General features: G+C 46.6%; 1 protein-coding gene across 3 annotated transcripts; it reads left to right on the top strand.

The window, feature by feature from the left end:
- Positions 1-18,880: 18,880 nt before the first annotated feature.
- Positions 18,881-196,084, top strand: LOC137528741 (class I histocompatibility antigen, Non-RT1.A alpha-1 chain-like). Of its 3 annotated transcripts, none has more exons than XM_068250266.1 (7): positions 18,881-19,021; positions 77,317-77,577; positions 144,709-144,987; positions 170,877-171,152; positions 176,557-176,655; positions 183,171-183,200; positions 190,316-196,084. In XM_068250266.1, the coding sequence occupies exons 1-7, from the start codon at positions 18,967-18,969 to the stop codon at positions 190,384-190,386; spliced, it is 1,071 nt and encodes a 356-aa protein (XP_068106367.1). In that variant the 5' UTR covers positions 18,881-18,966; the 3' UTR covers positions 190,387-196,084. The 3 variants fall into 3 exon arrangements, with proteins under 3 accessions (XP_068106367.1, XP_068106369.1, XP_068106368.1); XM_068250268.1 differs by lacking the exon at positions 18,881-19,021 and adding an exon at positions 26,698-26,824; XM_068250267.1 differs by lacking the exon at positions 18,881-19,021 and adding an exon at positions 46,092-46,221.
- Positions 196,085-205,290: the final 9,206 nt, after the last annotated feature.

Genomic DNA, 205,290 nt, shown 5'->3' with positions numbered 1-205,290 from the left:
TAGTTTTTAATGAAATAAAAAGAGTTTGTTGTCTCTGGTTCTTAGCTGAATTTTCTGCAGTACTCATGATAAATTCTATTTTTGGGAACTAATTTTATGCAACTGAATTGCAGATTTTCTTTTTTGCTGACAGCATTTTATTTTACATAAATTAAAGGACACCTGAAATCAAAGGAATAGGCTGCCATATTTATTTCCTGTTAAACAATACCAGTTGCCTGGCTGTCCTGGTGATCTCTTTGGCTGCAGGAGTGTCTGAATCACACACCTGAAACAAGCATGCAGCTAATCTTGTCACACTTCAGTCAGAGCAACTGATCTGCATGCTTGTTCAGGGGCTGTGGCTAAAAGTATTAGTGGTAGAGGATCAGCAGGAGAGTCAGGTAATGTGCATTGTTTAAAAAGAAAGAAACATGGCAGCCTCCTTATCCCTCTCATGTCATGTGTGCTTTAAACCCCAGCTTTAGGGACAGATATCTATTGCTATCTGATAACTAAAGCTGCATACACAGTATGGGCTGTTAGAGTGTGAATTCACATTGCAAAAATTCGCATTATCGCTGCCACCAATGCATTTCAATGAAAAAAAAAAAAAAAAAACGACTGCTTGCTACAGAATGTTTCACCTCACATTGTTCAGTATGTAATTTGCATGTATAAAAGCCAATGGTGCCCAATGCAAATCTATGATTTTTAATGTAAAAAAAAAAAAACATCCATTTTCCCATCTAGCATGCGTCCTCCTGTTTCCTGTGATGGTCTTGTTGCTATGGAGATTAAAAATTGGATATGAAAATTCATAATCAAAATGCACTTAAAGAGACTCTGTACTAAGAAAAAACGTCCCTGGGGGTACTCACCTCAGGAGGGGGAAGTCTCTGGATCCCATCGAGGCTTCCCCCGTCCTCCTCAGTCCCATGGTGGTCTCACTCTGGCCCACGAAAAAGCACAGCCGACAATTTGTCAGGCTGTGCAATATTTACCTTTCCCTGTTCCAGCGGGGGCTCTGTTGTGCAGTAGACCAGACTGGGATCAGCCAATTCCACCTATTTCCGAGCCGAGAGCCGCTACTGCGCCTGCGCTGGAGCCGGGAAGGTAAATATTTACATCCCACTGTTCGGGTAACTCTATTGCTGCTGCCGTGGGGCCGAGGAGGGCGGGGGAAGCCTTGATAGGATCCAGAGGCTTCCCCTCCCGAGGTGAGTACCCCCAGGGCATTAGTTTACCAGTACAGATCCTTTTTAAAAATGCATGCATTTTCCCAAATTTGCATCAAAAACATGTCTGTAACTGTACTCAAATTGCATGCGAGACAGTGGAAATGGGTCCTATGGATTTTACTCTTCAAAGATAATCATTCCTGCTCTTCATCCCAAAAACAAACTGGTCAAAATTGCTTTAGACATAGGGAAAGTAGACTGTGACTAGGGTAACACGGGCAAAACAATAACTGAGGCCAACACCCTCCATGTACACACACACACACACACACACACCTAGACCCTTAGGCCTGGAACCCACTGAAAACCGCAAACGCAAAACGCAACCGCTAGCGTTTTGTCTGAGCGGTTTGCAAGCGGATTCATGCGCGTTTTTGGTCGTGTTTTGCAACATTGTATTTTTTTCCCCAGCGGGTGCCTAGCGTTTTGCGTTTTGCGTTTTTATCCTGATTGGTCCTGTTAATTATTTTTCATTTTGTTACAGTGTGCTGAACCGCAAAACGCTAGCAAAACCGCTCAGTTTAGGTTTTGCTGAGCGTTTCCGCTAGCGGTTCAATACTTTACATTGAAGCGCTAACGCTCCCAAAATGCTGCAGGTCCTGCGTTTGCGTTTCTGAGAAACGCAAACGCTCCTGTGGAAGTTGCCCCATCCATTAACATCAGCCCAGCGTTTTGGCAAACTGCTAGCGTATCGCAGTGCTGCCAAAACGCTGCCAAAAGCGCTCCTGTGGGTTCCAGCCCTCACACCCTCCCTCACATTGCAGAGGTGCAGAGCAACATTTACCCGCTCCAGTGCTGCATCTGATCTCAGTGCTCCCCGGTAGTCACACTCTATGCTGCCACCCTCCAGCTCCTAATGCATGCCACATGAGCAGGAGCCAGAGGTATGCAGTATAGGATGAATATTACACTGTGCTCCCTGTGCTACTCTGTAGATGTGGGTCCCAGTAATTAGCGGACAGTTCCCAGTGAACTGTGAACTTGGGCTGTTCACCGTTCACATTTAATTAGGACTTTTTTGTCAAAAGTTTGCGTTTGCATTTTTTACATTAAAGTCAATGGCTGCCGACTTTAGTGGTTAATAGCAAAGCCCCCGTGTATGTGCTAGAAACACCACATTTGCAGGGTACTGTAAGGAGGACAGTGGAAACAAAAGGTGATATCAGGTTGCTCCAGAGTGCCAGTGTGGGTGGGCACGATAGATGCAGTGGGTGGGGAGGAGTACGAGAGTCACGCAGGAGGAAGTGACGGAGCCTAAGCTATACTAAGTATAGCTAGAGCTTGAGAATCTTTAAATTTCCCACCAGAGCTCCCCATTGGTCTATTAATAGACCAATGAGAATCCTCCATATTCCCATTGGTCTGTTAATAGATTAATGGGGAGCCTTGGAGGTAAATTTGAAGATGTTTATGCTCTAGCTATACCTAGTATAGCTAGAGCTGCGGCGGTGTGGCGGCGGCCGGCAGAGGTCTTCAATCAAGGTATCTACTAGAGGATATTGGCATGGGACATTTCCGAGAATATTAACATGGGAGCAAGGTAAGTATTCATGGTTGATTTAAACAAAAACAAAACAAACACAGAACACTTATATCGCGCTTTTCTCCTGGCGGACTCAAAGCGCCAGAGCTGCAGCCACTAGGACGCGCTCTATTGGCAGTAGCAGTGTTAGGGAGACTGACCCAAGGTCTCCTACTGAATAGGTGCTGGCTTACTGAACAGGCAGAGCCGAGATTCGAACCCTGGTCTCCTGTGTCAGAGGCAGAGCCCTTAACCATTACACTATCCAGCCACTTTTCTTGTCATTTTGTTTTTATTTCTTGTTAACCCTTTGTGGAAATGGGATACTATGTAATATTATACTCATTTCACCTGGGGAGGGGGATTGCATGTGGTGGTCCCCTTCTTAAAGGGAACTTCTATTTGCCACCATGAAACCCTTCAGGATGTAGTTGGCCCCCACCTCCTCTTGGGGCACCGGAGATGGGGAAGAGCCCCTTGTCCATGGATTGGACAAGGACTCTGGGGAAGAGGGGGAGTCTTGGCCTGCAGAGGGGACAAGGGGTTGAAGAGGCTTGGGAGGGTGGACCCCACATATTTTTTTGTATTTAGCACTCTCTGAATATATACTGTATTTTTTGGACTATAAGACTTACTTTTCCTCCCCCAAAAGTGGATAAAAAAGTCACTGCATCTTATAGTCCAAATGCAGCGAGTTCATGACTTGTTAATGCTTGCCAATACAAACCTCCACAATGTCGGTGATTCCCTGTACTGTGCCCATGCAGAGAAGGACACAGGGGGACAAACGGAGGACACAGGGTGACACAAAGGGGCATAGAGGATGACACAAGGAGGACAGAGGCGTACACATGGGGGACACAGAACGACACAAGTGGGACAGAGGAGGACACAGGGAGACACAAGAGGTACAAGGGAGCATGAGGGGGCATAATCCACAAGATGTCCCTTCACCATGGATGCACCAGGTTTAGTATAATATTATTCCCCCCAGGTTTTCTCCTCTAGGTGCATCTTATGGTCTCCTGACCTCTTATAGTCCAAAAAATACGGGTATATAAAAAATAAATATATTTATATGCATGTTAATACATTATCTGTCATTTTGATATAGACTTTTTTTCCCCTCTATTTTACTTTTTTTTCTTGTTCCCACTGTCTAACATATCCTGCAAATTTGGTGTTTCTAGCACCCAAGTGGACTTTTCTATTAACCTCTAAAGTCAGCGGCCATTAAAATTTAAAAATAAACATTAAAAAAGCGTATTTTTTGGCAACTTTCAGTTTCACAACTGTCCAGGTTTTGGTACACATTTTACACCTTTTTTTAAAGACATTAGCCTCAATTCACTAAGCATTTTAGAGTAGTCTACAGATGGTTTTTAGTCTACCGGTGGTTTGGTGTAATGTTTTAGACCTGTTTTTAGACCTGGTCTAACATTCAGCAATTACGCAATTCAAGAAGGCAAACAAGGAGTAACCACGCCCACTTTTTCTGACAAAGATTAGACCAGCTGATTTCTGTAGGTAAAGTAATTCTGTGAGGTATTTTAGACGAGAGGATGGAACCTTTTGAATTTATTATGCAGGAGTTTAATTGCATCCAGAGGAGAGCTCATCAGAGGAGAAGGATGTTAGTCATAGCTACTCATTTGTGAATTGCATCTTTTGATATTTTTCCCTGCTTTACCCAAACTAATTACCAAATGGTTTAGACCAGGTCTAAAAACAGGTCTTATACATTTGGTAATAGTGAATTCCCCTTTGATGCAACTGACCAAACCGTCAGTAGACTAAAAACCATCTGTAGACTAGTCTAAACTGCTTAGTGAATTGAGGCCATTGTGGCTGCAGAGATGCCCTGAAAGTTTCAGAAGTTCACCTGCCACTAAAGTCTATGGAGCTCGCTGTGAACAGTGTTTGTGAATTTTCGGTAAAAAAAAATCCGGGCGGGAAAATACCGCATTCGGTATTTTAGACTTCTGTGTGCTCATTCATAAAAATGTTTACAGTTGCGATAGCAATGCGGTGATTTCCCGAACTAGGCTGGCTCTAGGTTGGCGGTAGGCTGACGTAACATGAGAAGCTGCCGGAGTTGATACAGTTTCTCCTCCAGAGACAGTGTTACAATGAAAGAGGCAGCCCCAACTTCCCTTTAGATGTGCATTTTTTATAAATTTCCTCTGTTTGCCGTGAATCTCGGCTGAATCTGTCTATTAGTCTTTCTAAACAATATATTTAATTGCCACAATTTAGAAGAACTTCAAGAAATGTTACACATGCAGGCTTTCTGATGTAAAAATCATATGAAAACAAGTACTCAAGAGGTTAAAACACAGCCTAGGTATTCTGGAAAGCCTTTTTTGTTCTGCTTTCACTGCTGCTGCCTGGGAGGTCTGTCTCCATTAACTTAGCTGTTATCCGCATGCTTATCGCCTTCTCCAAGGGAGCAGTATTCTCCGTCCTGATACCGCCTGCTCTAATCTTTATGAATTGACATTTAGTGACATGTGCTGAGATAATCACCGCACAAGGTGGTAATTTATCGCTCTGCTCGGGAATGACAGCTATTCATGTGGAAACAGCTTTTATGAATAAACATTTTGCTAAGTGCTCTGTAAAGTCAGCTGTTTTCAGCATAACCGCATGCGGGAATGCTTTATGAATAGCCATTGAGGGTACTTGACACTGTTGGCACCAAAAATCACCACATCCAGCAAAAAGGGGGCATATTTTTAAAGGTAAATTAGCGTAAAATCACATTACTCACATAAATTAGTGCAAGCTATAGTTCTCAATTAAACCAAGAGGTCTCTCTGTGGATTTATTTTTTCTCCCAGTGCAGTTCCTGCTAATGTAAAGTTATTCTTAGATATACTCCATCATATATCATCACTTTTGTGTCAATATAAATTCTCTACATTAGGCTCACATTCAGTGTAATATCTACTAAGGGGAATGTCATATTTTCCTGAATCCGTCTATCTGAAAAAACGAGTGGCCATGTCGTAATTATAGCGCCACTCACAATTAGAGGAGACACACTGGTACCATATAACCATATAGTATTCACAAAAACTAACCAGGGTATCTGCTTGCGCTTATAACAATTTTATTAATGGCTTGCAAAGATTAGTTTAAAGCGAAGTTCACACTCCTAACATATGAGCTGCTCTTACTTATTCCCACAGTCACTGTGAGGGCAATTTCCTGCATTGATCGCCCAGCTGATGCCTATGCAAATCAATCAGGTACCCAAACACAATTTGACATATGTGGGCCCTCCACCCGGTGCACACCATGAGACCTCCACACATACACCCTGACCCTGTATGGCTATAGCGCTAGGCCGGCCTGCCATGTGATGAGCTACTGTCCCCCACTTGCTTGTATATTGCAATGATTCTCACACTTCCTAGGATATGGCATAAAGGCTCATACACACATCAGACCATAGTCTTTGGAAAATGAAAGATCACAGACCAATCTTACCACCCTTCATGTAGTATGAGAGCCATACTTTACACAGTCTATTCTATGGAGCTGAACTCCCCAACAGACAGAAATCTTTGCAAGATGCTGCACACACAGATGCTGTACACATGCAACAGATCAGTATCTGCAAAAGATCTGTTCCTGCCAAAGATCCGTTCCTGAAAAATCCATTCATAGTCTATGATATCTGCAGATCATTATACACACCTTGTTTAACAGACATTCATCTGCAGATCACATCCACCAGGATGGTTTTTCAGATCTGCAGATGATTGTCTGATCTGCAGATGAATGTCTGTTAAACAAGGTGTGTATGATGATCTGCAGATCTCATAGACTATGAATGCAATTTACAGGAACGGATCTTTTGCAGGAACAGATCTTTTGCAGATACTGATCTTTTGAATGTGTACAGCATCTTTGTGTGCAGCATCTTGCAAAGATTTCTATCTGATGGGGAGTTCAGCTCCCAGGGGCGTAGCAATAGGGGGTGCAGAGGTAGCGACCGCATCGGGGCCCTTGGGCCAGAGGGGCCCCGAAGTGTCCACCCTCTATCACAGTATTAGCTCTCTGTTGGTCCTGTGCTGGTAATAATCACTTCTATAGATGCTTTGAATAGTAGTAATCATTAACAAACTGTTCCCCATTCCCTTCTTGCAACTCTGACACTGTGGTTGTCCTTAGCAGGTTTTGGTGCGCCGTATCAATTGTTATGTATAGAGTGCTTGGGGGGGCCCCATGTAAAACTTGCACCGGGGCCCACAGCTCCTTAGCTACGCCACTGTCAGCTCCATAGAATAGACTGTGTAGGTATGGCTCTCATACTACATGGAAGGGGGTAAAATTGGTCTGTGATCTTTCATTTTCAAAAGACTATGGTCTGATGTGTGTATGTGGCCTTAGGCAGAAAACCAAAAGTTCCTCACATTCTTAATGTAGTTGATGGATTGTTCTTCTTGTAGAATTCAAAGTTGCAAGTCTCACAGGGAAGTTACACACCTTGCTGTAAATAAGCCTTTACCTCCACTCCGCCATTTGTGGCTGCTGCACATGTCAGGGTATATCAATATGTCACTCCATACTCACAGCCTCCAAGAGGCTTCTTGCACTTCAGAGGGAGCAACACTCAGGGCCCATAATTATCGCAAGAGCCTGACATCTCCTGTCACCTCACTTACGCTCTCCGCTGTGGTATTCTCACGCTGTTCCGGTGGAGCTCCTGGCGCGGCCGGGCTGCGTAGTTCGTGAGCGCTCATGGGTGTCAGCTAAGCCCCGCCTGCTGATGCGTTTCACCCTGCCCACAGGGCTTTCTCAAAGCGAAAGAGGGTAGGATTCCTTGTAGCAATCAACCTTTTATCATAGCACTGTCAGGACATACCTCCAGGCGTGGTTAGTCCTCATGACGTATTCAAAGGCAATCCCCAGACATCATTCATCTCTTCCTTCTCATGCAATCCTTTTCAGTTGCATAACAATTTCAAATAATCAAAACAGATCATTATTAAAGTCTCTTGCTTTTCTTGCCAGCCATATCTCATAGTGGTTTACATCCTCTTCATCATATACAGATTAATCCAAAAAGTATACCATATTTACCTTCTGGGATTCTAGTCCCCAGACGGTAGATCCGCATCGCTTCAATCTTGTACAATTCATTTTCAATGTCACCCCCTCTATTTGGCACTTTTTGCTTGATTGTCCCCTTGAAGCATAGCACTGAGGGGTCACTCTTGTGATAACGTTCAAAGTGTGTTCCCAAGAGGCTATCTTTCTCCGCCTTTTCTATGTTCTTCACATGTTCCCCTATTCGTGTACCCAAACGCCATTTTGTTTTTCCCACATATAATAAATTGCATGGACATTTTATGCAGTATACTATTCTCTCAGAGTTACAATTAATATTGTCCCTGATCTCAAATGTCCTGGTGCCCTTGGCATTAGTGAAAGTCTTAGTTCTCTCGACCAAATTACACACATTACAGTCACCGCAACTATACATTCAAAATTTCTGTGGAAACGTATTCAACCATGTCTCTTTTTCTTTGCTCACAAATTCGGATCTCACCAATCTCCTCTTTAAATTGGGGGCCTTTCTCGCTGTCATATATGGCCTATCTTCCACCAAATTTCTTATCCTTTTATAAATTAGCAATGTCCCCCAATGTTTTTGCAAAACTTTTTGTAAGGAATACCAGTGGGCCCCATACATTGTGACGAACCTAATTGGTTCATTCTTTCCTAGACCCACCCCATTTTTCTTTTTCAGTGATCGTCCTGTTCGTACTTCCTCCCTATCCTTATCCTTCATTCTTTGGTATTCCTGTTCCACCAATTCCTTCGGGTAACCTCTTTCCAAAAGTCTCGTGCATAATTCCTGTCCTTCTTTCAAAAAATCTTTCTCTAAGGTACAATTTTGTTTATGCCTATGAAATTGCCCTCTGGGTACCGCTCTTTTTTGGGACTCCAAGTGATGACTAGAATAATGTAACAATGTGTTACCCGCTGTGGGCTTTCTATGGGTGGTTGAGAAGTCTCCCCCCTTCCGTACGTATCTTTAAATCATAGGTGAATCTGAGATTTCTCTCATTTTCACCAAGTTTTTCCATGAAACATTTTAGTTGTTCCCTGGTTCCCCGTCAGACCAGGAGCACGTCATCTATGAACCTCAACCACAGGCGAACATGCCTCTGGAAGAGGTCCAAGGGGTATACATCCTGCTGCTCCCAAAGCCCGGGGTTTAAACAAGCACAGGCCGGTGCACAGGATGCCCCCGTCGACGTGTCCCTGATCTGGCGGTAGAAGCGACCATCAAAACAAAACCAATTGTATTCGAGCACCAACTGTAATGCCTCCACCACATACTCATTGTGGAGAGCTGCATCTGGGTAGTGCTCACGGAGGAAAAATGCAGCAGCTGCCAGCCCCACTTCGTGGGGTATTGAGGTATAAAGGCCCTCAACATCAACACTTACAATCAGATCCTCACCAACTACTGGGAGCTCCTCCAGGACAGCCAGCACATCACCCCTGTCTCTCACAAAGGAAAGTAGGGCCTCCACCAGAGGTTTCAGCTTCCCATCCAGAAACTTGCCCAACCTCTCCAATGGCCCATAGCCATACAGGGTCAGGGTGTATGTGTGGAGGTCTCATGGGGTGCACCGTGTGGAGGGCCCACATATGTCAAATTGTGTTTGGGTACCTGATTGATTTGCATAGGCATCAGCTGGGCGATCAATAAAGGAAATTACCCTCACAGTGACTGTGGGAATAAGTAAGAGCAGCTCATATGTGTCATCTAATGTGTTTTTAGGATGTTTTAAAAAGAGTGTGAACTTCGCTTTAAACCAATCTTTGCAAGCCATTAATAAAATTGTTATAAGCGCAAGCAGATACCCTGGTTAGTTTTTGTGAATACTAAATGTCATATTTTCCACAGTATCTGGCCTAAGATTTTTAACCCAACTTAGATTTATTCAGCCTTGTTTTAATGACTGGTGATATTTTTTTCAGTGTGTCCCATTCCACACAGGCACTTAAAGGGAACCTGAGATGGGAGGATATGAAAAAATTATACATACCTGGGGCTTCCTCCAGCCCCCTCCAGGATGATTGCTCCCGCGCCATCCTCCTGCACCTCATGGATCCTCCACAATTCGGGCCAAAAAGTCCTTCAGTCGGGGCCAATCAGCACAGGTGCAATCCGGCCGCACACGCCCCCATCGTGCTCCCATCACCGGAGCATTCTGGGTCTGCACCTGTGCTGACTGGCCCCAAGTGAAGGACTTTCCGGCCTGAATTGTGGAGGGACCAGGCGGCAGAGGAGGACAGCGAGGGAGCGATCATCCTGGAGGGGGCTGGAGGAAGCCCGAGGTATGTATATTATTTTGATATACACTTTAATTCTATCAATAGCATTTTTTGAATTGCAGAAACCTTTTGTCAACATTACTATTTCACAGACATGTACACTAAACAGAGCTGCTGTCCTTGTTTCTAAATTGTACAGTCCGAGTTTCCTGACAGTTTCTGACATTCCCAGCTGCAAACTGAAACGAAAATAACATTCCTAATGATGTAAAATGACAACAAAACTGCTTTTTGTTCTATCAATGTTTATCAAAAATAGAATTTCACTTTAAAATCATGCAGCCGCAATACATTATTGCCACTTGTCAACACTTATTCTTTGGGTATCATTGATGTAATGTTTTTCCTTTACCAGTAGAGGGCAGTGTAACACATCTTTCTCAGCTGGGTGATTTCAGTAATCTGCTATTATGTTGAAGTCAGGCTGTTTCCTGGAAATTCGTTGTTATCTATCATAGGCAGCAGAGGGCGCTGTGCTTAGTAAGTGTAAGGAGAATATTTTACTGAGGAATGAGGATGGTTTCTTGTTCCACAGCTATAGCTTAGCAGCTGTGTGTGTGTCTGTCACATTTATGTATGTGTCTCCATGCATGTTTTTGGGCTTAATTCACAAAGCATTATCACAATTCACAAACGCTGTTAGAGCATGGAAATGACTGACTAGTGAGGTAAATGACTGACTTGTGAGCTAAACACCTCCTAAGTTTCAGTTCACAAACAATACAGCATGCGGTAAAACAATACTGAGATGTTTGGTTTTTATCTCCAGCTGTGGGTAAGAAAATGAACAGCCATTTGTGAGGTTACAGAAGAGTGTTAAAGTGGACCTGAACTCTTGCACAGGACAGAAGGAAAACATCCATAAATGCACCCTGTATTTAGCTAGAGAGCTTAGCCCCTCATCTGTGACTATTCGCAAGTTGTAATTTGATCTCTCAGCTGTGTCAGCTCAGGAATCTCTGCTGCCTCGGCAGAGCAGGCAATTTATAAAAAAACAGGATGTTAACCATATGTCTACTTCTATGAAAGCAGGAAGTAGACACACTGCAGATTTATTATTTCAAACCAAATATGCGCTTCAGGAAATAACAGCACTTAGTGGTTCGCGTTTCTCAAATGTCACTGTGTAAACATATATATTATATATAATAATGAAACGCGCACACTTGTCTCAAAAACAGATAAGATCAGAAAGTCTCACAGTTCCAAGCAATGAAAGATTTCCAGGTAGACTTGTCAGACACTGTCCTATTGATCTTTATCCTTGGACAAACACTTCCACATGCAAAAGAGGAAAAACAAAAATATAGCGTAATCCTGCGAGCATAAAAACCCTCTCAGAGAGAAAAACCGTCACCAGGATCCTCAAGGTGTATATACTAAAAGACCACCTCTATACCGATACCAGTGCCAGGACACCCCCCAAGTGCCCGCACTCACCGCACTGGCCTCCTTGATCTCCGGAGGTAAGATTGAAAGTGTGTGGGGGGTTAAAGCAGCTGAGTGGTTCCCGGGGACCCTAACTGTTTGATACACGCTGTTTACCCTGCAAGGCTTGTGAGTGAATTTGTTTTTAACCTTTTTAATAAATTGACAATATTACGCTATATTCGCTGTCCTTAAAGGGACACTTAAGTCAAACAAAAAAAATGAGTTTTACTCACCTAGGGCTTCCAATAGCCCCCTGCAGCTGTCCGGTACCCTCGCTGTCTCCCTCCGATCCTCCTGGCCCCGCCGGCAGCCACTTCCTGTTTCGGTGACAGGAGCTGACAGGCTGGGGACGCGAGTGATTCTTTGCGTTCCCAGACACATTAGCACCCTCTATGCTGCTATATGGTATATGATATATGCTATAGTAGCATAGATGGCGCTATTGTGGCCAGGAACGCGAAGAATCACTCGCCTCACTAGCCTGTCAGCTCCTGTCACCGAAACAGGAAGTGGCTGCCGGCGGGGCCAGGAGGATCGGAGGGAGACGGCGAGGGTACCGGACAGCTGCAGGGGGCTATTGGAAGCCCCAGGTGAGTAAAACTCATTTTTTTTTGGTTTGACTTAAGTGTCCTTTTAAGTTATAGTTTGATGGGCAAGCTGCAATAAAGGAGATGAGACACGTTTGAAAAAACCCCCACACACTTTCAATCTTACCTCCGGAGATCAAGGAGGCCAGTGCGGTGAGTGCGGGCACTTGGGGGGTGTCCTGGCACTGGTATCGGTATAGAGGTGGTCTTTTAGTATATACACCTTGAGGATCCTGGTGACGGTTTTTCTCTCTGAGAGGGTTTTTATGCTCGCAGGATTACGCTATATTTTTGTTTTTCCTCTTTTGCATGTGGAAGTGTTTGTCCAAGGATAAAGATCAATAGGACAGTGTCTGACAAGTCTACCTGGAAATCTTTCATTGCTTGGAACTGTGAGACTTTCTGATCTTATCTGTTTTTGAGACAAGTGTGCGCGTTTCATTATTACACACTGCAGATTTATTGCAGGATTTGTATCAGCTGTAACAAAGAAATGTTTTTTTAAAAGGTTATTATGCTGTTGCTTTTCTTCTAGAGCAGAGAGGAAGTTCTGAGTTCAGGTCCGCTTTATGAAAGAGAGAGAAGGGGAAACAGAGGGTAGAGAAAAGAGGAAAGCTAATTAAACTACTCAGAAAAATAAGAAATTGAATTCATTTGTTTTGCTAAAGCTGTGCATTGTAAAACACAAATCCACAATAGTATTTTGTAGTTATTCAACAGGATAATAAACGATCAGGTGTTTTTCTGGCTACACACGTTATTGGTGTAAAGATTATGATGTCAACACTTGTTTTATGACCCTTGTATGATGGGCCTCAGGCTGTGAGGGCCACCGGGGGGGAAGAAAATATTGCTGGCGGGCCCCATGATTGGTAGTTATACCCCTGATACCACATGGTTCTTTAACCCCCCGGTGGTGTGATTCATTCCAGATTTTAGGGTCTTTTTAAAAGGTTCAGTCCCTAAAATCAGGAAAAAAACATGCTGCCAGGAAGCCAGCAGCAGCCCCAGCTCTCACTCACCTCCCTGGGCTCCAGCGCTGCAATTTTACCTCTGTCCTCTGGGTGACGCTGCAACACTTTGGCGAGATCAATGACGGCGATCTCACCAGAGTGATTCAGAGCCTCCGAGGACAGGAAGGAGAACGGCTACCGATGTCTGGATCACCCGGGAGGTGAGTAAAAATGCCTGCTGCGCGCTATTCTTTGCACTATTCTCTGTGCTCTTGGCGGTTAGCCCGAGCAAAGCTACAAAATACTGAATGAAATACTGCATGAGGTAAAACTGTGCCTCACTTGAAATTTTTATCGAACAAGTTTTAGTGAATTGAGTTATAGTTTTAGCAGAGTGGGGGAATGGCTGGAACTTCAGAATACATATTATTGTCTTTGTACCTACAGAGGAGATTTCCCCTCTTTCCTGTATTAGAGATTTTAAAGAGAACCCGAGGTGGGATTTAATTATGTTAGTGGGGCACAGAGGCTGGTTGTGCACACTAAGACCAGCCTCCGTTGCCCCATGGTGTGCCTCTATGTCCCCCCTGCGCGCCGCTATAGCCCCCGCAGTGCTGGCGACACGCAGCGTGTCGCCAGCACAATGTTTACCTAAACACTGTCTGTCAGCGCCGCTCCCCCGCCTCCTCCGTATCGGCGCTACCCGCCGTGTCCCTTCCCTCAGGCTGATTGGAGGGAAGTGACGCGGGCGGGTAGCGCCAATACGGAGGAGGCGGGGGAGCGGCGCTGACAGACAGACACAAGTAAACATTGTGCTGGCGACACGCTGCGTTTCGGTAGCATGGCGCTGGGGATAGCAGTGCGCAGGGGGGTCTTGGAGGCACACCATGGTGCAACGGAGGCTGGTCTTAGTGTGCACAACCAGCCTCTGTGCCCCACTAACATAATTAAATCCCACCTTGGGTTCTCTTTAAGAAGGGAAAATGGAAATAATTGAAAATGAGATATAATGAAAGTTGTTATTGCTCTATTACGATTTACATCACTTCCTGTTTTAGTGATTGCTGTCCTGACTTGGAAGTGAGAGAAAACTTTTTCAAACAGAGAAAAAATTGCCAAAACAGATTTGACAAAGTAAACAAAAAAAAAAACAAAAACAAAACAATATATGCTTTATCTATTTCCCTCTATAATGAAAGTACATCAGGCATCCCTGTCACACGCCCCCTGGTGGCTGGACTGCTCAATGCCTTCCAATCTGTTTCAACCCACAGACCATCCAACCTCGTGGAATCAATTGATGTGCTAAAACCGCTGGAATTGTGCAGCAGACAGGCTAAGCGAGAGCGTGCAAGTGACACAAACACTTCACTGCACAATATTTCCACCACTTTTGTAGAAGGACAGAGGAACTGCTCTGACTATTGTTAAAACACTCTTGGTTTGACTAAAACAATACGATACTCCAGGTAGTGGATCTTCAGAAAGGCTAGGATTCTTTCTGCGATGCTTAAAGGGGTTCTTTCGCGAAAAAAGTAGGCAGTTAAAAAATGTGACAGATGACAGGTTTTGAGCCAGTCCATCTTTTTAAGGGGGATTCTCAGGGCTTTCTTTGTTTTCAACAGCATTTCCTGAACAGCAGTTTAACTGCCAAAATAGTAAGATACCAGCCGGCCTCCCTAATCACTTGCACACTATTATGTCAGTTAGATTTTGCAACTGTTGTTCAGGAAATGCTGTTGAAAACAAAGAAAGCCATGAGAATCCCCCTTAAAAAGATGGACTGGCCCAAAACCTGTCATCTGTCACATTTTTTAACTGCCTACTTTTTTCGCGAAAGAACCCCTTTAAAGCAGGTAGGTGGCCGATAAAGGACCTTAAGTCTTTTATTGGACATGCAATATAAATAATTAATATATACAGAAATGATTAAAAAGTAACAATTGTGGAGACAGTAGCCACAGTTAAAATAAACACTAAGTTTTGGAAGAGGTATGTCCTTTGTGGAAATACAAGAAATGCAAAGTTCCTTTGTTTCAGAATTCAGGAAGCCAGCCTCACGGTCCTCTGCTAGCTTCAGTGGTGTTTAAAAATGTAGGACTCCTTGCTGAAATTGCTGTGATTCTTTTATACAGACCTGCTCTGAGGGCAGAACTCAGAGCCAGCTGCCTCCAGGGCTTGGGAGTTATTTTACTTTTGGTGGGAATCTAACTTTCACAATATGTGACATTTCCATATCTCAGGTTACATTCATTGCACACAGATAATAATAAACAGCAAAAATCACACAATACAGTTATGATAAATCTGGCCATAGTGGCCCCTCTGTGTCTGGTCTCCTCCTGGGTTGGAGCTGTGCTCAGTTTTCCTCTGCCATGAAAGGGACCCTTTGCTGGCAGAGTTCACACCTAGCTGCTAGTGGCCTGCTGAAGGAAGATTCTTTTGTTCCGGTAATTAAAGAGAAGCATTGTAATCCCAGAATAGCAGCTGTATCCAGCTGGAATTGACTAGACCCTCTGCTGTTCCTAGACATGCACTCTGTTTTGTACTGTGAATCACAATCAGAAAATGTATTGCATTTCTTCACAGTTCTTCACAGTTCGTCTATGGCAATCCCTCAACTGAGATAAATAAGGAGGCTGACATCTTTATTTCACCTTACAGAATGCTAGCTACCTGGCTTCCATGTTGGTCTTTTGTCTTCAGTCATTTCTGAGTCCCTCCTGGAAACAAGCATGCAGCCAGAGGGACTGATGGGATGCAAAACTGTTGATCTGCACACTCAGTCTGGGTCAGAGGTTTCTGCAGTATTAATACTGAGAGGAAAAAAAACTGTAGGAAGCACTCTAAAATACTTATAGTCAGAAGATTGAATAAAAATAGGAGTAGTTTGGCCTTACCTCCTTCAAGGAACAAACCACATGAGGTGGAAATAATATTTATTGATTCACATAAGACAACGCGTTTCACAGGTACTGGCCCGCTTCCTCAGGTCTCTATTAACTTTAACATTTCCTGACCACCGACAATTATCACACAGTCATAAGTTCTGCAGTATCAGGAAGAAGAACAGCCAGGGAAGCAGTGATGGCTTTTCCACATTCCTCTGAGTTCCTTTCTAGTGAGACTTTAATATTGCTGAGAAACAGGCAGTCCTTCACTTCAGCTCTAAACACAGGACAGGAATCAAAGCAAACCTGTAACTAAAGAGTTAGATCCTGCCTATGTAGAGAGAAGCCTATGGATGTTCCTGAGGGTTCCCATGTTCTCCTCCACCTCACTGCTGCTGGTGGGAACAATTTGCAGCCACCGCCCTCTCTGTGTACAGATGAAGATGAGCGGCTTTGTTCTGCTGCGCATGTGTGGCCATACTCAGGCATGCACAAACAGAATAATTTGCCAGTACCCACCAACCACAGGCATATACCTTAAATTTCTCATAAAGTTATAGCTTTGCTTAGGTTTATATAAGTGTCCATTCTGCAAGCAGATCTGTGACTCTGAAAAGTTACAGTGCTGTCCATAATTATTCATACCTCTGTCAAATTTTGACTGAGGGTACGTTTCCATTGGTGCGGCGCGATTTCGATGGGAAAATCGTGGCAACAAATCTGCATGCGGTTGCGGTTTAATTGGTTTTTCTATGTGAATTTTCACGCAGAATTGCTTGCGGTTTGGGCAACGCGATTATAACCTCGTCAATGCCGGCATGCATTGGCATAGGTTTTTAAACGAAAACGCAGCGGAAATGCCAGGAAAACCACAAGACTAAAGCGCTTGTGGCTTTCCTATTTAGTTACATTACCGACGAATCACATGCGGGTGTGCGGTGTGCGAATTCTGCTGGGTCTGCCGTGCAGAGTTTTCCTGCACGACAAACCACACAGAATCACGCAGAAGTGGAAACAGGCCCATCCAATTCTATTGCTTGTGCGAATCTGCATGCATAAAACGCATGCAGATTCACTGTAGTGGAAACGTACCCTAAAAGTTACTTTTATTCAATCAGAAAATACGTTTTTGACGGGAAATGGCATAGGTGTCTCCCAAAAGATAATAAGATAATGTACAAGAAGCATTATTGTGGGGAAAAAATCCCCTTATTCCTGGCATTGTCTGCAGATCATGTGTGCGTATTTTGCCACTCCCCCCGCTGCTCTCATCAGTGGAAATGTAAACTTAAAAATCGGTCCTTGTGAGCAAGATGGCCGCGACCCTATTAGTACTTCCGGTTGAGATGCTGCACGTCACGGCTCGCGCTGAGCTGCCTGTGCAGTAATTTATTTATTTATGTATTTATTGTATTTTAAAGCACCAACATATTACGCAGCGCAGTAATAAGCTGCAATTGACCAGTGTGCCCACATGGGGGCTGGCTGTAAGCAATGACGAGTAACAGAGTGGGCGGAAACAGACGAAAGTGCTTGGCCTCTGCCTGCCTGCAATTTTTCAACTTAATTGATGAAAAACTCCGGTCACTGATCAGGAGACACCGGCGGCGGCAGAACGAAAATGATTACATCATGAGGTATATCTGCATTAAAGCGACATGCTTATGGAAGCAGTTTCTATTGTTAAAAAACTGACTAAAGATTTCCTTTAAGGGCATGTAAATTTATACTCTTCAGCCTATGGCATGAAATGGTTAATGGAAACGTGAAGAAAAAAAACATAATCCAAGAGGTCCGCACACTGCACAATTGTTGATCTGGCTCACAATGCTTATAAGCTTGGAGCGTACTCTGGTTTACTGTTACCATTCAGTTTATGCCTTGATAAATGGATATCTGGCACAGTTTGGCAGATAGACTGAGCAACTGCCATTTAATTAGTGCTTTTGAAACTCTGAAGACATAACAACAAAAGTTGTTTAGGCGACCCTTTAATGACTAACCATATAAGATTTCTCTGCAAGCTTTTGAAACCTTGTTTCTTCTTCAGGTATGTTTCAGAACACAGGCAACTGCTTTTAAAAACAAAGAAAACTCTAAGAATCCCCCACAATGAGATGGACTAGTTCAAAACCTACAGATTTTCAACACCTACTGTAAACGTCAGGAACATAGGCGAAAACATACATATGAACTGGCCGCCGGGAGACTTGGGCAGAGGATACAGCCGGTATATGGCTTATCCTACTACTGCTCAAGTTCCAGGCGGCGTTATTTACTATTCCACCTCTAGGTCCATGTGGATAGTTGCTGGAAGCCGAATTACAGTGTTTTAAAAGCAACTTCAGCTCCGTCTTCTGACGGCGCCGAAGTCACTGACTGTAGCCATACTTCCTATTACAGTCTATGGTGGCACCGGCTGCGTCCAAATCTACCTGCGCTATTACAGCGCTCGGGAGAAAAGTAATTTATATTGCTTCTTAATGTGGGAGAAATGCACTCCTTTTAACACATACATTTTAAACTTTACAAATTTTTAGACAGGTGTTCCTTTAAATGAATTTGGCAAAATATTTTAATGTTACATTATAAAAAGTATTGTAGATCATATGTTTGCCAGCCCCATTATAGAGCCTCATTCTGGAGATTTAGCTTGTTTTTCTGCTTATTGAGTTAATGTCACCAGTGAATTCCCCTCAGTGATGTCTCCTCAGCATCTGGAATTCCCCCAAACCCTCAGCTTGTTTTCCTGTCACTGGCTGCATATATCACCTGAGGAGTCTGCAACCTCTACAGGCTTCTTCTCCTTGGCAACTGCTGATGAGAATGAAGTTATGTTTCTATTGGATAAGGAGTGAGATCAGCCAATGAGCAGGGAGAGATGCTGTCCTGTGCACAGAGTCTCCGCCTCCTCCACAGTAGAGTGAGTCAGTAGTGCAGAGAGTGAGGTGTACATTGATAGTTGGGGGTCTCCTGTATGTTATACATAGGAGGGGGAAGATGTGGCTGCTCCAGATCACCCTGATCTCCCTGACAGTGCTGGGCGTCTCCTCTGGTGAGTATAATGTCAGATATATGGTGTACTTACTGCTCTAGCTGTATGTTTATCTAGCACTGACCTATTATAAAGCACTCTACAGCTTCTGTAAGTAATCAGAAGGTATCTATCGATTGTTCCCATGAATGGGTTAATTAGGGTACTTTCTCTCTTTAGATATGATTGCAAAATCCAACATTCCGATCAACAAAATTCTCTATTCCAATCAACCATAGAATCATTTCACTACATACTTCGGGATTTCCTGTACGAGTTGATAAAAAAAAAAATCTGATCGTATGATTGCGTCTGATTAAAAAGATTGTACCGATAATGGGCACCTACCCCAAATGTATGTAGTAGAGGGGTAACCTGAGTGAACATACTTTAAATAGATACTGATCGGATACCAGTTTACCAGTCTTGTTACCCAATAGAATAACTGGGCGTTAGTTTTTACTAATGCCCAGTTATTCTATTGGGTTTTATTTTGTTCCTGATTCAGATTCATCCTGATTCAAAACTTGTTGTTTGTTTTCTTTCTTTGAGGCCCTGTTCACAGTGGTCAGTTGTGTTGTAGAATAGTTCTGCATTGTCAGCTCACTGCCCATGCAATTCTATGGGGCTGTTCACAGTACTGCATTGTAAGTGATCTTGTTATTCTAACTCGCTGCATGCAGGTTTTGTATTAAAGTCTAAGGCCCGGTTCACATTAGCATTTTTTTCCGGAATGTATACTGTACAAAGGGAACAGATGTGAATGGATCCAATGTTAACCTATGGATCCATTCACGTGTCCGTTGGTACAGATACGTTCCGAACATTCCGATCACCGGACCTAAAAATTGCTACAGTCCCTAATTTTCCGGACCATTCTGCTTAGCGGAACGAATCCGGACAAAAATGCAGCAGCATTGGGGCAATGGGAAACAGAACATTTCTTCACACTAGTGAAGAAACGGACCGTTCCATGGGGGATGGGGGCATGGGCGACGCGAATCTAGCAATGGGAGGGTGAGGGGAGGGTGCAGCAGCCGGGCGGGTGGGTGAGGGAGGGTTTATACATACCTAATCTTCTGTAGCAGCCGGCTGTAGAGGCTTCCGTCTTCTTCCGCGTCATGTGACTACATGATGCGTCATGTGACTAGTCACATGACGCGCTGTGTAGTCACCGCGGAAGAAGAGGAAGCCTCTACCGCCGGCTGCTACGGAAGATTAGGTATGTATTGCCGAGTGAAAACAGATCCGATCAATCATTGATCAGATCCATTTTCATATGTGAACCGAGCCACGGACTGAGCCATCCAGATCCGGTGTAGCGGAGACCGGATCTGCTCACCGGATCCTTTTGACTCATTTTGCAGATGTGAACCGGGGGCCTATGGCCAGTCTCCATTGCAGTTCACACTCGTTATAATGCGTGAACTATGCAACTGACCCCTAGGAACCTAGCCAGGATAACATTAGCAAGAGCTTTTAAAATCACAAAGTGCTCAGAAAAGCTCTTGTAGTGTGAACAAGCCCTAAGCGCTTTGTGATTTTGAAAGCTCTTGCTAATGTTATCCTATATGTGTGTTCTCAATGGAGTGATGTGTTTTTGTAAAAATCCCCCATAGCATTGCATTAGCAAGAGCTTTAAAATCTGCAGCACTTAAAAAGCTCTTGTGGTGTGCACCAGCCCTGAGTGTGATAAGCTGTACTTCCTGGGTCACGGCTTAGCTTCTGATTGGAGGAAGCTTATGGAGAGGCGGGGTGTGAGGGAGACATAGGCGGGTGCGCCCTGAAATAGAGGAGGTGGGGGAGGCGCACAGTGATTGACAAATACAAGGTACTGTATATTCCTGCGTATAAGACTACTTTTTAACCTTTGAAAATCTTCTGGAAAGTTGGGGGTCGTCTTATATGCCGGGTGTCATTGATGGAGGGTGATATGCCCTATCCTGTTACCGCATCTCAGATCTCCCTGCTGAGGGAGCACAATCTATTCTTCCATACTGCTCTTATAAACAGGTAGACAAGGAGAGCTGACCAGTCTACTTAAGGAGAGTTGACCAATGCAACAAGTCAATTGACTATATACTGTTATATACTGGGTAACACATACAGTACAGCACCAGTATCTGTTCATACACAGCACCAGTACATGATTTTTTTTATTTTAATTTGGTGTGCGTTGGAAGAGGGGTAGTCTTATACGACGAGTATATCCCAAACTCTATATTTTAACTGGAAAAGTTGGGGGGTCGTCTTATACGCCGGAATATACGGTAAATAGAAGGCTAGCGACAATCAGATTGTCGCTAGTCTGTTGCTATTTTTCAGGGGGGGGGGGGTTGGACTGGCAGCGGCACCAGAAGGACACAGAGGCATGTCATTGTGCAGAAAACATGCCTCTGTGTCCTATTAAGATTTAGGAAATCTGCCTTGGGTTCTCTTTAAAGGAGTCATCAGGGAATATTTAAGAAAATAACTGGTACTTCCCGGGGGCTTCCTCCAGCTTCAAGCTCCCAGGACGTCCCTCGCCGCAGCTCTGTCTGCAGCCGTTTGCCGCAGGTCCATCCCAGTCCCCGGCGATGACGTCAGAGCAACCTCCAGGTCGCGCTGTACTGCGCCTGCGCGAGTGGCGCTGTCAATCACCGACACGTGGGCCGGAGCGGACTGCGCAGGCGCAGTACTTTTCATTGAGGCAGAAACTACTACTGCCCCTGCGCAGTCCGCTCCGGCCCACGTGGCGGTGATTGACAGCGCCGCTTGCGCAGGCGCAGTACAGCGCGACCTGGAGGTCGCTCTGACGTCATCGCCGGGGACTGGGATGGAGCTGCGGCAAACAGCTGCGGGCAGAGTTGCGGCGAGGGACGTCCTGGGAGCTTGGAGCTGGAGGAAGCCCCCGGCAAGTAGCACTCATTTTCTTAAAGATCCCCTGATGACTCCTTTAAGGAATAGTACAATAGGTGAAGGGAAACTGTGTATGATGAGATGGTAAAAATGGTGGTCAGTGGCGGTAACAGGAAAAAAAAGCGCCAACAAAAAGGGCGCCGCCATTCACTCCAATAATAAATATCGTTTAATTGGCGCCGAACAGGAAAAAAGGGCGCCAGATATTATTAACATTTTACAAACGGCGCCCAGAGATTTTTAATGTTCTATAACTGTGCTTAGTACTAAAAAGAAAAGATACCCCTATACACAGCACCACTGCAGACCATATGTATCAATCAAAAAAAATTATTTTTATTACAAGCTTTGCAAACACATATCAATGATACACAAAAATTTAAAAACCATCTAAAAACAGCATAATATTGTATTTCCAGCCATATTCAACATAATGGGCCTGCTAGATATAATAATCTATTATGTTCAATCTCAGTGGATGTATAACCTGTAACCACTGGAGGCTCAGAGAATGAGCCCCCTCGTGGATGAACCCGGGTTCAGTAAGAATTATAAAGTGCAAAAAATTGGAACCATGAAAGTGCATCTAGTGCTACACAAACAAACAATCATTCAACATATGCAATAACTGTGCAACCTATCAGACTAAAAGTGCAGTTTAAATACTGTCAGAGTCACTAATGACCAAGTGGAAGCAGCCTATTAGGATCTGCAAAGAAGTGAATAAGTAAAAGATACTTAGCCGGGTATGAAAAGAAAGGCAGGCAGGCAGACTGGCATGGAAAGACGGAAGTATCCCCTCAGGACATAGCCCACATGCTCCGCGGTCGTCACTCCGCTTTGAAAGGTGAGGTAGATAACCGTGCTGTGTAGCCGCCATTGCAGCTTTAAATACACATCTATATCAGGTTGGACTTTTCTATTTAAAGCTGCAATGGCGGCTACACAGCACGGCCACTCATCACTAAAACGGACACTGATCAGCTCCATTTTTCATAGCTCCCAACTGTCCCTCTTTTGGAGGGACAGTCCCTCTTTGGAAGCCCTGTCCCTCTGTCCCTCTTTCCTCCTCAGTTGTCTCTCTTTCAGGACTTTCAGGATATTTCTCTACTAAAAAATGTGTTTGGTTGACTCTAAACTTTATTCCCATCCTTTAAATTGATATATTACTAATTTTAAAATGTTAAAATGAAGGAAAATGAACCAGGATAGAAAGGACCAGTGTGGTTTGAATTATAAAACAACATATTTTTCTTATGAAATCTTTCTTGTATGCGTGACTAGCGATGTGACGGGGGCGTGATCAGGGGGTGTGGCAGGGGCATGGCTTAAGTGTCCCTCTTTCTCATCTCAAAAAGTTGGGAGGTATGATTTTTATAAATAGGAGCATTCACACTTGTCACGCTGCAACGGATCAGCGGGATTACTTGCAGTAAGCAGGCAGCACTTCTGTGCAGTCCGCGATAATCCCGGGCAGGCGGATGAGTTCCCTATATAGTCTATGGGGGTAACGCATCTGCCCCTGACTACAGCCGGACCAACGCGGACCATTGGCTTCCACTGGCCACGTGTGGTCTGGCACAAGTGGGAACACAACCTAAATCTGGTGTGTATTTGGACAGCTGATAATTAAAAACCTGTCTTACATGTGTGGATATACATGAGATGGGGCCTTGGTGTTCCCACAGAGAGTGTCACCCCTTTTATAGGCTAGCAGGAGGGAATTGTATTATTTCCTCAAGAGAGTGAGGAGCCTTGTACATTCTATGCTATAAGATCAGCTCTCAGATCCAGCCAGGCCTGGAAACCATTGTAGCATTTTTGGCCGGGATTCTGATTCAAGTGAATGAGTGAGGCTGCATTTCCACTTGTGCTGTGCGAATCGCCGCGGTAAAAATTTGCATGCGAATTTTCATGCGAATTCGCATGGATGACGATGTATGCGAATTTAACCATGACAGTGCTGGTGTGCTTTTCCATTGTTTCTATGTGAATTTGCATACAAATTCGCATGAAAATTTGCATACACAAACCTCATGCGAATTTCCTATTAAATACCTTGTATGCGATTCGCATAGCGGTATGCGAATTCTGATGGCTCTGCCATGCAAATTTTTTTCTGCAAAGAAAAACGCAAAGGAATCCTGACAAGAGGAAACAGTCCCATTCACTTGTATTGCTATGCGAATTTGCATGCGAAAAACGCATGCGAATTCGCGATAGTGGAAATGGGCCCTGGAGAGTTTTTCAAAATGCAAACACTGTACAAAACTCTGGCCAAAGCACTGCAGGTGGGTTCCAGGCCTTCATGTGATTCCTCAGAAGGATGCTTTTCTTAGCAAGGATCACCCTGTTTTCTGATAAGCTAACATGCCATTCCATGCCAGAAATGTGATGTTTTATTTCTCTTTTCATTTTTTTAATAAGAAACAGAATATTAAATATTTACAATATTTAAAGAAAACCTGTACTGAAAAAAAGTTCCCCCGGGGGATACTCACCTCAGGTGGGGGAAGCCTCTGGACCCTATCGAGGCTTCCCCCGTCCTCCTCCGTCCCACAGCGGTCCCGCTGCAGCCCACGGAACGCACAGCCGACAAATCCGACAGCTTGTGCAATATTTACCTTTTCCGGCTCCAGCGGGGGCGCTGTTGCGGTTCTTCTGACGGAGATAGGCAAAAATAGCCGATCTCCGTCGGGCCCACTCTACTGCGCAGACGCTGGAGACTTGCACCTACGCAGTAGAGTGGGCCGACGGAGATCGGCTATTTTCGCCTATCTCCGTGGGAAGAGCGATACTGCGCCTGTGCTGGAGCCACGGAGGTAAATATTTACATCCCCGCCGCTCCGGGAGGATTTTCTCCGCCGCCGTGGGACCGAGGAGGATGGGGGAAGCCTCATTAGGATCCGGAGGCTTCCCCCACCCGAGGTGAGTACCCCCCAGGGGAAGTTTTTTTCATTACAGATTTTCTTTAATAAGTTAGTCTTCTGTGTACTATGCAGAAAATTTGCATTTCCTAGAGAGACTGCTGAGTATTGTGACAGCGGCGGTATTGTATAACCAGTTGTTTCATTGCTACCCGTGTGAGATTGCAGCGTGTGTGTGTGCTGTTCACATTTGTCAGATCTGAAGCCCAAGGCTGATCTAGAGTATGTGACCACCAGCCTCATTGTGTGCAGTTTGCTGTCAGTGTATGAAATTGTTGTAACTGCCATAGACAGGAACAGATCTTTTTGCACCGCAGGAGTTTATATGTGTATGGTAACCATCAGATTAGTCCACAGACGACTGCCAGTGGTGGCTGAGTCCTGCAACTTGTGGTTGAAAGTGACAGCCTTGTTTTACCTTTAAAGAGAACCTGTAACAAAAAAAAGTTCCCCTGGGGTTACTCACCTCGGGAGGGGGAAGCCTCAGGGTCCCAATGAGACTTCCCCCTCCGCTGTAGCTGCAGGCAGTCCAGCGCTGGCTCCCCCGAAGTCTCCCGCAATCCTCCCTTGACAAGCCTGACAAGTGCTGATAAGCGCTGACTTATTTGCCTTCCCAGCTCCAGCGGGGCGCTGTTGCAGCTCTCCGCACAGAGATAGGCGAAAATAGCCGATCTCCGTCGGGTCCAATCTACTGCGCAGGCACAGGAGACTTACGTCTGCGCAGTAGAGGGGGCTGACAGCAATTGGCTATCTCCACCTATCTCCGAGCGGAGAGCCGATACTGCACCTGCGCTGAAGCCGGGAAGGGAAATATTTACATCCTCGCTGTTCGGGGAGCTGCCGCCGTGGGACCGAGGAGGACGGGGGGAGCCTCAATAGGATCCGGAGGCTTCCCCCACTCAAGATGAGTACCCCCCAGGGGAGGTTTTTTCATTACAGGTTTTCTTTAAAATGAGGCTCCTCCTCCTCCTTCCAATTCAGTCGAACATTGTCTCTCCGTTAGCTTGTCACAGAGCCATGTTCTGCCGAGCCTCAAAGATTAAAGCGGAATATAATCCTGCATTTCAACTTTGCTCTAAAACATTATTTACAGCATATTATATGCAACCAGCATTTTTTTTTTAGTAGACCAGCATTGGGAGGGTTACACACAGAGCTTTAATGGAGAGAAATGCAGACGCAGCCGTTTAGATAGATACATTTAAGTAAACACAATTTAACAAGTGTGGAATGTGACACACACTCTGAGTGTGCTGGAGCTCCCGGACACAGAGAGAGAGTGAGTCACATTCCACACTTGTTACATTGTGTTTACTTAAATGTATCTATCTAAACTTCGGATGCTCTGCATTTCTCTCCACGGAACTTTAAGGCCCCGTTCACATCACAAACGCGGATGGCCATGCGTGCGAACGCACGCCATCCGCGTTTGTGTGCGTTGCGTTTTAGAGCACTCTATGCACTGTCTGATGTCGTGCTTGTCGGCCTCCATTTCCAAAACGCGGCTGGAAACGCGTGCAGTGTGAACGGGGCCTAAAGCTCTGTGTGTAACCCTTCCAATGCTGGTCTAGTAAAAAAAAAATGCTGGTTGCATATAATATGCGGTAAATAATGTTTTAGAGCAAAGTGCTGGGTTATATTCCGCTTTAAATCAGAGCAAAGAGGGAATATTTAGAATATTTTCTATACAGAAGTCGGCCTTCTAGCTATTCTGGTAACAGTTGCAACCTATTCCAGCCACTCTCTGCCTGGCAACTGGTGATAGCACAGTATTTATTTTCCTATTGGACAGAGACTAGGCAGCAGCCAATCAGAGCAGAGAACTGACTCCTGTGTACAGAATTACTGACTCACTGTGTAACTTTGTTTCACTTTCACCTTCCCTTGCTGAAGTTTGGAGGGTGTTTATCCTGTTCTCCCCCCACATATCACAGCCTGGTGGTGAAGATGTTTCCCCTCCTCCTGCTGCTTGTTCTGGGGGTGTCAGGGGTGTATTGTGGTGAGTATGGGGGGGGGGGGGGTCACTGATGTGTTATTATCTGATAACAGCAGACATGGGGCTTGATTCACAAAACAGTGATAACTGAGTTATGACGCCTAAAAGTTTTGCACGTGCAAAGTTTTTAGCGCTCACGTGTTAACTTTTATCGTGCGTACGCGCAATAAGTGCGCTTTACACGTTATAACTACAGCGCTTCGCGTGCTAACCTATTAGAGTGTATACTTACCACGCCCGTGCTAAGCTGGTTTGCACTCGATACTAATAATTTCACGTGAAGTCATTAGTTTATGCGTGTAAAGCTTTATGTGCATGATATCACGTGCAAAGCAGTTTTGCACAGGCCTACTGTTAGCATGCTATTGTGAATCAAGCCCTTGGAGCGCAGGAAGGGCTGACATACTGCAGCCTGGTGATGGATGACGGACATTGCTGGGTGTTTTCAATGTACTATCTATATACGTTTATCCCCAGGTAATAATGCCATCCATGTATATTGTTATTGTGTATGTATATAGTGCTGACATCTCTTGCAGTTTTTTAGTTTTTATGGTTATGTCACTGCCTGTCCCTCAGAGGTGTATATGTCACTGCCTGTCCCTGAGAGGTGTATATGTCACTGCCTGTCCCTGAGAGGTGTATATGGCCTTTTGCCACCCGGTCACTTTGGCACAGGTTGCTGCTGCTGCTACCAGGGCTGTGGAGTCGGTCCAAAAATCCACCGACTCCGACTCCGACTCCTCAGTTTAGGATTCCACCGACTCCGACTCCACGACTCCGACTCCTCTAATTTGCATATTACAATTTTGTTGATTAAAAGTATGTAACATTAAATTCGTCTCTTAACTGCCAAAGCTTAGGAATTTTACAAGACAACTGAAGTGAGAAGGATATGTAGACTACTATATTTATTCCCTTTAGACTAAAACTAGTCCTTGGTAAGAGTACTTGTAAAAGGTACAAACCGGAACAAAGAACATCTATCAGGCCCTAGGCAATGTAAGTGTGGGTACATGTAAGAATGATGTGCAGGTACTCTGCAGGGGAATGAGGAGATTGTAAACAGACAACACCTCTGTGTTCAATGTGCACAGCATTCTCAGTGGATTCCCTGCAGCTATGTGGGGAGTGCATATGTAGAGTATAGTACTACTGTGTAACAAAGTAAACCTGAGACAGATGAAATTAAAGTTTTATACATACCTGGGGCTTCCTCCAGCTGCCTTCAGGATAATCAGTCCCTCGTTGTCCTCCTCCACCACCTGGATCTTCTGCTATGAGTCCAGGTACTTGAGCCAGTCAGGCGTAGTGCGCATGCACACACTCCGCCGCCAGGAGCATACTACACCTGTGCAGCACTATTGCGCAGGTACAGAATGTTCCTGGCTGTGGGAGCGGCATGCGGCCGGACAGCGCTGACTGGCTGAATTACCAGGACTCATAGCAGAAGATCCGGGTGGTGGAAGACTGATTAGCCTGAAGGGGGCTGGAGGAAAGCCCCAGGTATGTATAAAACTTTACTTTTCATCCGTCTCATCAGGCTTTATACTTACAGCATAGATGTTATTTAGTGTATAAAAGAGATTCCTGTGTACACTTCATATATACAGTCACAATCAGATATGTATATCTGACTTTAAAAATACGGGGACTGCTTTATTGAAGCAGCACAAGTAACTAATTTTGATTGGTTTATTTCATTTTTGTAGACTAAGCACAGCTATTACTGTATATATACTGTATATATACATTATTTTTAATGACTTTTATCTGAGAAATAGAACATTTTATCATATTTTCTATTTTAATTACAGTTACAAATTCATTAGGAGTCGGAGTCGGTGCATTTTTCCCCGACTCCGACTCCAGGCACCCAAAATTGCCCGACTCCACGACTCCGACTCCACGACTCCGACTCCACAGCCCTGGCTGCTACAATACCAGGCAACTCGGAAGGAGAAGTCATTTGGGGTCCGGCAATCACAGACACCTGAATTACAGTGCTGCACGGCCATAGACATTAATAACACTATATGGCGGCACCCAGGTCAGGCACAGCAAGGGAAAGAGCGTTCACCAAAATGAACGGCCTCTCCCTCATAGAACCGCAAAATCTAATCCCTACCATATTCTGTCTGAGGATCAGCTCCACTGCGATTCAATGCTCCAAAGCAGGGCTTGCTGTGCATAAGGGCCCTTTTATACTGCATAATGCAGTGCTATTCTCCTGCGATTGCATCTTATGATTTTCTCTTGCTGCTCAGAACCCAAGGAGGAATGCAGCATGTAGGACATAGGCCTTGTTATTCTGGGGGAGTAAGAATTCCCTCTGAGGAGATGGGGATCAGTGATGTATTATGTCCTAGTGAAAATGCCCTGTCTGGTGAACAGAGAGTGATGTGTTGCAGTGATGGTCGCTGTGTATTATTTATGGTGACTGGTTAGTTGTAGTTGTCATAGTGTCAGATTACACAGTGGATTTGTGGAGTGTGGATATATAATACAGTGCTGTACAATAAAAATGGGTGGAGGCGCCCAATGCATAAAAGATGGGCTGATAAGCTATTGATCTTATAAACAGAGAGGTAATCTTACCTCTCTTGAAGAATTTGGACCAGTCCATTGAAAAAAAGGTCTTTTACTTGAGTACCTAAAATTGACAACATGTTTTGCATGTGCTGCTTCCTCAGGTCAGTGAAAAAACAGGTGCTTTAACTGCTATGGCTGTGTAGGGAGCATGAGCACCTCTATCTGCCACTCATACTTGCTACAAAGCAATAGAACCAGCCAGTGCACAACATACAGGGGGTGCACAACATACAGGGGAGGGCCCACCCCGGGGCCCACCCCACACAAAAAACGCTATGTGATCAATACAAATTGTACGGTTTTATACTATTAAGGCAGAGCCGGATTAAAACCATGCAGGGCCCCAAGTAGAGCAATAAATTTACCCACAACCACCACCAACACACACGCACACGCACGCACACACACACACACATACCATAGTCTTTGGAAAATGAAAGATAGACCAATCTTACCCCCTTCCATGTAGTATAACAATAACAATAATATTTATAAAGCGCTTTTCTCCCTGGGGACTCAAAGCACTGTGACCCTGCATTATGCAGTCTCAAAGGCTAGGGAAAAAAGGTGAGATTTAGCCTTTTTTTTTAAAGCTGTCCAGAGAAGGAGCCTCTCGTACTGATTGTGTAAGTGAGTTCCATAGAGTAGGGGCTGCATAGGTAAAGGCACGAGCACCTAATGTTAAGTGTATCCTGGGAATAACCAGCTTCATCTTGTTGGCAGAGCGGAGGGTGCGTGGAGGGGCATAAAGTTCCAATAGATCCGCTATGTATTTGGGTCCCATGTGGTGTAGAGCCTTGAATGTCAGCAGGCAGATCTTAAAATTGATTCTCCATTTTACTGGCAACCAGTGAAGAGTTTGCAGTACTGGAGATGTGTGAGCTGTGGGAGGCATTGCAGTACTGGGGTGATGTGTGAGCTGTGGGAGGCATTGCAGTACTGGGGTGCTGTTTGAGCTGCGGGGGGCATTGCAGTACTGGGGTGCTGTGTGAGCTGCGGGGGGCATTGCAGTACTGGGGTGATGTGTGAGCTGCGGGGGGCATTGCAGTACTGGGGTGCTGTGTGAGCTGCGGGGGGCATTGCAGTACTGGGGTGATGTGTGAGCTGCGGGGGGCATTGCAGTACTGGGGTGCTGTGTGAGCTGCGGGGGGCATTGCAGTACTGGGGTGCTGTGTGAGCTGCGGGGGGCATTGCAGTACTGGGGTGATGTGTGAGCTGCGGGGGGCATTGGCTAGGAGTCTGGCTGCAGCATTCTGTACTAGCTGTAAGGGGCGTAGAACCTTATCTGTAGATCTGATGAACAGGGCGTTGCAGTAGAGGCGGGAGGATACAAATGCATGAACCAGGGCAGATAAGTCTTCAGCTGGGATAAGGTGTTTGATTTTCGCTATATATCTGAGGTTCCGTTTCCACTATCGCGGTTTCCGCCGCGATTCCGCAGAGTTTCCCCGCACATGAATCGCACAGGGAAACTCTGCAATAGGGTATATCGGCGCCGCGGCCGAATCGCTTGCGGGAGCGATTCGGCCGGAACCCCCCGCAGAATTTGCGACGGAGGCTGCGAATCCCATAGCCGTGCATGGCACGGCTCATGGGATTCGCCTGCGATCCCGCCCACCCGCTCAGGGCTAGTGGAAACGAGCCCTTAGATGGAAGAAGGAAGACTTGAGGACAGCTGATACCTGCTGTCTGAGTTTTAGATTTCCATCCAGGATCACCCCAAGGTTTCGCACAGAGTCTTTATACTGTACAGTATCTCCCCCAATTGCTAGTTTGAGGTGGTGAGGGTTTTGTACTTTATCCATCATGTGTGGACCACCTACCACCAACACCTCTGTTTTGTCAGAGTTCAGCCTCAGCCAGCTGGTGTTCATCCAATTTTGTAAATCCACTAGACACGCATTTAGGCCTGGAACCCACTGAAAACCGCAAACGCAAAACGCAACCGCTAGCGTTTTGTCTGAGCGGTTTGCAAGCGGATTCATGCGCGTTTTTGGTCGTGTTTTGCAACATTGTATTTTTTCCCCCAGCGGGTGCCTAACGTTTTGCGTTTTGCGTTTTTATCCTGATTGGTCCTGTGAATTATTTTTCATTTTGTTACAGTGTGCTGAACCGCAAAACGCTAGCAAAACCGCTCAGTTTAGGTTTTGCTGAGCGTTTCCGCTAGCGGTTCAATACTTTACATTGAAGCGCTAACGCTCCCAAAATGCTGCATGTCCTGCGTTTGCGTTTCTGAGAAACGCAAACGCTCCTGTGGAAGTTGCCCCATCCATTAACATTAGCCCAGCGTTTTGGCAAACTGCTAGCATATCGCAGTGCTGCCAAAACGCTGCCAAAAGCGCTCCTGTGCTTTCCAGCCCTTATGGATGCTGATGGGTCTTGGGTGCCAGGCTTGAAGGACAGATACAGTTGTGTGTCATCTGCATAACAATGGTATCCTAGGCCATAGTTCTGGATTATTTTGCCCAGTGGGAGCATGTAGACTGAAAAGAGTAATGGTGATAGTACAGAACCCTGTGGAACTCCATAGGGAAGTGGCACTGGATTAGAGTAGTGTGTGCCCAGACATACTTGCTGTGTCCTGCCAGATAGGAAGGTCTGAAACCAGCTAAGAACAGTACCCCTTAGGCTGCATTTCCACTTGTGCGGTGCGAATCGCCGCGGTAAAAATTTGCATGCGGATGCGAATTTCGTATGCGGGTCTATGCGAATTTTCGTGCGAATTCGCATGAAAATTCGCATGGATGACGATGTATGCGAATTTAACCATGGCAGTGCTGGTGTGCTTTTCCATTGTTTCTATGCGAATTTTCATGCGAATTCGACAAGTGGAAACAGTCCCATTCACTTGTATTGCTATGCGAATTTGCATGCGAAAAACGTATGCGAATTCGCGATAGTGGAAATGGGCCCTTAGGCCACAGTAATTATGAGAGCCATACCTACACAGTCTATTCTATGGAGCTGAACTCCCCATCAGACAGAAATCTTTGCAAGATGCTGCACACAAACATGCTGTAGACTTTCAAAAGATCTGTTCCTGCAAAAGATCTGTTCCTGCAAAAGATCCGTTTCTGGAAATTGCATTTATAGTCTATGATATCTGCAGATCATTATACACACCTTGTTTAACTGACATTCATCTGCAGATCAGATCCACCAGGATGGATTTTCAGATCTGCAGATGATTGTCTGATCTGCAGATGAATGTCAGTTAAACAATCGGATCACGATTGGATCAGAAATAATCTATTTGACCTATCTATTTGACAGGAAATTGCATGGTGTGTACCAGGCATTTGGGTTGTGAGGAATGGATTCACTGCAAGATCAAATTTGACAGTTTTGCTCTCTATTCCCACTAGTCATACACAGGTCATTAATGCCCCAATATGTCTAGCCGACTGATCATTATTCTATTAGAATTCAATTGGATAGTGATCGACCTCTATCACAGCAAGTTTAATTCTGATAGGCTTCAGCAGAACTCCATCAAGCTTCAATCAAACTGCCAGCGCTGTACTGCTTGATGCAGGGCAAAGTTATGGACCATCAATCCCACACTGCTCCTGTCCTGTCCCATCCCACAGAGATTGATAAATAGCACAATATCCCTTGAAAGCCAATCGATTGGATATATATGAGCAATAGATTACTGGAAGATTCAATCAGTGTTCAAAATCTATGTGTGAATAGCCAGCTGTAGGGTAGGTGCACACATAACAGAACATGAAAGGCTGCGTTATATGTCATGTGCATATTTTATTTTGTGTGCGTTTTTGGTTCATTTGCGTTATCGTTTTTTCTACCACAGATGCGTTTTTCAAGCATTTTGCATGCAGTTGAATGGGTTTGCAGTTCGCATGTACAAAATGCATATGCATTTGTATGCGTTTTCAATGCATTTTTACATTGAGTTTTATGCAAATCACTAGGAAGACAACAGGAAGTGGAAATACATCACAAAATCATTTAAAAAACCCAAAACAAAACGCATATAAAAACGCATGGAAAACACATGAAAAAGGCATACCATTGCATTCCCATTGACTTTTATCATGTGCGTTTTTGATGCGTTTTTGAATATTATGCAACAAAACCAGCATTTTTAAAAATGCATATGCGTTTTGTATATGAATTTTTTTATGCGGCCCATTTTTCTGCAACGCTTGCATTTCTGCTAAGTGTGCACCTAGCCTTAGATATTTTTGCCCAATTACAGTGATTAAAATTAAGGCCAAGTTCAGCAATGACAGGAGCCAACTGTGAACATCACAAACAAAACTCAGAGGCAGGGAATACACTTTTCTTTCAGTTTTCTGCTTGCATTTTTCTGCGTACTTTTTCTGCACACCAAGGGCCTGATTCACAAAGCGGTGATAACTCAGTTATCACGCCTAAAAGACTTTAGGCGTGATAACCTTTGCACGGCTGAGTTAGCACCGCTTTGTGCTCTTTATCGCGCGCAAAGTTTTGCGCGCGCAATCACGCAACTCCGCGCGCAGCGCCCATAGGGTTTAATGGGCGCATCGCGCGAGTTTCTTCTTATCATGCCTAAACTGAGTTTAGGCGTGATAAAGGGCTTTTCACTGGCGTGCAAACACTTTGCACCGCTTTGTGAATCAGGCCCCAAGTGTTTCTATACAGGAAAACACATGCGTTTTTTCACAGCAGCTGATGTAATTGTTAACTACTTAAAGACCACCCCACGCCAATTGGCATCAGGTCCTGGAGCGCTGTTTTGCCAGCGATCACATCCGCGCGCATCGCCCGGCATGCTTTGCGGCCCCCCTCCGTCATCAGCCCGCCGGCCAATTAGCAGTGCCGACGGGCTGCAATCTTTCAAACTGACCTATCCAACTGTATAATACACGTTGTAATGTAAACAATGTGTATTATACTGGCTGCCTCCTCCTCTGGTGGCCACAGCGTTCCCGGACGACCACCAGAGAGGACGGCAGCCCTGTACTGTAAGCCTGCACACTGATCGTGCTCCTGCTCCCCCCTGATCGCCGATGATCACCCCTCACTACCCCCCTCATTGCCCTGACAGGCGTCTGACTGAGGTCTAATTGACATCTGGTCGCCTGCAATTAGCTCTGATCGAGGTCTGAGTGAGATCTGAGTGACATGTGAGTGACATCTATTGCCTGTGCACTGTTTTTTGGCATCTGATTGATTGCATTGTGATTGGCCTTTGATCATCTCTGAGTTCCCTGTGATTTTAATTGCTGTTTACATTGGTTGGCATCTATCAGCTACACTGTGATTGACATCCGATTGCCTGTTTTCACTCTGACTGGTATCTCATCGGCCTCTTGATTGGCTCTGATTGACCTCTGTCTGTTTGTAATTGCATTCGATTGCATTTGATTGCTTCTGATTGCATTTGATTGTTTTCAATTGCTATCTGATTGCCTTAGATTGTATCTGATCACCCCCCCCCCCCTCGTCACTATCTTAGTGATCTAAAAACAGGCCAGTGAGTTAGCTAGGCCCCTTTGTTAGGTAGTTAGCGCCCAGTCCACTACACCGCAGTCACTAATTAGTCGCTGATTAGCATCATCACTGTCGCTAATCAGCATTGTCACTATATTGTATCTGTAAGTGATCAGTACTGATCGCAGTCAGATCTATATAAGTATGTTAGGGTCACCTTAGAGTAGGCTCCGCTAAAAACGCAATGTTTGCCTGATCAGGCCTGATCGTTCGGCCGCACTTGCGTTCAGCCCGCCCCACCGCAGTGACAGAAATTGTTTTTTTCTGATCACTGCAAAAAACACAACACAATAGCTGCGGTGCTTTAAAGATCAGTTTTGATTTTTTTTAATCAAAACTGAGCGGCCGCAGCTTTTTAGTTCACAAGCACTCCGTTTTGCTAGGTAGGTGCTCTCTTTCCTGGGTAGTCTCAGAGGAATACCCCCTAAATTTAGCATCCCAAAATGGCAAGAAAGGGGTATTCTGCTGCAGAGGCCTACATGATTCTGGCCGAGTCGGGTGAGAGTGATTGGGACTTCTCATCCGACGAATCATCTGGCTCAGAATACGAACCTGTAGATAGCAGTTGCTCTCTGACCGATAGCGATGATGACGAGGTTGGGGTCCCTGCTAGCGCCAGGCGTACCCGACCCCATGTCAGTGGACCGCAGGTGGCACAGGATCAACCTCAAGGGCAGCAGAGTGGTGCTAGCGCTGATCCAGGTTTTCATGGTGAGGCATGCACCAGCAGTGCAGCACATCCTGGACTTGGAACCAGTACTACTGTAGACCCTGGTGAAGTGGTGAGCACCAGCATGGCAGTTGAAACTGGTTCTGTGGCACGTGCAGTAAGACCCCGGTCGCAGCCACCAGGAACATGGGCCGTAGAACCCCTACACTCCCAGAGGTGCTGGCAAATCCCGATTGGCAACCACCTTGTTCCGCCGCACCCATATTGCCCCCTTTCACTGCCCAGTCTGGAGTCCAGGTGGAGACAGATGATCTAGGAAAGGCCCTAGACGCTTTTCATCTGATCTTCACCGAGGATCTCTACGACTTAGTCGTGGTGGAGACCAACCGTAAGTCCACACAATTTATCACCGCCATTCTGAGCAGCTTCCATGCCCAGCTGTTTTGGTGGAAACCAGTCACAGTTACCGAATTTAAAATCTTTTTGGGCCTTCTCCTCAACATGGGTCTCACTAAAAAAAATGTATTGCGGTCCTATTGGTCTACGCACCCAATACATCACATGCCCATGTACTCTGCTGCCATGTCCAGGGCACGTTTTGAGGACATCCTGCGCTTCCTGCACTTCAATGACAATACAACCTGTCATAAAAGTGACCACCCTGACTATGACCGGCTCCACAAAATTCGGCCCCTCATAGACCACCTGTCATCCAAATTTGCAGATACTTACACCCTTGAACAGAACATCTGCATAGACGAGTCCCTTGTACATTTTACCGGGGCGTATTAAGCTGTACATCCCAAGCAAGCACGCCCGGTATGGGGTCAAGCTGTATAAGCTCTGTGACAGGGCCACAGGCTATACATATCATTTTAGGGTCTATGAGGGAAAATACTCAAAATTGGAGCTGGTCGGATGCCCTGACTACCTGGGGAGCAGTGGCAAGATTGTTTGGGACTTGTGGTCACCCTTGTTGCAGAAGGGGTACCATCTTTACGTGGACAATTACTACACAAGCCTGGCCCTCTATCAGCATTTACATATAGTCGGAATTCGCTGCTGTGGCGCCGTGCGGCCTAGTCGCTCACTAGTACCCGACTTGCACGGGGGGAGAGGGCTGCCTTGTGTAATGAAAACCTGCTCGCAGTGAAATGAAAGGACAAGAGGGACGTTTACCTTCAGTCCACCATTCATGCAGACACGACAGTCCAAATTCAACGAGCAACTGAGGTTGTTGAAAAACGCTTCGCCTTCCACGAATATAACCTTAACATGGGAGGGGTGGACTTCAATGACCAGATGTTGGCTCCCTATTTGGTTTCCCGCAGAACCAGACGCTGGTATAAGAAAGTGTTTATTTGATTCAGTTGGAAATGTACAACAGTTTTGTACTCTACAGTATGGCTGTGAGAACTAAAGGATCCTTCTTAAATTTCAGGAAGAAATCGTTTCGGAACTCCTGTATCCAGAAGGAGCCGTAGCCCAACCCCAAACTGTAGTTAGCCGGCTACATGAAAGACACTACCCGTATGTCTTTCCAGGTACCCCATCTCACCGTTCCCCAAGAAAACGTTGTCGTGTCTGCAGCAGGGCTGGAATAAGGCGTGACACCAGTAGTCAAGAAGACACAGTTCATAGATTTTTTTTTTTTCACAAGTTAGTGGAAAATGACACTTTCTGAGAAAGAGGGGGGGGGGGGGGGGGGGGTTGGTTGATGCATAATAAGCAGGGCCGGCCCGCCCATGAGGCGGGGTGAAACGTTTGCCTCAGGCGGCACTTCTGGGCGGGCGGCACCCGCCCGTCCGTGGGTGGGGAGGGCCGCCCGAACTGGAGGGGATAGCGGGCAGGAAGGGGGTATTGGGCCTAGCGGCGGGGAGGGGGGTCGGACCCCCCCCCCCTCCCTCGCCTGGGTCCCCCGTCCTCCGCTCCCCTCCAGCTTGTGAGGTCGCTGGCTGGCTGCAGCTATAAGAGGCAACGGGCGGGGATCACTCACCTTCCTTGTTCCAGCGTGCGCTCCAGCAGGAAGTGACGTCAGTGGAGCGCAGGCTGGAACGAGGAAGGTGAGTGATCCCCGCCCGTTGCCTCTTATAGCTGCAGCCAGCCAGCGACCTAACAAGCTGGAGGGGAGCGGAGGACGGGGGACCCAGGCGAGGGAGGGGGGGGTCCGACCCCCCTCCCCGCCGCTAGGCCCAATACCCCCTTCCTGCCTGCTATCCCCTCCAGCTCGGGCGGCCCCCGCACACCCACGGCTGGGGGGGGGGGGGGCGGCGGCGGCTTCTTTAAAATTTGCCTCAGGCGGCAAATGGTCTAGGGCCGGGCCTGATAATAAGCCTAGTCTAAGCCTTAGTGGGAGGGCAGGGTTGGCTGTTAACCAATATACAGCAATACATTGCTTAGAAAGTGTTCCTGATGCTGAAACCAGGATATGTAACATAAATGTATTTGATGAAGGGCTGCCAGCATTTGTCCACGGGTTTATTGCTAGGGATGGATCCACAGTGTCATGGTTTAGAATTAGATGAATGAGAATGAACATCTCACAATGTTTACTGTTGTGCGCCATTGTTTAGTGAAGTGCTGTGGTCGATCCTGTATTCCTGGATGAAACATGACGCTTCTGGAGTTGGCTGCGTTTGCGGTTTCTTTGTACTTCCCTAGGGCTCTAAAGTCATACCAAATGATGCCAAATGCTCTTCTGGCAGTAGCCAACATTACTTCTGGCTACCTATACTCTGGTCTACCTATGCTGAGGGGCGACTTATTCTGGGGGGGGGATGACTTTTGGCTACCTATACTGAGGAGACTACTTCTGTCTACCTGTACTGGGGGATGCTATCTGATAGGTGAAGCTCCTTTGGCCAACTATGGGGGGGTTATTCCTGGCTACCTATACTGAGTGGGATACCTGGGACTAACTGGTACTGGGGTGTATCTCTGACTACGGGTGCAGAAGGGCTACTTAATCTCTCCACGACCACTCCATGCCAAATGGCATGGACGCGGTGGCAGCCCCAGGAACGCCTAACGCTGACCGGCGTAAGGTCCTGTGGACGTGTTTTGCAGGAGATCGCGTGCGCTAATGCGTGCGAATCTCCGCTTAAATGATGGAGCTCCACTCCGCCATCAGTCTCCCAGCGGCAATCGACACTCGGAGACTTTTAGATGGCGAAACCGCTGTCTTTTATCACTGTACAGTGCTGCATTCCCCTGACACCCACAGGAGTGATTGGCTGTCATAGGCTGATGCTTATGACAGCCGATCACAGCGATTGGCTGGCGGGGGGAGGGAGGGCTGGGACACAATAAAATAAATAAAAAAATAGTTATTTTTATTATAAATAAGATAAATATTTGTAAAAAAAACACTGCACCACCAATCAGAGCCCACCAAGAGAGAGCTCTGTTGGTGGGCAGAAAAGGGGGTGGGGAATCACTTGTGTGCTGAGTTGTGCGGCCCTGCAGCAAGGCCTTAAAGCTGCAGTGGCCCAATTTGTGAAAAATGGCCTGGTCTTTAGGGGGGGGGGGGGGGGTTAAACCCGTGGTTAATAATGGTAGGCACCTCTAGTGTGTATTTGTGTATTCACGTGCGTGCTAGAAAGGTGCCTCATGATTTTTTTATGATGTATGGTCAGCTTTAGGGCCTGAGCCCACTGACGCAGTTGTGTCAGCTTTTCAGTTACACATCAATGTTAGAGATGTTAAAAAAGCAGACAGAAGCGCATACAACTGCGTTAGTGGGCTCCGGCCCTCAGAGTTATGATATGAACATACATGGTTCTGATGAAGGGAAGTTGTAGCTAGTCCTTCACCAAAATATTACAGTCAGGGCAGTAACTAATGAATAACCTACAGAAATCACATATTGCTAATAAGAAAAGAAAGCCACACAGTCAATAGCTAAATCTGTAAATAATAAATATTAAATATCCAGCATAATCATGTACCTGAGTTATGTTTTGTGCATGCACCATGCCAACAAAAAATTATTATGAATGCATACAAAAGAAATTGGCTCTTGGGTGCATGCAAAAAACTGTTGTTTATTAATCCAAAAGTTATAAATAAATGAATCCAAATATAATCACGCCAAATCTACAATACAGTGGCTTGCAAAAATATTCGACCCCCTTGAAGTTTTCCACATTTTGTCACATTACTGCCACAAACATCAATCAATTTTATTGGAATTCCATGTGAAATACCAATACAAAGTGGTGTACACGTGAGAAGTGGAACGAAAATCATACATGACTCCAAACATTTTTTAAAAATAAATAACTGCAAAGTGGGGTGTGCATAATTATTCAGCCCCCTGAGTCAATACTTTGTAGAACCACCTTTTGCTGCAATTACAGCTGCCAGTCTTTTAGGGTATGTCTCTACCAGCTTTGCACATCTAGAGACTGAAATCCTTGCCCATTCTTCTTTGAAAAACAGCTCCAGCTCAGTCAGATTAGATGGATAGCGTTTGTGAACAGCAGTTTACAGATCTTGCCACCGATTCTCAATTGGATTTAGATCTGGACTTTGACTGGGCCATTCTAACACATGGATATGTTTTGCGTTAAACCATTCCATTGTTGCCCTGGCTTTATGTTTAGGGTCGTTGTCCTGCTGGAAGGTGAACCTCTGCCCCTGTCTCAAGTCTTTTGCAGACTTCAAGAGGTTTTCTTCCAAGATTGCCCTGTATTTGGCTCCATCCATCTTCCCATCAACTCTGACCAGCTTCCCTGTCCCTGCTGAAGAGAAGCACCCCCAGAGCATGATGCTGCCACCACCATACTTGACAGTGGGGATGGTGCGTTCAGAGTGATGTGCAGTGTTAGTTTTCCACCACACATAGCTTTTTGCATTTTGGCCAAAAAGTTCCATTTTGGTCTCATCTGACCAGAGCACTTTCTTCCACATGTTTGCTGTGTCCCCCACATGGCTTGTGGCAAACGGGACTTCATTTGCTTTTCTGTTAACAATGGCTTTCTTCTTGCCACTCTTCCATAAAGGCCAACTTTGTGCAGTGCATGACTAATAGTTGTCCTATGGACAGATTCCTCCACCTAAACTGTAGATCTCTGCAGCTCATCCATAGTCACCATGGGCCTCTTGACTGCATTTCTGATCAGTGCTCTCCTTGTTCGGCCTGTGAGTTTAGGTGGACGGCCTTGTCTTAGTAGGTTTACAGTTGTGCCATACTCCTTCCATTACTGAATGGTCGCTTGAACAGTGCTCCGTGGGATGTTCAAGGCTTTGGAAATCTTTTTGTAGCCTAAGCCTGCTTTAAATTTCTCAATAACTTTATCCCTCACCTGTCTGGTGTGTTCTTTGGACTTCATGGTGTTGTTGCTCCCAGTATTCTTGTAGACAACTTCTGAGGCCGTCACAGAGCAGCTGTATTTGTACTGACATTAGATTACACACAGGTGCACTCTAGTCATTAGCACTCATCAGGCAATGTCTACTGGCAACTGACTGCACTCAGACCAAAGGGGGCTGAGTAATTGCGCACACCCCACTTTGCAGTTATTGATTTGTAAAAAATGTTTGGAATAATGTATGATTTTCGTTCTACTTCTCACGTGTACTCCACTTCGTGTTGGTCTTTTACGTGGAATTCCAATAAAATTATTTCATGTTTGTGGCAGTAATGTGACAAAATGTGGAAGACTTCAAGGGGGCCGAATACTTTTGCAAGCCACTGTACATACATATATACTACATAGAAAAATACAAACATCTAAAAGATGAAATCCCCTATTAGCATAACGCACGCTAATGGAGGCTGCAGTCCTCCCCCTGGTAGCAAATTCATGGTATTAACATGCTCTGAGATTGACCCAAAGGCAAAACAGGCATTAATGTAGGCTGATTAGCAAAGCTTCCAGAAGTGGCTATATATGATGATAATGGCAAGTAAGCGAAAGCGTAGCATGAATGCAAGTCCCAAAGGGCAGCTTAAGGGTTAGTATGCAAGCCGATAATCTTCCATACACCCTACAATCCCATTCGCAGAGTGAACATGAAGGAACATATGCACAGATTGCCAGAGTAAAGCCAGGCGTTGTATCATCACCAAGGACCCACTCGCAGTCCAGCTGAGAGCAAATTGTGGCATCCAGCAAAAAAGAGAGAAAGGGAAGCTCTTCAAAGGAGCCAAAGCACAACTGCTAGCAAGTTCCTATGCCCAAAATCATCAAAGTTTGTTGCAATGCCTTTAAGATGTAATCACATATGCCATAAAGTAAAGATAAATTGGGCCATCCATAGTTACCAGTCCCATATATATTGAGGGGAATCCAGGTAAAGTGGTGAAATTGCATAGGGTGATTCAAAAGCGCTCTTTGTCCATGACATGTTTCGCTGACTTCATACTGTCAGCCTCTTCAGATGGAAAGCGCCATTTAAAAGCTCCATGCGAGAGACGCCGTAGCCATCATATGGGTGCATCATATCCCCTACTCCCGCCCCATCCAGGACAAATCCAGCCAACCACCAAGCCCAGCGTCCCTACAAACCACCCAACGCCCAAGCAATAGACAGCATGAGGACGTCATGCATGCCACGGTGGAGCGCAAGGAAATGCGCTCCACACAGCAGCCAAAGTGGGAGCCTCAGATGCGTCCCGCATATCAAATGGTGCTGCCCAGGCAGTGGGAGGGGCCATGATGTGTCCAGTGAGCCTGGGACCGCTGCAATACTTTGCAGTGTATCGCCCGGTGTAATGTCTGATTGCGCTGCCCGGAAGCTTCCTTCCACACTGAGTAGCACGCATGCTCAGTGTGAAGTTAATGATGCTGCTGGAGGTAAAATACTAAATATCTCCGCCTTTTTACATCATACACTCCCCAAATTCTCAGGGTAGGGAGAGGACCCCCCGACCTACCTCTATGCCAAATTGCAGCCCCCGGGACTCACTGGTTCAGGAGATAGATTAGAGAAACCTATCTCAGGAACCAGTGGGGCTCGGGGGCTGTAATTTGGCATAGAGGTAGTTCGGGGGGTCTCCTCCTTACCCTGAAAATTTGGGGAGTGTAAGGGCCCGTTTCCACTATAGCGTTGCGGAATCACCGCAGGCAAATCGCATGCGGGTGCGATTCCGCATGCGTATTTTGCAGCGATTTCGCATGCGATTTCGCATAGGTTAGGTTGATGCGTTTTTAACCATGTCACTGCCTGTGGGAATTAACATGGGTACCTATGCGAAATCGCATGCGAATTCGCGGCAAAAAACGCATGGGGAAAACAAATGCGATTTCCCTATTAAATACATTGCCTGCGATTCGCCTGCATTCCACACGCAGGCGAATTCTGCAGGGTCTACCATGCAGAAAAATCCTGCACAGGAAAACACAAATGAAAACTGACAAGTGGAAACAGTCCCATCCACTTGTATTGCTTATGCAAATCCGCATGCGTTGTCTGCATGCGGATTCGCGCTAGCTAGTGGAAACGGGCCCTAAGAGGTGTGTGAGCGGAGATATTTAGTATTTTACCATCAGCAGCATCATTCAATAGGAAATGTGGCCGCACAGTTTCCTACTGCGCATGCGGGGCAGCGCAAATCCACAGGCAGCGTAATCAGACACAACACCGGCAACTGCCAGACAAGATATGGGGGGGGGGGAGAGAAGAGGTGAGAGAAGGCTCAGGCACAACACTATGAAGACAAAATAACACAATGTATATTGAAATGCAAAAAAAGGGGAAAATAATAAAGAAAAAAAGAAAGAAAAGGAAAAATAATAATATATAACAATACAGTAATTATACCCAGATAATCGTAATGGGCAAGATCACCAAACTTTATGGCATATGTGATTACATCTTAAAGGCATTGCAACAAACTTCGATGATTTTTGGCATAGGAACTTGCTAGCAGTTGTGCTTTGGCTCCTTTGAAGAGCTTCCCTTTCTATCTTTTTTGCTGAATGCCACAATGTGCTCTCAGCTGGACTGCGAGTGGGTCCTTGGTGATGATACAACGCCTGGCTTTACTCTGGCAATCTGTGCATATGTTCCTTCATGTTCAATCTGCGAATGGGATTGTAGGGTATATGGAGGATTATCGGCTTGCATATTAACCCTTAAAGGGGCTCTATGGCAAAAAAATTAAAATTTAAAATCTGTGCAAACAAACATATAAGAAGTATGTTTTTTCCAGAGTAAAATGAGCCATAAATGACTTTTCTCCTATGTTGCTGTCACTTACTGTAAGCAGTAGAAATCTGTCAGAAATGACAGGTTTTGGACTAGTCAATCACTTCATAGGGGATTCTCAGTAAGGCTTTTATTCTTTATAAAGCTTTTCTCTAAAAAGCATTTAACCACTTTACCCCCGCGCGTACGTATTTCTCCGCCCCTTTTTCCATCCTTTAAAAACCAGGGACGGAGAAACACGTACTTTCCGCGTTCCCGACGCTGTCCGCGCTCCCGCTCGTAAACACGCCGCCCGCCGCTAGTAAAACCGCCGCCGCCCGCTCGCCCGGAGATCAATGAACGGGAAAATCCATTCCCGTTCGTTGATCTAAGCCCCACAATGACCCGCTGCTCTCCTATGGGCAGCGCGATCATTGTGAGAAGAAACTCACGTGTCCAGCCTCCTTATTCTTCCTCCAAGCTTCCGGAAGGAGGCTTGGAGGTCGCAATAAAGCAAAAAGTTACTGTGGCCATCTTGTGGCCAAATAGTAAACTACACCCTACACATTTTTCACATACAAATAAATGACTTTTACACACAAAATTAACTCATTACCTCCCACACTCCCCATTTTTTTTTTTTTTTGTAATTAAAAAAAAATTCAAAAATTTACAATTAAAAAAAATACATAATTAGTTACCTTAGGGACTGAACTTTTTAAATATTTAAGTCAAGAGGGTATAACACTGTTACTTTATAAACTATGGGCTTGTAATTAGGGATGGACGCAAAACTGAAAAAAATGCACCTTTATTTCCAAATGAAATATTGGCGCCAAACATTGTGATAGGGACATAATTTAAACGGTTTTATAACCGGGACAAAAGGGCACATAAATTTCATGGGTTTTAATTACAGTAGCATGCATTATTTAAAAACTATAATGGCCGAAAACTGAAAAATAATTTTTTTTCCCCCACATTTTTCCTATTTTCCCATTAAAACACATTTAGAAAAAAATAATTCTTGGCATAATGTCCCACCTAAAGAAAGCCTAATTGGTGGCGGAAAAAACAAGATATAGTTCATTTCATTGCGATAAGTAATGATAAAGTTATAGACGAATGAATGGAAGGAGCGCTGAAAGGTGAAAATTGCTCTGGTGGTCAGGGGGTAAAACCCCTCAGTGGTGAAGTGGTTAAACAACGATTCTGCCCAGCTTCCCTGCTTGCTACACAGTTTTTTGGCAGTTGGACAGAGCAACTGCCATTCACTAAGTGCTTTTGAAAATAAATAAATCTTTAGAATCCCCTATGAAGAGATGGACTAGTCCAAAACCTGTCGCTTCTGTTTCTACTACTTACTGTGAGTGAGAGCAACATAGGAGAAAAGCAATTTATAGCTGTTTTTACTCTTGAAAAAACGTACTTCTAATTTGTATATGTTTGCACATATTTCAATTTTACAATTTTTCGCCATAGTGCCCCTTTAAGCTGCCCAATGGGACTTGCATTCATGCTATGCTTTCGCTTACTTACAGCACGGTGGCGTAGTGGTTAGCTCTCTCGCCTTGCAGCGCTGGGTCCCTGGTTCGAATCCCAGCCAGGGCACTATCTGCAAAGAGTTTGTATGTTCTCTCCGTGGCTGTGTGGGTTTCCTCCGGGCACTCCGGTTTCCTCCCACATTCCAAAAACATATGGATAAGTTAATTGGCTGCCGCTAAAATTGGCCCTAGACTACAATGTATACACTACATTATATATACATATGGCAATGGTAGGGATTAGATTGTGAGCTCCTTTGAGGGACAGTTAGTGACAAAATATATATATACACTGTACAGCGCTGCGTAATATGTCGGCGCTATATAAATACTAAATAATAATAATAATATATCCACTGCTGGTAGCTTTGCTAATCTGGCTACATTATTGCCTGTTTTGCCTTTGGGTCCATCTCAGAGCATTTAATACCAGGAATTTGCTACCGCAGCCTCCATTAGCATGTGTTAGGCTAATAGGGGATTTCATCTTTTAGATGTCTGTATTTTTCTATGTGGTATATATGTATGTATTGTAGATTTGGTGTGATTATATTTGGATTCATTTATTTTTACCTTTTGGATTAATAGACAACAGTTTTTTGCATGCACCCAAGAGCCAATTTCTTTTGTATGCATTCATACAGAAATCACATAGAATACCTTTCTAGCTATTCTGGTAATATTTGCAACCTCTCCAACAAACGTCTGCCTGGCAACTAGTGACCATCTCATACACATTTTCTTATTGGACAGAGACCAGACAGCAGCCAATCAGTGCAAAGAGCTGCCTCTCCTGGATACAGAATTACTGACTCACTGTGTGAGTTTGTTGCGCTTTCACCTTCCCTTGCTGAAGTTTGGAGGGTGTTTATCTTGTTCTTTCCCCACATATCACAGCCTGGGGGTGAAGATGTTCCCCCTCCTCCTGCTGCTGGTTCTGGGGGTGTCAGGGGTGTATTGTGGTGAGTATGGGGGGGTCACTGACATACAGTATGTAATAACTGAAATGGGAGGGTCGAGTCACAATGCCTCTTTTTTGGTGTTATCATACATGTTTCCCTCAGTATTTTATTCTGTAAGCTGTTTATTGCTATTTTACCGACTGTGGAAACTGCAATAAAATGATGATTGTTTTTAAATTAAGCAAAGATTGTGAGCGTTTTGCAAATGTGCGAAAAAGTGTTTGCTGCACATGACTGTAAACCCTGCCTATGAAGTTTATAAATTATCAACAAGAGTCTTCAACCTACTATCATGAGAAATTGTAAAATGTAAAATGCATATGTATGAAATGTATGGTACATTTGTTCCACTTTCAATTACTTTCTTCCTGCTTTGCTGTCACTTACTGTAGGCAGTAAAAAACAAACAGATCTGGTAGGTCCATCTCCTCTTAGGGCATACATGTCAAACTCTGGCCCATGGGCCAAATTTGGCCCTTAGAGCCATCAGATTTGGCCCTCAGGTTGTTTTTCCACTTTGCATTATGTTTGGCCCACTCTAGTCCAGAAAAACTTTATTGGAGGGGAAGTCCTAGATCACCAGGGAAACCATATGGGGAGGATGAAAGCACATCAGGACACCAGGGAACTGCATAAGAGAGCGAAGGGGGCCACTAGACAACAGGAAACTGTATAGGGGATGGAGGGGGGCTATTAAAGACCAGGGAACTTTATAAGGGAAAGAGGTGGCCACTAGACATTGAGGTCGGCCCGAGACTCAGTCCCAAAGCTCAAGTTCGGCCCACTTTGTATTTGAGTTTGACACCCCTGTCTTAGGGTATTCTCTGTTTTTGTTTTCATTTAAAGGGAACCTAAACTGAAAGGGATTTGGATGTTTCTTTTTAAACAATACCAGCTGCCTGGCAGTCCGGCTGATCTCTTTAGCTGTAGTAGAGGCTGAATCACACACCTGAAACAAGCATGCAGCTAATCCAGTGTGACTTCAGTCAGAGCACCTGATCTGCATGCTTGTTGAGGGGCTGTGGATGAAAGTATTAGAGACACAGGATCAGCAGGAGAGTCAGGCAACTGGTATTATTTTAAAAGAAAAAATCCATATCCTTCTCAGTTTAGGTTCCCTTTAAAAGCACTTAGTTACCCAGTCCAACTGCCAAAATACTGCCTATCCTCGCCCGGTTCAGACGGTCTGCGAGGTTTAATGCTAGGGATGCACCATGCCATGATTGAGATGAATGGGAACATTTATCTCACAGCGTTTACTGTTGTGTGCCATAGATTAGTCTAGCGCCTCAATCAGCTGAGTTTTCCTGAAAGCAACAAGACACTCCTGGAGTCTGCTTTAGTGTACTCTCCTAGGGCTCTAAACATGACGCCAAATGCTTTTCTGGGCAACAGCCCTCAGAAGAGGAAAGCCAGGAAAATGTATTCATTAACTTTCTCATGTTGTAAATAGCACAGATCAGGATGATTATTATGTACAGTACTGCAGTAAGTGATGCAGATTGGCTTTGGGAAGATTTAATAATAACCATTAAAGAATTCATATTTAGGCTTAAAGAGACTCAGAGATGAGACTCACCGCAGTTTTTTTACTTATCTGGGGCTTCCTCCAACCCCATAAGCACAGATGCGTCCCTCGCTGTCTCCCGTTCAGCTGTGGTGAGCCCCGGTAACGGGCTCAGTGACGTCAGTCCGAGTCTACTGCGCATGTGCAGAAGACCCTGACTGGCTTCGACTGTGCCCGTTACCGGGGCTCACCACAGCTGAATGGGAGACAGCGAGGGACGCATCTGTGCTTAGCTGGACGAAGCCCCAGGTAAGTAGAAAACTGCGGTGAGTCTCATCTCTGAGTCTCTATAAAGTCAATGGGAATCATTAAAAAAAAAAACAGCCAGATACTTACCTAAGGAGAGGTAGCGCTCTGGGTCCTCCTCTACATCCTAGGTTCTCAATGTGTGGTACGCGTACCTCAGGGGGTACTTCTGATGATTCCGGGGTTCTCAGGCTTGATATACTTAACCAAGAACAACAAATTTAGAGTTTTAGAAAATTATAAATCTTATTTAACCACTTCAGCCTACAGTGTTGTTTCACCTTATGCATCCGAGCAACTTTCACCTCCCATTCATTCGCCAATAACTTTATCACTACTTATCACACTGAAATTACCTATATCTTGTTTTTTTCTGCCACCATTTAGGCTTTCTTTGGGTGGTACATTTTGGTAAGAATTATTTTATTCTAAATCCATTTTAACAGGAAGATTAAGAAAGAAATGGAAAAAAATCATTATTTCTCAGTTTTTTGCCATTATAGTTTGAAATTAATACATGCTACCGTAATTAAACCACATGTATTTTATTTGCCCATTTATCCCAGTTATTACACAATTTAAATTATGTCCCTATCACAATTTATGGTGCCGATATTTTATTTGGAAATAAAGGTGCATTTTTTCAATTTGCTACAACGCGTGTTGCGACGCTTGTTGTGGCGACAATTGTAGCCCGTGAGTATGGGCCATTAGATTCACAGAGCTGTCACCTACTGAGTACATACTAGCGGCAGAAGCGGTCACATGCCCCCTAGTGGCCAGACTGCTCAATGCCTCCCAATCTATTTCAATGCACAGACAATCCATTATTGTGGATTGGATTCAATCACTGTGCTGAAACCGCTGGAATTAGGCAAACTGACAAGCCAGAAGGGAACGTGCGAGCAACACATACTTTACTACACAATATTCCAGTTACCAGGCTGCTACCATCCCTTTTATCCAGTAAAAGGGAAACCCGCTCTGACTATTCCAAACCTGTGAATAAAAATAGTTAAAACACACTAGTCTGGCTCAAACAATACAATACTTCAGGTAGCGAGCCTTTAGAAAGGCTAGGATTCGTTCTGCTGTGCCTAAAGCCAGTATATGGCTGAAAAAATGACCTTAAGTCTTTTATTGTAAATGCAATATAACTAACATATACAGAAAATGTTTAAAAGTAACAATTACAGAGACAGTAGCCACAGATAAAATAAAAAAGGTCAAAAACCAAAGAAAATTAATACTTAAACTTTTGGAAGAGGTATGTCCTTTGTGTGGAAACTCAAAGTTCCTTTGTTTCAGAATTCAGGGAAGCTAGCCGTGGGTTCTCTTTGCTAGCTTCAATCCATATGTGGTGTTAAATAGAGAACCGTTATCAGATTTCAGTCCTTTGCTTATATAGGACGCAGCTCTTGAGGGCGGATCTCAGAGCCAGCCCCTTGCCTGGGGTTTGGGCGTTATCTTACTTTGGGAAAGGAATCTTAAATCCAGAATATGTGACATTTCATCTCAGGCCACATTCATTGTACACAGATAATAATAGCAAAGTCACAATCCCCATAGAATATGGAACACGTGAATACCAGACATAATTAGTGTGTGACATTCCCTTCCTGAGAAGTTGAATAACCAGGTGGCTGGTTATGTCAGCTTCATAAATTACATATGAGGATACCCGGCTGGACCTTAGCAATTAAATGGCATAATTTTCATATAGATCATAAGTACAGTATCTCTTAAAATGGCAAAATTCATACAATACAGTGAAATCTGGCACTATTGGTTCTACCAAGTCTGCAGTCCTGCTGTGTGTAGGCTCCCTCTGCCAGCAGCAAGACCAAATGGTCCCTTGTCATGCTAGAGTTCACACCTAGCTGCTACTCGCCTGCTGAAGGAAGATACTTTTGTTCCTGGTAATTAAAGAAAAGCATTGTAATCCCAGAATAGCAGCTGTATCCAGCTGGAATAGACCAGAACCTAGGCTTTGCCCTCTGCTGTCCTTGGCATGCAATCTAGATTGTACCGTGAGTCACAATCAGAAAACCGATTGATTGCCTTTTTTCACGGTTCATCCGTGACACAAGCCCTTCTGTACTAGTTGTGCCACCAAACTAGATACAGTACATTAACCTTACAGTGCAGAAAAATAAATTAATAAATTAGTAAATAATAGTGTTAAATCTTATGGCAACTAAAAAACAAAATTGCTTTCAGAAATATAAATGATAATTATTGTTATCAATTTACAAAATCCAAAGTGAGCAAACAAAAGTTACATCTAAGGAAAGTGTGTGTAAAATGGAGGGCACTTGGAGGGATATACCAAATAATACATACTTTCATTTCACCTGATGCTAACTTCAATACTGAGGTACACACTGTGAGAAAACGCGGAAAAGCCGCCGCGAGTACTCAGAGTAAGGCGGCTAATTCCGCGTCCAACATGGCAGCTTGCGCACATGGGCCTGCATCCACTAGCCTGACGGAGCGCGGAGAAAACGCCGCATGCCCAGTGAACAGGGCGGCGGATTCCGCGTCCAACACGGTGGTTTGCACGCATGGGCCTACCACTAGCAGTATGGCTGAACGCGGGGAAACCGCTGCATGCTCTGACAGCGGTGCGGCTGGCCCCGCGTCCAAACCTACAGATACATTACAACACATGTCTGGTGTGGCTGGGACTGATAGTCCACACAGGTTCAGAAGGACGCGCGCGCTGAGAGGCAGAGCCTTTATGACAGTCAGAAGGGTGTCAGCTGATCCAGCCGATCAACTGGCAATTCTATAAGGTTTCATTAGTCCAGCGCTTAGGGGAGGCGCCGGAGAGCTCTTGTGTATATATACTGGGTGCTGGTCATTTCTCTGGTGTCTGGCGTTGCGATCACTACGTAGTAGCACTCAGACCTTGTCAGTATCTGTGATATTTTCTGTGTTATTACTTCAGACTAGTTCCAGGGTGTTGATGATCAAGGAACTCACACCCAAGACTAGGGAACTGTATTATCACTCTGTTATATATCAGACTAGTTTCAGGGTGTTGATGATCACGGAGCTCACACCTAAGACTAGCCATTGTTATTAACTGTTATGACTTTCTGCTTTCCTGACCACTCTCTTGATCTCTGATTTGGTACTTCGCTATATCTGATACTCTGTTGCTGAACCCTGCTTGTCTTAAGATTCCGAATCTGTCTCCTGTCTCTGTATCTGAGCTGTCTGTCTGTTGCCGACCTGGCCTGTCCGACCTCGAGAACTATCTTCCCTGTTTGGAGATAGTTCACAGACCTGTCAGTGACACTTCACCATTGGTGTCACTCACTCTCTGGTCCTTCCCACTCTCAGCCTGGCTCCGCCCCTTGGGGAGCATCAGACCTTTGGAAGGAACCTGATCTCTGAGCAGTATCTCTTACTGCCTTGCACCCTCTGTACGGGTGCTCTCCTCAAAGTATTACTGTTGCACCAAACACTCATATTACTCAGGTGTCCAGAGGTTAGAAATATATCTGACTAGCCAACCCGCATCGTAGCATACGCCGCATCTATCTATCTAATAGAGTACGTGCCTCAACCTTGAAGCAAGAAGAAGTAGACTTTCCATGAGAAAATGTATGCGTGCTCAAACACCAAGTTTAACCCTAGCAAGTCTGGCTTTGCAAATTCGGCCTAATTGGCTATTCATGAGGAAATGCTCATGCAAATATGCATTTGCTTTCGCATGCCAAACTATGCAGGGTCAAAAAACCAATACTGCAAAGTGCTCTCTCGCTGCCTGGGAACCACAGCGGCACCCCGGAGTGGGAGGCTGGGTGGCGCAGCCGCCCCCCCCCCCCCCAAGCGTGGCCAGCGCTGGGGAGAGCCGTCCGCACCCACCTCCTAATATTAAAAACAGCCACTTACCTTAACGTCCATTCGGTTCTGCTACATGCGCATTAATTTTCTCATGGAAAGCATTTTGTGCAGTTTGTATCCTTTTGGAGGCAGGTGGTGGATGGCTTGCTCCGGTGGTGTGAACCCTGGAGTGAGTGCGCCTGTCCCCCCCCCGCCTCTGGAGTGCTGTATGTGAGCCAGCCCTGAGCTCTAAAGCTCGGGGTGACCCATGCTTCTCTCCTTTCTCATGTGGTGCCCCCAAATTAATGCGCATGTAGCAGAACGCAATGGACGTTAAGGTAAGTGCCTGTTTTTAATATTGGGAGGTGGGTGCAGACGGCTCTCCCCGGCGCTGGCCACACTTGGGGGGGGGTCGTCCACGCCACCCAGCCTCCCCCTCCGGGGTGCCGCTGTGGTTTCCAGGCAGTGAGAGATCCTGGGACCCTGCGTTCCCCCCAGTTGTATAAAAAGGGGGCATTGGGAATCCTCCCTGTGGCGCTCCTGGAGGCCACCAAAAACTGCTAGCAGATCCGCAAAATGCTAGCAGATTTTTAAACGCTTTTTCTTATTTTTCTGTAGCATTTCACCTAGCATTTTGCGGTTTTGTAAAGCGTTTTTGGTGTAGTAGATTTCATATATTGCTACAGTAAAGCTGTTACTGAACAGCTTCTGCAACAAAAACGCCTGCAAAACCGCTCTGAACTGCCGTTTTTCAGAGTGGTTTGCGTTTTTCCTATACTTTACATTGGAGGCAGAAACGCCTCCGCAATCCAAAAAATGCCTCATCTCGGGAATATGCGTTTCAGCAAAACGCCTCCCGCTCTGGTGTGCACCAGCCCATTGAAATACATTACCCAAGCGTATCCGCAGCCGCAAGTGGATCGCAAAACGCTGCCGAACCGCTCTGGTGTGCACTAAGCCGGATAGTGCTAATGTAGCATGACTGCTTTGTGGTATTGGTTTGTGTATGCATTTGCATGAGCATTGCCTCATGAATAGCCAATTAGGCCAGATTTGCAATGTCAGACTTGCTAGGGTAAGGCCTCTTTTCCATGGACTGTGAATAGACAGTGAAATGGCTCTCAAACTCTCACAACTGCTCACTGCTGCCTGGTAACTGCTTGCTGCTGCCTGGTAACTGCTTGCTGCTGCCTGGTAACTGCTTGCTGCTGCCTGGTAACTGCTTGCTGCTGCCTGGTAACTGCTTGTTTCTGCCTGGTAACTGCTTGTTTCTGCCTGGTAACTGCTTGTTTCTGCCTGGTAACTGCTCGCTGCTGCCTGGTAACTGCTCACTGCTGCCTGGTAACTGCTTGCTGCTGCCTGGTAACTGCTTGCTGCTGCCTGGTAACTGCTTGCTGCTGCCTGGTAACTGCTTGTTGCTGCCTGGTAACTGCTTGTTGCTGCCTGGTATCTGCTCACTGCTGCCTGGTAACTGCTTGCTGCTGCCTGGTAACTGCTTGCTGCTGCCTGGTAACTGCTTGCTGCTGCCTGGTAACTGCTTGTTGCTGCCTGGTATCTGCTCACTGCTGACTGATAACTGCTTGCTGCTGCATGGTAACTGCTTGTTGCTGCCTGGTATCTGCTCACTGCTGCCTGGTAACTGCTTGCTGAGCACACAGCTCAACAGTCCGTGGAAAAGAGGCCTTAAACTTGGTGTTTGAGCACGCATAAATTTTCTCATGCAAAGTACTTCTTCTTCTTGTTTGAAGGTTGAGGCACTTAGTCTATTATATATATAGATTATCGGTGATACTGCAGATCATCAATAATCGGGTATATATCTGTATTTTCGGTGATCTGCAGTATCACCGATGATCAGATCCTCTCTGTGTTACACCGATCGTTACACACACTGCCTCAAGTTTAATAATTAGTGAAAAAAGTTGAACCAATAAAAGTGGTAAAAATATTGATTCACACCACTGTACAGTACTGTTTATAGGTGCTTACATAAAATAAGCATGATACATACCACATATGTGTACTTCATTTGGTGGCTATACCAATTGGTCTATATTAATGTTGGGCGAACACCTGGATGTTCGGGTTCGGGAAAGTTCGCCGAACATGGCCGCGATGTTCGGCATGTTCGGGCCGAACCCCGAACTCCCCGAACATCCCGCTTTTGGGGGCCCTATGGGGTCGCAGGCATAAGGGGGGAGCATGCCCCGATCGCGGGGGGGGGGGTCAGAAATTCCCCCCACCCCCTCCGCTAGCGCTCCCCCCTCTGCCCGCTTCCCCATACAAAAGTTTAAGGAAAGTAAAACAGTACCGGCGGTAGTGGCTGGCAGTGGGCGGCACTGTGAAGTGAGTGAGGAGGAGGAGTCCGGAGAGTGACGCGTTGAGGGAGGCTGGGCAGCGGGCGTGAGGTCAGAGAAAGGGCGGAAGTACCACAAGGGTACTACCGCTGAACCGCCCGCTGCCCGGCCTCCCTCAACGCGTCACTCTCCGGACTCCTCCTACGAGGCGGACGTGTGGCTGGACGGCGTCCTGTATTTTAAGTGCTGTTTTTCCTTGTGGGTCCCTGTCATAAGGGCCCAGATGTGAGTGACATTTTAAAACTTTTATGTCCTTCTAAAGAGTCATTAAAATCGCTGTAGATACGCTTAGATGTACTTGTCTCTTTGCATGCTTCATTTCTGGTGAAATACTGCAATTGAGGATTTGATTGTTCGGCTTGTCTGGAGAGGAGGCCGGCTGCGAAGACACCTGCTGCTGACCTCATAAAGCCATATTGCAGACCCTGTAGTTAAGGTCTGTAATAATCTGGTAAGCGCATTATTCTTATGGTGTTTACGGTGGTGGACACAAGTGAACTCGCGCTGAAGTGTACTATTTTATTTAGGAGTCCGCTATTGTTCCTAGCCACATGGCTAATTAATATTCACTGCACAGTAGTGTTATTCATTACGAGCTTTTTTGTGAGTGGAATCATCAGGAAGCCAGGAGGATATGACATCACAATTGGCTTCATAGGAGACAGACAAACATGGAACCTGCCATGAGCTGTCAGGAGCATCATTCTCTGCAAATACTATATAAAAATTCTGTGAAGTACAAACGTGGACAGTGAAATGCATATGTAATGTAAGTACAGCCAATATTTAGCTACTGATATGTGTTTATTTTCTCTGAGACCTTATACCTAACAGCTCCTCTATAAGAGATCCGGGGCACCCCTGGGAACACCAATAAAATGGGCGTGGTCATGTCATGGGAAAGTGGGCGTGGTCATAAGTGGGGTCAAATGTACATGAACATAGCAGTAGTGTAACAAATATGTTAAATACGCAGTATTTCACATAAAAAATCCACTCACCTGGCTTCTGTCTTGTCTTTGGCTGGCTAGCCTGTGTGCTGTACTCGACTGGCGGTTTTGCTGGGCTTGCTGGTGGTGATGCTGGGCTGCCTGGCAGGTGGTGATGCTGTGCCGGCCTGGCTTTGCTGGGCCTGGGGCTGTGTTAGGTGATTTGGTGGAGGCTTTGCTGGGCTGGGAAATTTGCTGGGGGCTTTGTTGGGGTGAGAACTTTGCTGGGCTGGGGGCATTTTTGGGCTCTTTGCTAGGCTAGGGGCTTTGCTTGGCTGTACGCTTTGCTGGGCTGGGGCCCGGGAGCTTTGCTAGGGCACCGGAGCTGTGCTGAGCTGGGGCACTGGGGCTTTGCTTTGCTGGGGGCTTTGCTTTGCTGGACTGGGGGCTTTGCTGGGCCCCTGGGACTTTGCTGAGGCCTGGGGGCTTTGCTTTGCTGGAGGCTTTGCTGAGGCTTGGGGGCTTTGATATGCTGGGCTGAGGTTTTTTGTTATGCTAGGCTGGGTGGCTTTGTTATGCTGGGCTGGGGGGCTTTGTTATGCTAGGCGGCTTTGTTATGCTCGGCTGGGTGGCTTTGTTATGCTGCGCTGGTGTGCTTTATGCTGGGCTGGGGGGCTTTGTTATGCTGGGCTGGGGGGCTTTGTTATGCTGGGCAGGGGAGCTTTGTTATGCTTCGCTGGGGGGGCTTTGTTATGCTGGGCTGGGGGGCTTTGTGCTGCGCTGGAGGGTTTTATGCTGCGCTGGGGGGCTTTGCTGGACTGGGCGCTTTGCTGGGTGGGAGCCGGGAGGGCTGGTTACAGTGCGACTGGGGAAAGCAGAGCAGGACACACATAGAGGAAGTGATGTCACTTCCACATTTGAAGTGCGTCCTGCTCTGCCTTCCCCAGTCGCCACGATCTGAGAGGTCTGATAATGGCAGGAGTGGGGAGCTGGCACACTGCAGAGGGAGACGGGGCACCTGACGACATTATATCTGGGGCACCATTACAACTAGCTCGGGGGCGGTGCCCCAGAGAAAAACCCCTAGCTACACCGCTGTCCCTGTGGATACAGAGGAAGGCGAAAAAAACTTACAAGGCATAGTCCATTTAGCCCTAATTTTTTATTTTATGCCCGACAGTTACACTTTAATGCATCCTTACTTCTGAAGCCCTATCAAGCAGATATTATGGTTTAACAATTATTCCTTAGCTTGCTTAGTCCATGCTTTACACATAGAAACATTTGATAGTTCGTACAATTTGTCACCATATGCCATTTTCCTATTGAGGCATCTGGCCCTCGTAGTGGGTCAGTTTGCGCGTGATGAAAGTTTGCTGTACGTCCCACACAGGGCCGGATTTACAGTTCAGGAGCCTATAGGCACAGAAGTTTTGGCGCCCTAAGCTCCGCCCTCAGCACAGGCCACACCCTTTTTGACACAAAGAATTTCCGTCCCTCCAACCCCTAATAAGCAAGGCCAGTGTAAAGTTTAATCCCCAGAAACTATGGGGGGAAGTGGGGGTGTTGCCTCTTTTCCACCATGTAAATAGCAGAGCACAAATACCTTTTCAAAGTCTGAGTTCTCTGCTCTCCTGTTCACTATATCCATTCAGAATGCAGCAATGTTCCTACATAGGCTCCCAGCGTCACATGATATGCATTTGGGACCCTGATGGAGAAACGCAGCTGCTCCCTGAATGGCGGCAGTGAAGAAAAGACAAGAGGACCTAGAGTTGGTATTCACGCTTTGCTACTTGGATGTGGGGAAAGAGGTGGGCACCCTCAGTCATCAGGCCCCTCTGTAGTCACAGGAATAGTGGGTGCTATAAATTCATCATTGCCTGTCTGCAAGCTAGTAACACCTGCTGCTTATTAAATCTGATTGTGGCCTAGGCAACAATCCCCTCACCTGTCTTTAGAAAGTACAGGGTGGTGCATGAAAGACCGACCCAACTGCCTGTCATGAGTGTGGGTATACAAGCAAACGCTGGCTGGTCTGTACCTGTGCGCCTTTTTCCTGCTATTATTGAAGCCTGTATCAGCTGCATTTGCATATGAGAACGTACAGCATACAGCAGCAAATACAGGCGTCACAAGCTTCAAGAAAGTCGGATTGGGCCACACACAACTGTGATTAAGCGAGACGTGCTTGGGGACCGCCCAGCGTCTGCCCGTTAACTTGCACATGTGACAGGTAGCAGGGCCGGTCTTTTGCACCACCCTATATATAGCCCGCATGCAGCCTAGACAAACCATTCTCCCCCCCCCCCCCCCATTAAGCCTACCTCCTAGGGACTCTCCCCTCCCACACTTAACTGAGGAAAAAAAATGGCCAGTTACTTACCTGGGGCTTCTTTCAGTCCCTGGTCCCTCACCATCATTCAGCACTGTGACGTTTCTCCGCTGTCCATCTATGAAAGCTGGGCGGATTGCCAAGTCGCTGGCTACCGCATGTGCATGGAACTCACTTCCCTGATTGCGCACCTATAGCCGGGATCGACCCTGTGCGGGCCAGAGCAGCTGAACGGTGCAGTGCGGAATGACAGCGAGGACCAAGAAGGACTTAAGAAGTTGGAAAAAGCCCCAGATAAGTAACTGGCCTCTTTTTATTTTATTTTTTTCTTTACAGTGAGAGGACATCCGAGGTGAACATTAAAATCTATTTTTTACTCACCTGGGGCTTCTTCCAGCCCTGAAGAGCAGTCTCAGTCCCTCTCCACAGCCCGGGCCTCCTAGGTGTCCCTGTTGGCCATCCGCAATTATGCCGACCTGCTGGCGGGTCGGATCTTCTGCGTCCACGTCATCCGACGCATACTGCGCCTGCGCACAACTACTGTACGGGCACAGTACGCGCCAGATGACATGGACATGAGGGCACGAGTGTCCGCGCAGGTGTAGAAGAGCTGACCTGCCAGCAGGTCACGATCCTTACGGCTAGCCAGCAGGGACACCTAGGAGGACAGGGGTTGTGGAGAGGGACTGAGACTGCTCTTCAGGGCTGGAAGAAGCCTCAGGTGAGTAAAAAATAGATTTTGATGTTCACTTCGGAAGTACTTTAAAGTTTCCTTTAAAAACACATACACACACACACTCTGAGACACACATACTGACACATACACACTCTGAGACACACATACTGACACATACACACTCTGAGACACACATACTGACACACACTGAGCCACTCACACAGAGCCACTCACACTGGCGCACACACTGAAACATACACACTCTGAGACACACATACTGACACACACTCTGAGCCACTCACACAGGCACACACTGATACATACATACTCTGAGACACACATACTGACACACTCTGAGCCACTGACACATACACACACACTGAACCATACACACATACACATACACTGAGACACACATACTGAGCCACTGACACATACACACACACAATCTGAGACAATCTGAGACACACACTGACACATACACACAGACACACTCTGAGACACACACTGACACATATACTAGGCTGACCAGGCGTCCTCTTTTGCCCGGACAGGTCCACTTTTTCAGACCTGTCCGGGCCTTCCTGCCGGGATTTTGAATTGTCCGGTGAGAGAGCCGAACAGGAGCTGAACACCAGCTGCAGAAGAGCCGCTTGCAGAGAAAGAGAGCCGAACTGGAGTCAGAAGAGCCGCTTGCAGAGACAGAGAGCCGAACACGAGTCAGAAGAGCCGCTTGCAGAGACACTGTCTCTGCAAGCGGCTCTTCTGACTCATGTTCGGCTCCCCAAACGGCTCTTTGGCAATCAATCCCTGCTGCACTGCTCTGCTCCGCCCAGGGGTGGACTGGAGAATTTGCTGGCCCGGAGAAGGATGGAGGACAGAGGAGGTCGGGTCGGGTCCACTCCACTCCAGACACAGCCAGCCAGTGAGGAGATGCAGAGATAGCGTGGTGCACCTATCCTCATTTGAAATGGCAGAGACTCCCCGAAGAGTCCAGTCCTGCCTCGTGTCTGCAGCGTTCTCCTAGAGTGCCAAGTATCCCCCTCAGCTCAGTCCCAGCATCCTGGCTCTTGAAGCTCCGATGGGACAGGGACACTGGCCGTGCAGACACCACAGACACTCTAATTGGTAAGCCGACACCTCTTCTCTCCATTTGTCTTCTGTGCATTGAACAGGCAAGCCCTGCTAGCACAGCCCACATCTGTCTCCTGTAACCCTTTCATTGCTGGTATTAGCTGAATGAATCAGCTTGTTGCAGCACTGGTACATTGCATTTAAAGGAAACATCAAGGCTTTTTATAAAAAAACAAACAGATCTTATCTGGGGCTTCCTCCTGCCCCTTGCAGCCTATGTGTCCCTCTACTCCCAGACGTTATTCTGGGGTCCCCTCCGTAGCATTTGGCGACCTGGTGTGGCCGGGAGCATTATGCGCAGGCGGCATGGCTGTGTGCAGGGCCGGGCAGAGGCTGGAGAGGCTCCAGCCTCAGGGCACAGTGTAGGAGGGGGCGCACAATTCATTCAGTTGTCATTCCCAATTGTGTTTGAAGCAGAAAGAAATAGGAAAAGGGGATACATGGCAGTGACTGCAAGTCAGATAACAAGAGATTAAGGTATTAGGGAGGTTGGGGGCCCTGGGGCGCCTCTTAGTCTAGTAGCAATCAGTGTGTGACGGCTGGGGCGGAGGGATGGAGGGGCGCACTTTGGTGTCTCAGCCTTGGGTGGTGAAGGACCTTGTCCCAGCTCTGGCTGTGTGCAGTTGCAGAACTGGCCAACCTCACCAGGTCCCCGGCTGCTATGGAGGGGACCCCAGGATAACTCCTGGGAGCAGGGCTGAGGTGAGGGACACATAGGCTGCCAAGAGCAGGAAGAAACCCCAGATAAGATCTGTCACGCTGGTGCTGTGTGGCCTGTAGGAGCAATTCTCATTGCATTAGTGGGGAAATCTGCTGCCAATCTTATTGCATTTGTGGGAAAATTTGCTGCCAATCTTATTGCATTTGTGGGGAAATCTGCTGCCAATCTTATTGCATTTGTAGGGAAATCTGCTGCCAATCTTATAGCATTTGTGGGGAAATCTGCTGCCAATCTTATAGCATTTGTGGGGAAATCTGCTGCCAATCTTATAGCATTTGTGGGGAAATCTGCTGCCAATCTTATAGCATTTGTGGGGAAATCTGCTGCCAATCTTATTGCATTTGTAGGGAAATCTGCTGCCAATCTTATAGCATTTGTGGGGAAATCTGCTGCCAATCTTATTGCATTTGTAGGGAAATCTGCTGCCAATCTTATAGCATTTGTGGGGAAATCTGCTGCCAATCTTATAGCATTTGTGGGGAAATCTGCTGCCAATCTTATTGCATTTGTGGGGAAATCTGTTGCCAATGTTATTGCATTTGTGGGGAAATCTGTTGCCAATCTCATTGCATTTGTAGAGAAATATGCTGCCAATCTGATTCCATTTGTGGGGAAATCTGTTGCCAATCTCATTGCATTTTGTGGGGAAATCTTCTGCGAATCTGATTGCATTTTGTGGTCGGTCGGCCCTCCACCATGTGGTCTGGAAAAAAAACTGCCCTCCATGCCCGTGAAGTTGGACAGCAAACTTCTAAGGTCTTGTATATTTGGCCCCACCCATGACCACGCCCAAATGCTGTTGTGATCGTCCTCTTTTTTGGAAATCAAAATATGATCACCCTAACATATACACTCTGAGACACACACTGACACAGACACGTCTGAGACACACATTGACACATACATGCATTCATTCACACATACATACACTCTCCCTCCCTGCAGACAATCCAGCAGCTAGCTAAGTAAAGTTGAAGAAATACTACACCACGTGCAGCTTTGAACTTCCTTCCCAGCAGCAGCAGGTTACGATCTCCCTCCTGGAACCACTGAAGCACGAAGCTGCCCTTTTCAAGCTTGAAGAAGGCCACTCCTCCGAATTCCAGGGAGGGAGACAACAGCATCCTCTACTATGTCTAAGCAAACATACTAAATTACCTATCTCCGAGTCCTGACAGCTGAAGTCCGAAGTGTGCACGCCCCGCCCCCCTTCCCCCAGTCGCAGGGGTCAGATGCACTGCAGTGACTGATGATGAGCAGGAACACAGCGGGCGGATATAGAGCGGGGCGGAAGTACTGGGTGGCTGAACGCAGTTGTAACCAGCGGGCCTATGCAGATTGACGCAAGAGCGCTGGCAATGCCATTGCGTGTATGTAGGACAGTTGCAATTGAAAAGATACGTGATGCACTACTACCCTGCCGCCTTTGAAGCACATGGCGCCTGTAGGCACGTGCCTACAGTGCCTAGTGGTAAATCCGGCCCTGCTCCCACACAAGATTGTCTAGAACTTTCAGCTTCCTTTGGTGTTTTGAAGATGTGTGTGTTTGATGCTCATTATTACAGAGCAAATCTGACATAGCAATGCTTCTACAAGGGATTTGTATGCTCTCATAAGTTTTTAGTTTTATCTGTAAAGTCCAAATACTTGACCATCACCATTCTTGGAAGATTTTTCAACTTAGTCCAGTCGTGGTGGGAAAATGTGATTTATTGCAACATCTTCTTCGTCATTATTTCCATCAAATCCATACACTGGAATCGCTCCTAGCTGATGTCCTGCGATTAGACAGCCGTGGGAGTGGAGGTGGCGGGCACCGATGCGCGCTGTGGGATGCTGCGCGATCAAGCTTCCAGAAGAACGCAAAACGGCGTTTGCTCACACTGCCTCGGTGCCCGCCACCCCACCTCCACTCCTATGGCTGCCTTAGCTGTCTAAACGCAGGATATCAGCTAGGAGCGATTCCTGTGTATGGATTTGATGGAAATAATGATGATGAAGATGTTACAATATATCACACTAGCCAACCCGCGTCGTAGCATACGCCGCATCTATCTATCTATCTATCTAATAGAGTACGTGCCTCAACCTTGAAGCAAGAAGAAGTAGGCTTTCCATGAGAAAATGTATGCGTGCTCAAACACCAAGTTTAACTGTAGCAAGTCTGGCTTTGCAAATCCGGCCTAATTGGCTATTTATGAGGCAATGCTCATGCAAATATGCATTTGCTTTCGCATGCCAAACTATGCAGGGTCAAAAAAACAATACTGCAAAGTGCTCTCTCGCTGCCTGGGAACCACAGCGGCACCCCGGAGTGGGAGGCTGGGTGGCGCAGCTGCCCCCCCCAAGCGTGGCCAGCGCTGGGGAGAGCCGTCCACACCCACCTCCTAATATTAAAAACAGCCACTTACCTTAACGTCCATTGGGTTCTGCTACATGCGCATTAATTTTCTCATGGAAAGAATTTTGTGCAGTTTGTATCCTTTGGAGGCAGGTGGTGGATGGCTTGCTCCGGTGGTGTGAACCCTGGAGTGAGTGCGCCTGTCCTCCCCCCCCTCTGGAGTGCTGTATGTGAGCCAGCCCTGAGCTCTAAAGCTCGGGGTGACCCATGCTTCTCTCCTTTCTCATGTGGTGCCCCCAAATTAATGCGCATGTAGCAGAACGCAATGGACGTTAAGGTAAGTGCCTGTTTTTAATATTGGGAGGTGGGTGCAGACGGCTCTCCCCGGCGCTGGCCAAACTTGGGGGGGGTCGTCCACGCCACCCAGCCTCCCCCTCCGGGGTGCCGCTGTGGTTTCCAGGCAGTGAGAGAGCCTGGGACCCTGCGGTCCCCCCAGTTGTATAAAAAGGGGGCATTGGGAATCCTCCCCGTTGCGCTCTGGAGGCCTGGAGCACACCAAAAACTGCTAGCATATCCGCAAAATGCTAGCAGATTTTGAAAAGCTTTTTCTTATTTTTCTGTAGCATTTCACCTAGCATTTTGCGGTTTTGTAAAGCGTTTTTGGTGTAGTAGATTTCATATATTGTTACAGTAAAGCTGTTACTGAACAGCTTCTGTAACAAAAACGCCTGCAAAACCGCTCTGAACTGCCGTTTTTTTCAGAGCGGTTTGCGTTTTTCCTATACTTAACATTGAGGCAGAAACGCATCCGAAATCCAAAAAAATGCCTCACCTCGGGAGTATGCATTTCAGCAAAACGCCTCCCGCTCTGGTGTGCACCAGCCCATTGAAATACATTACCCAAGCGTATCCGCAGCCGCAAGTGGATCGCAAAACGCTGCCGAACCGCTCTGGTGTGCACTAAGCCGGATAGTGCTAATGTAGCATGTAGCAGGGTGACTGCTTTGTGGTATTGGTTTGTGCATGCATTTGCATGAGCATTGCCTCATGAATATCCAATTAGGCCAGATTTGCAATGTCAGACTTGCTAGGGTAAGGCCTCTTTTCCATGGACTGTGAATAGGCAGTGAAATGGCTCTCAAACTCTCACAACTGCTCACTGCTGCCTGGTAACTGCTTGCTGCTTCCTGGTAACTGCTTGCTGCTTCCTGGTAACTGCTTGCTGCTGCCTGGTAACTGCTTGCTGCTGCCTGGTAACTGCTTGCTGCTGCCTGGTAACTGCTTGCTGCTGCCTGGTAACTGCTTGCTGCTGCCTGGTAACTGCTTGCTGCTGCCTGGTAACTGCTTGCTGCTGCCTGGTAACTGCTTGTTGCTGCCTGGTAACTGCTTGTTGCTGCCTGGTAACTGCTTGTTGCTGCCTGGTAACTGCTCGCTGCTGCCTGGTAACTGCTCGCTGCTGCCTGGTAACTGCTCGCTGCTGCCTGGTAACTGCTCGCTGCTGCCTGGTAACTGCTTGCTGCTGCCTGGTAACTGCTTGCTGCTGCCTGGTAACTGCTTGCTGCTGCCTGGTAACTGCTTGCTGCTGCCTGGTAACTGCTTGCTGCTGCCTGGTAACTGCTTGCTGCTGCCTGGTATCTGCTCACTGCTGCCTGGTAACTGCTCGCTGCTGCCTGGTAACTGCTTGTTGCTGCCTGGTATCTGCTCACTGCTGCCTGGTAACTGCTTGCTGAGCACACAGCTCAACAGTCCGTGGAAAAGAGGCCTTAAACTTGGTGTTTGATCACGCATAAATTTTCTCATGCAAAGTACTTCTTCTTGTTTGAAGGTTGAGGCACTTAGTCTATTATATATATAGATATATAGATTTTCCAAGGGACAGTATAGTGCACTTGCTTTTTTCTCCTTTATGGTATTATACTGTATGTGATTGTGATATGTGTTTGTGATAATTGTAATTAGTGTGTGTGATATCTGTGTGGGATGTTTATTCAGTATTTATTGGGCCTGTTTTTGTTTTTACACTTTTGGATGAGGATAACGGCACACAAACAATAAAATGCTGCAAGTATAGGATAGCTTGTGAACTGTGGAACAAGTGTGGCCATGCCCACATTTTAGCCACACCCTCTGACTTTTGCTTCTAAACAAACAAACAAAAAAAGTTAGTGTCTAGAGGTTTTTTTTCATGTCTGTAAAAAAATAGGATATTGTAGGTAGTCAAGCAGTGGTGCTCATCCGGATTCCGGATATCCGGGTAACCCGGATATCCGACCTTTTTTCAGCTATCCAATTCAGATTTGGATTCCGGATTTCTGTGCAAATCCGGATAGCAATCCGCGGATATTTGGTCGGATATCCGCGGATATCTGAATACTGTAACTAAGGAGATGACATAATTGAGCCAATCAGAGGGCTCCCAGCAGAAGCCCTAGCAACCAATCACAGAAGGGAACCCTGGCCAGCCCCACCTGACCTTATTTAGCCAATCAGAGGGCTCCCAGCCTAAACCCTGGCACCCAATCACAGAAATGAACCCTGGCCAGGCCCCCCTGTATGAGGGCTGCCATGATGAGAAATATCGTCCTTGCTTGTGAATGCTCACTGAGAGACATGCTCCAGTTCTGCTGGCCTAGCAAGTGCTGTGTACAGTGATAAACCTAAAGCTGTTCAGTGATTAACCCCTTCACTATCACTACACTATTATTATATAGCTTGATTTCATTCAGTGAGTAACAGTCAGAGTGTGTGCTGCAGGGCTGCTGCATCTGCTATGTGTCTCTGTGTGTGCTGTGCCTGTGCACAGACCAGGCTAGCTGCTGCCTGCTGGCCGGCTAGCCTTAGCTACAGTATAGGTTAGGGAATAGGATTACTGTGTTATTGTGTAGCTAGTACTGTAGTACTGCAGTCAGTGCTAGTAGTTGTTAGAGTAGTAGTACTACTGTGTTAGCTTACTACAGAACTGCTGTGCTGTGAGCAGTGCCAGTGTGACAGTTAGTGTGCACTAGTGTCTTCTCCTCTGCTGTCTTGACTGTCACTCGACAACTTTGCACGTGGCACTTTGCACGTGGCACTTTGCACGTGCCAAGTGCCACTTGCCACTGCCAAGTGCCACATGCAAAGTGCCACTGCCAAGTGCCACGTCCGGCGTGCTCCTGGCAGACGTTACACCTGCTGCTGCATTGCCCTGCTCCTGCTGCCTTTGCTGCTCCCACCGCCAGGGTGCCACAGGCCACTGCCGCTGTGCTGATATCACCTATATTTAACCCAAAACACAATTGCTGCGTAATTATTTGGAGGTGTCTGGACTGAAAACAGTCATGTCCCAGATGTGCAGTTGGACTTTGAACACAATGTGGGCTGCACTACCGCTGTCTAAAACTTAGGCCTGATGTTAATTGACAGCCATTTTTTTTTTGTTTGGGGGGGGGGGGGGGGGTACGGGGGATTTTAAGTTCCCACATCATCAATTTGTGTTTCCCTTAAAAAAATGATGCTACATTTACCCTAAAAAACGTTTTAAAAGCAATTTAGAGGCCACTTCCAGTTTCCCTATTCAGATATCCGAATCCGCCCGGATATCCCGGATACTGGGGTCGGATATCTGATTCTATTCGGATACCCAAAAGTTCGGATCCGGATATCTGGGTATCCGGATCAATTCGGATTTTGAAAAGGGGTATTCGAGCACCCCTGTAGACAAGCATGGAATAGCCCCTGGTTCTCCTTGGTGAAGTTAGGTGAGCAGAGCTCTGAACCTGCATGCACACGTTTCTGCACATGTGCTTTATAGTACAATTGGGACCGAATCCATTTGTCATTTACTGGTAAACATTTGCAGCTGTCATCTGGGTCATACCAGGCCATAGACGAGAATGCTGAGAAAGAGGTGTGATTGCAGTTATACAGTCATGGCTACAGTTGTTGGCACCCAGAAATGTTTTCCAGAAAATCAAGTATTTCTCACATAAAAGTATTGCAGTAACACGTCTTCCTATACGCATGTTTATTCCGCTTGTGTGTATTGAAACAAAACAAAAAAGGGAGGAAAAAAAGCAAATTGGACATAAAGTCACACAAAACTCCACACAAAGGGAAGAAACATGTATAGCAAAACGTGCTGCCGCAATTCTGTCTAAAATACTTGACTTTCTGAAAAAAAAATTCTGGGGTGCCAACAATTTCGGCCATGACTATAGGTGTGCACATTGTGAACTTCTTTTCAATAACTTCAGTTCCGGATCAAGTCGTTTTGAAGCCATGACCATCAGGAGTCTCATAGATGCCTGTGTTAAATATCGGCAGTTAGGTGCCCAGCTGGTCATTAGCCAATAAGCTACTACATAGAATTAAATGGTTGTAGTCATTTGTAGACGAACAACTACAACTATTGCTAGTTTGGCCACCCAAATTAATTAGTGTTAGGCATTTTTAGGGGAAGTTAAGGTTAGGCATTTGGTACCTCCAGGGGGTTAGTGTTAGGCACCTTAAACGGAGGGTTATGGTTAGGATAGTTGCCGGGTAAGCCAATATTTTACTAATAGCGGCTCATCCCGGCACCCAGCTCATGTGGTGCTGCGATAATATGTACTCTTTCAGGTCACCCTATATTTATTTAAAAAATTCATGACTTTTTCATATGATCTGTGTGACGGGCTGAAAACCTTCTATCACAGGGGTCAGGAACCTTTTTATCTGAGAGAACCATAAACGCCACATATTTTAAAATATAATTCCGTGAGAGCCATACAATATGTTTTAAACTTGGACAGTAGGGCTCATGTCCCTGTTGCCATGGTGAAGTGTATACAGTTGATCTGCCGGTCAGCGGAAGTGTCAGACACATCTTCAGCTACTCTTGGGTTTAAGTACAGTGACCAGATTTTTCTGGGTTAAACCTGGGATGGGGGTTGGGGTGATCGGGGGGGAAGGGGGGGGGGGGTTGCAATGAAAAATGGGCATGACCATGACATTGTATGGTTGGAGCTAAAGTAATGATGCATCAGCGAGGCATAAGAAAGCAATGTTTCCACCATGATGTGGTGAAACGAGGATTTGCATCATGGTCATTTCAGCAGGAAATAACGCAATGTGGGAAACATTTCAGCAGAAAATAATGCAATGTGGGCAACATTTCAGCAGAAAATAACGCAATGTGGGCAACATTTCAGCAGAAAATAACGCAAGGTTGGCAACATTTCAGCAGAAAATGCAATGTAGGCAGCATTTCAGCAGGAAATAACGCAATGTGGGCAACATTCAGCAGAAAATAACGCAATGTGGGCAGCATTTCAGCAGAAAATAATGCAATGTGGGCAACATTTCACCTGCAAAAAAATAAGAATTTACTCAACTGACAGAAGTCTCCTCTACCAGCCGGCCTCTGGTGTGCAGCTCCCCCGACGATCTTGCTCCTGCATATCTCCCGCACTGAATGGGAAGATGACGCCCGAAGCCCTGTACTGAAGACACAAATAGTCTCCAGTACAGGGCTTCGGACGCCATCTTCCCGTAGCCCTGCTCTGCCTGCCGGAAGACTATGCAGGCTAGAGCGGGGCTGCGGGCTATGAACTGGCGTGGCGTCTATAAGACGCTGCGGCCAGTTGCAATCGGACGGTGCCCAGAGTCCCGAGGTTGGGACGTCCCGTGGCTAAAAGCGGGACGTTTCCCGGGACATCGCTCAGCCTGGGACAGGGGGCCCAGAATCCGGGACGCGTCCCGGCTAAAGTGGGATGTCTGGTCACCGTAGTTTAGGCAACATCAGCAATTTACCCGAGACCCAGACAGGAGAAATACCGACTAACAGCTTGTACAATTAGCTAGCTGACTTGGGGGTTGATTCACTTTGTAGGACGAGATCCCCACACTTTGGCCAAATAGTCTGCCTGTCAAGTGACAGGAAGCCCATTGGGCCAATCAAAGTGCGATGATCTCATTCTACAAAGTCACTGGACCTGACAGGGTCCAGAGTGGGACAGCTGGAGCAGCTGTTCGTTTTGGAGAGCACAAGTAAGTTAGTGGTGCATGCTACAGCAGTAGCGTGCACTACTTTGAAAATTTTTACTTGTGCTGCTTGAGCAGTGTAGCTTAGTGAATCAACCCCTACTGATTTGTATGTGAGCCAGATGTAGCCATCAAAAGAGCCACATCTGGCTACCAAGCCATAGGTTCCCTACCCTTGATCTATCACTTGATATCAGACTATAATGAATACAGAGCAGGGTTGCTGCATCACTTGTATTTCCCTCTCATCCTTAGGTCTGGTACACTTCAGTAAAGGTCTGTAAAGTTTATTTATTGTATTTCAGCTGCATTTCTCTGGATGGGTGTGCAGCCACATACAGGCAGTGGCTCTGTGGCAGCTGACATGTTTATTCATGGTCTCTCCAGCCAGCAGTGACTGCCCAGAAACAAGTGGCTCGGCTGTGCTATATGTACTGTGCTATGGAGAGGACAGGAAAGGCAGGAGGCTCCCTGCAGACGTACATCTAAAACAACCACTTGTTAAAATGGGTGCCAGGTGTTGCAACTAGATTATCAGTAATGTAGAAGAGGAGAATAAGATGACGCTGCACCTTATAAAGGAAAAGTACACAGAGACAAACAGGAGCCCAAATGGTGCAGAGTATATTGTAGGGGTGGCTATAGGAGTTCATGCAAATCTACTCACTAGTAATAACTCTGGTGAGATTATTGGTGGTGGTTGGAAGAAGCCCCCAAGTATCTAAAGATGTGACAGACCTCCTGGAGCCCAATGGGTCAATATTGTCTGTACAGATTGGTGTATCAAATAGTGGATATATTATACTCACAAAGGTGGATTGCAATAGAGCCTGCAGGAAAATGACCGTTCCCGCTCGGTATCCCTGGTCTGCTGCGCAGGTACAGGTCAGTTACACTCCTTGGGTTATTGGAAGCATGAGGTTTGCAATATTGGACCCCGAGGGGTTAAGATTACGCTACAAATTACTGTGGGAGGCGTCTGAATATCTAGTAATAATTTTGTAAGTCTTATGTGCATGAATAAAATACCTACCTTTTGTGGTTTGTCCTTGAAGCAGATAAGATCTAACTACTCCTAATTTCTATACAAAATTCTTACTAGATACTGTAATCAGGGCGCCTCCAATAGGAATTTGCAGAGTACTCACAAGTAAGGTTGCTTACTGAGAAACCAACCAATTAAAGTCATGTGGTGAAGTCCCGTCTCTTCTTTGGTATCCCGGATGGTCCTTCTGTTCCCTTTGGAAAAATTGTGAGATTGCTCCCCACGTTTGTAACAGTACTCTATTTGCATCTGCTTTCCATTCTGTTTTTACAAACACAGCCTGCCCTATTTTCAGGGGCAGATTTGTACTGTTTACCGCCTTAGGCCACTGTCAGAAGCCGCCCCCCTTCATTATAGGTAGCAAGACGACCCCTCCCCCTTCCCTCTAGTATAGGTAGCCTTATGACCCGCCCAGTATAGGTAGCCAGATGACTCCTCACACTTTCCCTCCAGTATAGGTAGCCAGATGACCCCCTTAATCCCTCCCCACCCCCCACCCCCCTTCAGTATAGGTAGCCAGCTCACCTTCACACTGCAGCAGCCATCAGTGTCACTCATTTCTCCGCTCATCTCCAGTGCAGAAGCTTCCTCTTCCTTTCCGTCTCCAATGCTGCCCAAGTCCATAGCCACTGGCCACAATGCAACCGTGCACAGAGAGCAAGGTGGCTGCTGCACAGGCGGCTAGCAGCAGAGTACTGCGGTCAGGCGCTCAAGCTTGCAAATGCTGCACCAGTTTAGCCTGCTGCTTTGGTGCCCTTGCTCCTGTGGTGCCCTAGGCCATGGCCTAAATCTGGCCCTGCCCATTTTACTGAGTTGCACTTTACTGGTTATTGAATTTAGTGACTATGTGGCTTTATTTAAAGCAAACCTGTAATGAAGAAACTCACTTGCCTACTGCCTATGCTGAATAGCTACACTGAGGATGGTGCTGGAATGATGGGCCGGACGGAGTAAAGGGAAGGCTCTATACTATTCTGAGCCTTCCCTCCATGTAGGTAAATATCAAACCTGACGTGAGCTTTCCCACATCAGATTTGCTTTAGCCAAAGCTCGGGTACAAATGGAGATACTTACCTAAAGAGGGACACCACGAGCTGCTTGGTTACTCTGTTGTACTGGTCTAAGCCCTATCCCTTACAGCCTTATCAATCCCTGCCATGTACTGATGAGGACTAAAAGCCAGAACAGTCTGTCTGCATGTGGGGTTGGTGTGGATGTGTAATATTTAAAGAGACTCCGTAACAAAAATTGCATCCTGTTTTTTATCATCCTACATGTTCCAAAAGCTATTCTAATGTGTTCTGGCTAACTGCAGCACTTTCTACTATGACAGTCTCTGTAATAAATCAATGTATCTTTCCCCTGTCAGACTTGTCAGCCTGTGTCTGGAAGGCTGCCAAGTTCTTCAGTGTTGTGGTTCTGCTCTGAACTCACCCTTTCTGGCCCCTCTATGCACACTGCCTTTGTATTATTTAGATAAGAGAGAAGAGAGAAGCTGCTCTAATGAGCTGGATAAATCCTCCTCTGAGCTGGCTGGGCTTTCACATACTGAGGAATTACAAACAAGGGCAAAGCTGTTTGCAAGAAGAAAAGAGCAGCCTGAAACTTCAGTGCATGGGGGAAAGAAACACACAAATGATCTCTTGAGATTCAAAAGGAATGCTGTATACAGCCTGCTTGTGTATGGATGTATTTTCTATGTGTGGACATACTGTACATCAACCTACTTCCTGTTTTGGTGGCCATTTTGTTTGTTTACAAACAAACTTTTAAAACTGTTTTTAACCACTTTTAATGCGGCGAGGAGCGACGAAATTGTGTCAGAGGGTAATAGGAGATGTCCCCTAACGCACTGGTATGTTTACTTTTGAGCGATTTTAACAATACAGATTCTCTTTAAAGCTGTAGGCTTGCTATACACCAGCGAGCCTGGCTTCAGGGGCATAAAGATAATTTGCATATTCAGTAGCGGTGCATTGTGGGTAACCGCAGATGTTCACTTAAAGCTGAATTATTGCAAATTCCTTCTTTTAAGAAGGCAAAGCACACTTAGCATTGCTTTTTAGTAGGAGGGCTTTTCAGTCTCCTTTAGTCCCCTATACTTCCCATGTGGTTTTGGGTCACCCCGAGCTGCTTGGCTACTATGTTACCTAAAGAGAGCGAAACCTCATGATCTTATTGAGGCTTCCTTCCCTGCTCTGATGTCCCCCGTCGCTAAGCGTGGCCTTCCAGAAGATTAGCAACAAGGCATTGTCGAAAATCATATCAGGGCCGCGCAGTTGCTCTTCTTGCTGTGTGGCCACTGGAGCCCGCCCGCACATGTGCAGTAAGCCGGAGCCGTGGACTACATGCTACTGCGCATGCGTGGTCGTGTTAGCGTGTCTACTGCGCTGCCCCAATGTGGAGGGAGGCCGCGCTCAGCGACGGGGGACACCGAACCACCGGGGGAAGCATCAATAGGATCCTGAGGCTTCCCTCTCTTCAGGTGAATATCTTATTTTGATCTCGAGCTTCAGCTTGGGATCGTTTTAAACGCAAAAAAAAGCCAAGTATTTAAAGAGGAACTGTAACGACAAAACGGCCCCTGGGGGGTACTCACCTCGGGTGGGGGAAGCCTCAGGATCCTAATGAGGCTTCCCACGCCGTCCTGCGTCCCTCGGGGGTCTCGCTGTAGCCCTCCGTACAGCCGTGACGCAATATTTACCTTCCTGGCTCCTGCGCAGGCGCTCTGATGCCTCTCGGCGCCGAAGTAGGCAGAAATACCCGATCGCCGTCGGGTCTGCTCTACTGCGCAGGCGCAAGTTTCCGGCGGACCCGACGGAGATCGGGTATTTCCATCTATTTCCGTGCCGAAAGTCGCCACAGCGCCCCCGCTGGAGCCAGCAAAGGTAAATATTGAACTGACAGTCGGCACAGTCGCCGGCTGTTCGGAGGGCTGCAGCGAGACCCCTGTGGGACAGAGGACGGCGTGGGAAGCCTCATTAGGATCCGGAGGCTTCCCTCACCCGAGGTGAGTACCCCCCAGGGGAGGTTTTTGTTGTTACAGAGTCTCTTTAAACACCTTATAACAATGTGAAATGGAAACAGCAATATAATGTATGCTCAATCAAGACCATTATTAGAACATGAATTGTAACAGAACATGCAGACAGTAAACTTTTCATGTTGTATGTACTGTACACCCATTGTTATATATCCCAGGGGATAAACCATTGCCTGTGTCTTATGTGCACAATGTAAGTTTAGCAGCTGGCAGGTGACAACGTGCTAAATGTGTAATAAAAAAGTGCTATCAGACGTTAAAGGACACATCCAAGGTTCTAAAAAAAAAGATCCACTTACCTGGGGCTTCCCCCAGCCCGGGGCAGCCGTCCTGTGCCGCCGCCGCAGCAGCTCCTGCGTCTCCCGGTCCTCTTTGCCAGCTGAGCTGACCTCGCCAGGTCGGGTTCCGGGTCGGCCTCTTCTGCGCTCCACCACGTAGGTCACGTGGTTTCCCCAACGTCATCGCAGTAGCGTACAGATGACGTCAGCCGGACCACGTGACCCATGCGGTGGAGCGCAGAAGAGGCCGACCTGGAACCCGACCCGGCGAGGTCGGCTCTGCCGGCGAAGAGGACCGGGAAACGCAGGAGCTGCAGTGGGGGCACAGGACGGCTGTCCCGGGCTGGAGGAAGCCCCAGGTAAGTGGATTTTTTTTTTTTTTTTAAATACCTTGGATCACTCCTTTAAGTGTGCAGGCAGCGCCCATTGTTTACTAGGGTTTATGTAAATTGCGTATCCAATGTAATTTCTGTAACTCGTGTGATGTATGCAGCACCTATGTGGTCGTGTAATAAGTAGTGCTGATTCTGCATATTTGACTCGAGCTACACAAATTATGTAGTTGCATAAACACTTGTATAACTCAATATGCAGACACTGCACAACACTGCACTTTTAGTTTAAAGAGAACCTGAGCCTAAAAGTTAACAAAAAACATGCTGCCTGATCCAGCGGGGTTGCCGAATCAAGTAGCACTCATTACCACTTCTCACCACCACTCCTAGCATCCTGCACTTTCAGTTTGGTGACCTTTGGGGTCACATCGCTGGAGAAGCAGCATCTGTTCTCTCCTCTTAAAGAGAGTCTGAAGCGAGAATAGATCTCGCTTCAGACCTCATAGCTAGCAGGGGCATGCGTGCCCCTGCTAAAACGCCGCTATAGCGCGGCTTAACGGGGGTCCCTGTCCCCCCAAACCCCCTCCGTGCAGCGGGGGAGCGCTTCCTGGTTGGGGCAGGGCTAACCGCCGCAGCCCTGCCCCATGCGAGTCTGTCAGACGCGTATCTCCGCCTCTCCCCCGCCCCTCTCAGTCTTCCTTCACTGAGAGGGGCGGGGGAGAGGCGGCGATGCGCGTCTGATAGACGCGACTGGAGGCAGGGCTGCAGCCGTTAGCCCTGCCTCCAGGAAGACAATCCCCACGACCAACTTGCCGACCATCTTTTGCGGGGGGTGGGTTGGGGGTGAAGGGACACCCGTTTAGCCGCGGGATAAAGTGACCCTGCTATATATAAGACCTGAAGCGAGATTTAGTCTCGCTTCAGTGTCTCTTTAAGGGTGTGGTGACATTTTTTGCAATTTTATCAGATTTTGCAACCGGTTGCACTTATTTATAGGTATAGCTATCAGAAAGTGCAACCTAACCATTGACTTCAACTTATCTGTATTATAAAATGCAACCCAACCTAACCAAACCCTATTCTCACACAGAACCCTCCCCTCTTGCTCAACTAATAACCTCCCCTGGAGGGAACAATCCCCCCTCTTGCTCAACTAATAACCCCCCCCCCCCGGGAACAATCCCCCCTCTTGCTCAACTAATATCCCCCCCTGGAGGGAACAATCCCCCCTCTTGCTCAACTAATAAGCTCCCCTGGAGGGAAAAAAATCCCCCCTCTTGCTCAACTAATAACCCCCCCCCCCCAGGGAACAACCCCCCCTCTTGCTCAACTAATAACCCCCCCCTAGGGAACAATTCCCCCCCCTCTTGCTCAACTAATAACCCCCCCTAGGGAACAATCCCCCCTCTTGCTCAACTAATAACCCGCCCCTAGGGAACAATCCCCCCCCTTGCTCAACTAATAACCCCCCTGGAGGGAACAATCTCCCCTCTTGCTCAACTAATAACCCCCCCCCAGGGAACAATCCCCCCTCTTGCTCAACTAATAACCCCCCCCCCTGGAGGGAACAATCCCCCCTCTTGCTCAACTAATAACCCCCCCACCCCCCGAGGGAACAATCCCCCATCTTGCTCAACTAATAATAACCCCACCCCTCGAGGGAACAATCCCCTCTTGCTCAACTAATAACCCCCCCCCAGGGAACAATCCCCCCCCTCTTGCTCAACTAATAACCCCCCCCCTAGGGAACAATCCCCCCCTCTTGCTCAACTAATAACCCCCCCCTAGGGAACAATCCCCCCTCTTGCTCAACTAATAACCTCCCCTGGAGGGAACAATCCCCCCTCTTGCTCAACTAATAACCCCCCTAGGGAACAATCCCCCCTTCTTGCTCAACTAATAACCCCCCCTGGAGGGAACAATCCCCCCTCTTGCTCAACTAATAAGCTCCCCTGGAGGGAAAAAAATCCCCCCTCTTGCTCAACTAATAACCCCCCCCAGGGAACAACCCCCCTCTTGCTCAACTAATAACCCCCCCTAGGGAACAATTCCCCCCCCTCTTGCTCAACTAATAACCCCCCCTGGAAGGAATAATCTCCCCTCTTGCTCAACTAATAACCCCCCCTAGGGAACAATCCCCCCTCTTGCTCAACTAATAACCCCCCCCTAGGGAACAATCCCCCCTCTTGCTCAACTAATAACCCCCCTGGAGGGAACAATCTCCCCTCTTGCTCAACTAATAACCCCCCCCAGGGAACAATCCCCCCTCTTGCTCAACTAATAACCCACCCTGGAGGGAACAATCCCCCCTCTTGCTCAACTAATAACCCCCCCACCCCCCGAGGGAACAATCCCCCATCTTGCTCAACTAATAACCCCACCCCTCGAGGGAACAATCCCCTCTTGCTCAACTAATAACCCCCCCCCAGGGAACAATCCCCCCCCCCCCCTCTTGCTCAACTAATAACCCCCCCCTAGGGAACAATCCCCCCTCTTGCTCAACTAATAACCCCCCTGGAGGGAACAATCTCCTCTCTTGCTCAACTAATAACCCCCCCCCCCAGGGAACAATCCCCCCTCTTGCTCAACTAATAACCCCCCTAGGGAACAATCCCCCCTCTTGCTCAACTAATAACCCCCCCCTGGAGGGAACAATTCCCCCTCTTGCTCAACTAATAACCCCCCCTGGAGGGAACAATTCCCCCTCTTGCTCAACTAATAACCCCCCCTGGAGGGAACAATCCCCCCTCTTGCTCAACTAATAAGCTCCCCTGGAGGGAAAAAAATCCCCCCTCTTGCTCAACTAATAACCCCCCCCAGGGAACAACCCCCCTCTTGCTCAACTAATAACCCCCCCTAGGGAACAATTCCCCCCCCTCTTGCTCAACTAATAACCCCCCCTGGAAGGAATAATCTCCCCTCTTGCTCAACTAATAACCCCCCCTAGGGAACAATCCCCCCTCTTGCTCAACTAATAACCCCCCCCTAGGGAACAATCCCCCCTCTTGCTCAACTAATAACCCCCCTGGAGGGAACAATCTCCCCTCTTGCTCAACTAATAACCCCAATCAGGGAACAATCCCCCCTCTTGCTCAACTAATAACCCACCCTGGAGGGAACAATCCCCCCTCTTGCTCAACTAATAACCCCCCCACCCCCCGAGGGAACAATCCCCCATCTTGCTCAACTAATAACCCCACCCCTCGAGGGAACAAACCCCTCTTGCTCAACTAATAACCCCCCCCCCCAGGGAACAATCCCCCCCCCCTCTTGCTCAACTAATAACCCCCCCCTAGGGAACAATCCCCCCTCTTGCTCAACTAATAACCCCCCTGGAGGGAACAATCTCCTCTCTTGCTCAACTAATAACCCCCCCCCCCCAGGGAACAATCCCCCCTCTTGCTCAACTAATAACCCCCCTAGGGAACAATCCCCCCTCTTGCTCAACTAATAACCCCCCCCTGGAGGGAACAATTCCCCCTCTTGCTCAACTAATAACCCCCCCTGGAGGGAACAATTCCCCCTCTTGCTCAACTAATAACCCCCCCTGGAGGGAACAATCCCCCCTCTTGCTCAACTCTAGCTCAATGGGATCTGTGGTTGCAAAAAATTACAGGCGTGTTAACAGAGAGGAGCCACGCCTACACAGTCATACACTGTCCTCTATGGCAAGATGCAAAATATGGTGGGTTGCAAAATGTTTCATTACAAGGGCACAGCGATGATTGAAGTGGAGGGGGTGGTGAGAGGAGAGGAGCAGGCAAGGGAGAGTCTGTTAGAAGGGCAAGGGGCGTTTTGCAGGCGATCCTTAGCCTGCAGTGTGACACCCCTTCCCCGTTAGTTTTCCTACATCTGAATGGCTACAGATTTCAGGGGGGGGGGGTGTTGTTGTTAGCGGGGTGCAGTGGGCACGGAGAGCGGTGAGCAGGACACACAGAGACAAGTCCTGCAGATGGGAACCTGCCTCTGTGCCCCTTTTTCAGATTGAAAAAACCTGCCTCAGTTACTCTTTAGTGAGTTTCAGTAAATATACCGCTATGTGTGGTGGTTAGAGGTTAGTCAATCACATGCTTACAATTCTTGCTTGCCTCCAAATGTAATGCAAATGTTATGCAGCTAGGAATTGGGCCAATCAGAATGGACAGGAAGTTCATGTGACTGTCCCTATTTCCAAGCTGCATGCAGTAGCAGTCTGTGTCTCTCTGTGGCAGTCACGCTGTGTAACATCTCTGCATGTCTCTTTATGTCTCACAGACAGCCACACTCTGCGGTATTTCTATACTGCGGTCTCGGCTCCTGGATCGGGTCTGCCAGAGTTTTCCTCTGTAGGATATGTGGATGATCAGCAGATAGATCTGTACAGCAGTGACACTGGCCAGGCTCGTCCTGTGGCTCCATGGATGAACAGAGAGGGACCAGAGTACTGGGAGGGGCAGACACAGAATTCTAAAGGCGCTGAGGCTGTATTCCGACACAATGTGAGGACAGCGATGAGCCGCTTCAACCAGACGGGAGGTGAGATTCCTGCTGCATATTCCTCACATTATACTGTATGTACTTCAAATGTACTGTCTACAGATTTGGGGCCAGATTGATGGAAATTCTGGAATCTGTAGGGCCTACTGTTTTTTTTTTACCTTCTACTATTTGGAATGTTTTTCACAATCTTACATTCCTTTTACTTTACACTTTAGGAAAAGAGGCCCTCAGTACACACAGAATTTTTTTTTCCAGTTTTCTGACCAGAAATGTCTATGTGCAGCATTGTGTGTTTCCAGTGATTAGTACTGTGTGTTGTGATGCTATAAAGTGACCCTCAAATGCACGAAAGCGGTATAATCTGGTCACATGATGATTATAATTCCATAACCGGAGGCCACCTGCAGTGACAGCTGACATTTCTCCAGAACTACTCCCTGAAGAATTATATGTAAATCACTGCTGTTACTTACGCCTGGTACACATGAAGCAATTTTCTGACAGACTGACGGTCAAATCAATTGTGATATGTCTGATCTGATTTCTGATCGTTTTTCTGATCGATTTTCCGATCACTTCTATACAAAATCGATCGGAAATCAGATCGGACGTGTCGTAAAAAATCATTGTGACTGTCAATCTGACGGAAAATTGCATTGTGTGTATCAGGCATGAGGGAAATGTCCTTCCCTTTGATCTTTGTAGCCTTCCTATTGGTCAATTGATGTGATGGAGGGTGTCACTATCCAATAGGGAAACTGAGGAGCTCATTGTACTGGGAGTTCCAGTTTCCTTATAACATCTGCATAGATCTCTAAGGGCTCGTTTCCACTTGAGCCGCAGCGGCACTTCCAGGTCTGCGGCTATGCAGACGAATCCCATCAGCCATGCTATGCACGGCTATGGGATCCGCAGCCTCCCGCCCCGATTCGGATTGGAAATCCCGGCCGAATCGCTAGTGGTAGCGATTCGGCCATCGTTGCCATTGCACCCTATGGCAGAGTTTCCCCGCACAATTCGCATTCGGGGAAACTCTGCGGATTCGGTGCGGTTTCCGCACAAGTGGAAACGAGCCCTAAAGCTACTGAGAATGTAAATGTGGTCGTCACTATAGAAAGACTCTGTCATTATGTAATTATCATATAGTCTATCTATTTCAGGACTTAACTCAGGATTGCAATAAGCTGGTCAGCACTGCAGGGGATCTGGTGGAAATGTAAAAGTGTTTTATGAAGGGCTGGGCTATTCTTAGGCCACATACACACATCAGACTATAGTCTTTGGAAACTGAAAGATCACAGACCAATCTTACCACCCTTCCTGTAGTATAAGAGCCATACTCTACACAGTCTTTTCTATGGAGCTGAACTCCACATCAGAAAAAAATCTTTGCAAGATGCTGCACACACAGATGCTGTACAGACACAAAAGATCAGTATCTGCAAAAGATCTGTTCCTGCCAAAAATCCATTCCTGCAAATTGCAATGATAGTCTATGAGATCTGCAGATCATCATACACACATGATTTAACTGACATTCATCTGCAGATCAGATCCACCAGGATGGATTTTCAGATCTGCAGATGATTGCTTGATCTGCAGATAAATGTCAGTTAAATCATGTGTGTATGATGATCTGCAGATCTCATAGACTATCATTGCAATTTGCAGGAATGGATTTTTGGCAGGAACAGATCTTTTGCAGATACTGATCTTTTGTGTCTGTACAGCATCTGTGTGTGCAGCATCTTGCAAAGATTTCTGTCTGATGGGGAGTTCAGCTCCATAGAATAGACTGTGTCGGTGTGGCTCTCATACTACATGAAGGGTGGTAAGATTGGTCTGTGATCTTTCATTTTCCAAAGACTATAGTCTGATGTGTGTATGAGCCTTTAGTGTGGTGTGATCACACTGTACAGATGCCAGTAGTGTGTACTGCATTTATATGAATCACACCTTTTACTATGACTGTTTGTGTCAAAGCTAGTATAAGCACAAACATCACATAGTAATGCAGCCATGTGCGTTTGCAGTGCAATTTTCCTCTTAGGCTGGATTCACACATGAAGGGTGTACAGTTCCGATCCAGTCCTGTCCTGTCCGTTTTGTATGAGGTTTCTATGGCTGCGTTCACACGTACAAAGTGAACAGTTCCATTACTGTCAGGTAAAACTGACAGGACAGGACTGGAACAGAGATGTACAGATTTATGTGTGAACCGAGCCTGTAAACACTCTCTCTCCCCCACAATGCACTTCTCTTTCTATTACTATTGATTTATAAAGCACCAAATTTACTGGAGTTTACTGCATCAGGCCTGTACAGTCTTAAAGAACCCCCCAAATTTGGACTTACCTGGGGCTTCCTCCAGCCCCCTGTAGCCTGCCGAGGTCCCCCGGCATCCTCTTCTCCTCTTCCTTGGTCCCGCAAGGGGCGACTTAGGGTGAATTCGTGGACGTGCGCCCCACCTCGCCATCACGCCGGTCTCCGTAAGTGTCTTGCGTATGCACGGCTTAGTCTTTAGAGAATCGTGCAAGTGCAGGACGCTTACGAAGCACAGCGCGATATGACAGGTGATTATCGCTGATTATCAGAGCTGCCTGTGGGACCAAGGAAGAGCAAAAGAGTATTCCGGGAGACATTGCGGGCTACGGGGGATTGGAGGAAGCCTCAGGTAAGTCCAAATTTCATAATTTCTTTTTACTGCCTAGGGTCCCTTTAAGGTGTGTACAAATGTGCAATAAATGGGTGTACACATGTGCAATGAATGTTGCCCATACAATCATGATACAGTAGCTACAGCAAACATTGTGAGCACAGGCGTTATACATACATGAAGCTTGGCTACAGCTGAGCAGTGTATACTGTTTTCATGGAGGAGAGAGGATGGTGTGTAGCAAAGAGGAGCTTCTAGTGCATACATGTCAAACTCCGGCCCGCGGCCACATCTGGCCCTCAGAGCCATTAAATTTGGCCCTAAAGTGGTTACCCAACTTTGCATTATATTTGGCCCACTGTAGACCAACTGGGAAGCTATATTGGAGGTGAAGTCCTTGAACACATATGGGGCAGGTAGGGGGAAAGCACTAAACACTAGGGAACTGTATAGGGGAGGGTGGGGGCCTCTAGACACCAGGGAACTGTATAGGGGAGAGAGGACCATTAGACACCAGGAAACTGTATAGGGGTTGGAGGGGGGCATTAGACACCAGGGAACTTTATAAGGGAGGAAGATGGCCAGTAGACATTGAGGTTGGCCCGCAACTAGGTCCCAGTGTACAATTCTGGCCCACTTTATATTTGAGATTGACACCCCTGTTCTAGTGGGTGGGAGGTAATGACAGAAATGTTGTGCACATTTCTTGTTGTTGTCACTTACAAACTAAGCTGGGATTGCTCCAGATGGAGGCCCTGATGAAGTTCCATCTAGCATGTGTGCAAGACTTACGGTGCCCATATATCAAGCAATTTTGCTGTACAATCGACCATTCAATTCAATTAATTTATGAAATCGAGAGGGAATCAAGTGTGTTCCAGAATGCCCAATCGATGAAAAGTGGCTGATATCCTGTGCAATCGACCAGCTTAGATGATCAAGAAGGATGCAAGATGTCAGTCGATCGCACAGGAATCAGCGAATATTTACATATCACTCGAGCGACTCTGAATTGATTTTGTGTATTCAGAGCATGGAGACACAACATCGGCCAGATCGATTAGTGAAGGTGAATCACATAGGATATCGTTTGTAGTGTGTGGGTCACTAGTTGATTGACTTTCGATCAACATACTGAAGTTGTTGATGGAATCGGAATCACTACAAACAAACACAGAACACTTATATTGCGCTTTTCTCCTGGCGGACTCAAAGCGCCAGAGCTGCAGCCACTAGGACGTGCTCTATAGGCAGTAGCAGTGTTAGGGAGACTTGCCCAAGGTCTCCTACTGAATAGGTGCTGGCTTACTGAACAGGCAGAGCCAAGATTCGAACCCTGGTCTCCTGTGTCAGAGTCAGAGCCCTAGATGTATGGGTACCTTTACAGTGTACCCAGGTGAGAACAATAAAATAAACAGAGCTTGCCTAAGATGGGGGAAGCCTCTGGATCCTGCAGAAGCTTCCCACCTCCTCCTGGCCCCCAGCACTGCAGCGTGGACCCCCAGAACATGTGTGACAAGAGCTTGTGGGATATGTGGCCATGCCCCTCTTCCTGTAGGAGTGCGGGTGTACTGCGCAGTAAGCTGGATCAGCTCATCCCCGGATGGTTCAGCACTACTGCACAGGCTCGGCTAGACTTGTGTTGGTGCATGAAGAAGAGAGCAGTCCCTATTTACAAGGATGGTCCCGGGCAACGGCGGATGTCTCCAGGAGGACATGAGAAGACTCTGGAAGATCCAGCGACTTCCTGCTTCTTTGGTAAGTATCTGTTTTTGTAATTTTTTTTAATCTCAGCTTTGCTTTGAAGCCAGGTGAAACTCTGCTGGTGGTTTGTGCAGTCCAGGCTGAGAATCTATTGCATGTACAGCTGTTTCCTGAGGTCAATGAAAGATCTGATTCCCCTCTTTACCTCTTCCGCCACAAGATGCTCCATCGTCCCTCCTACCCCTCCATGGCAACATTATACATCTCTCAGCTATAGCTCAGATTATTGGTCCCATATTGCTTGCGCTTATTGTGTACTTGTAATGTCCTTAGGGCTGTATATTAGGTGGTTGTACTAAAGTGTATATACAGTATACAGTACACACATATACTCTTTATGCAGTATATTAGTAGTTATATATTATCCCGATGACCTGGTAGGTCATTGGGTTACTAAGGACTGTGAGGCAGACCCAAAACTAGGAAGCAGCGTACCAGAGTGACAGAGGAATCATAGGAGAGGAGAGAAAAAGAGAGGGGTTTGGGACCCCACAGAACTGATAAAGCTGCCATTCTGACAGAAAAAGCCAGCAGACAAGTGAGATGCATCTGCTGACCTGTCTTCTATACTGCGGCTGACCTGCCTTCTGTACCTGAGGAGTTTGGGGTGGGAGGAAGGTTTAGTAGTGACTGAGTACAGAGACTCACTACTGACAGCAAGATTGGGAAGATAAACAGGTAACAGTAAAAGTAAGTTTCCTGTATGCAGTGTGCTGCTCTGCCTGCCCCACAATGCCAGGCTGCCTCTGCTGCATGCTGGGACTTGCAGTGCCACCACCTCATTAATGTGTCCTGGTTCTGGCTTTATACCTGTGTGTAGAATTACTAGAAGCACATCTCATGGCAGCTGTCTACTGGAAGAAACTCCAACCATCATGTTTATTCAGATCAGCTGTTAGAATAAAGCATTCTTGTTTCTGGCTAGCTGTGATGTACATTATCTACTGCACACCTGGACTCGATCATGCACATGAAGTCAGAAAGAATCGCTGTTATCTGCAGCTTGGGGCTTCATAGGGTAGTTTACTATTAAGTACTAGGAACAAATGTATGCAGACACAATAGATCTATGCCTCCCCCCCCATACTTTAGAACATTCTGCTTACTAATCTGCCACTCAGCTAACCCCCCTTCCCTTTCTATGGATAAAACAACAACTTTATCACAAGAGAAGGCCACATCTGCAGTGAGACTTCAGCTGGCCGGGCAGCACTGTGCTATGCTCAGTCACTATGCAGTCACTGTGGTGTGTGCCTCTTCCTCCCAGCTGCTGCATCTGCCTCCTGATGCACAACATGCCAGCTTCTGCCTTTCAGACTGACTCCTGACAGGCAAGCACCCTGGTCTCCTCCATGCAGCTGCTGGATGCTTGAGTGGCAAACTAGTGCATGGCTGCAAATGAGAGGTGACAGCGGGGAACTCATGGGGGCTGGGCTCACCACATACATGCTCCTGCTTTCCAGATGGACTCCTGCCATACAAGCACTCTGGTCTCTTCCACTGCAGCTGTTGAATGCTTGAGGGTGACAAACTAGTGCATGGCTGCACAGGCGAGGTAACAGCAGGGAACTCATGGGGGCTGGGCTCACCACAAACATGCTCCTGCCTTACAGACTGACTCCCGACAGACAAGCACCCCGACAGACAAGCACCCCGACAGACAAGCACCCCGGTCTCCTCCACTGGGGCTGCTGGATGCTTGAGGATGGCAATATAGTGCATGGCTGCTCATGGGGTGGGTCACTCTGTATACATGCTCCTACTCTGCAGTGATGACAGAAGTAGGAAGTCCGGGAGCTGCCACAGTTGCAGCTGCAGATCTTTTTATTTTTTTTAAACTCTCAAAGAAGAAGTTTGTCAAAACATATAATCAATCACATTAAGCAGAGAACAATGCCAATAACAAAAAAAAATGTACATGTCATGACTCATGAGTGTTATAGAACTGAAAGAATACAATTACATAGTTACATAGTTATTTTGGTTGAAAAAAGACATACGTCCATCGAGTTCAACCAGTACAAAGTACAACACCAGCCCGTCCCCCACATACCCCTGTTGATCCAGAGGAAGGCGAAAAAAATCCCACCAGGCATGGTCCAATTAGCCCCAAATGGGAAAAATTCCTTCCTGACTCCAGATGGCAATCAGATAAAATCCCTGGATCAACATCATTAGGCATAACCTAGTAATTGTAGCCATGGATGTCTTTCAACGCAAGGAAAGCATCTAAGCCCCCTTTAAATGCAGGTATAGAGTTTGCCATAACGACTTCCTGTGGCAATGCATTCCACATCTTAACCACTCTTACTGTAAAGAACCCTTTCCTAAATAAATGGCTAAAACAGTACAATAACTTGACATCTTTAATGGATTGCTGTCAAAGGACCCCAGCAGAATTGTGTTTTACAGAAACGGTTGGGGGTTCAGCATTGGCCACCAAGGAAGCGACCTACGAGAAGAGACTGTATCCGTCCAGTCGTGTTGCCCGAGTGGCTTGTCATGTCCTCTCTCGTCACCGCTGCCGCCATATTTTATCTGTCCACTTGTGCAGCATTGCACCAAAAAGTTTGAGATTTCACATACTTCCTTCATGGATTCCAAACACAAGACATGAGGGACTAGGGCTCTTCAAAAAAATGAAAATAGGAGTTGGAGTAACTTTTCCTGTCATAATATCAATTCTTAGAGCTCTTCAAGCAGGTCTGTACACCTTTACTCTTTCATTAGACTAGCTTTCGTAAAGGAATGTAAAGGATTTCACGCCATCAGCACATCTACTGGCACGGTTGTTCAGAAGATAAACTTTCATGGCACAAGTAATGATGTACAGTGTTTAAGATAGCCAGAAGCTTCTCTGTCTGTATTGCAGGTTGTTAGGACTGTTAGAGGGGCAAAGTTACTAAACAACTCAAGCAGCAGCTCATAGTATAATTATATTGTATTCCAGTGGAACATATCATCATATGGGCCAAGTCTCCCAGGACACGTCATGTTGACAAGATCATCAGTACATTTTTAAATAAGTTGAAGGTGCTATTATCCATTCAGGAATACATGTTTATCTTCTTCTTCTTCCATAGCTACAGAGACCGCAGACAGCTCACACAGCAATAACAGCTCCGCACAAGATGCTCGCATCAGCTGTGCTCTTCTCCGTCATGTGATTGGCTGATCCACCTGTCAGTTCGGGATGCAGCCAATGGGCGAGTCTCGGTGCTGAAGCATCTCTAAATTCCACCATCCGCTGCGATCGGGCGACGTGTGTGTGTGCTGGTGGGAGGGGATCGCATGTAAGGATTATGACAGCCGGGTAGAGGAGGGAAAGGAGGGAGGTGTGCATCCCTGTCACCGGCTGAGATGAGAAGCCTTCACCATTGCTGCTCCACACACACTGGTGTATAAATGTAGCGAAAGAACACTGTTGACATATTGAGTTTCTTACCTGGGGTATGATGGCTTAATAAATATTATAAATGGGTGGATACGCTAATAATAATTGACCGATACAAAAAAAATAAATTAGAACGTATGAACACAGCCTGTAAAAAAACAAACAAACTAAAAAGTTGTGGGCCCTGAGGAGTAATGAAATACAATTGAGGTGTGTACAGGGAATTCCTATAAGTACACAAAACAAAATCAGTTGACAAATAGGAAAATAGAGCATTTCATTACTAATCATTGGAAGAAGGAGAGATCAGTAGCAAGAATGCAGCCTGTAAAGCCTCATACACACGAGGCACAAATGTCTCACAAGAGACGGAAAAAAAAAGCGACAGTTCATCACCAGGTCCCTCTGTGCAGCAGCCGTACACACGGAGCACAGAGGAACAGAGATGCAGCGGAAGCTGTCTCTGAAGGTTTCTCCCCCCCGCCGGAAGCTCCGTGCATGGAGTATGGGTTACATAGTTACATAGTTATTTTGGTTGAAAAAAGACATACGTCCATCGAGTTCAACCAGCATAAAGTACAACACCAGCCTGCTCCCTCACATATCCCTGTTGATCCAGAGGAAGGCGAAAAAACCCTTACAAGGCATGGTCCAATTAGCCCCTAAAGGGAAAAATTCCTTCCCGACTCCAGATGGCAATCAGATAAAATCCCTGGATCAACATCATTAGGCATTACCTAGTAATTGTAGCCATGGATGTCTTTCAACGCAAGGAAAGCATCTAAGCCCCCTTTAAATGCAGGTATAGAGTTTGCCATAACGACTTCCTGTGGCAATGCATTCCACATCTTAATCACTCTTACTGTAAAGAACCCTTTCCTAAATAAATGGCTAAAACATTTTTCCTCCATGCGCAGATCATGTCCTCTAGTCCTTTGAGAAGGCCTAGGGACAAAAAGCTCATCCGCCAAGCTATTATATTACCCTCTGATGTATTTATACATGTTAATTAGATCCCCTCTAAGGCGTCTTTTCTCTAGACTAAATAAACCCAGTTTATCTAACCTTTCTTGGTAAGTGAGACCTTCCATCCCACGTATCAATTTTGTTGCTTGTCTCTGCACCTGCTCTAAAACTGCAATATCTTTTTTGTAATGTGGTGCCCAGAACTGAATTACATATTCCAGATGTGGCCTTACTAGAGAGTTAAACAGGGGCAATATTATGCTAGCATCTCGAGTTTTTATTTCCCTTTTAATGCATCCCAAAATTTTGTTAGCTTTAGCTGCAGCGGCTTGGCATTGAGTACGATTATTTAACTTGTTGTCGATGAGTACTCCTAAGTCCTTCTCCAAGTTTGATGTCCCCAACTGTATCCCATTTATTTTGTATGGTGCTAGACCATTAGTACGTCCAAAATGCATGACTTTACATTTGTCAACATTGAATTTCATCTGCCATGTATGTGCCCATATAGCCATCCTATCCAGATCCTGTTGCAATATGACACTATCTTCCTGAGAGTTGATGATTCTGCACAATTTTGTATCATCTGCAAAAATAGCAACATTGCTCACTACTGAATCTACTAGGTCATTAATAAATACATTGAAGAGCACTGGACCCAGAACAGACCCCTGTGGGACCCCACTGCTAACAGTCTCCCATTTTGATTACGATTCATTGACCACAACTCTTTGTTTTCTGTGCATTAGCCAGTTCCCTATCCATGAACACAGACTCTTCCCCAGTCCTTGCATCCTCAACTTTTGCACCAGACTTTTGTGGGGAACAGTGTCGAAGGCCTTTGCAAAGTCCAAGTATATCACATCTACAGCATTCCCAATATCCATATTAGCATTCACTATCTCATAAAAGCTGAGCATGTTAGTCAAACAGGACCTGTCTTTAGTAAACCCATGTTGATGCTGAGAAATAAGATTATTTTCTACTATGAAGTCATGTATAGTATCTCTTAGTAACCCCTCAAATAGTTTGCATACAACTGATGTTAAGCTTACAGGTCTATAATTTCCTGGATCTGATTTTTTGCCCTTCTTAAATAATGGGAAAACGTGGGCTGTACACCAATCCACTGGGACTCTGCCAGTTGCAAGAGAGTCACAAAAGATAAGATAAAGGGGTTTATCTATAACTGAACTTAATTCCCTTAGGACCCGAGGATGCATGCCATCCGGGCCAGGTGCCTTGTCTATTTTTAATTTATTTAGTCTTGCCTTCACTTCTTCCTGCGTTAAGTATTTCATATTACAGTTAGAAGATTGAGACTCTTCCGCCTCTGTAGTTTGCAACAGTGCTGTTTCTTTTATGAAGACAGAAGCAAAGAAAGCATTTAACCACTTGCCGACCAGGGGAGTTATCAGTGATCGGTGCTGCGTGGGCTCTACAGCCCGCAGCACCGATCAGGAGTGCAGCAGGGCGATCAGACTACCCCCCTTTTTTCCCCACTAGGCGGATGTCCTGCTGGGGGGGGGTCTGATCGCCGCCGGCTGCATTTGCTTAGCGGGGGGGGGGGGGGGGGGGCTCTTCAAAGCCCCCCTCCGCAGTGTTCTCCGCTGTCTCGCCCACTCCCTCCCTCTCCCTCCCCCTGTCAGCTGCGCAGGACGGATTTCCGTCCTGCGCATTGAAGGATAGGCTTCAGCCTATCATATGCCGGTGATCCCCGGCCAATCAGAGGCCGGGGATCGCCGATCTGCCTTACGGCGCTGCTGCGCAGCAGCGGCGTATGATGTAAACAGCGGGGATTTCTTCCCCGCCTGTTTACATTTTGCCGGCGAGCCGCGATCGGCGGCTCTCCGGCTGTTCACGGAGACACCCTCCGTGAACTGAGCGGCCATTTCCATGGTAACCCGCAGACGACCAGTTTACGCCAATCGGCGTTAGCTGGTCGTCAAGAGGTTAATAACTCTGCCTTGCCTTGGTCATCCACCATTGAGTTCCCACTCTCATCCTTTAGGAGTCCTATACAGTCAACCTTTCTTTTTTTAGAGTTAATGTACTTGTAAAACTTTTTGGGGTTAGATTTGATATCCTTAGCGATTTGTTTTTCAGCTTCAATCTTTGCCAGCCTAATTTCTTTTTTACAATTTTTATTGCACTCCTTATAATTGCTTAGTGCAGCCTCGGTCCCCTCCTGTTTTAAGACCTTATAGGCATTCTTTTTCCTCTTCATTTTATCTTTAACCTTTCTATTCATCCATAGAGGCCTTTTTTTATTCCTAGATATTTTGTTTCCATATGGGATATACATACTACAATATTGATTGAGTATAAGTTTAAAAGCTTGCCATTTCCCTTCAGTGTCCTCCCCTTGTAGTACATTATCCCAGTTCACCAAACTTAGTGCCTGCCTAATTTGATTGAACTTTGCTTTTCTAAAATTCATAGTTTTAGTGGTCCCGCTGCCCCATGGCCTATCAGTCACCAGATCAAACGTTATCATGTTGTGATCACTATTTCCCAAATGTTCTTGAACCTGCACATTTGATACATTATCTGGTCTATTAGGGTTGCTGTCGCTAGTCTGCATATACACGCAGTACGAGTGGCAGACTAGCGACAGTTGCGGCAAAGTTGCGGCGACAGCTGTTGCCGGCGATTGGGCACGTCAATCGCCTGGCGACAGCTAGGACTAGCGACGGTTCGTGGCGCGCGCCTCATACACACGGGGGACCTGTCGCCGCAACATGCGCGTGCCACGTGTTTGTGGCGACAGTTGTGCCCCGTGTGTATGAGCCATAAGGGATCAGTAGCAAGTGAGGAATGGCGTAGCTAAGGTGCTGTGGGCCCCGATGCAAGTTTTTACAATGGGGCCCCCAAGTATTCTATACATAACAATTGAGACGGTGCACCAAAATCTGCCAATAGCAACTACAGTGTCAGAGGTGCAAGAAGGGGGATGGGGAGCAGTTTGTTAATGATTACTACCATTCAAAGTATCTATAAAAGTGATTATTATGAGAACAGGACCAATACAGAGCTAATACTGCAGTTGAGGGAGGGCCCTTTGGGGCCCCTCTGGCCCAAGGGCCCCGATGCGGCCACAACCTCTGCAACCCCTATTGCTACGCCCCTGCAAGTGAGGCCTGTAAGGGATTGGCAGGGCCGGCCTGGGCAGCCGGGAACTCAGGAAAATACTCGGTTTGCCTTTTAATTACATTGCCGTTACGTGACGTCAGTGTACCTGGGGCCCTGAGCACTGCAGGAGGGGGCACAGTGCAGGAAGGAGGAACAGCGGAGGGCACAGAGCAGCGGAGATGGGGGGGCACCCTCCTCCCCCTCCCTTACCTGGGGGCCTCCCCTTCCATGCTCCCCCCTCCAGACCAGAATGTACTGCAGCAGCGGGGAACAACTTACTACTCCCTTGTTCCAGCTCTGTGTGCTGCTGCTCTGGCCTGGTCTTCTCTGTGTTGTCCCATCACTCTCTCACTGTACTTCCTGTGAGATCGTGATTGGACAAAAGAGAAGACGAGACCAGAGCAGTTGGCACGCAGAGCTGGAACCAGGGAGAAGTAAGTTGCTGCCGCTGCGGTACATTTTGGTCTGGAGGGGAGAGTGTGAAAGGGTTGGCTTCAGGTAAGGGGGGAGGCTGCCCCCCTCCCCGCTGCTGTGTGCCTGCCGCTGCTCCTCCTTTCAGGCTACAGGGGACACCTATATACCTGGATAACTAAACTGGGGACACCTATTGACCTGACTAACTAAACTAGGGATACCTATAGACCTGGTTACCTAATCTGGGGACACCTATAGACCTGGCTAACTAAACAGAGGACACCTATAACTTGCTACCTATACTGGTGACATCTATAGTTAACTACCTATACTGGGGACACCTATAACTTGCTACCTGTACTAGGAGGACCTATATCTCACTACCTATACTGTGGACACCTATAGCTGGCTACCTATACTGGGGGCAACTATATTTAAGCTCTAGGCCTCGCATACGACACTTGACTCAGGCCCTGCATGCTCTAAGGCCGCCCAACATTGCAGGCAGTAGCAGCACCCAGCAGAGCACTCAGCCCTCCCCAGCCAGCCCTGGCTACCTAATGCTGATATATATGGGCACATGGCTACTAAATTCAGTTTTTTTGGGGAACATGGCTACTTAATTTATGTGTACAGGGCCCATTTTGTTACTAAATTATTTTATTTTGACACCCCTGGCTATTTATTTTGTTCATTGTAAGGCACCTGGCTACTTAATTATTTTATCTGGAGGTGTGTGACTACTTAATATTTCTATTTAACGGCATTTGACCACTTGATGAATTATCATGAGGCATGTAACTACTTGATTATTTTATGTAAAGTTTATCTGGTCAGACCCACTCCCTGTGAATAACATCACTACTTATTTTTAATTTAATTTTTAAATTATTTTACTTATTTTGTGTATTTTTCGGTCTGCCCATGACCCATCATGACCACGCCCATGTTCCAGTGCATGGCCACTCCCATTGTTTGCTGCTGGGCGCTGCATGTAGCCACCTGCCTGTTATAGACTGTCCTCAGAAGAGCTCACAATCTATTCCCTACCATAGTCTAATGTCCTACCAAATTATGTATTTTTATATAGCACTGACATCTGCACAAAATTTCTAGAGTACATGTGTACAGTATGTGAGCCCAAAAAGGTGTGTGTGTGTGTGTGTGTGTGTGGGGGGGGGGCAGGCTGAAACTTTCCTGGTGGGCCCTTAGTGTCCCAGTCCGACCCTGGGGATTGGTTTAGGCATATGTACTTAATGTTTTGTATGATCTTGTCCCAGGAGAAATCTATTGGACGCTAAGCCTGTGCAATATAGAAATTTAATAAACAGAATATTCTCTATTTTGGTGATACGGTACTTATTGTAACATTTAGCAGTGCTGACAGTGGGGACAGGGGAATTGGAGTATTCTACAGTTCTAGGCTAAGCATATACAGTGGTGTGAAAAACTATTTGCCCCCTTCCTGATTTCTTATTCTTTTGCATGTTTGTCACACTTAAATGTTTCTGCTCATCAAAAACCGTTAACTATTAGTCAAAGATAACAAAATTGAACACAAAATGCAGTTTTAAATGATGGTTTTTATTATTTAGTGAGAAAAAAAACTCAAAACCTACATGGCCCTGTGTGAAAAAGAGATTGCCCCCTGAACCCAATAACTGGTTGGGCCCCCCTTAGCAGCAATAGCTGCAATCAAGCGTTTGCGATAACTTGCAACGAGTCTTTTACAGCGCTCTGGAGGAATTTTGGCCCACTCATCTTTGCAGAATTGTTGTAATTCAGCTTTATTTGAGGGTTTTCTAGCATGAACCGCCTTTTTAAGGTCATGCCACAACATCTCAATAGGATTCAGGTCAGGACTTTGACTAGGCCACTCCAAAGTCTTCATTTTGTTTTTCTTCAGCCATTCAGAGGTGGATTTGCTGGTGTGTTTTTGGTCATTGTCCTACTGCAGCACCCAAGATCGCTTCAGCTTGAGTTGACGAACAGATGGCCGGACATTCTCCTTCAGGATTTTTTGGTAGACCGTAGAATTCATGGTTCCATCTATCACAGCAAGCCTTCCAGGTCCTGAAGCAGCAAAACAACCCCAGACCATCACACTACCACCACTATATTTTACTGTTGGTATGATGTTCTTTTGCGGAAATGCTGTGTTACTTCTACGCCAGATGTAACGGGACACGCACCTTCCAAAAAGTTCAACTTTTGTCTCGTAGGTCCACAAGGTATTTTCCCAAAAGTCTTGGCAATCACTGTGATGTTTTTTTAGCAAAATTGAGACGAGCCTTAATGTTCTTTTTGCTTAAAAGTGGTTTGAGCCTTGGATATCTGCCATGCAGACCGTTTTTGCCCAGTCTCTTTCTTATGGTGGAGTCGTGAACACTGACCTTAATTGAGGCAAATGAGGCCTGCAGTTCTTTAGATGTTGTCCTGGGGTCTTTTGTGGCCTCTCGGATGAGTTTTCTCTGCGCTCTTGGAGTAATTTTGGTTGGCTGGATCTTGGCATGATGTCTAGCCTTTGAGGGGCTTTTGGTCTACTTCTCTGTGTCAGAGAGCTCCTATTTAAGTGATTTCTTGATTGAAACAGATGTGGCAGTAATCAGTCCTGGGGGTGACTACAGAAATTGAACTCAGGTGTGATAAACCACAGTTAAGTTATTTTTTAACAAGGGGGCAATCACTTTTTCACACAGGGCCATGTAGATTTGGAGTTTTTTTCCTCACTAAATAATAAAAACCATCATTTAAAACTGCATTTTGTGTTCAATTATGTTATCTTTGACTAATAGTTAACGGTTTTTGATGAGCAGAAACATTTAAGTGTGACAAACATGCAAAAGAATAAGAAATTAGGAAGGGGGCAAATAGTTTTTCACACCATTGTACATTTTATTCCATAATTTAATGGTCTCGGGGCATTTCCACCATACTGTATATGTTGGACTAGGAAGTCTCCTTTCATTTTACAACCTCTAATACATTTGTTGGATGTACCGGTAGTTTTCCTGAATGTGTTTAGTCTGGAAGGGATCAGGTAAGTTCTGTGTAAGACTTTTAGTGAAGTTATTAGTTATTGGAGCACTGGGCTGTATTCCTCCATATCTGGAACCATTGCTCATAGCTGATGATCTGCTTTATCACATTTACTACTGTCAAGTGCCGCCCCTTAGAGAAAATGGCGCTCCAGCTGAAGTGCCTGGAAACACTTTGCAAAGAAATGGCCCTACACTATAGACACATGTAAACAGACATGCATACAGAAATGATATACAATAGACCCAAACAACTACAACTATTGCTGCGCTCAATGTTAACAAGATATACGAGTCACGTTGTGGACTGTAATCCTGTAGCGGGTGAGTCAAACGTCTTATATAGTCCTGCTGCGCTCCTGTATGCAGAGATGGGGACATTTGGATCCGCTCAGCTCCTCTGTACTGTGATCAGCCTCAGATAAAACAGCACAGAGGGAAAACATAGGGTGTAACATTTGCACAAGCACACACCCTTAGAGCAAAGTCACATGTGTAAAATATGCTGTCCCCAGAGGTCAGTGACAGGGACCAGTCACCCCCCTCGAAGTGCCTGCTTACCTGCAGGTTGCTTTATATGTAGCAGATTAGGCAGCCGTTGCCTCCAGCAGATCAGGGTATAAAACACAGACGCACTCCTCATAGTGTAAAAACGTTTTAACCTCTTGAGCGGTATGCCTGACACTGTGTTGTGCATACCGCTCGCTAGTATCAGGAGTCCCTCAGGATGAAGCTAATAGATTTAATGCCTGCAAAGGTTTAGCTGGCACTAGACTAGCTAGTATAAGTGGCCAGCACCCCCTGATGCTTTGTGTATTTCTACTGTATCTTACCGTACCATCACCGACCCTGTTTGTGCCAAAAATAATGCCGGGTACAACCCCCGTTGTACTTGGCGAAATAAATTATTCTGTTTCTGATGCAACTGCTTATACATTACCCAGCATGGTTCCAGCGATCGGTGCAGCCTCCCTGCACAGCTCCGTCTTGTCTATGGAGAGGATTATGGCTGCGTATGACATCCGCGACGTCATGACATCATGTACGATCCTCCCCATAGAGAAGACCGGAGCTGTGCGAGGAGGCTGCTCTAATCGCTGGAACCAGGCTGGGTAATGTATAAGCGGCTGCATCAGGGGGGATCAAAGGCAATCAGGGGTTCTGGCCACATGTGCTAGCTAAAACATGTGCAAGCATTAAATCTATTAGTTTCATCCTGGGGACTCTGAGGTTGCAAAACCTCCTGAGTGTTACGCCACTAAGAAACTAATCCCTGCTTAAAAAAAAAATATACGCAAACACTACAAACTTGTAAAACAGAATGTGATATCTGACAGCCCGGCAGCTCACTATCCTGCTCTCCACCGCATCAGCCGCAGTCAGGTGCGGTACACAAACATCCAGACCAGATTGCAGCTGATGCGGTGGAGAGCGTCATAGCGAACTGCCGGGCAGTAAGACATCACATGCTGTTTTATAAGTCTGTATTGTGTATGTAGATTTTTTAGCAGGGATTGGTTTCTTATTAAATCGTTTTTACACTATGAGGAGTGTTTCTGTGTTATTAGACCCTGATCTGCTGGAGGCAATGGCTGCCTAATCTGCTACATATAAAGCAACCTGTGGGTAAGCAGGCACTTTGAGGGGGGTGACTGGTCCCTGTCACTGAACTCTGGGGACAGCACATTTTACACGTGTGACTTTGCTCTAAGGGTGTGTGCTTGTGCAAATGTTACACCCTATGCTTCCCCTCTGTGCTGTTTTATCTGAGCCTGATCACAGTACAGAGGAGCTGAGCGGATCCAAGTGTCCCCATCTCTGCATACAGGAGCGCAGCAGGACTATTGAAGACATTATGCAATAGACCCATAAATCTCACACAGAGCAATATACGGTACCTAATACACACACAGATATATAGGGCTTGATTCACTAAACTGTTATCACGTGTTAAGGCTTTGCATGTGCACACGTGTGTGCTAAGTAGTTTCTACGTGCAAAGTTTATGCCGTTTGCGTGCTAAGTTTTAGTGCGCGAACGGCGTTACGCGTCGCGCGCTAAGTGCGGTGTGCCATTGAAATCAATGGCGCTTCGCCCGCTCAGTAGATAGTTTGGTAATGAAATTATGAATGGTGCTTACATTAACATGTGCGGTACTGTAACACGGCACGCACAAAAGTCTTATGCGTGTCCCATGATTATGTGTGTGTGTGTGTGTGTGTGTGTGTGTATATAGTAATAATTAAGATATACAATCTGCTCACGTGATCTGCAGTGACTTTGCATGCTAAGTATCATTATCACGTGAAGTCACAGCAGATCACGATACTTTGCATGCGAAGCGTTTGCGTGCAAACCTTTACAGGCGCAAACTTTTACCACGGTTAGCACGTGCAAGGCGGCTTTTCACTGCCATGATAAGTGTTAGCACGGCTTTGTGAATCGAGCCCATAGAGGGAGACACAACATTGGCAGATCACACACACCAAACACATGATCTGAAAAAACTAGGATATATGAGCGCACACTGGGTCCCTATAGACAAAACCTGCGTACTTATGAAATCGCAGCCGGGAGATTTGGGCACAGGATACAGCAGATATATGGCTCACCCTGCTCCTGCACAAGGCCCAGCAGCAATAATTACTATTCCCCCTCCAGGTCGCTGTGGATGGTGGGGAATGATGTAATTTGCCAGCTAATAAAAGTAACTTCTGAAGTTACTCACTTTGCACTGCTATAGCCGTAATTCTTATTACGGTCTATAGTGGCGCCGGCTGAGCCCAAATGTTTTGCGCTATTGTTACAAGCGCTCGCCAAGCCTAAAATCTAAATTATTACTTATTATTGGCCACAATTCACTAAGCGTATTTTCTGTCTTTAATAATGATTTTGAGCTGATTTTCCTGTTAGCACCTTGGTGATAATTCATTTAGTATTCACTAAGCAATTTATCTCATGCAATTCTGAAGTTAAGAATTAAATCCTAAAGTTAAGGATTTTATCCTTAAAGGGAAGTTAAAGCAAGGCTTCCATATTTATTTCCTTTTAAGCAATACCAGTTGCCTGGCTATCCAACTGATCTCTTTGGCTGCAATAGTGTCTCAATCACACACCTGAAACAAGCATGCAGCTAATTCAGTCAAAGCACCTGATCTGCATGCTTGTTCAGGGTCTATGGCTAAAAGTATTAAAGACAGAGGATCATTAGGCCAGGCAGGCAATATGCATTGTTTAAGGCTGCTTTCACAGTGGGAAGTTACAGGCGCACATTAGAGCAGCCTGTAACGCAGCCCACCGCACAGTAATGAAAAATCAATGGGCTGTTCACACTGCCCACGTTGCGTTACAGCATAATGCTGCGTGTTCTATGAAAGTGCAGCATGCTGTGCGTTATATGTGGTTTTAGCTGCGTTAGACTGTTTGCACATGATCAGTAAGGGGAGAGTCAGCTATTGTTCCTAGCCACATGGCTAATTAATATTCACTGCACTGTGTGACGTGCAGTGTTTACTTCCTGGAGCGGCCGCTTTTTGCGGCGATTGGCTGGCGGGACCACGTGATGCGAAGTGTTCCGATCACCTGGTCTCCACAGGTCATACTTGCCTCCTATGTCATCTACCACTCAATCTCTTTCTCCTCTCCTGCGTCCCATTTGTCCACTGAGATCAATGGAATTCTCTGTCCTCCATTTTGGAAATGGCCATTGCCCCATAGCAGCTTCCTGGTCAGCACACTGTTAAACTGTCATATCACCCACTTGAGCCATAGGGAAACCTGGACATTACCTTGCACATTCAGTTGTAACTGACAGCTGCTGATATATAACTGACAGCAACTGGTATACTTCAAGATATACTTTAAGGACATGCAGAGAAGAGGAAGAACTGCCACTTCCTCCCCCCGCCGATAATTGACGCAAGAACAGGTGACACGGGGCGCTGGAGGGGGAGGATGGTGCTGGGACAAAGCACCAATAATATAACAATATTAAAAGTATGGGGGGGGGCAGGTCAGGGGTACTTTAAAGCAAACCTGTGTATCTTTTATAGAAAATAACGTAAAATCTCTGTCGATTGAAGGTGGGGCAGGAGTGGCGGTATGTAAACAGCCCATATCTTCCCACAGCACATAGCACATAGATTCCAATAGATTCCAGCAGGAAATCCATGGATAATCTGTCACACCACAGCTTTGCCGTGTTCCATGCAGTGCAGTGCTATATAGGCTCACCACTCCTGCTCCGCCCCCAATTGACCTAAATCTTCCATCTGGTGTGAAGGATACTTACGATCGATTTTTAGGTAAAAATGAATTGTTATGTAATCATTCTGTAAAAACAAAAACAATGCCGAGCAGAATTGATTGCTCCGATCAAATCTGCGGGAAAATGGATGTGTATGGGCATCTTTAGCATCCCTGTGTCTCCCAATTTACATTTAGACCTTCACATTTTTTCACTTAATATGTTAAGTTTTCAATTATTGTCCTCTGGGTGTCGCCTCCCCCTTTAATTAGTGTCCTTTGAGTCCCCCCAACCCACGTGTACTGGGGATGGCAGACTGACTTTCTCAGCAGTGCAGCGTCATGTGACTAATCACATGACACAGTGAAGGGTGACAGATGGCTAGAGAAGCTGGAGTCTGACCCACTCCTGTATAAGCCAATCAGACTTCAGTAGGGTACTGAGCTGAGATCTGCATCAGAACTGCCACAGGGCTGATGGATGGGGGTATTACACAGGGATCTAACCTGGGGGGGGGGAGATCCATTGATACTCTGGCACTAATCGATTATCATGGCAGATTCAACCACTGCGATCGGATCTGAGGGAGATCAGTTCCCCAACATGGCCACCTGATCATGATTTTGATTGTTTTCTGGACAAAATAAAGTGCTCACAAACAGGGTGGGGCTGCAGCGGTACATAGACTGCTGCCTGATGCTCCCCCCCCCCCAAGTCTCCCCTCAAGTCTTAAGTGCTCTCTGGGGTCCCTAAAGATTGCTCACACCAGAGAACAGACTCACCTGTCCTCTGGTGCGCTCCCCTCTTCTGCCTCCACCTCTGCCAGCTGCCTGCTCTCCATCACCCAGCAGTATGTAAATCTGAGTACATACAGTACATGTCCTCCAGTCACCAAGCACAGGCACCCCGGCAGGGATGGAGACAGGAGGACACAGGAGGGAGGAAGTGCACTGGCCGGACAGGTTAGTGCTCTCCACTGTGAGCACTCTGCAGGGACCCCGGGAGAGCACTATTAGATAGGCAGAGTCCTGAGGGGCTGTCAGCCGGCCGTGTGTTCCATAGATTTCATTCTGAAATCCATTATAAAATCTAGTCACAGTATGAGGCAGGAATAAATCCCAGTGTGATCAGATTATGATCAGAGAGGGATCTGTCTTTTGGGCATGTCGGGCAGCCATCTGCCAGTGTATGGTCACCTTTGTTGCTGGAAACAGATCAGCCTGATCCAGATGACTCATGATGGGACAAGAATTAATGCTGTCCTATATAAGAAGGAAACCTGGGATTTTGTAAGGAAGCGGAAGGACTGAGTGGCTAATTCTGGGCTAGTCCTGGCCTGTTTGGGAGCTATGGAGTGGAGGAGTCGGTTTGCTGCTTATTGTTCACTGACTGCAGAGCTGCCGCCTCCAGCTTTCCCAATACCAACCCGGTCCTTGCTCTAGGGAGGCTGGAGGTGGCTGCTCTGCATGCACCCCTCTCCCCCTCTCTCCGGTCCTGCCACTCTACACACGCTCCGGTCCTGCCACTCTGCACGCGCTCCTCTCCCCCTCGCTCCGGTCATGCCACTCTGCACGCGCTCCTCTCCCCCTCGCTCCGGTCATGCCACTCTGCACGCGCTCCTCTCCCCCTCGCTCCGGTCCTGCCACTCTGCACGCGCTCCTCTCCCCCTCGCTCCGGTCCTGCCACTCTACATGTGCTCCTCTCCCCCTCGCTCCGGACCTGCCACTCTACACATGCTCCACTCCCCCCCTCTCTGGTCCTGCCACTCTCTACACACACTCCTCTCCCCCTCTGGTCCTGCCACTCTACACGCGCTCCTCTCCCCCTCTCTCTGGTCCTGCCACTCTACACGCGCTCCTCTCCCCCTCGCTCCGGTCCTGCCACTCTACACGCGCTCCTCTCCCCCTCACTCCAGTCCTGCCACTCTGTACACACGCTCCTCTCCCCCTCACTTCCGTCCTGCCACTCTACACACACTCCTCTCCCCCTCTGGTCCTGCCACTCTACACGTGCTCCTCTCACCCTCGCTCCGGTCCTGCCACTCTACATGTGCTCCTCTCCCCCTCGCTCCGGCCCTGCCACTCTACACACGCTCCTCTCCCCCTCGCTCCGGTCCTGCCTTTCTACACACGCTCCTCTCCCCCTCGCTCCGGTCCTGCCACTCTGCACACGCTCCTCTCCCCCTCGCTCCGGTCCTGCCACTCTACATGTGCTCCTCTCCCCCTCGCTCCGGTCCTGCCACTCTACACACGCTCCTCTCCCCCCCTCTCTGGTCCTGCCACTCTACACGCGCTCCTCTCCCCCTCGGTCCGGTCCTGCCACTCTACACGCGCTCCTCTCACCCTCGCTCCGGTCCTGCCACTCTACACGCGCTCCTCTCCCCCTCGCTCCGGTCCTGCCACTCTGCACATGCTCCTCTCCCCCTCGCTCCGGTCCTGCCACTCTGCACGCGCTCCTCTCCCCCTCGCTCCGGTCCTGCCACTCTGCACGCGCTCCTCTCACCCTCTTTCCGCTCCTGCCACTCTGCACGCGCTCCTCTCACCCTCTTTCCGCTCCTGCCACTCTGCACGCGCTCCTCTCCCCCTCGCTCCGGTCCTGCCACTCTACACACGCTCCTCTCCCCCTCGCTCCAGTCCTGACACTCTACACACGCTCCTCTCCCCCTCGCTCCAGTCCTGCCACTCTACACACGCTCCTCTCCCCCTCGCTCCGGTCCTGCCACTCTCTACACACGCTCCTCTCCCCCTCGCTCCAGTCCTGCCACTCTGCACGCGCTCCTCTCCCCCTCGCTCTGGTCCTGCCACTCTACACACGCTTCTCTCCCCCTCGCTCCAGTCCTGCCACTCTACACGCGCTCCTCTCCTCCTCCATCTGCCAAACACGTTAATGATAGCACAAGTTAATTAAGGCACGGATATTCCTTCAATGTAATTATCCGCTATCACTCAAATTAGCGGCTATGTACTGGACTCTGCAGCTATATCTACAGTTTGCAACACTACCGTTACCGTTATCCTGCGGCTATTTTCTCACTGCTATGTCTGATATTTCACGGCTATCCACAGCAGCAAGTCCATCTCTGCATTTTTTTTGCTTGTAAATGGCTATCCACCACGGCTCCATTCCACAGCGGTTGTTTCTTCTCTCCACTGGACCACTGCTCTATTTCACTGTTATATCATTTTTCTTCCTTAAAGAATACTGCAGCCGAAAGGCTGCGGAGAGATAAAACCTGGACTGTGTAGGGAAAGAAAAGGACATACTCACCGCTTCCCTCGCTCCCTGCTGTCGGGTCCCGCTCGTCAGCCACAGCTCCCGGTACTGGCCGACTCTCCTGACCCATGACCCGGACATACTGCGCCACGCATGCGCAGTATGTCCTGTAATCTTCGCTTCTGGCGTCGCATCATGACGCCAGAAGTACGGACACTCCCCCACCTCCTGCGTGTGCGCTCCAGCGGCTCCACTATAAAGCTAGCATAGTGGAGCCGCTGGAGCGCACACGCAGGAGGCGGGGGAGTGGCCGTACTTCTGGCGTCATGATGCAACGCCAGAAGCGAAGATTACAGGACATACTGCGCATGCGCGGCGCAGTATGTCCGGGTCAGGGGTCAGGAGAGTCGGCCAGTACCGGGAGCTGTGGCTGAAAAGCGGGACCCGACGGCAGGGAGCGAGGGAAGCGGTGAGTATTTCCTTTTCTTTCCCTACGCAGTCCAGGTTTTATCTCTCCGCAGCCTTTCAGCTGCAGTATCCTTTAATGCTTCCTCATCTACTGCTTCCTTTGCTATGACTGCTAATCCGCCACTGCTATGTCTAGAGATGTTGGTAAACGGTTCCCGAACCGTTCGCCGGCGAACACCTCACCCTGTACTACTTCTGGGTCACTATGACCCAGAGTAGTACGGCTGCGCTGCCCCGGCGGTGCGCGTTCTAGATCGCGCTCCTGTTGCCGGGCACTTTCTGTGCATGTGCGTGACGTCATGAGTGACATTACGCTCATGCGCATAGAGTGCCCGGTAAGAGGCGCGCGATCAAGGTATACGCACCGCCGGGCCAGCGCAGCTGTACTACTCAGGGTGATCGCGACCCGGAAGTAGTACAGTGCCCTTAGAGATTCGGCCGCGAACAGTTCGGGCCATCTCTAGCTATGTCTGATTCCAGGCTCTCACTATGTTATTTCTCCTCCTCAGATCCCTCTAGTTATCATGTCGCCTGACATGATGCTGATAGCACCAAGTTACCACCACAAGAATGCCGCATTTAATAAAATGTATATAACTAATTCACATACCACCTGAATGTCACATCACACCTAATTTTATATTAATCATCATTGATAATGTCTATAATGCCTATACCCAATTATGATAGATAACATGCCGATACATTGCCGATGCCCACAGCCAGTACACACCATAATTAAAGGCAACCTAAACTGAGAAGGATGTGGATTTTTTCCTTTTAAAATAATTCCAGTTTCCTGACTCTCCTGCTGATCCTGTGTCTCTAATACTTTCAGCCACAGCCCCTCAACAGACATGCAGATCAGGTGCTCTGACTGAAGTCAGACTGGATTAGCTGCATGCTTGTTTCAGTCTGTGATTCAGCCACTACTGCAGCCAAAGAGATCAGCAGGACTGCCAGGCAACTGGTATTGTTTAAAAGGAAAAATCCATAACCCTTTCAGTATAGGTTCCCTTAATGTATTGATAAACCAAATTATGATGCTGCCAAACACGCCTGATGCCACCCATGCTGTGTAATTACAGAAGAGAGAGTACTTCTAGGAATATGATGATGGCAGAGCACTTCCATCCTCCTGCAGTCCAGGTATTTCCTTCAGCAGCAGGTGTGTTGAAATGCGGCTACACGGCATGCAGGCGCCCAATACAATTCACACACTAGACAATGCCTGGAGGGGGAGAGTTGATGCTGGAACACTGCAGCCTCCCATAGCCGTTCATTGACCTTCATCCACATGTAGGACATTGTGCTAGCCACAGGAAGACAAGGATAGCATCTCATGGTTTTGTTATGGTGCCTTATGGCCCATACTCACGAGTGACATTTGTCGCCGCAACACGCGGCGCGCGCGTGTTGTGGCGACAGGTCGCCCGTGAGTATGGGCCGCCGCACGCGCGCGCACCCTGAACAGTGTTGCCAACTCATCCCTTTAATTACTGACACATATGAATTATACAGGTTTTGTGGCTAGGTAGATGCAGTTCAGGCACTAAGTATGTGCAACTAGCCCCAGAACCTGTATAACTTAGATGTGTCAGTAATTAAAGGGATGAGTTGGCAACATTGACCCTGAACTGTCGCCCGTCTCTCATGTCGCCAGGCGATTGAAACTTTCAATCGCTTGGCGACAGTAGCCGCTGCCCCCCCGCCGCAACTGTCGCTAGTCCGCGTGAGTACGCGGACTAGCGACAGCAACCTCCATAGAGGTTTATGGAGCTTCCGGCGGGGGGAGGAGGAACGTCGGCGACAGCTTCCGTCTCGCCGCTGGTCCCTCTTCCGCGTGAGTACGCGGAGGGACCTGGAGAGAAGCTGTTGCCGGCCTGTCGCCCACACGCTCACGTGTGCTGGCGACAGGCGATTTTTGCAGCCCGTGAGTACGGGCCATAATGGCCCATACTCACGAGGGACTTTTGTCGCCTCAACACGCGGCGCGCGCGTGTTGCGGCGACAGGTCGCCCGTGAGTATGGGCCGTTGCATGCGCGCGCACCCTGAACTGTCGCCCGTCGCTCTTGTCGCCATGCGATTGAAAGTTTCAATCGCATGACAACAGTCGCCGCCGCACCTCCGCCGCAACTGTCGCTAGTCCGCGTGAGTACGCGGACTAGCGACAGCAACCTCCATAGAGGTAAATGGAGCTTCCGGCGGGGGGAGGAGGAACGTCGGCGACAGCTTCCGTCTCGCCGCTGGTCCCTCTTCCGCGTGTGTACGCGGAGGGACCTGGAGAGAAGCTGTCGCCGGCCTGTCGCTAGCACGCTCACGTGTGCTGGCGACAGGCCACTTCTGCAGCCCGTGAGTACGGGCCATTAGTCATCGGTCTCTAGCACTGACAACTCCATCAATAGCCGAAGCCAGAGCACTTTCACTTTAGGCAGGGAGACCTCCTTGGAGCAGGGCGGCAGTCTCTCTGGAGCGATACATACCACAGTTGTCGATCAAGAGAAGCTAATGTGATTACAGAGCTCTTGGGAGAGAAAGCTAACTTCATATCAATGCTGATGCACATCCACCTCAGGGAGAGAGGATCCCAGAGCATTGGCAGAGCAGGGGAAGCTATGCTGACAAGAGAACACCTATTCATATGGCTACACTACCTCAAGTTGGTCATCTCAGCATGGGGAAAAGCTTACACCTGGATCCCCCATAAACCAGAACATTTTGTGCACCGGTTTCTTCATGTGGGAAGCAGACAAGCGACCTACAACCAGCAGAAGTCATATACAATTAGGACTGGCTTTTGGCAGTATAGCCCCCTGGCAGTACTATGTACCAGTGTGAACTGTACTCCTTTTTACCTGCAACAGTGGAAAAATAATACCATAGAGTCAATGCACTAGTGCCACATCCGTTATAAATCCACTATGCAGCCTGTAGCCGCTATTACTTATAAGCTACACTGCAGCGCTACATTGCATTACACATAACGTTACCTTGAAAAAAAATGACAGATGATTTTACAGGTGCTGATCCTCTGTAGAGAACAGCCGATTATGCTTGATAGTGTGTCGGTGTTAATGTGGCCACTAACAATCAAATTTCTAGTGAAAAATCGTTTAAGCGATCAGAAAATTCTGATCGGAAGAAAAATCGTTCACTACACCATCAACGAACCAATTTTTGCTTCCCATCTATCACAACCAACAAAGTCCAAATTTTGATTTGATGAAAATCCAATCGGACGACTATTTTTATAATCGTTTCTAATCGATTGTGCCCATCAACAGAGATTATTTACAACCAATCCGATCAGAATTTCTGATCGCTCTAACGATTTTTCGCTAGAAATTGGTTAGTTAGTGGCCACTTTTAGTGGGAATCGGTAATGTACAGAAACAAAGCTTGTAGCCGCTAGGAATCAGCAGGGGTCTGTATCAGCATCTGTGGGAGAGAACAGCAGTTTATTTAGGAGCTTCAGTAGCAGCCAGTGGGCTCCAACATAACAGGGCAGGTGCTTGTTGCCGGGGCGTTACAACTGAGCTATAATTTGCTCATAATCCAGAGCTATAAAGAAAAGAAAAAAAAAGAAAGCGAGAGATCAGTGAGGTTTATACAGGAGCGGTTCCGTCACAACACAATCTAAGCATATTTACAAACAAAAGAGAACAGTGTGGTATAAAGTGTGTGGGAAAAACAGATACTTTATTACTACAAACTTAACAAAAATAGTTACAAACCGTCTATGCAGAGCACAATACAGCAAGCTGTAACTCTCTCTGCACACAATCTAACAGCAAAGATCCCCCACTCCTGTACACATTCCACTGACTTCACTAGTCTCCCTGATATGTTAAGCTACTGTGTCCTGTGTGATCCTTTTTTTGATCTTTAGGCTAGGTTTCCACTGCTGCGAATCCTGGCCGATTCCCCGCCCACGAATTCGGATGGATTTCAGCAGCCTATAGAAGTCTATGTAAGCCATCCGAATTCGTGGCCGAGGATAAATCTGAGTCCCTGCAGCATAATGTGGTGCGGGACTGTCAGAATGCCATAGCCGCGCATAGCATGGCTAGAGGGATTCGGCTGCGAGAGGCAGCAGCTGTGCCGGCATCGCGTCTCGCAAGGCGCATGCAGCTGCACAAATGGAAACCTAGCCTGACACATTGCAGATTGCAGAGACTGTGTGTATATGTGTGTATATATATATATATATGTATGTATGTATGTATGCATGCATGCATGCATGCATGCATGCATGCATGCATACATACATACATACATACATACATACATACATACATACATACATACATACATATACACACACACATACACACACTCTAGGAGATGTGCACTCTGCATACTGACATAGCCGAAATAAAAGCTATGTGCAGCCAATAGTTGCTGCTGGGATAAGCTGGAATCACTAACTGCAGAGTGGCAGCACCTCACTGAATTACAGAGACATTGGCCTCAATTCACTAAGATCATGCTGGAGATAAGGCAAGAGAAAACTTCCCACCACACAGTGAGATAGTTATCTTATCTCTTCATTCCTTAAATTACCTCTACTGTAGTTAAAGGGACATTGTAGGGGGTCGGGGGAAAATGAGTTGAACTTACCCGGGCCTTCTAATGCTCCCCCGCAGGCATCCTGTGCCCGCGCAGCCACTCACCGATGCTCCGGCCCGCCTCCGGTTCACTTCTGGAATTTCAGACTTTAAAGTCTGAAAACCACTGCGCCTGCATTGCCGTGTCCTCGCTTCCCCTGATGTCACCAGGAGCGCACGGCGCAGGCACAGACCATACTGGACCTGCGTAGTACGCTACTGGTGCCATCAGCGGGAGTGAGGACACGGCAACGCAGGCGCAGTGGTTTTCTGACTTTAAAGTCTGAAATTCCAGAAGTGAACCAGAGGTGGGGCCGGAGCATTGGGGAATGGCTGCGCGGGAACAGGATGTCTGTGGGGGACCATTAGAAGCCCCTGGTAACTTCAACTCATTTTCCCCCGACCCCTCTACAGTGTCCCTTTAAGTTACCTCCTCTGTAGTTATTTTCACATGCAGTTAATTAACAGCCTGTCTTTAACTTTAGAATTCTGGAGTTATTTTAAGCTCTTGAGGACTGCAGGGCTAAACCCCCCTAGTGACCAGGCAATTTTTAGTTTAAAAGGCCACTGCAGCTTTAAGGCCAAGCTGCAGGGCCGCACAACATAGCACACGAGTGTTCCCCCCCCCTTTTCTCCCCACCAACAGAGCTCTCTGTTGGTGGGGTCTGATCGCTCCCCCCATGTTTATTTTTTTTTTTAATAAATATTTGTGTTGCTGCTTTTTAAAAAAAAAAAAACCCTCTTCCTTTAAATCCCTTCCCTCCCTCGCTCCCTCCCTCCCCACAGCCGGCCAGTTACGGCGATCGGCTGTCATAGGCTTCTGCCTATGAGAGCCGATCGCTCTCTTGTCCCCCAGGGGGACAGCCGTGTCACAGCTGTCCCCAGTGCAGCGCTGCTGCTGATCGCAGCGCTGCACAGAGTAAATAGACGGCGATCACGCCGTCTAACAGTCTCCCGAGCGGCAATAGCCGCTCGGAGACTGAAGGCGGGGCGGTGCTCCGCCCTCCGTGCATGAGATGCGCGCGCACCATGCGCGCGATCTCATGCTAAACAGAGCCCCAGGACTTTACGCCAATTGGCGTTAGGCGGTCCTGGGGCTGCCGCCGCGGCCACGCCTACCAGCGTGACGCGGTCGGCAAGAGGTTAAGGATTGAAGAGTTGACTTAAAGACAGAAGAGTTAACTTTAGGTTTGCCTGAGGTAAAATGTTTCCTGAATACGACATGCCTCATCACCATGGTGATCACTCTAGAAACTTTATTAAAGACCGGAGATAAGCTCAGTGAATTGAGGCCATTGTAATGCAGACAATTTCCAATGGCTTAAAATCCTCATCGCTGTGTTCCGAAGACCACATGAACATCGCTATGCTGAAATTGCAGAAACTACACATACTCCTATTAAATGGCTTTGTCTTGGTATCTTTGCTATTGTATGGGTAGTGGCTGGATAGTGTAATGGTTAAGGAAAACTCGGCTCTGCCTGATCAGTAAGCCAGCACCTATTCAGTAGGAGACCTTAGGCAAGTCTCCCTAACACTGCTCCTGCCTATAGAGTGCGTCCTAGTGGCTGCAGCTCTGGCGCTTTGAGTCCGCCAGGAGAAAAGCGCGATATAAGTGTTTGTCTCTGCCTTTTGTCTTTTATTCCTCAATTATGCAAACCCACCGTTGTTGCTGTTTTACAGCTACATCATCGCTCTGTCTCATCTCAATCACGTTTATTCTGGTGCTGTATTCATTCCATAACAAATATCTGTAATCGTGGCCACACACGATACAATAAAATGATCCTATTTTACAGCAATTCGATAAAAACGATCGGATCTCCCGAAAAAAAAACAATCGAAAGCTTTTTTTTCATTCGACTGAAAAATCCGATCGGATTTTCCGTTTTCTTCGATTTTTACTGATCCGGAATGCCAGATATTTTTCTTCAATCTTTCTGAAGATTGTATGGTGTGTGTTAGATTGTCTATTTATTAATATACACACCCAGCAATTTTGTCAGAGTTTCCAATAATTTTTATCATAATTGGGGAAAAATTGAACATATGTGTGTGGCACATTGGTCATGTTTTTGAAATGTTATAGTCAGTCAGAAAAATTGATTGCAATTCTTAAATTGAACAGATATTTAAAAAATTGCATGGTGTGTGGCCACCTTACGTCTACTGCTGCTCTATTTATTTATTTTAGTATTTATTTTAGCGCTGACATATTCCGCAGCACTGTACAGAGTATATTGTCTTGTCACGTAACTGTCCCCCGGAGGAGCTCACAATCTAATCCCTACCATAGTCCTATGCCTATGCATGTATCATGTAGTGTATGTATCATAGTCTAGGGCCAATTTAGGGGGAAGCCAATTAACTTATCTGTATGTTTTTGGGATATGGGAGGAAACCGGAGTGCCCAGAGGAAACCCACTCAGACTCAGGGAGAACATAAAAACTCCTTGCAGATGTTCACAGGGCTGGGATATGTTCCAGGGCCCCAGCGCTGCAAGGCGAGAGCGCTAACCACTACGCCACTGCACTGTTCTATAATCTTTCTTCCTTAATGCTTCCTCTTCTATTGCTTCCTTTTCTATGAATGCGAATCCGCTGCTGCTTTGTCTGTTATTACAAAACACACATTTGCCCTATAGGAGAGGACTAGTAATTAAAACTTAACTTTTATTAATAGTTATTCTAAAAAGGGTCTATTTTGCTAATATTTGAGGTCGAATGTGATAAATGGGTGGGAGGTAAGTATCACGCTCATAAAGGCCACCCTCCACTTCCCCACTAATAATTGTATAACTCTACACAACTCGACATGTTTCATTTCCTCAATTGGAAATTTCGTCAGGAGTGATAAGTGCCCAGTGCTAGAGTGCCATAGTGCTAAAATACAATTACATTATATACATCACATAACTAATACAACATCAGCAAAGTAACAGAGTATCGGCCGCAAACCTGCAGCCTGCTAAAGACCAACCCTTCAAGCTGCCCTTTTATAGTGTACTGATGCACCCAGGGGTTCTTGGGTAGGGCGGGTACATACACCGCCCCTCAAGTGGGTGTATTGGTTTAACTTGATTGGTCCTTTTTAAGGCTCCATCAAAAAATATAACCAATCCAAAGTCTGGCCATTGGAGTCAATGATATAGAAAAGTAGATAAAACAATACCTGTAAACCGTCCATTTCTATTCACCTTATTCTATAAACCAAGGATAAATCATTGCTGCCATTAGCAGGAGCCAACTCAGGGTAACAGAGATAGAAAACGCTTTCTCCGTATTTCCTGGCTTCCGATTGGTGGATTGGAGGGTGGGGGGCGTGGCGATGCCTAATACTGGGGAGCTGACGTCTGATCCCCACAGCCAATAGGCTGCCGTTTGTCTCCGTGGTCCGCTCGCAACAAGACGCCCATATCGGAAGCAGTGAATTATTCCACCAATCGGAAGCCAGGAAATATGGAGAAAGCGTTTTCTATCTTTGTTACCCTGAGTTGGCTCCTGCTAAAGGCAGCAATGAAATATTAGCAAAATAGATCCTTTTTAGAATAACTATTAATAAAAGTTAAGTTTCAATTACTAGTCCTCTCCTATAGGGCAAATGTGTGTTTTGTAATATTGAATCAGGTGTGTTTTTTGTCTGTTATTCCACGGTTCTCACTATGTTATTTCTCTTCCTCATTGTTTATCACTTTATCGGCTATCACTGTTACTGTGGTTGCGGAGAGAACAAGAGAAAAAGTAAGGCAACCGCTCTGAAACAAAGGAACACAGGGTAGTTAATATTAAAGTTTGCCGAAATGTACTCATTAGACGATCGGTCAAATGTAACTAATAGAATCAAGCAATTCATAGCCGCACATTAACTGAAACATATCCGATAATTGCGGCAGTAGAGATAATGAAACAAACCAAAGGCAACCGCTACTAAACTAAGAAACAACAGTTAGGTGTTGCATTGTCGATATTTAAAGAAAATCTGTATTGTTAATCACACAAAAGTAAACATACCAGTGCGTTAGGGGACATCTCCTATTACCCTCTGTCACAATTTCGCCGCTCCCCGCCGCGTTTAAAGTGGTTAAAAACAGTTTTAAAAAGTTTGTTTATAAACAAACAAAATGGCCACCAAAACAGGAAGTAGGTTGATGTACAGTATGTCCACACATAGAAAATACATCCATACACAAGCAGGCTGTATACAGCATTCCTTTTGAATCTCAAGAGATCATTTGTGTGTTTCTTTCCCCCTGCATCTCTCATGCACTGAAGTTTCAGGCTGCTCTTTTCTTCCTGCAAACAGCTTTGCCCTTGTCTGTAATTCCTCACTATGTGAAAGCCCAGCCAGCTCAGAGGAAGATTGTAATGATTGTGGGATATCTCCGTGTTCAGCGCACCAAGATGTGCGCTGACACTGCGGAGGTCCTCCACAAGCGTGTCAAGATACTAGAACCCAGCTTTTGGTGCAAGCACCAGTAGAGGGAAATTCCTGTCGGCAGATGGCGCTGGGGAGTGCAGAGGAACCAATCCTCTGTACCTCCACAAATGCCAGACAGGAATTTGTACGAAGCGCAGAACGCAATCGCAAGAGAAGTGATTGCGAATGAGAACGAGCAAAGGGACAGGTTGTATGTGTGTGCGCCAATCTAGTCGCCACCCCGCGACCGCGCACACACAACAGCAGATGGGAAACAGGAACGCAACCGCAAGAACGGCGATTGCCAGAAGTGACACAAGGCAGATCAGAACGGAATACGAGGTTAGCAAAGGCACAGCAAATAATACAATGAGGAGATACGGAAAATAATAAACGCTAGCTAACCGCGAACACCGCACTCATTCGCAACAGTGCACGCGGTTATGCGCGGTCTCCACGTGATAAGCACAATAGAGACAAGCAAGTGTGATCCAAGCAGGAACACAGATCAGAAAGATCCACAGCCGCTAACGCTAGCGGCTAGTGCAATCTAAACAAGACAGATCAGATGAGGTAGCTGGTAGCAACCGCTGCTCCAGCTTACACTCCAGGAACTCAGATCAGAAGGATCCACAGCCGCTACCGCTAGAGGCTAGTGCGATCCAAACAAGACAGAGCGATTCGCTATCAACCGCCGCTGGTGACAGCGCAATCGCGACAGACAAGACAGGACAGAATAGGCAGTACAAATTATACACAAACTGACTGCACTAACTAGGAATGCAAGGAGCACTCCCCAAGAATTAACTATACTAAGATAGCAGTGGCTGACACTCCAGGTGAGTCCAGCAGGAACAAACCTCTATGAGCAGCGAAGCATTGTGGGACACACATAGTACTTATAGTACACGCCTCCAATGAATGTGGCCAGGCATTTTGCATGACAACGTATGCAAATTCCTCAGCAAGCACAAGCTGCAAAACTGACAGAAGGTCTTCTTTCCAGAGTCCTGCAGCATGCAGACCTGAATAATGATCAAAAGGCTGCCTGCCTGCGCAGGCAGCTGAGCGGATCGTTACAAAGATTTATACAGCTTGCAAAAGATAAGAGAGAAGCTGCTCTAATCTAAATAACACACAGCAGTGTGCAGAGAGGGGCCAGGAGGGGGGAGATGCATCATAGAACCACAACACTGAAGAACTTGGCAGCATTCCAGACACAGGCTGACAAGTCTGACAAGTGAGAGGTAAGTTGATTTATTACAGAGATGGTGATAGCAGAAAGTGCTGCAGTAAGCCAGAACACATTAGAATAGCTTTTGGAACTTGTAGGATGATAAAAAACAGGATGCAATTTTTGTTACGGAGTCTCTTTAAGTTTGACGAAATCCGCGCCTATTTTAACTTGCGGCTTGATTAAATATACGCCCATCTGCAGCTGCCGATATACACTGCGGCCATCTGCCACTGTACACTCTCCGGTCCTCCCTACTTCCTGGTGGGCTCTGTACTTCCTGTTAGTGGTTCCCTGTTACTGACTGACCCAGAGGTGCACGCCGGCCTCCTTATCTCATTGGTAGCAAAATAATTATAACCCCATTGCTGATAGACTCTCGGAGTCGGGGAGCTGTGTGCCTCCTGACAGCTGCCCCCCTTATACACTCAGAGCTGCATATCAGTGTGACTATCAGCAGCAGCCCTGCCTGTGAGGTGCAGCCACGCTGGCATACAGCCTGCTCTAAGGGCACACAGCTCTGCGCTGCCCTGGGGGGTATGAGGAGGACAGTTTATTGGAATGTAGCAGGGGGTGATGCAGGGCTGGGTGTGGCATAAATCCATCTCACAGACAGCAGCACAGCGCTATGCTCTGCCTGCACACTGGTGCTCAGCAGGGCAGCCAGGCCTGGAATAGCTCTGCTACAGAAATCACACCCAGGAGCAGCAGAACATGCAGCAGCTGTGTCAGGTGCAGCTCCTGCCTTCTCTACCAGCCCAGCCACATCAGGATAGCAGCCAGTGCTCTGAGCTGTGGGTGTGGCCAAAGTCCTCTCTACTCCTCATTGGTAGCCCAGGAGAAGTGGGTGGGGCAATGCACAGTCTCTGATTCTTATTACAGGAGTGATAGCCTCCACACTGGTGGGATTTATTACCGCCATCTATAGGAAAACTTGTCACTCCAGGTTTATAAGACAAACTTCTTTAGTGATTTAGCAATATAAAATACTGACTGACGTGTGGTGATGAGTCTTCACTTGCCTTATTATCACCAGCATGATCTTAGTGTATTGTGGCCATTGCTTCTGTCTCATATGCAGCAAAGATATATAAGAGGAGAGAGATAAAGCTGTGCCAGTTGTGAAGTCATCTCTTCCATTCACAGATTCTGTCCTCTTTTTGTAATGAAAACAATCTCTATTATAGCAAAGCTGTATTCACCCTTTAAACCTCCCTGGCGTTTCCCCACGATTTCTGTGCAAAAAGTGATCTAATTAATTTTCATAACCTTGTCAAGCAGGGGTCTAGTATACAGTGCAGGGGAGTATTGAGGTGTATGCACATCAATATTGTTCACAGCAGGTTTTGTATTGAAGGGAGGTAAAAAGTGGCCACACATGAAACAATACAACAAGCACCAAACATTTGTAAAGCGCTTTCCTCCCATAGGGCCCAGCGCTCATAATAAATAGATTTCATTTTATTTGATTCCATAAAAACATAGAAGTACAAAAAAAAAAATTGAATAGTTTTTTTTTTTTTTGTATTTGAGTGAGAAATCTGATCGAATTTCCCATTTTTATCAATGGAAGACGATTGGGATTGGCTGATTTTTCTGGTCAATTTTTATGAAAATTGAATGGTGTGGGATAGATTGTAATTTTCTTGCTTTATAGGCCCGAGCAATTGTTTCAATTTTAAAATACTTTTTTTCATAATTGTGGAAAAATTGAACATGTGTGAGTTACATTGGTCAGATTGTTACAATCTATCAGAAAAAAAAGTATTTTTCGAATTGAAAATAAATATAAAGAATTGTATCATGTGTGGCCACCTGAAGAGATCTCTTATTTTGGAAGCAGGCAGATAACTGTAGAGCGGATAGTATCTGTGCATGAGAGACCTGTTGCTACAGTCTAAGAATGTTGTCACCCCTCTTCCCCACACATCCTCCCCTGTGTGCTTACTGCAATCTCCAATAGAGAGTCACTCACATTGGGCCAAACTATGAGAGACACACAAGGAAGGTATATAATCCAAGCTGCAGAGATTATTACAAACAAACACAGAACATTTATATCGCGCTTTTCTCCTGGCGGACTCAAAGCGCCAGAGCTGCAGCCACTAGGACACGCTCTATAGGCAGTAGCAGTGTTAGGGAGACTTGCCAAAGGTCTCCTACTGAATAGGTGCTGGCTTACTGAACAGGCAGAGCCGAGGTTCGAACCCTGGTCTCCTGTGTCAGAGGCTGAGTCCTTAACCATTACTCCATGCAGCCACCACATTATTAATCAGCACTAATTAGTACAGGCAGTCTCTGACATTTCCATGGAGACGGCTGCCATGTCAGATGTATGCATGTGCAAGTAATTTTATGGCATGTGCACCATTTCATCTTTTTTCATAATTTTTCTGGTAGAGTGACAATATATTTCAGTGACGGGCCTCATCCATACATTGTTTTTGTTTTTTCTCTAAATACATGCACCCTCCCCATCTCCCATTGTGATGTGTTATATAGATCTACTCTTTATGCACATTTGCAGCACACACATAAAAGCATGGCGTCTTTGCCCTTCCCGCTCCTAGTACCTCTGGAAGCTGTGAGTAAGCATTCTTATTAAGCGAGACGGCTGTTAGCTGTTTGGAACTGCCACCCCCTCTACCTCACCCACTGGCCTGTGTATCCCACAATGCACCTGTAACTTTCCAGCACAGGCTGCTGCTCTCCATCGCCACCTTTCTGTCACTGCAAATTACAGCAATCCGGCTTCCCATCCAGAGGAGCACAGCAGTGCCGGGGCCACATTCAGGTTACATATTTACATAGTTATTTGGGTTGAAAAAAGACATACCAGAAAACAAAGTACACCAGCCTGCTCCCTCACATATCCTTGTTGATCCAGAGAAAGGCGAAAAACCCTTACAAGGCATGGTCCAATTAGCACCAAAAGGGAAAAATTCCTTCCCGACTCCAGATGGCAATCAGATAACATCCATGGATCAACATCACCGGGAATTACCTAGTAATTGTAGCCATGGATGTCTTTCAACGCAAGGAAAGCATCTAAGCCCCCTTTAAATGCAGGTATAGAACTTGCCATAACTACTTTCTGTAGCAATGCATTCCACATCTTAATCACTCTTACTGTAAAGAACCTTTCACAGGTGTTGTACCTGACATGTTTGTGATGCCTACTACATGCCCCATTTTCCAGTTACATTTTCACATACAATGTGGTCCGCAGTTATAAGACCATGTTTCAGATTTTGGCCCCTTATGTCCCTGATATCTGCGCTCCCAACGAGAACCAACCTCCTTTTGTAAACAAAGTCCTCTCTATAGCAAAAAAATATCTAAAAGGGAGGTCTGATTCCACTGGGAGACTTTATGCCATTGTAGAGTGAAATCTGGGAACTTCTAACCCTAAAGGCCGGAGCCCACTAATGCAGTTATATCTGCTTCTGTCCGCTTTTCTGCATCTGTAACATTGATGTGTAACTGAAAAGCGGACACACAACTGCATCAGTGGGCTCAGGCCGTAAATGAGTGTCTCCCAAGCTATTACAGAGATGACTGTGGGCAGAGGAGTTCTATGACTCATGGTGATGCCTCCATGGGAGAGAAAACGCTATCCAATGTTATCCTCATACCCACAGCACTTACTCACACACAGACAGGATTTTACTAGATAAAGTTCTCCTCCAGTTAGCAACCAACGCTCCTGTAGGGAGTATATTGTGGTCAGACCATTATCTATAATGCTGAGAGACAAGATGAGAGTAATCTATTCTCTCCATGTAGAGTGCAGGGATCATTGGTGAATAACCCGGTTACAGCAAAATAATTGTATCATGCTATAAAAGACAGCGCTAGTCTAGTTTAGGGAACCCAGCGGGAATCCCCATAGATTAGGGCTGCACAATGAAGCTAATTTCTGCAGCCGGATACATTTAATGAAATAAAAATTATATACACATGTAGGTGACAAATTACACTGACTAATGGTGGCCACTAATGATCCAATCTTTTTCATCCAATCTTACCAAATCTATGTAGTATAAGGGTAAATTGAGTAAATCTACTGAATGGATACTTCAGGCAGTTACCTTATATTACATAGAAATGGTAAGATTGGATGTAAAAGATTGGATCATTAGTGTCCACCTTAACTCTGTGTTATATTGTAGAAAAATGCTCATATTTGCACTGTACGAGTTCCTGGAGTTCTCTCTCCGGCGGCCATCTTCCCTCATTGCTCTGCCTCCTGCTTGGAGGCTTTCTATCTGTTCTCCCTTTCTCCTAAAGGACAACTGTAATGAGAGGTATATGGAGGCTGCCATATTTATTTCCTTTTAAACAATACCAGTTGCCTGGCAGCCCTGCTGATCTATTTGGCTGCAGTAGTGTCTGAATCACAACAGAAACAAGCATGCAGCTAATCTTGTCAAATCTGACAATGTCAGAAACACTTCATATGCTGCATGCTTGTTCAGGGGCTATGGCTAAAAGTATTAGAGGCAGAGGATCAGGAGGACAGCCAGAAAACTGGTATTGTTTAAAAAGAAATAAATATTGCAGCCTCCATATACCTCTCGTTACAGTTGTCCTTTAAAGAAATGTGGAGAAAAAGAATATAGCGCTAAAGACATCGCCAATAGGAATGCTAATATTATTCACCCCTGTATAGCCTGAGAGAAGACCGATCTGTTACACAACATACTCCATTTACCATTACCTGCTTCATAAGCAAAATTCACTCACCTACCATATATCCTCGAATATAAGTCGACCTTGAGAACGAGTTGACGCCAATATTTTACCCTCTTAAGTTGGATTTTTTGTTGACTCAAGTATAAGTCTACCCAGTAAAATTAATGGCTGCACTTGAGGACCAGGAAGAATTAACAGCTGCACTTGGGGACCAGGAGGGGTTAATGACTGCACTGCCCACAGTATTGCAGCCATTAACCCCTCCTGTCCCTAAAGTGCAGCTAATATCTCCTCCAGGCCCCCAAGTGTAGCAATTATTCACTCCCCTTCCTGCAGCCCCGTATTTTCCCCCTGCTCTTTTCCTTGTAATTGTTGTTGCCAGGATTTTAAAGAGACACTGAAGCGAAAAAAAAAAAAATATGATATAGTGAATTGGTTGTGTACTATGAATAATTACTAGAAGATTAGCAGCAAAGAAAATATTCTCATACTTTTATTTTCAGGTATATAGTGTTTTTTCTAACATTGCATCATTCTATATTATGTGCAGATTACACAACACTCAGCACTCAAAATGAGTCTTTCAGAGCAGTCTGTGAAGTAATGACTTCTCCTCTAGCAGATAAAAAGAAAACAGTTCACTTACAGTTTAGATAATAAAAGTCAGATAACAGCCCTCTCCACGACTAACTTAGTCGTAGAGATTAATGGCTTTTTTGCATAGAGATAACAACTGGAGTTTCTTAGCTCTTCCTGTACTGGAAACAATTAGACTGATGTATCTGATCTTAATGTTTTATTTCTTAGCTGTACTACACATACAAATCATAATATCATAATTTTTTTTTCGCTTCAGTGTCTCTTTAAGACCTGTGTTTTGCAAATGGGAATGTCAAACAGTACACACAATACTCAGTGTTGCCCGTGACCCCTATACTTTTATTTAGTGAGTGAGACCTGAATTTCTAGACGTATAGGGGTCCATTCATAAAGCATTACCACATGTGGTAATGCTGAATACTGCTGACTTTATTGAGCACTTAAAAAAATGTCAATTCATAAAAGCAGTTACCACATGAAAAGCTGTAAATTACCGACTTGTGCTGTAAACACCTCCAGCACCTGTCAGTAAATGTCAATTCATAAAGATTAGAGCAGGCGGTAATGGCATGGAGAATACTGCCTGCTTTGAAGAGGTGATAAGGGAGCGATAAGAGCAAAGTTAATGGAGACAGATCTCCCAGGCAGCAGCTGCGAGAGCGGAACAAACAAGGCTGCCCGGAATATCCCAGGCTGTGTTTTTTAACCTCTTGGGTACCTGTCTTCAGATGTGTATTTCATATGAGAAAGCCTGCATGTGTAAAATTTCTTGAAGTTCTTCTAAGCTGTGGCAATTAAATAGATTGTTTAGAAAGACTAAAGACAATTTCGGAGCAGATTCAGGGCAAGCAGAGGCAGTATAACAAAAAATGCACATCCAAGGGCCCATTTCCACTAGTGTTTTCTGCATGCAGATTTGTATAACCAATACAAGTAAATGGGCCTGTTTCCACTTGCAGGAAATCTGTGTGGTTTGCTGTGCAAAAAAAAAAACTGCACAGCAGAACCATCAGAATTCGCTTGCCGCACACAAGCAATTCGCCGCTAATGTAATTAATAGGAAAATCGTAAGCGTTTTAGTCTTGCGATTTTTCGTGTGTTTTTTCATGCATTTTCGCTTAAAACCCCATGTCAATGCTTACCGGCATTGACATGGTTAAAACTGCATAGCGCTAACCGCGATCGTTTTCACATGAAAAAATGCATGCAAACGGGAACGAATCTGCGGTTGCGGATATGTTCACACATTTTCCACACCGGAATCGCGCCGCTGTAGTGGAAACGAGCTCTAAAGGGAAGTTGGGGATGTCTCTTTTATTGTAATGCTGTCTCTGCACGGAGAACAGCAAATGTATCAACTCAGCCAGCTCCTCTTCTCATGTTACCAACATGTGCTTGGAAGAACAAAGAGAAATCGAGAGCCTGATATGGTGTAGTATTGTTAAGTTGGTTGTGGTTTAAAGCAAAATATTAAGAAATACTCACAAACATGGGTTACCCATAGGCAACCACTTCCAGTGCAGGTGGGGAGTATTAGAACCTGACCCCACTCAGGTTATTAAGATGTCGCTCTCTGTAGATAGGAAACGGGGAAGTACCCCTCCACCGAGGGTGGACTCAAGATTTCAGCAAGGCTTAGTGTACAGAGGTGCCAGAGTAAACGTTTTTTGTATTGATATATTGTGACTCAATTGAGTTCTATATTTTTGAGGGAGGTAAGTCCACCTGAACATCCCCCTCTTTTAGACGGTTTTTAAACATTTTTATTCTACTCTGGCGCCTCTGTACACCAAGCCTTGCTGAAATCATGTTACCAACACTTTAGTTCGGTAAAACACCACATTTCTACCGCACCTGTGAAGATTTTTATGAATTAGCACACAGAAGGCTAAAATACAGAATGCAGTATTTTCTCAACGAGATTTTTTTTTACCGCAAAGCCGTTTATGAATTGACCCTTAAGTCGAGTATATACGATACATCTAAAAAGGAGGATCTAGATCAACTCAATGCTAACATTTCTGTTACAGAAGTTTCCCAAGTCATCAGACAATTACAGTACAAAAATCACCAGGGCCAGTTAGTTTTTTCAATGAATGTTATAAAAAAAATCTCAGTCAGTGTGTATATGACGCTATATTGGTATGGAGAGCTCTTATTGTGACGCTACCAAACTAATAGTAGAAATTGATTTTTTTCACTAATTGCTAAAGAATAAACAATGTATTGCCCCAGAACACTGTGTAAATAATAGACCAGGGCCCCATGTGATGCATAGCTCCGCCTTCTTGCAGAAAATGGCCTCCTGTCTTTTTTTACATCAGGTATAGAAAAGGCCAAGAATTTTTCCTGCAAAGGAGGTGGAGTTATGCGCTGGAATCCGTCTCAAATGGGGTTCTGGGAAAGTCTTATTACTGCACAATGTGCTGGGGCAGTATAACGCTTATTCATTAGCACACCTAACATTGCCAGAGGCGCTCTTTAAAGGGACCCTGAGCAGCCATTGAAAATGAAATTGGTACTTACCGGGGGCTTCCTCCAGCGCACCATAGACCACAAGGTCCCCCGGCATCCTCCTGGCTCCTCTCCCGGTCCCGGCTCTGTTATGGCACAAAGTCATTAGGCCTGCTTCCCTCTTTGCTCATTTGTGACATTATGCCGGCCAGCTACGTGTCATTATGCCTCTCGGTGTGAAAGTCCTGCACATGTGCGGCTCTCTAATATTGAACCGCGCAGACGCAGGACTCTCATGCCCGCCAGCATGATGACACATAGCAGGCCGACATGATGTCGCAAACGAGCAAAGCGGGAAGCCATCCTGATGACTTCAGGCTGAAGTTGTGCCATAACGGAGCCGGGACCGGGAGAGGAGCCAGGAGGACGCCGGGGGACCTCATGGCCATTGGTGGGCTGGAGGAAGCCCCAGGTAAGTGCCAATTTCATTTTTAATGACTGCTCAGGGTCCCTGTAAAGGTTTCTGATAGCATCCATTAATACTGAGTTTCATTAACCTCCTGTGTGCCCCAGTCTGATGTCAGTGGTATGGTCACCTGATATTGGTTTTGTTTTTCAAACTTTTTTTTTCCCCTCTGAGGTTAGGCGTTGTGATCTTATGATGAATCTGTGGCAAATTGCCAAAGTCTTTGCAGCACTGCCGGACCTAATGAGAACTAAGTTTAGTCATGATTAGAGATGGCCGAATGGTTCGCATGCGAACGTGAACACATAAACTTCTGTGGTTCGCGGGTGAACGCGAACTTTATGCGAGTTCGACCCGCCCCCTATACTACATCATTAGGGTCAACTTTGACCTTCTACATCACAGTCAGCAGGCACATGGTAGCCAATCAGGCTACACTCCCTCCTGGAGCACCCCCCCACTTATAAAAGGCAGGTATCGCCGGCCATTACACTCACTCGTGTGCCTGCAGTAATTAGAGAAGGGAGAGGAACCTGCTGTAGACATAGGGAAAGCTTACTTAGGCTCTTGTTAGGCTTCTTAGCTTGCTCCTTCCTGATACTTATTGCTAAAAAGCACCCCTCAACAGCTCTTTTGAGACCTAATGTTGTTCTTGTGATCTCTTTTTTTTTTTTTTTTTTGTGGCCCACTGACACTTGCATATACAGCCCTGTCAGTCAGTCGCAGCTGGCCCTTGGCCCCTTGCTAACTCTTACTGTGCCACTGACAGGCCCAGCACATTCAGTGACTACCTGTTCACGGTACCTGTGTGTGTGTGTGTGACAGCTGCACATTAGTAATACCAATCCCTGCATACCTGTGTGCAGTGCACCTACATACGTGACCGCACGCAGTGTTATATACTAGTCACTGCACCTGTTCACGGTACCTGTGTGTGTGTAACAGCTGCACATTTGTAATACCAATCACTGCATACCTGTTCAGGGTACCTGTGTGTGTGACAGCTGCACATTTGTAAAACCAGTCACTGCATACCTGTTCACTGCACCTGTGTGACCGCACGCTGCTTTATATACCAGTCCGTGCATACCTGTTAACTGCACCTGTGTAACCGCACATTGTTGTACCAGCAGTCAATGCAACCTGTTCACTGCACCTGTGTAACCGCACATTGTATTAGTCAAGTCAGTGCATACCTTTCACTTCATCCCCCTCCCAATATGGACAAAACAAGAGGCAGAGGCAGGCCACCCGGCAGGTCTGTTTGAGGTCGCGCTGTCGTGAGTTCGTGCGGCCCTCGACCAAAGTACAGTGTTCAGAAGGCTGCCATCAACCCCCAATATTGTCATCACGTAGTTGACTATTTAACACAGAACACCTCATCTTCCTCAGCTTCCGCACGGAAGCGTGACATATCTTCCCAGGGCTCAGTGCCATCATCCCAGGGCTCAGCAGCTTAAACTATTTTTTGTGTGTATGCCTCAGATGAGAGCAATGCCATCTGTACTCTCTGCCACCGAAAATTGAGCCGTGGAAAGAACAAGACCCGCGTAGGGACAACTACCTTACGAAGGCACATGATTACAAAGCACAAACTGCAATGGGTTTACCACCTGAGGAAAAGCAGCACACAAAAGCAAAGCCACACACAGCAGTGGAAGATACCATCACGCAATTATTTCTCAAAAAAGGAGATACCCAAACTGTACCGTGATGTTGAAAGGCATGTGGTGTTATCTCTGGCACACGGCGCTGGGTCAAGGGTCCATCTGACCGCGTGGTCTGCAAAGCACGGTCCAGCCTGCCCGAAGACTAAGTCAGTCCCCACACACAGCATCTCTGCCTGCACGCCATGTGACTGGCTGCCTGCCCCAAGACTAAGTCGGTTCCCACTAGGGGCTTAGCAATAAGGGTTGCAGAGGTTGCGACTGCATCGGGGCCCTTGGGCCAGAGGGGCCCCGAGGGGCCTTCCCTCAACTGCAGTATTAGCTCTCTATTGGTCATGTGCTCATAATAATCACTTCTATAGATGCTTTAAATAGTGGTAATTATTAACAAGCTTTTCCCCATTCCCTTCTTGCACCTTCTTGCACTGTAATTCCCATTGGCAGGTTTTTGGCGATTAATTACTATGTATAGAGTGCTTGGGGGGCCCTATTGTAAAACTTACATCGGGGCCCATAGCTCCTTAGCTATGCCACTGGTTCCCACACAGCATCTCTGCCTGCAGGCCGCTTGACTGCCTTCTCCGCCACCACCAACAGGGTCCAGGACTCCAGGCGGATTCCTGAATTTTTAAGGCCGCTATGATAATTTTTCTGGTGCGTGTACATGCCTGCCCAATTTTTCTGGCTGCACTGTGGCTGCAACAACAAAACAAAAGGCATGTACATGTGCCAATTCCCCTTCGTGATCGTTACCTTGCCACGGTGAAGGGGCTTGCGTATCACAATGAAGCAATGACCGCCATGATATATGAGTGTCTCGGGTGGGGGGGGGGGGGGGGGTTGGGGGTCACTACACAAAACAGCTGTTTGCAGTGCGTTACACAGTGAGTTTGGTCTGTCAGTGTGAAGCAGTACACTAATTACACTGCCTGATTGATGTATACACATGCAAGATGTTTTAAAGCACTTTAGGCCTCCAATTTAGGATGCAATGTGATTTCTGCCCTTAAAACGCTGCTGTGCGTCAAATCCTGATTTTTCCCAGGGACTTTCGGCGTGTATCCCACTCCGCCATGCCCCCCTCCAGGTGTTAGACCCCGTGAAACATCTTTTCCATCACTTTTCTGGCCATCATAAATGTTTCTAGTTTTCAAAGTTCGCCTCCCCTTTGAAGTGTATTGCGGTTCGCGAACGTTCGCGCGAACCGAACTTTTGTGGCGGTTCGCGAACCGAAAATCATAGGTCCGTGCCATCTCTAGTCATGATGCAGTTCTGCCCGTATAGTAGACTGGTGGTGTGATGTGTAGGTAATTCAGGGTAACACAGAGACCAGTGCATGGATTGCAGACACTATTGTAGACCTGATTTGTTCAGATGCAATGTAACTCAGTGAAGCAGATGGCCACGAGGACAGGGGAGCTCTCAGGGTCTCTGTAATGATCAGTGTAACACAGAGATGATCTGATTACCTGCAGTATCACTGGGAATACAGATATATACCCGATTATAGATGATCTGCAGTATCACCGATAATCAGATATACAAGCTAACCTCTGGACACCTGAGATGAGTAGGAGTTTTTGGTGTGTAATAGTAATACAAGAGGACTAGGCCTCAGTACAGTAAGGAGCACTGTACTACTTCCTTCCGTGGACCAGAAATCTCCCGGGAGGAGGAGTCAGGTTGAGGGTAGGAAGGACAGCCCGTGAGTGACACTCAGGCGGAAGTGCCACTACCAGGACTGGGAACCGCCTCTAACAGTAAGGTCGGTTCTCGAGGTCGGACAAGCCAGGTCGTAAACACACAGACAGACAAGGTACAGATTCAGGAGACAGGAGCGGAGTCTAAAGTACAGGCAGGGTCGGCAACAGGGTATCAGAAATAGCAAGGTACGAGATCAGAGTTCAGAAGAATGGTCAGACAGGCAAATAGGTCATAACAGATAATCACAATCAAACTAGTACTTTAAACTATCAACAGAATCTAGCTAAGTGTAGGATTACAGCTCCAGCTGGTCCCGGCACACTTTAGGATCTGACTCAGGTCTGAGTGCTACCACTATGTGATCGCAACGCCAGACAACCAGCAACTGAACAGCCAGCAGTATATATACCAGAACACTCTCCAGGCCCCTCCCTAAGTGCTGGACCAATGAGAGGTGTGAAAATTGTCAGCTGACCAGCCTGGTCAGCTGACTCACTTCTGGCTGTCATATAAGCTCTGCCTCTGTGCGCGCGCGCGCGTGTCATTCTGAATCTTGGTGGACTATCAGTCCCAGCCACACCAGTACTGTCTTGCAATGTGCCTGTTGAGCTGTGCGCAGGGTTGGTCGCACCGCCCTCAGTGGCGGCGGCCTCCCCGCGCTGGATCAGTGTATCTGTGACAGACCCATGCGCGCTAACCGCCGCATCCAACGCGGCAGTTTTTCCGCGTTCCGCCACGCCATGCGCGGAAAGAGCCGCCTCCCGCTGACTTCCAGCAGCGGCTCTTCCGCGTTTCCTTACAGTCTCACACTAATCCCCATCAGGCATGGAGCGAGACATTATAAAGTCTGTCCTCCTCCTACTTCTCTCAGGTATTTATTTTGGTAGCTGTATTCATGAAAATTCAATGAAAACAGTCCCCTTCTCAGTCCCTGGACAAGGCAGCCTGGCATGGAACTTGTCACAGACCCAGCTACTCTCCTGCTGGCCTATGTGGCTATTTGGCACTATTGTATACTGCAGAGCGTACGAGAGAGAACGGCGCCGGAGACTTGGACGCAGGACACAGCCAGTATATGGTTGATCCTGCTGCCGCACAAGTCCGGGCCGTGTTAATTACTATTCCCCCTCCAGGCCGACATGGATAGTGGGGGAATGAAATAATTCGTCCTCCAGCAATTGCTGGAAGCCGAATTATTGTTTTAAAAGCAACTTCAGATCCGTCTTCTGACGGCGCTGAAGTTACTGCGCCTGCGATAGCCGTAGTTCCTATTACGGCCTATGGTGGCGCCGGCTGCGCCCAAGTGTCCAGCGCTGGATTTACCGTGTTCGACTGCAGATGCTAGGGGTGCTGTTACCAGCAATCACCAGTGGTTTCCCAACCTCGGGACACCTCTTCCTCCAACTCTCCCACTGTGGCCTCTGCTGGTTTTACTGCCATGTGACAGGTGAGTGTAGAGAGAGAGCAAGTTATTCAGCTTATCCGGGACCCGGGGATTGGTACTGGACCTTCCGGACGGTGGTGCAGGATGTACTGCAGTACAGGGGATCAGTATAGGCAGCTGTGGAGAGGGATTACAGCATATCTCCAGAGTTCCATGGAGGAGTTCTGTTATATGCTAATTACCAGTAGACCTAAGCCTGTTTAAAAATGGGCTCTACGTCTCTCTCTCCCCGCTGCCACCACCGCATGTCAGTGTGTATGCGCGTGCACCCGCCTGCCACACGTGCGCACACATCCGCCCACGCACATGCCTACCTGGCTCCCTGGCCCCGACGTCCTGTCCCAACGGCTGTCCGTGCGGCACATGCACAGTAGCACAAACACACGGACAAATAGGGACAGGAGTGTACGCAGGGACTTTTATTATATAGGATTACACAGTCCGACATCATGCTCTGCCCCCTTATATGCTAATTATGACACTGTCTGTTGATGTTGTGATGCAGCATTCTGGTGGACTATAATAGTATATATGGCTCCTGGGAGGTGGAATAACGCATTGATGGAGCGCACTGTGATATTTCAGCTTCTAAAATCATTACTGAAGAAGTATGAACATTCCCTGCAGTCCTTATGAGAGGAAGCCAACAACGTCCAATGTTGGTTGTGGCGCTCAAACTAAAGATGTCTAGTAATGGTGCAATTTTTAGTGAATGATCGTTTTTGTGAACACATCATTCTTATGAAATGAAAATGTAATTAAAAAAAAAAATTCTTGAGATCTGAATGATCTCACCAAAAAAAAACAATCGCTCGCTAAAAATGGCACCGTTAATGGGCACCTTTACAGCACACTCAGTGATGTCATGGAGGGTCAGAACCAGCAGCATTCTTGTAGAGAATCACTGTCTTGATACATTTGGGGATACTTGTGCTTGCCAGAACTTGCATTGTATAGTGGAAACAACTAACTGTCCCTCAGAGGCGGGTCCGGTTCTAGACCTTTTGCTCCCTGAGGCAAACTTGTGAGCATGTGCCTACTCAGAGGGGCTCACAATCTAATCCCCATCATAGTCCATCATACAGGGCTGTGGAGTTGGTACAAAAATCATCCGACTCCAACTCTGACTCCTCTAATTTGCATATAACAATTTTGTTTATTGAAAGTATGTAATGTAAAAGGCGTTTCATCACTACTGAAGCTTAGCAATTTTAAGCTATAGATTTAAAATGGCATCTGCTTTTGGGAACAAAACAAATCTCCGGGTCAGGAAGCTGACACTCTATCCTGACAGCCATCCCGGCCTGACATTGCCAATGTGAATTCCCCGACATGTTGTTTGTATAATAAGATTTACCAGAGCCCCATATCTGCCGGGTTCCAGCGTGTGGCCACGTCACCAGGAAGAAAAACCTCTACCTATATCATATACAGAAAACGCTTAGGCCATTGTCTGCAAGGGGACAGATCTCTACACCAGAACCCGGCTGATACGGCTTACAGTGAATCTTATTAAACAGCCAATGTGTCCCAGCATTCTAACTTTTAATCATTAGTGTACCGCTGTGTTTTATGTACATCAGAGATGCACTATAAAGAGACACTGAAGTCTCAAAAAAACTCATTTTTTACTTCCTGATGAAGGGGTCCGCCCGAAACATGTAGTGTACTGTCTGCTTCAATACAGCTTGTTGCTGCACACAGCTCTTGAGTGCCGTGTCTTCCCTTTTGTTGCCTGTTCCCTGGCAGGTGTGGTGTACCTGCATGACACTGAGCACCGGCTGGCCGACTTATTGTTGGTTATACCCGAGGTGAGGTGATTTCCCCTTTTTTCTGTCATTCTTTACTTCAGAGCCTTGTTTAGCATTAATGCCCTACCTGAAACTCTGCATCCCCGCGGCTGAACTCACAATTAAAACCCCCGAAATTACCGGGGGAAGATTTGGGGATTACTTCCGTGTAGAGTCAGAGCTTTGGGCTGTAGCTCTGCCTCTGCTTCTGTCAATCTGCGCTGATCGCCGCCTCTCCCCGCCCCTCTGTCTTTTTTCTCTGAGAGGGGCGGAGAGAGGCGGGGGAGAGGCAGTGATCAGCGCAGATTGATTGGACTGGAGGCAGAGCTACAGCACAAAGCTCTGCCTCCCCGGGTAGCAAAATCCACAACTTTGAAAGTCGTGGATTTTTGCCCCGGGATTTTGGGGGTTTTAATTGCGAGTTCAGCCGCGGGGATGCAGCGTTTCAGGTAGGGCATTCATGCTAAACAAGTCTCTGAAGTAAAAACAGGGTATTTTTGAGGCTTCATAGTCTCTTTAAAGGGGAACTGAAGTAAGAGGTATACGGAGGCTGCCATATTTATTTCCTTTTAGGCAATACCAGTTGCCTGGCAGCCCTGCTGATCCTCTGCCTCTAATACTATTAGCCATAGCCCCTGAACAAGCATGCAGCAGATCAAGTGTTTCAGACTTTAAAGTCAGATCTGACAAGACTAGCTGCATGCTTGTTTCTGGTGTTATTCAGATACTACTGCAGAGAAATAGACCAGCAGGGCTGCCAGGCAACTGGTATTGATTAAAAGGAAATAAATATGGCAGCCTCCGTATACCTCTTACTTCAGTTCCCCTTTAAGTTTAGAATACAGCTGCTGAGAAGCTGTTTAATAGAAATCAAAACTGGCCCTTGGTAAGAGTCCATGCAGAGGGGTCAGACAGGAACAAAGAACATCCATAAGTCCGGGGGCAATCTAATGTAATGGTGCCCATACATGCTACAATTATTAAATTTTTTGCAATTAGATTATTTTGTTTGATTATTCCATCAGACCAAATATAAATATTTTTCCAACATGTCCAATCGGATTTAAAAAAATAAATAAATAATTGTTCGGGTTTTTTTATTGAAAAAAAAAGATTGTTTTTGATTTTCATTCGATTCGATCGTTTTGGTCATATAAACGGGAAAATCGAAAGTTTTTATCGTACCATGTATGGGCACCATAAGAGTGATGTCCAAGTACTTTGCTGGGAAACAAGGGGATTCTTGCACTACTACACTTTGTTCATGCACAATCTGAACAGGTGATAGACACACCTCTGCGATCCGTGTGCACAACCAGGAGCGTAACTAGAAATCACTAAGTGCCACATGCTACTTCCTGATAAACAGGAAGTAGCGTCAGACGCTTAGAGAGCGGACCTCAGCGGTGAAACGCATGGAGGTAGGTCAATGGTCCCGCCCACTGCTGCTGCCATGTGCCATCTATTAATGCTGGAGGGGGAGAGCCTGAGGTGAGGGGGGGAGGGGACCCCTCCCTGCCAATATAGGTGGCCAATGCTCTCCCCTCATGCTGCGACCCCTACTGCCCCCCCCCCCTCAAAACGGCCCTGGGCGTGCCCCAGAGCCCTTATGCCATTGGGCCTGATTCACAAAGCGGTGCTAACAGTTAGCACGCTGGTGAAAAGCCCTTTATCACGCCTAAACTCAGTTTAGGCATTATAAGTTTAGGGGCCTGATTCACAAAGCGGTGCAAAGTGTTTGCACGTGAGTGAAAACCCCTTTATCACGCCTAAACTCAGTTTAGGCATGATAAGAAGAAACTTCGCGCGAAGCTCCCATTAAGCCCTATGGGACTTTGCGCGCGCGCTTACGCGCGGTAGCTTCGCGCGAGTTAGAGCACAAAGCGGTGATAACTTTGCTAGTGCAAAGGTTATCACGCCTAAAGTCTTTTAGGCGTGATAACTGAGTTATCACCGCTTTGTGAATCAAGCCCTAGGTGTGATAAGTTTAGGCGTGATAAGTTTAGGCGTGATAAGTTTAGGTGTGATAAGTTTAGGTGTGATAACTATAGCACCAACTGGGTTAGCACCGCAGTGCACAGCTGATCAAAAGTTTTGCGCTAGCAAAGTCTGGTGCACTTCGCATAGAGTTTAATGGCGCTGCTTTGCGTGCGGGACTTTGCGCGCAATCTAAACTTATCATGCCTAAACTTATCACACCTAAACTGGCTTTTCACCAGCGTGGTGCAATGTTTATCACGCCTTGGGCTTGATTCAGAAAGCGGTGCTAACCTACTTAGCACGTCTAAAGTCTTTAGACGTGCTAACCAGGGTGCTAAGTAGGTTAGCACCAGATTTCTCAATCAGATCGCGCACAAAGCTTTGTGCGCAAAGTTTTGCGCGCGCAAAGTCCTATGCGCGCGCTAAGTTACATAGGCTTTAATGGGCACTTTGTGCAGAGCGCCCTGCGCTCTGTGCAGTGCGCGCGTAAAGTTTTATGCGCGTAAAGCTTTACGCGCATAAAGTTTTACGCGCAAAAAGCTCGTTTAGACGTGCTAAAGGGGTTTTCACAGGCGTGCTAACAGTTAGCACCGCTTTGTGAATCAAGCCCCTAAAGTCTCTAACTGGGTTAACACCGCTTTGTGAATCGAGCCCATTGTGCACAACATTTTCAGTGAATTCACTACAGCTCTGCAGGGAGTGCACATGTACTACTGTGTAACTTCATTCCTAGTCACTAAACCCAAACTCTATAACATTTTATAACATATCAAATTAAATGATTTTATGAGCAAAGGGAAAAGAACAAGTCATATTTTTCTTTTAGTTACATTATTTATTAGTAGTCGGAGTCTGCACAGTTTTTTCCAAATCTGACTCCAGGTTCCCAAAAATGACTCCAACTCCATGACTGCGACTCCAACTTCACAGCCCCGCTATCATAGTCTAGGGCCAATTTAGGGGGGGAAGCCAAATAACTTGTGTGTATGTGTGTGGAAACCATAGTGCCTGGAGGAAACCCACGCAGGCACGGGGAGAACATGCAAACTCCATGCAGATAGTGCTTTATTGAATACGGCACATTGTACATTAAGGACCTTTGTTGTATACAGGGCTGTCAGCACTGCTCCAGGGCAGGCCAGTGCACAGCACATTATTGGTAGATGGATGAGTTGCCATTTACAATAATGAATTATAGCAGCAGCACACTGAGCTGCAACATAAAAGACTGAGCATTGTGTTACACTAACATACAACACAAAGCCCCAGTGTGACCCCAACACACATCCTGTACAGAGGCTGATCACATGACCCATCCTCAGGACTAACACTAACACACAACACAAAGCCACAGTGTGACCCCAACACACATCCTCTACAGATCCTGATCACATGACCCATCCTCAGGGCTAACACACAACATAAAGCACCAGTGTGACCCCAACACACATCCTGTACAGAGCCTGATCACATGACCCATCTTCAGGACTAAAGGTGCCCATACACTCGTCAGATTGGCAGCAGATAGATAAGAAATGCATCTGATGATCTATCTGATGCGTTTTTAGAACATTTTTTACCAGGATAGAATTCCAATAGATTTCAGTTTGAAATCTATTGAAATTCGATCTGATGGCATTTTTTTGCCATCAGATTTCCATTAAGGCCAATGCAAACTGATAAGCAATCTCATCAGATCGACCTAAATTTTCCACCCTGCCAGTTCGATGGAAATCCATCGAAATCCATTGAAATCGGCCATCGATCGGTCGGTTGGCCAACCGATTTGCAAACGATCAATCGATCGATCGATCGGGATCGATCGGTCGGCCAGAAAATCGGCTGAGTGTATGGGCCCCTTAACACACAACACAAAGCCCCAGTGTGACCCCAACACACACATCGGGCCTGATTCACAAAGCGGTGCTAACAGTTAGCACCCTGGTGAAAAGCCCTTTATCATGCCTAAACTCAGTTTAGGCATGATAAGTTTAGGTGTGATAAGTTTAGGTGTGATAAGTTTAGGCATGATAAGTTTAGGTTTGATAAGTTTAGGCATGATAAGTTTAAGCGCCAACTGCGTTAGCACCGCAGTGCACAGCTGATCAAAAGTTTTACGCTAGCAAAGTCTGGTGCACTTCGTATAAAGTTTAATGGTGCTGCTTTGCGTGCGGGACTTTGCAAGCGATCTAAACTTATCTAAACTTAGCATGCCTAAACTTATCACACCTAAACTTATCATGCCTAAACTTATCACACCTAAACTGGCTTTTCACCAGAGTGGTGCAATGGTTATCATGCCTAAAGTCTCTAACTGGGTTAGCACCGCTTTGTGAATCGAGCCCATCCTGTACAGAACCTGATCACATGACCCATCCTCAGGACTAACACACAACACAAAGCCCCAGTGTGACCCCAACACACATCCTGTACAGAGCCTGATCACATGGCCTGTCCTCAGGACTAACACTAATACACAACACACAGCCTCAGTGTGACCCCAACACACACATACTGTACAGAGCCTGATCACAAGACTCATCCTCAGGACTAACACAACACACAACACAAAGCCCCGGTGTGACCCCAACACACATCCTGTACAGAGCCTGATCACATGAGTCATCCTAAGGGCTAACACAACACACAACACAAAGCCCCAGTGTGACCCCAACACACATCCTGTACAGAGCCTGATCACATGGCCTGTCCTCAGGACTAACACTAATACACAACACACAGCCTCAGTGTGACCCCAACACACACATACTGTACAGAGCCTGATCACAAGACTCATCCTCAGGACTAACACAACACACAACACAAAGCCCCGGTGTGACCCCAACACACATCCTGTACAGAGCCTGATCACATGAGTCATCCTAAGGGCTAACACAACACACAACACAAAGCCCCAGTGTAACCCCAACACACACATCCTGTACAGAGCCTGATCACATGACCCATCCTCAGGGCTAACACTAACACAAAGCCCCAGTGTGACCCCAACACACACATCCTGTACACAGCCTGATCACATGACCCATCCTCAGGACTAACACAACACACAACACAAAGCCCCAGTGTGACCCCAACACACACATCCTGTACAGAGCCTGATCACATGACCCATCCTCAGGACTAACACACAACACAAAGCCCCAGTGTGACCCCAACACACATCCTGTACAGAGCCTGATCACATGACCTGTCCTCAGGACTAACACTAATACACAACACACAGCCTCAGTGTGACCCCAACACACACATACTGTACAGAGCCTGATCACAAGACCCATCCTCAGGACTAACACAACACACAACACAAAGCCCCGGTGTGACCCCACTACACATCCTGTACAGAGCCTGATCACATGAGTCATCATAAGGGCTAACACAACACACAACACAAAGCCCCAGTGTGACCCCAACACACACATCCTGTACAGAGCCTGATCACATGACCCATCCTCAGGGCTAACACTAACACAAAGCCCCAGTGTGACCCCAACACACACATCCTGTACAGAGCCTGATCACATGACCCATCCTCAGGACTAACACAACACACAACACAAAGCCCCAAGTGTGACCCCAACACACATCCTGTACAGAACCTGATCACATGACCTGTCCTCAGGACTAACACTAATACACAACACACAGCCTCAGTGTGACCCCAACACACACATCCTGTACAGAGCCTGATCACATGACCTGTCCTCAGGACTAACACAACACACAACACAAAGCCCCGGTGTGACCCCAACACACATCCTGTACAGAGCCTGATCACATGAGTCATCCTAAGGGCTAACACAACACACAACACAAAGCCCCAGTGTGACCCCAACACACACATCCTGTACAGAGCCTGATCACATGACCCATCCTCAGGGCTAACACTAACACAACACAAAGCCCCAGTGTAACCCCAACACACATCCTGTACAGAGCCTGATCACATGACTCATCCTAAGGGCTAACACAACACAAAGCCCCAGTGTGACCCCAACACACACATCCTGTACAGAGCCTGATCACATGACCCATCCTCAGGACTAACACAACACACAACACAAAGCCCCAGTGTGACCCCAACACACATCCTGTACAGAGCCTGATCACATGACCCATCCTCAGGACTAACACTAACACACAACACAAAGCCCCAGTGTGACCCCAACACACATCCTGTACAGAGCCTGATCACATGACCCATCCTCAGGGCTAACACTAACACAACACAAAGCCCCAGTGTAACCCCAACACACATCCTGTACAGAGCCTGATCACATGACTCATCCTAAGGGCTAACACAACACAAAGCCCCAGTGTGACCCCAACACACACATCCTGTACAGAGCCTGATCACATGACCCATCCTCAGGACTAACACAACACACAACACAAAGCCCCAGTGTGACCCCAACACACATCCTGTACAGAGCCTGATCACATGACCCATCCTCAGGACTAACACTAACACACAACACAAAGCCCCAGTGTGACCCCAACACACATCCTGTACAGAGCCTGATCACATGACCCATCCTCAGGACTAACACAACACAAAGCCCCAGTGTGACCCCAACACACATCCTGTACAGAGCCTGATCACATGACCCATCCTCAGGACTAACACACAACACAAAGCTCCGGTGTGACCCCAACACACATCCTGTACAGAGCCTGATCACATGACCCATCACCAGGACTAACACTAACACACAACACAAAGCCCCGGTGTGACCCCGACACACATCCTGTACAGAGCCTGATCACATGACCCATCCTCAGGACTAACACACAACACAAAGCTCCAGTGTGACCCCAACACACATCCTGTACAGAGCCTGATCACATGACCCATCCTCAGGACTAACACTAACACACAACACAAAGCCCCAGTGTGACCCCAACACACATCCTGTACAGAGCCTGATCACATGACCCATCCTAAGGGCTAACACTAACACACAACACAAAGCCCCAGTGTGACCCCAACACACATCCTGTACAGAGCCTGATCACATGACCCATCCTCAGGACTAACACTAACACACAACACAAAGCCCCGGTGTGACCCCAACACACATCCTGTACAGAGCCTGATCACATGACCCATCCTCAGGACTAACACTAACACACAACACAAAGCCCCAGTGTGACCCCAACACACATCCTGTACAGAGCCTGATCACATGACCCATCCTAAGGGCTAACACTAACACACAACACAAAGCCCCAGTGTGACCCCAACACACATCCTGTACAGAGCCTGATCACATGACCCATCCTCAGGACTGACACTAACACACAACACAAAGCCCCGGTGTGACCCCAACACACATCCTGTACAGAGCCTGATCACATGACCCATCACCAGGACTAACACTAACACACAACACAAAGCCCCAGTGTGACCCCAACACACATCCTGTACAGAGCCTGATCACATGACCCATCCTCAGGACTAACACTAACACACAACACAAAGCCCCGGTGTGACCCCAACACACATCCTGTACAGAGCCTGATCACATGACTCATCCTAAGGGCTAACACAACACACAACCCAAAGCCCCAGTGTGACCCCAACACACACATCCTGTACAGAACCTGATCACATGACCCATCCTCAGGACTAACACACAGCACAAAGCCCCATTGTGACCCCAATACACATCCTGTACAGAGCCTGATCACATGACCTGTCCTCAGGACTAACACTAATACACAACACACAGCCTCAGTGTGACCCCAACACAAACATCCTGTACAGAGCCTGATCACAAGACCCATCCTCAGGACTAACACACAACACAAAGGCCCAGTGTGACCCCAACACACATCCTGTACAGAGGCTGATCACATGACCCATCCTCAGGGCTAACACTAACACAACACAAAGCCCCAGTGTGACCCCAACACACATCCTGTACAGAGCCTGATCACATGACTCATCCTAAGGGCTAACACACAACACAAAGCCCCAGTGTGACCCCAACACACATCCCGTACAGAGCCTGATCACATGACCCATCCTCAGGACTAACACTAAAACACAACACAAAGCCCCGGTGTGACCCCAACACACATCCTGTACAGAGCCTGATCACATGACCCATCCTCAGGACTAACACTAACACACAACACAAAGCCCCAGTGTGACCCCAACACACATCCTGTACAGATCCTGATCACATGACCCATCCTAAGGGCTAACACTAACACACAACACAAAGCCCCAGTGTGACCCCAACACACATTCTGTACAGAGCCTGATCACATGACCCATCCTCAGGACTAACACTAACACACAACACAAAGACCCGGTGTGACCCCAACACACATCCTGTACAGAGCCTGATCACATGACCCATCACCAGGACTAACACTAACACACAACACAAAGCCCCAGTGTGACCCCAACACACATCCTGTACAGAGCCTGATCACATGACCCATCCTCAGGACTAACACTAACACACAACACAAAGCCCCAGTGTGACCCCAACACACACATCCTGTACATAGCCTGATCACATGACCCATCCTCAGGGCTAACACTAACACAACACAAAGCCCCAGTGTGACCCCAACACACATCCTGTACAGAGCCTGATCACATGACTCATCCTAAGGGCTAACACAACACACAACACAAAGCCCCAGTGTGACCCCAACACACATCCTGTACAGAGCCTGATCACATGACTCATCCTAAGGGCTAACACAACACACAACACAAAGCCCCAGTGTGACCCCAACACACACATCCTGTACAGAGCCTGATCACATGACCCATCCTAAGGGCTAACACTAACACACAACACAAAGCCCCAGTGTGACCCCAACACACATCCTGTACAGAGCCTGATCACATGACCCATCCTCAGGACTAACACAACACAAAGCCCCGGTGTGACCCCAACACACATCCTGTACAGAGCCTGATCACATGACTCATCCTAAGGGCTAACACAACACACAACACAAAGTCCCAGTGTGACCCCAACACACACATCCTGTACAGAGCCTGATCACATGACCCATCCTCAGGGCTAACACTAACACAACACAAAGCCCCAGTGTGACCCCAACACACATCCTGTACAGAGCCTGATCACATGACTCATCCTAAGGGCTAACACAACACACAACACAAAGCCCCAGTGTGACCCCAACACACATCCTGTACAGAGCCTGATCACATGACTCATCCTAAGGGCTAACACAACACACAACACAAAGCCCCAGTGTGACCCCAACACACACATCCTGTACAGAGCCTGATCACATGACCCATCCTCAGGACTAACACAACACACAACACAAAGCCCCAGTGTGACCCCAACACACATCCTGTACAAAGCCTGATCACATGACCCATCCTCAGGACTAACACTAACACACAACACAAAGCCCTGGTGTGACCCCAACACTCATCCTGTACAGAGCCTGTTCACATGACCCATCCTCAGGACTAACACACAACACAAAGCCCCAGTGTGACCCCAACACACATCCTGTACAAAGCCTGATCACATGACCCATCCTCAGGACTAACACTAACACACAACACAAAGCCCCGGTGTGACCCCAACACACATCCTGTACAGAGCCTGATCACATGACTCATCCTAAGGGCTAACACAACACACAACACAAAGCCCCAGTGTGACCCCAACACACATCCTGTACAGAGCCTGATCACATGACCCATCCTTAGGACTAACACTAACACACAACACAAAGCCCCAGTGTTACCCCAACACACATCCTGTACAGAGCCTGATCACATGACCCATCCTAAGGACTAACACATAGCACAAAGCCCCAGTGTGACCCCAACACACATCCTGTACAGAGCCTGATCACATGACTCATCCTAAGGGCTAACACAACACACAACACAAAGCCCCAGTGTGACCCCAACACACATCCTGTACAGAGCCTGATCACATGACCCATCCTCAGGACTAACACTAACACACAACACAAAGCCCCAGTGTGACCCCAACACACATCCTGTACAGAGCCTGATCACATGACCCATCCTAAGGACTAACACATAGCACAAAGCCCCAGTGTGACCCCAACACACATCCTGTACAGAGCCTGATCACATGACTCATCCTAAGGGCTAACATAACACACAACACAAAGCCCCAGTGTGACCCCAACACACATCCTGTACAGAACCTGATCACATGACCCATCCTCAGGACTAAAGGGAAATCCATTCAGTTCAGATGTATAGATATTGCAAATATCATTAGCAAAAAAAACATTTTTTTAGCTTGCTTAACCGCTTGAGGACCGCAGTCTTTCTACCCCTTAAGGACCAGAGCCTTTTTTTCCATTCAGACCACTGCAGCTTTCACGGTTTATTGCTCGGTCATACAACCTGCCACCTAAATGAATTTTACCTCCTTTTCTTGTCACTAATACAGCTTTCTTTTAGTGCTATTTGATTGCTGCTGCGATTTTTAGTTTTTATTATATTCATCAAAAAAGACATGAATTTTGTCAAAAAAAATGACTTTTTTAACTTTCTGTGATAAAATTTGTCAAATAAAGTATATGTATACATTTTTGTCCAAATTTATTGTGCTATTGTGCTACATGTCTTTGATAAAAAAAAAAAAACATTCAGTGTATATTTATTGGATTGGGTAAAAGTTATAGCGTTTACAAACTATGGTGCCAAAAGTGAATTTTCCCATTTTGATGCATCTCTGACTTTTCTGAGCACCTGTCATGTTTCATGAGGTGCTAAAATTCCAGGATAGTATAAATACCCCCCAAATGACCCCATTTTGGAAAGAAGACATCCCAAAGTATTCACTGAGAAGCATGGTGAGTTCATAGAAGATTGTCATTTTCCGCTAACTTGTGACAAAAAATAAAGTTTGTGACAAAAAAAAAAAGTTTCCATTTCTGCTAACTTGTGACAAAAAAAAAAATGAAATCTGCCACGGACTCACCATGCCCCTCTCTGAATACCTTGAAGTGTCTACTTTCCAAAATGGGGTCATTTGTGGGGTGTATTTACTGTCCTGGCATTTTGGGGGGTGCTAAATTGTAAGCACCCCTGTAAAGGCTAAAGTGCTCATTGGACTTTGGGCCCCTTAGCGCAGTTAGGCTGCAAAAAAGTGCCACACATGTGGTATTGCCGTACTCAGTAGAAGTAGTATAATGTGTTTTGGGGTGTATTTTTACACATACCCATGTTGGGTGGGAGAAATATCTCTGTAAATGACAATGTTTTGATTTTTTTTTTACACACAATTGTTTATTTACAGAGAGATTTCTCCCACCCAGCATGGGTATGTGTAAAAATACACCCCAAAACACATTATACTACTTCTCCTGAGTACAGCGATACCACATGTGTGGCACTTTTTTGCACCCTAACTGCACTAAGGGGCCCTAAGTCCAATGAGTACCTTTAGGATTTCACAGGTCGTTTTGAGACATTTGGTTTCAAGACTACGCCTCACGGTTTAGGGCCCCTAAAATGCCAGGGCAGTATAGGAACCCCACAAGTGACCCCATTTTAGAAAGACAACACCACAAGGTATTCTGTTAGGAGTATGGTGAGTTCATAGAAGATTTTATTTTTTGTCACAAGTTAGCGGAAATTGACACTTTGTGAAAAATGTGTTTTGGGGTGTATTTTTTTGTGTGTGTAACAAAATCAAAAAATTGTCATTTACAGAGATATTTATTCCACCCAGCATGGATATGTGTAAAAATACACCCCAAAACACATTATACTACTTCTCCTGAGTATGGCGGTACCACATGTGTGGCACTTTTTGCACCCTAACTGCACTAAGGGGCCCAACTTCCTATTCACAGGTCATTTTGAGGCATTTGCTTTCCAGACTACTCCTCACGGTTTAGGGCCCCTAAAATGCCAGGGCAGTGTAGGAACCCCACAAGTGACCCCATTTTAGAAAGAAGACACCCCAAGGTATTCCGTTAGTAGTATGGTGAGTTCATAGAAGTTTTAATTTTTTTGTCACAAGTTAGTGGAAAATGACACTTTGTGAAAAAAAAAATCAATTTCCACTAACTTGTGACAAAAAATAACATTTTCTATGAACTCGTCATACACCTAACGGAATACCTTGGGGTGTCTTTTTTCTAAAATGGGTTCACTTGTGGGGTTCCTATACTGCCCTGGCATTTTAGGGGCCCAAAACCGTGAGGAGTAGTCTGGAAACCAAATGCCTCAAAATGACTGTTCAGGGGTATAAGCATCTGCAAATGTTGATGACAAGTGGTCTATGAGGGGGCGAATTTTGTGGAACCGGCCATAAGCAGGGTGGCCTCTTAGATGACAGGTTGTATTGGGCCTGATCTGATGGATAGGAGTGGTAGGGGGGTGACAGGAGGTGATTGATGGGTGTCTCAGGGGGTGATTAGAGGGGGAAATAGATGCAATCAATGCACTGGGGAGGTGATCGGAAGGGGGTCTGACAGGGATCTGAGGGTTTGGCCGAGTTATGAGCCCACACGGGGCAAATTAGGGCCTGATCTGATGAGTAGGTGTGCTAGGGGGTGACAGGTGGTGACAGGAGGTGATTGATGGGTGTCTCAAGGTGTGATTAGAGGGGGGAATAGATGCAAGCAATGCACTGGCGAGGTGATCAGGGCTGGGGTCTGAGGGCGTTCTGAGGGTGTGGGCGGGTGATTGGGTGCCCTAGGGGCAGATAGGGGTCTGATCTGATGGGTAACAGTGACAGGTGGTGACAGGGGGTGATTGATGGGTAATTAGTGGGTGTTTAGAGGAGAGAACAGATGTAAACAACGCACTTGGGAGGTGATCTGACGGCGGGTCTGTGGGCGATCTGATGGTGTGGGTGGGTGATCAGATTGCTCGCAAGGGGCAGGTTAGGGGCTGATTGATGGGTGGCAGTGACAGGGGGTGATTGATGGGTGATTGACAGGTGATCAGTGGGTTATTACAGGGGGGATAGATGCATACAGTACACGGGGGGGGGGGGGTCGGGGATCAGGGGAGAATCTGAGGGGTGGGTGATCAGGAGCCCCCAGGGAGCAGTTAGGACCTAAAATAAAGAAATAGCATTGACAGATAGTGACAGGGGGTGATTGATTGGCGATTAGGGGAGTGATTGGGTGCAAACAGTGGTCTGGGCAGGGGAGGGGGGTTCTGAGGGGTGCTGTGGGCAATCAGAGGGAAGGGGGGGCAGGATCAGTGTGTTTGGTGCAGACTAGGGTGGCTGCAGCCTGCCCTGGTGGTCCCTCGGACACTGGGACCACCAGGGTAGGAGGCAGCCTGTACAATACACTTTGTATACATTACAAAGTGTATTATACACTTTGTATGCGGCGATCATGGGGTTAACAACCCGCCGGCGCTTCCGAACTGCCGGCGGGTTGTCGTCGCAGGTGGGCGGAGCCAGTTGCCGGGGGAAGCGCGCGTCACTAGTGACGCGATCGCTCCCCGGGCATGCCGAAAGGACGCCAAAGGGCGTATTGCGGTCCTTTCGGCGTCCACTTTGCCGCCGCCCATCGGCTGTGGCTGGTCGGCAAGTGGTTAAATGATGTGTATGTAAGAAAAAGAAATGTTTCTGCTGAGTTACACACGGGGCTCTTTTCAACTAACAAACCTGACTGTGCTGCAATCACATCATCTTTAATTCTGCTGCTGTCTGACGGGTGTATGACATGATTGCCATTTGCGAAGGTTGGAGGGAAAAAAAACAGGCAGGAAAAAAATTGAATGTCCAGATTGTAAAAAAAAAAATAAAAAAATAAAAAAAATCAAATATTACCGCGATTGCTGTGCAGTTTTTCTACACGCCTATACTTTGTATAAGAAGTCAATTGCAAGAAAGATTCAGCAGGACTTGAAAATTCCGAAAATTGTTTACTAAAAGCAGTGCACTAAAAGAAACACCCCCACATGGGTTCCATTAGCTTCATAGTAACCAGCATTATGCAACCTGCAAGCGATAAGTGAAACAAATCTGCAAGCGCAACAAATCGCAATCCGCTGCTGGTGGAAAAAGGCCTCCAGGTAAGATGAGTGAGAGTTTCCTACCAGTCACTGAATTAGTGCAGGAAACCTGGGACCTTATAAATAGAAGCATTTATACTTACCTGGGGCTTCCTCCAGCCATGTACTCCATGCGCTCCCTCACCATCCCCCCGGGCTGCTATGTTTTACAATCTTCATCGGTTATTTGTCCAGTCGCGGCCAGTCATGCTGCAATGCACATGTGCTGGGACATATTACCGATTGTGGAAGAACGGAGTGGCCCGGGAGGATGGTGAGGGAACCCACAGCGTACAGGGGCTGGAGGAAGCCTCAGGTAAGTATTACTGCTTTTATTTACAGTATAAGGTCTTGGGTTTCCTTTACAGAAAAGCCGAGGCAAAAATAAACGAATGAAATAAACGATTGTATCTAGCTTTCTTCTCCTTAAAATGACTTTTTAAGATATTCCACAGTTTTATTTTATGTTTAAATCTGCTTTTTAAGTTCTAACTGTTTTATGGTTTCTGCTCAATGACACATTCATTGAAGTATGCCAGAGCTAAAATCTATGAACTATTGATCCTTTTTATCTCTTTCCTGCTTTCAGAAGCCATTTTCTGCTAGGGGAGTGTTTTATAGTTGTAGTTTCTTATCAGTGAGGGTCACATTGTAGTCTGACCCAGTCCTGACTCAGACAGGAACTGCCAATTACATACCTGATGTTTACCTCTTTCAGGCAGAGAAAGAAAATAAAAGGAACACAGCATAGTTATTTGTGTGCTTAGCACTGTACATACCCATGTCTATCTCATCATGTCACATGTCACCTCGGGTATCCTTTAAGGTACGGAAGCGGTTACACAATGTTACACAGGGGCATTACAATGATAAACTTTGGTACACAAAATAGTGATGTAACAATAAGGGCTCGTTTCCACTAGCCAGATGCGATCGCATCACATCCAGTCGCGGGTGTCTTCTGGAAGTCCGGATGCGGCTGTCTGTGACTGCTGAGGGGAATGGGATGCGTGCTGCAGAAATCTGCAGCATACCAGCCATAATTTCCCGGGGTCACACCGTGAATGAAAATTCACATGCAATGGAAACTACTCTATTGACATGCATTGCCTTCAGTTTTGATGCGATACGATGCAAATTAGTGGCTTGTGGAAACAGGCCCTAAACAATGGTGTGCAGATTGCAACAGAGATACATCTAGAAGACGAGTCGCTATACATAACACTAACCTACCCCATCAATGCCTAACACTAACCTCCCCCATCTATGCCTAACACTAACCTCCCACCTATGCCTAACACTAACCTCCCCCATCTATGCCTAACACTAACCTCCATCTATGCCTAACACTAACATACCCCATCAATGCCTAACACTAACCTCCTTCATCTATGCCTAACACTAACCTCCTCCATCTATGCCCAACACTAACCTCCCCTCTCCTATGCCTAACACTAACCTCCCCTCTCCTATCCATAACACTAACCTCCCCATCTATGCCTAACACTAACCTCTCCATCTATGCCTAACACCTCTCCATCTATGCCTAACACTAACCTCCCCCATCTATGCCTAACACTAACCTCCCCTCTCCTATGCCTAACACTAACCTCCCCTCTCCTATCCCTAACACTAACCTCCCCATCTATGCCTAACACTAACCTTCCCCATCCATGCCTAACACTAACCTTCCCCATCCATGCCTAACACTAACCTCCCCCATCTATGCCTAACACTAACCTCCCCATCTATGCCTAGCACTAACCTCCCCTCTCCAATGCCTAACACTAACCTCCCAATCTATGCCTAACACTAACCTCCCCCATCTATGCCTAACACTAACCTCCCCATCTATGCCTAACACTAACCTCCCCTCTCCTATGCCTAACACTAACTTCCCCATCTATGCCTAACACTAACCTCCCCATCTATGCCTAACACTAACCTCCCATCTATGCCTAACACTAACCTCCCATCTATGCCTAACACTAACCTCCCCATCTATGCCTAACACTAACCTCCCCATCTATGCCTAACACTAACCTCCCATCTATGCCTAACACTAACCTCCCATCTATGCCTAACACTAACCTCCCCCTTCCCTCTGTCTAACACTAACCCCCCCCCCCCCCCCATCTATTCCCAATGGCCCATTTCCATTAACTAATTCACAGTTTATCCCCACTTGCAAACTGCACAGGAAGGAAAATGCTGCCTATCTGTAACATGGCTAGCCGTCCAGATCGCACTTTGATGCAAATCTGGACGACATGCTGCACGTTTATAAAGCACTCAGCCAAATCCCTAAGCCATGCATGGCACAGCTAGCAATTCTGGCTGTGACTACAAAGCAAAATGGGAGCCGCAGTCAAATCAGAAACGTTCCTGGCTCCCAGTGGGAATAGGCCATGACACTAACCTCTCCACTTCTACGCCTAAATGTGGCCACTAGCGGTCCAATTTCTAGCAAAAAATTGTTTGCGCGATCAGATAATTCTGATCGGAAGAAAAATTGTTCACTACACCATCAACGAACCAATGTTTGCTTCCCATCTATCACAACCAACAAGAAAGTCCAAATTTTGGTTTGACGAAAATCGAATCGGACGACTATTTTTATAATCGTACATAATTGATTGTACCCATCAACGGAAATTATTTGCAACCAATCCGATCAGAATTTCAGATCACTCAAACTATTTTTCGCTAGAAATTGGACCGTTAGTGACCACCTTAAAGGGGAACTGAAGTAAGAGGTATACGGAGGCTGCCATATTTATTTCCTTTTGATCAATACCAGTTGCCTGGCAGCCCTGCTGGTCTATTTCTCTGCAGTAGTATCTGAACAACACCAGAAACAAGCATGCAGCTAGTCTTGTCAGATCTGACTTTAAAGTCTGAAACACCTGATCTGCTGCATGCTTGTTCAGGGGCTATGGCTAATAGTATTAGAGGCAGAGGATCAGCAGGGCTGCCAGGCAACTGGTATTGATTAAAAGGAAATAAACATGGCAGCCTCCATATACCTCTCTCTACAGTTCCCCTTTAACACTAACCTTCCCCTTACCTGTGCCTAGCACTAACCTCCCCATCTATACCACACTAACCTCCATGTTTCAATGCCTAACACTAACCCATCTATACCACACTAACCTACCCCCATGTACGCCTAACACTAACAACCCCTCCCCCATTTATGCCTAACACTAACCCATCTATACCACACTAACCTACTCCCATGTACGCCTAACACTAACAACCCCTCCCCCATTTATGCCTAACACTAACCCATCTATACCACACCTAACCTACCCCCATGTACCCCTAACACTAATGTGAGGAGAATATGAAGCTGCCTCCAGTCAGTGAGATCTTTTACTGATGCAGGTGCCAGTGATTACAGATGTGATCTCCCTACAGGATGTTACCATGGTGATCATACTGCTGCAGACACACCCCTCTCAGCGCTGCACTTCTCTCCAGCTATCTGTGCCAGCCTCTGCCTCTCTGCAGGACTCCTGGTCTGGCTACATTAGCGGCTGAGGAGGTGCCTTGTTACATCTTGTAGAGTCTAATGAAGGCTTATTAGCTGAAAGCGTGCGCTTTGTCTTTTACATTCGCCAATAAATTATGTCATCAGACAAGGCCAGGAGAGCTCTGTGCCAGGCATATGTGCAGGGCCAGCAGCTGTGCTCATCCATTCCACTGAGTTAGGAATGAGTTAGCGAGGTGTGTGACCACACAGCTCCCCCCAGCTAGGACACCCCCCTCTCCCCCTGCACCACCACTGGGCACCTTTATGCCTTATGGAGAATCTGGCCCTGAGCAGGGTGGGAGTTTCTGGTCAGTCTGTACTCCAGTTCTGTTGCCGGGTTATAAAGAGTCACAATATGAATTGATAGTTTTGTGAATTCTAAATTGGCTGCAATAATAAAATGGTGATAACTGGAACCGCTGGTGTGTAAATGATACACAGACAAGAGCAGCGCTGATCTGTGTTTATGTGACATGAATGAGGAAAGTGCATTTCCCTCACATTGCAGCCACATCACAGGATACATGGAGGTGTGAGGGGGAATCCGGCCTCCTGTGCTCTGACAGATGGCATGAAAGGGCATTCTGGGGCTTGTAGTGCACCTGGCACTATACTGAAGGCGGCCACTGCGCAGCTTAGTGATCACTGCGGCTGATATATCCGGACTGAGGAGACAACCCTGCAGCTGCTGCCCGGAACAGCCAATCAGAATGAATGTGACTTTTGAAAGCTGATTGGCTGCTCTGGGCAATGGCAGCAGTTTCTGTGGACCTGAGTAGACAAATCCCCTCCCCCAACTGGATGTGGAGTCATTGCTCTGTATGCAACATACAAGTCACACACTGTCACATACGTGTATGTAACACACAACACGCCACACATAGACACACGCATGTATGTATCACACAACATGTCATACACAGACACATACATGTAATCAAAACACATCACACACAGCTACATGGCACACACAACACACACAGACTCATACATCTATATAACACATTTCACAAACTGACACATGCATGTATGTAACACACAGATGCATATATGTATGTAACACACAACATGTTACACACAGACGCATACATGTATGTAACACACATACTGTAACATAGACAAATACGTACATGTAACTCACAGAACACGTCAGACACATACATGTAACACAGGTCTCACACATACATGTGCCATGCATAGCTGTGCATGTGACATGCAGTGTAACATTTTCTGTGCTGTCTGCAGGGATCCATATTGTGCAGTATATGTACGGCTGTGAGCTGAGAGATGACGGCAGCACTGCGGGGTATGAGCAGGACGGATATGATGGCAGAGATTTCTCCTATCTAGACACACAGAGCGGGCTGTACATCCCAGCCATGCATGAGGCTCAGATCACCACACAGAGATGGAACAGCCCAGAGGAGAGAGTGGGGGAGATAAACAAGAATTATCTGGAGAATATCTGTATCGAGTGGCTGAAGAAATACATCGGATACGGGAGAGAAGATCTGGAGAGGAGAGGTAATAACTACACACACAATATATATACTGTATAATATCTGCATCATGTGATGTATATGAGGAGGGGCAGCGCTGTCACCGCAGCGGCTCTTCATTCACCCACTGCCACAGCGTGGGCTCTGCTGCAGGTGATAACAGCCAGTGGCCGGTTGCTAGGCAATAGCACACTCCCATCACCTTCCATCCCACCTCCTTCTGCTGGTTACCGCCCACTACATCTCTATATGCTCCCCTCTACTCTGAGCGAATGAGTCAATACTGTGCAGACTGAGAAACGGGGGGGAAGGGTGGTTGTGCTGCCCTGGACTACATACTGCTGCACACCGGAGCTCTGCGGCTAACACCGTAGACCCATATGCTTAGGAGGCGGAGCTCCCTGCATGCCCCGGTGCTGGGCGGAGCTTCATGCTGCTTGGGAGGGTAATGCAGCTGGACAGAGGGGTGATAATCATGAATGTTTCAGCGAATGCTGCATTTTGAAAACTTTTGTAAATCCCTTCACTGATGTCACCTTAGAAATTATGGTAGAACTTTTTTATTTATCCTTTCTTGTTAGTTCTCTGCTCCTCCCATCCCCTCCCCCACCTCTGTAGTTCCCCTGTATCCCCTCCCCCATCTCTGTACTTTCCCTGCAACCTCTCTGCCTCCCATCCCCTCCCCCATCTCTATACTTTCCCTGCAACCTCTCTGCCTCCCATCCCCTCCCCCATCTCCGTACTTTGCCTCCCTTTCTTCCATCCTCTCCTCATCTCTGCACTTTCCCTGCATCTTGTCTGCCCGCCCCCCTTTTCTCCCATCTCCTCCCATCTCTGTACTTCCCTGCATCTTGTCTCCCACCCCCTCCTGCTTTTCCCATTTCCTCCCCATCACTCTACCTCCCTGCATCCTCCCTGCCACCCCATCCTGCCTCTCCCATCCCCTCCTCATCACTCTACCTCCCTGCATCCTCCCTGCCACCCCCTCCTTCCCCTCCCATCTCTGTACTTCCCTGCATCCTCTCTGCCACCCCCTCCTGCATCTCCCATCCCCTCCCCATCACTCTACCTCCCTGCGTCCTCCCTGCAACCCCCTCCTGCCTCTCCCATCCCCTCCCATCACTCTACCTCCCTGCATCCTCCCAGCGCCCCACTTCCTGCCTCTCCCATCTCTGTACCTCCCTGCATCCTCCCTGCCATCCCCTCCTGCCTCTTCCATCCCCTCCCCCATCTCTGTACCTCCCTGCCACCCCCTCCTTCTTCTCCCATCCCCACCCATCTCTGTACTTCCCTGCATCCTCCCTACCACCCCCTCCTGCCTCTCCCATCCCCTCCCCATCACTCTACCTCCCTGCCACCCCTTCCTGCCTCTCCCATCTCTGTACTTCCCTGCATCCTCTCTGCCACCCCCTCCTGCCTCTTCCATCCCCTCCCCATCACTCTACCTCCTTGCATCCTCCCTGCCACCCCCTCCTGCCTCTCCCATCTCTGTACCTCCCTGCATCCTCTCTGCCACCCCTCCTGCCTCTCCCATCCCCTCCCCATCACTCTACCTCCCTGCATCCTCTCTGCCACCCCTCCTGCTTCTTCCATCCCCTCCCCATCACTCTACCTCCCTGCATCCTCCCTGCCACCCCTCCTGCCTCTCCCATCCCCTCCCCATCACTCTACCTCCCTGCATCCTCCCTGCCACCCCCTCCTTCCTCTCCCATCCCCTCCCATCTCTGTACTTCCCTGCATCCTCTCTGCCACCTCCTCCTGCCTCCCCCCCCCCCCATCACTCTACCTCTCTGCATCCTCCCTGCCTCCCCCTCCTTCCTCTCCCCTCCCATCTCTGTACTTCCCTGCATCATTCCTACCACCCCCTCCTGCCTCTCCCATCCCCTCCCCATCACTCTACCTCCCTGCATCTTCTCTGCCACCCCCTCTTTCCTCTCCTATCCCGTACCCCATCTCTGTACCTCGCTGCATCCTACCTGCCACCCCCTCCTGCCTCTTCCATCCCCTCCCCATCACTCTACCTCCCTGCATCATCCCTGCCACCCCCTCCTTCCTCTCCCATCCCCTCCCATCTCTGTTTCTTCACTGCATCCTCCCTGCCACCCCCTCCTGCCTCTCCCATCCCCTCCCCACCTCTGTACCTCCCTGAATCCTCCCTGCCACCCCCTCCTGCCTCTCCCATCCCCTCCCCCACCTCTGTACTTCCCTGCATCCTCTCTGTCACTCCTACTGCCTCTCCCATCCCCTCCCCCACCTCTGTATTTCCTTGCATCCTCCCTGCCACCCCCTCCTGCCTCTCCCATCCCCTCCCCACCTCTGTACCTCCCTGAATCCTCCCTGCCACCCCCTCCTGCCTCTCCCATACCCTCCCCCACCTCTGTACTACCCTGCATGCTCTCTGCCATCCTCTCCTGCCTCCCCCATCCTCTCCCCCACCTCTGTACTACAAAATCTTTCTCTTCTTTATGTATCTGCCTCTTCTTTTTTTTTTTTTTTTTTATGGGAAAAAGTAAACATAACAACATGTCATCGAGATCAAATAAAGCAATCATTGCATTAACATCATAGAATTCAATACAGTAAACCACATGTGTCGAACTCCAGGCCTGGAGGGCCGGATCCATACCAGTGTTTAGGATGGACTGAGAAAGAGAGGAATGTGTTCTACCTGATGGACCACACCTTTCCTGATTCAGACTCATCAATTCATTTGAGCTGTATCAAAAATGTGTGAGGATCTCGGCCCTCGTAGGACTGGTTTGACATACCTGCAGTAAACGTACTGTTGTATTATCAGATTGACCATATCATAAGCAAGATGCATAACTTTTTTATTTTAATTAATAATAACATTCCTCTATAGTGGACAGAACATCAAACAAATTAAAACTCAAAAGTACAGCTCAAGTTTGCATATAAACAGAGGTACAGACTAACCAGCAAGCTCATGGTGAACCAGAACTCATTGGAGTGTGTGAGGGGCTACAATATAAACAGAGACACTGGAATAGAATAATTCTAGAGGGGGGGGGGGGGGTGACCTCTCTCACCCATCAACCCATAAATGGACCATCCATAAGCCCCCCCAGCTCTCATTACCGGCCTCTTCAAGGCTTCCAGTAGGTCCACAATCAGCTATGTAGTGTCATCTGACAGAACATGATGAATTGCACTGGTGTAATCCGCGCTTAAAATCTTACGTTATCCTATAATTTCCTTTGTGCGGTGGAGCTCTACGGATATAACCACCCTATAGTACCATACACATACAATCCAGTTCACAAAGCGCTCAATGTTCAAGTGTAGCCTGAGGCAGGCATACACCACAGGTCCTCTTGAATTGCAAATACACCTTTAAAGGGGTTTTGTGGGGGGCTTCCTAAGATAAAAACAGGCACTTACCTTGGGCTTCTATCAGCCCCCTGTAGCTGTCGTGTCCCACGCTGTCCTCCTCCGATTCGTCGTTCCCCGCCGCCGGCACTGGGCAATTATTCGCCTGACAAGACGAATAATGCGCGTCATCGAGAGCTTACTGAGAAGGCGCAGTGCAAAGTTTTCTTGTACTGCGCCTGCGCAGTAAGCTTCCGATGACGCAGGCGGGAGCGAGCAGGCCCGCAGCTACTGCCGCGCAGTCACAGTTGGATCCCATGCCGCGCTAGACCGGGGACAGCAGCGGAGAACGGCAGATCGGAGTAGGACAGCGTGGGACATTACTGCTACAGGGGGCTGATAAAAGCCTCAGGTAAGTGCCTGTTTTTATCTTAGGAAGCCCCCACAGAACCCCTTTAAAGATTAAACATAAAAAAACAAATCATAGTGCATCTAGAATGGCTAGCTGATTATTTATGATTATTTACCACAGGTGTGATTTGCCAAGAAGCAAACAGACCGGGACATGAGGGCCACTACCAGGGTCAAACCCCCCCCCCCCCCCGCCTTCTCCCGTGCTCACCAGATAATCTCTCTGTGCAACTGAGCCAAGTATTTTCCTTGCCTTCATGCATCCAACTTCCCATACTATGCCTTGTTGCAGCAGCCTGTATCAGACCTCTCCATATAGCCACACAGCTCTGTTTATATAATCAGCATTCCGATATACTTCAAAGCAAAACAATGCCCATAAGTAAAATCAGCACAATTTATTCACCATCAGCAGCATGATCCATTTAAAAACGTTTAAAACAAACACACACCGCATAGTCACCGTCTGTGTAAGGCAATCCCAGCCATGGCTAGCAGTGTGTCTATTCCTTATGTTCTGACACAACATAAAATGAACAAAATATAAAGCTCAGAGCTTAACCACTTCACCACTGAGGGGTTTTACCCCCTGAGCACCAGAGCAATTTTCACCTTTCAGCGCTCCTTCCATTCATTCGTCTATAACTTTATCATTACTTATCGCAATGAAATGAACTATATCTTGTTTTTTCCGCCACCAATTAGGCTTTCTTTAGGTGGGACATTATGCCAAGAATTATTTTTTTCTAAATGTGTTTTAATGGGAAAATAGGAAAAATGTGGGGAAAAAAATAATTATTTTTCAGTTTTCGGCCATTATAGTTTTTAAATAATGCATACCACTGTAATTAAAACCCATGAAATGTATTTGCCCTTTTGTCCCGGTTATAAAACCATTTAAATTATGTCCCTATCACAATGTTTGGCGCCAATATTTTATTTGGAAATAAAGGTGCATTTTTTTCATTTTTGCGTCCATCCCTAATTACAAGCCCATAGTTTCTAAAGTAACAGTGTTATACCCTCTTGACATAAATATTTAAAAAGTTCAGTCCCTAAGGTAACTATTTATGTATTTTTTTTAATTGTAAATTTTTGAATTTTTTTTTAATTACAAAAAAAAAAAAAATGGGGAGTGTGGGAGGTAATGAGTTAATTTTATGTGTAAAAGTCATTTATTTGTATGTGAAAAATGTGTAGGGTGTAGTTTACTATTTGGCCACAAGATGGCCACAGTAACTTTTTGTTTTAATGCGACCTCCAAGCCTCCTTCCGGAAGCTTGGAGGAAGTATAAGGAGGCTGGACACGTGAGTTTTTTCTCACAATGATCGCGCTGCCCATAAGAGAGCAGCGGATCATTGTGGGGCTTAGATCAACGAACGGGAATGGATTTTCCCGTTCATTGATCTCTGGGCGAGCGGGCGGCGGCGTGTTTACTAGCGGCGGGCGGCGTGTTTACGAGCGGGAGCGCGGACAGCGGCGGGAGCGCGAAAAGTACGTATTTCTCCGTCCCTGGTTGTTAAAGGATGGAAAAAGGGGCGGAGAAATACGTACGCGCGGGGGTAAAGTGGTTAAAATTAAACTTACATAAACAACAGTCGCACCACGGTCACCTGACATATCTCCCTGAATACAGACAAAAGTCCAAAGCAACATCCCTAGGTATTATCATTGATATATATTATGCTATAGGGGCATTCAACGAAAGAGAGAGAGGTGAACCCAAACACCAATAAAGACCTATTCCCCAATATCAAAAACTCCCAGGGTTCCCGCTATTTTTTTCTTGAGATACCACATTGTATATTCAAATGGCTTCAGAAGGTCTCAAAAATCAGATCGCGACATAGGGCTTGATTCACAAAAGTGTGCTAACATTTAGCACGCCCGTGAAAAGCAGCTTTGCACGTGATATCATGCGCGTAAAGCTTTACGCGCGCAAACTAATGACTTCGCGTGAAATCATTAGTTTGCACGTGTTAAGTTTTGCGCGCATTACATCCCGTGCAAACCAGCTTAGCACCTGCGTGCTAAGTATACACTGTAATAGGTGAACATGCGAAGCGCCGTAGTTATCGCATGCAAAGTGCACTTTTAGTGCGTAACGCTAAAAGTTAACACACGAGTGCTAAAACTTTGCACGCGCAACACGCGTGCAAAATGGCTTGCGCGCACGTTTGCACGTGCAAAGCTTTTAGGGGTGATAACTCAGTTATTACTGTTTTGTGAATCAAGCCAATATATTTCTTTATAAATGTTCCCCAAATCTTAAAAAAAGCTGGTGTGGCCTTGGACTTACGCTGCTTAGTGTCCACCTTGGTTATATACATCAACGATCTTACTGTGTCCACTAAGTGCTTTTGAGAAGGCGAGGAAGAACTAATCCATCATTTCAAGATGCATACTTTGGCTACCAAAATAACCAGATGTTCTATGCGAGATAAGCAATCATCTTTTTTGGAGAGAGATGGGTCAATACAACAGAACAAAGCCTCCCACTGACCATATTTACGACGAGATGCGGTAAGCAACAAGCACATTCTCCGAACCTTAACCCAGAATTGCTGTATAAGTGGACAAAGCCATAATAAATGATATAAATCAAGAGAATTAGCTTTACATTTTGGGCAGGACACTAGATAATGCAACCCAGAAGGAGTACATTCGAAATTAAAGGCATAGTAGCCTTTTATATAATTTTAAGCTACATCTCTCTCCACTGCTCCCCCCAAAACCACCCGTCTAACTTCGTTCCACCCCAGTTCCGTCAAAGGCATAAGGTTTTCGACTGAAGTTTCAAGACATCACGCCCAATATGTCAAATGTCTTGTAGGCTGAGTTTTGGCTTTAAATGAACACAACTCACAATCTAAATCCAAAATCGATTTTTTTCCCAGAAAGGTTCCCAAGAATTGACAAAATTTTAGAATGATCAGGGAATGAAGCCGAATGACCCAAACATGCTTTATTTGAAAGTAGATAAACTGATGAGACTCTGGAAGATGAAATTGCCTCTTCAGGGTCTCAAACAGCACTAGTTTTCCCTCAGAGTCTAAAACTTAAGATAGTGTAATAATACCCTTGGCCTTAAACAGAACAGACATACTCAACCAATTTCCACCAGGAAAGTCTGGTGAAGACCATAGAGGTATCAGCGGAGATAGGCAGCCCAACAATTTCAGAAATATACGAAATTCTCGGAAAGCAATACAATTGTCTCTCAATAAAATATTTCTTTTGATATGGGAAGGTAGATTTGCTAACCTAGTATGAAGAACTCCAGGCAATGTCCACGGTTTAACTAGCTCCTCCTTCAGAGCCGTATTTGTATAGAACTCAGTGCTCCCCAACCAATCTCTAGCATGTCTGAGTATAAACACCAGTTTATAGGCACTTGCATTGGGAAAATTGGCCCCGATATGTTCTCCGTAAGATTCTGCAAGAGTCTCTAAGGTATTTCAGCCCATTTTCCCTTCTATGAAAATGAAGTGAAAGCCCTGCAACATCTGGTTGTCTCTATGCCTGAATAAAAGTGGAAACGTCTGTAGCGGGTATAAGAGCCTGCCGAAACTTATCATCTTAATCAAATGCACCTACCCAAGAGTAATATGGAGTTCTATCCAGTTGGATAATTCTAGTCTAATTTTATTAAATATAGGGGTGATATTTAGATGGTAAAGCTGGGATGTATCCCTTGGGATCTTAATGCCAAGATAGTTTATGCATTGATGAGAAACTTGTAGGCCCAACTTATCTGCTATCAATTTAATTGCTCTAGTGGCAGACCCCTCTGACAACATTAAGAGCTCTGACTTCATCTTACTGAAAAATAGTCCTGACAATTGACTAAGGCTAATTTCACACCAGGACGTTGCGTTAGAGGGGGCGTTAAGGTCGCATAACGCCCCCCTAACTCAACGCCTTGTGGTGCTCTATCTGGACGTCAGAGTGAGCCGCGTTGTGCAGCTTACTCTGGCGTCAGTGATGCCGTGATGCGCACACTTGTGCGCATGCGGCATCACGTGGTCCCGCCGGCCAATCGCCGCACAGAGCGGCTGCTCCAGGATGTAAACACTGCACGTCACAACGTGCAGTGCATAATAATTAGCCATGTGCCTGGCCGCTCTCCGCTCCTCCCCAACATTACTGAGCATGTGCAAGCAGTCTAACGCGGCTCAACCGCGTCCAAAGTACTGCATGCAGTACGTTGTATTGTGACGCAGCGTTACAATGTAACGCAACGTCCGCACTGTGAACAGCCTCATTGATTTTTCATTGCTGTGCGGTGGGCTGCGTTACAGGCTGCTCTAACGTGCGCCTGTAACGTCCCACTGTGAAACCAGCCTAAGGTTCCCAAGAAGGAAAAAGTCTCCCCTAAATCACTGGCTGTGTCCCTTAAAAATAATAAAACCTCATCTGCAAAGAACAATGTAAATTTAATATCCTCAATTGAAATACCCTTGTACAGATTTTTAGATCTAAAATATTCCGCTAATTGTTCTATCACCAGATTAAAAAGCAAAGGGGATTAAGGGCAGCCCTGTCTGGTACCCTTTTTCAAAAATATATGTGATGAAGCAGAGCCTTCAACAATAACCCTTGCCACATAATCCATAAGTAGACCCTGAAATCCCATCTTCTCCATAACGAGATCTAACCACTTCCAGCTAATACTATCATAAGCCTTCTCGGCATCCAGGGTCAAAATCGCATCCGGACACCCAGAAGAAACCCCAGAAGATGTTCTGTTCCAGAACTGCCATCACCCTATGTATGTTCATCACTACTGCTCTAGCCCGGACAAATCCCACTTGGGAAGGTTCACTTAAGTGAGGAAGAATATCTGCCAAATGCTCAGCCAGGGTTTTGGAAAGGATCTTCATATCGCAATTTAAAAGTGGTATCGGTCTATATGACCTGGGATCTAAGGGGTCCTTATCTTTTTTAGGCAGAACTTTTATGTAAGCCTTATGACCCGTTGCAGGCAAAGATACAGTAACCAGAACTTTGTTACAAAGGGCAGATAAATAGGATGCAACCTCCTTTTTGAGACTCTTATGCTGGGATTACACCATGAGATTTGTTTGGCAGATAGATGGTTCGATAGATCATTTCCGACAGGTCCGATCTTATTTTCAATCGTTTTTCTGATCGATTTGTCATAGAAGTGAATGGAATTCGGTTAGAAAAATGATCAGAAAATCGATCGGAAAAATGATCGGAAAATCGATTGGACAGTAAATCTGCTGAAAAATCTCATCGTGTTCTCCCAGCATTAAAGAATTCAAGTGAATACCTGTCTGCAATAGCTTCCGGATAAGTCTGTATAACCTTGCCTTTATCTTTTAAATGAGTAATATGATGTGTTTTGCACCTACCTTTAGCTATATTTGCCCAGAGCCGCCCTGCCTTATTTCCAAACTTAAAGAAGATCCATTCTGACTTGATTCTCCAAAACATAGCATGCCTATTATAGCATAGATCTAATGCTGCCTTGGCTTCCATCCAGGCCTGTCTATTACCTTCACACATATCCGCTATGTAATCCAAATATGTTTTCCTGGCAAGGTCAGAAGTTGTAACATAATCAGAAAAGGCTTTTTTCCCATCTCTGGCTAAAATATTTGATAATTTCTCCCCTCAGCACAGCCTTGCCAGCTTCCCAAAACAACACAATATTTTGTTTATGCTCGATGTTAGTCCGGGCGTATTCTAGCCACCAGAGGCGTAGGTGGTCAAGAAAATCTTTGTTGTTAATTAAATGACTGGAAAACCGCCAACGCCTAAAAGAGGATGTAGCTGCTCCCATGAGCTGAATCTCCAACGATATCGGGGCATGATCCGGAATTATTATGTCCGAGATCTTAGTCTGTCTTACCATAAAATTGTACAGAGAGTAACATGAAAGAGATCTATACAAGATAATGATTGATAAGGGGGAGAATAGAATGTATAGTCTCTCTGTAGTGGATTGAAAAATTGCCATGTATCTATGAGATCCAGGGAATCAACATAAGCAGCCAACCTCCTATCATTATCACCCGTACTCTGTATGGACCCAGCATGCTTGGGCTAATAGCTATATGGGCTATTTTCCAAAGAATTTACCACAGCACTGAAGTCTCCCCTGATAATACACGGAATATGTTGGTGCCCGTCTAATAAAAGAGATGTGACTCTGCTTAAAAAAGACTCATTGGAAGTGTTTGGGCCATATAAATTTAGCAGGATAATTTGTTTCCCTCCAACATCTAATGTGATTTTCACCCATCTCCCCTCCTCTAGATCTGCCTGCTGGTCAAGGATTGAGCACTGAACAGATTTATGTATTAAGATTAAGGTGCCTACTTTCCTAGCTTTAGCTGGAGCCCCGATTACGTCCCCCACCCATTGTTTTTGCATATATTTGAACTCCTCAGTGTCCAGGTGAGTCTCCTGAAGCAGAGCCACACCTACCTTCAATTTATTTAAATGCCTTAAAACCTTAACCCTCTTCTCCCCTGTTCTTACCTCTTTAACATCCCATGATATTATTCTGACATCCAGGTGGAAAAAGAAATCTCAAAAAATGCAAGAGTAACGTATCAATTAACCAATAAATGTGGTGTGTCCCAGCCGAGGACACCTCATCCCGATGTCCTGACTTGAAACCCCAGATACAGGCGACCGTGGTGCTAATAACAGAAACCAGAACAAAATCAAAAAGAAAGGAAAAACAAAACCTGACTGCCGTGAGCCCTTGTCACTCGTATAACTTCCTTTTTTCCACATAGTAGAAACAAACAACTTTGCAAGTCAAATGGCAAAACGGGAATAAAAGGATAATATATACCACCCTTTTCAGTAGTACCATAGAGCTCTACAGCCCTCAGAAATTCACTAACGTCATTTGCCACAAGTACCCATAGACAGTGTCTAACCTCACTTGGAAATAGCAAATATACACAATAATAGTGCAATGAAGAAATCCACTGAATTACCCAAAGAAACTTAATTTGCGCATCTAATTATCAACTACTTAACTTATTTTCTTGTCCTCGTGCTATATACAATTATATGAATATCCTCATAGTGACACAATATTCACCGTCCACTCACTTTTTCCCCCTTTAAATAAACTCTGAAGTCTCATAAAATTCAGCTTTTTATTGCAAAAAATATTTTTCACATCATTGTCCTAACTAAAACGCGGCTGCACACTAACTAAATCCTCCAAACTCCCCTGTGCAAAATCAACGACTTTCTTGGTTGTGGATTTTGCTGCTGGAGGAGGCAGAGCTTTCAGCTGTAGCTCTGCCTCCATGTGCCGTCTGTCAGCGGTGGATCTCCTCCTCTTCCCCGCCCCTCTCAGTGAAGGACGACTGAGAGGGGCGGGTGGAGGCAGTGATCCACACTAATGGACGTGTGTAGAGGCAGAGCTACAGCCAAAAGCTCTGCCTCTCACGGAAGCGCTCCCCGCAATGTTCCCCGGGGAGTTTGGGGGGATTTAGTTAGTATTTAGCCGCAGGGATGCAGAGTTTTAGTTAGGGCAATCATTTTAAAGAGATTTTTGCAATAAAAAGCTGAATTTTATGAGACTTCAAAGTCTCTTTAAATAAAGGCAACTTGAAAGAAAAAAAATTAGAGCGCCATCTCCCCGCACCCCCATCCCACCCCCATTGTCTGAAGCAAGGACAGCACTGCGTCACAATTCAGGCCCAGTCATCATTTTTCAAAGCCAATTATATAAAGTGAACCTCCCCATAAGGGAGGGGGGGGGGGCAGCATGCATTTATTTACCAATGAGTATCCCCCAATCTATATGAGAGCCTCCATCTTCACTGTCCCTGTGCAGAGGTACCTGCAGCTCAAAGTATCCACAGTGATATCACGTGTCCTCGGCCGCTGCAGTGCATGCTTGGAGGTGTATAGGGAGAAAAGAAAGAGACAATCGAGAGCCCCCAATCGTGTATTATTGTAATTCAGTTGGTATAAAAACGTAAGGAAAGATAAGTTATACTCACAAAGGGAGGTTGCCGAATCCAGGTAACCACTTATTTCGCAGACGGGGATATTAGACCTGTCCCCGCTCAGGCTAAAAAGTCGCTCTCTGAGAAGAAGAAAGGGTGTTCACACCCATCCACCAGGTGGATAATTTGCGTAATAAGGAATACAGAGGCGCCAACAGAGTAAAAATCGTACCAATTAAAAACCAAATTAAAACATGGGTGGCAATGGTGGACTTGCCTCCCCACAAAGAACACAACCACTTTGTATGGTATGAAAAACAAAAGTTTGCTTTCCTAAAACAGAAAGAATTTGCGATAATTCAGGTTGGAGTGAGCTCGAGATGTCTTCCAGTGCATCACTGCTGAATATATACAAATTAACCATTGTGCACTTATTATTATTATTATTTAGTATTTATATAGCGCCGACATATTACACAGCGCTGTACAGTGTATATATATCTTGTCACTAACTGTCCCTCAAAGGAGCTCACAATCTAATCCCTACCATTGCCATTATGTAGTGTAAGTACTGTAGTCTAGGGCCAATTTTAGGGGGTGCCAATTAACTTTTCCGTATGTTTTTGGAATGTGGGAGGAAACCGGAGTGCCCGGAGGAAACCCACGCAGACACCGAGAGAACATACAAACTCTTTGCAGATAGTGCTCTGGCTGGGATTCGAACCAGGGACCCAGCGCTGCAAGGCGAGAGAGCTAACCACTACGCCACCGTGCTGCCCGTGTTTAGAAGCTAAACACACCTCCAGAACCGCTGGAATGCAATGATGTGTCAGCTTGTTAATATGTACAGAGCCATAATAATCCAACATGCATACAGACTGTTTCGGATTGTTTGATCCTCATCAGTGCATGGCATGGATTAATTTGGCTCTATGGAGTAGGGCTTGTATGGTATAAAATATTAAATTTAATCAATTTAGCACTCCAGTTAAGAACAACCAATTTGCAACGCGTTTCACGGGTCCCAAGCCCGCTTCCTCAGGCAAAACAATGTATAAACAGGAGCAACTGAAACAAAGAAATACACAAGAAAAACATACCATATAAAAATCCATATAAAAAAAAATCATATTTAAAAAATCATATATAAAAAATCCATATAAAAAATCCATATAGGAAAATCCATATAAAAATCCTTTGTGAGCACAAGTAATTAACGGCCCCAGCAGTGTGTTATCACTAATAGTAGATGTATAATCAATAATAAGCAATCAATAATTGATGATCAGCCATGACATAATATATAATAATAATAGCAGCAATATTAATAACAACAATAGTACTCAAAAGTTAGGACCTCATCTCAATAAATAAATAAATAAATGGTAAGGAAATATGTATCTATGTGCATATATATGCGCATATGCACACACACACAAAGAGGGTACGTGTTAGAGAAGAACCATATACAAAAATACTAAGTAATTCAAGAGATACGCCCTTGGTATAGACTAAAATTGCATGGGCAAGAGAATGGTAATAAAGAAATTGAGGGGACTAGGGGCGAGGGTGGACCTACATATAATAGCAATGGAGGCGAGGGTGAACATATAATTAGAAGAAACTTAACGGACTTACCAAAGCAGTAGTGTATGCTGGTGTGGCGCTTCTGTGCCGGGCGGACGCCACACCAGCCTCTAAATAATGTTCAAAAATTGTGAGCGGCTATGAGTGGGCGGAATGAGCATCCGAAGTGGACGCTGTACGCCGTTTGTAGGCGTAAGTGCGTCAGTAGACGCTGTACGCCGTTCCTCCATTGGCCACTGTTTGTAGGTGGAAGTGCGTCAGTAGGGGGAAGTACGTCATCTAAGGGCATGAATGCCCTTGCGCAATATTTTTTAATACCATCCAGCGGGAGTGCTAGGTGGATTGCTGAGCGGATGTACGTCACCTAAGGGCATGAGTGCCCAGGCGACATGTTGATTATGCCTATCAGCTGAGGCTGCCTGTGTAAATCCAGGGTATGTCTTGTGCGGGCACGGATGCCCTAATCTAAAATGAATTGCTACCATTATTAAAAAAAAGGATGATCATACCAGTGGATACACTACAATAAAAGATGCTATGATAAAAAATGCAATGATAAAAATTCTTTTAAATTAATTGATTTACAAGGTGTCTAGACCCCATTAAACTTTATGCATTGCTGAATTCCCCCATCTAGTGGTTAGAAATTATACTACACTGTACATACAATCCTACACTCTATATGTGTAATATTAGATATTAATCTGTATAGTTCCATTAAAAATGTATCCAAAATTGATTAAAAAGAGATTGATAAGAGGTTAAAAAGAGAGCGGCTGTTGATATAATAACACTCAAATAAAAAATGAATTGTTTAAACATACTATCAAATAAATATAGATATAAAAACTATGTATACATATAAACATACCCATACCCATACTCATATAAACATATGCCCAATATATCTCCACGTAGTTGTTGGACCTACAATATATCATGTAGGAGTTAGAATGGACTACTACCTGGGTCACTAAATAAATCGATCGAGATGGGTCCATAATAATTGCTAGGGAACCCGAGTGTGTGGAATGTGGAGGTATACTAGATCCTCCTATAATTTATAATATAAGGATATTGTATGGGTCATAAGGAGAAGGTATTTTTAGAAGGTCTTTTCAAGTTGCTCATTAAGACCCAAGGGTACCAGGGTTTTTAGGGTCTGAATCCAGAACATCTCTCTGTTTTTCAGTGTCTGGATTGCGTTGGGTATAAGGTGATTAATATGTTCTAGGGCTATGAACGAGACCCCTTTTATATTTCTGTTATGGAACAGGTCAAAATGCCTAGAAAGACTGTGTGTGGCCAGGCCTTTCAAGATATTACGTCTGTGCTGTCCAATTCTGTCTCGCAGTTGTTGGCTAGTGCGTCCGACATATTGTATCTGACAGGGGCAAGTAGCAACATAAATCACCATTCTAGAATCACAATCTATATATTTTTTGACGGGGTATTGAATCTTGTTACTATGTGCTACTGCTATTAGATGTGTTGTGTCAGTTACAAATTGGCAAGCTAGGCAGCGTGTTTTGTTACATGCACAAGAGCCCGCTGGTAGTGTTGATCCCTTAGTATTTACCCTTATTTTGCTTGGTGCCAATAGATTACGGAGATTAGGAGCTCTACGGAATGTCATGACTGGTTTTTTGGGGATGTTGTCCCGCAGATATGGATCCTGTTGCAGGATTTCCCATCTCTGGGTTAAGATGTTTTTGATAGTCATATGTTGGGCGTTATATTTCGTAATAAATTGTAATGTAGTATCTGAATTTCCCTTTGTTGTGAAATCTTGGGTTTTGGAGGGTGTTTAGCTCTGAACTTTGCATTCTGTATGAGTTTTTTGGGGTACTTCCGTTCCTTGAATTTTTCCACTAAAATCTTTGATTGTATTTCGTAGTCCTGGATGTCTGTACAGTTTTTGTAAATACGTTTGAATTGGTTATATGGGGTGTTGACTGTCCATGGTTTATGGTGAAAACTATTGTAGTGAATGTAACTATTTGAATCTACCTGTTTAAAATGAGTTTTGGTTTTGATTTTGCCATTGTTATGAAATAACACTAATTCCATGAATTCCAAGGATGTTGGGCTGAATTGGAAAGTGAAGGAAAGCTTAGCTCTATTCGAATTTAGATAATCCAGGAAAGATGGGATTAGTGAAGTGTCACCCTGCCAAATAAAGACCAAATCGTCAATGTATCGTTTGTACAGTACAATATGGTCTCGGAATGGATTATTATTGTAAATATAAATAGTTTCCAGGAGACCCATAGCCAAATTGGCATAACTGGGTGCGAAGCTGCTACCCATAGCCGTACCTCCTATTTGTTGGTAAATAGTATCCAAAAAAGCAAAATAATTGTGTGTTAGTATGAATTCAACGCATTGTAGTAAAAATATTTTCTGTTGGTGTGGCATGTCCAGGTCTGATTGTAGGTAAAACTGTGTTGCTTCAGTCCCAAAGTCATGCGAAATATTTGTATATAGAGCTGACACATCACATGTTAACTAGATGTAATTGGATTTCCAGTCCTGATCCTTGAGTATGTCAATGAGATGTTGGGAGTCTCTTGTGTAAGAGTCTAATTTCTGTACGTATTTTTGTAAGTGTTGGTCAACGAATACAGATAGGTTGCTAGTAATAGCGTTAATACCTGATATTATAGGTCTTCCCGGGGGTTTGTGTAAATTCTTATGTATTTTAGGCAGTTGGTAAAAAAGTGGGGTGGTGGGGTTCTCAATTAGTATGAAATTTCTCTCGTTCTTAGTGATTAATCATTAGTGATTAGTCATTAGTATGCTTGGAGGTGTAGTTCATTAATGTGATTACATGCCCCAGCTGGGAGATGTGTATCAAAAAAGTATCCCCCAATGTGTCCTTAGCTGGTAGAGGGATAATCCAGAGGCTTCCCTGTATTCCTCCCCCTCACATTTCTAGTACTGAGAATCCCATTCACAAGGTCTTGTGATGGAGCTTGGCTGCACTGCACAGACGTTCACACCTGCGCACTGCCACACACCTGCGTACTGTGACACACCTGCGCACTGTCACCCACTTGCGTACTGCCACACACCTGCGCACTATCACACACTTGCGCACTGTCACACACCTGCGTACTGTCAAACACCTGCACACTATCACACACCTGCGCACTGTCACACCTGCGCCCTATCACACACCTGCACCCTATCACACACCTGCGCATTGTCATACACCTGGGCACTATCACACACCTGACCACTATCACACACCTGCGCACTGTCAGACACCTGCGTACTATCACACACCTGTGCATTATCACACCTGTGCACTGTCAGACACCTGCATACTATCACACAACTGCTCATTGTCACACACCTTGCTCACTGATACACACCTGCACACTATCACACACCTGGGCACTGTCACACACCTGGGCACTGTCACACACCTGCTCACTGATACACACCTGCTCACTATCACACACCTGGGCACTGTCACCCACCTGCACACTGTTACCCACCTGCGCACTTTTTCACACCTGCACACTGTCACACACCTGCGCACTATCACACACCTGGGAACTGTTACACATCTGGGCACTGTCACACACCTGCACACTGCCACGCACCTGCACACTGTCACCCACCTGCGCACTGTCACCCGCCTGCGCTCTGCCACACACCTGCGCACTATCACACACCTGCACACTGTCACCCACCTGCGCCCTGTCACACACCTGCACACTGTCACACACCTGCGCACGATCACACACCTGCGCACTATCACACACCTGCGCACTGTTACACATCTGTGCACTGTCACCCACCTGTGCACTGTCACCCACCTGCGCACTGTCACCCACCTGCACACTTTTTCACACCTGCACACTGTCACACACCTGCGCACTATCACACACCTGGGAACTGTTACACATCTGCGCACTGTCACACACCTGCACACTGCCACGCACCTGCACACTGTCACCCACCTGCGCACTGTCACCCGCCTGCGCTCTGCCACACACCTGCGCCCTGTCACCCACCTGCGCCCTGTCACCCACCTGCGCCCTGTCACCCACCTGCGCCCTGTCACACACCTGCGCACTATCACACACCTGCGTACTGTTACACATCTGCGCACTGTCACCCACCTGTGCACTGTCACCCACCTGTGCACTGTCACCCACCTGCGCACTGTCACCCACCTGCGCACTGTCACCCACCTGGGCACTGTTACACATCTGGGCACTGTCACACACCTGCACTCTGGGCACTGTCACACACTTGGTCAATTTCACACACCTGTGCACTATCACACACCTGTGCTCTGTCACACACCTACACACTGTCACACACCTGCGCTCTATCACACACCTGCCCACTGTCCACACCTACGCACTGTCAAACACCTGCACACTGTCCTGCACCTGCGCACTATCACACACCTGCACACTATCACACACCTGCGCATTAACACAGCTGCACAGTCACACACCTGCACAGTCACACACCTGCGCACTTTCACACACCTGCGCACTGTCACACACCTGCGCACTGTCACACACCTGCGCACTGTCACACACCTGCGCACTGTCACACACCTGCGCACTGTCACACACCTGCGCACTATCACACACCTGCGCACTGTCCTGCACCTGCGCACTATCACACACCTGCACACTGTCACACACCTGCACACTATCACACACCTGCACACTATCACACACCTGCGCATTAACACACCTGCACAGTCACACACCTGCGCACTGTCACACACCTGCGCACTGTCACACACCTGCGCACTGTCACACACCTGCGCACTGTCACACACCTGCGCACTATCACACACCTGCGCACTGTCACACACCTGCGCACTGTCACACACCTGCGCACTGTCACACACCTGCGCACTGTCACACACCTGCGCACTGTCACACACCTGCACACTGTCACACACCTGCGCACTGTCACACAACTGTGCACAAAGCCAACGGGCTCAGCTTTTTCTACCGAAAAATGTTGAGGGGTTCCTGGCACTGGAATGATGAGGAGGACGGTGGAAGCCTCTGGAGTATCTACATTTCTCTCTGTTTATGTCACAGGTTTCCTGTAAAGGGAACCTTAACCGAGAGCCAAAAAAAAGTTTCACTTACCTGGGGCTTGTGTCCTCCACGATCCTCTGGTCACCCGCCATGGGTTGGTTTAGTTTTTGGCCAACTAGGAGTTGGCAGGCCACTGCACCTGTGCGGCCCTGGACACGTGTACCCTTGCTCGCGTTCCTGTGCGCAATTGCATCCTGTGCAGACGCAGTATGAGGTTTTTTCTTATTACGCCGGCGCAGGACACCCTTTATGACAGGAACATGAACAAGGATGTGCACGGCCAGTGCCGCATAGGCACAGTGGCATGCCGACTCTGTCGGCCAAAAACAAGACTAACCCGCAACGGGGGACCAGAGCATTGTGGAGGACCGAAGTAGGCACAGGGTGGCTGCAGGGAGCTTAGGGAAGCCCCAGGTAATTGAAACTTTTTGTTTTGGCCCTCAGTTAAAGTAGTTCCCTTTAAGCACCAATGTTGTCATTCTTGGTTAACCTGAGTTAAATATTCAGATGTTAGGCACATTTATTTTTCTGTTACTCACAGCAGTAGCATTGTGACTTGATTGATGCCACAATCACAGATTGCCTGAAGATCTAGGATGTGTGCAGTGCAGGGAGCGGGAAGTCACACTGGGGAAGGTAACTGGTCTCTCTTCCCTAAACTGCTTCCTCTGATAACTAGGAGAGGAGAAGTCCAGGAAGCAGGAGAGACTGTCACTGTCATAGTTGCCCTTGAGAGAGGTTTGGGCATAATTATTGGGCATTATGAGAAATACCAGTTCTCTGGCCCTTTTCTAGTATGGCTATCAGCTCCCTGCCTACATGAAGGACCAAGGCCCCCCAGTCAGTCTTTAGTCACTGCATCAGTAAAGCTGTAACACTGCTGTGAGCTGCAGAAAAGTGTGCCTATGGCTGGCAGCCGCCTATAATGTAATGCTGCCTCAGTCCCGGGAGGAGGCGTGGCCACATCATAAGTCTCCAGCAATTTGTATTATATAATATGGTGAGTGAGCACTACAGGCACAGGGTTATATAGCTGGGTGCTGGATATGCTAGCAGTGCATATACTTCATGCATGTTACTGGCCCTGAGGAAACGCAGTAGGGTGACACAGCGGCCAGGTAATATGCATGAGTATTTTTTTTTTTGCTGAACTTCTTTTTTAACCAAACTATGTAACTAATGTTGTCTGTGGCCGGTGAACGGAGAATGTGCTGTTGCCTCGGTTGTAGAAAAACAAAAAACACGGGGAGACCGGGAGCCCGATCTGGTGTAATATAGCTAGATAGATGGAAGTGACTATGATTGATAAATATTATACTCACAAAAGTGGGTTGCTGAGAGGCAACCACTGATCAAGCAGGTGGGGAAAAACTGTCCCCACTCGGCCTTGCTTCTAGTGAAGGGATTGGTCGCAGCTCCAAGAAAAAAAGTGGGTACCTCTGGACGTCGTCCACAGGTGTACACCCTAAGATGGGGGTAGTAATACAGCAAAGGTGGTTTGGAGGCGCCCGTGGTTATGCAATCTGGCTAGCATACAGCATTAATAAACTGATTTATAGTAAATCTTTTCCTACCTTAAAGAAAACCTGAACTGAAAATTAAAAGTCAAAATAAGCATACACAAGTCATACTTACCTTCCATGTAGTCTACTCCTCAGTATCTTTCTCCTGTCCTGCGTCCTGTTTGTTCACTGTGATCAAGGGAATTTTCCGTCCTCCATTTTGAAAATGGCCATTACCCATAACAGCTTTCTGGTCAGCACACAGTTAAACTGTAACATCGCCCACTTGAGCCATAGGGAAACATGGACATTACCTGGTACATCAGTTTTTCTCTCAGCTATAACTGACAGCAACTGATATTTTACTGACAGCAACTGATATATTTCAGATCTGACAAAATATTGTCAGAACTGGAAGGGATTATTGTCAGAAGAAAATGGTAAGCTTCTGAGAGGAACTGATGGCAAGGTAACTATGCAATGTTCATTTGAAGTTACCTCATGTGTTTATTTTAAATATTTTTACTCAGTACAGGTTCTCTTTAAGAGTAGTCATTTTCAGAGTCAAAGTAAAGGCAAAACTTATTTGGCTTTTATTAGTAATAAACACATGATGTTTCACGGCCTGTGCCGCTTCCTCAGCTCAGTAACAGTACCTTCAAAATAAATGGAGCGCTCTTTAGTTCGCGAACTTCCGTGGAAATTTCGGTTCGCACAAACTTCTGCGAACCGCAATAGACTTCAATGGATATGGAGTTGCTGCCCCCAGGAACGCTGTACAGCTACATACAATGCAAGGCTATAAAGCCGTCAGCACCACACTGCTCCTCCCACTACCCAATAACAATTTACTGCAATTACCAATCACTGTCTGGAATGCTAAGCTTATATTGATGGGAAGAGTACAGGGACTGCATCAGCACTGCACATGCACCGATTGGCCCCGACTGGCTAAACTTACAGGAGCCCTTACAGAGGTTCCAGAGGGCGGAGGCGAGGGACGGATCAGGCTGGAGGAATCCCCAAGTATGTATGAATCTTTTATTGCAGGTCGTCTCAGATTTCCTTTATAGGATACCTTAGCTCTTTTCAAAATTTAGAAACGGGGAGCAAACATGTGTAGGAGGCTCTCCTCATGCCCCGCTCCCCTGTTCCCTTCCAACCTCGTCCGTTATAATCTACTGTCTCCCCAAAGCTACTTCCGGGTCAGGAGGATCGGTGAGCACTGCACAGGCGCGTCCTTGCTGGTGCACCGTGGTGGGGAGCGCACAAGACTTTTATTGCACCAGGCTTATTTTTCTCAGGGAGTTCAGCCTTTAGAAAGGATACATTGGGCTTCATAGTAACTAAAGTTCCCAGCATGGATGTGAAAGCCTTCAATAAACCATTTTTCAGGTGCAGCTAGGACAATAAACGATCAGTGACCATTAGGGCAGACATTAAATAAAAAAAATCCGCCCATGGATACCATATATTCTCTTTATGTGCAATGAAAAAAACATAGTGGTGAATCTTAGTATATATTTAGTATTTATATAGCGCTGACATCTTCCACAGCACTGTGCAGAGTATTTATGTAGACTTGGGAAAACCCACAGAAAGGTTTAGTTTTCAGGTGTGTGCGCCAAGATCCTCTCCCCTGTACCAAGGGGGTCACAGTCCAAGAATCCCACACAGGATCGGCACCCCACCAATAAGTGTTATAAGCTCTTATACTTTATTAAATGAGAGGACGCAGATGATTGGCTCTGTGAGCCGCTCACGTGACCAGCATTGGTTTTTGCTGCTACAATGAGCTAGCAAAGTGGAAATGAGCGTGATGTGGCCATTCACCTGTGGCGATTTGAATTCACAGCTAGCGGTTTCCATCATACATCCAGGCGTTGATTGGTGAGTTACACTTCAAATTTCTGTGCGCACATTGGTGCAAATTTTTCCTTGAAGTTCCCCATCATGTCCGGCTTCCTTCCCTCCGTAGATCCATACATGTTGGTTATCCGCCCTGAGGGGTGGGGCTTAGGGTGTGTAACAAGGTTGTTGTGAAATGTTTGATGTATTTGACTTTCTTTGCAACTTGAGAAAGGCCATATAGGCCGAAACAGCGGGCTGCCGTTGCCTGTCATTTTATGATTTAATAAAGTATAAGAGCTTATAATACTTATTGGTGTGGTGCTGATCCTTTGTGGGATTCTTGTGCAGAGTATTTAGACTTGTCACTAACTGTCCCTCAGAGGAGCTCACAATCTAATTACTACCATAGTCATATGTGCATTGTAGTCTAGGGCTAATTTGGGGGTGAGGCAATTAACTAAAGGGGCCCATACACTTAACGATTTTCCCGCCGATATACGGCCGATTCGAACACAGTGATCGAATCGGCTGTGAAATCGCCGTGCACACCGCTGACAGAACGATCGATTTCCGTCCGAAATCGATCATTCCCGTCGATTCCTGTCGATCCGTCCGTGCGAAACATTTCTATCGATCGCCGGCAGGTCGGGAGTGCGTTGATAGCGGCGTTCGAATGACCGACGCAATACAGCGGGTATACGTTACCTGCTCCACCGGCGCGAGTCCCCTGGTCCTCGCTGTCTTCTTTCCGTGCTGGGTTCCGGACCGGCTGCTGCTACACAGAACTTCCTGTCCCGGCAGGAAGTTTAAACAGTAGAGCGCCCTCTACTGTTTAAACTTCTCCTGGACAGGAAGTTCAGTAGCTGCAGGAATGGTCTGGAGCCCGGAGCGGAGAAGAAGACAGCGAGGACCAGGGGACTCTCGCCGGCCGGAACAGGTAATGTATGCGGGGGGGGGGGGGAGGGGGCAGCGGCCGCAGCTCCACAGATTGTGATAGGTTTCAGGCTGAAATCGATTCACAATCTCTTTGCAGTAAGGTGGCCATACGATCCCTCTCTGATCAGATTAGATCAGAGAGGGATCTATCTGTTGGTCGAATCTGATGGCAAATCGACCAGTGTATGGCCACCTTAATTTGTATGTTTTTAGTGTGTGGGAGGACACCGGAGTGCCCGGGGAAACCCACACAAACACAGGGAGAACATACAAACTCCTTGCAGATAGTGCCCTGTTTGGGATTTGAACTGGGAAAACAGCATTGCAAGGCGAGAGTGCTAACCTTTACACCACCTATAGTGATATAAAGTTAAATATAGGAGTGGCTCCAAATCCCAATTACAATTAAGTATAAGATTACAGTGCTGCTCATAATTATTCATACTCCTGGCAAATTTTGACTTAAAGTTACTTTTATTCAACCAGCAAGTAATTTTCGGATGGGAAATGACATGTGTCTCCAAACGCTAATAATACGACGATGTACAAGAGGCATTATTGTGGGAAAGAAACATTTCTTACCTTTTATTTACATTTGAGCAAAAAGTGTCCAGTCCAAAATTATTCATCTCCTTCTCAGTAATCAATAGAAAAGCCTTTATTGGCTATTACAGCAATCAAACGCTTCCTATAATTGCTGAGCAGCTTTTTGCATTTCTCCACAGGTATTTTTGCTCATTCATCTTCAGCAATTAGCTCCAAATATTTCAGGTTGGAGAGTCTTCTTGCCATCACCCTGATCTTTAGCTCCCTCCACAGATTCTCAATTGGCTTCAAGTCAGGACTCTGACCGAGCCACTCCAAAGCGTTAATGTTGTTGTCTGCTAACCATTTCTTCACCACGTTTGCTGTGTGTTTTGGGCCATTGTCATGCTGAAATGTCCACTGGTGCCCAAGGCCAGGTTTCTCTGCAGACTGCCTGATGTCATTGAGAATCCTCATGTATTGCTCATTTTTCATGGTGCTGTTTACTGTGATTAGGTTCTCTGGTCCACTGGCTGAAAGACACTCCCAAAGCATTAGGTTCCCACCCCCATTTTTGACAATGGGGACAGTTTCTTTGGGTTGAAGGCTTCTCTGTTTTGTATGCCAAATGAAGGAAACATCATTGTGACCAAACAATTCAATTTTTGTTTCATCCGACCATAACACAGAAGACCAGAAGTCTTCTTTGTCCAGATGAGCATTTGCAAAGGCCAAGGGAGCTTTTGTGTGCCTTATCTGGAGAAGTGGTGTCCTCCTTGGTTTGCATCCGTGGAACCCAGCAGTGTGTAGTGTCCGTTGGATTGTCTGCCTTGAGACATTGCCACCAACAGAGCCCAGATTCACAAGGTGATCCTTGGATTCTTTTTCACCTCTCTCACTATCCTCCTGGCCAGCACAGGTGTCACTTTTGGCTTCTGACCATGTCCTCTGAGATTTTCCACAGTGGGGCACATCAGGTATTTTTTTATTAATACTTTGCACTGTAGCCACTAGAACTTAAAAACATTTAGAAATGGATTTTTAGCCCTTTCCTGACTTGTGAGCAGCCACAATGTGTAGCCGCAGGTCTTCACTGGGCTCCTTTGTCTTAGCCATGACTGTCCACAAACCAACTGCAGAGAGCTGCTGTTTTTCACCTGTTGAGTTGATTAAAACAGCTGTTCCCAATTAATCAGGGTAATTAGAATACTTTAGAACATCTTGGACTATTTGGAATGGCATAGAACTTTGGATTTTCCCACAGACTGTGACAGTTTTGTGAATAATAATGAATACTTTTGGACTGGACACTTTTTGTTCAAATGTAAATAAAAGCTGAGAATTTTTTTTCCCACAATAATGACTTTTGTACATCGTCTTCTTATCTTTTGGGAGACACCTAGAGGCTTGATTCACTAAACCGTGATAATTAATGATAACTCATTTTGCACGATCGCGACTTTTGGCGCACTTACGAATTATCGCATGCAAACGCAAAAACGCACGGGAAACCGGCCGTGATATGAGTTATCACGGTTTAGTGAATCAAGCCCCATGTCATTTCCTGTCAAAAAATTAATTGCTGGTTGAATAAAAGTAACTTTAAGTCAGAATTTGCCAGGGGTATGAATAATTATGGGCAGCACTGTATATGAAAGATCCATGGCAACTTTCAGAAATAAGAATTTTAAGGGATTCCAACTCAACTGTTTAGCCACTTCACCCCCAAGGGTTTTTACTGTAACGGACCAGAGCAACTTCCCCCATGTCAGTGCACCTCCCTTTCATTCCCTAATAAAGTTAACACTACTTATCACGCAGAAATGATCTATACCTTATACCACAAATCAGGCTTTTTGGTGTGATATTTGTTTTTCAGTAATTACTTTATTTTCTATTAAGTTTAGAGGGTAAACATATAGTATATGCCCCTATAGTTTTATAATAAACAATTCTGCTGTAAATAAAACCCTCACATTTGATTTGCCCATTTGTCCTGGTGATTACAACCTTTAAATTATGTCCCTAGTACAGTATGGTGACAATATATTTTTTTGAAAGAAAGGTGTATTTGTTCTCTTTTGAATTTTTAATAATTACAAGCCTTTATTTACATTTATTTATTTATTTTTAATTCTGTCATTTGTTTGTGTTTTATTTTGGTTACTATGGGGTGGCAGGGAGTGGGAAAGGAGGTATTTATTTTAAATTAGGTAATTTGAAAAAAGGGTGTACAATGTGTATTTTTAATTTTGTATGTATTTTTTTCCCACTAGATGTCCTCACACTCACTAGTCTGTGTGCTTTGAACAAGCACACAGACAGTGTTGTTAAAGGAAAGATCATTGGTTAAAGGAAATATAATTGGCTTTTCGTTGAACCCATGATCTTTCCCTTACATGCACTTTGTTTGGTTCAGGGAACACTCCTTCCCTTTCACCAATCGCAATTGTCTGAGACACACAGTACACGCAGCAGATGGGCGCTTGCTTGGCAATGTTGGTGGCAGAGGACATTTTAAAACGTCTGTTGTTCCATTAAGCGGGACCAACAGGTCATTTTAATACTACTGGCGGTTCAGTAGCAATGTAAGTACTGATTATTATTATTATTGATGATGTATATCATCTTCTGTGGTGGTGTTTGGAAGCTGCTCCACTACCATCAGTGATATAAACTTCTGTTTTTCACCCTCAGTGCGGCCATCAATGATATAAACTTCTGTTTTTCACCCTCAGTGCGGCCAGAGGTGAAGGTGTGGGGCCGTCAGCACCCAGACAGGGTGACAAGACTTCAGTGTCTGGCATACGGGTTTCACCCTCGGCCTGTGGATGTGAAGTGGGTGAGGAATGGAGAGGACCATATTCCTTCAGATGAAGCCAGTCCCATCCTCCCCCATCCTGACGGCACCTATCAGACCAGAGTCAGCGTGGAAGTGCCAACAAGGGAGGGCGACACTTACTCCTGCCATGTGGAGCACAGCAGCCTGGAGGAGACCCTTAGCGTCATATGGGGTGAGTGATATCTATACAGAGAAGATAGAGGCAGCCATAGATGGGGAAATGTGTTTCTGAGGACACTATGTTAGGAGCAATTAAACCAGCAAGCCTCAATGATTTGAAGCAGATACAAATGGCACAGGATGAGCCCTGATAAAAAATAGTTAAAGCCACAATTAGCGGCAATGAAGTTAAATTATGGTGCCCAATAAATATCAGGTGCTTTATCGGGGGCCATAATTTAACTTAATTGCCGCTAAACGTGGCTTCTACTATTGCCCCCTGCGGCCTCAGGGTATAGTTTAGAGGGCTAAGATTAGATAGATGGGGAGGTTAAGGTTAGGCAGGGGATAGATACATTTAGGCAGTGTGCAGGGGTGGTGGTTAAGGTTAGGCAGCGGCGAGAGTGGTGAAGTGTAAGGCACCAGGGGGTCTTAGAGTTAGGCACACGTAGAGGGAGGGTTCAGTATGAGAGTAGGCAGGGGTGATATTATTCATTACCTGGTCCTAGCGATTCATCCATAAGTTTGTAGGTGTCCTGCAACCAGCCAATCACCATGTGGCTTCAGTTCCGGCATGGTGATTGGCTGGTTGCAGGACACCTGCAAACTAACCAGGAAGTGGAGGAGATGCGATCGCCGGGGGCAGCTAATGTACAGGTCCTTCTAAAAAAATTAGCATATTGTGATAAAGTTCATTATTTTATGTAATGTACTGATAAACATTAGACTTTCATATATTTTAGATTAATTACACACAACTGAAGTAGTTCAAGCCTTTTATTGTTTTAATATTAAAGATTTTGGCATACATTAGCCTAATTAAAATTAGCCTATCATGAAAAGGTTCTCTAAACAAGCGATTAACCTAATCATCTGAATCAACTAATTAACTCTAAACACCTGCAAAAGATTCCTGAGGCTATTAACACTCCCAACTTAATATGCAAAAAGTTATGGGTTACCAGCCACCTTAATATGTCAAGTATCAAAATTTATTAGTCAAGAAAAAGGGAACATAGAGAATCTCCAAAAATACACATGTGGAAGGAGCACTCATGATTCAATAATTAAAATTGCATATGCAAAAGCTTATTAGCCATCAACAGCAATGAATAGTAAACATTCCAGTTTAGTATTGCACATAAATGATTTCACACTTGCATACTCCAGGCATCCCGCGCTTACATACTGGTGCCATGCGCATTATAGATAATTTTGGTGGGGGCCCCCCTAAAAAGATATACGTCTGCTCCAGGCAATAGCCACAATTAGTGGAACTCAAGTCATCACCCCGCTCAATATCCGTGTAGCTGGGGCTGACAGACTAATTCTCTGGAGAAATGGCAGTTCATATATCCAGATGAGGAAATAAAGGGTGGGTCTCACCAAACGCAGATGCTGGCGTCTCTCAGGCTTCTCCGGTGCGAAAAACACGACTTTTTATGGTGCTTATGGGGCGGCCTAAGTAGATGTAAAGCCGTCCTTTTCATCTGCTCCCCCCGAGAAACGAGTCACCTCACTCTGGGCGCAGGTCAGTTAGCCGTGTCTTTCCAGAGAGGCAAACAGCGGGGAGGCCGGCCGGACACAGGACGCCAAGCACTCATCAGCGCGGGAGCGTGGCTGGAAACTCAAGCTGCGTAGCTCCGCCCACCGACGTTTCGCGTCATGTGTGACGCTTCATCAGGGTGGGGCTTCAACATACAACTATGCGTTTAAGAACAGTCTACAGGCCCGCCCCATCTCCGTCCTCGTAACATACTTATAGTCCACGGGCAACTGGATGGGCTGACAGCCTTACACACATGTGTCAGTCATGAGTCGGCACTTGCGCAGAGCAGGAATACCGAGCACTTGAAGGAATCAACAGGAACACCATCACTTCACATCACAATAGAGGGGGAGACGGCTGAATGCCATAAAAACGTCATATAACGTAAGGCGCTCAAATAAATGGAACTCCACATCACATAGTGGCATGATGCAATTTTCAACAAGTCCATATAATTCATGATTCCACACTCCATCTATCATAGGGTTTGTTCTGGGTAATTCACCATGTAGGTACTGAGATGGATGAACATATCATTACTGTTCTTCTTGTTTTTACGGGGCACCTAATCCATGTGGCACCTATCATTCATTGCGGATCCATACATATCCCAATCAATCAATCGTATCGTCGGATCCTCAGAAATGGAGTTAAATCCAATTCTGCATTTAAGCCAAATGGTGCTACGGTTTTTAATTTAAAGATCCAAGATGCTTCCTTACAGTACAGTAGTTCGTCAAAATCTCCTCTCCTGGTGGATACCTTTAATTTGTATATACCCTTAACTAAAGTACCTGTTACTTCATTGCCATGACACTCTCTATAATGATCATATATACCTCCAATGGCTTTACCTCCTCTAATTTTACCCAAGTGCTCTAACACCCTTTTTTTCATGGCCCTTTTTGTTTTACCAATGTATTTGAGTCCGCACGGGCACTGTATCATGTAGACGACACGTGTCGTATTACAATTAATAAATGATCGTATATCGTATTCTACGTCGCCCAGGCTATTTTCAAACACACCGGTTCGTTCAATGAAAGGGCAAAGTTTACACTTGCTACACTTATATGACCCATTGGGTACACCTCTTTGTAGCCATGTGTCACTATTGACACTAAATTCACTTCGGACTAATTTGTCCTTTAGATTGGGTGCTCTTTTTGCAGTGAGGAGTGGACGGGGGCCTACCACCCTCGCTATCTCATCCGAGGCCGTCAAAATTGGCCAAAATGTAGACAGCAATCCTCGTAGGCCTTCCCAATGAGTGCCAAAGCTGGTCACGAGCCGCATATGTCCCCCCCCCCTCCACAGTGGACTTCCCACCGCGAGCGGCCAGGAGATCATTTCTGTCCAGGTTCCATGCCCGCTTCAATGCCCTCCGCAAAACAGAGTGCGTATATCCGCGTTCGCGAAACCGTTCATACATGTCCCTGGACTCACGCCGAAAGTCACTCTCATTGGAACAGTTTCTCCGTAACCGGAGAAACTGTCCATAGGGGATACCTCTTTTAAGTGACGGTGGGTGATGACTGGAGGCATGGAGAAGCGTGTTACCGGCTGTGGGCTTCCGAAAAGATGTGGAGACCACTTTATTTCCATCAACTCTAAGACGCAGATCCAGAAAAGGTATCTCACTGCCTTATGAATATGTGAGTTTGATATTACGCTCATTAGAGTTGAGGGCAGAAACAAATGATTCTAATTCGTCTACACTGCCACTCCATGCCACCAAGACGTCATCTATGTACCAAATCCATAGGGCGACGTGCGCCCCAAAATCTGGGTTGGGGAATACATCTCTCCGCTCCCACAATCCCAGATGTAAACACGCATACGCGGGAGCGCACGCCGCCCCCATGGATGTTCCGCGTACCTTATTATTAAAACTCCCAGCCTGGTTCATTACTCAAAACCGCAATCATGGGTAAGACTGCCGACCTGACTGCTGTCCAGAAGGCCATCATTGACACCCTCAAGGAAGAGGGTAAGACACATAAAGAAATTTCTGAACCAATAGGCTGTTCCCACAGTGCTGTATCAAGGCACCTCAGTGGGAAGTCTGTGGGAAGGAAAATGTGTTGCAGAAAACGCTGCACAACGAGAAGAGGTGACCGGACCCTGAGGAAGATTGTGGAGAAGGACCGATTCCAGACCTTCGGGAACCGGCGGAAGCAGTGGACTGAGTCTGGAGTAGAAACATCCAGAGCCACCGTGTACAGGCGTGTGCAGGAAATGGGCTACAGGTGCCGCATTCCCCAGGTCAAGCCACTTTTGAACCAGAAACAGCAGCAGAAGCACCTGACCTGGGCTACAGAGAAGCAGCACTGGACTGTTGCTCAGTGGCCCGAAGTACTTTTTTTGGATGAAAGCAACTTTTACATGTCATTCGGAAATCAAGGTGCCAGAGTCTGGAGGAAGACTGGGGAGAGGGAAATGCCAAAATGCCTGAAGTCCAGTGTCAAGTACCCACAGTTAGTGATGGTCTGGGGTGCCATGTCAGCTGCTGGTTTTGGTCCACTGTGTTTTATCAAGGGCAGGGTCAATGCAGCTAGCTATCAGGAGATTTTGGAGCACTTCATGCTTCCATCTGCTGAAAAGCTTTATGGAGATGAAGATTTCATTTTTCAGCACGACCTGGCACCTGCTCACAGTGCCAAAACCACTGGTAAATGGTTTACTGACCATGGTATTACTGTGCTCAATTGGCCTGCCAACTCTCCTGACCTGAACCCCATAGAGAATCTGTGGGATATTGTGAAGAGAAAGTTGAGAGACGCAAGACCCAACACTCTGGATGAGCTTAAGGCCGCTATCGAAGCATCCTGGGACTCCATAACACCTGAGCAGTGCCACAGGCTGATTGCCTCCATGCCACGCCGCATTGAAGCAGTCATTTCTGCTATAGGATTCCTGACCAAGTATTGAGTGCATAACTGAACATAATTATTTGAAGGTTGACTTTTTTTGTTTTAAAAACACTTTTCTTTTATTGGTCGGCTGAAATATGCTAATTTTTTGAGATAGGAATTTTGGGTTTTCATGAGCTGTATGCCAAAATCATCAATATCAAAACAATAAAAGGCTTGAACTACTTCAGTTGTGTGTAATGAATCTAAAATATATGAAAGTCTAATGTTTATCAGTACATTACAGAAAATAATGACGTCTTCTTAGGTCCGTCCCTGGCGCCTCCCACGAAGCGGTCCACGCGCATCACGTGACTATGCTACAAACACTTCCTCCTTCAACCCGGAAGGAGGAAGTGTTTGTAGTCACGTGACCTCCGTTCTTACCGCATCGTGGGAGGCGCCAGGGACGGACCTAAGAAGACGTCCGACAGGAAGCTTGACTCCCAACCAGCCCGCACAGATAGCAACTATCGGAGCGGATTTGAGCAGCCCTAGTTGTGACCGCACCGGGGCCCCTGGACCAGAGGGGCCCACTAGGAACCCTCCTTCATCCATCTTATTAACCTTTGCTTTGGTGCTATGCTGGTAATGAACACCTCTATATGTGCATAGTGGCAGTGGCGTAGCTAGAGATCATGGGGCCCCATAGCAAAACTTTCATGCCCCCCCCCCCCCCCCCCGCACAGCCCGCACAGGTTTACTGGGAGATATCCGGATAGTAACTATCCGGGTATCTCCCGGATCGGATTTGAGCAGCCCTAGTCACAACCTTTGTATCGCCTATTGCTACACCACTGAGCTTTACATAACAAGGAGTTAGAGTGAATGGAAGAGTAACAGATCTGCAGAGTAATGATGCATTTATAATATATGTTGCTTTATGAAAACTAATAGTACATTTTTCACAGACGAGATTCTCACCATCTTATGTTTCCTCTGTGTTTCTCTCTCAGAACCCGACAGTGGCCTCTCTCCTGCTGTGATTGCTGTCATTGCCATCTGCAGTCTGCTTGTTGTCGCTGCAGTTATCGGTGGAGTCCTCCTGTACAAGAGTAAGTGTCACACCAGGAGAACTGTCTGTTATCAGAACTGTTTATATCTCCTGATTTTACTCTCTGTCATGGGGAACAATATGCTGGGCTTCTCCTGGGCTGGAGATCTCTGGAGAACATTAGTGACCAAAAACATTTCTCCAGAATTTAATAAAGTTGACTGTCAAGTTAATAAAACGTTGGAAGCCACTGATAACCAAACCACAATTCCTGTCCCTCACATTCACCAGTACCGGGGCTCACATGCAACACCATTGTCCTTGCTGCATAAACTGTGTTACACTATTTGAGGCACTTCGTGTCCCCTCTAGATCTGGTGTAGGCATGCCAGCCCTCCACATATGTACAGTAACTTGGGTGAGTATGGGACATAGCAGGGGGGCAGTCCCAGTGTGTTTACCTGGTGGCACCACCCCAAGTCTTGTCCTTGCTGTGCACAGAGGTGGCATATGCTTAACCATGTTACACTATATTAAAGTTATTTATGTTTAGATGTATCACTATTTACACTGGAAGCAAGAGAAAACACAAGGAGGAGTTGTCTATCATCTCTATAAGATATAAAGCACAAAAACCATCGCAGATGGTGCTGCCGGAGAAATAACAGGACAATCCACAAACTGTGATGAGAGAGAGTAAAAACATTCATGGCAATGTCCCGATGCAAATACAAATGTCAGAGCCTGTCCTGGCACTGGTGAATAATTCCAGATCTCCACCCCTACAATTTACATCATTCGAGGGCCACATCATCCGCCTCTACCATCCCCTCCCAGCCATTGTTGCGGTCTTATATCACCCTCTGTCAAGCTCCATTCGTTACTTTCTCGACAACCTTGCCTCCTGGCTCCCACACATCCTATCATCTGACCTCCCCACCATCATCCTTGGGGATTTCAACATTCCCATCGATTAACCCAACAACTCCATTTTGACTTGGCTACTCACTATGGCCAACTCCTTTGGCCTAGTACAACATACCAACCCCCCGACCCACACTGAAGGTCACACTCTTGACCTGATACTCATTAAATCCACCACCATTACAGACCTTGACATCGCACCCTTCCCTCCCTCAGACATCACCTTCTCACCTTCAACCTCCTCACAGAAGGCACCACCCGCCCACCTGGTCGATGGCAGTGAGATCTACGTCAGCTCAACCCTAGTGTCCTAGCTGACCCCCTCCATGCCCTCTCCTCCTCTCTCCCCGTCCAAACCTGTCCTAATCTTGCTGCAGCTCAGTATCGTCAAACCCTCAGCCCTAGAGGAAACTGCTCCCCAATATTTTGCCGCAACCGCCCCCCCTAACCCCCAGCGCACCACCCATACTCACAACCTCCAGAGGGTAACACGTGCCACTGAACGAAAATGGAGGAAAACTAAACTTAATCAGGATTTCCTACAGTACAAGGCTAACCTGCTACATTTCCACACTTCCCTTGCTGATGCAAAGCAGGAATACTTCACCAAGCTCATCGGAGCTCAAGCTTCCAACCCCCGGTGTCTCTTTGCCACTTTCAACTCCCTGCTTAAACCCACCATCCGTTTCCTCCCTCTCTGTCACGGATTTAGACACCCACTTGGCCCCAACAAAATTGTCTCAATTAGTCAGGAAATATCCAGCCTTCAATCCTCACCTCCCACCTCCTCCAATCCAGCTCCTCCTCCATCCTATCCTTCCCTCACCTCCTTCAGTCCTACTACCATTGAGGAAGTCAATCACCTAATGCAGACTTCCCATACCACTACTCCCCCCCCCCCCCCCCTCCCTTGACCCTGTCCCTTTTGACTTCTCTGTCTCCATCCTCACTTTCTGGATTTGGCCCCAGTCCTCACTGCCCTGTTTAACCTCATCCTATCAACAGGCACTTTCCCCTCAGACTTCAAGCAGGCCACTGTACTACTCCTGCTCCCTTGACTTCTCATTACCCTCCAACTACTGCCCTATCTCCCTCCTTCCCTTTTCCTCAAAACTCCTTAAACATCTGGTTCACAAATGCCGGAACGAGTACCTCAATGCCAACTCCCTGCTAGACCAGCTCTCACCAATGTGGTCAATGACCTTGCCTTAGCTAAAGCTGAAGGCAATTACTCCATTCTCCTCCTTGACCTTTCAGCAGCTTTTGACACAGTGGACCATCCCCTACTTCTCCAGTCCCTTACAGGTCATGGGCATTCATCCTACCTCTCCAACCGCACCTTCACGACCTCCTTTAATGAGTCCTCATCCACCCCCAACCACCTCTTGGTAGGAGTCCCCCAAGGCTATGTCCTTGGCTCCCTACTATTCTCCCTATACACATCCTCCATTGGCAAGGTTATCTCCTCCATGGGTTTTAACTATCATCTGTATGCAGATGACACCCAAATCTACCTCCACACCCCTGACCTATCCACCACTACCATGGACAAGGTCTCATCCTGCCTATCAGTCATCTCCTCCTTGATTTCCGCTAGGTTCCTGAAACTAAACCTGGACAAAACAGAATTTATGATCTTTCCACCCTGGCCATCCCTGACCCTCCCAGATGTGAATGTCACTGTTAATCACACTATCATTCACCCTACCTCTCAAGCGCGCTGTCTGGGTATCACCCTAGACTCCGTACTCTACTTCACCCCCCACATCCAAAACTTCACAAAGTCCTGCAACTTCCACCTCTATAACATCCACAAGATCTACCCTTTCCTGACCTCTGTCACCACCAAACTCCTCATCCATGCCCTCATAATTTCCCGCCTTGACTACTGCAACGCCCTTCTGTCTGGTTTCCCTATGACCCGAATTGCCCCTCTGCAGTCCGTCATGATTGCGGCAGCCAGAATTATCCACTCCTTCCATCGCTCCACCACAGCGACTCCCCTCTGTGAATCCCTCCACTGGCTTCCTCCACTGGATTCAAGATACTGTGTCTGGCCTACAAATCTGTCCACAAAGCCTGCCCAACCTGCATTTCAAATCTTACCCAGAGGTACCACCTAACCGCTCACTCTACTCCTCCAATAAACTTTGCCTGCTGCCCCCCGCCTTACCCAATCCCATACATGCCTCCAGGACTTCTCAAGAGCTGCTCCAACACTATGGGACTCCCTACCTCCCCCCATTAGGGTTTACCCCTCCTTCAACATCTTCAAGAAGGCCCTCAAAACTCACCTTTTTACTCTGGCCTACCCCCCATCCCTCACTAGTGCTCTAAAGCCGTAGCTGAACTCTGGTCCCCTTCCTTTTGTGTCCCCACCTCTCCCTCTAGATTGTAAGCCTTCGGCAGGGTCCTCCTCCTTGTGTCTCCTACCTGTTCATGCGCCTCCATCACCGTACACCCATCCTATGGATCTGAGTGAACTCGCCTTGCCTAATCTCCATGCTCCCCTCCAGTGACTGACTAAGCATTACCTTGTACTCATACTGTTCTGCGTGATCTGGTTTTTCTTGTATTCCTATATTGTCTTATTGCTGTACTAGGGACTTTAGCCGTTTAATAACTGGCTCTAGGTCCATCATTGCCGCCACCTGTCAGCGCTTGTGCGTGCACGCCTGCTCAACGCATGCACACGCCCGCTCGTTCCCCTGGCTGTCCTGCTCCTGTCCGAGGCTGTCCCTGCGGCACATGCGCAGTAGCACAAACGCAGAGACACACACAGACATGGGACGCAGAGACACGGGTTTTATTAGGTAGGATTTCACCCTTAAATATTGTCTGTAACCTTAACTATTGTCCAGTGCTGCGTAATATGTTGTCGCTTACAAATACAATAAATAAATAAATCTCACAATGGAGAAAATTGGCCAAAAGTACCTCAAAATCAGTTGTTTGGGTCCTTGGTCAGAGTGGTAGTTACCGGTATGCCTTTGGCCACAATCCGCATCTCTTTGTCCGCTGGTGCATTCATGTCTTACGGATTGAGAGAGACAACAAAATAGTGCAGACTGTGCCACACGATGGAACCTCTACACAGACAAATGCACTTACTTCACAACATCTTGTTTATTAGCATAAGAAAAGTTTAATTGTAACAAATCCTTACCCAGGTCTTCGGCTCCCGTCTTCGTCAGGGGTAACCCTGGGTTAGAATTTGTTACACTGAACCTTTGATGTGCTAATAATCAAGTAGTTATAAAGTAAGTGCAATTTGCCTGTGTGCAGGTACAATCGTGTGGTGCAACCTGCACTATTTCGTTGCTTCTCTCATTGATGCCAGTGCTGTGTCCAATTGTGCTTCTCTAGAGTTTGTGCGTTTGTGCTACCCCTCATGCATAGTAGGATCCTGTTCTGTCCTTACCCCAGAGTCCATGGCGGCCTAGAGTAGGGGTTTAGTAATCTACGCCACCCGGAAATGTGCCACTGAGCATGTGAAGGAAGGCAACTCTGAGGCAGCACCGGCTTGTATCTGACCAGCTGATGGAGGGGAGACACGAGTGCACCAGCAGGCAGCTAGATACAGATTGTGGCCACAGGACATTTGATGCTCATCACTACCACTGGGGACCCAAACATCTGATTTAAAGGTACTTTTTGTTCTCTGTTGGTAGAGCTGGTATTATTAACCAATGCCAGTGCAGACTGCGACATTTGTGTCTGACAGCAGTGACTCTGCCCTGGTTGGTTTGGTGAAAAGACTGTACTGTACTTGTTGGACATGTGCTGGGGCTGATAGTCTGTTATTACAAGAACACTGCATGTGTTACACTCAGGGATGAAGTGTGATGTCAAAAGTGGGCCTGCCAGTAATATTATCTTCTGTACAGCCCATAATACATCTGTATGTGGGTTTATTTAAGCTAGATTGTTAGCAGAAATTACGCTGAAATAGTCAGTAGCCAATAATCACAATTACAAACTGTATTTCCCAATAAGCAGCATACAGATGATAAACAATGTATTGATATTAAGCAATAGATGTGAAGAGATTAATATACCATCAGTTAGGTGGGAAATTGTACAGTATTATGAACAGAACAATGCATCTCCATTTGGGAGACACAGATGATACGTCCCCAGCTGGGAGACAAGCTATAGCATTGGAAAGATTATTATATCTCTGATTATACATAAGAAAGCCACACAAATTAAGAACTTAATACATCACGAATATGACTAAACCCATCATCCCTCCATCCTCTCACTGATGTGCAGCTGGTAACCATTATCCAGTGGCGTAGCTAAGACGCTATGGGCCCTAGTGCAAGTTTTACATTGGGCCCCCCCTCCAAGAACTCTATACATAACAATTGATACGGCGCACCAGAACCTGCCAATGGCAACTACAGTATCAGAGGTGTAAGAAGGGGATGGGGAACAGTTTGTTACTGATTACTGCTATTCAAAGTATCTATAGAAGTGATTATTACCAGCACAGGACCAATAGAGAGCTAATAATGCATCTCTTATTGCTGTTACGGTCAGAACCCAAAGTCTGGCCATTTCGGGTTCTGGCCGGTCAAAACGCAAAGTGGTCATGCACCTGCGGCCAATAATAGAAATTAATTGGTTGGCCGTCTCACATGAAAGAATCCCGGCGGAAAAAATGAATGAATTCCCCAGCGGCAATGTAACAGATGAAGCCGCCTCTTCAGCTCTGCCTCCTCTCCTCCCCCTGACCCTCTCCTATGCAGCTGCGGCAGCCGGGGGACATGCGTGTCCCGAGAGTCGTTAGTCGCAGCAGCGAATCCTGCCGTTCGTTCCTCAGCAGAGCGAGTGCTGGCAGAAGCAATGTCTGCAGCCTTCCCGCTCTGCTTCCCTGCTGCTGGGAATGACTTGGGGGACACCCGTGTGTCCCCGGCTGGCGCAGCTGCATAGGAGAGGGTCAGGGGGAGGAGAGGAGGCAGAGCTGAAGAGGCGGCTTCATCTGTTACATTTCCCGCTGGTGAATTAATTCATTTTATGCGGCCGGGATTCATTCATGGGAGACGGCCAACTAATTCATTTCTAACATTGGCCGCAGGGACACGGCCACTTCGCATTTTGACCGGCCAGAACCCGAAGTGGGCAGACTTCAGGTTCTGGCCGTAACATTGCTATGCCACTGCCAGGATCCCTAGCTGATACGTCTGTCCCAAGGTAAGGCTGGGATCACACTACACACGGCAGCGGACCAGTTTCTACAACAAACGAGCATGTCAACGCATCCTATGTTAATTATTGGATAAATCCAATTGGTATATTACCCATCACAAAACACAATATTACTAAAACTTCAAAAGCGCATTTAACAAGCAGGCAAATATATCTGACAAGAATTGTGTGACAGATTATAGGCGCTCTCACACTCTCTTATTTGTCCACTTTGCAGTAGACTGAAAATATTGATTGAGGGTATCAATCCATCAATTTCTATCGTGTGGAAGGATTTGATCTCTCACTGATCATATTCTGATCTGATAGGAGATAAATCTTTTGGCCACATCGGGGGACATCTATTAGTGTATGGGCCCCGTTAGATCTACTTTGTTTTTAGATGCTCATTTTGTTCTTTACTCTTCTCTGATTCTAATTCTATCTCTTGTATTTCAGAAAAGAAAGCCGGCTACAAGACCACCAGCAGTAAGTTCCCTTTCAGTATACAGTATTTTGTGCTGTTCTGTATGTTTTTATTAGTGCTGAACCTTCATTTTGCATAATCATAATTTTGCATAAAAATTTGCAATTAATAAATGAAATTATGTAAAATTTCAAGCAAATTCATAATTAAGTTTGCTTCTAGCCGTAATGAGGATCTGAAATTTCGCAGTTACGCAAATTTTTGTGAGGTGGGCTGCCTAATTCTAGGGGTTCATCTGGCCAACTTACCTAAACAAACGTAACCTACCTAATACTGGGGAAACATCTGGCTAACCTGGGAAGGAGGGCTGTCTAATACTGGTGGCACAGCTGCATACCCATATTTGGTAGGGAACCTACCTTATACTGGGGGCACAGCTGGCTACCTATACCTGGGGAATGAACCTACCTAATTCTGGAGCACATCTGGCTACCTATGCTTGAGGAGAGAAGGGCTGCTTAACCACTTCAGCCTTCAGTGTTTTTCACCTTCCATTCATTCGCCAATAACTTTATCACTACTTATCAGAACTAAATAATCTATATCTTGTCTTGCCACCAATTAGGCTTTCTTTGGGTGGAATTATTTTATTCTAAACTAGCCATCCCGCGTCGTAGCATACGCCGCATCTATCTATCTAATAGAGTACGTGCCTCAACCTTGAAGCAAGAAGAAGTAGGCTTTCCATGAGAAAATGTATGCGTGCTCAAACACCAAGTTTAACCCTAGCAAGTCTGGCTTTGCAAATCCAGCCTAATTGGCTATTCATGAGGCAATGCTCATGCAAATATGCATTTGCTTTCGCATGCCAAACTATGCAGGGTCAAAAAACCAATACTGCAAAGTGCTCTCTCGCTGCCTGGGAACCACAGCGGCACCCCGGAGTGGGAGGCTGGGTGGCGCAGCTGCTCCCCCCCCCCCCCCCCCAGCGTGGCCAGCGCTGCGGAGAGCCGTCCGCACCCACCTCCTAATATTAAAAACAGCCACTTACCTTAACGTCCATTGGGTTCTGCTACATGCGCATTAATTTTCTCATGGAAAGCATTTTGTGCAGTTTGTATCCTTTGGAGGCAGGTGGTGGATGGCTTGCTCCGGTGGTGTGAACCCTGGAGTGAGTGCGCCTGTCCTCCCCCCCCTCTGGAGTGCTGTATGTGAGCCAGCCCTGAGCTCTAAAGCTCGGGGTGACCCATGCTTCTCTCCTTTCTCATGTGGTGCCCCCAAATTAATGTGCATGTAGCAGAACGCAATGGACGTTGAGGTAAGTGCCTGTTTTTAATATTGGGAGGTGGGTGCAGACGGCTCTCCCCGGCGCTGGCCAAACTTGGGGGGGGGGGGGTCGTCCATGCCACCCAGCCTCCCCCTCCGGGGTGCCGCTGTGGTTTCCAGGCAGTGAGAGAGCCTGGGACCCTGCGGTCCCCCCAGTTGTATAAAAAGGGGGCATTGGGAATCCTCCCCGTGGCGCTCCTGGAGGCCTGGAGCACACCAAAAACTGCTAGCAGATCCGCAAAATGCTAGCAGATTTTGAAACGCTTTTTCTTATTTTTCTGTAGCATTTCACCTAGCATTTTGCGGTTTTGTAAAGCGTTTTTGGTGTAGTAGATTTCATATATTGTTACAGTAAAGCTGTTACTGAACAGCTTCTGTAACAAAAACGCCTGCAAAACCGCTCTGAACTGCCGTTTTTCAGAGCGGTTTGCGTTTTTCCTATACTTAACATTGAGGCAGAAACGCATCCGAAATCCAAAAAAATGCCTCACCTCGGGAGTATGCGTTTCAGCAAAACGCCTCCCACTCTGGTGTGCACCAGCCCATTGAAATACATTACCCAAGCGTATCCGCAGCCGCAAGTGGATCGCAAAACACTGCCGAACCGCTCTGGTGTGCACTAAGCCGGATAGTGCTAATGTAGCATGTAGCAGGGTGACTGCTTTGTGGTATTGGTTTGTGCATGCATTTGCATGAGCATTGCCTCATGAATATCCAATTAGGCCAGATTTGCAATGTCAGACTTGCTAGGGTAAGGCCTCTTTTCCATGGACTGTGAATAGGCAGTGAAATGGCTCTCAAACTCTCACAACTGCTCACTGCTGCCTGGTAACTGCTCACTGCTGCCTGGTAACTGCTTGCTGCTGCCTGGTAACTGCTCACTGCTGCCTGGTAACTGCTTGCTGCTGCCTGGTAACTGCTTGCTGCTGCCTGGTAACTGCTCGCTGCTGCCTGGTATCTGCTCACTGCTGCCTGGTATCTGCTCACTGCTGCCTGGTAACTGCTTGCTGCTGCCTGGTAACTGCTTGTTGCTGCCTGGTATCTGCTCACTGCTGCCTGGTAACTGCTTGTTGCTGCCTGGTAACTGCTTGTTGCTGCCTGGTAACTGCTTGTTGCTGCCTGGTAACTGCTTGTTGCTGCCTGATAACTGCTTGCTGCTGCCTGGTAACTGCTTGTTGCTGCCTGGTAACTGCTTGCTGCTGCCTGGTAACTGCTTGTTGCTGCCTGGTATCTGCTCACTGCTGACTGATAACTGCTCGCTGCTGCCTGGTAACTGCTTGCTGCTGCCTGGTAACTGCTTGTTGCTGCCTGGTAACTGCTTGTTGCTGCCTGGTAACTGCTTGTTGCTGCCTGGTAACTGCTTGTTGCTGCCTGGTAACTGCTTGTTGCTGCCTGGTAACTGCTTGTTGCTCCCTGGTATCTGCTCACTGCTGCCTGGTAACTGCTTGCTGAGCACACAGCTCAACAGTCCGTGGAAAAGAGGCCTTAAACTTGGTGTTTGATCACGCATACATTTTCTCATGCAAAGTACTTCTTCTTCTTGTTTGAAGGTTGAGGCACTTAGTCTATTATATATATAGATGCATGCATTTTAATATGCATATTAAGAAACAAAATGGAAAAAATTCATTATTTTTCAGTTTTAAAAAGGTGCGCAACATTTTTTTGGGTACAATGAGAGAGTGTGGGAGGGAAGGAGAAGGAGTTAAATTAAAATGTAAGTGTGTGTAATGATCAGTGGCGTATCTGATGATCAGAACGTGCTCTATCAGAACAGTAGTCAGTATTTTATTCAGAGTGTGATCACAGGTGTATTGGTGCACAGTTATCAGGAGTACTCCTAAAGTGATAGCCCTAAGTGGCTGGGGCTATCACTATACAGAGAGTGGTCGTACAAGCTAGGTCGGCAACGGGTCGGTCAGTAGCGGTACAGAATCGTCAGGCAAATCGAAGTCGGTATACAGGCAAAGGTCGGCAGCAGATCAGATAGGCAGAAGTACAGTATCGTAAGGCAGAGTTCAAGGTCGGTAATCAGGCAGAGGGTCGGCAACAGATCAGATTGGCAAGGTACAGAATCAGGAGGCAGAGAGAGTAATCAAAGGTTCAAGCAAGAAGTCATACACAGAAATATCAATACAATATAAATTATAATAATCCTAAGCTATGTGTAAATCCCCGGGGTCCTGCCGGATCAAACACACCAGGATCTGACTAACGTCTGAGAGCTATCACTGTGAAGTATTCAACAACAGACAAAGATCAAATGACAAGCAGGTCCTAAAATACTGTGGACCAAGCGAACAGCGCCGCCCAGAAGCCCAGCGAATCAGACAGCAGGCAAGTGTCAGCTGACCACAAGGTCAGCCGACACGTCTTCTGACCGAATAAATGCGGTGGCGATCCGCGCGCACGTGAGTCTGGCGCTCGCCCACAACCTCGCACAGACCGGACCTCCCTGATGCTGGCAGATGATTTACACAGGGACCTAGATCAGTGAAAGGGATCTGAGTTCCCATCCATTGATCTACAGGCTAATGGGCAGTGGCGAGAATGAGTGCGGCAGCGGTTTTTTTTTTTTTTTTCATAGGCTTAGCTCCTTCAGGGGCAGCCTTTTTGGACATAGGAGCTACATCTAAAAGGCTAAAGTAGTTTATTCTGAGGGTACATCTGTATATCTAACCTGGGGAAGGGGGCTGCCAATCATCTTTCCGCCTTTTATTTTTCCAAAAGTTCAGATTCAGAGACATAAACTGGACAGTATTGTACACATCACTAATCCTTCTGCAGCCGCACACAGAGATGAAGAGTGGTCATCAATAATTGTTTTGTGCTGTCATGCTTCCTCATGGATGCACACTCTGTTCCATGACAGTGTATTGCTTGCTGCCATTATGAGGGCACATATTTTAAAGGGATACCGAGCAGGTATTAAAAAAGCAGAAATGGTACTTACCTGGGGCTTCCTCCAGCCCACCGTAGGCTGTGGGGTCCCCTGGCGTCCTCCTGGCTCCTCTCCTGGTCCTGCTGGCAGCTCTGCTAATTGGCAACTTCAGCCTGAAGTCACCAGTACGAGTCCCCGCCACGCACATTGCGCGTCATCATGCCGGCAAGTGTGAGTCATGTGCATGCTCGGTTCAGAGTTAAAGAACCGCGCATGTACAGGACTCTCACGCCGGCAGGCGTGACGATGCGTAACATGAACGGCGATGACTCGTACTGGCGACTTCAGGCGGAAGTCACCAATTAACGGAGCCGCCTGTGGGACGGGGAGAGGAGCCAGGAGGACGCTGGGGAACGTCGCGGTCTACGGTGGCCTAGAAGAAGCCTCATGTAAGTACCATTTCTGCTTTTTAATACCTACTTGGTATCCTTTTAAAGCTTTCAACCCATCCTACAAAGGATGGCATGTGGCGTCACGTCCGCCTTCCAGATTGCGGTTCACGCTGGAGCGCACAGCTGCACTTCCGGGTACCTCACCTCCATTCAATCCCTGCAATCCCCTCCACAACGTTATTGCTGCGCAGTGGTTGCCAGGGCTACCTGTCACCTGTGCATCTGATTGGCTGGAGGGGGCTGGAGGAAGCCCCAGGTATACAGTGGCTTGCAAAAGTATTTGGCCCCCTTGAAGTTTTCCACATTTTGTCACATTACTGCCACAAACATGAATCAATTTTATTGGAATTTCACATGAAAGACCAATAGAAAGTGGTGTACACGTGAGAAGTGGAATGAAAATCATACATGATTCCAAACATTTTTTACAAATAAATAACTGCAAAGTGGGGTGTGCGTAATTATTCAGCCCCCTTTGGTCTGAGTGCAGTCAGTTGCCCATAGACATTGCCTGATGAGTGCTAATGACTAAATAGAGTGCACCTGTGTGTAATCTAATGTCAGTACAAATACAGCTACTCTGTGACGACCTCAGAGGTTGCCTAAGAGAATATTGGGAGCAACAACACCATGAAGTCCAAAGAACACACCAGACAGATCAGGGATAAAGTTATTGAGAAATTTAAAGCAGGCTTATGCTACGTACACACATGCGACAAGAACGACGAACGAACTTTTAATTGATGAAAAAACGACCTAAGTAAAGGTAGTTTTAAAATGTGTGTAACGATCTGATCGTTAGAACGAACGTTACATCACAGAAAGCAACTATTGCGCCTGCGCATAAAAATGAGAAGTTCCATGGAGAAATAGTGAAATGCGCATGTCAAGCCTAGTACGAACGATCGTTTCCAACGATGTACTACTTTTGCAAACGATCGTCGTTGGTTAAAATCCGCCGAGACAGAACTTTCTTTTGTAGCGATTTGGCTCGTTCGTCGTTTGCCTTAATAGTCGGTGGTTCGTTTTTTGTAACGATCGTCGTTGGTAAAGATCGGGGAACGATCGTTACAAACGACTATAGTCGCATGTGTGTACGCACCTTTAGGCTACAAAAAGATTTCCAAAGCCTTGAACATCCCACAGAGCACTGTTCAAGCGATCATTCAGAAATGGAAGGAGTATGGCACGACTGTAAACCTACCAAGACAATGCCGTCCACCTAAACTCACAGGCCAAACAAGGAGAGCGCTGATCAGAAATGCAGTCAATAGGCCCATGGTGACTCTGGACAAGCTGCAGAGATCTACAGCTCAGGTGGGGGAATCTGTCCATAGGACAACTATTAGTCATGCACTGCACAAAGTTGGCCTTTATGGAAGAGTGGCAAGAAGAAAGCCATTGTTAACAGAAAAGCATAAGAAGTCCCGTATGCAGTTTGCCACAAGCCATGTGGGGGACACAGCAAACATGTGGAAGAAGGTGCTCTGGTCAGATGAGACCAAAATGGAACTTTTTGGCCAACATGCAAAACACTATGTGTGGCGGAAAAATAACACTGCACATCACTTTGAACACACCATCCCCACTGTCAAATGTGGTGGCAGCATCATGCTCTGGGGGTGCTTCTCTTCAGCAGGGACAGGGAAGCTGGTCAGAGTTGATGGGAAGATGGATGGAGCCAAATACAGGGCAATCTTGGAAGAAAACCTCTTGGAGTCTGCAAAAGACTTGAGACTGGGGTGGAGGTTCACCTTCCAGCAGGACAATGAACCTAAATATAAAGCCAGGGCAACAATGGAATGGTTTACAACAAAACATATCCATGTGTTAGAATGGCCCAGCCAAAGTCCAGATCTAAATCCAATCGAGAATCTGTGGCAAGATCTGAAAACTGCTGTTCACAAACGCTGTCCATCTAATCTGACTGAGCTGGAGCTATTTTGCAAAGAAGAATGGGCAAGGATTTCAGTCTCTAGATGTGCAAAGCTGGTAGAGACATACCCTAAAAGACTGGCAGCTGTAATTGCAGCAAAAGGTAGTTCTACAAAGTATTGACTCAGGGAGCTGATTAATTACGCACACACCACTTTGCAGTTATTGATATGTAAAAAATGTTTGGAATGATGTATGATTTTCATTCCACTTCTCACGTGTACACCACTTTGTATTGGTCTTTCATGTGAAATTCAAATAAAATTGATTCATGTTTGTGGCAGTAATGTGACAAAATGTGGAAAACTTCAAGGGGGCCGAATACTTTTGCAAGCCACTGTATATACATTTCTTGTATCCTTCCGTCTTAGGGTCACTTTAACGTGTGTGACACAACCACTCGAGCCTGAGCAACTTCTAGTGGTAAACCCAATCTAATCTGTTTGTGTGCGAGGGTAATCTGTCTTGCTGCGTAATCTAATACTGGGGGTACATCTGACTAGCTAACCTGGGGGATAATAATCAGCACAGTTATTGTTAATCATGTTATGCAGATTAATCATTCTTTTTTTTCCTCTCCCAGCTTCGGATACTAACTCCGATACGAACTCCTCCACCAACCAGCCTGAGCTACCTGAGGTGCAGGTTAAGTGAGGAGACCACAGAGAAGATAACTGGATATTCCGTCTATTCCGCTAACCTTTTCTCTGCTTTGAATATTGCTTTGGGAAATTAAAGGGAACCTGTCATATTCTGTCATCCGTTTGTTATGTCATATTTTGAGCTGGATAAGTCTGTGTGAAAAAGAGATTCCTTCAGAAATAAGTCATAAAGTTCCAGCATAGTCTATATAACATCCCCATATAGAAACAACCAGGGACTGGGTCATTCTGTAATGCAGATTTCTATACTTTAGCTTGAAAAGGAATCAGTTGAGTTTAGCAGCTGCTGGGAGTGATTGGCCCATTTTCAAAATGCACAACTTTACATAAAATTAGCATAATATTCCATTAGCACTGAATGATTTGCATCTCTCTGACCATCCCCCCTCCCCATATGGCTCCTCCCACCAGTAATGGACGCTCCATCCAGCCATATGTCATGGAGTGATGACAGGTTTCTGCAGGTTTAGAATTTATATACACACAATCACCACTTATTGCTATATTATGTCTTGCGCTGCATATTTTAAGAATTACTTTTACATTATAAATTAATTAAGGTTTTTTTTCAGTTTTAAAGGACACCTGAAGTGAAAGGAATGTGGAGGCTATTTATTTCATTTTAAAAATACCAGATACTGGCAGTCCTGCTGATCTCTTTGGCTGCAGTGGTGTCTGAACCACACACCTGACACAAGCATGCAGCTGATCCAGGCAGAGAAGTTGATCTGCATATGCTTGTTCAGGGTCTTTGTCCAAAATTATTAGAGGCAGATGATCAGTAGGACAGCCAGGCAATGAGCATTGGAAATTTGTCAGCCTCCTTATTTTCCTCATTTCAGGTGGGCTTTAATATTTAGTGCAATCCATAGTTTGTAGTTTGATTTTCTGGTGATTTGTAGAAATAATATATCTTGTACAAGACTCGTCATGTTGTCTCATTTCATCCTGAACATCCCCAGAGGATCAGCACAGGGGTGATCAGCCTTTTTTTTCATATTTTTCAAATTAACTAACTTGGTTTACTATCAGTATAAGCACGGAATTAGAGCACACACTGTACATACTGGGGCAGCACAGATCAGTACACACTGTGGCAAATTTATTGTCAAAAGCAACAGCATACTGTAAAGCAAGAGAGATGGCTCACAGTGTATATATTAGCAATGACATGTTGGTATAGAATGAAACCAGAATTAGTTATACTGATATTTATTGATCAGAGCCCCTTCCAAAGCTGTGTACACACGCTATATGAAATTCCACCGAGGCAGCTGGTAACAACCGCCTCTGATAAGAATCTAGCATCAGCAACAAGCCTGGCAGATCTCTTCAGCAGAGCTAGTGGCGAGAGCATTGTCCTCATTCACCCTGCTCCTGTGTGATGTCACATCCTGGCTGCTGTGTCGGCAAACTTCTCGCCCACTAGCCTGCAGGCTAGCGACATGTTTGTACAGCCTCAGCCCTGCAATGTCTGTGGAGGGATCAGGTCCCGATCCCTGCCAGACATCAGGCCTTATATGTGTGTACCAGACATTTTATGCTCTCTTTATATTGGCACACTCAGTTTGTTTGTGGGAACCCAAAAGGGAATCAGTGATGAAATGAGCCAGGATGAGATTTGATTTGATTTTGTTTAGATAAAGAAAATAATGATTCATTTATTTAATGTACAGTGAAAATGTAAAGATCAATTAATTAATTATGCGTAAAATTAGCCAAATGGCATCACAAAATCCACCAAGTGAAAAAAAAAGCCACTGAAAAGTACAGCATTGCCTTTCCTGCAAACTAATCCCAGCCTCTAGTGTGAGCCCAGCCTAAGATCACACTTAGCATTGGGAAAAAGAGAACTTTTTTGCATGCGTTATTTTTACTTAACCACTTTGGTACCAGCAGCCTCTGCCCCCTTAAGGACCAGAGGCTGCTGGTACGCTAAAACGCCGCATCCCGAGGAATCGCCGCAATAATCCGTCGCTCCTGCCGGTCACGCCGCTCTGTCCCCGCCGCAGGCTGCTCTCTCTGCCGTCGCTATGACGGTAGAGCGCTGTGCGCCGGTCAGGAGCCGCTTTCATTGGCTCCTGACCCTGCCAATCAATGTAAGCCAATGGAAACGGCTTACAGGAATGACAGGGCCAGGAGCCAATGAAAACGGCTCCTGCCCGGCTCACAGTGCTCTGCCGTCATAGAGGAGGCAGGGCAGCACATTGCGGCAGGGACAGAGCGGCGGGGACGCGCGGTGAATGGGACATAGAGCTTACGTCCAGTCAGAACCGCAGCGCCACCCGCCCGCCCAACATAGATTTAAACTGCGTCGGTCCGCATTCGGTTAATATTTGCGTCCGTATGCAAATTTTCACATGTACCGTATTTGCTGCCGTATAAGACGCACTTTTTCTCCCCAAAAAATGGGGAGAAAAAGTCCCTGCGTCTTATACGGCAAAGGCAGGGAATCCCCAACTTGCGAACGCCCGCCGATACGAACCGCCGACCCGCCGCCATTGGGGATTCCCTGCCTGTGTCCCTGCTGGGCCTGGCCTGCCCCCCCAGTGTCACAGCTCTCCCAATGTAATAATTTCTTGCCCACCCGCCATGCGTGCGTCTCCCCGGGTCATTCTCTCTCCCCCCCCCCCCCCCCCCGAGTGTCTCTCCCCGTTGTACATATGTCCCCCAGTGGCAGCAGCGGCGGAGGCTTACCAGATCCATATCGCCGCGATGACTGCAGACACCCGGCTACTTCATGTGTTTCCTCTACTGCGCGGCTTGTACTGATTGCGTCATCAGTAGCCGCGCAGTAGAGGAAACACATGGAGTAGCCTGGTGTCTGCAGTCATCGCGGCGGCATGGATCTGGTAAGCCTCCGCCGCTGCTGCTGCTGACACTGGGGGACATACAGTATGTACAACGGGGATAGCGAGACACGCGTGGGGGGGGGGGTGACCCGGGGAGACACACGCATGGCGGGCAGCATGATTTCAATGGGGAGAGCTGTGGCACATGAAGGGGGGCATAAAACAACATAAGAGGACACGGACACTGAAGAGACAGGACACATGGGGAGAAGGAATCATGGGGGAGAAGGAATCATGGGGGAGAAGGAATCATGGGGGAGAAGGACACATGGGGAGAAGGACACATGGGGGAGAAGGACACATGGGGGAGAAGGACACATGGGGGAGATGGGAGATAGGACACATGGGGCAGACAGGACACAGGATATATGAGGAGAAGGAGAGGTCAGGACACATGGGGGAAAAGGGGCACACAGGACCCATAGGGAGACGGACACAGAAGGACACCTGGGGAGACAAGACACATGGGAAGAAGGGGCACACAGGACACATTGGCAGACACCATTTGGGGGATAACATGTACAAGACGCCTCTGGAATATGGACGCACCAGGTTATATATAATTATTTTTTTTCCCTGGTTTTTGCCCTCTAAACCTGGGTGCGTCTTATATTCCGGAGCGTCTTATACGGCGCGAAATACGGTAATTTTTTAATGGAGGTAATGAAAGTCAATAGGAATTTACATGCGATGTGCAAATTTATGCTGCAAAAGTACATTTTTGTGCATGTGAAATGCGGATTTTAGCAAAAGCGCGGTTTTCCACAGATCATTAGATGTGCAGCAAATGCGTTTTGGCACATTTTAATTAGTGTGAACCCTGCCTTACCAGTAATTATTAACATTTTCTCCTGAAAAATGGACATAGCCGGTCCTTCCTTAGAAAGCCTCCAAAGCCCCTCCTCTTGTGTATTTGTTTTATTTCCTCTGAGAGAGGGCTGTGCCTGTAGCTTCAGGTGTCTTGTTCTCTTGCAGTTTTTACCATAAAGCTTTTTGATAAATTAAACTAGTAGTTTGGAACAAATGTCTGTTAGGAAAGGCTGCTGTACTCCTCCTGCAGTCATGTCTACCATGCTTGTGTACAGGGCCAGATATACCATAAGGCAATGTAGGGACGAGCCTACAGGCGCTTGATGATGGAGAGGCGTCTCCCTCCCTCATTACCTATTCAGAGTCCTGATCAGAGCGTTAATGAGAGGTTACTCACCTGACTCTCAGCATTCCATTGATGAGATCTCCCTTTAATCGGGGCACCACTAGCTACTTAAAGTGAATGTTTACCATTTAAAAAAAGAAAAAAAGTCAGATACTCAGATGCTCGTCTAGCTATCTAATACTAAAGGGTACCTGTAGCTTTCTATGACAGGCATGGTAAGTAAGGAAAAATACAGCTGGGACATCCAACACATTTGCAGTGCAGTTTGATTGTGGTTTGAAGGTCCATAAAGGGTGAAGTCTAAGGTGCCAGGACATCTGTGCCTATAGGCTCCTGTGAGGTAAATCCAGGCCTGCTTGTGTAGCAGCAATGTCACACTGTGAGTTTTTTGTACCTCTTATGGACCTGCATGGGAAGATCTGCCCATGTGCTGTTCTGGCTCCGCCCCCTGCTGTCTCTTCCCAATGCTACAGGTGAGGGGAGGCTGAAAGCTACTGCTGTTTCCTATTGTGAATTGCAGAGCTCATTCACATTGGGTGCATTTGAGCCTGGTGGGATGTTGCCAGCCCCCAACAAAAAGAAAGGCCAGTGATCCAGCCCAGTGACATCCAGGCAGAACTGAAAGATTAGTGAGTGCAGGACTGGCTGATGAAATCTGAGAGGCTAACGGTACTTCTAAAGCCACTAATCCTAATTTTAAGCTCCCATATTTCTCCTTTACACCTGTGTCAGCCCCCTAAAGTTGTTCCCACCCCTCCAAACCTGCAGGTACTGGAGGCGGAGCTGCTCATAGTAGGTGAGGCAGAGTTTATATTCTTAGCCTGCCACTGCCCCCTCCTGTCACTTTATGGTATTGCACTGTAGATGGTGGATGTGCTCCTCATTGAAATTCAGGGGGACATTCATGCCTAGCACAGCACCATTTAGTGCCCATCACTGGCTGTGAGGGCTCGTTCACACTAAAGGCGTTTTTGCCCTTTTTTCAAGCACAGGCGGTCTTCAAAATCGCCTACAAAACGCTTGTGCAATGAATCTCTATGAGAAGGTTCATATCAGCGTGTTGTGTCCGCTTTGCAGTGCCTGTAAGCAGTGCCTGTACCATTTTTGGGGCGTTTTTGCAATAATGGAAGGTATAGGAAAACGCAAAACGCTCACAAAATCACTTTGTGCAGCGATTGTGTTTTTAAGAATAAATATATTGTATTTATTCTTTTCTGCATCAAAGAGTTCACTTCCTGACTTGCCTCAGGGAGTGAATGAAAAAACACTCGGGAAAAGCTCTTAGAAAAGCGCTTTAAAAAAAACCGCAGCGCGCAGTGGAGCGCCAGGAGGTGTTAAAACAAAGCGCACAAAAACGCAAAACGCTTGCGTTTGCTTTTTAATGTTTGCATGTGAACGAGGCCTGAGAGTCTGTGCCCCGGTACCTGTGAGTGTGGAGCTGGGGGGTGCAGGGGGGCAATGAGGATAGCATAATATAAGTAGCCTTATGGCTTAAGAGAGAATATTTTTTTTCTGTACTGAAGGTTAATATACCAGTACAGTACTTATTAATTTAGGAGCCTTGTTTAAGAAAATGTTAAGTACTGTACAAATAAAAGTATTGTGTTTACGCTTTGGATATTATACCTGTAATTGCCATTCTGGTATGAAATTTTACATTTTCAATAAAATTAACAAAAAGACTTCCGGGTTATCTTTGGAGTATTTTGTCTTGTTTGGGTGACATTCCTCCTTCATAATTCTTTTTGCTCTGCCTATATATTACCAGCATCACAGCTTCCCATTGTTTTACATTTATTAGGCTAGTTTCACACTGGGGAGTTGCTAGAGTAGGAATAGAAATGATCACCTCATGCATACCGTGAAGCACACAGTGCATACAAAGTATGCTTCACTGCATCTCTAAACATGCACATCGGCTGGTAACACCCTGCATGCCTTGCATTATTCCTGACTGATAATACTGCACTGCTAAAGTGTTGATGTGAACGTACTATTACAATATTGTATTAGCAATGTGATTATATTGTCCAACGCAAAGCATCGGCCCAGTTTGAAAGTAGCCTAAGGGCCCGTTCACACTGCACGCGTTTCCAGCCGCGTTTTGGAAACGCGTGCAGGTGGCCAAAACGCACGACATCAGACATTGCATAGAGTGCAATGTCTGATGTTCACACTGCATGCGTTCCGGACCTGTGCGGTCCGGGAACGCATGCTGCACGCAGATTTTGCAAAAACGCGTGGCTGTCCCATTCACTTTTCAGTGATGGGATCAGCCACGCAACGCACACAAACGCGGATGGCCATGCGTTCGTACGCGTCGCGGTCCGCACGCGTTCCGCACGCATGGCCATCCGCATTTCTGATCTGAACGGGCCCTAAGACAAAGAAATAGCAACAGCGTGGCATGACAATGTTGCTCAAAGTAAGTTTAATATTGCACTTTTACCTACTTTTTAGTACTTTTTTTTTAATTGGCAAATGCTGAAAAATACTTTTTTAATTAAGATGAAAAATTATCACCTGGGAGAAAACTCAGGAGAAAAGTTAATTGGCTAAGGACCTTCAGGCTCCTTCACACATCAAACAGTCTATTAGGCCTGGTGCACACCGAGCGGTTTTTGAAGTGATCCGCAAACCCCTTCCGCCTTGGAAAACACTTGGCTAATGTATTTCAATGGGATGGTGCACACCGGCGGTTTGCGGTTTTTAGCAAACCGCAAACGTGGGTCCTGCAGCACTTTTGCGGTTTGCAGAAGCGTTTCTGCCTCACTGTAAAGTATTGGAAAAGCTCAAACCGCTCTGGAAAACACTAGATCAGAGTAGTTTTGTAGGCGTTTTTGTTACCGATTCTTCGGGTTCGGGTACCCGAATTGATTTACGCTGCGGGTGCGGGTCGGGTGCGGGTAGCGAGTTGTGGGTGTGGGTAGCGTTCTGCGGGTGAAGAGGGGAAGAAGCGCTAGTAGGAAAGGCAGTTGGGACAGAGGTAGGGAGCGGGCCAGAACCCCCCTCCCTCACCTGGGTCCCCTCCTTCAGCTCTCTCCCCCTCCAGAATAGTGGCGGCACTGCGGGCGGGCGGAGGATTACTCACCTTTTTACTTCCGCGTTCCAAGCGCTGGAACGCAGCGTCTCCTCGACCGCAGATCTCCGCCTTCAATGCCACCCACTGTGCTTCCTGATTGGCAGAAGCATAGTGGGCGGCATTGAAGGTGGAGATCTGTAACGAGGGGTCGCTGCGTTCCAGAGCTTGGAACGTGGAAGTTAGAAGGTGAGTAATCCTCCGCCCGCCCGCAGCGCCGCCGCTATTCTGGAGGGGGAGAGAGCTGAAGGAGGGGACCCAGGTAAGGGAGGGGGGGTTCTGGCCCCCCTCCCTGTCACTGTCCCAACTGCCTCTCCTTCAGCAACTGGCTACACTGGGGGCAACTATGGGGCTACACTGGGGGCAACTAGGCTGGCTACACTGGGGACAACTAGGCTGGCTACACTGGGGACAACTAGGCTGGCTACACTGGGGGCAACTAGGCTGGCTACACTGGGGGCAACTATGCTGGCTACACTGTGGACAACTATGCAAATGTGCACTTTAGAAAATGTAAAAAAGCGGGTAGCAGGTCGGGTAGCGGGTATCAAATTCAACAGAAAGTGGGTGGGGTCGGGTGCAGGTGTGAAAGTGTACCCACGCAGGCCTCTACTCCAAGTGTGAAAGGAGCCTTCCATACTGCCACAACTGATAATTACAATGCAATTAAATGTTTTTACTATGGTATGTTCACATAGAGTGCGGTGTGGCAGAAATGTACTTAAATTTTTTTCACATCCTTTGCACGTTTTTGCTCACATCATCCTCCAACTTCTGCCACCTGCTAGCATTCTATCAGAATTCTACACGCATTGCGATTTAATGTGGCAGGAAATCCGTTTTTTTCACACACGTTCCAAATGCGACTGAAAAATTGTGGAGTTATGAATGAATGTGTGCGTCACCATTTAAAAGGCGATATGTTCAGCTTTGCATTGCGCAAAATCGCAGGCGCTTTTCAACATATGTAGCCCCAGCCTCGTATGGGCGCACGCCTAATGTGTCATGCAACTTTTTGGCTCAGTTGCTTTGTGATCTTATTGCAACCCAATGTGCATAGTGTGAGAGAAGCCTAAGGCCTCTTTTCCATGGACATCTGAACTGCTGGTTTGTGGAGCAGTTCAGGTCGCATTCCCAGTGCCACGTTACGGAGTTGCATTATAAAGTCTTATAACGCAGCTTACCGCACTGCAATGCTAATCCTATGGGCCGATCACAGTGCGACGTTAACGTCACATTAAAAAAAAAATTGTTGCGGTAACTCGCTACTTGCAGTGCATTACCTCTAAATGCAGATGCGTTGCAAATTTAACGTCGCATTAAACCGCAGCGTCCCACTGTGAATATGCCCTCAGTGTCTCGTCTGCTGCCCATGACTTCGGGTGCAATTAAAATGCAGCCTAATGGCAGCGAATGTAGCACCACGTGTGTCAAGCACTGACATGTGGCGGTGTTACCTAGCAACGAAAAACTCTCTCATGTAGCAATTCCATGGGTGCCCAACTGACCACTAGCCGTGCCAAGTGCTAGCAAGCACCCAGCTATTGAACGGTAGCAGCTGACAGGTGGTGAATTCACTGCCTATCAGATGCTCATGAAAAAGAGTCCTAGGTGTATACAGTATGTGGCACTTTAGGCTAGGTTCACAGTGGGACGTTGCATTGTGATGCGATGTTAAAGTCGCAATGCAAAATTACAACGCAACAAAAAAGTCGCAACACACCTTAACCCTGCATTACCTTCCCATACAGTAGATACAGTAAAGCATACAGGCAATGAAAAGTATGCTTATCTGTTAATGTCTGAATTTAGAGGTAACACACTGCAGCAGTGCGTTTCCATAACGCAACATTTACAACGCAACGCTAATGTCGCACTGTGAACATAGCATAGCCTGAACATTGCAGTGCGGTAACCTGCGTTATTATGATTTTATAACGCAAGACAATGGGCCTGATTCACAAAGCGGTGATAACTCAGTTATCACGCCTAAAAGACTTTAGGCGTGATAAGCTTTGCACCGCTGAGTTAGCACCGATTTGTGCTGTTTATCGCGCGCAAAGTTTTACGCGCGCAATCGCGTAATTCTGCGCGCAGCGCCCATAGGGTTTAATGGGCACATCGCGCGAAATGCGCGCGGGAATTTCGCGCGAGTTTCATTTTATCACGCCTAAACTGAGTTTAGGCGTGATAAGGGGCTTTTCAAAGGCGTGCAAACACTTTGCACCGCTTTGTGAATCAGGCCCAATACTCACGGTGAACCTAGCCGTAGCGTTAGACCACATTATATACCACAAATCTCTTTCCTGGTGATATCAATCTGCAGTCCTTGTACAATACTGATGACAATATCTGTAACGATTTAATATTATATAATCATTAGAATTTGGGCTTTATAACCACAACAGGCAGATTAATATTGTCCTGGCAAAGTGTCCATACAAAAAAAGAGGTTTATTTGTGCTTATATTCTGAGGCAGATATTCACATACAAGTAAACAAAGTAGATTTTATTATAAATTAAGGCAGATGTGGTAAAGATCACTACTTTTACCTTCCATGACACGTGCTGGCTTGCCTTACATAGAAACTTACATCACTAGCAATACAGAAGCACTGCTTATAAACCAAAGGTATTACATAATACGAGGGCAGATATCCCAGCATCCTGTGCCGTGTGACCCGGGGATCTTGGTGTTAGAGTGTTAGGATCTTTAACCTCCTTAGCAGTAACCCCGAGTCAGGCTAAACCAGCAGCTCCATGGGAGGTGTGTAATGTGCAGGGCTGCTATCTAACTGTATGATTTTTAGGGTCTAAAAGTGTGTCACAAAATTACACCGCTTTCAGACCCTAAATTCCAGAAATAATCATAACGCCAGGGAGATTAAAGGATACCCGAACTGACATGTGACATGATGAGATAGACATGTGTCTGTACAGTGCCTAGCACACAAATACCTATGCTGTGTTCCTTTTTTTCTTTCTCTGCCTGAAAGAGTTAAATATCAGGTATGTAAGTGGCTGACTAAGTCCTGACTCAGACAGGAAGTGACTACAGTGTAACCCTTTCCTGATAACAAATTCCAACTATAAAACACTTTCCTAGCAGAAAATGGCTTCTGAGAGCAAGAAAGAGGTAAAAAGGGGAATTTCTTATCAGTGAGGGTCACACTGTAGTCACTTCCTGTCTGAGTCAGAACTGAGTCAGCCACTTACATACCTGATATTTAACTCTTTCAGGCAGAGAAAGAAAAAAGGAACACAGCATAGTTATGTGTGTGCTAGGCACTGTACATACCCATGTGTATCTCATCATGTCACATGTCAGTTCGGGTATCCTTTAACCACCTGAGCGGTCTGGACGAGCTCAGCTCGTCCAACACCGCCGGAGGCTGCCGCTCAGGCCCTGCTGGGCCGATTTACATCAAATAAAAAGCAGCACACGCAGCCGGCACTTTGCCAGCCGCGTGTGCTGCCTGATCGCCGCCGCTCTGCGGCGATCCGCCGCGAGCAGCGGCGAAAGAGGGTCCCCCCAGCCGCCTGAGCCCAGCGTAGCCGGAACAAAAAGTTCCGGCCAGCGCTAAGGGCTGGATCGGAGGCGGCTGACGTCAGGACGTCGGCTGACGTCGATGACGTCACTCCGCTCGTCGCTATGGCGACGATATAAGCAAAACAAGGAAGGCCGCTTATTGCGGCCTTCCTTGTTTATTCTGGGCGCCGGAGGCGATCGGAAGATCGCCTCCGGAGCGCCCTCTAGTGGGCTTTCATGCAGCCAACTTTCAGTTGGCTGCATGAAATAGTTTTTTTTTTATTTAAAAAAAACCCTCCCGCAGCCACCCTGGCGATTTAATCAGAACGCCAGGGTGGTTAAAGCCTTAGTTCAGTGATTCCCAACCTGTGTGTCGCGACACATTTATCGCAGCATCCCCGGCTATGTGTCGCCGCTCTCTCCTCCCCCGCTTGTCTCCCCGGCAAATTTGCATTCTTCCTACTCGTCTAATACTGCAGGGCTACAAGAAAATGGCCGCCGCCATCCGCATTTGCGGACATCGGCGGCCATTTTGTTGTAGCCTTACAGTACTACGAGCAGAGGGCGGAGGCAGAGCATCAGACGGACACAGAGGGAACATTCAGGAGGAGGAGGAGGAGAAGGGGCGGAGAGGAGGCTGTATGGGGGGTGATAAGGAAGTTCACACCCTTACATATAAGGGTGTGACTTCTTCCTGTGGCCGGCATTGCTTGTGAATGAGACAGTGGCAGCAGCATATTGGACCGTATCTATTGCACCAGCATACTGTCCCTCCTACCTCATTGTGCCAGCAGCAGCAGCACATTGCAGCAGCAGAAGTATATTAGTGCTGCCCTTCACACATTGCAGCTGCAGGATTTTGTACCTCTAACACCCTCTCCCTTCATTGTGTTAGCTACAGAAGTATATAGTTTCTGAGGCTCTCCATTGTTTATTCCTTGTGCGTTCAGCATTATATTGTACCAGCAGCATAAGAAGTTTGTTGCTGCAGCCGCTAAGGCTTAGTTCCTCCTCCTGGATTTTTCTTATTGCTAGTAAAAATGAAAGGGGACTATACCATGACCATTAGGCAGGGAGGTCACACTTGGTGGACTTGAGGGCGATGTCTCGCAATGTGAAATTGCCCTGCAAAAAGCACAAATGATGTATGCTTTACAGGGTGCGATGGTGATTTCCGGAAGCATCGTTTGGGTAATGATTGGCAATGGAGGAGTGCATATAGAATGCGATAAAGTAGTGCATTAACCAGTTTTTAAAATGCATTGTGGCATCGCAGGTGCTTCTGGAAATCGTGGTAGGCCCACAGAGATATGTTCACCAAGTGTGATCCCTGCCTGATTTTAAAACAGGGAAGTGGGTGGGGTCAGCTGTGTTTACAGGAAAAAGTGGCTGGTGCCCCTCCCAGCACTTCCTCCTGTGGGCGGAATCAGCTCTGCTCTCACAGGAAAAAGACTGACTGCTCTTCCCTCCCTGCACTTCCTCCTGTGGGCGGTATCAGCTCTGTTCTCACAGGAAAAAGACTGACTGCTCTTCCCTCCCAGCACTTCCTCCTGTGGGCGGAATCAGCTCTGCTCTCACAGGAAAAAGACTGACTGCTCTTCCCTCCCTGCACTTCCTCCTGTGGGCGGTATCAGCTCTGTTCTCACAGGAAAAAGACTGACTGCTCTTCCCTCCCAGCACTTCCTCCTGTGAGCGGGATAAGCTCTGCTCTCACAGGAAAAAGACTGACTGCTCTTCCCTCCCAGCACTTCCTGTGGGCAGGATCAGCTCTCTTTTTAGAGGAAAAGTCTGGCTGCTCTCCCCTCCTCCCAGCTCTATCTTCTGTGGATGATGATGAGATACGAGGAGAAGTTTTAATAGCTTACAGACCCCTGTTCAGTCCAGGCAAGCAGTGTCTGACGTTAGCTTTGGAAGTCAGAAATGCAAACCTGCAAAACTTTGGTGTATTACAAATTACGCAATATACATAAAGTAAATATATAAATAAACAAAACACAACCCTGAACTAACTTGGGGCAAAATGTAAAAAAAGGGTATGTGTGGAAGATTTTTCTTAGGAATACATAGTTCCTTTTTGGGTGTGTGTAAAATGGGGCTGTAATGCAATAAATTTGCACTGCTGATTTTAGTCCCATTAAATAATACTGAAATGTCACCTGCAGCATAAGTGGTTATACTGCGCCAATACTGATAGTAAACTAGCTGCAGTGTATATTGATTCTTATTTATCCTTTTCAATATCTGCACTGCTTCTAAAGTGCTCCCTCTCTTCTCTGTTGTTATAAACTGAGTTCAGGCCAGTGCACACCAAAAAGCGTTAGTGTAATCGCAAACGCTCAGCGCTTTTTGAAGTAATTTTTCAGAGCGCTTTTAGGCATGAGCCTAGCGATTTTCTAAGCATGCCTGCGATTTTTGGATTTTTGACGTATTATTTTTTTTGTTATAGTAGAGCTGGAACTGAACAGCTTCTGTAACAAAAACGCTTGCCAAATTTTCAGAGCGATTTTCCACTTTCCTATACTTATCGTTGAGGCTGAATCGCCTCAGAAATAAGCAGAAATGCTGCAGGACCCGTGTCTGCGTTTGGGAGAAAATCACATCGCTCTGGTGTGATCCATCCCATTCAAATACATCAGCCAAGCGCTTTTGAAAGCGCTAGCAATTTTAAAAGCGGTCTTGGTGTGAACCAGCCCTTTCTGTGTTGTTTTTCCCTATGCAGATTGCATCAGCACTTCAATGAACACTGTGGGCTAGTGCTGACTTATTTCTTTCTGTAACCCGTAGGATTTAAAGAGAGTCTGAAGCGAGAATAGATCTTGCTTCAGACCTCATATATAGCAGGGGCATGTGTGCCCCTGCTAAAACGCTGCTATCCTGCGGCTTAACGGGGGTCCCTGTCCCCCCAAATCCCCTCCGTAATGCGGGGGAGCGCTTCCGCATTGGGGCAGGGCTAACCGCCGCAGCCCTGCCCCACGTGCGTCTGTCAGCGCGTATCTCCGCCTCTCCCCCGCCCCTCTCAGTCTTCCTTCACTGAGAGGGGCAGGGGAGAGGCGGCGATGCGCATCTGATAGACGCGCTGGGAGGGAGGGCTGCAGCCGTTAGCCCTTGCCTCCAGGAAGGGAAAATCACCGACCAAGTCTGCGACCAAGGTTTGCGGGGGGTGGGTTGGGGGGTGAAGGGACCCCCGTTAAGCCGCGGGATAGTGGCGTTTTAGCAGGGGCACACATGCCCCTTCTATATATGAGAGCTGAAGCGAGATTTAGTCTCGCTTCAGTGTCTCTTTAAGTCCTACATAGTAAAACAGGGCTAAATCAGTACTGAGTATACATTACGTTAATTATCAGAGCCTCATTATAACCACATCCATCATAAGAACATTTTATATATATACAGTTTAGTAAAAAATAATGAGCAGAAACAAGCTATAATTTGAGTAAGCGTGCACATTTCGGGCTGGTGCACACCGGAGCGGTTCTGAAGCGTTTTTTAAAACGTTTGCAGGGGGAAAACCGCTTGGCTAATGAAAGTGAATGGGCTGGTGCACACGCAAACTCGGGTGCTGCAGCATTTTTTAGATTTCTGAGGTGTTTCTGCCTCAATGTTAAAATATAGGAAAGTGGCAAACCGCTCTGAAAAACGCCAGATCAGAGCGGTTTTCTAGGTGTTTTTGTTACAGAAGCTGTTCAGTAACAGCTTTATTGTAACAATATTTGAAATGTACTACACAAAAACGCTCCCAAAACCGCTAGGCATGTTTAGAAAACCTCTCTAAACATGCCTAGAATCGCTCTGAAATCTGCTTCAAAAACCTCTCGCGTTTTGCAGATCTGCTAGAGGTTTTTGGTGTGCACTGGGCCTTCCACTGACTTTAAACTGAGCCAGCCAGCCTAGTTGAGTAGTAGCTGGATTTGATTGGCTCAAGGGATTGTTTCACGCTTACTCAAACTAAAAGCACATTTTTAGTCACAAGCAAAAAAATAACATACTAATTTCCTTTGACCAAGAGACAGGAATAAACCCAAACTCACATGGAGGGGTTGTTAGTTAAATGCTAATAATTCCAAATTGATACCTTTGTTATAGTACTGTTTATGCACATTGAAAATTGACTAATCGAAGGCTGCCTGCTGAGACATTTATTAGGTCAATTTTTAGGGCCCGTTTCCACTACCGCGAATCTGTATGCATTTCCTGCATGCAGATTCGCATAGCCAATACAAGTGAATGGGCCTGTTTCCACTTGTCAGTTTTCCTGAGCGTTTTTCTGTGCAGGATTTTT

The sequence above is a fragment of the Hyperolius riggenbachi genome, chromosome 8, assembly GCF_040937935.1.
Source record: "Hyperolius riggenbachi isolate aHypRig1 chromosome 8, aHypRig1.pri, whole genome shotgun sequence".
Taxonomy (NCBI): Eukaryota; Metazoa; Chordata; class Amphibia; order Anura; family Hyperoliidae; genus Hyperolius; species Hyperolius riggenbachi.
This window is presented reverse-complemented; position numbering and strand designations above follow the sequence as displayed.

What these genes read in the sequence shown, in the direction of transcription:
- LOC137528741 (XM_068250266.1), top strand. Translation starts at nt 18,967, where the DNA reads ATGTGGCTGCTCCAGATCACCCTGATCTCCCTGACAGTGCTGGGCGTC. An exon ending in GACCCTTAGCGTCATATGGG is followed by an intron (nt 171,153 to 176,556) that starts GTGAGTGATATC and finishes TTTCTCTCTCAG; the next exon opens with AACCCGACAGTGGCCTCTCT. An exon ending in CGGCTACAAGACCACCAGCA is followed by an intron (nt 183,201 to 190,315) that starts GTAAGTTCCCTT and finishes TTCCTCTCCCAG; the next exon opens with CTTCGGATACTAACTCCGAT.